Here is a 288358-nt window from a genome sequence, read left to right as displayed (position 1 = left end):
TCTGTAATTTTATTGTTAATCTTTTGGATTTCTACATGCTGTCTCTCTATGGATTCTTGCAACTTATTAATTTTTCCACTATGTTCTTGAATAATCTTTTTGAGTTCTTCAACAGTTTTATCAGTGTGTTCCTTGGCTTTTTCTGCAGTTTGCCTTATTTCATTTGTGATGTCTTGAAGCATTCTGTAAATTAGTTTTTTATATTCTGTATCTGATAATTCCAGGATTGTATCTTCATTTGGGAAAGATTTTGATTCTTTTGTTTGGGGGCTTGGAGAAGCTGTCATGGTCTGCTTCTTCAAGTGGTTTGATATGGATTGTTGTCTCTGAGCCATCACTGGGAAACTAGTTTTTCCAGAAAATCCGCTAAGAAAAAAATGCAGTCAGATCCCTATCAGAGTTCTCCCTCTGGCTCAGGCTATTCGGATGTTAATGAAGCCGCCTGGGGAGGGTGGGGGAGGGAACAGAGAGATAGGAGAGTAGCACCTCAGAATATAGCCAGAGTTGCTTGTCTTGCTTGGAATGACTATTATATCTGAGATTCCCGCCGGGCGCGTCGCCTACGTGTGCTGGCTGTGTGGAGATTGCCCCCGGGGGGTCTGGCCCGCTGGAGTCAAGGTCAGATCCTCCGCTTCCAGCCCCACGCCCAGCATCAAGGCTCCCCGACTGGAACGGTGCACTCTGGACTCCAAAATCAGTCGCTGCCTCCCGGGGACTTCTCGTCCCTCCAGCCGCGTTGCCGTGCTCCCTCTGAGAACCAGTTAGGTCGCCTCCCGGGGTTAGTTCAGGTGGGTGGAGCAGCTCCCCGTGCTTGTGCTGTGACCAAGTGTCCCGGCTGGGACGCTGTTCTCCCCGCTCCAATACCAGTCGCTGCCTCCCAGGGACTTCTCCTACCGGCTGCGTCCCACTCTGCCCGCGCGACCCAACTGGGCCCCCTCCCGGGGTTAGTTCAGGGGGGTGGAGCAGCTCTCCGTGTTTATGCCGTACCTGCGTCCAGTCCAAATCCCGGCGGGATGGTTCCCTGGCTGGGACGCTGCTCTCCCTGTTCCAAGACCAGTCACTGCCTCCCAGGGACTTCCCCTACCGGCTGCGTCCCATGCAGCGCACGGAACCAGCTGGTCCCCCTCCCGGGGTTAGTTCAGGGGGGTGGAGCAGCTCTCTGTGCTTTTACCGTACCTGACTGGTACGCTGGCTCCAGGCTCTGAAAACAATCGCTGCTTCCCCGTATTAGTTCGTTCTCCGTCTCTAAATCTGTGTTTGTTGTTCAGGGTTCGTAGATTGTTATGTATGTGATCGATTCACTTGTTTTTCCGTGTCTTTGTTGTAAGAGGGATCGAGGTAGCATCTGCCTAGTCCGCCATCTTGGCTCCGCCTCCAATGCGTGTGGTTTTATTAGGAGGATGCTGTGTGCTTATTTCAAAACTCTAACAATGATTTTGAAAATAAAATAGTAAACTCAGTAGTAGGTGCCTTACCATTTTTCTCCTTAACTTCTCCTATGATTTTTGCTTGCTATTCTTCTTCTTCTTGGTTTCTTTAGTTCCCGCTTCACAATACATTCTTTCTTTACCATCATATTACACAACACACACACAAATAGTCTATAGCAATGCTGTCCAATAGAAATGGAGTCCAAAAATGGAATCCAAAATTATACAGATTATATAAGATCAGGTAAGCCATAAGACAAAACAGCTCTGAAAACAGTAAGAGCATTTTTATTTAATAATCAGGTGACAACTATATCAGTAATTGGATAATACATTAAAACATTGCTAAATCCTAAATAACTCATTTAGATGAAAGTTATTTCACCACCTAATCCCGATTGATTTTTTCCCTTTAAAACTTTCTCTAACTAGTTGAACCTCATCTTTGTCCTCAACAATGAGTAATTTCTAGTATTTAAATGAGATGCACTAAACAATGTCTTCCTCTTTTGTTGGCTTATGCTAAGACTGTTTTATTCCATATTTCAGCATGAAACATAGAAAATCTTGGCTCAACCACACAGTATGTATGCCAGTCTCAAACTCTTTCTCTGTCATACATTCCTGATGTTTGTTTTTTAAGAATTCTTTCAACAAAGTAATATGAGATGCTAATGGGTACCAGCATTCATGCTGCACTTGTGTTCACTGTCGTCTAGGACTAGAGAAATCACCTAACAAAAAATACCATCAGTTGTGCTCAATAAGGTCAAATAGCATTCAGCATTCTCATTCACTTCTGTGTTCTCCTGGATAGTACCAGGTATATAAGGTACTATCCATAGTTCCGAGATTCTCCTGTGTCTAGGGTTCTGTTATTCATATTCTGCCAATGAGATTTATTCTTGCAGATTTGGAGGTTGAAAGAAGGCTGAGACAATTCACCTCTTCTTGTATCAGCAGGCAAGTAAGGCTGGATGTAAGGGTTGTTGTGGCCAGGCTCCCTGTACCAGATTCTAGCTTTCAGACCGTGAGCGTACGGTTAGTTACAGGGGCTGCAGTAGTAACAGCAGTGGCAGTGGTTTCCTCATGTTAAATTACACCTGTGACAACATTAAAACCAAATGCCTCTGACTCCTCCAGGGAATTCAGCGATTTTCCAAGACTTAATTTTCCGTTACTAAATTCATTTCTGCTTGAAATTGAGTAGTTCCTGTTTCTTGAGCAGAATCTTGACTGATACACATATTATATATCGTATAAATAACATGCGTATGCCTGTATGGAAAAAAAAAAATTTTGACAGGAAAAGATTCACTTTCAGATTCCATATGTATTTTAATTCCAGCCAAACCTAGAACTACATCCTCAATTTACTACTTACTTCCCATTTGAATCTGCTGAACCTCAATTTCCTCAATTTACAATGTTGTATAAAATATTTATGATGTTAAGAATAAAATTGTGAAATATATGTAAAATACCTACACCAAATAGCACTAAATAATTTGTGACAGACAGAAGAAGGGCAGTTGTTTCAAGGATATGAGAATTGAAACTATGTTATCCTTTGATTAGTTTCTTTTTGTTTCCATCAACATTATTGTTTTGCTTTGCATATTTTACTCAATCTTCTGACACTCAGTAGATGAATTTCAAAACAATAAAAAAGCAAAAACAGGTGTGCAGCTTTCATGAGTTCCAGGGTATCATTATGACAGGTAAGAAATAAACTAAACACAGTGAGCAGGAAAATGTACTTCAGTAAGTAAATAGAATTTTGTAAATGTGTGCACAAATGACTCGTATTGCTAGCAAGTAAACCAAATTCGACTTAGAGGTAATAATTGAAATGAATATGTGTTGAATTTGTGAAAATCAGGCTAGTTTTAAGAAAATGCTTTCATTTTAGTAAGACAGAAGCTAATCAAGACACAGGTGCTATTCTGAGTAAATTAGTTTAAATATTTAATATCTTTATAAATGTGCTGTTTGAGAAATTTTAAAATTTCATTTTAATTTTACAAATCTTCTCATTAGACAAACGTTCTGCTCTATTTAAAAGTCTGTATTTTCCTTCACTTACTGTGAAGTATTTGAAAGGACATCTGCATGAATTATATTTGTCTGAATTGATTCTAATAGAAATATAGTATATATTTTAAAAAATCTTTACTTTTTTTAAACTTGTCTTTAGTTGAAAAACTAAACAAGTGAAAATAAGATAACTTAAAATTTATCTTGACATCATTGAAATCAAATAAGAATGTTCTTAGAAAAGAAATTTAGAGAAGTTTCACTAAAAGATCATTTTATGTTTGATCTTTGAACAAAGCAATTTTAAAAACACTGTATCCTGTAATGATCCACTATATATATAAGTATAACCAGAAAATAATAGAGGATAATGTATAGTTTTAATCAAGACAGTTTTTAGTAAATCTATTCCCCCAATAAATACTTTCAAATATTGGGTTTTGACACTTTAAGAATTGCAGATCCTCAATCTTTGCCTAATACTTTAGTTAACAAATTATGAAGCCCTTTAAGGCTTCAGTTTTTGTGGTTTTAACAATTCTGATAATTTTATTAGAATGTTCATTTTTGTGTCCATATTGCTAATACAATGTCATGACTTTCAAAACATTTGATACTAGGTTAATCTTAAGTTTCCTCATTCTCTTGGATATTTTTGTTACTTCAAAATTAATACTCAAATTTCCAATTTTTATCTATGAGTGGGCTCTTTGAATTAAAATTTTATTGAAAAAGTATTACATTTTAAAAAGATGAATGAAAAATCACAGTAATAAAAATGAGACACCTGAAAATTTCAATATATTTTGCTATGGAAATTTATATGGCAGAGAATGTGGATATTACCTTTAAATTAAAAAGTAAAATGGACCTTAGTACTGGGGGCCAGTTTGTGTGCATGTATAAAAAAAATTATATCTTTATCTTTATCTATCCATCAATCTACATGTAAACAACTCTGTTCCAATTTGAACAGATAACATTAAAAACAGTTACTTTTGGTCTCTGTTAACTCAGTAAAAGATTGTGATTTCAGTTTATCTTACTTAGTGACCTAGCAGAAGCTCCATGTCATGATGATATTAGTATAATCTTTGCTCATGAAAGCTTGACATGTTTGCTTTGAGGAGACAAGGACAATAGCTACTGTATCACCATATCATTGCATCATCTAGTAATTAATAATTATTGAATTTTTAATTTCTGGAGGCACTCAGTTGAGATCGATCAGGTGGAAAACATTAAAAATATGAGGGAAAAAGTACCAAGAAAATGTTAAAAGTAACCGCATGAAAAGGGATTAAGGACAATTTACAAAATTTCCCAGTACAGCAGATGTCAAGAATGTAGGCTATCCAGTCACATGTTTAGATGTGAATATTTGCTTTGCTAAATTCTAGCTTCTCAGAAATTTGTTTTCATTCTAATTCTGCATTAATAGTGGCTTTCTTCATCCCTTTCATCCTATTTCTTTGAGTTGAATGGAGACGTGCCATATCCTATTTGTTCAATGACATCATTAGGCAAAGTTCAAGTGCAACTGTTTGCGAGGAGGGAGACAGATTTCTCAAAAATGATGTTCTGAGGCAGTGAAGGTTGCTTCCCCAATCTGCTGGCTCCAGAGTTGTGGCCCACATTTGTAGCACGGTCCATAAGATACGGCCTTTGGTGATCAGGTTTGCATCTAGGGATTTCTGAGAAGATGAGAAATAACTGTGAACACACAGTCTATCAATGATCTAAAAGAAATTTCTCTGAGCCAAACAATTTTTTATTAACAGATAGGGCTTAAAAAATCATAACAATACTTCTTTTAACTCATGCTTTCTAGAACTTCTTTTGTTCTGGGCAAAATAAGAGTGAATCAAGGTTTATCCCATGTATTTTCTTCCTGTCCTGATTATCCTGGATCAAGAAAGAAGAAAAGAGATGAAAGAAGAGAGAAAAAAAATGGAGAGAGAAGGGAAGAGAAGAGATAAAAGAGGGAAAGAGAGAGAGAGGGAATGATATAGACAGAGATGATAAATAAGAACATTTCTATATGAATAAATTAATTATTTAAAGATGTATAGAGAAATAGTGCCATACGTCTTAGAGCTATGAAAAGATTAATGTCTTTTGCTCTAGCATATTCTTCTTAAAGATTTAATTTGTACCAAGATAGAGAGTATCTTTCAAGATTCCACCTTTATCTTCCTTGGCTCTATTTCCACTCACCTTGTGATTAAATCCTCCATGGTTATTTACCAACTCACTATGGTTTATTTGTAAGTCTCTGATGAGGTGAGTTATGATTGGTCTCTTTAAAATTCATCAGATATGGATGCAATGTCAAAATTCATCAAAGTGACTCAGCTAGGCAATGTCGACCTTACGAAGTCATTCCTGGGTATTATACCTGCTCTGTACCTTTTTGTGTGTAGATAAATAGAGCCTGGACTTTTATTCTATTATGAAAGTGATGCATGATAAGTGGAACATTCAGCATTCAGACAATGCTGAAACAAATAAAAAGACAAAAATTGAATGATATTAAGACATAACCATCACTAATTTCTAAGTAAACATTCCTATACATAGAAATTCATATCAAAAATATATACATCATACATATTTGTCAGGCCTATTATTTGTTCTTTTTTAAAAAAACTAATATAGATAAATTTTCATGGTTTTTTTAACATTTATATAATATTTTCTTTTATGAAAGTTTATTACACAAAAATATTTTAATTAAGAAACTTTGTTTTTGTGTTTTGTTTTCATTCAAGTTTAAAATTTGTCTTTGTTGGTTATGTTAAAAATTGTAATTATAAAAACTTTGTCTCTAGTTTAAGATCATACATGTTTAAGTTGCAACATTATTTAAAAAAAAAATTAAGTTAAAGCCAGATTTTCCTTTTTGGTCTTTGCTTTTTATTTATTTATTTTCATTCAGAAAGAGCTATATAATACTTAGTTTTGAGAAACAGTATCTTAAGCTAAAGTGATTACTCTGGAAAATTTAAATTACCTTCAATAGCGAAAGCCAGTTGAAGAGCTATTTTCCAACAAGGTAAATTATAAAATCATTGAGATTATTCATTGTACTCTATGCTCATTGAGGGGAGAGTCCATGCTTTGTACTGAGTCTATGTATTTATAGTGATTGCTTCAACAACTAGTTTGAAAAAAAAAAAAGATGATGATTTTTATTTTTAAATGTGTAAGAGACTTTTTTTTGTACGACACAAATTTGTCATACATTTCTGTAGGTCAGAAGTCAGTATGGGTCTCATCAAGATAAAATCAGTGTTCACACATCTGTATTTCTTTCTGAGTATTCTAGAGGACAATCCATTCCCTCACTCATTTAGGTTGTTGGCAAAATTCAGTTCTTTACATTATAAGACTGAGATCCTTGTTTTCTTGCTGAATGTCAGCTGAAGGCCATTCCCAAGTATCGGAGGTCAATGCATTCTTTAACTTGTGGCTGCTTTCCTCCATCTTCAAAGCCAGCAATGGAAGTTTGAGTCAAGCTCCTCTCACACTTAGAATATCTCTTCCCTCTTCTTTTATTGTTACATATTTCCTTTTGTGCTTCTTAGGGTCCTTGTGATTACATTGAGCCCATTAGAATCATACAGGATAATCTCCCGATTTTAAGGTCAGCTGCTTAACAACAGCTAAAAGAAAAAAAATATATTAATCCAATAATATGAATTGATTGAAGTTTATTTAATATGTTGTTGTGGTTCGGTGCCTTCAAATCGATTCTGACTCATAGCAACCCTACGTACTACAGAATGAAACACTGCCCAGTTCTGTGCCATCCTTAAAATCCTTGTTATGCTTAAGCCTGTTGTTTTAGTCACTGTGTCAATCCATCTAATTGAGGGTCTTCCTCTTTTCTGCTGACCCTGTACTTTACCAAGCATGATGTCTTTCTCCAGGCACTGAGCCCTCCTGATAACATGTCCAAAGTATGTGAAACATAATCTCACCATCCTTGCTTCTAATGAGCATTCTGGCTGTACTTATTCCAAGATAAATTTGTCCCTTCTCTGGCAGTACATGGTATCTTCAACATATAATCATGGTATATTCACCAACACCATGATTCAAAGGCATCAATTCTTTCTCACTCATTTTCCAGTTTTGGCACACACACTTCTTTTGAACCATGTTCACAAAGGAAATCCTTTGGTGAAAAATCAGATAATATCATCACAACGCCTCTCCACATCATAGACGAGCTGCTGGAGTCAATCTAACTGAAGAAAGTAACTGAAATGAGGTAAGAGAAATGATTTTTTTATATACTATGCCGAACTTTTATATTAGCTCTCTCTCTTTCAGTTATTTATCTGCTGGGTAAAAGGGGTTGTGCAAAATGTTCACTGAAATTTAAAACTTTATTGAAAGTCACTAGTTTCAAAAATTGTTTCTGTACCTCGCACATTGGAAAATAATGTGAACAATTCAAATTATTTTGGAATAAAAATCATCTCAACCAATTGATTAGCCATGGTCATTTTTCAGTAATCTGATTATAAAGTATGCTATTTTGTTTCAAAATGAACGTTTTACTTGGGAAATTAGACCTGTAATAGACTTATTCTCTATTTCTATTATTCTTCTAAGAGGAAATATATGGTATTGGTCAGATTTTCTTCATTAAAGACAGTAATCTGGTCTTCAATATACAATATTATTAAAAACCCAAATAAATAAATGTCTCCTGAGCCATGAGCCAACATGAGTATTCTGAAAGAAAGTGTCAAGGATGGAATTCACTAAGGAAACAAAAATCACAGAAAGAAATAGATGAAAGAGGGGATAAGGTAGTGAAGGGTACATTATAAAGGTAAATAAATAGTGGAGGCATAATATACTCAAGCAGAAACAACCTTAATTAAGATGTCCTAGGTTGCTGGATGAAGGAGCCCTGGTAGTGCAGTGGTTAAAGTGCTTGACTGCTAACAGAAAGGTCGGCAGTCCGAAACCACCAGAGACTCTGTAGGAGAAAGATGTGGCAGTCTGCTTTCATAAAGTTTATAGCCTTGGAAACCCTATGGGGTCGCTATGCGTTGGGATCTACTTGACAGCAGGGAGTGTAGTTTCCTAGCGCTGTTGTAACACAAATACCACTCATCGGTAGCTAAAAAGAACATAAATTAATTTTCTCACAGTTCTGGAAGCTAAAAGTCCACATCAGTGTCTCAGCCCTGTGGATTCCTATTGTGAACCTCTCCTAGTTTCTGGTGTCTATTAGCAATCCTTGGCTTTCCTTTGCTTGTAAAAGACGTTCTTCAGATGCCATCTGCCTTTCTCTTTGTGTGTCTATTCTGTCCTTTTTATAACTCAAAAGTGATCAGATTTGAACCGACATACTACTTGGGTATGACATATTTCCAAATAGGATCATATTGACAGGTATAGGGGCCAGAATTTCAATACATATTTTAGGAGGAAACAATTTAATGCATAAGAGATGGCAAATATAATGGATAGTGATTTCTGGTTTTATTCATTTTAGGCTCCTGAATTTCAAATGTTAATAAACAACTATATTTCAGTCATTGCTGTAGAGCACAGGAAGCTATAGAATCACATCTAGAGAAATTCCTTAAATCAGAATGTTATAAAGAAAAAGCTTTATTGAGAATATTTATCATCCTGGAAATTAAGTGTGTGTGTGTGTGTGTATATATATATATATCAGTGGTTAAGAGCTCTGTTGCTAACCAAAAGATTGGCAGTTGGAATCTACCAGCTACTCCTGGGAAACCTTGTGGAACATTTCTACTCTACTCAACTCTGTCCTATAGGTTGGCTAAAAGCTGGAATTGACTCGACAGCAATGGGTTTGGTTTGATATGTATATACCTTCGAGACCTTATGGGGCAGTTCTGCTTTATCCTATTGGGTCATTATGAGTCAGAATCAACTTGACAGTAACAGGTTATATATATATATAATAAAATATTAATATAATAAATGGAAACACTGATATCATTAATCCTTCAAATAAATATTTATGAGAATTTATTATAAACTAGCACAAATCCACATTCTGAAAATAAATTAGTAAACAGAAAAAACAAAGTCCTTCTCCTCCCAACACATATAGTCATACACATCCCCTACCCTTCCCCTACTCTCTGTATTGCAACGTGGCTGATGCTTCCAGACAGCATCTCCCCAGCTCCCGTGTCACTGGACTTCTGTTTTTGTTCCGCCAGAAGGAAATACTGATGACAGATAAGACGGATGGAAGAAAGGTGAAAGAAGCTAAGGTATTCTTTCCCCTCTTTCTCTTCCTCTGGTCACCTTTTTGACAGTGGCTTCATCTCTTCAGACATTCCCACTTCTTTTATATGCACACTCAGCCCATAGTCCCATCTCTTGCTGGACAGCCCTCTCCATGGTTTCAGCTCCCACCAAGTCACCTGACTTTTGGGCTCTAGTAGCAACACCTCCTCCCTTTGTTTCACCAGATTTCTATAAGTGTTAATAACTTTGTAGCCTTATTATACCTCATTTGGCATTCTACCTCTACTAAACTATGATGTGGATTTCTTGACTGGAATCCAACTAACAAATTATCCAATATAGCAATTAAATCAAATGTAATGATAGAGGATCTAAGATACTATGGACACACTTATTAGTGAAGACTATCTTATTTTCAGGCCAAGAAAATGTCTCTCAAGGTAACTGACATCCTGGGACCCAAAGAGTGAGTGGACATCAGCCAGTTAAAAGAAGTGGAAGGTTTCAGATCTGGAAACAATACCCAATGTCATATATGGAGGAAAATAGCACATTCTGGGAGCCAATGAAGTTTAGAACATCTAGGCTTCATAATGAAAGAGGCCATGACAAGGTGAGACTGGATAATTAAGCAGGCATAAGACTGTGAAGAGAATCATAAATTACATACCAGAGTTTAGATGTCAAAGATTAGATTTTTCCATAAATTAATTTTTATGGTGTATCTAGCAGCATGAGCTGATTTATATTTCTAAAAGATGACTCTTAAAAACCATTAAGAGTGCCAAATGCTTGTTGTTGTTAGGTACATTCCAGACAGTTCCAAGTCATCCTGACCCAGCATACAACAGAAGGAAACACTGCCTGGTCCTGTACCATCCTCATAATATTTGCTATGTTTGAGCCCATTGTTGCAGCCACTGTGTCAATCCAACTCCTTGAGGGTCTTCTTCTCTTTCCTGACCCTCTACTTTACCAAGCATGATGACCTTCTCCAGACTGGTCACTCCTGACAACATGTCTGGTCTTTGGTCATTAATGTTCATCATGTAAAATCTGTTCTTGAAATTGTCTTTAAATTCAGGTAGAATATGCTCAAGGTCATACTTTGGCTCTTATGGACTTGTTCTAATTTTCTTCAGTTTTATCTTGAACTTGCATATGAGCAATTAATGGTTTGTTCCACTATCATCCCCCAGCCTTGCTCTGACTGATGATACTGAATGTTTCCATAATCTTTTTCCACAGATGTAGTCAATATGATTCCTGTATATTCCATCCAGTGAGGTCTGCATGTATAAAGCCACCATTTATGTTGTTGAAAAAAGGTATTTGTAATGAAGAAGTAGCTGGTCCTACTAAATTCTATCATATGAACGCTGGCATTGTTTCTATCACCAGGCCATATTTTTCCAACTACCAATCTTCATCTTTGTTTCCAACTTTCACCTTCCAATCACCAGTGATTATCAGGGTATCCCTTAAGGCCTAAGATGAAAAAATTAAAGATTTTTATCAACTTTACAGTCTGAAATTGATCAAGCAAGCAATCAAGATGCATTGATAATTACTGGTGACTGGAACAGACCATCAATTGCTCATATGCAACTTCAAGTTGAAGTTGAAGAAAATTAGGACAAGTCCACAAGATCCAAAGTACGATCCTGAGTATATCTCACATGAATTTAGAGACTATTTCAAGGATACTTTTGATGCATTGAAAACTAATGACTGAAGACGAGATGAATTGTGGAATGACATCAAGGCAATCATACATGAAGAAAGCAAGAAGTCATTAAAAAGACAGTAAAGAAAGAAAAGACCAAAATGGATGTCAGAAGAGACTCTGAAACTTGCACTTGAAGGTAGAGCAGCTAAAGACAAAGGAAAAAATGATGAAGTTAAAGAGCTAAACACAAAATTTGAAAGGGTAGCTAAGAGGGCAAAGTGAAGTATTATAATGAAATGTGCAAAGATCCAGAGATAAAAAAAGCCAAAAGGGAAGAACAGGTTCAGCATTTCCCAAGCTGAAAGAACTGATGAAAAAATTCAACACTTGAGTTGCAATACTGAAGGTTTCTACAGAGAAAATACTAAATGATACAGGAAGCATCAAAAGAAGATAGGAGGAATACACAGAGTCACTGTACCAAAAAGGGTTGGTTGACATTTAACCATCTCAGGAGGTAGCATATGATCAAGAACTGATGGTACAGAAGGAAGAGGTCCAAGCTGCACTGAAAGTGTTGGTGAAAAACAATACTCCAGGAATACACAGAATACTAATTGAGATAATTCAACAAACCAATGCAGCGCTAGAAGTGCTCACTCATCTTTGCCAAGAAATTTGGAAGACAGCTACCTGGCAAGTGGACTGGATGAGATCTATATTTATATCCATTTCAAAGAAAGGTGATCCAACAGAATGGAGAAATTATTAAAAAATACCATTAATATCACACACAAGTAAAATTTTGCTGAAGATCATTCAAAAGCAGCTGCAACTGTACATCAACAGGGAACTGCCAGAAATTCATGCCAGATTCAGAAGAAGACATGGAACAAGGAATAGCATTGCTGATTTCAGATGGATACTGGCTGAAAGCAGAGAATACCATAAAAATGTTTACCTGTGTTTTATTGACTATGCAATGGCATTCAACTGTGTGGATCATAACAAATTATGGATAACATTGCAAAGAATGGGAATTCCAGAACATTTAATTGTGCTCATGAGGAACATGTACACAAAAAGAGGCAACCGTTTGAACAGAACAATGGGATACTGTGTGGTTTAAAGTCAGGAAAGGTGTGTGTCAGGGTTGTATCCTCTCACCATACTTATTCAATCTGTAGGCTGAGCAAATAATCTGAAAAGCTGGACTATATGAAGAAGAACCCAGCATCAGGATTGGAGGAAGACTCGTTAACAGCCTGTGATATGCAGATGACACAACGTTGCTTGCTGAAAGTGAAGAAGACTTGAAGCTGAAGCACTTACTGATGAAGATGAAAGATCACAGCCCTCAGTATGGATGACACCTCAACATAAAGAAAACAAAAATCCTCACAACTGGACCAGTAAGTAACATCATGATTAATGGGGAAAAGATTGAAGTTGTCAAGGATTTCATTTTACTTGGAGCCACAATGAACAGCCATGGAAGCAGCAGTTAAGAAATCAAATGATGCATTGCATTGGGTAAATCTGCTGCAAAAAAAAAACTTCTTTAAAGTGTTAAAAAGATGGCACTTTAAGGATTAAGGTGCACCTGACCCAAGCCCTGGTGTTTTTAATCACCTCACATGCATGGGAAAGAAGGACAATGGATAAAGAAAACCAAAGAAGAATTGATTTGTTTGAACTATGGTGTTGGCAAAAAATATTGAATATATCATGGACTGCCAAAAGAATAAGCAGATCTATCTTAGAAGGAAAACAGCCAGAATGCTCCTTAGAAGCAAGCATAGTGAGATTTCATCTCAGAAACTTTGGACATGTTATCAGAAGGGTCCAGTCTCCAGAGAAGGATATCATGCTTGGTAAACTAGAGAGTCAACAAAAAAGAGAAGGACTCTCAAGGAGATGGAATGACCCAGTGCCTGCAACAATAGACTCAAGGATGACAATTGTGAGGATTGTGCAAGAGCAGGCAGTGTTTTATTCTGTTGTACCCAGGGTCACTATGAGTTGGAACCAAATTGACAGCAGCTAACAATAATAACAAGTGGCGGAATGCTTTCACAGCAGCCTAAACCTGTTGCAGAGCCTTCCCTTGTTCTGGGCCCCACTCAGAACTAGCAGCTTTTCAAGTCACTTGATAAATAACCTGGAGTCGCACACTCAAATGAGAGATATGCTGCCTCCAAAGTCCAAAGAGGCCCAGCAGGTATTGTGCCTCCTTTTTATTATAGGAGAAGCCAGACTTATCTTTCACTTTAGAAGGAGTATCTCAACATGCTCCACACCACTAGACGGCTAGATATTTCACTGATGTGGAGGGAACCTGAATTTTTGTCAGTTTAATTTCCAACCCCTATCACACAAATGGAAACCCTGGTAGCATAGTGGTTAAGTGTTACGGCTGCTAGCCAAAAGGTCGGCAGTTCGAATCTGCCAGGCACTCCTTGGAAACTCTATGGGGCAGTTCTACTCTGTTCTATAGGGTCACTATGAGTCGGAATCAACTCGATTGCAGTGGTTTTTTTTTTTTTTTGGGTTATCACACGAATGTCTTATCAGTAAGTCTAGAATAATTGATGCTTCTTCCTTACTATGTCCAATAAGCATAATGTCATCAATATAATGGACAAGTGTGATGTCTTGTGGATGGGAAAGTTGATCAAGTTTCCTGCAAAATAATTATGACATAGGTCTGGAGATTTATATATCTCTGAGGTAGGACAGTGAAGGTGTATTGCTGGTCTTGCCAGCTGAAGGCAAACTGCTTCTGATTTTCCTTTGAAGCAGGAATCAAGAAAGACATTAGCCATATCAATAGCTGTGTACAAGGTTCCAGGAGATGTATTAATTTGCTTAAGCAATGAAATCATATCCGGGACAGCAGCTGCAATTGGAGTCACCACCTAGTTAAGTTTATAATAATGCACTATCATTCTCCAAGTTCCACATGTTTTTTTCATAGACCAAATAGGAGAGTTGAACGGGAATGTGGTGGGAATTATCATCCCTGCATTCTTCAAGTCCTTGATGATGGCAGTAACCTCTGCAATCCCCCGGGAATGTGGTATTGCTTTTGGTTTGTTATTTTCCTAGGTAGGGCAGTTCTAATGGTTTTTCCTACCATAATAGCCCTTATTTCATTTGTCAGGGATTCACTATGGGGGTTTAGCCAGTTGCTGAGTATGTCTATTCTAATTACACATTCTGGAACTGGGGAAATCACTACAGAATGGGTTCAGAGACCCACTGGACCCATTGTAAGGTGGACTTGAGCTAAGTCTGTATTAATAAATTGACCTCCATACATCCCCTCTCTAACTAGTGACACACAGTGATGTTTTGAGTCTCCTGGAATTAGTGTAAATTAGGAGTCAGTGTCTAGTAATCCCTGAAAAATCTGATTATTTCTTTTTCCCCAGTGAACAGTTACCCTCGTAAAAGGCTGTAGATCCCTTTGGCAAAGGCTAGGAGAAAGATCAACAGTATAAATTTTTGGCAGTATACTAGGGTCTTTTCTCAATGGGACCTGGCCTCTCATTCAAGGGGTTATGGGTCTGTAAAGTGGCTTAAGTCTGGAAACTGGTTAAGGGAACATGACTATTCTGGCGATTGAAGTTAGGCTGCCATTCACTTGACCTAAAATTATTTCGCTTGTACAGATCAAGTAAGTATTTAGTAGGTTTCCTGTCTATTTCACTCTTATGGCCACCCTGAATATAAGCAAATGTTCTGGCTTTTTGCTCCCTCTGGATCCTGCAGCTTCCTCCTGTTCATCTGACCTCTAGTTCTGGGGACTTTAGCTATCAGTTTATCTGACGATCTTGGGGTTCATCGATCTTCACAGCCTGTGAACAGGAGCCCTTCCCTCCAACCGGCCAGTCTTGGGTTCGCCAGCCCCTGCAGCTATGTGAATCAGGAGAAGCCTTGTAATTTTGCCTGCCAATCTTGGGATTCATCCATATTCACAGCCTGTGAGCAAGAGCCGTACTCTTCAACCTGCTGATCTTGGGTTCGCCAGCCCCTGTGGCTACTTGAATCAAGACAAGCCTCTATCCTGATACATGGACTTGGGACTTTCCAACCTCTACAATCTCATGAGCTGTTTCCTTGCTATAAATTGCTCTTTACATATATTTATATGTTTTAGTGGTTTTGCTTCTCTAGAGAACTCAGCCTAAGATATTTGGTACCAAGAGTGGGCTGTTGCTCTAACAGATGCCTAAAATGTGGAAGTGGTTTCTGAAACTGTGAATGGATGGAGGGCTCAGAAGGAAATGAGGAGAGCTGTTACCTTGGAGGTGACACAGACAGCGAGAAGCAGCAGCAGGGAACTTGCAGCAGCAGAGAAATGGCAGCAGCAGAACCTGGAGACCAGCATGAGACAACATTGGAGCCAACCCATGGAGTGAGACAGCTGAATGTCTGTGCAAAGGAGGGTTCCTGGTGGAGTAGGATGCCTCTGAGCACTTATCTGACCCATGGAGCAAGAGAGTTAAGTGCCTTCCGGCTAAAGTTTACTGGCGGAGTGGGATGCCTCTAGGCACTTATTGATGGAACTATAGCAGGGCAGATGTAGGCATGAGGCCCGAGGAACTGAGAGACCAAGAAACCAGGAAGCAGAAACAGAAGAGGTGAGGAATACAGTAAGCCAACCTCCCTTAGTCTCAAAACGTATGGACACGACTTCTGGGGTTTCAAATGGTGGACCTATGGTCTCTGGTGTTTCTAAGGGTGGAGCTGCCACTCAGATAGTCTAGGAGGATGGCATGCCTAAAGCCAAGGGAGCAGAGTTGCCATCCCAGTGGGCCTGGAAGATGAGGAAGTCCAGGGCCAAGGGGTCTCTATTCAGAATCCAGAGACTGTAGCCAATACCTAGAGTCTGGAGTACAGGGCCATTGTGTAAATGGTGTCAGAGAACAGAAGATTATTTTCAAAGCCTTGATAACGTGTTATGATAACATGGGGTGAATGTCTTTTACATGTGGCCAGGACATGAATTTTTGGGAACCAAAGTGTGGAATGTCATGGATAGAATAGTGTCCCCCCAAAATATCTGTCAACTTGGCTAGGTCATGATTCCCAGTATTGTATGATTGTCTATCATTTTGTCATCTGATGCAATTTCCCTATGTGTTGCAAATCCTATCACTATGATGTTAATGAGATGGATTAGCAGCAGTTATGCTGATGAGATCTACAAGATTATATAATGTTTTAAGCCAATCTCTTCCGAGATATAAAACAGAGAAGCAAGCAGAGAGACATGGGGACCTCGTACTACCAAGAAGGCAGTGCCAGGAGCAGAGCATGCCCTTTGGATCTGAAGTGATCCAAGACCAAGGGAAGAGTGATGCATCACAAGAACCTTCCTCCAGAGCTGACAGAGAGAGAAAGCCTTCTCCCGGAGCTGGTGCCCTGAATTCGGACTTCTAGCCTACTGGACTGTGAGAGAATAAATTTCCCTTTGTTAAGTCATTCACTTGTGGTATTTCTGTTATAGCAACACTAGATAACTAAAGCAGAACACTCTAGGTCCACATGAGTCAGACTATTCTGATTACTTCTTTGACTTGGTTGTTCATTATGTTAGCCATATTTACCTTGTCTTTGTTGATTAAGTGCCACCACTTGGGCCCTACCACCACTAGATCCAATCACCCCCTTTTAGTTAGGTGCCTTAATTCAGTCAGGGTAGTTTCCACTGTCAAATCTGACTTACATAAAATAGCAATCACGGCAGTCTTCAAGGATGCTGGGGCTCTCTTCAAAAATTTCTTCCTCATCATTGTGGTACAAGGTATGTCTTCTGGCACTCCATGTGTGGGTTTGTGGGACCAACTTGATAAATCCACTCTAACATGCCAATTTCCCTATGTCTCTGGATACCTTCTTCTACCATATATCAAGGCAGGTCTGGCACTTCAACTTGATTTAGTGTAAAAACCCAAAAAAGGTACCACTTAATCCATGCTTCAGTGAACCAACTAAATAAACAATTAGACCCTTTTCTAACCTCTTGAACTGAAACAGTGAATGAAGGATCTGTACTTAATGGGCCCCTATCAATAAACTCAGACTGATCTAAATTTATGTTCCTTGCACCATTACCCCACACCCGTTATAGCCATTCCCACACATATTCCCCAAGTTTTTGTTTGTACGTATTGGAAAACTCAAGCAGTTCTTTTGAAGTACAGTATACTTCCTCCTGGGCCACACTTTGTACTTCACCTTTTGGGGCCCGTTGGGACTTAAGTCTAGTTATGGGTCTAGAAGTCAAAATAGGTGGTGGGGATGTGTTATGAGAATAATCAGTAATGTTTTCTGAGGCATCTGCCCAGGCGATGCCCCAGGTAATGACTCAGACATTGCCCGAGGTGATATATTAGGCAAAAGCTCTTCAGACACAGCTGGGTTAATCTCATCAGAGGAGGGTGGAGTGGATTTGGTTTTGCTGGGAAGAGTGGCTTAGCAGACAAAGATGAGTAATCTCTTCAGATAGGAGGGTTGGTTCTATGGCAGGAGTGATTCAACAGAATTTAGGGGCACAGTGTCCTCATCTTCTTGATTATCTGCCCATATGTCCCATCTCAAGTTTCAGGGTCCTATTTCTTCCCAATCAATGTTCTCACTTTAATTTCAGGCACTATTCAAGATTGAGAATTTAATTAGCTCTGTAATTCAACCACTCTCAGAATATGACTCTGGGTTTGGTTTTCAGCAATATCAGCTCTGTTATTACAAGACATAGGCTTTCTTTCAGATCACAAGTGGCAACTTTGAAGTCTTTCATCTGTCACTCTGAATTCCAAGCTCATCTGTTTCTTTTGCCACCTTGTCCAGTGAAAGTAGGAAAAACAAACCAGCTTCCCCATACTTCTTGTTGTGACAAAATTGTAGAAAAGTATCAAATATATGATCACTCAGACCCTCACTTCTTACCAATGTATAATCTATTGGTGGTGATATTTTGCATATTAATAATTACCACCTCTTTCCATGGATTAGCAGACCCCTCCTTATTACTAGAGGCAGAGTCATTGGAGCCATTAAAAATAGTCAGACTTGAGAACCTATTCAGAAAACTCATAGTTACAATTTCGTTTCTCTAGAACCACTCTCAGTACAAAATGTCTTATGCTGGGTTCTCTAGAGAAGAAAAACCAGTGAAGTGTTTATATAGAGAGAGAGGGAGAGACTTATCTCAAGGAAATGGCTCATGCTGTTGTGGAGGCTGGCTAGCGTCAATGTCTGTGGGTCAAACATCAGCTGGAGGCTTTTCCCTACTCAGGTGGTTGCAGGGCTGAGGAACCCAGAATCAGCAGGTTATATGGTAGGCTATGGGAGCTGGCAAATCTCAAAAACGCTTAGAATAATCACTAAAAATACCACAGAAAAAGATATAGTAAAAAAGCAATACACAAATCCAATTTAAATTCTGAAGATTAAGGCAGGAAAGTGAAAATAAGTGCAATAAGACAAGAAAAAATAAAAGGTGTTAAAGTTGGAAAAAACAAACAAACAAACAAACAAAAACCCACTGCTGTCGAGTCGATTCCGACTCATGGTGACCCTATAGTTGGAAAAATAAAATAAAATTTTCTCTATTTGCAGGTGACATAATTATCTACATAGAAAATCCCAAGGAATCTACAAAAATGTTCCAAGAATAACACGTAGACTTAGCAAGGTCACAGGATAAAAGATTAAAACACAAAAACCAATCATAATTATATAAATTAGCAATGAAGAGTTAGGAACTGAAGTGAAGAAATTTATCATATATAATAATCCCACCCAAAATGAAATATACAAGTATAAATCTAACAAAATGCTCAGGATCTATTTTCTGAAAACTATAAAACATTGAAGAAAGAAATTAAAGAAGACTTAAATGCAGAGATAAACTCTTTATGGATTGGAAATTCAGTATAGTCAAGGTGTCAATTCTACCAAAATTGATCTATACGTTAAATATAATCCCAGTGAAAATTCCAGTTGGAAAGATAACATGATTCTAAACTTTATATGGGAAGGGGAATTGACACTATTAGCTAAAAGCTAAAATCATTCTTAAAAAGAAAACAATTTTGATACACACTTCTCAATGTAAAAAAAAGATTATGAAATAACACTAATCAAGACAATGTGGTATTGGTAAAAAGATAGACACATAGATCAGTGTAACAGAATAGAGAGTCCAAATGTAAACCCACAGAAATACAGTCACTTAGTTTTTGATAAAGGTGCAAACAAGCAATTTTGGGGAGAAAAGATAGTCATTACAACAAATTGGACATTCATATGCCAAAAATGAACCGATCTATACATCACAGCATATAAGGAAATTAACGCAAAGTGGAGCATAAACCCAAATGTAAAAGTAAAAAAAAATGTAAAAGTAGAAGCATATAAAATTATTAGATTAAAACTGGAGAAAATGTATAAGACACTAGGTTAAGGAAGGAATTCTTACCAATAACACCAAAGCACAATGCATTAGAAAAAGATAAATTGGACTTTTTATCAAAATAAAAAATAAATAAATTTGCTCTGTGAATGGCACTGTTAAAACAATAAGAACATAAACTACAGACTGAGAGAAAATATTTGCCAAGCTTATAACATATAAACAAGTTGTATCCAGAAAGGGGAAACCCTGGTGGCATAGTGGCCAAGTGCTACAGCTGGTAACCAAAAGGTCGGCAGTTCGAATCCACCAGGCGCTCCTTGGAAACTCTACGGGGCAGTTCTACTCTGTCCTATAAGGTCGCTGTGAGTTGGAAACAACTCGATAGCAGTGGGTTTGGTTTTGGTGGGTTATCCAGAAAGAACTGAAAATTCAACAATAAGGGAACACACAACTCCATTTTAAAAAACTAGATAAATGATTTGAACAAATTGCTAAAGACATGAGGCTGGCAAATAAACACATAAAAAGATTATGAACATCATTAGTGATTAGTGAAATGCAAATTACAACCAAGATTAGATATCATTGTACACCTATTCAAAGAGTTAAAATAAAAAGTACTGACAAGACCAAGTAATGGCAAGGATGCAGAACAACTAGAACTCTCAGACGTTACTGACTCGATTAAAAAATGGTACAGCCACTCTGGAAAGTGGTTTGGGAATTTCTTAAGTTAAACATATACTTACCATATGATTTAGCAATCCCATTTCTAGGTTTTTATCCTAGGGAAATTAAAATTTATGTTCTAGTAAAAATCTATACAAGCGTTTATAGCAGCATAATTCATAATTGCCCCAAACTGGCAACAATCCAAACGCTCTTGCATGGGTGACTGCATAAACAAACTTGCCATAACCATACAATGCATTACCACTCAATGATAAAAAAGTAATCAACTGTTGAGATATACAACACAGGGGAATCTCTATGCTATGAAAAAAGCCAGTCTCGGAAAGTTACATATTGTATGATTCTAACTAGCCATTGGGCTTAGCATGAAGGAAAACATTCCTGGTGATTAATGGGAGAAAGGCTTAGATAGTAAGATTGCATTTATATTTCTTTCATGTATCCTCTAACAAGTGGGTATCCATGAGTTGTGAGATATATATTTCATGGAGAATGTGAACGTGGACTTGATGTATACTACATGATATTTAAAGTAGTTATCAGTCTTCAAGAATTATAAGGATATAAGGGGGCAATGGTGGTTCAGTGGTAGGAGTCTCTTCTTCCATGAGGGAGACCTAGGTTCAATTCTTGGCCAAAGCAGTTCATGTTGAGCAGCCACTGCCTGTCTGTCAGTGGAGGCTTTCGTGTTGCTATGATGCTGAACAGTTTTCAGTGGAGCTTCTATGCTAAGATGAACTAGGAGATCTACATCCGAAAATCAGCCAGTGAGAACTCTATGTATCACAGTGATCACATTCACAATCGATTATGGCAATGATGCGGTTTAGTTCTGTTGTACAGGGGTCGACATGAATCCAGATGACTGAGGTAAAAACAAAGACACGGCTGGCAGAGAGCTAGATATGATGCAAGGAGGGGAGGGGTTCAGAAACAAGAAGGAGGCAAGCAAGAGACAGATAAGGAGTTCTGCTTTTCACCTCACTGAAGAGCTGAAGAAATATTAACCAGCAATATCCCAATATAACCTGTATTCGAATCTTTTCTAAAACTCATCTTTCATTTTCTTCCCTCAGATATCTAAATGTCCCATTTAGTTTATTTGGGCGTTTACTCAACTATCACCTCAGAGAAACATTCTTTTTCTACCCTATTTAAAACCTCAAATCACACCCTGCCTTCTCTATTTATTTTACTGGTCCTATTTTTCTCCTTTAATACATATCAGGAGTGAAGTAGATTTTTTTCTTATATATTTTCTTTGTTGCCCTGCCCCCAGCATCTAGAACAGTGGGAGAAAAACATGGTAAGAACTATTTGCTTAATTGAATTCAATTAATTGTGCCAACTCTGCTGATTCTCTTCTTTGTGACAAGGATTTTATGAGTCATTACCACTAAATACTTAGTCTTTGAAATCATAAAAACCCAAAGCTCACTTTAAGCAGAATCTACATCAGTTCATTTTCATAGAAACTTTGTCTCCCTCTCAGATATTCTATATTATGCTGACTGATCGATTCACTAGTTTTCCACAGGAATAGCGTATGTTTATCTACTTAGGTTGCAGCTGTCTCCTGAAATTCTCTACCAACTTCAGAGCCCTCTATCATGTTATGTGCTAGGACAAAGGAAAGAGATTTCTTTTATTTGGAGTTTGAACCGAAAATGGCCTCTGTAGCATTTCCTGTTTTGGTTAGCAGCCATAGCTCTTAACCAAGCTACAGGCAGTTTTATATAATCATTTTGAGAGATTTCCTGAAAAATAGATCCAGAGATGGAGCTTTGTATGCTAGAAATGGATTGGGTCACGCTTTCAGAGACAATATAAATGACAGAATACAGAAAGCAGGATCAAGCACAGAAGATGAAGGAATTACATATAGTAGAAACAGAAGCTTCAACCAACCCCACAAGAGAACTGATGTGAGGATGGCTCTTCAGAGATACTCTGACTTAAGGCAAAGGGGCTGGGTTTTTGTAGTCTCACATTAACCGTCACTGAATGCTGACCTCTCCCAGAGGTGGGTCTTTAAATCTTCAGTGACCCAACTCCCTTCAGGCAAGGAATTTCAAGAAGAGGGTCTTAGCTGTCAACGTTCATCAGGCAAATCTTGGTCACTGATGGAATTAGTGTCTCTTGGGAGAGCATCACAACAGTTTCTACAAACTTCACAACCATTTGCGGAATTAACAGGAGAAAATAAAGTGAATAGGTATTAGAGGTATAAGAAAGAGCAGGATTCTTTTATTGAAAGTGAAGTAAGTAGTAGAATGGAGCAGATAGATCTGGAAGCTGTACTATTCCTATCAAAAGAAGTAGTTATTACTATGGTATACATACAAACTGTCTTGGAAGAAGTATAAGCATAACGCTCCTTAGAAGCAAGGATGGCAAGACTGCGTCTTACATGCTTTGGACATATTGTCAGGAGGGATCAGTCCCTGGAGAAGGACATCATGCTTGGTAAAGTTCAGGGTCACTGGAAAAGAGGAAGACCCTCAACGAGGTGGTTTGACACAGTGGCTGCAACAATGGACTCAAGCATAACAATAATTGTAAGGATGGCACAGGACCGAGCAGTGTTTCCTTCTATTGTGCATAGGGTCCCTATGAGTCAGAACCAACTCGACGGCACTTAACAACAACAACATATATACAATCATTCATAAATATGATTTTATTTTCAATCAATAAATAATTTTCTTAGAATTATTTTCTTTTTATAATAATCATAAAAACAAAAACTCATTGCTATCAAGTTAATTACGACTCATCAAGCTAAGCCCCTTGCCATCCAGTTGATTCCAACTCAGAGCAACCTTGTAGGAAAGAGTAGAACTGCCCCATAAGGTTTCCTAGGAGTGGCTGGCGGATTTGAAATGCCAATGTTTTGGTTAGCAGCCAGATGTTTAACCACTGCACCACCAGGATCCCATTATGACTCGTAGTGACCCTATTTGTTGTTAGATGTATCCCAGTCAGTTCTGATTCATAGTGACCCAATGTACAACAGAACAAAACACTGCCCAGTCCTGCCCTATTCTCATAATTGTTGTTATGCTTGAGCCCATTGATGCAGCCACTCTGTCAATCCATCTTATTGAGGGTCTTCCTCTTTCTTGATGACCCTTTTCTTTACCAAGTTTGATGCCCTACTCCAGGGACTGGTCCCTCCTGGTAAGAAGTCCAAAGTATCTGAGATGAGGTCTCACCATTGAGTGTTTCCAGCACTGCATTCATTTGTTGAAATGTCTCAATTTGTGTACCATCAATTCCTGTAACATTGTTTTTCACCAATATCTTCACTGCAGTTTGGACTTCTTCCTTAAATACTTGATCATATGCTACCTCCTGAAATGAGTGAACACTGACAAACTCTTTTTGGTACAGTGACTCTATGTATTCCTTCCATCTTCTTTTGTTGCTTTCTACTTCATTCAATATTTTGCCTATAGAATAAGAATCCTTCAATATTTCAACTCGAGGCTTGAATTTTTTCTTCAGTTCTTTCAGCTTAAGAAATGACGAGCATGTTCTTTCCTTTTTGTTTCTAACTCCAAGTCTTTGTGCATTTCATCATAATGCTTTGTCTTCTCAAGCAGCTCTTTGAAATCTTCTGTTTGGCTCTTTTTCTTCATCATTTCTTCCATTCTCTTTAGCTACTTTACCTGTAAGAACAAGTTTCAGAGTCTTTTCTGACACCTATTTTAGTCTTTTCTTTCTTTCCCATCTTTTTAATAACTTCTTGCTTTCTTCATATGTAATATTCTTGATGTCATTCCAAATTCCCCTGGTCTTCGGTCACTGGTGTTCAATGCATCAAATCTATTGTTGAGATAGTCTCTAAATTCAGGTGGGGTACACTCAAGGTCATATTTTGGTTCTAATGGGTTTGTTTCAATTTTCTTCAGCTTTACCTTGAACTTGTATATAAGCAATTGATGGTCTGTTCTGCAGCTGGCTGTGGCCTTGTTCTGACTGATAATATTGAGTTTTCCATTGCCTATTTCCACAGATGTAGTCGATTTGATTCCTGTGTATTCAATCTGGTGAGGTCCATGGGTAGAGTCTCAATTTATGTCGTTGAAAAAAGGTATTTATAATGAATAGGTTGTTACTTTACAAAATTCTATCATGTGACCTCCAGCTACATTCATTATCACCAAAGCCATACTTTCCTACTATTGACCCTTCTTTGTTTCCAACTTTCACATTCTATCACCAGTAATTATCAATGCATCTTTTTTTTCTTACAATTTTATTGTGCTCTAAGTGAAAGTTTACAAATCAAGTCAGTCTGTCATATATAAGCTTATATACACCTTACTCCATACTCCCACTTACTCTCCCCCTAATGAGTCAGCCCTTCCAGTCTCTCCTTTCATGACAATTTTGCCAGTTTCTAAGCCTTTCTACCCTCCTATCTCCCTGCCAGACAGGAGATGCCAACACAGTCTCAAGTGTCCACGTGACACAAGTAGCTCACTCTTCATCAGCATCTCTCTCCAACCCATTGGCCAGTCCCTTCCATGTCTGATGAGTTGTCTTCAGGAATGGTTCCTGTCCTGGGCCAATAGAAAGTTTGGGGACCATGACCGCCAGGTTTCCTCTAGTCTCAGTCAGACCATTAAGTATGGTCTTTCTATGAGAATTTGGGGTCTGCATCCCACTGTTCTCCTGTTCCCTCAGGGGTTCTCTGTTGTGCTCCCTGTCAGGGCAGTCATCAGTTGTGGCCAGGCACCATCTAGTTCTTCTGGTCTCAGGATGATGTAAGTCTCTGGTTCATGTGGCCCTTTCTGTCTCTTGGGCTCTTAGTTATCGTGTGACCTGGGTGTTCTTCATTCTCCTTTGATCCAGGTGGGTTGAGAAAAATTGATGCATCTTAGATGGCCGCTTGTTAACATTTAATACCCCAGACGCCGCACTTCAAAGTGAGATGCAGAATGTTTTCATAATAGAATTATTTTGCCAATTGCCTTAAAAGTCCCCTTAAGCCATAGTCCCCAAACCCCCGCCCTTGCTCCTCTGACCTTTGAAGCATTCAGTTTATCCCGGAAACTTCTTTGCTTTTAGTCCAGTCCAGTTGAGCTGATCTTCCGTGTATTGAGTATTGTCCTTCCCTTCACCTAAAGTAGTTCTTATCTACTAACTAATCAGTAAATAACCCTCTCCCTCCCTCCCTCCTTCCCTCCCTCCCTCCCTCCCTGCCTCGTAACCACAAAAGTATGTGTTCTTCTCAGTTTAAACTATTTCTCAAGATCTTATAATAGTGGTCTTATACAATATTTGTCCTTTTGCATCTGACTAATTTCACTCAGCATAATGCCTGCCAGGTTCCTCCATGTTTTGAAATGTTTCACAGATTCGTCACTGTTCTTTATCGATGCGTAGTATTCCATCCTGTGAATATACCACAATTTATTTAACCATTCATCCATTGATGGACACCTTGGTTGCTTCCAGCTTTTTGCTATTGTAAACAGAGCTGCAATAAACATGGGGGTGCATATATCTGTTTGTGTAAAGGATTTTATTTCTCTAGGGTATATTCCGAGGATGAGATTTCTGGGTTGTATGGTAGTTCTATTTCTAACTTTTTAAGAAAACGCCAGATAGATTTCCAAAGTGGTTGTACCATTTTACGTTCCCACCAGCAGTGTATAAGAGTTCCAATCTCTCTGCAGCCTCTCCAACATTTATTATTTTGTGTTTTTTGGATTAATGTCAGCCTTGTTGGAGTGAGATGGAATCTCATCGTAGTTTTAATTTGCATTTCTCTAATGGCTAATGATCGAGAGCATTTTCTCATGTATCTGTTAGCTGCCTGAATATCTTCTTTAGTCAAGTGCATGTTCATATCCTTTGCCCACTTCTTGATTGGGTTGTTTGTCTTTTTGTGGTTGAGTTTTAACAGAATCATAAAGATTTTAGAGATCAGGCGCTGGTCGGAGATGTCATAGCTGAAAATTCTTGCCCAACCTGTAGGTGGTCTTTTTACTCTTTTGGTGAAGTCTTTAGATGAGCATAGGTGTTTGATTTTTAGGAGCTCCCAGTTATCTGGTTTCTCTTCATCATTTTTGGTAACATTTTGTATGCTGTTTATGCCTTGTATGAGGGCTCCTAGGGTTGTCCCTATTTTTTCTTCCATGATCTTTATCGTTTTAGTCTTTATGTTTAGGTCTTTGATCCAATTGGAGTTAGTTTTTGTGCTTGGTGTGAGGTATGGGTCCTGTTTCATTTTTTTGCAAATGGATATCCAGTTATGCCAGCACCATTTGTTAAAAAGACTATCTTTTCCCCAATTAACTGACACTGGGCCTTTGTCAAATATCAGCTGCTCATATGTGGATGGATTTATATCTGGGTTCTCAATTCTGTTCCATTGGTCTATGTGCCTGTTGTTATACCAGTACCAGGCTGTTTTGACTACTGTGGCTGAATAATATGTTCTGAAATCAGGTAGAGTGAGGCCTCCCACATTCTTCTTTTTTTTCAGTAATGCTTAATTATCTGGGGCTTCTTTCCCTTCCATATGAAGTTGGTGATTTGTTTCTCTATCGCATTAAAAAATGTCATTGGAATTTGGATCGGAAGTGCATTGTATATATAGATGGCTTTTGGTAGAATAGGCATTTTTACTATGTTAAGTCTTCCTATCCATGAGCAAGGTATGTTTTTCCACTTATGTAGGTCCTTTTTAGTTTCTTGCAGTAGTACTATAGTTTTCTTTATATAGGTCTTTTGCATCTTTGGTAAGATTTATTCCTAAGGATTTTATCTTCTTGAGGGCTACTGTGAATGGTATTGATTTGGTGATTTCCTCTTCGATGTTCTTTTTGTTGATGTAGAGGAATCCATGTGATTTTTGTATGTTTATCTTATAACCTGAGACTCTGCCAAACTCTTCTATTAGTTTCAGTAGTTTTCTGGAGGATTCCTTAGGGTTTTCTGTGTATAAGATCATGTCGTCTGCAAATAGAGATAATTTTACTTCTTCCCTGCCAATCCGGATGCCCTTTATTTGTTTGTCTAGCATAACTGCTCTGGCTAGGACCTCTAGCACAATGTTGAATAAGAGCGGTGATAAAGGGCATCCTTGTCTGGTTCCCGTTCTCAAGGGAAATGCTTTCAGGCTCTCTCCATTTACAGTGATGTTGGCTGTGTGGCTTTGTATAGATGCCCTTTATTATGTTGAGGAATTTTCCTTCAATTCCTATTTTGCTGAGAGTTTTTATCATGAATGGGTGTTGGACTTTGTCAAATGCCTTTTGTGCATCAATTGATAAGATCATGTGGTTTCTGTCTTTTGTTTTATTTATATGGTGGATTACGTTAATGGTTTTTCTGATATTAAACCAGCTTTGCATACCTGGTATAAATCCCACTTGGTTGTGGTGGATTATTTTTTTGATATGTTGTTGAATTCTATTGGCTAGAATTTTGTTGAGGATTTTTGCATTTATGTTCATGAGGGATATAGGTCTGTAATTTTCTTTTTTTGTGGTGACTTTACCTGGTTTTGGTATCAGGGATATGGTGGCTTCATAGAATCAGTTGGGTAGTATTCCGTCATTTTCTATGCTTTGAAATACCTTTAGTAGTAGTGGTATTAACTCTTCTCTGAAAGTTTGGTAGAACTCTGCAGTAAAGTCGTACAGGCCAGGGCTTTTTTTTGTTGGGAGTTTTTTGATTACCTTTTCAATCTCTTTTTTTATTATGGGTCTATTTAGTTGTTCTACTTCTGATTGTGTTAGTTTAGGTAGGTAGTGTTTTTCTAGGAATTCATCCATTTCTTCTAGGTTTGCAAATTTGTTAGAGTACAATTTTTCGTAATAATGTGATATGATTCTTTTAATTTCAGTTGGGTCTGTTGTGATGTGGCTCATCTCATTTCTTATTTGGGTTATTTGTTTCCTTTCCTGTATTTCTTTAGTCAGTCTGGCCAATGGTTTATCAATTTTGTTAATTTTTTCAAAGAACCAGCTTTTAGCTTTGTTAATTCTTTCAATTGTTTTTCTGTTCTCTGATTCATTTAGTTCAGCTCTTATTTGTTTTCTTCTGGTGCCTGATGGATTCTTTTGTTGCTCACTTTCTATTTGTTCAAGTTGTAGGGACAGTTCTCTAATTTTGGCTCTTTCTTCTTTATGTATGTGTGCATTTATCGATATAAATTGGCCTCTGAGCACTGCTTTTGCTGTGTCCCAGAGGTTTTGATAGGAAGTGTTTTCATTCTCGTTGCATTCTATGAATTTCTTTATTCCCTCTTTTTTTTTTTTAATGTCTTCTATAACCCAGTCTTTTTTGAGCAGTGTATTGTTCAGTTTCCAAGTATTTGATTTCTTTTCCCTAATTTTTCTGTTATTGATTTCCGCTTTTATGGACTTATGGTCAGAGAAGATGCTTTGTAATATTTCGATGTTTTGGATTCTGCAAAGGTTTGTTTTATGACCTAATATGTGGTCTATTCTAGAGAATGTTCCATGTGTGCTAGAAAAAAAAGTATACTTTGCAGCAGTTGGGTGGAGTGTTCTCTATAAGTCTATGAGGTCAAGCTGGTTGATTATAGCAATTAGGTCTTCCATGTCTCTATTGAGCTTCTTACTGGATGTCCTGTCCTTCTCCAAAAGTGGTGTGTTGAAGTCTCCTACTATAATTGTGGAGGTGTCTATCTCACTTTTCAGTTCTGTTAAAGTTTGTTTTATGTATCATTGGGTGGATAAATATTTAATATGGTTATATCTTCCTGGCCAATTTTCCCTTTAATCATTATGTAGTGTCCTTTTTTATCCTTTGTGGTGGATTTAATTTTAAAGTCTATTTTGTCAGATATTAATATTGCTACTCCTCTTCTTTTTTGCTTATTGTTTGCTTGATATATTTTTTTCCATCCTTTGAGTTTTAGTTTGTTTGTGTCTCTAAGTCTAAGGTGTGTCTCTTGTAGGCAGCATATAGACGGATCGTGTTTCTTTATCCAGTCTGAGACTCTCTGTCTCTTTATTGGTGCATTTAGTCCATTTATGTTCAGTGTAATTATAGATAAGTATGTGTTTTTTTTTATGTGTTTAGTGCTGTCATTTTGATGTCTTTTTATGTGTGTTGTTGACAATTTCATTTTTCCACTTACTTTTTTGTGCTGAGACATTTTTCTTTGTAAATTGTGTGTTCCTCATTTTCATGGTATTTGACTTTATGTTTGCTGAGTCGTTATGTTTTTCTTGGCTTTTATTTTCAGTTACGGAGTTATTATACCTCTTTGTGGTTACCTTAAAATTTGCCCCTATTTTTCTAAGTAAATACCTAACTTGTATTGTCTTATATTGCTTTGTTTCCTGCTCCATATGGCAGTTCTATGCCTCCTGTATTTAGTCCCTCTTTTTGATTATTGTGATCTTTTACGTATTGATTTCAATGATTCCCTGTTTTGAGTGTTTTTTTTCTTTTTAAAATTAATCTTAATTTGTTTTTGTGATTTCCCTATTTGAGTTGATATCAGGATGTTCTGTTTTGTGACCTTGTGTTGTGCTGGTATCTGATATTATTGGTTTTCTGACCAAACAATTTCTTTTAGTATTTCTTGTAGCTTTGGTTTGGTTTTTGCAAATTCTCTAAGCTTGTGTTTTTTTTGTGTGTGTGTGTTTATCTGTAAATGTTTTAATTTCGCCTTCATATTTGTGAGAGAGTTTTGCTGGATATATGATCCTTGGCTGGCAGTTTTTCTCCTTCAGTGCTCTATATATGTCATCCCCTTGCCTTCTTGACTGCATGGTTTCTGCTGAGTAGTCTGAACTTATTTTTATTGATTCTCCTTTGTAGGAGACCTTTCTTTTATCCCTGGCTGCTTTTAAAATTTTCTCTTTATCTTTGGTTTGGCAAGTTTGATGATAATATGTCTTGGTGATTTTCTTTTTGCATCAGTCTTATATGGGGTTTGATGAGCATCTTGGATAGATATCCTTTCGTCTTTCATGATGTCAGGGAAGTTTTCTGCCAACAGATCTTCAACTATTCTCTCTGTATTTTCTGTTATCCCTCCCTCTTCTGGGACTCCAATCACCCGCAAGTTATTCTTCTTGATAGAGTCCCACGTGATTCTTAGGGTTTCTTCATTTTTTTAAATTCTTTTATCTGATTTTTTTTGAGTTATATTGGTGTCAATTCCCTTGTTCTCCAGCTCCCCCACCCTGCATTCCAATTGCTCAAGTCTGCTCCTCTGACTTCCTATTAAGTTGTCTAATTCTGCAATTTTACTGTTAATCTTTTGGATTTCTGAATGCTGTCTCTCTATGGATTCTTGCAGCTTATTAATTTTTCTACTATGTTCTTGAATAATCTTTTTGAGTTCCTCAACTGCTTTGTCAGTGTGTTCCTTGGCTTTTTCTGTAGATTGCCTTATTCCATTTCTGACGTCATCCCTGATGTCTTGAACCATTCTGTAAATTAGTTTTTTATATTCTGGATCTGGCAATTCCAGGATTGTATCTTCATTTGGGAAAGATTTTGATTCTTTAGTTTGGGGAGTTGTAGAAGCAATCATGGTCTGCTTCTTTATGTGGTTTGATATTGACTGCTGTCTCTGAGCCATCTCTATGATATCATAGTGATTTATTCTATATTTGCTCACTGAGTCTTTTCTTGTTTTGTTTTCTTTCAATATACATAGATGGGCTACTAGGTTGCACTGTCTTGATTGTTGTAGCCCTTGAATCACTTATGTCTTAATACCAGCTGGTTTGGGCTGTTACCAGATATATAAGCCTGAGTCCATTCACTATTCTTGAGTAGAATCTGATTTTGGGTCATCAAGTGTGTGGTGCAGACTGTCACCTTTCCACCTAGAGAAGTAGTGGTGATAGTTGTGTGCACCAGATTCTAGTAGCAGCAGGGGGTCACACTCCGGGGGGGGGGCAGGATGCTGACAGGCTTCCCCCAAGTGCCAGTGAGGTAGGTGTGTCTCTATTCCTAAAGCACTTTGGTGGGTGGACTCTTTAGCTGTACCTTAGGCACCTAATGCATGTACCTCTACAGATTGGTAGGTGTCACCTTCCTTAGACCCCTAAGGCAGGAGGCTAGGTGGTCTGGGGGAGCTTCAGCCCTCAGTTCCCTGTTGTGGGTCAGTGAGGGCTCTGTTGAATAGGCAGAGATATCAGACCTGGGAAACTTGTTTTTCCAGTAATCCGCTAAAACAATTACAGTCAGATCCCTATCGGAATTGCCTTTGCATTATAATAGCCACCTTGTTCCCTGTAGGGATGAAAGCCCAAGACTGTGGATCACATATGTTTGGCTGGAGCTGGTTCTGTGTTTTTAGTCCAATTAGGGAAGGATTTTGGGTCCCTGGGTTTTCTGTAGCTGCTTCTCTCAGACCAGGAGAATGGGTTAGGAAAAGACCAAAAAAAAAGAAAGAAAGAAAGAAAAACCGCAGCACACTTCACTCTCTGGCTCAGGAAATTCCAATGTTAATGAAGCTGCCTGGGAAGGGGAGGGGAGGGTTCAGATAAATAGAAGAGTATAGCACCCCGGAATATAGACAAAGTTACTTATCTTGTTTGCTGATGACTTTTTTATCTGAGATTCTTGAGGGGGGTGTTGACTGTGTGTGCTGGCTGGGTAGGGGTTGCCCCCGAGGGTCAGGGCCGTGTCCTATGCTTGTGCTGTCTCAGAAGCCGTGGTCAGTTCCTCTGCTCCCAGTCCAAAGCCCAGCGCCAAGGTTCCCTGGCTGGGACGCCGCACTCCAGGCTCGAAAACCAGTTGCTGCCTCCCGGTGACTTCTCCTCCTGTTATCCGCGTCACTGTGCTGCCTGCATGCACTGGCTGGGCTTCCCCCGAGGTCACTTCTGGGGGCCAAGTCTGCACCCCGTGTTTGCGCCATCTCAGGATGTCGTGCTCAGCTTCCCTGCACCCAGTCCAAAGCCCGGCGCCAAGGTTTCCTGACTGGGACGCTGGCTCCAGGCTCCGAAAACAGTTGCTGCTTCCCCGTGGTTGTTTGTTCTCAGTCTCTGTCACTCAGGTCAACTCTTTAAATCTGTGTTTGAAGGTCAGGGTTCGAAGATTGTCATGTATGTGATCAATTCACTTGTGTTTCCAAGACTTGTTGTAAGAGGGATCCGAAGTAGCTTCTACCTAGTCAGCCATCTTGGCCCCGCCTCCCTATCAACGCATCTTGAGTGCATATTTGATCAATTTCAGACTGCAGAAGTTGCTAAAAATATTCAATTTCTTCATCGTTGTCATTTCTAGTTGGAACGTAAATTTAAATAATAGTCATATTAAACTGGTTTTCCTTGCAGGCATATGGATATTATCCTATCACTGTCAGTGTTGAACTTTAGGATAGATCTTGAATGTTCTTCTGATAATGAATTCTTTGTAGGTGCTAATTTCCATTCTCTCTGTGTGTGCCTCTTGCCTCTGTCTCTCATTTCTCCGTACACACAAACGTACACACACACATAGTATGCATATGCATATATATACAATATTCTGTATTCACACAGTATTTTTATCATAAGGTACATTTTGTTCAATAATCAATGCATTTCATTTAGCATATCATGAATACTTTGATGACTTCAAATATTCTTTTAAAATATTATTTTACTGCTTAAACAATATTTTATTACACAGATGCATTTTAATTTCCGTGTTACACTAAGTTACCACAATTTATTTAACCAATGAAAAAATGCTTTTGTGGAAAACAGAACATGCTTCAAACTTTTTTTTTTTTTAAAGCCTTGGGCAGGATTTTCTGAAACCCAGTTACTACAGAATATATAACAACATACTTTACACAACATGTTTGTGATTCCTCAATATGTTCCCCAGCATATAAGGAAGCTTTGAATCAGAATATATCTTAGAAGTTAATTAACACATTAAAACTTTGAACCACTTATATGTGCCATCGTTTATGTTGTTTATATTTTGTTGAATACAATTTCACATTGTTAAAAAAGCTCAGCAGTTACTATCAACTTCCCTGCAATAAAATGTACACTGCTTTTGTCTTCATTTATATAACTGAACATTATCAGACATAAAATTCTTTTTGCTTAATTTAAATATTTCCTTTTATAACAAATGTGCAATACCACTTAAGCATTTAATTCTGTGTCATTTATTAGCAACATGTATTGCTAATGAATGCACATTAATAAGGGATAATTGAAGTAGTTGGTGATACAATAGACAGAAATTTTGGCATTCTTTTACAGTAAACTCATTTTATGTAGCCATAAGCCTTGTCGTTACAAAAGAAATGCACCACCTGGCACAATTAGGGTTATGTCTCTTCTTATTTTTTGAATACATCCCAGAACTGTAGTACAAGTTTATAATTTGCTTTGTTATGGCTCAAACAAAATGCTAGGGCTTGATGCAAAAAGAGTCTTTTAACAGTACACAACACTGGGGAAGCCAGCACATCTTGTACAAGGCAAGACCATGGTAGCTCCATAGACACATTCAAACTCCCTGAGGAACCAAATTGCTGGGCTGACGGCTGTGGGGACCATGGTATTAAGGCATATCTAGCTCAACTGGCATAACAGAGTTTATAAAGAAAATATTCTACATTCTACTTTGGTGAGTAGCTTCTGGGGTTTTTAGAAGCCTGTGAGCAGCCATCTAGGATACCCCACTGGTCTCACCCCGTCAGGAGCAAGGAAGAATGAACAAAACTAATGACAAAAGGGAGATTAGTCCAAAGGACTAATGGACCACAGCCTCCACCAGACTGAGTCCAATACAACTAGATGGTGCGTGGCAACCACCACTGACTGCTTTGACAGGGATCACAATAAAAGGTCCTGGACAGAGCTGGAGAAAAATGTAGGACAAAATTTTAACTCAAAAAGAAAGACCAGACTTGCTGGCCTGACAGAGACTGGAGAAACCTTGAGAGTACGGCCCCTGGACACCCTTTCAGCTCAGTAATGAGGCCACTCCTGAGGTTCTCCCTACAGCCAAAGATTGAACAGGCCCGTGGAACAAAACAAGACTAAAGGGGTGTACCAGCCCTGGGGCAGGGACTGGAAGGCAGGAGGGAACAGGAAAGCTGGTAATAGGGAACACAGGGTTGAAAAGGGAGAGTGTTGACATGTCGTGAGGTTGTTAACCAATGTCATACAATAATGTGTGTACTGTTTGATGAGAAATTAGTTTGTTCTGTAAACTTTCATCTACAGTTCAATAAAAAAAAAAGTCATTTATATCAGGGCTTGTTTAATAGTTTAATATGTCACATTCCATTTAAATGCCACATTCCATTAAGTGACACGTACTTTTTTAAAATACCATGTTGTTGTTGTGTGTCATTGAGTCAATTCTGACTCACAGTGACCCTATAGGAGGCAGTAGAACTGCCCCATACGGTTTCCAAGGAGCAGCTGGTGGATTCAAATTGCCAACTCTTTTGACTAGCATCATGAGATCTTAACTACTTTACCACCAGGGATCCTTAAAACATTATAGTGTTGGTAAAATGATAATAGAAGTGTATATAGAAGTGGCTAAAATTTTCAGATAAGAACACCTGACTTATTTAATTCAGTGAAAAGTAGAATGTTACGTTAAAATTTAAATCTGATCAAATGGATCATGTATTTAAATTAAAAAGTAATAATATTCAACCAAAAGTACAAACTTTCCTTCCAACATAATATGGGAAATAGGGGAAAAATATATATACAAGGAATGGTATATCAGTGGATATAGTCTTTATTAATTACCTTCAGAACAGCTCTTAGTAGGACAGGTATTGCATTATATTTTTCAACTAAAAACAATGATGATTACAAAAAAACATTTACCAAAAATACATGAAGTAGATCTCCAAAGTATGAGACTGATTATTAAAATATTATATCTTCTATTTCCCAAATTTCATTAAAATCTCTATTGAACATATAAATGAAAACAAAAATCACAAAAGTCCTAAAAACTATTGGCAAACATAAGAATCAAAGGGTATTTGCATCTGAGGAAAAAATTCTCTTAATGGTACCAAATGAAGAAAATTTACTGATGGTTGATACAGCCTAAATTAAAAAAAAAAAATCATAATAATACATAGCTGGGTAGTATGTAGGCTTTGGTACATAACCATTGTCAGATTAGGTCATCTTTTATGCTAAAAATTTTAAATCCATAATAAAGGGATACTTTTGTATCAAAAGATACCAAAACGTACTTAGTAAGAAGTAGAAAATTGAACACTGCAAGGTGGGAACATCATTGCAAAATATAAAAAAAAGATAAATGACTCTGAGAGTTGTATAAGCAAATGATTTCAAAACTAATAAATAATTTTCATGATAGATTAATTGTTCTAAAACAGGAAAGATTAAAAGACATATAAAGTAAATAATTAACCATAAGAAGGGTTAAAAAACACTATTAATTTCAACTACAAAAAAGTATAACTAAAAAAAATTAAATACAAGTATTCTAATTTCACTACAATTAATTATTAGGAAGGCATCCAAAGGAGACATTTTCAATATTTACAGTGAATATGTCTATATACTTATAAAACTCAAGGTTAAAGAAAGAAAATTTACTAGATTTTAAAGAGTGAATACAAGTTGAGGAGGCAAAAATCAGAAAATATGCAAGTGAAGTTTTGAAAGTCAGTTGTTTCAGTTAAGATTGTTAAATCATAATGCAAACAAACCAAAAATAACTCTGCTTTAGCCACAAAATACGTGTTATATAGGAAGAATATTTAGGAAACATATATGTAACCTATTAGAAAACTATAAAAACTGAGAAAGAGATAATTTATAGTATAATACCTACGAGTTGGAATCGACTTAACTTCAGTGGGTTTAGTTTTGGTTTATTGCCTAGTTGTATGTCTATGTGAAAATAACTTCAAAATGGGTTACAGTATAAAATATGAAAATTTCAAGTCTCAAGAATATTAGGAAAAAGAGACAGTAAATATTTGACAAAAAAAATTATAGCAGAATTCTCCAAACTTACTATAAGAAATAACTGATGCCAAAAACCTGGAAGAAATGGACAAATACACTACCTACCTAAACTAACACAAATAGAGGTAGAAAATCTGAACAGACCCATAACAAAAGAAGAAATTGAATATGTAATAAACCCCTGCCCCCAAAAAAAGCCCCAGCCCGAATGACTTCACTCAAAAAAAGCCCCAGCCCAAATGACTTCACTGGAGAATTCTACCAAACATTCAGAGAAGAGTTGACATCAATTGTACTCAAACTATTCCAGAACATTGCAAAGGAAGGAATATTCCCTAACTCATTCTATGAAGCCGGTATAACCCTGATACTAAAGCCAGGCAAAGAAAAGATTGAATGTCAAGGATATCATTTTACTTGGATCCACAATTAATGCCCATGGAAGCAGCAGTCAAGAAATCAAATGACATATTGAGCAGACCTGCTGCAAAAGACCTCTTTAAAGTGTTAAGAAGCAAAGATGTCACTTTGAAGAATAAAGTGTGCCTGACCCACGTCATGGTATTTTCAATTGCCTCGTATGCATATGAAAGCTGGACAATGAATAAAGAAGACCAAAGAAGAATTAATGCACTTGAATTATGGTTTTGATGAAGAATATTGAATATACCATGGACTGTCAGAAGAACAAACAAATCTGTCTTGGAAGAAGTACAGCCACAATGCTTCTGAGAAGCAAGGATGTTGAGACTTCATCTCCTGTATTTTAGGCATGCTTTTTTCAGGAGGGACCAGTCACTGGAGAAGGACTTCATGTTTGGTGAAGTGGAGGGTCAGCAAAAAATGGGAGGACCTTCAACAGATGAAATAACACAGTGGCTGCAATGATGGGCTCAAACATAGCAAAGGTTGTGAGGATGGCGCAAGACCTGGCAGTGTTTCATTCTGTTGTACGTAGGGTTGTTATGAGTCAAAACCAACTTGATAGCATCTAAAAACATCAACTTCCTGCCCCAGGATCTGTAAGTTGCTGGTAGACAGAAAGCTGGGGAGATTGTGGGCTTACCTCTTTGGTTTCTCTTCTTTCATATTCCTGTATTGACTGCTGTCCAGTATCTGAAAACATACTAATTTCCCAGTTATTTATGGAGGGAAGTAAGACCTTTCTCAGAAGTCTTCTAGGTAGCTTTATAAGAAGATGTTTTTCAGGAGAAACCTACTACTTCTGCACATTTTCTCTGAAGATAACTTTTGGACATTTCTGCAAAAAAAGAAAAAAAGACAGCTAGAGAGAAATGACTGTTCTTCCATACAATCTATAAGAGGTCAAGGGATTGTAGGAGTTTTCTAGTATTTTAGCATGGCGGACTCCTACTTTTGAAGTATACCTTGGGAACAGTTACTAAAGTCAAAATATTCTTATATGTTAAGCTTGTTTGTTACTTGCTAGAGATAAAACCACAGTTACATTAAAAAATAAATAAACAAAGCACAAAATATCATTGCCTATTCTGACTGATTCCTCCAGCTAGAGAGGCATTAAGAAGGAAAATTTGGGAGAAGAATTCAAGTTTTAATACTGCCTTTAAAAGGTTTTACCTTATTTGTTGTTGTTGTTAGGTGCCTGTCTTAGTTATCTAGTGCTGCTGTAACAGAAATACCAAAAGTGGATGGCTTTAACAAAGAAACTTATTTCCTCACACTGAAGTAGGCTAAACGTCCAAATTCAGGGCATCATCTCCAGGGGAAGGCTTTCTCTCTCTGTAGGCTCTAACAGAGAACCTTACTTCTCATCAGTCTTCCCCTGGACTAGGAGCTATTCTGCACAGGAAACCTGGATCCAAAGGATGCGCTTTGCTCCTGGCACTGGTTTCTTGGTGATACGAGGTACTTGTCTCTCTGTTTGTCTCTCTCTTTTATATCCTAAAAGAAACCGGCTCAAGACACAATCCAATCCCATAGATTGAGTCCTGTCTACCTTATCAACATAAATGCTACTCATTCTCCCTCATTAACATCATAAAAGCTGGATTTATAACACATAGGAAAACTACATCAGATGAAAAAAAGGTGGACAATCTCACAATACCAGGAGTCATGGCCCAGCCAAATCGATATACACATTTTTGGGGGGACACAATTCGATCTGTGACAGTGTCATTGAGTTGGTTCTGACTCATAGTGACCTTATGTACAACAGAAGGAAACAGTGCCTGGTCCTGTGCCATCCTCACAATCTTTGCTATGTTTGAGCCCATTGTTGCAGCCAGAATCCATATCACTGAGGGTCTTTCTCTTTTTCTCTGGTCCTCTACTTTACCAAGCATGATGTCCTTTTCTAGGGACTGATCCCTCCTGATAACATGTCCAAAGTATGTGAGATGAAGTCTCACCATCCTCATTTCTAAGGAACATTCTGGCTTTACTTCTTCCAGGACAGATTTGTTCATTCTTTTGGCAGTCCATGGTATACCCGATACACTTCACCAACACCGCAATTCAAAAGCATCAATTTTTCTTCTGTCTTCCGTATTCTTTTCAACCTTACCTAGCTATCTTATATCTATATATTGTCATATTTTTCTTTTTTTCCTAAAACAGGCATATTAATATTTTTAGTCATTTTTAATTCCTTCTTCCTTTTCCATCTGCTATCGTTGTATTCTGGAGGGAATAAGAGAAACTGCTTTCATGTCACTGTCTTGAAAGGGATGAGTGCTGCACACTCATAAACTTGGTTTGACAATTGAATTAGAGATATAATCTCTCCTTTAAACAAGTATCAGATATTACATTAGGCAAATCTGCTTTAAAGGACCTCTTTAAAGTGTTGAAAAGCAAAGATGTCACCTTGAAGGCTAAGGTACACCTGACCCAAGCAGTGGTATTTTCAATCGCATTATATGCATGTGAAAGCTGGACAATGAATAAGGAAGGATGAAGAATAAATGACACTTTTGAATTGTTGTGTTGGTGAAGAATATTGAATATACCATGGACTGCCAAAAGAAGGAAACCGTGGTGGCGTGGTGGTTAAGTGCTGCAGCTGCTAACCAAGAGGTCAGCAGTTTGAATCCGCCAGGTGCTTCTTGGAAACTCTATGGGGCAGTTCTACTCTGTCCTATAGGGTTTCTAAGAGTCGGAATTGACTCTACAGCAGTGGGTTTGGTTTGGGTTTTGCCAAAAGGACAAACAAATCTGTCTTGGAAGAAGTGCAACCAGAATGCTCCTTAGGAGCAAGGATGGCGAGACAGCATCTTACATACTTTGGACATGGTGTCAGGAGGGATCAGTCCCTAGAGGAGAACATCATGCTTGGTAAAGTACAGGGTCAAGAGAAAAGAGAAAGATCCTTGATGAGATGGCTTGACACAGTGGTTGTAACAATGGGCTCAAGCATAACAAGGATTGTAAGGATGGCAGAGGACTGGGCAGTGTTTCATTCTATTGTACACAGGGTCACTATGAGTCAGAACTGACTCGATAGCACCTAACAACAATGACAACAGATATTCAAGCAGAGACTATTTAGAAACCCAGGATATAGCCAAAGGGAAAAGAAAACATTGGAATCCTGGTGAAATTTCTGAAATATATATTATGTAATTTGAAAATGTTTTATACGATAGTATTTACTTTAAGTCCTTAAAAAAAAAAAAGTCCTTAGGTCTTATTAAATTACTGAAAAGAAGACATACACCTTCCAATGGATATGACAGATAAACTAATCAAAGACTTACCCATTTTATATGACTTAATGGAGGAGTATGGTGGGGTGAAGGAGGTGTAGGTTATAGAAAGTGCATTGGAGTGTGATCCACTTGGAAAGTTGAGATGAGGAAACTAGTTGCAGGTTTTTTTTTAATTCCATTATTAGGCCTCTCCAGTGTCTACTGTTGTCCCAAAGGTCTGACATGCCAGGGGCACATAAGGACAACTGTGAAGACTCATGAGCACTAATGACTTCAGAAACTGCAAAGTGTCATATGTGAAAACACTAATTTATGTGATAATTAATTCACAATTTTAATAGAAAAAAGCATAAGTGATTTTCCAACATTAACTATTTGTGTAAACATTCCCAGAAAGAAAGCAATATTATATAACCAAACCAAAAACCAAACCCAGTGCCGTGGAGTCGATTCCGACTCATAGGGACCCTATAGGACAGAGTAGAACTGCCCCGTAGAATTTCCAAGGAGCGCCTGGCGAATTTGAACTGCCAACCCTTTGGTTAGCAGGAGTAAGCACTTAATCGCTACGCCACCAGGGTTTTCTATATACCGCAATAGTTAAATAATAAACTTTGTTAAAGGAGTTTCTATTCTGTCTTCCAACCCATAGAAATCAAATTGATTTTTTTTTTCCCCCTGAGCATCTCCGATAGGTCCAAAGGCAGGAGCCAAAGTGTTAGTGAGTTACTGACTGTATTCTTCCAGGCTACCTTATTTATTTTCTTCCTCTTCCCTCGGAGTACCTAGAATGTATAAAATAAAAGTCCTATGCTCCCCTTATAATTTCCTACTCACTCCCTCAATCCTAAGTGCTTTAGCCAGTGATTATGACCGTTTTGGTTGAGTTATCCAGTCACACTGTTGAAACTGAGGGAACAAAGAAGTAGAACCTGATCCCTTTTGTGTCAAGGACAGCACATAAGCAATACTCACCCTAGTTCTTAAAGATAATTGAGCCACTCCATTTCTACAAGTTTCTGAAACACTCATTCAAAAACTGTCTCTCACTCTGTTTCTTTAAGGAGTTTCTGAGTGGCACAAATGGTTCAAACTCACTTAGAGGCACTTGGGAAAAAAGGTCTGGTTATCTGCTTCTGAAAAATCAGCCACTGAAGACCCAATGGAGCAGAGTTCTAAAACACACGAGGTCACCGTGAGTCAGAAATGACTCAATGGCAAATGGTTTGTTTAGTTTATGTTTCTTTAATCTACGAAAATAATAAAAAGGTGCCTGATTCATTTGTATTTACATTTGTTAATTCTTTTGGAATAATCTCTAAAATAGTCTTACAGTTCTCATGCCGTATTTTATTTTTATGCTTGAAAACAATACCAAAGACCTATATGGACATTAAGGTGAGTAGATGATGCTAGAATAATATCCGTCAGGTCTATTTTTATTAATCTTACATTCAAATGTGTGTTTTCATGCTTTGTATATCAGTGCATCCCATAGTAATACAAAAACATTCAGGTAAGTGTTGGTAAATGTTATGTGCAATTGTGTGATCATTCATGAACATTTATATGAATATTTCATTGCCCATCCAAATAAATGCCACATTGAACATGCAATATGTTTGAATGTGCAATCTCTCACAAAAATATTCTTTCTCCAAACCATTATGTTATACATTAACTTACTATGGGGCTTTTAATACCATATTAGAATGTGATTCTGCTCATATCATCTTTGGGATTTTGTGCTATGAGCCATGAGATGCTCTTACACTGTGGTACCTGGATCAATGGACCTGAGTTTTATTATCCTACTGCAAAGAGATAGTAGAGCAGAGGTGCTTATCACTTACATTTCTCTTATTTTGATTGTTTCATTTAGGCAGTAAATAGCAGTGGCATTAAAGGTGATCTGAAAGTTAAATATTATAAAGGATTTTCGAAATTAACAACAGGCTTCTTCAAAAAGCAGGATGAACAAAATCCACATAAAACTGTAGGTACTATTTATTTTCTCTTTATTTTCCTTTTGGCCTCCAGAAATTAATTAAACAGCCCCATTTTCTTAAGGTCTATAAAGATAGTGAGTTTCCTGAAGCTGGTCTTTGGAATTGCTATCTGAAATAAGCCATCTTTTTGCTACGAAATGCTGGATTTCTTTAAGGAAATATATACTGTAATTCTCATAGAAACTTTAAATAAAAAAATTCTAGCATTTTTCCTTTAAAATAGCTGTCACATATGTCAACATTAATAACAGTAGAGATTAAACAGAATCAGTATCAACTTACTAAATAGTCCTATAAATTATAGTGGAAACAGCAAGATAAAGAGGCCCTAAATTCCTCAAGTACATAAAATCAAGGGACTAGAAAGACAATAGAGTCCCTGGGTGGTAAAAATGGTTAATGTGCTAGACTGCTAACAGAAAGATTGGGAGTTCAATTCCACCCAGCCAAGGCTTGGAAGAAAGGCCTGGCGATCTACTTCCAAAAAGTAAGCCATTGAAAACCCTATGGAGCACAGTTCTGTCTGACACACGTGGGGTCATCATGAGTTGAAATCAGTTCAATGGCAACCGGTTATAATGAGAAGGATTAAGCAACATCATGTCAATCTCAATCATGTTCTGTAGTGGATGATGAGATGTGCTACCCAGATTCCCCCTGCAGGACTTAGGTGCTCATTGTCCTACCTATTGAGAGTGTCAGTAGCTAATAAGCCCCTCTAGGAATTTCCTTTAGTTGAGAAGATCCTCTGTGCTAAGGTCATCATCATGTCTCCCCCCAAACTTGAGACCTACCTACTGTCAATGTAGAAGTGTAAATTTATGGCTCCCTTGTCTCAAGGTGTTGGGGGACAGCCCCAGCAAAGGAAGACTCTCACTGTGTGACCTGGCAGATAATCAGAGGAACTAACACATAGCCCTTTCCAGATTCATGAGTTGATTCAGGGAAACTTACTGACACAGGCAAGCAGCTGCTCTCCAGTAGCAGCTGGCTGGAGTATTTTCCACAACCACCTAGCAAGGGAACCAAGCTTGTATATTATTCCAGGTGGAACCAAGGCTCATTGTTTTTCTCCCACGTCCTTCGGTAGTCAGTGTTCCCAGGGACTTCACGTCCAGGGCCAGATTTTTTCCTTCTTGTTGCTAAGGCATTCGTTGGCCTTGGCTGCTGGCCCAGTCATGCCACTCCCAGCCTTGTACCTTAGCCCGAGTCCATCCCGAATTCATCCTCAGCATGCTTCAGGGAAGAGCAAAGCTGATTCCATTAGGGAGGGGATGCATATAGCTGAATAGCATTACCCTACACTAGGCAACCCCCACTTGTCTGTCAGTTTGTTGTACTTGGGGGCTTGCGTGTTGCTGTGATGCTGGAAGCTATGCTACCAGTATTCAGATACCAACAGGGTCACGCATGGAGGACAGGTTTCAGCTAAGCTTCCAGACTAAGACAGACTAGGAAGAAGGACTCAGCAGTCTACTTCTGAAAAGCATTAGCCAGTGAAAACCTTATCAATAGCAGCAGAATATTGTCTGATATAGTGCTGGAAGATGAGCCCCCCAGCTTGGAAGGCACTCAAAAGATGACTAGGGAAGAGCTGCCTCCTCAGAGTGGAGTCAACCTTAACAACGTGGATGGAGTAAAGCTTTCGGGACCTTCATTTGCTGATGTGGCATTACTCAAAATTAAAAGAAATAGCTGCAAAAATCCATTAACAATCAGAATCTGGAACGTACGAAGCATGAATCTAGGAAAATTGAAAATCGTCAAAAATGAAATGGAATGCATAAACATCAATATCTTAGGCGTTAGTGAGCTGAAATGGACTGGTATTGGCCATTTTGAATCAGACAAAACATTTAGTCTACTATGCTGGGAATAACAACTTGAAGAGGAATGGTGTTGCATTCATTGTCAAAAAGAACATTTCAAGATCTATCCTGAAGTACAACGCTGTCAGTGATAGGATAATATCCATACGCCTACAAGGAAGACCAGTTAATACGACTATTATTCGAATTTACGCACCAACCACTAGGGCCAAAGATGAAGAAATAGAAGATTTTTGTCAGCTGCTGCAGTCTGAAATTGATCGAACGTGCAATCAAGATGCATTGATAATTACTGGTGATTGGAATGCGAAAGTTGGAAACAAAGAAGAAGGATCAGCAGTTGGAAAATACAGCCTTGATGAGAGAAACAATGCTGGCGGTTGAGTGATAGAATTTTGCAAGGCCAGCGACTTCTTCATTGCAAATATCTTCTTTCACCAACATAAACAGTGACTATACACATGGACCTTGCCACATGGAACACACAGAAATCAAATTGACTACATCTGTGGAAAGAGAAGATGGAAAAGCTCAATATCATCAGTCAGAACAAGGCCAGGGGCCGACTGTGGAACAGACCAGCAATTGCTCGTATGCAAATTCAAGCTGAAACTGAAGAAAATCAGAGCAAGTCCATGAGAGCCAAAATATGACCTTGAGTATATCCCACCTGAAGAATACATTTGATGCATTGAACACTAGTGACTGAAGACCAGATGAGTTGTGGAATGACATCAAGGACATCACACATGAAGAAAGCAAGAGATCATTGAAAAGACAGGAAAGAAAGAAAAGACCAAGATGGATCTCAGAGGAGACTCTGAAACTTGCTCTCAAATGTTGAGCAGCTAAAGCAGAAGGAAGAATTGATGAAGTAAAAGAACTGAACAGAAGACTTCAAAGGGTGTCTCAAGAAGACAAAGTATTGTAATGACACATGCAAAAAGCTGGAGATGGAAAACCAAAAGGGAAGAACACGCTCGGCATTTCTCAAGCTGAAAGAACTCAAGAAAAAATTCAAGACTCGAGTAGCAATAGTGAAGAATTCTATGGGGAAAATATTAAATGAAGCAGGAAGGATCAAAGAAGGTGGAAGGAATACACAGAGTCATTATACCAAAAAGAATTAGTCAATGTTCAACCATTTCAAGAGGTGGCATATGATCAGGAACCAATGGTACTGAAGAAAAAAGTCCAAGCTGCTCTGAAGGCATTGGCAAAAAACAAGGCTCCAAGAATTGATGGACTATCAGTTGAGATGTTTCAACAAAAAGATGCAGTGCTGGAGGTGCTCACTCTTCTTTGCCAAGAAATATGGAAGACAGCTTCCTGGCCAACTGAGTGGAAGAGATCCATATTTATGCCTTTTCCCAAAAAAAGTGATCCAACTGAATGTGGAAATTATAGAACAATATCATTAATATCACACATGAGCAAAATTTTGCTGAAGATCATTCAAAAACAGCAGCAGCAGTGTATCAACAGGGAACTGCCAGAAATTCAGGCCGGTTTCAGAGGAGGATGTGGAACCAGGGATATCATTGCTGATGTCAGAAGGATCCTGGCTGAAAGCAGAGAATACCAGAAGGATGTTTACCTGTGTTTTATTGACTATGGAAAGGCATTTGGCTCTGTGGATCATAACAAATTATGGGTAACATTGCAAAGAATGGGAATTTCAGAACACTTAACTGTGCTCATGGGGAACCTTTTCATAGATCAAGAGGCAGCCGTTCAGACAGAACAAGGGCAAACTGGTTTAAAATCAGGCAAGGTGTGCATCAGCATTGTATTTTTTCACCGTACCTATTCAAGCTGTATGCTGAGCAAATAATATGAGAAGCCGGACTATATGAAGAAGAACGGGGCATCAGGATTGGAGGAAGACTCATTAACAACCTGTGTTATGCAGATGACACAATCTTGTTTGCTGAAAGTGAAGAGGATTTGAAGCACTTACTAACGAAGATCAAAGACCACAGCCTTCAGTATGGATTGCACTTCAACATAAAGAAAACAAAAATCCTCACAAATGGACCAATGGGCAACATCATGATAAACAAAGAAAAGATTGAAGTTGTCAAAGGTTTCATTTTACTTGGATCCATAATCAACAGCCATGGAAGCAGCAGTCAAGAAATCAAAATATGCATTGCATTGGGTAAATGTGCTGCAAAGGACCTCTTTAAAGTGTTGAAGAGCAAAGATGTCACCTTAAAGACTAAGGTGCGCCTGACCCAAGCCATGGTATTTTTAATTGCATCATATACATGTGAAAGCTGGACAATGAATAAGGAAGACCAAAGAAGAGTTGATGCCTTTGAATTGTGGTGTTGGTGAAGAACATTGAATATGCCATGGACTGCCAAAAGAATGAACAAAGCTGTCTTGGAAGAAGTACAACCAGAATGTTCCTTAGAAGCAAGGATGGCGAGACTGCGTCTTACATACCTTGGACATGTTGTCAGGAGGGATCAGTCCCTGGAGAAGGACATCATGCTTAGCAGACTACAGGGTCAGTAGAAAAGAGGAAAACCCTCAAAGAGGTGGATTGACATAGTGGCTGCAACAATGAGCTCAAGCATAACAACGATTGTGAGGATGGCTCAGGACCAGGCAGTGTTCTGTTCTGTTGTGCATTTGAGTCAGAACTGTCTTGACAGCACCTAACAACAACACCAGGCAAGGCAACTCTATAGGGTCATCCCAGTTCCAGCACTTCCCATGGGACTATATGAGGCCATCCTTGTAATTGTGTTGAAGTTTGACTTCATCTTCTGCCCAATTCCAGTGCCTTTACTCCCAAAAATATTGATATCGAAGGTGTAACCTGACCCTATTAAACTAGCCCAAGCCAGACATGGCCCACCCCGCATGCACAGAACGACCAGCTGTGAACCCTAATTGACCTCAACAGCAGATGGAGGAATAGGTGGAATGAATCAGAAGTAAAATCATCACCCAGATCCTATTCCAAAATAAGAGTTCCAACAAGAACCACATCACCTCCTGTTTCCTGGCCACCTTCTAGAATTTTCCCTGCCCAGCGTGCCTGTGTGGCCACCATCTTGCTGCCCAAATCACATACAAGCCCTGCATCCCCACAGCTTGTGGAGTTGGATCCGAGAAACTTCCTCCAGCCTTCTTGCTCTGCACATTGTGATAAAGTTACTTTCTTTTTCTCAAAGGTCAGTGTCCAGATTATTGGCAGTTCTTAGCAGACCAGACAAGGGCCCACCTTCCCAGGTTCAGTAACAAGGGCACTCCCCGGTATACTTCTCATATGCAAAACTCCATCTTAGAGTCTGTTTTTCTGGGGAGCCTGACTCAAGACAATTGGTGTCAGCAGTGGCCTAAAGTTAACAGGTTTTAATATGTGATGTTGAAGCTGGATCCTCTGCCAGCTGGCTGGCAATGAGGACCCATCATTGGCAGGAGGTGGAACACTGCAATGAGAGCAGTGCAGTTGTTTATACACTCACCTGTGGTGAATTGGGATGGACTACTGGTGCAAGAGGATGCACTCACAGGTGCAGTATCTCAGGCTTTTGAGTGGTTATGGAAAGTATGAGTCAGAGAAAACCAAATCAGAAGCCTATTACTGAGTGACTTTGATGTATTAGAGAAGGCCAATAAAAGGCAGCAGGTGATTAATTACCAATTGAAGGTGAAGTGTAAAATTCACCTTCAAGGGGCCTCCTTGGCAACTTATAAAAAGACTCTTATTTTCTGCAGCTGTAAGGCAATAAAGAACCGAGAATCAAGACCAAGAATCAATTATAATAGTAGCACAGCTCCAAAGAAGGTTAAATTCCCAGATTTTCCAACAAAGACTATGCCAGTAATAGATCTCTAGATGAAAATGAGTGGGCTCCTGAGGCTTGAGCTGGCCAGGGACATCTGGGTGACTAACTCTAAAACATGAAGCACAGATTTCCTGAATACTCTGGGCTTGAAGAAGAGGCTCACTTCTTCGTAGTAAAGGTTAGCATGCCTCCATTGCTTGAAAATGATACAGAAGTTTCTGCTTTACAAGGCTTCTTGTACACCCTCAGCATGTAACCACACCTCCCTTCTTCGCCTCCAGGCTAGGAAAATGCTAGGCCTGCTAAATGAGAAACAGACGTATACCCGCAAAGGCACCTACGGTAAACTTCCAGTGAGCTCTCCAGGAACCAATATGCACTGAAAAGAGTTGGAATAGAATGATTGGAACTGAACTCTACTGTATCAAGGAAGGTGGAACATAAGTACAAACAGTACAGATTGCTGAGCTGTAGATCAGGCATTGGAGTTGTAGACCTCCGAGGAGGCTGGACTTTGAAGGATAAGTAACAGAAAAGATACAAAAATGCAGAGCAGTAGACTCAGAAATCTATTTGTGGTCTACCCCAAATTATTGCTAGAGAACAAGACTGCACAAATGTATAGTGAGACTTCACAAGGCCTAACAGAGAGCAACTGACGCCAAGTGAGAGGTAATAGAGATACCAGAAGTTATGTCAGGATGATAGATACTGGAGTTAAAACATATCCAAAAGTTTCACAATGTAGTGTTTATATACAATGTCCAGGGTATGGTGAAACATAAGAAAAAGTGACACACAATCAAGGGAAAAAAAAAAAGGATATAAAAAATAAAACCCATGATGACCCAGACCTAGGAATTATCAAAAAATGACTTTCTAACAGCTGTATTAAATATGACAAACGAGTTATAGGGCAAGATGGGCGTGATGAATGAACAGATGGGAACTCTCGGTTGTGACAAAGAAACTGTATATATATGTATATATATATATATATATAATATGGAAGTTCTACAATACTATGTGCAATATCTGAAATGAGAACTTTACAAGACAGCGTTAACAGGGCATTAGCTATAGCAGGTGGAGCAAGTCTTAGTGAACACAGTTTGACAGAAATTATCAAACCCAAGAAGACAGAGAAAGAAGGGTTACCAAAAAAAAAGATTTAGTGACCAGTGTTAAATTATCAAGCTGTGTTAAGGTGCACGTGGATTTTCTAGTGGTACAAACTGTCAACATACTCAGCTGCTAACTGAAAAGGTGGAAGTTCATGTCCACTCAGATGCACCTCAGAAGAAAGGCCTGTCCATCTACTTCTAAAACATCAGTCAATGAAAACTCTATGGAGCACAGATAGACATAAGGTCACCATGAGCCAGAATGGACTCAAGAGCAACTTTTTTTAAATAACGTACATGTAATTAGAACTTCATAGAAAAGAAAAAATGGCTTAAAAAAAGAGTTGAAGAATGGTGGCCAAAACTTTCCCGAATTTAGTGTAAAACATCAACCTATTGATTACAAAATCTTGGTGAACAGCATCTTGTAGTTGTGTGCCAGTGTGTCTTTGAGTTGATTCTAACTCACAGTGACCCTATAGGACAGAGTAGAACTGCCTCATAGGGTCTCCTAGGCTGCAGACTTTATGGAAAGCAGATCACTGGGCCTTTTCTCCCATGGAGCTGCTGGGTGGATTCAAACCACCGATCTTTTGGTTAGCAGCTGAGGGGTTCAACCATTGCGCCACCAGAGCTCCACCAATAATCACACTTCTAAAAATTAAAGAGAAGAAAAAACATGCCAAGGAAAGCCAAAGTAAAGGGCACATACTTAAGAAGAAGAAATGAAAGAATCATGACCGCTTTCACCTCAGGAAAAAAAAACGAAAAATAAATGTAATGAAATAACCTTTTCAAAGTGCTGGAACAGCCACAACAGCAGTATCATCATCACCAAGTACTATCAACATATTGTCCTATATCAAGCAAAGATATCCTTCAAAAGTTAGGGTAAAATGAAGGTATTTTTAGAAAAATGAAAGTTAAGAGAATATGCTTCCAGCAGACCTGCCCTACAAGAGATGTTAAAGGTAATGCTTCTGATAGAAGAGAAACTCAGATCTGTGCAAAGGAACAAAGAGCACCAAAAATGGTAAATATCTGGATGTTATTGCTGTTGTCAGTTGCTGTTGAGTCTATTCCAACTCATGGTGACCCACGTGTGAAGAGTAGAACTGCTCCATATGGTTTTCAAGGTTGTGACCTTTCAGAAGCAGATCACCAGGCTTGTCTTCTCAGTAGCCTCTGGGTGATTCGAACAGCCAACATTTCAGCTAACAGCTGAGTGTTTAACCATCTGCACCACCCCGGGATTCCTAGATATATGCATAAATATAAATGAATATCTATACTTCGTGTTCTCTTAAATTTTAAAAAAGATAACATTTTAAAGCAAAAACAATAACATCTTGGTTTATATATTATAAGCAAAGGGGAAATATATGGCAACAATGGCACACAGATTAACAGAAAATATTTAAAATAAATATTTCCCCTAAACAATATATATGTGTGACAAAATACTTATATCCAGATTTTATAGTTTCTATAACTCAACATTAAAAGGAAATATAACTAATCCACAAAAAATGTACACAAGGCTTAGGTGCTTCAAAAATGAAGATATACAAATGGCCAATAAGCATGAGTTCTTTATTATCAAGAAAATGCAAATTCAAATCATAATGGAACAATACAACAACAGAAGGTCTAAAATTAGATAAAGACTGAAAAAATAAAATATTTGTGAGAATGTGAAACAGCTAAAACTTTCACACAATACTGAGGGAGTGTAAAATATCATTACTACCTTGGAAAACATTCTGCTATTTCCTACAAAGTCAAACATGCTTAGTCTCTGACCCTTACATTCTAACCCTGGGTATTTTCCCAAGATAAAATAAACTAATCCTTTGAGAAAACACCTAGGATTAGACTTGCCCAAAAAGACTAGCACACAAATGTTCATAGCTTTATTCATAATGATCCCAAACTGGAAACCATCCCAACTGTCCATCGAAAGAAAAATTAATAAACAAATTAACATATATTCATTCACTGGAATGCTACTCTGTAATAAAAAAGGAGAAAAAAGAATTAGCACACTGAAGAATATTCACTCAATGAAAACTACATACCAATAAAAAATACAAGACTGAAAAGTCTCAAAATGAGAAATTAAAGATGATATACTGTATGATTTCATTTATATGGAGCTCAAGAACAAGCTAAACTAACCAAAATAGTATAAATAGAAAAAAATGAAAGCCATTTCTAGGATGATGGAAATGTTCAATGTTTCAGTCTGGGGCTGGTTATACAAGTTTACAGATTTTCCAAACTCATCAAATTTTACACTTAAGAACAGTACACATCACTGTAGATAAACTATTCCATCAGCAAAAGTAAGAATAACTCGCTAAAGTTTACAGTGGACAATGAAAAAGAATGGTCAAACTGATTGTTAAGCTTTTATGCACACCTCTATTTTCATAGCTAATGTCTCCTTTATTTAATTAATTCTTTCTACTTCGATCAGATAAATATTTGGGGTTGTTAGTGTGGTATTCAATAGTTCCGAAGCTTATCTTTTAAATACAAACAGTAATAATTTATTGAAGCGATATAATTAAGGGAAATTTTCTCCAAGATTAAGATTCAGAAATATATATACGTGTCAGTTCTTTGGAATTACAATAAGGTAGAACATCTCAATTTTTAGAAAGAATTAGGTAGAATGGTTGCCTTCTGAGAGAGAAATTTTAAAATATAAAAGTAAAGATACATATGAAAGGAACAGATTAGCTACCTAGCCATGAAGACATAAATGCAACTTAAGTGTATAAGAAAAGAAAGAATAAATGTGCCTATAAGAAATTGAAAAAATAAATGTGTCTATTAGAATAGGTTAGGATTAAATCAAAAATCCTAGAGAAAAGAAACTTAAAGATAATAAATTTTGATAGCTGCTGGCCAAGCACAGTCCTGTGGGAAGAAAGCATTGGCCATCACCTTTCAAATACATCTAACCCAGTGCACGACCATACCTATTCTGTTAAGCTATTAGTTTCATGGCTTAATAATGTGAGTTTGCTGTTTAACATATAAAACACCTGTAGAGGGATCATAAAATAATATACCTGAGTTAATACATTTGGTGGCCAGGCACTTGATCATGAAAAATTTCCTAATGAATAAGTGTCAGTTTGTGAGGCATTTAGGGAAACAAACTAGCGAACTTCCCTCTTTCAATAACCATAGTTTTACTTCCATTGGTTTGCCTGTTTTTATTTTTCTGTGATATGAGCAGAAAAAAAATAATGGCATATATTCTTTCCTTAAATCCCTTATTCCTTTGGGTCCTATAGATATTATCCAGCATTTGGATTTTTAGCCACTGGAGATACATGTCCTCAAGCCCGGTGTGGCTCTAACTCCTAAGTGTTATTCTCTCAATGATTATCTATCATGTCTTTATGTCTTTTGTGAGTTGTCAGTGTTAACTTCCAGTGGTAGATCTTATTTTTGTCCCTAAGTTTTTACTTCTTTCTCTTCTTGGTAAGGGCTTTATCTTGCCTCATTTGGTAACAGGTGACAATGTAGGGACTCCCATTAATGCTGGGATTGGGCATATTACAAGCTCTAGCCAATGGAATGTGAGTGTTCATAGCATAAAGGAACATCTGAGCAGAAACTTTAGAAGGTGTCAAAAGTTTCTGCCAGTTCTCTTGCTGCACATCCTAAGTAAGGCTGTCTTCTGCAGGCTGGAATCTGGAATAAGGAGACACATGAAGCAGAGCTACAACAGTTGGCCCACAGCCATCAGCATCTGTCAGAAGCAAGAAATAAATGGATGTTGATATAAGCCATTGATATGTTGGAGTTTTTTTTTGTTATTGATAAAGCCAAATAATAAAATAAATACACTGCATTAGGAAATAACAATAAAGGTGGGAAAAAATGGCAAAGTAAATAGACGCTCCCATTTACTCCCCCACATACACAGACTGAGATCTCAGAACTCCAGTTGGCAGCTGAAGTGTTGGCCAGTTGGGAGGTGAACCTAGAAATGGGAGAGAAGGATCAGGAAAGAAAAAGAATCTGGGATAACCTACCCTCCAAGGTCTGGAGCTTATCACAGCCTGTCTTAGTTACCTAGTGCTGCTATAACAGAAATACTAGAAGTGGGTGGCTTTAACAAACAGAAACTTATTTTCTTTGGAGGCTAGAAATCAGAATTCAGAGTCCCAGCCCTAGGGGAAGGCTTTCTCTCTCTCTTGGCTCTGGAGAAAAGCCCTTGTCTCTTCTGAGCTTCTGCTACTGTGTATTTTCGTATGGCTTGGCATCTCTCTTCCTATATCTCTTCTTGCCTAATCTGTTCCTTTTATCTCTTTTAAGAGATTGACTCAAGACACACCCTACACTAATCCTGCCTCATTAACATAACAGAAAACTCATTCTCAATTGGGATGATAACCACAGGCATAGAGGTTGGGATTTACAACACATATTTTGGGGGTGACACAATTCAATCTATAACACAGCCATTTTGGGAAGAGGTTGGGCAATGCTCCAAACAGGGAATACAGAGAAAGGAGTGAATCTGAGGAAGCTGTACCCTGATGTACATATTTTTTTAATTGCATTTTAAGTGAAAGTTTATAATTCAAGTCAGTCTCTCATACAAAAACTTATACATACCTTGCTATGTAACCCTAGCTGCTCTTCCACTAATGTGACAGCATATTCCTCCTCTCCACCCTGTATTCCCCAAGTGCAATCCTCCAACTCCTGTCCCCCTCTGCCTTCTCATCTCACCTCCAGACAGGAGCTGCCCACATAGTCTCATGTGTCTACTTGAGCCAAGAAGCTGACTCCTCACCAGTATCATTTTCTGTCTTATAGTCCAGTCCAATCCCTGTCTGAAGAGTTGGCTTCAGGAATGGTTTCAGTCTTGGGCTAACAGAGTGTCTGAGGGCCATGGCCTCTGGGGTCCCTCCAGTCTCGGTCAGACCATTAAGTCTGGTCTTTTTATGAGAATTTGAGGTCTGCATCCCACTGCTCTCCTGCTCCATCAGAGATTCTCTGTTGTGTTCCCTCTCAGGGCAGTCACTGGTGGTATCCAGGCACCATCTAGTTCTTCCAGTCTCAGGCTGATGGAGTGTCTGATTTATGTAGGCCTTTCTGTCACTTGGTTCATATTTACCTTGTGTCTTTGGTATTCTTCATTCTCCTTTGTTCCAGGTGGGTTGAGCCTAATCAATGCATCTTAATTGGCTGCTTGCTAGCATTTAAGACCCTAAAAGCCACTCACCAAAGTAGGGTGTGTAGCCTGATTTTTTGAGGTGGCCCAGATTGGCTGTGGGAGTTTGTGGCCTGTGCAATTGAGAGGGGGTGAAGGGAGTCCGTGGTACTGTGAGAGAGTGCTGTTGAATCTTGCTGAGGCCCACAATGGATGGGCACTAGGACCCAGAAGAACTGCAAGGGCATCAGGACAAAGGATGTACTTTGTCAGACAGATGGGCAACACAGTGAAACAGCAGGTTCCTTGCCCACAGAGAGCCCTTCACCTTCGTCATGGGAAAGTCGAGGCCCATTATTTATATCAGCTTCTGCAACCAGCTAAACCTCCCCCTCACATGCATATTTAGTTCCAGAGATCAAGTATCCAGAGCTCCTAAATCAGCAAAGGAAAATAAAACCTAAAGTTAAGGATGCCTTCCAGTGGTTGTCAGGAGAAGATACCAGACCCACTACTCAGCTTAGGGAGACTCTGACTCGTGGCAGCCCTGAGGGGCAGAGTAGAGCTGCCCACGGAGTTTCCAAGGTTATGGGTCTTTGTGGAGGTAGGCTGCCACGTCTTTCTTCTGCAGAGCAGCTAGTGCATGCAAGCACTGGCCTTTCAATTGACAGCCAGAAGCTTGGCCACTAAGGCACCAGGGTGCCCAATTATGAAATATTCCCCCAAAAAAACAGAATACAAAATTTAATGTAGAAAAAAAAAGATAAACAAGTGGCCCAAGTTAAAAAAAAAAAAGGGTAAAACACACAAAATCACAAAAGAAGAAGCATCAATCAAAAGCAAACATGAAGAGGAAATTTCTTCTATGGAAGCCAGACTAGTGGAATGGATTGAAATTTTTTTCAGAATATGGTGCTAAATATGTTTAAAGAAAGTAAAAAGCACACAGAAAATAAATCAGTGGAGATCAGGAAACAAATAGAGGAACAAAATGAGAGACCCAATAAGGAAATTGAAAACATTAAAAAAAAAAAAAAAACTACTGGAACTGAAAAATAAAGCAACTGAATCAGAAAAAGCGAAAGAAACATTCAACAATAGAGTTAAACAGACAAAAGACAGAATAAATGAATTAGATGAAAAAATAAATGAATTTAACAAGTTTCAAGAGAATAAAAGAAAAAAAAAAAAAGTGAACAAACCCAAATGGAAATATGGGGTTCAATTAAGAAATCTAACAATAGGATTATTGGAATCCCAGAGCACCATGACAACAATAAAAGCATAGAAACAATTCTCCAGGCAATAATCAGAGAAAATTTCCCAGACTTGAACAGAAAACCAAGCCTCCAAATACAGGAAGCTATACAAACCCCAATTAGAAGAAACACAAAAAAATCAACTTCACATCATATCCTAATAAAATTCTTGAAAACCAAAGACAAGCAGAGAACTGTGAAAACAAGAGAAAAACACAATATAACATACAAAGTGCCTTTTGTAAGCATCAGTGTGGATTTCTTCCCAGAAATGCTAGAGACCAGAAGACGACGGAATGACATATATAAAATACTGAATGAAAATTATTGCCAACCAAGAATTCTTTACCCAGCAAAATTGTCCTTTAAAAAGGAGGGGGAAATCAGGATATTCCCAAACAAAGAGTAGCTCTGGGAATTTGCCACTATCAGACCAGCTTTGCAAGCACTACACAAGGGAGTACTCCAGATTGAAAGAAAAGAGTATTAAATAAATACCCATATCTATACATGGAAAAAAAAATTACAAATTAAGAGAGTGCCCCCAAAATGCAACAACCTGGAAAATCCTAAGAACTGTGTACATATTTTCAAGGAATTAAGTCAATAATTATAAAAATGTATGGGTGTGGTATCTGACCCACTCCAATCCCACGAGGGGTAAGAAGAACCAAGATCAACAGCCCAAGACTGATTCCCATGAGGTGGAAGCCAGACAAGCCTCCTCTCTCCATCATCTTCACTAATTCTGATACCAAGCATTGCTCTCACAGTGTTCTCTCCTTCTTTGTTTGGTTTGATAATTCATTGCAATAGTCACGCAGAACTCAGACTGTACTCACAATTATGCAGTTTATTAGGGACGATTCAGGCTCAAGAACTCTCAGGATACAGTTCTTCTACCAGGATAGCCTCTCCTTAGCTGTGCTTGCAGGCACACCTCTCCCTGTCCCTCAGTCTATGCCTAGAAGCACTCAGCTTTCTCTCTCCATGAGCCAGGAAGCCCATGGCACTGTCTTCTGCTGCTGGGTGTCTACTGCTGGGTCTCTCCTTCCTTGGTAGTAGTGGGCTCTTCCCCTCTGCTCTGGAATTGGCCCTCTTTTAAGGCAAAACTGACGAATCCTCTTGGTAGGCCACAATTACTCTATCATAAAATCACCTGGGTGGGAGTTATGAGCCCATGGTTAGAAAGACCACACACAAAAGTAATTAATCGCACTGCAATAATTAAATCCCACAAACAATACAACATCAAGTTTTAAGAAATAAGTACAAAGTAAATATATGCAATATAGGTTGTATACTGATGTTAAGGAGACACACCAACAGAAATGGGGGAGGGGAGAGCATATCAAGAAAAGATTTATTATGTTAAGATTGTATGTTAACTCTTGTTCAGAAGTTAAACATTGCTACAGTTATAAGTTGTATAAAGTGATATATGTGGTAACTACTAAGAAATGGCCAAGAAAAAAAATTTAGAAAAAGGAAAGAAGAAAGCAGCCAAATTAAAAAAAAAAAAAATCAGAATAGAAAAACAGAAAAGATACAAAACCCTCAAAAAAGCAAACAGCAAAATGAGTGAGGTGGACACTTCATTTTCAGTAGTAACCTTAAATATAAAAGGCCTAAACACTCCATGCAAAAGGCAGAGATTGGCAGAATGGATTAAAAACAAACAAACAAGATCCATCCTTTGGCTGTTGACAAGAAGTACATTGTAGACATAAAGACACAAACAGACCAAAAATAAAAGAATGGAAAAAAATATTCCATGCAACCAATAAACAAAAAAGAGCAAGGGTGGCCATACTGATATCAGATAAAACTGACTTTAAGTCAAAATATATTACAAGAGATAAAGAATGACATTACCTAATAATAAAAGAACCAAACCAGCAAGAAGATATAACAATATATGCACCTGACAGAAATGCCCCCAAATACTTGAAATAAATACTAATATGAAAGGAAAAATTGACAACTCCACAATAATAGTAGAGGACTTCGACACACCACTTTCAATCATAGACAGGTAATCTGAAAAGAAGGTCACTAGAGACATTGACAACTTAAATAAAACTATAAGCCAATTGTACCTAACAGACATATATAGAACACTCTGCCCAGCATCAGAACAATACATATCCTTCTCCAGCATTCTGGATCATTTTCCAGAATAGACCATATGCTAGGATACAAAATAAGTCTGAGCAAATTTAAAAAGACTGAAACCATACAAAGCATCTTTTCTGACCATAACGCTGTGAAGCTAGAAATCAACAACGTGAAAAATAAAGAAAAAAATAAATACATGGAAACTAAAGGATACACTACTAAGAAACTATTGAGTCATAAAAGAAATTAAAAGTGAGATTAAATAATTCCTAGAATTAAAAAAAATAAAAGCACAACATATCAAAATGTTTGGGACATAGCAAAAGTAGTACTCAGATGGAAATTCATAACAATAAATTCCTACATTAAAAAAGAAAGGTCCAAAATCATTAACTCAAATTGATGACTTGAGCAATTAGAAAAGGAAAAGCAAAAGAAGCCAAAAGCTACCAGGAAAAAAGAAAATAATAAAGATCATGACAGAGTAAACAAAATAGGAAATAGAAAAACAACAGAAAGAAACAACAAAACCAGAATTTGGTTCTTCGAAAGGATCAATAAAATAAACTACTAGCTAGACAGATAAAAGAAAAAAGCAGAAGAGACAAACAACCAAAATAAGAAGTGAAATTGGTGACCTTACAACCTATCCAACAGAGGTAAAGGTCATAATAGATTATTACAAAAAATTGTATTCCAACAAACAAATTCCAAAAATCTAGATGAAATGGACAAATTCCTAGAAACAAACTCCCTACTCAAACTAACAGAAACAGAGATAAAAAATTTAAACAGATTCATTACAAAAGAAGAGATTGAAGCTGTCATCAAAAACTGCCAGGAAAATAAGCCCAGGACCAGGTAGCTACACTGGAGAATTCTAACAAACATTCAGAGAAGAGCTGACATCAATCCTACTCAATCTCTTCAAAAACAGAAGAGGAAAGAACACTACTGAACTCTTTCTCTGAAGCCAAAGTAACCCTGATATCTAAACCAAGCAAAAATGCCACAAAAAAAGAGAATTCCAGGCCAAAACCAACAGCCAACATTCTACTCAATGGACAAAGGCTGAGAGTAGGAATGAGACAAGGATGGCTATTATCACCACTCGTATTCAACATAGTACTGAAAGTTCTAGCCACAGCAATGAGACAAGAAAGAGAAATAACAGGTGTCCAAAACAGAAACCCTGGCGGCTTAGTGGTTAAGTGCTACGGCTGCTAACCAAGAGGTCGGCAGTTGAAATCCGCCAGGCACTCCTCGGAAACTCTATGGGACAGTTCTACTCTGTCCTATAGGGTCGCTATAAGTCGGAATCGACCTGACGGCACCGAGTTTTTGGGTAAATCAGAAAGGAACAAGTAAAACTGTATCTGAAGATGACATGACCCTAAGCGTAGAAGACCCTAAAGATTCCACAAGAAAACTCTTGTAACTAATGGAAGAATTTAGTAATGTTGCAGGATGCAAGATCAACATGCAAAAATCAGTTGGGTTCCAGGAGAGTGCTGACATGTCGTGGGATTGGTAACCAATGTCACAAAACAATATGTGTACTAAAAAAAAAAAAAAATCAGCCAGGATCATTTACACTAACAAAGACTACTCTGAAAAAGAAATCAAGGAAACAATACCATTTGCAATAGCCCCCAAATTGATAAAATACCTAGGAATTAATCTAACCAGGGACATACAAGACTTATGCAATGAAAATCATAAAACACTACTACAAGAGACTAAAAGACCTACAAAAATGGAAAGACATCATGTGCTCATTGATTGGAAGACTTAATACAGTGAAAATGTCAATTCTACCTAAAGCAATCTACAGATAAAATGCAACCCTGATTCAAATCCCAACAACATTCTTTCCTGAAATGGAAAAGCTAATGACCAACTTCATATGGGAAGGAAAGAAACCCCAAAAAACCAAAGCCATATTGAAGAAAAAGAACAAAAGAGGAGGGCTCACACTCCCTGATATCAAAACATACTATATAGCCACTGTAATAAAAAACAACTTGGTATTGGTTCAATGATAGACAAAAATACCAGAGGAATAGAACTGAGAACTTAGAATTAAACCCAGTTATCAATGGAAAACTGATGTCGACAAGGAATCAAAGTCTATTCAGCAGGACAGAAACAGTCTCTTTAATACATGGTGTTGGCAAAACTGGATATCAACCTGCAAAAAACTGAAACAGGACCCATGGCTCGCACCAAACACAGAATTAATGCAAAATGGATTAAAGGTCTAACTGTTAAACCTGAAGCCACAAAATTCCTGAAAGAAAACAGGGAAAAAACTATGGTACCTCTTATTTTGTAAAAATAGGACAACAAATATAACAAATGTATGAAGAGAAGATAAATGGGACCTCATAAAAATTAAAAACTTGTGCTCATTAAAAAAAGCTTTATTAAAAGAGTAAATAGACAATCTACAGGCTGGGGAAAAACCTTTGGAAACAACTTATTCAAGGGTCTAATCTCTAAAACCTATAGAAAATGCAACAATTCAACAGTGAAAGACAAACAACCCAATCACAAAATGCGCAAAGGATGGGAACAGAAACTTTACCAAAGAGGACACCCAAGTAGCCAAAAAACGTATGAAAAGATGTTCAAGATCATTCATTAGAGAAGCAAATCAAAACTACAAGAAGATATCATCTTACCCCAGCTAAAACAGCACTGATAACAAAAAAACAAATGTCAGCACGGATATGGGGAGATTAGAACACTTACCTATTGCAGGAAGAACTGTAAAGTAGTACAACCACTATGGAAAACAGTACGCTGCTCTCTCAAAAAACTGGAAATTGAACTACCCTATGATCCAGCAATCCCACTCCTATGCCCTCAAACCAAAACCAAACCCATTGCTGTCGAGTAGATTTCAACTCATAGCAACCCTAGAGACCTAAAAATAATGACATGAACAGACATATATACTCCTGTTCCTTGCTGCTTTGTTCACTATAGCAAATAAATGGAAACAACTAAAGTGTCCATCAGTGGATGGATGGATGAGCAAATTGTTGTGCGCGTATATGCAACCAGAAAGAAAAATGATGAGTCTGAGAAACATAACATAGAAAGACCTGGAGGGCATAATGCTAAGTGAAACAAGTCAAGTCAGAGTAGAACTGTGATCCATGTGGTTCTCAGCGCTGTGAACTTTCAGAAGCAGATTGTCAGGCATGTCTTCCAAGGTATCTCTCAGTGACAACTTTTGGCCAGTAGTTGAACACTTAACCATTTGCAGCACTTATGGGCTCCTAGATGTATTTTTTTAAAAAAAGAAAAAAAGTCTCCATACATTTTGAATGGTCTTGGTAGAATTTTAAAATGTATGTCTTTGTTTTTCCAATGATAGCATCATAATTACAATTAATATAAGTTGTCACAATTTGCATATGCTGTGACATTTGTTAGTATTATGTGTTTTGCCACAATACCAACCAATGTCATCAGTAGGTACTGACATTAAGTTTTCTGGTGGAAGGTAGGGAAATATGACTATGGTACTTCCGAAGACAGATCAATTATCTGTATTACGTTGGGCAGGCACAGGTCAGATGTGAATTACATTCATTATTTTTCCCTTATTCCCACAGGCTCCCTCCAATAAGTATTTATTGATTCATTCTCCCAGAGCAACTTTCTCCTGCTAACAAATTAGGCATTCCTAGACTAATATTTTTAGTTCACAGGGGCTTTATTTAGTTATTTTCTCAAGTTTTCACTTTATGAAAGGCAAGATTATTAAAATTTGAATATGTTAAATAGGTTAATTATGAAGCATTCATCCCCCTGTAGAATTATTTACTTTAAAGATTGCAACCTCAAATACATACATGGATTAAGTAGGTAAAATAAATGAGTAAACATTTCTGGAGTTAAAAAAAAAAAAAAACTGTGAAAGCGAGATAACATAGTGTCTGCTCAACTCTACTCAACTGTTTCCATCAAAGAAGGCGAGTCAAGTTTTACAGATCTTAAGTGTTTTTTTAAAGATTTGAAGTATGGCAACTAATTTTCAATAAATTTCAAACCATTTTGTAGGCAAACAAAAAGTTTATTCAGGCTATCTTCATCACCAGCCCACCAGTTAATGATAACCTCAATATTATAAAAATATCTTCATATACTAGACTTTAATAGATCATTTTGAAAATGTCATCTACTTCTTAGAATTAAATTTATATAGAACGGTTCCATGTTATAATATATATGTTGAAGTAATATTTTCCAGAAAATTCTAACTCATCTTATCCTATTAAAACTGGAAGAACAAGATGGTACCCACCTACCACCAATGACTGCCCTAACAGGGAACACAACAGAGAGTCCCAAGCAGAGCAGGAGAAAAAATGTAGAACAGAACTCAAATTCACATAAAAAGACTGGTCTTAATGCTCTAACAGAGACTGGAGTAACCCCCAAAACTACGGCCCCAGGACACACTGTTAACACAGAAATGAAACCATTACTGGAGCCCACTTTTCAGACAAAGATTAGACAGGACTATAAAACAAAAAAAAATGCATGTGAGGAATGTGCTTCTTAGTTCAATCAGATATATGAAACATAAATGGCAGCTTCTGTCCAAAAGCAGAATAACAAGGCAGGAAGACAGGAACTGGTAGAATGGACACAGGAACCTGTGGTGGAAAGGGGAAGCATGCTGTCACATTGTGGGGATTTCAACTGATGTCATAAATAAACATGCATATAAATTTTTGAATGAGAAATTAACTTGAGCTGTAAACTTCGACCTAAAAAAAAAAAAAAACTTCGACCTAAAGCACAATAAAAATGAAAATAAAAACTTCATAATGCAAAAGAAATGACATAGTTGTATATACCCAGAAAGAGATAAACCTACCCAAATTGGATTTTAGTCCTTAACTTATGCAGCTATTTCTTCTAGTACTTTTATAATGATGAGTTGATAATAGTTAAAAAGAAAGGTTACTCTAGAGAAGACATTAAGTAGATGATTGAACTCAATGAAATGAGAAAAGAAAGATAACAGGAAGGGGGAAAGAAGTTGGCTAAATTAGACACAAGAAAGCATTTTAGAAAGTTCACACAGATTGAAGACATCACATCCGAAAACAATAAATTCCCTGGAGGAAGTGACACACGAAATTGCCTGCTTAGTGACCATTATTCAACAGGAGAGTAGTTCGGGTGAACACTCAAACTTGAGTTATTCTCTTCATATAGAACAGATTGTTCCTCCCATCACCATTGATCAGAGAAACACAGCAATAAAGAGAAAACAGAAAAGAACCTACAGCCAGGTAGTAAGGAAGCACATCTGGGACTTCCCAAAACATGTGTTTAGGATAGCATATCTGTATATTTTTTGCATTTCAGGAGTCTGTGCAGTAGGAAATTAAACAGCAAGTGGTAGAACTATAGAACTATAGGCCGTGAGGTCTTATAATCAGTTGAAGTGTGGACTGTGAGCAACTGAAGTGGTTATTCCAAACTGGGGCATATTTGAGCTACAGCAGTTAAAACATACTCTCACAAGAACATTCTAAATGGATAGTTCAAATTGAAGAAAATTAGATTAATAGTACTTAAAACTTGCCTCTTCCAAGGACATCCATATTTAAATAGAGATCAGAGGACTAAATGTAAAGGAAAATGATGTAAGGGGTATGGGTGGAGCAGCGGGGAAGAGCTGAGAATGGCAAAGATGAGATTTTTCTATTGTCTCAGAAATTAAACCAGATTCATAATTGTGTCTTCAACTAGTTTTGAGTTAGGTTACCTGAAGTCAAGGTCACCATTTTCACCTTTTTGTTGTGAGTTACTATCTTTGGTTCTTATGATTGGAAAAAAAAAAAAATCAAAGAAAGGCAATGAATAAGCATTCAGGAAAAAAGAAAAGTACTTATGAAACTTTATGGGTAGTTACAAAGGAGCCCTGGTGATGCAACGGTTAAAGTGCTTGGCTGCTAACAGAAAGGTCTGAGGGTTTGGAGGTCTGAACCCATTAGCCACTCCAAGGGAAAAAAAGACCTGGTATTTTTTTTTTTTTTTTAATTGTGTTTGTAAAGATTACACCCTAGGAAGCCCTAGTGGGACAGTTCTTCCTTCAACTACGAGGTCACTATGTGTTGGAGCCAACTCCATGGCACACAACAATAACAAAATGGCTGTTTACATAGGTAGAAAGGAATTCATTTCTAAAAGAGGATATTTGTCCAGAGAAAAAATAAAAGAGAGAGAGAGCTGCCTAGGGGTGAACAGCAGAGTTTTCTCAGTATGCTCCTTGTCCCCCCCACCCCCCGCCGATCATTGATTCATATGCAAAAAGAAAATCATGAATAATCATCACTATATTGTGAGGTCATTAAGAAAACTTTCAAAAAAATTAAAACAACAACAACAAAAGAACTTGAACATGCCCACCTAACATTCCTATTATTAAAAAATAGTTGGGACATTGAAAACTCTGCTACAAGACTGCAGATGTCTATCCATTCCCTTCCAGCTAAATTTGAGGGCTCTGCCAGCAATTAAATCATGCTTTGCCTTGACTTAAAGGATGAAGTAGCATGTTAAAACTGTTGTTGTTGTTGTTAGGTTCTGTGGAGTTGATTCTGAATCAGAGTGACCCTATGTACCACAGAATGAAACACTGCCCAGTTCTGCGCTGAGTCGGAATGGACTCCAAGGCAATGGGCTTATTTTAAAACTAGTTGCTATTATTTGCATTATTTATTCATAAGGTACTGTGTGATCGCAGAATTGTGCTGAATAAAGACAAATATGTTCTATTTATTGAAGAACTTAGAATTCTGAAATAGAATGGAAACTTAGGAACAACTTTAATTGCTCAGAATCATCCAAATGGACATTCTAATTGAAGGAGGTGAGTCCAAAAGACTCGTTTTGTGGACAGGACTGCTTGTCTAATATTTATAGCTTTTGTATCTTATGTCAGGTTGAGAAGAACCAGATTGTCTTCAAATTGGCCTAAGCACAGGCCTATTTTTTTTTTAAATTGGCAAATTGTGAAGGATGCATATTTCATGAATCTAACAATATTAAACAAATGACACAAAATTATAGCCTAAACACTAAAATATAGGAAGCAGAATCCCTTGGATTTTACTGACCCATTATCATTCATTCAGAGGTGTTCAGCTCAACAGGAAGAGTGATGGAACAAATTCAGAAACAACAGCACTATACAATTAGAGAGTGTCACTTATGCTCCAGACATTTAAATTTGTTGTACTTGTCTCCATTAACCACTTGGTGTTTTTTGCTTTGTTGTTGTAGGTTTGTCGTCTTCTGTTGGGGGTCAGATGAGCAAAGTTTATGCTGTTTTAAAGTTTATTGTATGAATGAGACCCACTTTCCTCTTGAAGAATTTTTTCCTTCTAGGCTTTCCCGTTAGAGAAGACAGTTCACAATGTAGCTGTAGTGTGTTATGATCACCCTGAAAACTTAACTTCTTGTGTTCTTCCTTCCTGCTTCCTGTTCTAATAGTACTGAACTGCTTCAAAGTTCCCAAAGCACCAGTGTTTTATTCCTCTCTGATGTTGTACATACTTTTTCCACTGATTACAATGTTCTACCTTCCATCTGCCTAGCTTACTCCGTCGTTTATAAAACCCTAAGCCTCTGTGCTCCCTTCCCCAGGAAGCCCCCACTTCTTGCTCCCAAGGATGTAATCACTCTATCTTTGTAACCCAAGACCTTACCCAGATACCAGGTACATACTTCAAATACCATATTGCAGCTTATTTCTTTTAAAATCTGTTTCCCTTCTGAGAAAATGAGCTTCGCCTCTGGTTAAACCCTTGGCCGTGGAGTTGATTCCAACTCATAGCGACCCTATAGGATAGAGTAGAACTGCCCTAGGGTTTCCAGGTTGTGTCTGGGGGATTCAAACTGCTGACCTTTTGGTTAGCAGCCATAACTCTTAACCACTATGGCACCAGGGTTTCCTTGTGTCTGGTTAGGTGCTATATTTTATTGATCTTTGTGTTCCCATACCCCACACATTGTTGAGTCGTGGTGATTGCTTAAGAAATGCTGGATGCATTTAATTATGATCTGTGTATTTCTCCATGGCCTTTAGACAATGGTGTTTTATTTTAAATCCAATATAAATTTACTTACTATTTAAAAAATGAAAGTTAACATAAAGAATTTAGCGTCCTAACCAAGTGTCAACCCCACCAACCTTGTCCCAGTTTCCTTTTAACTTAATAATTTGTTTTATTCTTACAGCTTCTGCTAGTTGAGAAATCAGTGTAATAGAAATGCATTAATGCAAGCGGAATTTGCCTAGGCGTCAATAAACTGGAAAGGCTCCCAGCAGGCCACTTGTATTGTCAATAAAGGCTTATAATTACTTGTCCCTTGGAGTATTTTAGACCCAACCCCTTAGTTTCCTCTGCAGCGCACAACTCAAGAACTCATAGGTTCTTAACTTCCTGAATCCTAGGCAAAGAATGGCAAGTGTTGACCGGGACCTAGGGCTTCTTAACCAAAGTTAGTGGTATCATAGTTGCTATTTCAAGCTGTGTAGTAACTCAGAACACCCCTCTTCCCATCCGCCGCTAGCTGAGGATTGGTTTCGGGCCTCACCATTTCCAGGTGTGGGGAGTTGTAAACTCCCCGGGCCACGGGTGGTTGACCACCTAAACCACTGCCCTATCTGAAGAGACCAGGAATTCAAGGGAGGCCCTGGGGGAGGGGAAGCTTGGGACCTGCACTTGTGGAAGGGGGAAATCCTGGCTTCCAAGCACTGTTACACTGTAGGGGTGCCTCCCCACCCCACCCCCACCAGCCCATGATAATGAGCAGAATCCAGGGGATATAACAAAGGGCACAGCAAACTTCCCTCTGGAGACCGAAGAACGGTGGAGAGGTTAACTCAGACTGTAGTCTAGAACTCAGAACTGGAAAAGAGCTCAGGCCAGGCCAATGGCTTTCTGATGAAATAAAATAAAATCAGTAGGAGGGAGGACACCAAAACCCAAACCAAACCCACTGCCGTGGAGTCGATTTCGACTCACAGTGACCCTACAGGACAGAGTAGAACTATCCTGTAGAGTTTTCAAGGAGTGCCTGGCGGATTTGAACTGCCGACCTCTTGGTTAGCAGCGCCAGCACTTAACCACTACGCCACCAGGGTTTGAAGCGAGGGTGAAAACCAGGGCTCAAGTGAGTATTATTGAGACTTTTGGAGAGGAGCTTTCTCTTCCTCCTGTCTGTCATCTTCCTACCTTCCTTCCTTCGCCTATGAATGTGTGGGCGGGCTTGCTTTTAAAAGTGAGGTCAGTGGTAGCTGCCTTTTTTTCCCCCCGAATCCTATTTATCCCCAATGAGATTAGAGTTTCCTTGATTTTGTGTGAGGAGTTTCCAAAAGACAGTGAAAGAAAGTCACATAAATAGACAAAGTTTCTAGCGATGCCTCTGTCGTCACTTGATATCCTGCAGCAAAGCGAGGTTATCACCCACGATCCACTGTAGGTGTACAGTCGGTTGATCTGTTCACACATGTAATTCCAGATTAGCTGTGCACGAAATATAAAACGTCCTCCGCCTCTTAAACTCGCCCTATCCGGTTTCACTCTACTTCTTAGGGTGTGCATAACCGTGTGCGTGCTTGTGCGCGCCGGTGTGTATGATTAGCAAAGGTACCCCTTCAGCCCTTTTTCCACAGCTCTATCCTAAGCGTTCCTTGGACAAGACGCAACTCTAATCTGTCCCCAGCCGAGATGTCATCTCCACGCTCCTGTGGACAGAGCATCTCAGCGCTCCCGGGTTCAGGGAGCTGGAGCTTTGGTGTCCCAGGAGGGCTGCCTGAGCTCCTGGAGCGCTGGGCTCTCCAAGAGATGTGTGTGCGAGTGTGTGCGTGAGTAGATGTGTGCATGTGTGTGTGTGTATGTGTGTGTGTGTTGTTTGAGTATGGGTAAGACAGTGAGCTTCCTCTTCTGGCACTGTGCAGGCAGCTGCCCGCAACGCGAGGCAACAGCAGCCTCCGCCCCCTCAGTCCAGCGATTGGCTGCTTTTGCTCATCATTTCCCTGCTAGAAAGAGGGAAGGGCCAGTGACGCCCCCGAGCCCAGCTGCAGAAGCGGCCACCACCTCCAAAGCACAAGGTAGCTCATCTGAAAAGAAACCTGAGCTCCAGGGAAGCGGCACTGAGCGACCCGGGCAGGGCAGGAGAGCCCGGAGCGGGCGGGCACTAGTCAGCGCGTGAGGACCAGCGCGAGCTCGGCCGCCGCGTACCCTCGCGACTTGCTCCTGAGATCCGGCTCCACGCTCTCTCCGCATTTTACAGATTTACCCCCTAGACTGTATCTACCCAAAAACGGAGCCTTTATTTCCAGAGAAGGTGTGGGAGCTGGAGCCACCAGGACTGTCCCGGGCACCCAAGATGCGCTCCGTCAGGAAGAGGTGGACAATCTGTACGATAAGTCTGCTCCTGATCTTTTATAAGACAAAAGAAATAGCAAGAACTGAGGAGCACCAGGAAACGCAACTCATTGGGTAAATGCAAAGCTTCATTTCAGGATATGACAAAAAGTCAAGCCGTGAATGAAATGAGAATATAGACGGTAAAGGTTGGGGTAGTGTGTTTGTGTGTGAGCTTGTGTGTGCTTAGTCTCTGAATTAAATAACAAAGGCTGTTGTTGAGGTGTGTGTCCTCCACGCTTTTTCCAATATGAGTTCAACTTGCCAGTGCGGTAATGGTGACAGTTGTATTGGGGTCGAGGGATCGCCAAGCCAAAGGAGAAGTCATTGCAGAAGTGTCAACAAAGAACGTGTGCCCTTGTCCTTTTAATCCTTGGGCCCAACTCAAAGGAGATGTCTTTATTCACCATCCGGTTGCCCTTCTTTCTTTCTCTGCCTTATCACTCCAGGGAAACATTAGAGAAAGCTGGTTGCTTGAAAGGCTGAAGTTAAAACCCAGAAAGCAGGGAATGTCTGTCTCCTCTGTTTCTCTACTCTTCTCTGGCTTTGGGTAGAGCTGCGCTTCATACTTGGAATTAGGAACTCCAGTACCTTATGTGCTCTTCCTTGGCTAGAAGCATGGGTAAAATGCATGGGCGGCATGGTTGTATCTTTAGTAACTGGTACTGTTTCACACAGACTATATTTTTGCTATTTCTTTAGTTTGTCTGGATGAGCTCAGGACTGCCCCTCTCCTCTCCCCCCCCCCTCCCCCGTACGTTTTCTAAATATCACACTTCCTTCCTTCCTCCCCCCTGGCCTATGTGACTTTGAAGTTTACCGTGGAGGTGGCTGCAACTTTGTGTTGCTGATAAAGCTTGGAAAGGTTTTCTGAGGATGTGAACCTGGTTGTCAACTCTGCTCAAAGTCCTGTTTCGGAAATCCTCCCTCATCCGGAGGCGTCTGCTATCGGAAACTCCTCACTGGCAGAGACGCTCGGCTGGTTTCTATTTTTTCCCAGACATTTATTAAAATAAGAGAGAGCCCCTTGCCATTGTGTGTTTGTGTGTGTGTGTGTGTCACAGAACTGCTGAATCACATACAAACACATCCTTAAACTTCATGCGCTCCATTGCTTAATATTCCTGGTCCTCCCTAAGTGATGAGCATTTAAGTGAGCAGGACGAGGGGTTTATCCTTACAGAAGGAATTGCTATTTAATAGGAAAGAAAAACAGCAGAAGTACAGTCGAAAGGGACTGAAAGAGAACGAAAAAGAAAATGAGGAATGGGCTGGGTGGTCGTTGTGAATCTACAAATCTCTAAATAGTCTATTCTGGGGGAAAAAAAAAATGCCGAAACGTATGAGATTGCGCAGGGGATGCGTGGTTTGAAAATTCGGTCTCGCTCAGTTGTCAGAAAAGAAGCTTTATTGGGCGGAGTGTGGGCATCTCCAATAGACCTGTGTTTCCCAGGCAGACAAAGAGGTCTTTAGGAAGGTGATGAATGGGCGCGTGGGGGCTTCTGTGAGAGGCGGAGGCAGGGACCTGGGGGTCGAAGCTCTTTGTTCCCCTCTGGGCTGGTAGGCTCTAAGGATAAACCTGAATCTGGATAAAACCTCCAAGCCTCGACAGTGCGCTGAGGGTTCGGGCCTTGGCTGGGGTCCCTAGAGAGCCGGAGTGGGCGGGGCCTGTGAGGCAGGAGGGGGCGCCAGGCGTCGCCCTCGCGCTCTCCTCGGGCTTCTATAAACCGTCCGCAGTGTAAGGAGTGCACCCTGGGTCCCTTTGGGAGAAAAAGCAGACCCGGGACACTGCAATTCAAGGGCGACAATTTTCCTGTGACCCTTCCCCTGACGCCGCCGGCCGGTGGACTCAGCCCAGGGCGCAGAGGAAGAGGAGACAGGCAAGGGCGCGGCAGTTGGACTAGCCTGGCTGGGTTTTCGCTCGCACCCATTTCGGGCTGGGCGGCGGCTTCCTCTCAGCTCCTTTGAGAGAGCATGAGGCGGGCGCTTGAGTTAACCAAACAGGAAGAGAGGTGCGCACCGGTTCTGTCCCCCTCCTCATCGAGATCTGTCGGAAAGGGTGAAAGGATGAGTGAGAACATCGGAGGAATCAGCACCCCTCCCCAGCCGCCTTGATTTAAAAAAAAAAAAAAAAAAACTTTCAGTACTCAGCCAGAAATCCAGTTCCTCCGCCTTAATTAAAGCGGGCAATTACAGTCCTTCGGGGCCAGGCTAGAGCTGGCTGCCGAAGCTGTGCTTCTACCGTGCCTAGCAGCGACCTGGCTACCGCGGATACCTCCGGGCTTTTCTGGAGACCTTGGAGTTGACGCTGCCGGTAGTGCTGGGAGAGGGACAGCTAGTTCCCCTGAGCATTCTTTCCCTCTTCCCCCAGGATGAAACGTTCAGTGGGAAAAGCCTGTAATCCAAGCTCATGGTTTTACTTCAACTCCCAAATAGTCTTTCTGGTGGGAAGAGTTGACTCATCAAACCATGTAATCATCTCATGACTCTCTAACCAAGCCATATGGAGAAGCCAGTTTTGAGACAGTGAATTAGAGTGGAGGTTTGGCACCGGAACCCCGGGCCAGGACCAAAATTCAAAAGTGAGATAAAAGAGGAAGACTCTGGCCTTTGGGGGGCACTGCGTGCCTTGTGGGTGGGAAGTAGGTTTAATTAAGGGTTTTCCACAGTCTTCGAATCTTAGAACATCTCTCTAGACTCATATTTAGTTTCCCTGTTACCGATTTTGCAATATGCAGTTCCTTTACCAATTAAAATTCCCCAACTAGAGCTAGTGCAGTATTGCTGTTCTTATGTATTATACTGAGCCATCATGCTTTACAAACTGAAGAAGAGAGAACACCAGCACAACTTTTCCACCAACCACCCACATCTCCAGAGATACACTAACAGCATTTTTGTTGTTGTTGTGTTAATTAGGAATTATTTGAGAACAGGTCAAGTAATAATTATTGGGCATCTAAAATTGATATTTTCTTCCACGCAAACCTATTAAGTGCCTGGAATGATGACTAGTGTAAAGTTTAACTCAAAAGGCAATGAGAGTATTAAGTGGTCTGTATGTGGCTGACAAAGTTTTTCTTAATGAGAGCAATGACTTTTGCCTCACAACTGCCTTATAATTTCACTGGCTCTGTGTATTCTTTTGGGTATAAATGGAAATATGTTAACTTAGGATCCTACAGATAAAATTTGTGAATATGCTTATTTAATGAAATAAATGTGAAAGTGTGTTATAAACTTTAATATGTGATACAAATATTTGTTTGGGTTGTTATTCCTTAAAAAATGCTATGTGTTCTTTCTCTGGTTGGCCGCGAATGGATCTTAAACTAACTTGTTTTTCTTGTTGTCTGGAGATCCTTCTCTCTCTCTCTCTCTCTCTCTTTGTCTTTGACTATGCACTTTAGCTTGTCTGAACTAACTCTTTGATAGTATTAGTTCTAAAACTTATGATGGAATTGACAGTGGAGATAAGCATTCATACTTAAAGTATTATCATTATCAGCAAAGTTAGTTGCAGTCTGTTTTAGGGTAGAGCCACCCTTGTAAATCAGGAATTCCAGAATTTATACTTTACTTCGCATGTCACATTTAGAAATCTACTAAAAACCATAAGTAGTAAGTAAAGGTAGGACATCTCATCCTTATTTTTAGTTGTTTGACCTTTAGGTAATAAAAACACAAAATTGCCTGCAGATTTGTTCAGGCTTAGTTTGATGCACGTTCCTTTCTTTTAAATAACATTTAAAATTTTATGTTAAGAAGGGAGTTTAACCTAGTCCCAAGGGAACACATCCATTCCGGAGCCAAGCCCTGAAGAGTTTTCAGCAGTTGAAGCATTGGGGACCTACTTTCATTAGAGGAAATTAATCATATTTGGTTTATACTGCAGCTTTAATGGAATACATTGTGGTGATACTTGGCAAGTCATATTTCAAAGAGAAGAGTATTTGTAGATACCAGTACTAGGCAACGTTTCATTCTGTTGTATACAAGGTTGCTATGGGTGAGAACTTTAACAACACCCAATAACACCACCGACAATTACAACTAATGATTAGCTCCTGACACTAGTATCCCGTAGATGACTTAGTGGATTTTTTGTAGCTCCAGAGAAGCAGGAGTACTTTGTAATATATTGCTTTATGCTCTGTGCCTCCTTGGATGTGTTTTGGTATTTTTTCTTTAAAAGTTTATATTGAATATTGCTGTGGGTAGGCCTATGCAAGAAATGTCTTAAGTGCAGCTATTTACAAGTCATGTCCTATCTGGAATGAGAAACTAGTAAGGGGTGGTAACATCCTTCATTCCTCGTATTCACAGGAAGGAAAAGGTTTTTCTAAGACGGAATACTACCAAAGTCACAAGTGAAAAATCCTCTGGGGCCCATTTAACTTTATACAAAGAAATTTGCTCTAGAGCCTCAGATTGCAGGAACCCTGACCCTCTCACATGTGAATCTCATTAACTATAGGAAGGAGAAGTGTGCATAGTTGCAGCTGCTTTTATTCCAAGTTTTTTAGTGGTGAAAGTCTGAAATTTGGCCTAACACCAGTTCAATGGAAACAATTCAAACAGCACAGTAACAGGTAACATTTCATTGTCATAGAACAGATTTAACCTTTGTAAACCTCTCTTTTTAATCTTAAAGGGTTCTGAAAAGGGTCCTTATACTAAGTAGACCATAGCAATCATTCTGCCATGGAAAACATGTATCTGTATCCACATAAGTCAGTAAAGAAGTCTTCCACAGACGGAAAAAAAAAAAAAAAAAAAATTGAGCCCATGCATGTTTTTACTTTTCCTGTGAGTTTATTGATGGTGGAAATAATTATTATAATCATAGCAATAAGTGCTTAGAAAAAAGATGGTATTTACAGTTATTTAAAGGATGAAGGTTGGAAAGATTCCCACCCGTAGAAATGGTGATAGTTTGTGTTGGTGATCTTGAAGGTATATTTCCAAAAGTGTGAAGGTTAATGTCTTCCTTTATCCACATTTTCATTCATGTGCAGTTATCATTAGACATGTAATATAAAAATTGACTTCTCAGGCACTGAATAGTAAATTGCACCCTATGTTTCCTTGTATCTTAAATGACCTCTGTAAAATGATTATTATTAGCCATATATTGGCATGCAAATATATCATTTTCATCAGTAGGATAGTTTAAAATATTAATTTTATAAGGTTTTAAATTTCACAGAGGATAGTTGCATATGATACTTTGAGCTGCTTCAAATTTAAACCACATTTTAGAAAAATAATGTGAATGAAAATATCAGACTCTAAGCTTCCAATTACAATTCATCAAACAGCTAGCAGACAGACACGACTTCTTTTGAGAGTATGAGAGAATTGCCTTCATAATAAACACAGATTCAGATTTTGTAAGGCATAAAGAGTCATGTTACTTTTTAACCATGTTTTTGAGATTCTAAAAAATTAATAACTGACATGAAGGGGCTTTAGTTTTTGTTTATATGCCATAAACAGTGTTTTGACTGTATGAGTCTGTGTCCAGATCCATAAAACCTGTTGCCAACAAGTTGATTCTGACTTATGACAGCACCATGTGTGACAGAGTAGAACTGCCCTACAGGATTTTCTTGGAGGTAATCTTTATGGGAGCAGATCATCAGGACTTTCTCCTGAGAAGCTACGAGTAGGTTTGAACTACCAACCTTTAGGTTAGCAGTTGGATTGCAAACCACTTGTGCCACCCAGGGACCTTCACACCTACGAATTTCAAAAAAATAGTCTATTGAGCAGGGCGTTTGTTCAGCTGTAAATGGCCTAGTAATAGAAATGGTATTACAGATATTTATCACCATCATCACTACCTGCTGCCAGTACACCTGCAACCAACATTGCCACATGGTAAACTAGCCTGACCCTATTGGTTGAAAGGGGTAGCACAGTTAATTTTTCAATGTAGTAGCAAATAATAGTAATGACTATTGAATGAGCTTTCTTCCCACTACAACCCCTATCTCCCCACCACCACCAGGTCTCAGGGAAGCATCCTCATTGTTGAGATGTTTTGGGCTAATGCAGCTTTAAAAATTGGCACTTCAATAGTGAGTTTTAAATGACTTTTACCTACAGAGTCCCACTTAATCCTCCCAAAGTCATTAGGTAATGTTATTGCCATTTTCAGGGTAAGGTGAGGCCACTGTGGGCTGCAATAAGCATATGACTTGCTCAAGGACACATGGGCTAGTAAGTGGTAGATTTATGAACATGCCTAGGTCACCTGATATTCCAAAGTCTTCTTACTCCAAAACAAAAGCTCTTGCCATTATTCCTCAATGTCTTCTGGGAAAATAAAATTACAGTCTTGTATGTAACAATTATATAGATGCATGGGAATTGACCAAACATCCTGTCTCTATTGTCTGAATAGGGAAGTGGAGGAGGGGAGGGATGGCATGAGAGGGGAACAGAGCTTTGATAAGATTTTTTTCTTTACGTACCCCAGAGGCCTTTTCTTTATTTGAAAATGGTCTCATTTCAAAAAGGATTAGTATAGGTGCTTATCTCGATACACTTATATTCACTTCATCATTATAATACCCTTCATCGTGTTCATACCCCTCCGTCTAATATATAGACTAAGTTGTAACTTTTCATCACTAATGTAAATAAATTATCTTTTATGCTACTTAAACTAAACACTTCTTATTCTCACAACACTGGCTTAATTTTATTTGTTTCAGAGATGGCGAATTGTGTTTGAGTCGATCACTCGTCAATAGTTCTGATAAAATTATTCGAAAAGCTGGCTCTTCAATCTTCCAGCACTCTGTAGAAGGTTGGAAAATCAATTCCTCTTTGGTCCTGGAGATAAGGTGAGTTTCTTTTAACAAGACATAATAACTTTCACATCATGTTCGAGAATATGTTGGGCTTGGCAAAATTATATTGAACGCTTGATTTATAGTTTAAGTATGAATACTTTAATAAAAGAGTGAACCGACTCTATTTAACATTGCTCACTGAGGGATGTGAATCCATAAAACAAATCATTATACGGTCAGAAATTTAAGGATGAATATATGAGTTTTGAATATAATGTGTTTATGCTAATGGAATAAAATATTCAGCAGAGTACTAATATTTAGCACACTTCTTTTTCTTACTCAGTTACTCAAGATGGACATGTAATTTGAGGACTATGTTTAACTTCCCTATTGATTCTTCATTCTGATCTTGTGTTTTCTCATACTAGATGAAAATAAAGCTTATTCAGTTCCTATTTTTCTGACAATTGTAAATAAATTTGGTCTATCCTACGGATGTGTATGTCTATGTGAGCTCCTACAATAAATATCTCAATAATTACATCCCAAGTGGATAAAAATCAGAAAATACGATTTCTAGAGCACTGCCATTTCTTTCTAAGATGTTGGCATTTGAGAAATGAAACAAACTCATTAAATCAAACCCAATGTCTGTATATATCCATCCTGTCTCATGTTCTTCTATGGTAAACATATTAATAGTAAAAAAGTTAGAGTCAGACTTTCCTAACTATGGAGGAGGACAGCAGATCATTTTTCTCTATAGTTACATTGTTGTGTTGGTTATGTCTAAACTAGAGCACTTCAGTAAATCAAATCTCCTTAGAAGTTTGAGAAAACACATCTTTTACAAAATAAAATCATCACATTATTCTCATATTGGCAAAATGCTACTTATTCAGTGATTGGCTATTAACACACAGCTTTTGTAAGAGTAGCATAGTGGTTAAGAGGATAGGGTGAGGATACATCTGCCTGGGTTTTCACCTACTCACTTCTTGAATCGTTCCTCTTGTATACAGATTGAAAGCAACTTGAAGAGTCGACTGCACTCATATTTAGATTAGGCACAGCACTTTAATGTGTTGCACCACAGGCACTCATTACAGAGTTAAATTTACTTGAGAGGGTGTCTGGAAATTAAAGAGAAATGGGTGTCAGGAAATGCAGTAAACTAGACTACTTTGTTTTTTAAAAAATTGGAAGTGATTGCAAAGGGAAACAGGAAATCAAACCATGGCAATGTCAAGTGGTAGATGTTGGGTTGCTTTTAGCTTAGGGGAAGCTTTGCATATTTGTGGGTAAAGTATAAGAATAGGAGATGACTAGAGTCTGATGACAGTTTATAAACTGGTGTCATATGGGTAGAAAATGGCCAGCTAGAAAGATTTATTTCACCTGGATGGAGGAAATCAAACAAACACAAACTTAAAGCCAACATTAAAAATCAAGAGATTTCTGAAAAAAGTCCAGATTTTAATATAAAAAAAAACAACAAAAAAAAACAAACCCAGTGCCATCGAGTCAAATGTGACTCATAGCGACCCTATAGGACGGAGTAGAACTGCCCCATAGAGTTTCCAAGGAGTGCCTGGCGGATTTGAACTGCCGACCCTTTGGTTAGCAGCCACAGCACTTAACCACTACACCACCAGGGTTTCCAGATTTTAATATACTCTTGAGAAATCAAAAGATTTGACAACCAGATAGGACTTCTCCCAAGCACTAGTTGGCTGAATTTGACACTAGCCGTGACCTCTCTAGTTTGACATTTTACACCCGAGGCCCCCTTCTCTAATGTTACTTATCTAGTGTTTTCCTCTGCCTCAGACCTCTATCACACATTTGAATTTAGGGACCTTGTAAGAGATGAGATAATTTTGAAGGAAAAAACAAGAGTTTGGGACCAGATGGGCTCATAAACACAGGTATAGTTTAGAGTAGAGTGAGAATTCATATTTCTTGAAGTAGATTGGAGAGAAACACGGATAATTTTTTTAAAAAGGAAAGATTTATTCGATCTATAAGGATAAGCATTAAATTGAATGGTGTGGTGAGAAGGAAGCCAATTATGAAAAAAAAAAAACATTGTCATTGAGTCTATTCTGACTCATAATGACCCTATAGGACAGAGTGGAACTGCCTCACAGAGTTTCCAAGGAGCACCTGGTGGATTCAAACTGCCGACCTTTTGGTTAGCAGCTGTAGCTCTTGGCTACTATGCCACCAGGGTTTCCAATTATATAAAGGTAAAGGAAAGTAATGGAAGACAGTAAAGTAAAAGAAGAATTGTAATAGCTTAATTAATATATCTAATATGCTAAATGATGTATCAAATATAAGAACATCTAATGAGTAATTGGCAATAGCTTAATTAATATATCTTGCCATGCCCTTCTAAAAAATGGATATGGGTATATGTTTTGCTGTTTTTAAGGTGAAATTCAAGCTAAGGATGTTAAACATACATTAACTGAAACAATTCAGTATTGCAACTCTACAAATTAATGAGGATTGTGTTCATATCTTGAAAGTGATCTATTTTCAATTATAACTGCAGATGATAGGAATGAAGTGTTAATACTATTTTTATGTGGTTCTCCTTAAGAGATAAAGAAGTAAACAATAAACATTGAGTAAATATTGAATAATGCACACAAAGTTGTCACTTCTTTGCAAGGAAGGGATAATTTGTAAAACTATTATTGTACCATGTGCAAACAGTTCATAAAAATCGTAACTGACTGTAAGAGGAAGTGACTAAAACTAAAAAACCGTTGCCACTGAGTCAATTCCAACTCATAGCAACCCTATAGGAGAGAGTAGAACTGCCCCATAGGGCTTCCAAGGAGCAGCCAGTGAATTCGAACTGCCGACCTTTTGGTCAGCAGCTGAGCTCTTAACCACTGTGCCACCAGGATTATCAGTTTGACTCCTGTAATAAACAATTTAGAATATGAAAATGTTTGATTGTTGGTTTAGTTTTGCAAATATGTGTGTATATATATATATAAAACCGAAAAAAAAAAAAAACCTGTAGGACAGAGTAGAACTGGCCCTGTAGGGTTTTCAAGGACTGCCCGGTTGATTCAAACTACTGATTTTTGGTTACCAGCCATAGCTCTTAACCACTATGCCACCAGGGTTTCATATATATATATATATATATATATATATATATATATATATATTTATACACACACATACACATATGTATATATACACACATATATTATTTTTTAATCATATTGGAAAAAAATCATGGAGTATTTTGGGTTATCATAGTTCTTTTTTGCTCCCCCCATCTCTAGCATTTATGAAGAACCATATTGCTTTGTGTCTGTGAGTGAGTGTGGGTATACCTTACAAGTGTTTTAAAAACTCAGCTTTGGAATATTTGATTAAGACATTAGAATTAATCATTTTTAATCCTATATGATTGAAACATGCTTACAAATTTTTCTTTTTTTTAATCTCATTAAACTTAAAGTGCTCTTTGACATTCCTAATACATTATTTACATACTTACATTAAAATATAAAACAGTCACTGAAGATAAATTGTTTTTCCCTACACTTATAGGCATGATTTTCTTTCTTATTACTAGTTCCTTCAGCTCTGTTCTCACTCTGCTACTTTCATAAGTACACTGAGAAGTGATTCATATATATTCATCACACATCTGTACCTCTTGGGAGTTGTCTAAGAAAGATGGTTCCCTATGTTAGTTCATTGTGCTTTGAAGATGCACCAAGATTTAGAGCAGAGTTTATGCATTTTGCTGCTAACTTCACAATTAAAATAATTAGCTTGGCCTTAGAGGCTTGATTTTATTGACAGGACAAGTTTGATCTTTATCAGTGTAAGCTAAGAAATGACACATTTAAGATGCATCGCAGGTTGTGAGTAATCTGTGAACCTTGTACTGAGCAATTAGTTGGTCATGTCCAACAGTTGTCACTTTTTTTTTCCATCTTTGGGTTATTTCTTTCTTTCTTTCTTATTTTTCTCATTTTTCATAAGTTTAATGGAAATCTAAAAAAGCAGAAACACCAAATATGGATATATAGAAATGTGTGGGTTAACTACTCATCAGGAGAGATTAATCACCTCATAATTAGAGAAAACATTTTCAACTCTTAGGATCATGATACATCAAACTTCTTAAACGGTCAAGGTTTGCAGGTTTACTAAACATAATTGCAAGTTTATATGTGCTTTTACCTGTCAGAATTTTTTATTTCATGTATAGATTTCCTTTAGAAAAAGGTCTACTTAAAATCCTTATGCTATCTTCCACTTCAATAAATTACAAGTAGAGCAACAGTTAAGCACTCTGCTGCTAACTGAAAGTTGGTGGTTCGAAGCCACCCAGCTGCTCTACAGAAGATTTTTCTGCTCTGTCATATGGGACCAGTATGGGTCAAAAATATACTCGACAGTACTTACCAACAACAAAAAAAGCTAATCTGGGGTCACGCATCTTGTTACTGTCAGAATTAATATTCAATCCCAGGCCTGTCCAACTGGAGGGCTAGATCTCTTATTACTAAATTCACTTCTTGGTTAATACTTCTTGTTAATACTAAAAATGCATACCATAAAATATATTTTTATGGAGTAAATTATATTTTTCTTTGTTCTAAAATAACCAAATGAAAGGTATTGTTTATCAAATATTACCAAATATTGGGCCAAATATCAAAGGGGGATCTGGAGTGTAAAGTAAACTAAAAATACTTTCCTTCAAGTATATGGGGACAATTTTGCCTTTTCATTTGGTTGTGACCGTTTAGGATTTTTCATTCGGTAATCTTTCATGTAACAGATAAGACCATAACTCAGAAGCCCTAAACGAGCTAGAGGTTATGTTCTTTTAGTGCTTTGAGGCAACTTGTCTTACAGAGATAATCTTTTGAGGCAAAGTTTGTGTATTCTATCTGACTTTTGTAGGAATAATGAAACACTTAGCATTTCTTAGACTTTTTTTAGGAAATTGTATCAATATCAATTGAATTGATACAGTGATTTTTGCTAATCTCTAAGGCCTCATGCATTTATCTGATGGTCTGACATTATTAAAACTAATGACAGATGGATAACTGAGAGTTTGTGGTTTTAAGTGAAAAAGAAGCCAATCATCACAGTTTTCTTTAAAGTGGTATGATTTTGTGACTGTTCATGTTATTTCAGCCATTTTGTCATTTATCGTGAAAATAAAGTTTAACATGGCAACTACTTATTGCAATGTGTTTGTTCTTAAACTAAATATTTTATTAGCATTGCTATATTAAATTTGGAAACCCCGGTGGCATAGTGGTTAAGAGCTACAACTGCTAACCAAAAGGTCGACAGTTCAAATTTACCAGGCGCTCCTTGGAAACCCAGTGTGGCAGTGTGGCAGTTCTACTCTGTCCTATATGGTGGCTATGAGTCAGAATTGACTCCATGGCAACAGGTTTGGTTTTTTGGTTTTTACATTAAATTTATTTTATGTAATTGTTAGGATCGACCCTTCTTTCTTTCTTTATACCTTAACTTTGCTTGACCACCAGTGCTAGAATGACCTTGTCACCCAGATAGAAATCATGAGTAGAATAAGTAATTTTGAAGTATTTGCTAGGAAATCAGAGTTTAGAATAATGTGTTTGTCTTACTGAAGAGAATTCCAAATGAATTTGCCCAGAAGACAATGAAAATGTGATTTAGGCTTGGTTTTCTCATGTTAGTAATTTATTCAGACTGGAACTTTTAGACTAATAGAAATCTGGGCTGAAAATATTTATCCTTGATGGGATCATATGTTTTAGTCGTTTTGTTTTGCTTATTGATTTTGCAAATGGGGTCAGGAGAGCTAATTTTCTACTGAAGGATTGGCTGTTGTAAGCAACTTCTTTTTTGCAACTAAATATCTTCCACAGTTTTAACTATTAAGCAATATGCACTACATTTTGTGCTGTTTCTGTTTCAGATTCTCTTTTTTTATTGTGATTTTTGTAGTAAAATAAGTATTATGCTTCTTGCTTTTATTTCTCTGATGCTTTTTGGTCTATTCTGAATCATTTTATTCCTATACCAGGTTAATACCTGTAACCAATAGTCAGAAATGTCTATTCTGGTGTTATTTTTTGGGGGGGGGCCAGGAGAGGTTTGTTTGTTTTTTGCTTTATGGGTTTTTTTTTTTTTTTAAATTGTACTTTAGATGAATGCTTACGAAACAAACTAGCTTCTCATTAAACAGTTAGTAGACATATTGTTCTATGACATTGGTTAACAACCCTACCACATGTCAATGCTCTACCTTCTTGACCTTGCGTTCCCTATTACCAGCTTTCCTGCCCTCTCCTACCTTCTTGTCGTTGTCTCTGGGCTGGTATGCTCCTTTAGCCTCGTTTTGTTTTATGAGCCTGTCTAATCTTTGGCTGAAGGGTGAACCTCAGGAGTGACTTCATTACTGAGCTAAAAGGGTATGCGGGGGCCATACTCTCGGTTTCTCCAATCTCTGTCAGACCAGTAATTCTGTTTTTTTTTTTTTTTTTTTAGTTAGAATTTTGCTCTACATTTTTCTCCAGATCTGTCCGGGACCCTCTACTGTGATCCCTGTCAGAGCAGTCGGTGGTAGTAGCCGAGAACCATCTAGTTGTGCTAGACTCAGTCTGGTGGAAGCTGTAGTACTTGTGGTCCATTAGGTCTTTGGACCAATCTTTTCACTTGTGTCTTTGGTTTTCTTCATTCTCCCTTGCTCTGGACTGGGTGATACCAGTGGAATATTTTAGATGGCTGCTCACAAGCTTTTAATACCCTAAATGCTACTCACCAAAGTGGAATGTAGAACATTTTCTTTATAAACTATTTTATGCCAGTTGAGCTGAATGTTCCCCAAGACCATGGTCCCCACAGCCCTCAGCCCAGTAATTTGGTCCCTCAGGGAGTTTGGCTGTGTCTTTGGAGCTTCCACTACTTTGCCTTGGACAAGTTGTGCTGGCTTCCCCAGTATTGTGTACTGTCTTACCCTTCACCAAAGTTATCTGGTGGTTTTTGAAAAGACTCTAGGCATAAAATATGAAATTAATACTGTTTTATTATAATACTCCCCATAGTGTTGCCTAGGGTGTCTTCTGGAGCCACTGTTGTAATGTTTGTAAAAATTGATTCCTAATAGACGTTGCTTAACCTAATTTGCTCCTCAACTTATGTTGCATTCTAACTGTAAGGTTTGTCACACAGTACTTTCTGATGGGGTCAACAGTGCCATTTGGATTAATTTTTAGTTGTCACAGCATGTATGCATGTCGTTGACAAGAAACCTGCAGAGAAGAAAGTGTGGCACCTGGTGATAGGTTAGCTATATTTAACATTTTGCAAGTGAAAACAGTGTTTAGTAACATAATTCTCCCCCAGGACTCTGCAGCTGCTATTTCGAATGATGAGTGATGCTGAAAGAGAAGTTGTAGCTGAAAATTCAGTTGAAAAGTCTCTGTATAGAATCTATTCCTGGCAGTTGAACAGTCTAAACCAACCCTTCAGTTTAAGCCAACATTGGTTAGCCAAAAAATAGTTGTTATGACTAAGTTTTTTAGTCCCACTGACAGAGAAACAAATTTTCAGGTTTTTTTCGGTTATCCTTATCATTAAAACAGTTGCTGAATTCAGGTGTTTGATTATCTAATGGAGTTTCAAAAGTTAGATTATGCTTAGAAAATGACAGTTAAAGGTCTAAAGAGGATTTTTGTTGTTGTTATCTTAAGTCATGCATAGAAAACACAATCCTCTGCTTTGAATATCTGGTAATAAGTTGACCACGTATCAAAAACTTACGCTACATATTTAAAATTAGCTTTTGTTGATTCATGTTTGTTTTAGAAGTTAAATTGAATTTTCTTTCTGTCCCTTTAACTTCTGAAGTGATTTTATTTAACTTGCTGTTCTCATTCATATCAATTATTTTCTGAACAAGTACATATGTGTTCTCCTTGATGATACTTAGAGTGTTGTTTCAGTTCAATGAAAGTACAGTAGTTTTTCATGCTTCTAATGACATTTAACTAATTATATTTAAGTACTAGTTTCTTTTTCATAGATTTACCGTCTGGACAACAACTAGACTTAGCAAATCCACAGAACTTTTTATAGTCCATTACATCTATCACCTAAAAAGTGCCCTCAGCCTGCTAGAGGGGAAAAACTCAAACTTTTTTTATTGTTTCCCAAAAAAAATATTAAGCACTTAAGTCACAATATTACTGATTCATAGTAATTATTTTAAGTCTTTCTGGCATTCTGCACCACGAATCTTAGCTCAGATAATTTTCAATGTGTAGATTTAAACCCTAAAATAGAAATTATAAATTTGGTTCAGTGTAAAAAAGAGAACATACTGGACTCATTCAAGATTTCCTTTTTTATCTCTTTCAGTTTTAAAAAGCAAATTCTACACTAACAATTGTTCTGTTTGTAAACTTTTTACATTTTGGTATTTTGATTAGTCTGTGAATTGGTAATTTCTATCTTGAAAAGCAGTTTTACTTTTACTGCTTTATATTAAAGAAAAAAAAAAGCATCGCTTAGCTTGTATGATACCACTGCGAGTGCACTGAGTACTACCAGCTGCACTTAATAATTATTTGTCTCATTAAGCATTTTTTTTATATTTTAGACGATATGATGTCCTTAAAAACTTTGATAAACTCTTATAGACCCCTTTTTCCTATCAATTTTCCCTTAAATTGAATAAATCAACAGTGTTTTATTATACTCAGGAATTTAGAAGATGTGTGCTTTAAAATACCTTTGCTGCCAATTTTCTATAACACACCAAAGCTGCTGTTACTGGAAAGCCCCTTTTATTATCAGTTGTCATGCATTTAAGTGTCAACTTTTTAAACTACTACAGGGGATTTTCCCTTTTGGATTTCCAAGCCAAAGAGTCTTCTTTCAAATCAGGGCTTCTAATCTATTCACTTCAAGCTTGCAAACATGCCATTAATTGTGAATATACCTTTCAAATATACCTAAAGCAACCCATTTAAATTATGGTCAAAGGAAAATGATAACACCATCAAGTATGGTGATTTGACCACATCCGTGAAGTCTTTATTTTAGATCCAGCCCCATCATTTTCACAGGAAATGGAAATTTTTGTTGAAAAGCAGATGTCACGCATTACTTTTTTTTTTTCCCTAAACAAACAGTAGCTAATGAGCATTTGCAAAAGTTTCTGTATATTATTACTCTTGGTGCTAGTTGTTAACTTTTGTGAAAAATCACTATGTGGTTGATATAATGAAAGATTTCTCAATTTTCTGCAATTCAGATGGCCTGTAGTTACTGATTTCACAGGCAATTCTCTTCTTTTATCATCTGCCTTTTGTTACCCTATAGTTTTAAGCTGTCTGATAGTATTTCTATCACTTTTTTTTTTTATTTGTTAGGTATTTGTATAGCTTTTCCCTAAGATAAATTCTATTCCTTCTGAAATTAATTTTCTGAATGTTTGAGAAAATATCAGAAAGTATATTCTTTTTTAAAGCGCTAGTGGACATATCTGTTGTATATGAAATCTGGCAAAATAAAGTTTACAACCACTTGGCTTCTAATTAGATCACATATTAACCTATTTAGAGAAAAAAAAATAGAAGGAAAGACATGAAATAGTTATTTTACAGACTTACTTGGTAGTAAGGTTCTGTCTTATAAATGTGAATGAAAGAATTATTCTTATTGGCGTGATGGGAGGAGGCCATATTTTGTCTCATTAATATAATGTGCCACAATTGGGATAGACTTTAGACAACAATAGCAATGGGGAAAGATGTCTTTTATATCATGAATATTATAATAATGACATGTTTTTACTGCTCCTAAAATACAAGATTTGCAGTAAGGGAAAGTAAGCAAATAATATCCAACATTCAACCTAGTGTAGAACTTTCTCAGACTACTTCTTCCTAGTATATATTTGTAGCTTGAGGATCAAATAGTTCCAGGCTTTTTCAGCCAGGTTCGTGGTTTCTTTGGCAATATAATTCCCTCAAAAACTCGATAGGCTTCTGGGCCGTTTCCTTTTAGTTAGTTCCAGGTAACTCCACTCACTGATTTCTTCTGAACACATTTCTTAAATCTTCTGCTGTCTTCTAATTATTCTGGGCCATCCCTATCTCTTCCTTTATTTAATGGCAGCTAGCCTGAAGTCATTTGAATCTATAAACTTAGGTGGTAAGGCAACATCCTACTTGCTGCTAGGATGTCTCCAATTGACAGTGTTATCACTTGCTAATTGGGGTACAAAAACATTCGGGATGTCCCAATTACTGGACTATCACACAATTTAGATTACAGGCCATTTCCAGAGATGTATTCCCTTCCATCCCAGCTTGCAACTTGGCTATTTCATGCCTGACTTCACCTCTTTTAATGCCTTGCTAAAAGGAGCAACAAATATAAACCAGCATACAAACACTTTTTAACCTCTTCTCCAAGAGAATTGGTTTATTAGATACAGGGCATGGGTCCCAAATTATTGCAGACAACAGCTTTATCAAGTGCTTTCTTATATTATACCAAGGGCCATCAGCTATCTAGCCACCTATATCTATTCTCTCCTTTTCCATCATCTAACTACTTAGCAAATGCCGTGTATTTTTTTCTTTTGTTTGTTTGTTTCTATACCCTCTCACATTTATTATCAGTTTCTTTATTAGGTATGGGACAGGCTAAGCACCTATTAAAAAAAAGACCTTAAAATACAGTGGCTTGAGGAGTCACGATAGTTGGTCCTGGATAGAATGGGAGAACAATATGAGCAGAACTAGAATTCATATATATATATATATATATATATATATATATATATATATATATATATATAAACAGACAAACTGGAACAGAGAACAGAGGACTCCCTGAGGCTATCGCCCTGAGACATTCTTTAAACCTAGAATGGAGCTACCCCCTAAGATCACCTTTTAGCAAAATAGCAGAGTTACACATAAAATAAAGGATATTACCCATATTGCAGTGTATTGGGTAAATCTGCTGCAAAAGACCTCTTTAAAGTGTTAAAAAGCAAAGATGTCACTTTGAGGACTAAGGTGTGCCTGACCCAAGCCATGGTATTTTCAGTCGTCTCTTATACATGCAAAAGCTGGACAATGAATAAAGAAGACCAAATAAGAATTGATGCCTTTGGATTATGGTATTAGTGAAGAATTTTGAATATACCATGGACTTCCAGAAGAATGAAATAATCTGTCTTGGCAGAAGTACAGCTAAAATTCTCCTTAGAACCAAGGATGGGGAGATTTCATCTCACGTGCCGTGGACATGTTTTCCGGAGGAACCAGTCCCTGGAGAAGGACATCATGCTTAGTAGTCAGCAAAAGAGAGGAAGCCCCTTGGTGAAATGCATTGACCCAGTGACTTCAACGATGGGCTCAGGCATAGCAAAGATTGTGAGGATGGCACACAAATGGGCATGTTTTGTTCTATTGTTCATATGGTCGCTATAAGTTGGAACCGACTAGATAGCACCTAACACCAACAGCAACCTGTAAGGGCTGTGTCCTACTTAAAAACCATCAGTATGGGACCAAAAGATCAACAATTACTCAAAAGCAAAGATGAGAAAATAAAGGCGCAGGGGAAACTAGAGCTCTGGAAAGGTAATAAGCTGAATACAATTAAAGAGAATGTTGACACATTGTGATAAATGTAACCAATGTCACTGAACAATTTATGTGGAAATCATCAAGTGGTAACCTAACGTGCTGTGTAAACTTTCACCAAAAACACAATAAAATATTATTTTAAAAACTACGGTGACTCTAACAAATTGAAAATTTATTTTGCCTTCATACAGTCATGCACATGATCCATTTATGTCCCACAACTAACTCATATGACCAAACCCCACTACCAGGGAAACTTAGAAATGTTCTAACTGAGCATTCAAAATGTCCAGGTAAAACTAAGAATTCAGATACTAAAAGAAATGGAAGAAAGGAACTCAGGAACAGTTAGCGGTCTCTACCATGCATAGTTCAATGTTCTGTCTGTCCACCTTTCCCTCAAATGTACTTCTTCCTACTTACTGGGCTATTAAGTTTGAAAGAACACATTCATGTATACTGAGTGTGCTATAGCTTTTATTCTTCACATGATATATACATATGATTCGGATCACTTTATATAAATTTATTAGAAATTTTAATCCTTCTAATAGAGTTCACTATAGTACAATTCAAAATGATTTAAAGTTTTTTTAGGTTTCTTATCTAGATAACAATAAAATAAGTAGATAACTAGCAAATTGGTTGAAGCTAGCAGAGTATCTAGTTATATAAAGTCAAGTCATAGCAACTTATTTTATCAAATAAATTAATTTTTCTCTATATTTGATAGATGAAAATAGGTATCAATACTATGAATGGAGCTCTGATGATGCAATGGTTAAGAGTTTGGCTGCTAACCAAAACGTTAGTAATTTGAATCTACCAGCCACTCCTTGGAAACCCTGTGGAGCAGTTCTACTCTGCCCTATAGGGTCACTATAAGTCAGAGTCAACTGGAAGGTGATGGGTATATAACACCAGGTACACTTAAGAAATCATCAGCAAACCCAGTGTAAATGACTCTTAAAAATATTGTTAATTTCCTATAAAATCTACTAATTGGTTAGTTTTTGGTTTAATTATCACCTACTTAAATTACAATTTAAGATTTGTAGATCACTGATTTAGAGTTCATCATATCTTACTTTGTAAATGACATCATCAATTCTTGGATATATTGTTATTAATAGAAAACTTTGCTTGTATTTCAAATATAGGAAGAACATACTTCGTTTCCTAGATGCAGAAAGAGATGTCTCAGTGGTCAAGAGCAGTTTTAAACCCGGTGATGTCATACACTATGTGCTGGACAGGCGTCGGACGCTAAATATTTCTCATAATCTGCATAGCCTCCTACCTGAAGTTTCACCAATGAAAAATCGCAGGTTTAAGACCTGTGCAGTTGTTGGAAATTCTGGCATTCTGCTAGATAGTGAATGTGGAAAGGAGATTGACAGTCACAATTTTGTAATAAGGTGAGCTTCCTTTTGTTCCTAGAGATTGTAATTCCTTCTAAGATATTTTACTTAGGAATAGCAAACTGGCAGAAATGTTTAAACCTCATATTAATATCAAAGATTATTGAGAGTTCAAAGAAATATTTATCTGTGATATACTTTTCTGTGTACTATCCAAGTTTACATCTACCCTGGAATGAAAAAGCATAATTATTGCATCATTGAAAGGAAAGGTGATCTCGTTTTAACAATATGATTCATGCAAGTTTTTTGTTTTGTTTTATTTGTGTCTGCATTTTGTTTTTTACAGGCCAAATGATGGTTTTATTAGATTTAATACCCAAACAGAAAAAAATATTTTATTAGTATTTCTTCTGTATTCATTAGTTACATGTCATTTTATTTGTTGTATAAAGATTATGAACATCATCATGCAATGATGTAATGTATGAAGCTTAATTTTACTTTTTATTGAAAATTATTTATCAAACTAAATGGACATAAAATAGCAAGTTAGTATTTCATAGTTTGGGCCAAACTGGCTTTACTATTGCTTATTCATGGTATTTGAGTATGTTAGAATATTTTGGTTTTTGAGTTTACTGTCATGATTAAGCACATCAGTTTGTTGTTCATTGATAGCTAACAGATATTTGATATGTTGGTTTATTTTAAGTGAAAAGAACACAACAATAAAAATGGGAATGTGATCACATCACATATATTAGTAGTATTCAGTTCCCAATTCTTATATTTATAACAATTTTGGGGGTGTATAGTAGTTCCTTAGAATAATTTGCTATGTGAATAAAACATGTGTGTTAAAATATGAACTAGTGCAATATAAAGATAGATAGGAAACTACTCTGAGTTGTGTTTGCAAATACCAGAACTTGAAGTCCCTGGAAGATATGGTGGATTATAGCCTATGAAAGTGTATATAGATCTTGAAAGAAATCACTTTGAAATTAAATCTAAAAATATAATTTTGTAAGTATTAATCATAAATAGGTAACAATTTTTATTTATAAAATAATAATAGCAATAAAAAATCACAGTAGAATACTGTCAGGCAAGTAAAATCCAAAACAACAAATATAACTGAACACATTTGACTTTACTGTCTTACCTTTTCTCAGTTGGCTACAGGGTCAGAGATTGATTTGAAACCAGTGGAGTCTTAAAAAATCTGAACTCTTGAATTAAATTGAATTGAATGATAGCAAAACCATGTCAACACGTAGCTATACACAGAATATTGTGTCCAAAGATAAGAGTGAATGAGGTAAAAATGTTTGAAAAGGTGATGACAATGAAAGAATTGACAGTGGAAGAAATGGAGATTGAAATGCGTGTGAAGTATGGTTGTGAAGAAAAAGTAAACTTCTAGAATTTCTGAAGACTAAAATTGGAAGGCAGGTAAAATTAGCATGTAAAGATTTTAAGGCATAGTAGAAATCATGGCAGTATAAAGCAGAGAAATTTAAAACGTAATTAGGACTGGACGAAAATGGGGTCCAAATGTGGCTGACCTTGAATTACTCTTGATCACTTCTACAGCAACCTCAACCTCAGTGATGTACAGTAAACTAGTTTACCTTCTTTTACTGCATCCTCTGACTTCTAGATCTTTAATCTACCTCCACTGTCAAGTGGATTCATGTGTCTATCATTAGTTTCTGACTCTGCTGTCGTTATGTTTGTGTGCCATCACGTTGATTCTGACTCATCGAAACCCTGCAGGATAAAGTAAAACTGCCCCGTGGGGTTTCCTAGGCTGGAATCTTTACAGGATCATATTGCCAGGCTTTTTCTCCTACAGAGCTTGCTGGGTGGGTTTGAATCACCAACCTTTCAGTTAGCAGCCAAGAGCTTTAATCACATGCCACCAGAGTTGCTTACTGTCATTCTGTTGTTGTTAGGTGCCGTCAAGTTGGTTCCGACTCATAGCGATCCTATGTACAACAGAACAAAGCACTGCCCAGTCCTGCACCATCCTCACAATCCTTACTATGTTTGAGCCCACTGTTATAGCCACTGTGTCAATCCGTCTCTGGTTGAGGGTCTTCCTCTTTTTTGCTGACCTTCTACTTTACCATCATTCATCTGTCAGTTTGTTGTACTGTGGGGGCTTGTGTGTTGCTGTGATGCTAGAAGCTATGCCACCAGTATTTTAAATACTAGCAGGGTCACCCATGTTGGACAGGTTTCAGCAGAGCTTCCAGACTAAAACAGATTAGGACGAAGGCCGTAGCGATCTACTTCTTGAAAAATTGACCAGTGAATATCTTATGAATAGCAGCATAACATACTGGCATTCTACCCAGGTTTAATGTTTTAACAGTAGAGTGGGAAGAATATCACTACCTAAGTGGACAGCTCATTTCTTACACAATTACATTTCAACTTCACACTTCGTACATTACTGGGTACTTTACCTTCTTGCAGGTTTCATGAGCATTATATTTCTATATTCAAATGTGAAAGATAAAATTCTTTGCCTGTATAACTAGCAATACCAAGTAGTATGGGAAAAGTGCTTCAGAAACTTTGAGAATAATGTGTTAGTAGTTGACCAACTTCTGTCTCTCTTACTCAGAATTTCCAGGAGATTTTCCTTTCCAGAGGCAGACAGGCCTCAGATGGATGAAAATGAGAACTACTGTGTAGGAATATATGCCCCAGAGAATGCCAGTAGTTTCAGTTCAGAGTAGATGTATTTTATAGTTTGTGATACACGGTTGCTTTTACAATTTGACTAGAGTTTACAAACTTAAAAAAAAAAAAATTAAGTTTGCCAGCATTTTGATACATATTCGTGGCTTTGCAATATCACTGTACATATATCACATGCATTCTTGTAAACCTACAAGCTACTATAGTCTACCTCCTGTTGTCGCTGCCTTTCCTGTATTAATCTATCCACACAGGAAATCAGAACATTTAGATGAGGGGTGAGAAACAGTGTTTAAAAAGACATGTGATTGGGAAGTCATCACATAAACCATTAAAATATAGACATTCAGTGAACCCAGACATATGTAAATATGTATCATAGTATCAGCATCACATCCACATACTAACACAGATACCATATTTAAATTATTTTCCAAGGTAAAAAGGCATGGAAAAATTGTAATTGCTGTACGAATAGGCAACCCCTTCCTTAGCATCATACTGTCAATTTATAAGCAAATTCTTTATGTCTTCCCTTCAAAATAGATCCTGAATCTAAATATTCCTCATGCTTTCCACTGCCAGCACCCTAGTCTAAGCCAACATCGTCTTTTGCTTAAAACTCCACAATCATTGCTTAACTGATCATGCTAGTTGCACTCTCTCTCTCTTACCCCAGAATCCAGTCTTTTCTAAGTGTCCAACAGTTTCTTACTACACTTTGAATGAAATACAAATTTCTTGCCAGAGTCCAGAAATCAGGGAATCTGGGACTTCAGGGAATTGTGCCTGCCAGCCTCTCTTCATGGAACCCTTGTTCCCTCATAATTTTGTATGGCTTAGCGCCTTCTTTCAGGCCTCTGATTGTATATAATGCATATAATACCTCGCAATGTCCTCTCTGCCGTTTCAACACCCCCCTCTCCTATTCCCATCACCACCAGCCACTATCCCCTTGCCCTGTTTTACTTTTCTTTTGTGTTACATGTTTATCTGTTTATTGTTTGTCTTCTCAACTAGAATGCAAGACGGAGACTTTATCTGTGTTGCTCACTTTTAGAGCTCCACTCCCCAGAACAGTGCCTGACACATCTATATATTTACAAATATTTGCTAGAGGCAGGCAGGCAGGGAGGCACAGAAGAAAGGAAGGAAGGAAGAGATGAAGGAAGGAAGAAAAACAAGGAAAAAAAAGGAAGAAAAGACAGAGAGGCAGGAGGGAAGAGCTCTACTACAATTTTCCATCATCTGTCATTTTGTATCAGTGGAAATCCCTAAACAAACTTCAGCCTCACCCTCGCAACATTCTTGATCACCTGGACTGGGAGAGCAATCACATCACCCTCACCTCTAACACGGGAGGCCATTCCGATCATCATCTCATCTCAAACCTTAGGTGACCAAGTCTCAGGGCAGGATGCAAAGCCTTCCTGCTAGACATACAGAGCAACTGTTGCTCTATCTTTTACTGGGTGAGGGCTTATAGATTTGGTATCCATTGGCTTCTTTCAGCTCATCATCTCACCAAGCACAACCTGAGGACCTCAGCTCTGTCTCTTTTGCTCACCTTAATAATTTTTTCTAAATTATCATCATAATGATTTTTGTCTTTCTCCCCATTTTTATTAGTTTCTAAAAATAGAAGTTGGAGTGTTCTACATTAAAATATGTACTAAGGACACGCAGCCCAGGATTGGGTTTCTGATTTGCCAAGCAAAATTTTAGAACATGTCCACTTGCCATTAGACACCATCTCTTTGGAATATCCATCTCTGTTATATAAGAGCTAATTGGAGGAATCAATTCCTTTGAGTTTCTTTTTGTCACATTTATTACGTATTTTTTTTGATGATCACTTACTAGACTCCACAATACTCAATAGTAGACATACTTAGAAGCTTTCCCCAATAGTTACGGATTAAAACATCTATTCCTGTCTGTCGGGAACAGTGGGCAAAGCACTGATTCTTGGTTATTACTGAATCTTGATAGTTTGTGGTAGTGGCAAAGTACAATTAACACTTAGATACATTGTTCCAAATGGAAAATTTTGAGAAAAAAATAAACATGTCAATAAAAACTTTCTCACTTCTGAATAAAGATTGCCACTTCTTGCCAAGGGGTATGTGACTCCATTTCCTTCATTTTTATCAACCAGGTCACTCCTAAGAACGTAAGAGCCTTCAAACTAGTGAGCCACAACATTTGCTGCTTTGTCTGACAGTATTAATGATGAACCGGGTTCTTTCAGTGCCTAAACCAGCTGTAAGTTAGATTCTTTTGAAAGGTTCGTTAATAAACATAGGATCTCTGAAATTGTAGAATAATGGCAGGCATAGGAAGGAGGGAGGAAGTTGATTTCATCTCAAAGATAGTAACTTGTAATTGATAGGTGGAATGTATTACCATGAGTAACTGAAATATAGAGCATCTGAGATAGAGGACAAAATCTGAATTAGTAATAAAGTTTGTAATAGATAGCTCTCCAGACCCAGTGCTTGACCCATAGACTCTCTCTGGTATATTATTTATTTTCTATTTTGAAGATAATATTGTGCTACATCTTAACTGTCTTAGGTATATAACAGCCCTTGAAAATGCAATTCTAATCTTCCTTATGAGCGTCAGTAAATAAATCACTTGATTGTGGACACAAGAGTCCCCAGTGGTAAATCATTATACTAGGCCTCCATCTTTCTAAGAGCCCTTTTCTTTCTCACTGCAGTCTGTTTTGTCATCTCTTTGCCAAGTACCTGTTCCTTCCCCAAGTATGAGTGACCTCTTGTTTTCTTACCTGTGTCTCCTCTACCCTAGAAAGTTTTTTGCTTTAAAACTCAGTCAAAACCTCTTTCTTCCTTGAGATAGTTTTCTGTCCATCTCAAACTTGTTAAAATTACTACAAAATTTTAGTAGCATACTGTACACTATTTCAGATTTTTCACTTTTCAAAGGGGTATTTTGTGTGCATCTGTATCACTATAGATAGCTTTTGTTGTTTGAATGTACAGCCTGCATTTCCAGCTTTTTTTTTTTTTCTATTTTTTCTTGTTAGATAGCAAGTTTGTGGAGGGAGTGATAATTTAAGCCTGTTCTGCTTGCAGAAGACACTCATTAGTGCAGTGAGCCCTCAAGGATCAGTTTCACTCAGGTCTTACACTCAAGGTGACCTCTAAGTTTACAAACCAGAGTATTATTTTTAGATAAAATCTTCATTCAACATTAATTAGATGTTTTTAACTTGGCCCTTATTTATTATTTTGAAAGGACTTAAAAAAAATAAAATGCTGGCTTTTTTATATAATTGTTCCCTGTATGCATTATTATGTGTAAATTGTAATCTATTGCTCTAGTTGTCCTCTGGGGGGGGGGGGCGGGGAGAAAGAGGGTATATAAATGGCATTTGTGTCCTTTGAAATGTGGTTTTGATAATATTATTTTTAGTCTCCAACACAAAATATTTAAAAAAATAAGCCTGTGAAAATTGCAGACGTTGTATGTGTGTGCATACATCTGCAGCTATGTACACAGACACATTGTCATGAGTTTCCTTTGGTAGAAGAGATACTCTCTCAGTGACTGTTTATGTCATTAATTAACAAATTATATTACATGCTAGCTTCAGTAGGGTGTTGCAGAAAACAGAAGCCCTGATCAACATCATTTCATGATGTTTAAAGTAAAAAAATTAGGACAGAAAAATCAATTAAGGCCTAATTCTGCTTCCCTAATGAATGATTAAATATTGAACTGATTTCTAAGGTATAAGTCCGTATACATACGCGCCGAAAAAATGGAAAATTAAATGTAAGAAAAACATTTCTATTTCCTAATAAAAATGTCTAAAATCACAATTCAGATAATAGCGTTTTGTCCATTGTAATCAGTAGTTTTCACGTGTGCTGCCCGCAAATGCCTAGTATGTGGTCCTTTAATTGCCGAAGGCCACAAGACACCCTGGTGGTATAGTGGTTAAGTACTACAGCTGCTAACCGAAAGGTCGGCAGTTTGAATTCACCAGGCGCTCCTTGGAAACCTTATGGGCCAGTTCTACTCTGTCCTTCAGGGTCCCTGTGAATTGGAATCGAGTCGATGGTAATGGGTGTATGTTGCACAGAAAGAAGTTTGGCCAAGACAGAAAAATGAGATCCCAATCATTCCCACAAGTTGCAAATCTCTTACTTCCCTTGGCCTGCCTTTGTCTCTGATAGAGAAGGTTCATGAAGGATGATAAAGTTCTTGTGAGATGGAGAAGAAAATTTTGACTAAGTTAATCTGGCACTGATGTGTCAGTTATAGACTATCTTCCACCTGCTTGAGAAAAGAGCAAATGGGGACATAAAAATACACATTATTTTAATAGTATTCCTTAAAGCACTGACCTATTTCTTCACAGACTGATAGGAGCTTTGAATACTTTTCATGTGTTACCTCAAAAATGGGAGGAGACTGAGATCTCCTTCTAAACGAAAGAATTAAGTGGGCACAGGCCAGAATCTATAGAAAATAATGTTGTATTGCATGTATAATTTCACCTTCAATATCATTCTTTTTCGTGTCTGCAAAAAACCCTCTTATTCAAATAACATCTGTATCTCTGGTATGTTCAAAAGAAGTGTAATTTTAGCCCTAACACTTTATTTTATTGATTAATGAAGAGGCATTCCACATATACAGTTCACTAATACCACACTTCTTGTATTAATAGTAATGATATGAGCAGACAGAAAGAAGAAAAAATATATGTGGTTTTAAAATTGTGAAACGCTAGTGCCGGTATTTATAGTACCAGTCATTTCAGGGGCACCAGCAATAATTCCCTGAAATCCCTCTCCTACTCAGATACCACATTAACTAAAATTCTACCAATTGAAACACATTTGTTAGATTTTATTTTTGTAGTCATTTACATTGAAATTAATCACATAGGGTAGCCATCAAATTATTTATCACAGGTACTAATAACTTATTACACGTATTCATTCATTCATACAACAAACCTTTATGAGTACCAATGAGGGGAAAGGCATGGGCTGTGTGTATTATAGAAATAGATCTCTCTCCATTCCTTCCTAAAGGAAGACGGTGCTGTGTGGGATCAGGAAAACTCTCTGAAGGTGGATTTCGAATATCTGTCTATGGCCAATTCTATTATTTAAAATAATGCAGAAGACTTCACAAGATATTTGACAAATAAAATCAGACATGCTTTCCTTCTTTAATGAGGCCGTTGTTCCGCCTCAAAATTTTACTTAAAGTCTTTGAGAGGCTCTAGAATCACTCTAATGGTTTACTAATATTTATCTATAACACACAAAACATTCCAAGAAGGTATAGGTCATTTTAAAGTATTAATGTGGTCCCTGAACTAACAGCCTGTCAAACACCAAAGAGTACGGAGTAGACCTTTACACATCTTAAAACATTAGCAGAAGCACTCACAGGTACAGAATAGTTAGCAAAACCATTTGGAAGGTGTAGAACAATAATCAACTCAGTCTACAGGGCAGGGGAATGTCAACTACAGCTGTATTGTAAGATAGACTACTTTCAAATTTTACATACAATTTATGGGACGGTCTGAATAGTTCTGTCTATGAGCTAAAGTTAACTTAAATAAATATAATAATGAAAATAATAGAAGCTTCATTATTAAGTTAAAAAAAAAAATATGGTGAAAGTTAGAGCAATTGTTAAGTGAAAACCATTACCCAATGTAGAGTCCAGGAGTCCAATTCGACTTCATTGTAGGTGATATTGGATACTTTAGTTTTCTAATTTAGATACTGAGATTATTGTATGATCTCTTCCTCTCCATCTCGGGTGTTACAATTTAGCTACTCACAGTGCCCACAAGTGATAAATTCACCTTTGCAAAACCCTGTCCCAGGTTTACTCAATTTATGCTTACCCACCTATGTTTATGCTATAAATTTAAAAAATTTAAGGTTTGGAGGACAGAATATATTTAAATAATGATAGCTAAAGGAAACCAGGTTTAGAAAGCTACGTGTGAAAGTATCTTTGTAACCTTTTTTTGTTATTTTCTCACTGTTTCTAGCTATAAAGTTAGCAAGACAGTGTGTATCTTACATTAAAGAATATAGTTCTTTAGTGGTAAAAATGGCTATGGATTTTGCAAAACACACTCTAAAGTGCTTTTAGAAATTTCTGCAATTATTTTTCAAGTATTCTTTGATAATTTACTTCCGTGCATATTTACATAAAAGTGTATTCTAATATTTGCACTGTCTATATTCAAGAATTTCACAAGCTTAACAATAGTAATTTCCTAAAATGGGAACAAAAAAATACAAAAGTTAGTCCAATATTTTCTAGTGTTGATGCTGAGAGGTGGTTGGAGGAGAAGGCTTCATTCCATCTCCTCTGTTCTCCTCCTCCCCTGCTTTGTGTGAGAAGGTGGTGGTGAACCCTTTTCATTCTCTGGGCCAACTGGGATCTAGGAACTATCAGGCAGCATCTCAGGGGATCCTGGTTTTTCACGGAGGAAGAGAGGCCTTGTCAATATCTGACAAAAAGCAATCATGGCCCTGTACCCTACTGTCTTTGGTGTTAGGTGGTGAGCCTCTGGAGGAAGCCAGTTAATTAACAATTACAGCTGGCAACTTAACATTCTTTGACCATCAAATGCTGCTCCTCATAGTGCTTAAACAGTGAGACTAGAAATGGTGAGCACAACTTGAGTGGTACAGAAATTATTAACTAAGATCATTTAACTAAGGCCACTTAACGTTAACAAAATACTTCCTTAGTCAGCTCTGGTTGATTAGTTAGAACTTCAAGCTCAATTTTGTTTATTTATTCTTTCCTTTCTACTTTCCTTTTCTCCTTTTTATCTTGCCCCAATCTTTTCTTTAGCCTAAATCACTTTCTTCTGTAAAGTACTTTTTTGTTCTTTTGTTTTGTTTCTTTACTAACCAACATTCTCTGTCCATGCCCTGTAACTTGTCTTCTCACAATTATCTCCTAATTTCCTCTTGCTACGTAATTACTTTTCCTAAAAAAAACAAAACAGCAATGAGAGATAGATTAAGAAAACTATTTAGATACATACATATATGTGTAAGCAAATCCTCACTACTTCAAGTTGAGCCTAGACTATCAGAATTGGCATCACCTGGAAGCTTGTTAGAAATGCAGAAACCTCAGGCCTTGCACCAGACCTGCTGATCAGAACATGTAGTTGACCACAATGCCCAGGTGATTCTTATGCACATTAAGGTTTGAGACCCACTGGCCTAGATAAGATACTCTAGGCCAGCTTCCACTCCTCACCATCTGATGTATTTAGCATGTATATTTAGGGCCTCAAAACAGTCTGGTAAATTGAGGCATATAACATTTATCTATTGAATGAATAAATGAATGGAAGAATTAATGTAGGATTGGAGAAAAATTGGATTGTATTCGGGGATCTTTTATCATAGAATTTATACACCACTGATTCCAAAATTAATATGAAATATCATATGTAAGGAAAGATAATTTAAACTCTTGCAACTAAAAAGAAAATACAGAAACATGCAACATCCTAGAAACTGGACATCAGAAAATCTGGGTTTCTCACAATTACTAGAAATGCAATATTAGGGAAATATTTTAAGATTTATAAACATCAGTTTTCCCACTGTCCAGTGAGAGTGGTGATAACAGGCCTATCATTATCTGAATGCTTTTCTAAATATTAGATGGGAATATATAGTAAAGAAATATATAAACTATAATGCTAAACTAACAACTAATGAGACTAAAGCACATCTTCTTTGAGTTAATTGTAGGTGAAAATTAAACCTGGCTTTACTTTTCCTAATAACGTATTGCTGTTGGACAGAATAAAACTGCCTCACAGGGTTTCCAAGGAGCAGCTGGTGGATTCGAACTGCAGACCTTGTGGTTACCAACCAAATGCTTAATCACTGTGCCACTAGGGCTCCACTTTTCCTAACTGCCATGGCTAAAAGGGATATCCACTGACTAGAAATGCAAAGGTAGTTCTCATTTTCTGATATAAACAAAACAAACATTTTCCAAATTTGTCAAATACGTATATAATTGACATTGAATAACTGAATAAAATTGACAATGAATACCATATTAGACAATGTGATATGCAAAGACAAATGAACATTGCTCAAATAGATAATGAATGTGTATGAAATCTGAGTGCATAAAATTAGATATAAATGTAATGAAGATATATGTATTTCTTCAGGACACTAAAGTAATATGGTAACAAAGTATTACTTTATGACGATTTCTCTTCCTAAGGGCAGGGACTATATATTTCACAAAAGAAAAAGATGGAGGAATTGACTTGCCTTGACTGGTACAGTGTATTTTTATAACTCAATCAATTTTTGATTCTCTGCTGGTGGATAATTTATTGCAAACTTTAAATCATCCTCTTGACCTTCTATGAATTCTTAACTCTTCTAAAGCACAATAGACTCATTTCCAGGACAGAGAAAAAAATGCCTCCTTTTCTGCATGCTCACAAAGAATGACCTTAATTCTTTGTCCTCCCATTCTCACAAACAGTATGTTTTTCCTTAAGTCAAATAATTGTATAATAATTAAGTTCCTGTAGGGAGGCAGATCCAGGGCATTTACAAAGATTAAAAAAAAAAAAAAGTTCTGAGTGATTCAAATAACCATTTTATATTTCAGGGATAATAACACTTTTATGTGATATTTGCTACAAAAAACTTCTACCTTATTTTTGTATGATTTTACTCCTATTTTATCTAGTATTATAAAATTTTATAATACTACTTATCCTTTGTGATTTTATCTATTATTTTAATCATAATATTCATTCTCTGTCCAGAAATTAGATCTTAGATTTTATTCTCATCATATATTTATTTATTAATTCAACTTAATTAACCAAATCTAAAATTTATTATGGATTGTGATGGGCGAGGTGAGGCTCTAACTTTTCTCTTTCAATTATATTACTCACTAGATAAAAAGATTTTATGCATAAGAGATAATGAGTTTGAATCAACTGATGGTAAAAGGTTAATAAATGACTTTAAAACTTATAACTTTGCTATTAAATGTACATCTCATTTAGTTTTTCTAAAAATACAAGATTAAAATGGCTGCCTTTTTTCATGTATCTAGTAAGGATTTAAAGATGTATAATATTTATTACAGAAAAAAGTCCCAATGATATTGACACTCCTGTGAAATGTTCTTGAAAATATAAATTGATAACAACTTTTCCCCCAAATCATAACGTGTATCAAGCTTTAAAAATAGTCGTAATTCTTTACGCACATTACTTTCAGTTCTAAGAATCTGTCCAAATGTGAAGAATATTTTAAAGATTTAAGTATAAAATCATCTTTATAATTCACAACAAAGAGGAAAACCTAAGTAAATCATGGTAGTTCTGAATAAGTGCTTCAACACATTGATAGGAGGAGAGGAATCTGAGATAAAGGGACCAGCAAGCACGTAGGCGGAGAACAAGTTTTTGCCAAAGTCTCAGGGTGAGACAGATTTTGGGACCATTCTGCTGTCAGGTTCATAATGAGGAATAATGTGGAGGGAGATTAGATGATAAAGGATAGTTGCACCATGTTAAGGGGTTTGCAGTGGTATTCTGTATCTCAAGAAGGGCTCTTAGAGTTTGTTGACTTATTTGTTTGTTCTTGTTCAAGGTTTGTTGTTGTTTTAAACAGAGTGAGAATGTATTTAGTAGTATAGAATCATGACCACATTTACAAATGGAAGTAATATGATAATAAATTAAAGATATAAAAGAGAAAAGAAGTGCTCAATGAACAAGAAACTAGAGGAGACAGAAAGTGACAAGATCCCAGTCACATCACAGAGTAAGTTGAAGAAAACAAGCTTAGATGGTGTGATTCAGATTAATGTGAAAAGTTGTAGATAGAGGCCATCCTACTCTGACACGAAATGACAATTATAGTAAATGGGCATTTGAGAAGTCCTTCCATAGAATTGGCTTCAATATTTGCTATTTTTCAAATATCAAACTCATGTAAATGCACATACATTAAAAAAAATATACACAAAAGTCAAACACAAACATTTCAGTACCTACTTTTTCTCCCAATTATACGTATCATGACTTTCTTATAGGATAATTTACTCCTTAACTTCTTCACACCTTCATTCACCCTTTTGCCAGAAACAGGAGATAAATAAAGGCTGTATCTCTGCTTTTGAGGTGGTCATTATAAAACAAATAAATGAACCTATTACTGTCAAGTGTTTTCCAACTCATAGTGACCCTATAGGACAGAGTAGAACTGCCTCATGGGGTTTCCAAGGCTATAATCTTTACAGAAGCTGACTGCCATATTTTTCTCCTGGTGGGTTTGAACAGATGACCTTTTGGTTAACAGTCGAACGCTTAATCAATGTACTACCAGGGCTCTTTCGATCACAGTTAGTGAAGGAGATAAACTAATAAACTAAAAATGTGCAAAATTGCATTATGAGAGGTACTCTCAAAGGTAGTCACTGGTGATGAGTCAGAGAGAGACATAGGCTGGACAGTTAAGAATGATTTCCTAAGAAAAGCAATATTTGATTTAAGACAGAAGAGGTAAGTATAAAAAGGAGAGAAAAGGGAGTGAGATATAGCCCAAACTGGGATTACAATGTTGTACAAAAGGACCTGGGCATGAGAACAAGTGACTTTTCTAGATGGGTGAGTAATTTTAGCATGCCTGAATAGAAAGGTGTGTCAGACAGTAGAAGCAGGTAACATAGGAACTTTTGTGCCTGGCTAGGAGATTGGACTTATTTTGCTGGCAGTCTAGGGAGTCATTCAGTAGAGGAATGGCATGATCAAATTTGAATTTTAGAAAGATTTCTAGGTGATAGATGAAATAGAAGGAGATAAGGTGGTTGTCTTAGTTATCTAAACCAAAAGCAAACCCAGTGCCATCGAGTCAATTCTGCCTCATAGTGACCCTATAGGACAGAGTAGAACTGTCCCATAGAGTTTCCAATGAGCACCTGGGGGATTTGAACTGCCGACCCTTTGGTTAGCAGCCGTAGCACTTAACCACTACACCACCAGGGTTTCCCTTAGTTATCTAGTGCTGCTAAAACGGAAATACCAGAAGTGGATGGCTTTAACAAACAGAAGTTTATTCTGTCACAGTCTAGTAGGCTAGAAGTCTGAATTCAGGGTGCCAGCTTCAGGGAAAGGGTTTCTTTGTTGGCTCTATCAGCTCTGGAAGAAGGTCCTTGTCATCAATCTTCCTGGGACTAGGAGCTTCTCTGTGAAGGAACCCCAGGTCCAAAGGATGCACTCTGCTCCCGGCACTGCTTTCTTGGTGTTGTGAGGTCCCCACTCTCTGCTTGCTTCCCTTTCCTTTTATCTCTTGTAAGACAAAAGGTGGTGCAGGTCACACTTCAGGGAAACTCCATTGACACTGTATCAGGGATTTGACCTTAGTAAGGGTATTACAGTCCCACCCTAATCCTCTTTAGCATAAAATTACAATCACAAAATGGAGGACAATATTACAATACTAGAAATCATGGCCTAACCAAGTTGACACATATTTTTTTGGGACACAGTCCAACTCCTGACAAGGGGTAAAGTAAGAAAAAGGAGCCCTGGTTGTACAGTGGTTGAGGCACTTGATTGCTAACCGAAAGCTCAGCAGTACGAACCCACAAGCCTCTGTGGAAAAAAGATGCGGAAGTTGGCTTCCCTGAATGTTTCAGCCGTGTAAACCCTACGGGGAAGTTCTATTCTGTTCTATAGGGTTGCTATAAGTTGGTTTTTTGGTTTTGAAAAGTAAGAAAGTAACAGTGAGCATGGACACCAAATTAAGAAAATTAAGGCGGTAGGAGCGACATGAGTAGGTACAATAAATTAAAAGTACAAACAAAAATTAACATGAACATACCTTTTTTTTTTTTTAAATGTAACACCTTTATGGTAACAGAGAATAAAAAGAAAATTGATTCTTATTGGTACCTCTGAGGTAATTAGCTTTAGGTTAAGAAGATACATTTTTCAGCAGAGCAGAGAAGTTGAGGGACTTTCCTGAGTGTACATAGTAAGTTGGTGAAAGAAACAAAAGTGCTTTCTTCTCTCTGACTCAAAGACTCAAAATCCAGTCTTTGCATTCAAATGAAGATTACAAACACTTATCTTTTTAAATTAGGAATAACAGTCAGTGCTCTACTAGATTGAAAGTTTTTTAGTTATATATTTGCTTTTGAAACGTGAAAACCAGTGAGAGATTTTCTTAATGAGGATACATTTCAAATTGTGGTGACTTATCAGTACACGTCTGTTAGTTCGTTGTTCTGTGGCGGGGCGGGTGGGTGGGACTTGTGTCTTGTTGTGATGCTGGAAGCTATGCCACTGATACTTAAATACCAGCAGGGTCACCTATGGTGGGCAGGTTTCAGCTGAGCTTCCAGACTAAGACAAACTAGGAAGAAGGACTTGGCAGTCTACTTCTGAAAAGAATTAGCCAGCGAAAACCTTATGAATAGTAGTGGAACATTGTCTGATATGGTGCTGGAACATGAGCCCTTCAGGTTGGAAGGCACTCAAAAGATGACTGGGGAAGAGCTGCCTCCTCAAAGTAGAGTCGAACTTAATGACATGGATGGAGTCAAGCTTTTGGGACCTCCATTTGCTGATGTGGCACTACTCAAAATGAGAAGAAATAACTACAAACATCCATTAGTAATGGAAACTCGTAAGGTACAAAGTATGGATCTAAGAAAATTGGAAATCGTCAAAAATGAAATGGAACACATCAAGATCAATATCCTAGGCGTTAGTGAGCTGAAATGGACTGATGTTGGCCATTTTGAATGGGAGGATCATATGGTCTACCACTCACGGAATGACAAGTTGAAGAGAAATGGCATTTCATTCATCATCAGAAAGAACATTTCAAGATCTAACCTGAAGTACATTGTCAGTGGTACAATAATATCCATATGCCTATATGGAAGACCAGTTAATATAAACATTATTTGAATTTATGCACCAACTGCTAAGGCCAAAGATGAAGGATGGAAGATTTTTACCAACTTCTGCTGTCTGAAATTGATTGAACATGCAACTAGGATGCATTGATAATTACTGATGATTAGAATGAGAAAGCTGGAAACAAAGAAGAAGGACCAATAGATGGAAAATACGGCCTTGGTGATAGAAATGATGCCAAAGATCGCATGACAGAATTTTGCAAGACCGATAACTTCTTCATTGCAAACACCTTTTTCAGCAACATAAACAGTGACTATACACTTGGACCTCACCAGATGGAATACACAGAAATCAAATTCACTCCATCTGTGGAAAGAGATGATGGAAAAGCTCAATATCATCAGTCAGAACAAGGCCAGGAGCAGGCTGAGGATCAGACCATCAATTACTCATATGCAAGTTCAAGTTGCAGCTGAAGAAAATTAGAACAAGTCCAAGAGAACCAAAGTATGACCTTGAATATATCCCACCTGAATTTATAAACCATATCAAGAATAGATTTGATGTGTTGAACAATAATCACCAAAGACCAGTTGAGTTTAGAGTGACATCAAGGACATCATACATGAAGAAAGCAAGAGGCATTAAAAAGACAGGAGAGAGAGAAAAGACCTAAAAAGTCCTAGAAGGGACTCTGAAACTTGCTCTTGAATGAACAAAGGGAAAAAATGATGAAGTAAAAGAGCTGAACGGAAGATTTCAAAGGGTGGCTGAAGAAGACAAAGTAAAGTATTATGATGACATGTGCAAAAAGCTGGAGATAGAAAACCAAAAAGGAAGAACACGCTCAGCATTTCTCAAGCTGAAAGAGGTGAAGAAAAAATTCAAGCCTCGAGTTGCAATACTGAAGGATTCTACGGGGAAAATATTAAACAATGCAGGAAGGGTCAAAAGAAGATGGAAGGAATGCATAAAGTCACTATACCAAAAAGAATTGGTCAACATTCAACTGTTTCAGGAGGTAGCATATGATCAGGAGCCAATGGTATTGAAGGAAGAAGTCCAAGCTGCACTGAAGGCATTGGCAAAACACAAGGCTCTGGGAATCAGTGGAATACCAACTGAGATGCTTCAATAAACGGATGCAGCACTGGATGTGCTCACCCGTCTATGCCAAGAAATTTGGAAGACAGCTACCTGGCCAACTGACAGGAAGAGGTCTATATTTAGGCCTATTCCCAAGAAAGGTGACCTAACAGAATGTGGAAATTATCAAGTAATATCATTAATATCACATGCCAGCAAAATTTTGCTGAAGATCATTTAAAAGCACCTGCAGCCCTATATTGACAGGGAACTGCCAGAAATTCAAGCCAGATTTAGAAGAAGACCTGGAACCAGGGATATCATTGCTGATGTCAGATGGATCCTGGCTGAAAACAGAGAATACCAGAAAGATGTTTACCTGTGTTTTATTGACTATGCTGAGGCATTCGACTATATGGATCATGACGAATTCATGGATAACATTGCAGAGAATGGGAATTCTGGAACACTTAATTGAGCTCGTGAGGAATCTGTACATGGGTCAAGAGGCAGTCTTTTGAACAGAACAAGAGGATACTACATGGTTTAAAGGAAGAGAACAAGAGGATACTGCATGGTTTAAAGTCAGGAAAGGTGTGCGTCAGGGTTGTATCATTTCACATTACCTATTCAATCTGTATGCTGTGCAAATAATCTGAGAAACTGGACTATATGAAGAATAGGGCATCAGGATTTGAGGAAGACTCACTAACAACCTGTATTAAGCAGACAACACAACCTTGCTTGCTGAAAGTGAAGCAGACTTGAAGCACTTACTGATGAAGATCAAAGACCACAGCCTTCAGTATGGATTACACCTCAATATAAAGAAAACAAAAATCCTGACAACTGGACCAATAAGCAACATCATAATAAATGGAGAAAAGATGGAAGCTGTCAAGGATTTCATTTTACTTGGATCCACAATTAACACCCATGGAAGCAGCAAATCTGCCGCAAGAGATCTCTTTAAAGTGTTAAAAAGCAAAGATGTAACCTTGAGCACTAAGGTGCACCTGACCAAAGAGTAGGTCTTCTCAATCGCCTCATATGCATTCAAAAGCTGGACAATGAATAAGGAAGACTGAAAAAGAATTGATGCCTTTGAATCGTGGTATTGGTGAAGAATATTGAATATACCAAGGACTGGCAAAAGAATGAGTAGATCTGTCTTAGAAGAAAAACAGCCAGACTGCTCCTTAGAAGCAAACATGGCACATATCTCGGTGTTATCTGGGAGGGTCCAGTCCCTGGAGAAAGATATCATGCTTGGTAAAGTACAGGGTCAGCGAAAAAGAGGAAGACCCTCAATGAGATGGATTGACACAGTGGCTGCAACAAAAGACTTGAGCAAAGCAACAATTGTGAGGATGGCACAGGACTGGGCAATATTTCATTCTGTTGTGCATAGGGTCACTATGAGTCAGAACTGACTCGACAGCACCTAACAACAACAACAACCTCAGCACAAAAGACAGAAGAGGTTATGCCATTTTAATGTCCAATATTTCTAGAAGGTACCAACCATTCTTCAAAGTCCAGGCTAACAAAAGAAATTAAAACAATGAAAAATAATTAAAAATGTATAAAGTAAAAAAAAAAAAAAAAAAATCACCAAACTGACTTTACAATGTTGAACAGTGTTTTTCCAGTTGTGGCCTATGAGCCATCTTGTGAAAATTGCTTGGGGGCTGGTTAAAATTGAGGAGTCTTCATGTCACTCAACACCTGATGAATCAGGGTCACACTCAAGAATATTTTATAGTTTTCCTCAGATGACTCGTGTGCGTTAATATGAAAATTCTAGTAAAAACTGGCAACACAAATGAAAGAACAATACCAATTAATCAAGATCTGAGGTGATCGTGATGTATTTAGCATGATTTTTTTTTTTAAAGAGAAGATATTCCATCCACTGAATAAAAATTAGCTCAATTCAACATGAAGCTCCTAGTCTAAATCCTAATCACATTTGTTTGGAGATATTACATGTCTAATTCTCTTTTTACAGACTGTACTATGAAAGGGTTTTGGATGTTTCTGATGCTTTCTTATCCCTCCCTTCTTTTTCTTTTTTCCCTGACGATTTTACAGTCCCCCCACTCCAAGTTGACAGACTTGGTATAAAATCTGATAATTTTAATTACGAATGCACTATTTCAATAAAGCAGGGGTTTCTTTTTCTCAGATTTTTAAAACAACAATAAACTATAATGGAAAGGTGTCATTTTTATCAGAATTTGCCAGCGTGTAAGAGTTCATACAGAAGGGTACTTTGACTTTATACATTTCTTAGTAAAAATATAGAGGTCATTATACAGATCTTTTAGGTGGGGATAAGGAAAGGATTTAAGACCCTCTGTAAAGTCTGTGGAAACCCTGGTGGCGTAGTGGTTAAGTGCTACGGCTGCTAACCAGAGGGTCGGCAGTTCGAATCCCCCAGGCACTCCTTGGAAACTCTATGGGGCAGTTCTAGTCTGTCCTGTAGCGTCGCTATGAGTCAGAATCGACTTGAAGCACTGGTTTTGATTTGTAAAGTCTGTAATGTTGGCACAGAGTTGTTGTATTGTTTCCTCATTTCCATGGTTTCTTCTTTCATCTCTATTGTTTCCTTCTCCCCTTCTTCCCTTTCTCCCTCTCTCTCCACTTCTTCCCTTCCTTTCTCCTTTTTTCCTTCCTTTCGTCAAGTAGATATTGTATGCCAAAAGTATGTCAAAAGAATCTGAAGATAAAGGTGACTCATGGCCTTCTCTCAAGGGAGCTAACACCTTAATCAAATGAACTAAAAACTTCAGTTAAGTACATCTGTGTTTAAATATCAGCCCTCCCATTTCATAATCAGGGCTTCAAAGAAGTTCATTTATATTCAGACCCCTGCTGAGGAATTTGCACTTCTAACAAGTTCCTGGGGATCTTGTTAAAATGTAGGTTCTGATTCAGTATATCTGGGCTGAAATCATTAGCATTGTCTAGGAACTTGTTAGAAATGTAGATTTCTCAGCAGGCGTTTGAACTGATAGGAACCAGTTCTAAGCCCTGTTTCATGTTTACATTCAGCCTTAAGTAATTTATTAATTTATTCTCTAAGTCCCAATTTCTTCATATGTAACATGAGGAAAATATTCCCTATCTTCCACTTGCTGTGTCTGCAGAAATAAAATGAGATAATATGTGTGAAAATGTCTAACACAAGCCCAGCAAAAATTTTTAAAAAATTACCTATTGTTAAATATAAGTCTTCTTTCTCATGGTTTAGGCTTAACTAATTTGGAGTATATTTATGGTGTGTAGATTATATCTGTAACCTACATACACAGAAGAGGTAAATATTTTTGGTAAAATGGCCATTGTTGCTAAGCAATATGTGCTACCCATGAAGCGTAGTTGAAATAAGACTCGTCTGAGAGTTAAGAAACCTGGATCCTCCTGCCGGCTTTGTAGCTAAATACAGTTGCGTGACGTTGAATAAGTAATGTAAACTACCTTGGATTTCAGTTTTCTCATCTGTCAGATGAGGAAGTTGAAGTAGATGGCTTCATAAGTTCCTTTCTGAATTTATGAAATCCTATGACTCAATTTTCTAATCATTCAACAGATACCTCTAGAATAGGTCCTGACAGCTGCAATCCTGTTTGATTATTTTTCTTTCTGGTTGTCATGTTGTATAAATAAATTTCCGTATCGGTCAACTTGCAGAAATCACATACTCCATTTAATACTACATTCTCTAATTTGACTTTTTTATTCATTTGGCCCAGGACTATCGCCTTTCCTCCTTATGCATGCAAACAAGTGCCACGACTTAAAATCAGAAGAGCTATAGCGCAGAAAAAAAAAAAAAAGTTGCCTTCAAGTTGATTCTGACCCACAGCAATCCTAAAGGTCAGGGTGGAACTGCCCTGTAGGGTTTCTAAGGAGCACCTGTGAATTCAAACTGTTGACCTTTTGGTTAGCAGCTGTAGCCCTAAACCACTATGCCACCAGGGTCTCCATCACAAATAAAGACAAACTTAATTTTTAATGATTCAAGCCTATTATTATAAGCATGATGAAGTTGGGGAAGTCACAGCATGTAAAATAACAAGAACTAGTAAGTACAAATATTAGCAAAAGGGCGAGAATGTTATCAGCACTGTTTAGCATAATTTTTGGGAAAAGACCCTGAGCATTCTTCTGGGAGTTAATACCTCCTACTTCCCTTATCTACTACTTTACTGGTAACTACTGAGATACCTAGAACAACAGAACACAGTGTTTTCAGTCGGTACTGTTAGACTAGATTGAGAGTTTTTTAGCTGTATGTTTGTATATCTACTGACAACTACTAAGATACCTAGAACCACAGAATGCAATATTTTCAGCATATTATTTGACTTATGCCGTTACTGAAAACATGTTTTAGAATGTTGGCAGTCAATATGGTACCAAAGTGTTAATAGTGTTTAACTTTTAGAAAGGGACTTACAAGTGGTGTGTGTGTGTGTGTGTGTATGTGTGTGTGTGTGTGTATAGTCTCCAGGAAAGTTAACTTCTGTTCTTGGTGGAATGTCTTTTTAATGTTTGTGTGTGTGTGTATGTTTCCTAGTGCAGTGAGCATTAGCATTCTTTTTAATTTTTGAATAAAAATTATTGTAATTTTTAAAATATTTTTTAAAAATCTGAAAAGTATACATTGGAAGGGCGATATTATATTTGGAGTAATGGGTGTATGTTCCAGTTCTAGCACTACCTGAGTGGTATTGAGTATGTAATATATATATTTTTTAAACAAGCATAAAAGTTCAAAAGTTTGAGTTCTGGAGTTTTTCAGCCTATAGTTTTGAATAGTCTCTCATTGGTGACAAGTATTTTTCTTGAAAGAGAGAACATGTACTTTATATAATCAAAACCATTGGAAACTTCAATATTGTGTAAATATACTTTGGATTCTGAGTGCTTTGGATTCAAAGTTGGGTTCAAACCCCAACTCTGCTGATTTATAAACTGAAGATTTTTTGTTTCCTGTTCATTTGTGAAATGTGACTAATAATACCCAATTATAGGGGTGTTAAGGATTATACAACCCAGATATCTACAGTATCTGGTACAAAGTAGTAACTGAAAGCTCTTATTATGTTTAGTGAATTATATAAATGATTAGACTGCTTAGCAGAGTTTTGAGTCGAAAAGCGTGGTGACCTTATAAATAATTGAGTTGTTTTGTTTTTCTAGTGCTATTCATAAATTGCTAAGGAAAGCAATTCGAAATTAGAATCTATTTTTTGGAAAAATGGTACCGCCTGTGGTATAAATGTATGACTTGTCATTGTGATTTTTTTTTAAAAAGAACACATTTCAAATTTTAAAATTTCCATTTGAAGCAAAAGTTCCATTATTTTGAAGTCACATTCATTCAACAGTTATCAAACAGCCAGCAAGTGCCAAGTTCTGAAGAACTTTAATCACTACGAGCCCAAATCGACTTGACAGCAATTTTTTTTTCTTTTAATTAGGTATATGAAGATAAATCACATGTTTATTGTATTTGAGTTAGCAGTCTGATGTTGAAGACAGACATGTAGAGAGGAATAACAAAATAGTACAATAACAGTGGTAATAGACCTAGGAATAAAGCATTGCTGGTAGGGGATAAAATAGAAGGTATTAACTATAAAAACAAATGCAGTGAAGTTTTAAGGTGGTCTGTTTGGAATGGGAAAAATAATTCCCTTTCCATGAATGTCTTATTTATATAGGTCTTCTCCCTCTGGTTCTTTATGCATATCATCTCATGAAAGCTTTGTGTGCATGTACTTTTCATGCTTTTTAACTTCAAAGATTGAGATTGTTAACAATTTTACTTAGTTTTTCAACTAACCGGTGACACAGTGGTTAAAAGCTATGACTGATAGCCAAAAGGTCAGCAGTTCAAATCCACCAGCCTGTCCTTGGAAACCCTATGGGGCAGTTCTACTCTGTTCTATGGGGTTGCTATGAGTCAGAATCAACTCAATGATAACAGGGTTTTATATACATGACTTGCCCTTCACTTTAATTTCTCAAATTCCACAGGCATGATCTGCATGTAATTAAAGAAAACTATGAATGTTTGAAATGTTTAATTTGATGTCTTTGACATTAAAGATTTTTCTGATCTGTTCTTTAATTGTCTGGTAGGAAGATTTCTAAGTCCTGGGAAATGTTGATGTAGAATAGACTTTCAAGAGTGTCTAAATATTTTATGCAATGTTTGGCCTAAAGAGGAACACTATCCTGGTTAAGGGAGAAGTTGAAGTTTCTTTTTTACAAACCACAAAGTGACATAGTTACAGTTTAAAAAAAAAAAAGGAGGGGGGAGGCACCCTAACAATTGCAAAAAAGCTTAAACACTGTAGTCTCTTTTTTCTAATTATCGTTCTTCTGTTCCAGCTTTTTTCAGGAGTAAATATTGGTTTATGGATGTTTTAAAAACCAAAAACCAAACCTGTTGCCATCAAGTTGATTCTAATTCATAGCAGCCCTGTAGGACAGAGTAGAACTGGCCCATGGAGGTTCCAAGGAGCGCCTGGCGGATTTCCACTGCCAACCCTTTTGTTAGCAGCTGTAGCATTTAACCACTACCCCACCAGAGTTTCCTTTAAAAACCAGAGTGAAAAAAAAAAATCAGCTTTCAGAACATCTTGCTTGTTTTGAATGATTATGAGTCTGCTCATACAGTTTTCAGAGTTATGTGAATTTGCTGGCCTGAGAAGCAGGTGTATTTTCAGAACATAGGTTAGAGCATCAGCGGTATTCCTAGTAGATGGAGAGACCAAAACCCACTGCAAACAGGTTCTCAGTTCACAGACACCCCCCCACACAGAATACACAGAGTAACTCTCATTATTATTATGTTTATATCTTCTCATTTTATTGCAGATGTCAACCTTATACAAAATAGATAGGACAGAGTTCCGTTAAGTGGTACAATAAAAGTATCATAAGTACTTAGAATATTAATGAAAGCGATTAGTTTTGCTTAAGAAATGGGTATTAACCCCTGAGTTTTAAGAACAAATAGTAATTTTTCTGGTTAGCATCCAGAGTGTCTTGAGGAAAGAGGTCATTTCAGGCAGAGACATTAGCATAAATAAAGAGACACAGATAGAAAATGATGTGGAGTAGCCTGCTGTGATTCAAACCTAAGCTAGGTGGAGGGGGGAGGGGTGTGAAGATAGAAACTAATGAAAAGTAAAGGTAGAGAAGTTATGAAAGCCCTGATGATTTTTTACTAGGATAGCAACATGATCAGATGTGCACATTGAAATAAGATTAAATTTAAAAAAAGTTGCCTTCAAGTTAATTCTGACTCATAGTGACCTTATAGATCAGAGTAGAACTGCTCCATAGGGTTTCCAAGGAGCAGCTGGTGGATTTAAACTGATGACCCTTTTTGGTTAACAGTTGAGTGCTTAGCCACTGTGGCATCAGGGCTCCAATATGATAACGTTGTTGTTGCTGTTCTGTGCCATCTAGTCGATTCCAACTCAAAACAGCCCTATAACACCGTCCCTAAAACAGAGAATAGGTTAAAGTCAGGGGTTCCTGTGTCAAGGAACTTGTTAGATCAATGTCTTTCAACATCTTTTAACAAAGAATATATAGTCAGAAATAAATTTTCCTTCAGGATCTGCTCAAAGTGCTTTTTCTTTTACTACTATGGGCTGCTGTTGTTAGGTGCTGTTGAACTGGTTCCGACTCATAGTGACCCCATGCAAAACTGAACAAAACACTGCCCAGTCCTGTGCCATTCTCAGAATTATTGCTATACTTGAGCCTATTGTAGCCACTCTGTCAATCCATCTCATTGAGGGTCTTCTTTTTCACTGACCCTCTACCAAACATGATGTCCTTCTCCAGGGAAAGATGCCTCCTGACAACATATCCGAAGTATGTGAGATGTAGCCTCCCCATCTTTTCTTCTAATGACCATTCTGGTTGTGCTTCTTCAAAGACAGATTTGTTCATTCTTTTGGCAGTCCACGGTATATTCAATATTTTTTGCCAACACCATGATTTAAAGGTGTCAATTCTTCTTAGGTCTCCCTTATTCATTGTCCAGTTTTCACATGCATATGAGGCGACTGAAAACACTATGGCTTCGGTCAGGTGCACCTTAAGCCTCAAGGTGACATCTTTGCTTTTTAACACTTTAAAGAGGCCTTTTGCAGCCCATTTACCCAATGCAATGTGTCTTTTGATTTCTTGACTGCTTCTTCCATGGGTGTTGATTGTGGATCCAAATAAAATGAAATCCTTAACAACCTCAAGCTCTTCTCCGTGTATCATAATGTTACTTATTGCTCCAGTTGAGAAGACTTTTGTTTTCTTTATGTTGAGGTATAATCCATACTGAAGGCTGTGGTCTTCATTAGTAAGTGCTTCAAGTCCTCTTCACTTTCAGCAAGCAAGGTTGTGTCATCTGCATAACACAGATTATTAATGAGTCTTCCTCCAATCCTGATGCCCCATTCTTCTTCATATAGTCCAGCGTCTTGTATTATTTGCTCAGCATACAGCTTGAATAGGTATGGTGAAGGAATATAACCCTGACGCACACCTTTCTTGACTTTAAGCCAATCCGTATACCCTTGTTCTGTCCAAACAACTGCCTCTTGATCTATGTAGACCTTGATCTTCATCAGTAAGTGCTTCAAGTCCCCTTCACTTTCAGCAAGCAAGGTTGTGTCATCTGTATAACACAGGTTGTTAATGAGTCTTCCTCCAATCCTGATGCCTCCTTCTTCTTCATATAGTCCAGCTTCTCGGATTATTTACTCAGCATACATATTAATGAAAGGATACAACCCTGGCGTGCACCTTTCCAGACTTTAAACCATGCAGCATCCTCTTGTTCTGTTAGAAAGACTGCCTCTTGATCCATGAGCATGATTAAGTGTTCCAAAATTCTCATTCTCTGAAGTGTTATCCATAATTTTTTATAATCTACAGAGTCCAATGCCTTAGCATAGTCAATAAAACACAGGTAAACATCTTTCTGGTATTTTCTGCTTTCAGTCAGGATCCATTTGACATCAGCAATGATATGCCTGGTTCCATGTCTTCTAAATCCAGCTTGAATTTCTGGCAGTTCCTGTCGATATACTGTTACAGCAGCTTTTGAATGAACTTCAGCAAAATTTCGCTTACATGTAATATTAATGATATTGTTTGATAATTTCCGCAATCGGTCGGATCACCTTTCTTGGGAAAAGGCATAAATATGAATCTCTTCAGTTGGCCAGGTAACCGTCTTCCAAATTTCTTGGTATAGACTGGTGAGCACTTCCAGTGCTGCTTCCATTTGTTGAAACATCTCAATTAGTATTCTGTCAATTCCCGGAGCCTTGTGTTTCACCAATGCCTTCAGAGCAGCTTGGACTTCTACCTTCGGTATCATCAGTTCCTGATCATATGTTACCTCCTGACATGGTTAAATGTTGACCAATTCTTTTTGGTATAGTAACTCTGTGTATTCCTTCCATCTTCTTTTGATGCTTCCTGTGTCGTCCAATATTTTCCCCATAATCTTTCAGTATCATAATTTGAGGCTTGAATTTTTTCATCAGTTCTTTCAGCTTGAGAAATGCTGAATGTGTTCTGCCCTTTTGGTTTTCTATCTCCAGGTCTTTGCACATGTCATTATAATACTTTACTTTGTCTTCTCAGGCTGCCCTTTGAAATCTTCTGTTAGGCTCTTTTACTTCATCGTTTTTTCCTTTTGCTTTAGCTACTGGACATTGAAAAGCAAGTTTCAGAGTCCCTTCTGACATCCACTTAGATCTTTTCTTTCTCTCCTGTCTTTTTAATGGCCTCTTACTTTCTTCATGTATAATGCCCTTGATGTCATTCCATAACTTGTCTGATCTTTGGTCATTAGTGTTCAATGCGTCAAACCTATTCTTGAGATGGTCTCCCAATTTAGGTGGGATATACTCAAGGTCATAGTTTGGCTCTCATGGACTTGTTCTAATTTTCTTCAGTTTCAACTTGAACTTGCATATGAGTAATCGATGGTAAATCTGCAGTCCACTCCTGGCTTTGTTCTAACTGATGAAATTGAGCTTTTCCATTGTCTGTCTCCACAGATGTAGTCTATTTGATTCATCCAGCGAGGTCCATGTGTATAGTCACTGTTTATGTTGGTGAAGAAAAGTATTTGCAACAAAGAAGTCATTGGTCTTGCAAAATTAAATCATGGGATCTCCGACATTTTTTCTATCACCAAGACCATATTTTCCAACTACCAATCCTTCTTCTTTGTTTCCAGCTTCCCCATTCCAATCACCTGTAATTATCAGTGCATCCTAATTGCATGTTCAGTCAATTCAGACGTGCAGAAGTTGGTAAAAATCTTCAATTTCTTCATCTTTGGCAGTAGCGGTTGGTCTGTTAAATTTGAATAATAATCATGTTAATGGGTCCTCCTTGTAGATGTATGAATATTATCCTATCACTGACAGCGTTGTACTTCAGGACAGATCTTGAGATGTTCTTTTTGACAATGAATTCTATGCCATTCCTCTTCAAGTTGTCATTCTAGGCATAGTAGACCATATGATTGTCTGATTCAAAACGACCAATACTAGTATTTCAGGATGCCTAGGGTATCAATGTTTATGTGTTCCATTTCAATTTTTATGATTTCCAATTTTCTTAGATTTATACTTCTTACATTCCAAGTTTTGATTATTAATGGATGTTTGCATCTATTTCTTCTCATTTTGAGTTGTGCCACAGCAGCAAATGAAGGTCCTGAAAGCTTGACTCCATCCACGTCATTAAGGTCGACTCTACTTTGAGTAGGCAGCTCTTCTCCTGTTGTATTTTGAGTGCCTTCGAACCTGAGGGGCTCATCTTCTGGCACAATATCAGACAATGCTTCTCTGCTATTCGTATGGTTTTCACTGGGAAATTCTTTTCAGAAGTAGACTGCCGGATCCTTCTTCCTAGTCTGTCTTAGTTTGGAAGCTCAGCTGAAAACTGTCTGCCATGGGTTACCCTGCTGGTATTCTATATCACAACAATACCCAAGCCCCAACAGTAAGACAAACTGACAGATGCAAGGGGGACTACTATGACTACACATACACAAACATATGTATACATTCATGCAAATCTGAAACAAAATTTTATAAATGTGCCAGAAACATTGTCATTTTCTATTCTAATCCATTCTTTTTTTTTTTTTTCTTTAAACACTGCTGGGCAATGACCCCAGAATTAATTCATGATCCAACTAATATGTCTACATAATACTTTGAAACATAATTAATTTGGAAATTATTGCAATAATAGTTCAAATGAAACAGTGTGTTACTAAGCTGAGAAAATATTAATAGGAATAGAGAACAGAAATGTATATATTCAGGAGAAATTTTCACAGAGGAATTTTCAGAGTCTTGTAATTAACCAGATATGGAGGTTAAGAAAATGATGGGGGAATCAAGGCCTTTCAGCGAAGTCAAAGTGTGTCTCTATTAAAGCAGATCTTGAAAAGATTCCGTTTTGAGGTAATATGATGTAATAAATATGGAGGAATCTCTGGATGGTGCAAAGGGTTAACACTGGACTAATAACCTAGATATTGTCAGTTCCAACCCATCTAGAAGCATCTTAGAAGAAAGGGCAGACCTAGTGATTTACTTTTGAAAGATCACAGCCATTGAATACCCTATAAAGTGTGGTTCTAATCTCAGGTCACCACGAGTCAGAGTTAATTCTATGGCAAATGGCTTGGTTGGGTTTTTTTTGTTTATTTGTTTATTTTTTTTTTTTGAATAAATATGAAATTGCATTGGTCTTTTTGACATCAGAATTAAAACATACATTTTTATTCACTCATGATATGATACTTTTCTGAATGTGTGGATGGTGCCAGAATGCCTAAATATTCTGAGCATTATAGTAACTTGTCTTCCTGGGACCAGTTTTGAATAAATCTTATAAACTAACTTAGAAAGCATTTTTTCAGTCTTGGATTGGGTTTGCAGAAAAAAAGGGAAAACTATGTTTATAAAAATGACAAATCAAAATGTTTTTATTTGTATTTTCTTAAGCAAGAAAATTAAATGTCAAAGCATTGTTGCCGTGACAATAAATTCACTGGTGAAATAACTAAAAGTTAGAAAACTCAAAGATATGTTTCCCACAGCCCCTGTAATGAACCCATTGTATATATTTTATTAACACATTAAAGTTAACACCGTGAATTGCAAAGGGAAATGTTATGGTTTTTCTACCTTATTTTTCTGATGTGGGTGATTTAACTATCAACTACAGTATTTCATGAGTGGTGTTTCCTTCTTTTTAACGCATAACATAATTTTTAGGGACATAAATTACATGCCAAATTAGTTCTTCCCTCTGCAAAACAGTAGTGACTGCTAAGCAGCTACTGAAATTAAGTAAAGAGTCCTTTTTGAGTAGTATGAAGGGCACATATCAGGCAGCCTTTGAAGACTAATATAGGGAAGAGGAAGGGAAAAGTCTAAGAAGTCTCTCAGATGTTTTTATGTTGGTGACTGCAGAGATGATGATGATATGGTAATAGGAAATAAGAAATAACAGGTTTCAGAAAAGGATAGAGCACACTAAGGATAATGGTTTCTGAGATGAACCTGCTGGCTTTGAAGGGACACTGGGAAAGCTAAGTTGAGGTATTCAGTAACTGGCTGGAGTTCATGTAAGAGGTTAGAATTGGAGTCATAGATTTGATTTACCATGAAACTAATGGCACCACAAGAGTAGATGAGCTTTCCCAGAGGCAAAGAGAGGACTGAGAGAGAAGATAGCTGATATTAGAGTTCTAGAAAATTCCAGCAATTAAAAAATGCTGACGCCTTAGTGCCACTATAACAAAAATACCACAAGTGGGTGGCTTTAATGAACAGAAATTTATTTTCTGAATTAGGAGGCTAGAAGTTCCAATTCAGGGCCCAGTTCTAGGAGAAGTCTTTCTCTCTACCAACTCTGGGGGAAGGTCCTTGAGTCTTTTCAGCTTCAGCACCATGATTCCTTGGCTATCTTCATGTGGCACGGCATCTTTCTTACTACATGTGTGCTTACTTGCTTCTGTGCCTACTCTGCTCTTTTTGTATCTCAAAAGTGATTTTTTAAAACACACCCTTTACTGTTATGGCCTCAATAAAATAACAAAGAAAATCCTATTTCCAAATAATATTATACCCAGAAGTATAGGGTTTTCAATTTACAACACTTATTTCATGGGGGAACACAATGCAATTTATAACAGCTGAGAAGGAGTGATTAATTGGACATTTGTTCCCTTTTTGACTCTTTAAACAAACCAAAAACCAAACCTGTTGCTGTCTAGTTGAGTCTGACTCATAGCGACCCTATAGATCATAGTAGAACTACCTACCCTATGGGATTTCCAAGAAGTAGCTGGTAGATTTGAACTCCCAACCTATTGGTTAGCAGCCGAGCTCTTAACCACTGTGCCACCAGGGCTCCTTTGACTCTTTAGTATCTGACAATTTTTATTATTTGAGGGGACTCTATAAACAGGTGGAAAGGAGCCCTGCTTTCTGCTACAAAAGCTAAAATGGAGTAGATAATTATTCCTCCCTTTCTGAGAACAAAGACACAGGAATGTTCCCAAAACTTGTCTAACTAGTTGTCCCTAACTGTGACAAGTTCCAGGACAGTTGGGTTTTGAGAGACTGACAGCACCCTGATAAGTGTGGAGTGGCAGAGGTACCCATGGCAGGGACCTCACAGGCTGTTCTGGACTATGATCTTGGTAGGATTTTCTGAAGCCCAACCATCCTTCCAAGTTCTTCTAAGTTAGAGTTGCTTTCTCACTGTTGGGTACAAGCATCTAGAAGAGATAAGAATAAAAACAGAAGAAACAGACATCACTAAAATTCAAGAAAGAAAGTCAAATTTAATAAGGAGCATCTTTGATAATTGGCTGTTTCATGGAATAAAATTTTGAAAATATAATATGCAGTTGTTATGTGTATATTAAGTCCCACTGACATTGCTTACTGCCTTTCATAAATAAGGGCATTTTACAGACTCAAAATAATTACTAAACACCTGGTATTTTAGGCAATCAGAATACAGCAGTAAACTGCACTTTAAGTCCCTGCACTTAGTAGAAATTACACTCTGTTGTCGTTTCACACCTTGCTCTTGCCTTTCATAAATATATTATTAAGCCCTAGATAGAGAACAGAGGATAAAATTCTTCTTACCTTCTACATTGCTTAGTGAACACACCAGGAGCTGATAGCCAGAGGCCCAAAATGAGACTTTATTTTTTTTTAATTGAGAAAATTGTGTTTGCAAATCATTGCTCTTATGTCTTTTTTTTTTCTTTTACTATGACTCCTTTCACCCTTTTCTCTATTTTTTGACCTTTCTCTAAAAACAAGTAGTGACTTACAAATAGTTACTCCACTCAAAATGAAATGGGCTTCAAAGATAAGGCTCATAAATGCCAAGTTTGAGTTTGATTGAAAATGTTGAGTCACAACAAAAAACTCTTGTGATTATGACCACCCTTCCTGACTGCCCCAACTCTTGGTACACTAGAGCCAATAAAGATAGTACAGGGCAGAAAAAGAATCCCTTTCTGTCTTTAGCTGAAATCACGGTTAACTTTCTAATTTTAAGTCTTATTTTAATCCATTGCTTTATGTCAGAGGAGATGCTTGTGTTTTATATTACTTTTAAATTTATTGAAGATACTAATAGTCTTGAGTACTCTCTTAATATTTGAGACAGTACTTTCAGTATCCTCTTACTGCTTTAAGAAATACCTAAGATCCAATGCTAAAGGGGATTTGTCCTTTTAGAAATAATACCATTTGTTCATGTGTAGTTTTTCATAATGGGAAAGTCCTTATGGGCTGTCTTCTGGGTTAGGTAGAACATATTGATGTGACAAAAATCTCTAGACCAGTTCTTAAGAAAAATGAGAAAAACCTACCTATTTAGATGTATTTATTTCAAAAGTAAGTTCAACAAATAGGTCTTACTTCTTTTTCTCACTAGGACAACTTCCTTATTCTAAAGAAGCTAATGTAGTCCACTGTAGAGTCTCGATTAGAATTCAGGCATTCTGACTTTTAGTCATGTACTTTTAAATGGCACCTCAGGAAGAGCACATTTTTCTCCCTTCCTGCCTTCCTTTCTTTCTGCCTCCCTGCCTGTCTGCCACCCTGGCTTCCTTTATATATGTGTATCTCCTTTTAATTACCTCACCTTTCTGATGTCAGATGGATCTTGGCTGAAAGCAGAGAATACCAGAAAGCTGTTTACCTGTGTTTTATTGACTATGTAAAGGCATTTGACTGTGTGGATCATAACAAATTGTAGGTAATAGTGTGAAGGACGGGGATTCTGGAAAACTTAATTGTGCTCGTGAGGAACCTATACATAGACCAAGAGGCAGTTATTTGAACAGAACAAGGGTATATTGTGTGTTTAAAATCGGGAAAGGCATGCATCAGGGTTGTATCCTTTCACCATATATATTCGATCTGTATGCTGAGCAAATAATCCAAGAAGCTGGACTGACTATATGAAGAAGAATGGGGCATCAGGATTGGAGGAAGACTCATTAACAACCTTGATATGTAGATGACATAACCTTGCTTACTAAAACTGAAGAGGACATGAAGCACTTATTGATGAAGATCGAAGACCACAGCCTTCAGTAGGGATTACACTTCAACACAAAGAAAACAAAAATCTTCACAACTGGACCGATAAGAAACATGATGGTAAATGGAGAAAAGATTGAAGTTGTCAAGGATTTCATTTTACTTGGATCCACAATCAACACACATGGAAGCAGCAGTCAAAAAATCAAATGGCGTATTGCATTGGGCAAATCTGCTGCAAAAGATCTCTTTAAAGTAGTTAAAAAGCAAAGATGTCACTTTAAGGACTAAGGTGAACCTGACCCAAACCATGGTGTTTTTAATTGCCTCATATGCATGGTGAAAGCTGGACAATGAATAAGGAAGATGAAAGAAGAATTGATGCCTTTGAATTATAGCTCTGACAAAGAATATTAAATATATCATGGACTGCCAGAAGAACGAACAAACCTGTCTTGGAAGAAGTACAGCCAGAATGCTCCTTAGAAGCAAGGATGGCAAGACTTTGTCTCACATACTTAGGACAGTTATCAGCAGGGACCAGTCCCTGAAAAAAGTCATCATGCTTGATAAAATTAGAGGGTCAATGAAAGGGAGGAAGACCCTCAATGAGATGGACTGACACAATGGCTGTAACAATGGGCTCAAGCATAACAATAATTGTGAAGATGGCACAGGACCAGGCAGTAGTTTGTTCTATATTACATAGAGTCACTATGAGTTGGAACTGACTTGAGGCACCTCACAAAAACAACAACCTTTCTTACATACACCCGTGGTGAGAAATATGAGTGAAACTTTTAAAAACATGGCTATAAGATATAAAAATTAAGGTTTTTCCTTTACATATTTACAATAAAATTATCAATGTACTACTTTGCATTTCCCTTCCCATATCCATTTGCTCTGGTGTTTTTTCAGAGAAGCAAAACTATCTATGTATCTCTGCCTTTGCAGTGATCCTGCACATGCTAAGATTGTGATCCTCTCTTGTCCAAGCCCTCATCTTTGAAGCGGAGTGCCAACAGGAGCATGAGGAAGGATGGGACCTCCACATTAGTGGTCCAGACCTTCAGACTAGACATGGAGATCAATGAATGAAGACAGTTTACTGCTTCATTCCCATTCCCAGGGATTGACTAGCACATGATTGTTTAAGAGTATGGGTTTAAAACCTGCCTCTACTTTAATTTTTTAAAAATATTTCATTGTGTTTTTGGTGAAAGTTTACACAGAAAATTCGGTTCTCATTTAACATTTTTTTTTTTTTTAATACATATTGTTCAGTGACAACGGTTACATTTTTCATTATGTGTCAGCATTCTCATTATTTCCATTCTGGTTGTTCTGTTTCCATTAATCTAGATTCCCTGTTCTCCCTAACTTTCTCATCTTTGTTTTAGTGTAAATGTTTACCATTTGGTTCCATTTAGATGATAGAGGAGCACAGTACTGTTGGGTAATATTATTTATTTTATGAGCCAATCTGTCATTTGGCTGAAAGGTGACCTCTGGGAATGGTTTGAATTCCAAATTCAAAGAGTATTCCAGGACTGTAATCTCAGCTGTTTCTAATCTCTACCAGTCTAGTAAGCCTGGCCTTTTTTTGTTTTTTTTCCAACATTTTGAGTTTTGTTCTACATTTTTTTCCCCATTCTATCCAGGACCATCTGTTGCGTTCCTGGTTGGAACGGTTGGTAGTGGTAGCTGGTCATCATCTAGTTTGTCTGGTCTCAAGGTAGGTGAGGTTGTGATTCATGTAGACTAGTTTCTTCCCTGAGTCTTTGGTTTCCTTCTTTCTCTTTTGTTCTGAATGAGTAGAGACCAATCACTGTATCTTAGATGCCCACTCACAAGCTTTTAAGACCCCAGATATTACTCACTAAACTAGGATGTAGAACATTATCTTTATGTACTATACTGTGCCAGTTGACCAAGTTGCCCCATGAGACTATAGTCCTAAGCCTTCAAACCAAATAAGCCAATCCTATGAGGTGTTCAGCTGTGTGTGGGAAGTATCTGTAACTGTGCTTCTTATATGCTTTATTTTGTATGTAAATATAAAGAAAACAAAAATCCTCACAACTGGATCAATAAGCAACATCATGACAAATGTAGAAAAAATTAATGTTTTTAAGGATTTCATTTTACCCAGATCCACAATCAATGCTCATGGAAGCAGCAGTCAAGAAATCAAACAACGTATTGCATTGGGCAACTCTGCTCCAAAAAACCTCTTTGAAGCATTAAGAAGCAAAGATGTCACTGTAAGGACCAAGGTGCACCTGACCCAAGCAATGGTCTTTTTAATTGCGTCATATGTATGAACAAGCTGGACAATAAATAAGGAAGACCAAAGAAGAATTGATAACTTTGAATTGTGGGGCTGGAGAAGAACGAACAGGTCTGTCTTGGAAGAAGTACAGCCAGAACGCTCCTTAGAAGGAAGGGTGGTGGGACTTTGTCTCATGTACTTTGGACATGTTATCAGGAGGTACCACTCCCTGGAGGAGGCAATCATGCTTGGTAAATCAGAGGGTCAGTGAAAGGGAGGAAGACCCTCAAGGTGATGTGCTGACACAGTGGCTGCAACAATGGGCTCAAACATAGCAATGATTGTGGGGAGGGCCCAGGACTGGGCAGTGTTTTGTTCTGGTGTACATAGCCTAACTATGAGTCAGAATGGACTCAGTGATAACTAACAATAACAACAAAATGTGTGAAGCACAAATGACCATGTGTATACATAGGCCTACAGATACACCTATATGTGCACATTTGTATATTCACATGTGCCTTCCTATACATATATTACTCTTATTGCAAAACTGTGTATTATAGCATTTACAAAATTATCCTTATTCTTATATAATTCTTAGTGTCATCATTTACCTTGGTCCAATTGTGCTGACTTCATCCTTGTTTGGGACTGCCTTTTCCATCACCAAAACTAACAACTGTCTGCTGTCTAAAAAGTAATTTCTCTCCCTCTCCTTCGCATCCCTCATAACCACCAAAGAATGTTGCTTTCTATATGTATACCTATTCTTGTCTTTTTATAACAGTGAGCTCATACAATATTTGTCCTTTTGTTATTGATCGATTTCACTCAGCATAATGTCCTCCAAATTCATCCACATTATAATATATTTTGGGAATTCATGATTATTCCTTATGACTGCATAGTATTGCATTGTGTGCATGTACCACAATTTCTTTATCTGTTGATGGGCACTTAGATTGTTTCCATCTTTTTGCTATTGTGAATAATGCTGCAATGAACACAGATGTGCAAATGTCTATTCATGTCACTACTTTTAGATCTCTAGGATATATGCCTAGGAGTGAGATTGCTGGATTATAGAATAATTCTATTTCTGGCTTTTTGAGGAAGTGTCATACCATTTTCCATAGAAGTTGAAACAATTTACAATCCACCAGCAGTATAGCAGGGTTTCAGTCTGCCCGCAACCTGGCCAACATGGGTTGTTTTCTATTTTTTTTCCCTTGATTAGCACCATTTTGCAGGGGCGAGGTGGTATCTCATTGTGGTTTTGGTTTGCATCTCTCTAATAGCCGGTGATGATCAGGGACATCTTTTCATGTGTTTGTTGGCTGCTGGAATGTCATCTTTGCTGAAGCACTTGTTTATGTCCTTTGCTCATTTTGTTGTTGAGTTGTTGAAGTTTTCTATGTATTTTAGGGATTAGAACCTTATGAGATATGTTGTTCTCAAAGATTTTTTCCCATTCTGTGGAATCTCTTTTTACTCTTTTGATAAAGTCTTTTGACAAACATAGGTATTTAATTTTAGGAAGTCCCAGTTATCTAACTTGTCTTCTGTTGTTCATGTATTTATAGTTGTGTTTGATAATCTGTTTCTAAAGAAAATTAGTTTCCATAGTTTTCTTTTTCCTATATTATCTTCAAGGGACTTTTTAGTTTTAGCTTTAATATTTAGGTCTTTGATCAACTCTGCATTAGTTTTTGTGTATGGTGTGAAGTATGGATCCTATTTCATTTTTCTTCAAGTGGATACCCAGTTTTGCCAGCACTATTTGTTAGAGACTGTTTATTCCCCATTGAATGGAATTTCTTGAAAATCAGCTGTTAATTCATGGATAGATTTACTTCTGGGTTCTGAATTCTGTTCCACTGGTCTGTGTGTCTGTCATTGAACCAGTACCATGCTGTTTCGATTATTGTGGCTGTATAGTATGTTTTGAAATCAGGTTTTTCTTCAATATTGCTTTGGCTAATCTGGGCCTCTTTTCTTTCCAAATAAAGGTGGCGATTAGTTTTTTTTTTTTTTTTTCCATTTCAGTAAAGAACAATATTGCAATTTAGGTCAAGATTGCATTATATCTACAGATCACTTTGAATAGTATTGACATTTGCACAATGTTAAGTCTTCCAGTCCATGAGCATGGAATGCTCTTTGATTTATGGAGGTCTCTTTTTGTTTCTTGCAATAGTATTTTATAGTTTTCATTGTATAGAGCTTTTACATCCCTGGTTAGGTTTATTGCTAGTTATTTTATCTTTTTGAGTACAATCGTACATGGCATTGTTTTCTCGATTTCCTTTTTGGAGTTCTCCTTGTTAGTGTAAAGGAATACAACTGATCTTTTTGTGTTGCTCTTGTATCCTGCCGCTTTGTTGAATCTTTCTATTAGGTCCAGTAGGTTTCTTCTGGAATCTTTGGGATTCTCTATATATGGGATCATGTCATCTATGAATAAGGATACTGCGAATGAAGCTAGTATTTATAGAGTATCAACTGTGGGCTAGGAATTTTGAGAGGAAATTCAGATATTTTGTTTCATTTAGTTTTCTCAGTAGTATTTCAATCAGTGGTAATACCTTTATTTTTAGAAAAAAGTTGGATCTCAGAGAGGTTAAGTTACTTGCCTGAGGTCACACAGATTGGGATGGGAACTCAAATGCCCACATGGCTATTTGCTGAAGAGATGGCTGAGAGTAGAAACTAAACTAAATACCTTTCATTCCTTAAATAGTAAGTCAAAAGTTGATATGTATTAAGTACATACTTAACAGTGTTATTTAATAGTCTTTTTATTCCTAAGCATAACTTTACCAAAAATACCTAATTTACTCTGTAATATATGGATAATTATAACAAATTTGCCCAATAATTCCATTTCTGTTTTGACTGAAGGGAGAGGAGCACACAGTCTAAAGTATTTCTTGGTATTCAGATCTTTGTCTTCTAGAATGACAGCTTGAATTCTTTTTCATTCTGTGATTTCCCTAGAAATTATATGACACTCTTCTTCCCACCCTTGCTAGTACTGTAAACAAATCTGGGTTTGTGAAAAAAATTTCTTCTTCTGTTTAGTCACTTAGTTATTTTCATGACGTGTCATTTGTTTTTATTTCAATCAAATTAAGGAATTTATCACTTGTTATCCCAACTTATAACTGCAACTATAAAATGTGGTTTGTATATGCATTTTTGTGTGTACAGCCACCATACTGAAAATACAAACCTTCATCCTGATGTTGCAGCTTGATTTCGTATTCTTTGTTTAGTACATAATGGTTTCCACGTATAAATCGATTTTGAATTCTATGCTTCATACTTCAAAAAAGTCTTATCATTTAGTTATTTAATCCTTTTAGGGTTTTGAAAATTCTTTCCCTCGAGATAGCTGAGGTGTAGATATTATTTCTACTTTTTAAATAACTGCTCAGGGTTTGGAAATGCTATGGCCAAGTGGCCTTGTATAATATTCTCATGTCCTAGAAGTCTGAGACTAAAACTCAGGGCTAAATGATGAACCATTCTTCTTTCTACAGAATGGTTGGGGTGAAGGATGTTAACTGTATGAGCACATCCATAATTCTGAAAGAAAATCAGATGTATGAATGGAGTCAGTTAGAACTTATGCCCTGAAGTCATTCCAAACTAGATTGTGTTTCTCTTTTACAAGCTCTGTGGCCATGGACGTGCTTCTGAACCACTCTGACATTAGTTCCTCATTCCTAATGCGAAGATAATACTATTACTTACCTCAAAATACTGCAGAATAGTTGGTTTCAAGTATATTTGGAACATACTACTCTCACATCAAGAAAGAGAACATAAGAGATTATGTGTTTCAGCTTCTCCTAGCAATTTTGAGAGGGTAACAGCAAAGCCCCCAAACAAACAAGCAACAAAGAGTCCTTGTTCTCTTGGATCTTTACGGTGAGAAGCAAAATGGGAGCAGACAGGATCCAGAAGTTACCTCTGGGGGCAGAAAAAGAAGCAGCTCTTTCATATTACATGGTGAATTGGCAAAGATTGTTCCATTGGTACTGATGGTTTGGGCTGAGGCATTTCAGAGTAGTGTAGAAGAAAGGCAAAGTGAATTGAAAAAATGATAATAACCATGTGTTTGAATAATACTGTTTGTGTATTAACTGAAGGGGAAAGAATCGAATTTAGTTTGGAGTCCACCCAGGATTATTTTTTCTCATATGTTACATGTGTAAAGATGTAATAAATAACCTCTCTTGACCACAGTACATCATGTTTCACCTCAGCATCTCAGATGACTAGTTCTGCACCTAGCACAAGTGTACAAAACACACCATGGAATGAATAGATGAATTAATAAGCATTCTCTTATTGATATTATGAATAATAACTGACAAGACTATATTTTTAGATATGTTATGTCACTGTAAAATAGCACAGATTTGAGTTGGAAAAAAGTTCTGAGCATCTACTGAATGTAGTGTTTGCACAATGAATTCTCAATAAATGTCTGTTGAGTAAATGGAAGAGGGATCTAGTTGTCTAGACCACTGAACTAAAACTTACAAGGAAAATGCAGAGAATATAGACAAATATAATAAATATTTCTTGCTAAGGAGTTCTGTGACCTTGAGGTGTTTATAGATCAAATAAGCATAATTTTCCTTATGCATTTTAAACTAAACTTTTTATATAATCTTGAAATAAATTAAAGTACATTCAATTCTGCATGTAAGAAATGTTGAGAGGCCATCAGATCTGATGTGAGATCAGGAGAGAATTCAGTGATCTAGAGTAAACAAGCAGAGCTATCTGCATTCCTGCAGGTGTTTAATCAATAATGGAGAATAAGCACAAATAAATTGAGAACTGGGCAGTTTAAATAGGGAGTTTGGCCCAGACAACTGATTCTGTGTAAATATTTTCATATTTTTAGCATGCCAAAAAAAAAAGTATAAAAATATATTTAATTTGGTTGAAGATCATAGAGCTTGAGTCTATTAAATATTCTTATGTACTCAGCAGTTTTGACTCACAAAAGTGTAACATTTAAAAACTGGCCACTCTCCTGTTTTATAATGTTAAGAATAACACATGTCCCAAGCATTAATTTCATAAATGCTTGGGACACATTCTGGCTACTTTGAGTACTATAACCCCTAAGATTTAAAAAGAGAAAGATGAAATTGGTGTGATTGTGAATCCATTCATTATCCTGCTTAATCAGCAATATTTTTGCTAATAATTATAAAGTTCACAAGTCCGATGAATTAGCTAGAATACTACACAGCTGGTTGATTGTTTCGTCTTTCATAATGCTTGCTTCGATTATGTGGCATTTAGCTAAATATATGATCAAATGTCTGACTCAGCCATGGACTAGTTAATTTACTGGCCACTTGTGGATGTAATGTTAATCTTTCTTCTCAGTGAAAAGGTAGGCATAGTCACTCCTAGGAAAATGAACAAGCTGGACTCCAACGTAGGTATATTTATGATGTGTCTCTCTGTCACGCTGGTTTTAGTACCTCAGTTACCAGGCCTCACAATGTCTGGTTGTGCTATGTTCAGGTCATAAAAACTACAATAAAGCTCATGTAGTTTGATTAAGTTTTGATGTCCTGTTGTTCCTTTAGTTAGAACCACACTCACTTTGTTGTTGTTATTAGGTGCCGTTGAATTGATTCCAACTCATTGTGACCCTATGTACAACAAAACAAAACACTGCTCAATCCTTTGCCATCCTTACGATCGTTGTTATTCTTGAACCCATTGTTACAACCACTGTGTCAGTCTCTCTCATCGAGGGTCTGCCTCTTTTTCGCTGACCCTCTACTTTACCAAGCGTGATGGCCTTCTCCAGGAACTGATCCCCCCGATAACATGTCTGAAGTATGTGAGACGTAGTCTCGCCATCCTTGCTTCTAAGGAATATTCTGGATGTACTTCTTCCAAGACAGATTCATTCATCCTTTTGGCAGTCCATGGTATATTCAATATTCTTTGCCAATACCACAATTCAAAGGCATCAGTTCTTTTTTGGTTTTCCTTATTCATCATCCATTTTTCACATGCATATGAGGTGATTGAAAATATCATGGCTTGGGTCGGGGCACCTTAGTCCTCAAGGTGACATCTTTGCTTTCCAACACTTTGAAGAGGTCTTTTGCAGCAGATTTGCCCAATGCAATATGTCTTAATTTCTTGACTGTTGCTTCCATGGGTGTTGATTGTGCATCTAAGTAAAATGAAATCCTTAACAACTTCAGTCTCTTCTCTGTTGATCATAATGTTGTCTGCTGGTCCAGTTGTTCTTTAATTGCATCAGATACGTTGGTTTGTCTCTTAGGTCAACGCAAACTCCAGAAATAAGTATCATTCTATTAGTTTCTTTTTGTTTACAAAGTGGAAATTACCTGTTTTTTCAGCACCCAAACTTGTTGATGGATATCTTATTAGCTCTTAAGATTCATGGTGATATAATCATGTTTCAGAAACAAGTTGACTCAATCCTAGAAGACTGAGTGTTGGTAAACATGGCGGAGAGGGGAGGGTTGTAAAATATGTGATAAGAGAAAGAAAGAACGAAGTAATTGACCTTGTTCCTATACAGGTAATTTAGCAGAATACCATCGTTTCTCCTCTTTTTAGCTGTCATGATGCTGATTATTTTTGCAGTTTTTAGAGAAAATATAGATTTTTTTCGACAGTGAAAATCCTCTGAAAGATATTGCTGAAAAATTCTTATAGCAGAGGGATAAGTCTGAAGCTGTCTCCCCTGACAGGAACATATTAACTATAAGGTTAACGAGTATTCTCTATTTTTCCTGAGGAAGGAAAACTGTCTGTGATAATAACGTTCAGAATGTGCTTACTCCACAGTATTCAAGTTCATATTATACTCAGATTGATCAAGATTTTAGACTACTTTTAAAGCTTACGTGGAGTGTATTTTAGGATTTTAAAATTATCAAGCTCTCGTTCTTCTGTGAGCGCCACAGTAAAATGTTTACTTCAGTTTCTTTTCACATATAGTAGTTCTTATTCAGGACAGTCCCATCCCTAATATCCTTACTGTGACAGGGATGAATAATATCTAATTTCGAATAGTGGCACGGATCATGGGAGGGGACAAGTAAATATCATATATTTTAGTGTGTGGAATTAAAGATATATAAAGAGAAATGATTATTGTGTATTTTTTGTTTATGTGTTTTCTCTGGGTAGGTCACCCTAGGAAACATAGAATTTGCTTAATTGTGTGACATGAAAGGTATTTCTTTTAGTTACTAAATGTAGTCAGATATGTGAAAAGTAGTAAGTTGTACTGATTAAGAGAGTCAAGGAAGGATATACAAGCCAGTATTTTCAATAACGCATCAAACACTTTCCTTTTTAATTAAATTTAACATGTTTGAGAATTTAATTAATGTATCAAAATGCACAAGGAAGAGAAATATGAGCAAGTTTCATAATGCAAGCAAAACTGCAGAAGCACGAAATTGGCTTATTTTCCCTTCCCTTAAAAAGCTGAAAAAACAAAAAACCCCTCTACTGTGTGTCTGTATTTATTTTCAAGGGGATATAGATTGAATAAATTCAAAAGATTTTTTTTCCGCCTCAGGAAACTCTTGTCAAAAATCTAATTTTTCACCAATCAGCTAATTAAATCTTGTCTTTTTAGAAAGTTAAAGAATAGTTTTTTTAACTTAGTTTTTTTTTTTTTTAAAGCATAGTTATTTTAAAGCTAAGTATCCAAAGAGCTATGTGACAGACTCAAGGAGGTATCACTAATTGGGTGGAGATGAAACTGAAGGTACTTTCCAAAGCTTGCTTTCTTGTAATAGTTAAACAAGAAAAAAAGCAGGTCTAGACACTTGGTGAAGCCCTTGACAACCTGTTACCACTGAATTGATTCTGACTCATAGGTTTTCCAAGGCTGTAATCTTTGCAGAAGCAGACTGTCACATCCTTCTCCCACGGACCCACTGATGGGTACAGGACCCACAGATTTCCCCACTTCCCCAGACTGAGCATGTGGCCTAACAGGGAAGACAGGCTGCACTTGGTGTGCAGGATGTCCTCAAAAGGAACACAGAGGAGTTTTTGCATTGCTTAAAAATCTCAAAATGTATATTAAATGTGACATCTCCATTTTTCTTACTTTGCATTCCCATTAGGCCTAGAGAAGGGTATTGCAAATATGTCTGTGGAAGATGCTCAAGGGACTTATTCTTTTCCCTTAACCTCAGGGTGCAGGAAAACCATCTTCATTTACTTACATTTATAAAGTTGTTCAAATGACTTAAGCTTGACGAGTGGTGCAGATTAGAAACTCGGGCCCAGGGTGTTTTACTTACATATAGAACAGCATATAGTTTAGAGTTCCTCCTGCATGGCAACAGAGCTCTTGTGAATTTACCACCATAAATTCACCTATTAGGAATCCCTGTCATGTGGTGTTATGAAGATAACTGCAGGGAGTATTCTTAGACAACAGGTGGCATTAAGACAAGTGACACTTTGAACCCTCTACTGGGGGGCACATCCTTATTGAGAATATCTCTGAATGTATGAACACTTAAGTGAAAATGTAATTTTATCAGGCAGATTGTCTCCCCCCTCCCCATACCGCCCGCCTGGCGTGACAATATCTTACGTTTGTTCCCCATTCTTACTTTCACGCAGACCATTTTAGGAGTAAATGTTTCCTATTTGTTTTTCATTTGTCCATTTTTTTCCCCCTCTTTAGGTGTAATTTAGCGCCTGTGGTGGAGTTTGCTGCAGACGTGGGAACTAAATCTGATTTTATTACCATGAATCCATCAGTTGTACAGAGAGCATTTGGAGGCTTTCGGAATGAGAGTGACAGAGAAAAGTTTGTGCATAGACTCTCCATGCTGAATGACAGTGTCCTTTGGATCCCTGCTTTCATGGTCAAAGGAGGAGAGAAGCACGTGGAGTGGGTTAATGCATTAATCCTTAAGAATAAACTGAAAGTGCGAACTGCCTATCCATCATTGAGACTTATTCATGCTGTCAGAGGGTAAGTGTCTGGAAATGCCAGTCTGTCCTTGGCACCACGGAACACATAACTAAATATTTTCTCTAGTCAGGAAGAAGCTTCACTAAAGTCTACAAGTGGATATAAGTTTCTGTTCTTTTGTAATGGTTAGTCTATTCATGAACTTGGATTTTCAGTGTGTATCTTATTTTTTTTTAACTCATTCTTTTTCTTGAAAAAGACAAGTGCTGAACCTGGCACTGGTGTAAGTCTCCTCATGAACAAACAACTGATTTTTTTCCTTTTTTCTGCACTGATACTTTTGAATATGAATAAGAAGTCACAGTAAAATTGATGAGTTTTTGGTAAGGAAACTACCACAGAAGTGCTAAATTGCTAGTGGGCAATATTATGGAAGCATGAATGTTAGATGTGCTGAAGGAGCAATTAAGACCCATCTGTAGTTAAGAGGCCTACTTGTGAGAGAGAAAGCTGGTGAGATACTATGCCTTAATGCTTTCCCCCAAAGTCACAGATGCTGTTTTTATGAATTTAGTCAACATTTCCCTTTTGTTAACATAAGCCCTGAAGAATAACCTAAAAAATAAACTCCTGTTTAAAAGTAGAAAATGACCAAAGGTCCAAAATCAGCCTTGCATTGATAAAAGTGTATAATGTACGTAACTCACAGATAAGCAATTATGTACCTTTATTGAATTCCTACTATAAATACAAAAATGAGGAGGAGCTGACCACTACCTTATAAGGAACGCATAGGATTTGTGGTGGAAACAGAGGCATGTATAATTAGCTAGTGACAAAAATGGAAGAGAAAGGAGTGTCTTAGTTATCTAGTGCTGCTATACCAGAAATACGACAAATGGGTGGCTTCAACAAACAGAAATATATTTTCTCACAGTTGAGGAGATTAAACTCTGAAGTTAGGGTGCTGGCTCTAGGGGAAGGTTTTCTTTCTCTCTGTAGGTTCTGGGGTAGGTCCTCATCTCTTTGAGCTTCTGCTCCTGGGCGATCTTCATTTGGCTTGGCATCTCTTGTTCCCTCTCTCCCCTCTGCTAGCTTGTTTAATCTCTTTTATATCTCAATAGAGATTGACTCAAGATACACCTTACACTAATCCTGCCTCATTAATATAGCAAAGACAGCCCATTCCCAAATGGGATTATAACCACAGGCGTAGAAATCAGGATTTAAAACACATATTTTGGGGGGACACAGTTCAACCCATAGCAGGGAGTATATTGTGAGGAGTGAATAATTTTTCCCTGAGATTTTCAAAGAAGGCTTAAAAGTGTATTTAATATTTGAACTGAACTTTAATAACAGAATAGCAATTATGGGGGGTGTGGTGGAGGGAGAGATAGGGTGGAAGGAAAAGAGAGAGGGAAAAACAAACAAGCAGCAGAAGAAATTGTTATTGCATCATAGAAGGGAACTTAGTCAAGGAAATGATTAAATACATGGTAAACTTTTAGAATAATGGAGACCATCCTGGAGCATTGGAATATCAAGTTTAATTGGAAAGGTAATCAATTTTATCCTGTGTGAAGCACAGATAGATGTCTGAACTGGGGAGAGTTCTTGTAACCGTGCAGGCTCTACATTGACAAGGAGAGGTGTTAGAGACTGGAAGACCACGAGGTGCAGAAGCAGTGGGCGTGCAAAGAAGGCCATGTTCAGGGGACCAGTTAAAACCAACCAATAAAAGACTTAGAAGAGAAAGATTTTCCAAGCCCAGAATTAAAAATAGTTTGCTTCATATACTGTAATTGGGGATGGGGTAAGGTTTTTTTTTTTTTTTTTTTTAATTGAGATACTTTCCTTCAAGAATTTACCGTATCCTTTTTTAAGCCTCCAGACAGTTTCCTGGATCATGCTACTCTGCACACATTTAAATAGCAATTTTATTACCGTTACTGGGTGCCATCGAGTCTATTACGATTCATAGCGACCATACAGAACAGAGTGTAACTGCCTCATAGAAACATATTGCCATATCTTTCTCCTGTGGAGCAGCTGGTGGATTCCAACTGCTGACCTTTCGGTTAGCAGCCAAGTGCTTAACTAGTGCCACCAGGGCTCCTTCCAATCTTATAACTAGACTATGACTAGTCAGCATTCATTTTCTTGGTGTTTGACAAGAGGTGTCTACAAAGTAAGATAAAATATATTCATTTGAGATAAGTAGCTGTGTTTTTTTTTTTTTTTTTAGTTACAAAGATTCCTAGAAATTAGAATTTTACTCTGAAAAAACAATGCATTCTTAATGGAGTAACTTTACAGCGCATTGTGATACCACTTGATTTAGAGAAAAAACAAAGAAATCACTGACCTGTCTGACACACACACACACACACACACACACACACACCACAATCCATTGAGAACTGATTAAGATAAAATAGAAAATAAAAACTTTTTTTTTTTAAACTAAGTACTCCCTGACTACGTGAAACTCTGAGAAAGTTTAATATTACTCTGAATTAGGGCTTCCCCCTCCTAGATTCTGGCTTATATTTCTGGTTTCAATACCAACAGCAAAGCTTAAAATAAGAGGCATGTTGAAATACAGAACATTGAATAACTTAGAATATAGGTAAAATTATATATGATTAACATCTGTGAACTTGTACAGGCTTTTTGCAGATCTTTTAAACATATGGAAACCCTGGTGGCGTAGAGGTTCAGTGCTACGGCAGCTAACCAAGAGGTTGGCAGTTCAAATCCATCAGGCACTCCTTGGAAACTCTATGGGGGCAGTTCTACTCTGTCCTATAGGGTCACTACGAGTCGGAATCGACTCGACGGCAGTGGGTTTGGGTTTTTAAACATATAATTTACAGAGCCTTTTAGTCATTAGTTTATCAATACTCCCCTTTTATCATCTGTCCTATTCACTTTTCTTCCATAATTGTTATAAATGTATACTACCTCACTAACACCTGAGCAGGTTATTCCAGATAGCAACAAGGCTAAACCTCTGATCACTGTGGAAATTAATTTTATGCTTTCTTTTGAGTACTGTGCCTTTGACCAGACTGGTTTTGAACTCTCCAGAAAGAACTTGTCTTGCTGTATTCCTGCTTATAAACCTACGTAGAATAAAAACCAGTTGCCATCCAGCCCATGGCAACCCCATGTGTGTCAGAGAAGAACTGTGTTTCATAGGGTTTTTAATGCCTGATCTTTTTGAAGTAGATCGCCAGTCCGTTCTTCCAAGGCACTGCTGGGAGAACTCGAATTACTGTCCTTTTGGTTAGCAGCTGAGTGCTACCCAGAGACGCCATAAATCTACATATCTCCACTTAAAGGGTCAAATGACTGAGTTCTAAACTGTAGCCAAAGATATAAAAATAGCTCTAAAGTGGCCTTTCATCTTTCAATGGAAATTTATACACCTGATGTACTTGGGAAAGTAATCAGTAGTATTTCAACATAATATGTATTCTCTACAAAGCTATGGAATCCTCAAAGAAAATAAAAAAAGTCTAAACACTGATGAAAGAAGGCCGATACATCTGATATGACCGTGAAGACCTGTTGTTTAAGTATCTGTTTTATATCTCCTTTGAATTCTATCAGAACAAAACCCGTGGTTAATACAGTTCAGCAAACTAGCTTAGAATGTTTCATATCTTCTGTTGATTACTGGAATTTGATAGTTCTCATGAAAGTTTTAGAGCACTCAGGACACACATTTTAGAGTAGGCATCATGACAATGTTAAAATAAGAAAGCCCTTGTAAGTACTACAATCACAGTTAGGAAGTTTAAGTGATTTGGAAAACAAAAATTTCATGGACACAAAGAGGATTTTTTAGACAGTAAGTGAAACAGGAGAAAATAATATAGCTGGTTATGATTTGAAAAAGAATGCTGCAAAATAGTGAAAGAATAATCTTATAGGGACAAATAGAAGATGTATCTACTAGTTTAAAAGAATACAGAAGCCCCACATAGACATTTTTTTTAATATTTTAGTTTTTCTTGGGAACAATAAAACAATTTTCATAAAATCTTAACAGTGAAAGGGGGCTTTTGAAACTTTAAAATTACTTGTTGAAACTTTAAAAATGTGACTATAAGATAGGAAAATTAAGGTTTTTCCTTTATGTATTTAAAATAAAATTATCAATGCACAGCTTAAAATCTCTGGAAAAAAGTTTAAACCATTAATGTTATTTATATAATGGTTTTAAATTATTATGCCAGACATATGTCAAAAGATATTTAATAAAATATTGAGATAGGCAAAAAAACCCTCCTATCTTTATAATTAATTTGATACATAATAAAATCTAAGTGTTTTGAGTAAGATGGTTATAATTTATTTTATTTTGTTTAACATAGTGGGGAAAAAAAATCAAACAGTATACAGAAAGTGAACCCTCAGGTCTGCTACCAAACTACTGTAAAGAATTTCTTGAGAGTTTTTCCAGGAAATGACGATAGATAGATAGATAGATAGATAGATAGATAGATAGATAGATAGATAGATAGATAGATAGATAGATAGATAGATAGATAGATTAGATAGGTAGATAGGTAGATAGGTAGATGATAGACAGATGATAGATAAACATATATTAAAATTATGTTTATATGTATAAACACATATATGTAAATTTTGTTTGTAGTCCTACAACTGGAATCATATGTACTCCTCTGCACTTTGTGTTTGTAAATTAATACATCTTGTTAAATTCTTATCAGCACTTATAGATATAATACTTTATTTTTTAATAAGTATAGTATTATACTTTTATATCTGCTTCATCAATCTTGTTTGATGGGCATTTATATTATTTGCAGTTCAATTTGCTTACTTTTATTTTGTTATTACAGATATTTTAAAGGATAGGAATAGGCGGCATTAGGAAGAAAAAGTAAATTTAAAACCTGGCTTTATAAATGTATTTTGTATACGAACCAAAAAAACCCATTGCCGTTGAGTCCTTTCCAACTCATAGCGACCCTGTAGGACACACTAGAACTGCCCCACAGGGTTTCCAAGGAGCAGCTGGTGGATTCACACTGCCAACCTTTTGGTTAACAGCCAAGTTCTTAATCACTGTGCCAGCAGGGCTCCATTTTTATACAAGTATGGAAGGATTTAACCTATTCAGAGAATTGTATTTAAGAGCTTAATTGCCTTCAAACTTAGCTCTGTATATAATCAGTTCTGGAAAAAAAAATGTAAACTTTTGTACTTGTACCATTCCTCCCTGTCAATTATTATGAATTAATATTAAAATATTTAATCTAAAAATTAGGTATTTAAGTCTTAAATATTTCATAAACATGTATAAGCCATTCGTTTTATTTCAACTCTACTGCAATAAGATAGCTGTCCTATATTTTTACCTCGTTATAAGTATTACTTTGTTTTGACATAAATATTTCTGTAGTAGTGGCTGTATTGTTGCTGTGTGCTGTCCAATTAATTGCGACTCATAGCAACCCTATAGGACAGAGTCGAACTGTCCCATAGGATATCCTAGGCTGAAATCTTTACGGGAGCAGATCGTCAGGACTTTTCTACTGCAGAGCGACCGGTGAGTTAGAACCGCAGACCTTTAGGTTAGCAGCTGAGCTGTTAACCATCGTGTCACCAGGGTTCCTTATAATAGGGGCTATACTGTCATTAAATTGGCAAGATACTGTTTTGTCTTAATCAAGACTCACAGATGATTACTGACACTGATAAAAAGACAATTTTCTGTGAAATCTCTGGCATAATAAATAATTCTAAGGTTATTTAATATTTTTGTAAGCAAACAAACATGTCCATCAGAAAGATTTTTAAGGGAAAGATAAATGGAGTTTATATAGATTTTTATAATTTTTACACAATGACTACTATGTGTGATTTTTGATATTTATCTTTTAGTAGAGAATACACAAACTACCCTTATATTTGAAAAATTCTCCAAATCTTTTCTAGCTGTGAGGATAATCAGATGACTACAAAACAACCGTGTGAGTGTAAGATTCATTGACTATATGACTGCCTTGAATTTGCTCGGAAATAAGAATTTTCATTTGAAATGCTTGGGACGTCACTCATGACTTCCAGTGATGGTTCTCAAATTGGAGTTCACAGATGTATTATGGAGGCTCTTAAAAAATGTCCTTTAAAAAGGACTTGCGTGTTGATACAAACTGAGAGCACTGGTTTACAGAAGTTTTAGGAATGATTAAGAACATGATTTCCAGGGAAGGTCAACATGAATTTCACTTTTTCTGACCTTGGACAACATTGTTTACATCCTTGATCTCAGGTGTATAACCTTTAATATGTGGACGTGGACATAAATAATCATTTCGATTCTTTTGGGCTCTGAGTTTCACTGGTTGTATACTTTGATTGTCCTCACACAGTTACCTATTTAAACCACCACAGTAAACATTTCTACTTTGTTTTCATAAACTCCTCAGGAATGTCTTCTTCATAACCTCCTAAGGAGGCTCATTTAACCTTTGAGCATCATGATAATTAAAATAGCTTACTGAAATATTTCTGCCTTAAAGTCGTTTCCTGTTAGAATTTAAATATTCTTCGTATTCTTCAAGACCATAACTACACCCATAAAAAAAAAAAAAACGTAGTCATCTAAAAATTTTTTAACAGTAAAAGAGATACATACCTGTACGTGCAGGCACACACATACACACATATCAGTTTGGTACAGAGCCATTTAGGCTACTGAATTTGCCCTTTCTTTATATTTATTCCGTTTTTAAACATTAAAATTTTTTTTTTCTTTTTGCTGCATCGCTCTTTCTGTTAAGTGCAAATTGTGGAAGGATTTTTCCTTGAGTAGTGTTTATATATGTCGTATATATGAATTGGAGCCCTGGTGGCATAGTGATTAACAGCTGAGCTACTAACCAAAAAGTTGGCAGTTCAAATCCACCAGCCGCTCCTTGGAAACCCTAGGGGCAGTTCTACTCAGTCCTATAGCATCGCTATGAGAGGGAATTGACTCGACAGCAACAGGTATTAGTATATTATATATATACTGACAAAGTAGCAATGTATAGTATATAATCTAGTGTACTAATAGTATATGTTATACCAGGCAGTATTTCATTCTCTGATGGCAACGGTGTACATACAGGATCACTATGAGTTAGAACAAACTCGATGGCACCTGACAACAACAACATAATATGTGCATGTGCACACACATACACTTTTATTCTATGCAGGTTGTTTTGCTAGACCTTTTTTTATTTCAGCCATATTGTCAATAAATACATTGGCTTTCTTCATAGTGATGATATATTGTTGATTCATATTCAACTTGTGGTCACTTGGGATTTTCAGAGATTGGTCCTGTCATGCTTAATTTGTTGCAGAAATCCCCCATCTTCTTTATGTTGCTGGTTTGAAATGTACCATCTTGGATTTATCCCTAGTAATTTCATCTTGTGTCGGGAGTGTGGGTATTATTTTACATTGTTACTTTAGCTGACTGATTTTGAATTAATTCTTTTCATTCAAAATATAAGAAAATGTTTTGATCATCTGCATATTACATGATCATTACCCTTATTTCTTCATTTTTGTCATTAAATAAAAATATGTCAAACAATAGGATATCACTAAATATTCCCTTCCATGTTTCCCAGTGTTTTTGTAGATCATTGATGCTTACTTTTGGCATACATGCCTTAACATAGCTGTAATGATTAATACCATAATTTCTAGTCCCTGGATATAAATACCATAGAAGGCATAACAAACCTTACAGAAATCAAATCAATTGACATATCTAGCTAATCTCCTTACTGAGTGTCACTGTATTACAAAAAATTCATTTGGTCAGGCATAATTTGCTATTAAAAAAGAACACAGATTAGTTTCTTGTTAGAATGTCTAATTTCTATATGGTACCTACCAAATGAACAGGTAGTATTTCTGCACAACCTCCACCATCAATGTTTTTTCAGTTTTGAGACTAGCACAAAAATACTATTTTTGAAACTTCAGTTACTCTACTCAACTTTCAGGTGTGAAAAAATCTGTCAATTTTAAATGAGAATGAAAATAAACAACTATGTAAAATTAGAGTGCTCCTCAGCAGAATAGTTCCGTGTCATTTTTCATGTTTTCAGAATAATTTGAATTGGGCTAGGCTCTCCATAGAACCCCAGTAGGAGTATAGGATCGAATAGACTGTCAGTAGACTTAAGGAAATTGAGTTTATCATGGTCAGTCAAATGGATTATCCTGGCGTATTGAATCAACTCAGTCACATGAGGAAAAACAATTTTAAAAAACAACTTTGAAAATGAAAACATTCACTTCAACAGCTTTCTGAAAATGACTTGCTTGTTTTAAATTTAGTCTTATGCCAAAAAAATATTCCCATATGGTTTCTATTTTGACCAATGAGCAATGCAGCTGTACTGTATCTCTTTACATGTGTCTTAGTTTAGTGTTTCTGAGTAGCTGGATACTACATAGTAAAAAAAATAAGATATTTTAAAATCTCATGAAATTTTCATGATGGAATATTTCCTTCCTTACTGGTGGGCCTTGATATTCATCCTTCTGGCATTGCAATGTTTCCTGAGATCTTAATTTGGTTACCCTTGATTGTTCAGATTCCATTTTGAAATGTGAAAAATATAAATACATTTGTATGCCTCAAACCAGAACTTACGAAAAACAGAGCTGCCAGCCTGCCCCTGGGCAACAAGCTTTTTCCAGTTCGTTTGGATTATCTCTCATTGAAACTAAAAGGCTCTGCAAAATATCTAGAAGTTCTTTTGAGGAGGAGGTAAGCCTTCAAGGCACCTCTGGGAATTGACAGGCTGTGGTTTATCTCCTTGATACGCTTTTTTAAATTTCTTCTCCATCTGGATCATTTATAGGCTTTCTTCAATATTCTTTTAAAGTTAAATTCCCCTTGGGCATAAATTCCCACTCTTCTCACTTTCTCTGAGCTTGACCAGGGTTTCTTTTCTCTGTATTCTCTTCACAAGTTTATGTACAGCAGGAGGGAAACCATGCCAAGAAGGGAGGCATGAATCCTAAATAGCGAATACAGAACTGGGATAACTTGTCCTCCCAGCAATTTATTAATTGATCAAACTAATATGTATTGAGAAACAACTTGTGCCAAGAATCTGCAAATAGTGACATTAATGCTTGCTAAATTTTACCTGCCTGTGATGCACTGGGGAGCCCTGCTGGTATAGTGGTTATTCAGGCTGCTAAACAAATGGTCAGCAGTTTGAATCCACCAGCTGCTTTTTGGAGCCCCTCCGTCCTGTAGCATCGCTATGAGTCGAAATGGACTCAGTGGCAGTGGAAGGGTGCCTTGGTGGCATGGTTAAAAGTCGGCTGCTAACTGAAATGTTGGCAGTTCGAATCCATTAGCCACTTATTGGAAACCCTGTAGGGTAATTCTGCTCTGTCCTATAGGGCCACTATGAGTTGGAATTGACTCGATGGCAACAGGTATAGTCTTGTTAAGGAGCCCTGGTAGCATAATGATTAAGCACTCAGCTGCTAACCCAAAGTTCAGCAGTTTCAACCCACCAGCCTCTCTGAGAGAGAAAAGATCTGGCAATGTACTCCCATAAATACTACAGCCTGGAAAATCCTATTGGGAGGTTCTGTTCTGTAACACAAGGTTGCTCGATTCCAGGGCACGCAACAACAATAACATGATCTTGTTAGAATAAAAAAATAAATGAAAAATAGCATTTTCTGATTAAAAGACTAAATGGATTATAATACAGAAGTGAGATTCTTGAGAACATCTAGACTGACCAACTATAAATTTATTCTAGCTGCCTGAGAAAGTTGACTTCATTCTATGATTTAGCAGCTTAGATTTCTCTTTGAGTATTATCTTTCAAAATCTTCTCCAATGTATATGTAGAAAGAGACTATTAAAATTTGAAAAATAATTTATCTTGGTGATTTCTGGAAGAAAATTGGTTAAACACTTAAACCAAGGAAAAAAATTGATTTTCATTATTATTATTTTTTTGTTTGTTTATCCAAGACTGAAATTTAGCATTCAGAACAAAGGTTTATACTCCAATATTTGAGAGATACAGGGAAAATTCCTGTATTTACGTCATAGGATATATTCATGACGTGTGTTTTATTTTGCCTTTCTACTTTCAAGGTTCATGTTCTAATGAGTAGAAAACACAGTCTCAGAATTTCCCTTGTTTCTCTGACCTTTGAGGAAAAAAGAGGAACACTGATCATCATGCAAAGTGTGTCTTGAGTTAATCTGTGTAAAGCTATTCTAATTTTAGTCTAGGTGACTGGGTAATGTCTTCATTCAGAGAGTTCTTAAATACATTAAAATGATTAATCATGAATTTGAAATGAAAGGTAAATGTATCATAATGAATTTCAAGGGAGTGAGCATGACTACTGTCTGAGTTTACTGAACAGAGATATGGAATTAAGTACCCCATAGATCTTTAAAAATTGACATTTCTTATGACCTTAGGATATTTTAGATATAGTTTCATTTGAAGAGAGTAGTTTAGATTAGGCATTCCCATATGATTGATCATAGCCAATTAGCTACTCTAGTCCCCAGTGTGATTGATAACATGGCCACAACCTCTGACCACTCATTCCAAGTTATAGCTAAAGATATTTGAATTGCCAGCTCAATATACTAGTAAGATACGCTAAGGAAATAAGGCAAAAGACTTGAGGATCAACCACCGGAATTTTCATGTAGAAAATAAGTTACTTTGCCTTTGAGATGCCAGTGTGCCAGCACACCATGATTCCTATTGATAAACAAACCACCTCCCCTTCTTTTTCTCTCTTCTCCACCTTACCCAAGTCATTTAAAAATCTGGCTGAGTAAGTAAATACGCCATACCAGAATAAGTTTCAAGACTTCAGCTATAAAAACATTTTTAAAGACCCTTTAACAATTCTTTTTAGCTCTGTGATTCTATAAATCGGCAACACAGCTGAAAGCACATTGTCCCAGGGACAGGTTGGTAGCCCTGTCTCCTAGTTTGGGCCCTACACCTGTGAATGACACCTCAGGAATAAGTCATTTACCTTTCATGTTTCATTAATGAAATGAGACAACTGTTCGGAGACTAGAGAAGAATCACAATGACAGAAGCCCTAGTCAGGACCAGCGTTTAGTGGTGAGAACAGAAACCACATTGCAGTGATCTGCGTCTGACACCTCCTCAGACTGCCCTCATCAATGTGTGTCCCAAACAGCCAGGGCTACTTTCCGTTCCCAACTAATCTTCTTTGTTATGTATCTAGAAATGAATGGTCCAATATGGTTTTCTGATGGCTATATTTAAACATAAAAAGTGGAAGACCCTCAATGAGATGGATTGACACAGTAGCTAAAGTAAATGGGCTCAAGCATAACGATTGTGAGGATGGTGCAGGACTGGGCAGTTTTTCCTTCTGTTGTACGTAGGGTCTCTATGAGTTGGAACCAACTCGACGGCACCTGAGAACAACAACAACATATTTAAACATAATATATGGCTGTTGGTATACGCAGGGAATAATGTTCAATAGTTTCATTTGAGAACCACTCAAATCCCATTGTATAAGAGACAATTTTTTGCACAGTTGTTTTCAGATTAGTGTCCATTGTCCTAATCATTTCCTTTATTCAAATAATTTTATGCTAGAACTGTCTCTTGTGAGGAATAAATGAGAGTAAAATCTTAAATTATTTTTCAGTTCTTCTTAAGAAAGGATATTTTCCAGCATATTTTAGGAGCTCTGGCATTCTAACATGGCATTGTTAATACCTGTAGGTAGATCAGGAATCTGCTGTATAGTAAGTTTTTGTATGTGCCATGACGACTTCCCCATTTTTCAAAGAACTTACATCTGGAAAACTTGAAAGCTTTTTAATCTCAAAAAAAAATAAGAGTAATAATAAAAAATTGAAGTTCGAATATCCATGAAAGAGATAATGAATAACTGTAATAAATAAGTACACATTAGGTTGAATATAACTCATAACTAATTCTTATGCAAGGGAACCTAAAGGAAAGAAATCCTGAAGGTCTATGAATAGATTTTGGGGGTCTGAGGAGCAAGGAGTTGAAGTGAAAAAGATGTAGTGGCAGCAGTACTGCTGGATTCTGTCGCTCACGTTGTCCCTCAGAATACACATTCTTATCCAGCTGGATCATGAAGTTAAGCAGCACAGTTAAGCTCAAAAACTCGTTGCCATCTTTATAAAAGCAGATTGCCAGGCCTGTCTTCCAACTGGGTAGGTTTGAACAGTGGCATCACTAGGGAGGTAGGGAGATATGGGGGATACGGACCGCACCAGGTGACACTCTCAGAGGGGGTGACACCAAAGTGATTGTTTATAAAAGTTTTGTGCAGTATTTCAGCAGAAATGTATTATTTTTTTATAAAAATATCCCTGTAGTTAGTTATGAAAACCCTGTTGGTGTAGTGGTTAAGTACTACGGCTGCTAACCAAAAAAGGTCGACAGTTTGAATCCACCAGGCACTCATTGGAAACTATGGGGCCGTTCTAGTCTGTCCTATAGGGTCGCTATGTGTCAGATCAGCTCAATGGCGATGAGTTTTTAGTGGGTAGTGTATAAACCAAAAACCCGTTGCCGTCTAATGGATTCCAACTGATAGCGAACCTGTGGGTTAGTGTGGAATTGCCCCACAGGGTTTCCAAAGAGCGGCTGGTGAATTCAAACTACTAACCTTTTGGTTAGCAGCTGCGATCTTTATAACAACAACGAAAATTTTCATAGGCCCATCCTACATGTATCAATATACCTACAAGGCTAAAACTCTAATTAACTTACTTTTTGAAACTTCCGTCAAAGGTGTCATTATTACCATATTAAAATAATGCTTAGAATCACGAGGTTCGTCTGCCTGCACCACAAGCCCGCTGCTGTAATTTTTTGTTGCTGCCGGTGTTTTTATAGTAACTGATTTTGTCAAATTTTCTGGTGTTTTAGCTACAATATTATGGTAATTAGTATTTGTGAACCTACATCAATAACTTCTTTGAGAATGAAATAGTAATCAAAGGAAAAGGAGGAGAAAATAAAAAAAGGCTTCTGCTCAGTTACTGATATTGAATCTAATAGTGCTGTAATTCAACGTAGAAAGATTTTACAGAAAAATTTTGTTGTTAGTATTCATATAATCTAAGAAATGCCAGATTTAAGGAATTTACTACTGTATCACGTATTATTCTAAGACTAAAATTGGTAATACACTTAGATATAAAACAATAGTTGGTTTCATAACTCTGGTAACAGAGAAATTGACAGTTTTAAACATGAAGTAGAGGCAATGCTCTGTTTCTTGATACATTTTTAGAAATATAACTTAAATCTTAAATTCAGCTTTTTTAAATTTTCTTTAAGAAATCAGTGTCTTGCAAACATATATCTGACTTTAATGACATTTTGAGCATTTAAGTTTGAATTATGGTTTAAAAAAATAGTAACACATTAAAAAGTGAGTTGGTGAAAGACATTGATTTCAATGAAGTCATTCACAAGTTCACAGCTTTGAAGGTCAGGAAAGGAAAGTTCTGATGTAGTCAAGATGTTCAGTAAATGCTGAAATGCTTCTGTATTTGTTCCTGTTTATTTTTATGGTATTATTTCATTTATAAATATATTTCCACATGCATTTATCTACAACTTCTACATTATCTAGGCCTTTATTGATTAGGCAAGCCTAGTCCATTTTTTTTTTTAATCCATTAATGGAAATCTTGGTGGTGTAGTGATTAAGACTATGGTTGCTCACCAAGAGGTCGGCAATTCGAATTTGCCAGGCGCTCCTTGGAAACCCTATGGGGCAGTTCTACTCTGTCCTATAGGGTCACTATGAGTCGGAATCGACTCCACAGCAGTGGGTTTGTTTGTTTTTTTTTTTTTTGGTTAGTCCATTAATGTATCTCATGTAATGGTAAAGTTTACCATTAAAATGAACATAATTTTAATGTAGTTCTTAAAAGTTTTTCTTCAAATTCTGTTGCTTTCTTACCAAATTTTTACTTTCACCACATTAAACTATGTAAATGTAAATACATTTAGTCTGTGCATATGATATTATAATTTAAAAGTGTAATTTTAATTTTGCTAGTTGTTTATGTCACCACTACTGCCATTACATTTGGTAATATACAGGAATTACGACTTACAAGTAACATTAATATAAAAAAATGTTACTAAGAATTTTGTATGGTCTGGTACAGGAGGAGGCTCATGGAGAAGGAGTTACACCATGAATTACCACATTGGGTGACACCATCCCTAGTGATGTTGCTGGGTTTGAACTGATAACCTTTAGATTACTAGTTTAGCACAAACCCTTTGTGCCCCCCAGGGACTTTCAGCAAAGCTCAGTACCCAAAAATCGTAGATGACAATTTGCTGCTCTGTATTGGCTAAATGCCAGCTGCTTTTTTGTTTTTACGTGAGTTTCAGTGCAAAATAGTTACCTCGGCAGTGATGTTATCTAGCTGTGTTCTCTGATTAAGATTTTCTGGTGAGAATGTCAAATGGCAGCGTGTTAAGAATTCAGTTACAACCATGCAATTGTACCCTGGTTTCACTTTTATCCACCAAACCCTTATACCAAAGACCATACTGATGGTTAAAAGGAGTGTGTTGCTGAGAGTGGGCTGTCAGCCGGCACTTTATCAATAATTTCTTAGTAAGAATAAACTAGTTTTATTTCTGGCAGTATACATTTTTGTCGCTACCAAGTCATTTTCATAATGAAAGCATGGTTTGTATTTCTTGTCCCAGTCTCTAATTACTCAGTTAAAACACACTTTTGGAGAAAGTGTTGTCCTTTGATGTCACTCTGAAGATAGTAAAGTCAGCAGAACAATACATTCGTCCTGCTGTAAAAAATCAAGTAATAGAGCGATAAAGTAACAAAATAATTAGAAATTCGTAGGTACAAAGCTTGTGTAGACGTCCCTGGATGAATTATGCAACTGAATTTCCTTGGCCTTTGCTTATAACAATAACAGAGAAATTTGCTAAAATTCATTTAGCTGTAGAACCAAGTAACTTAGTTTGGATTTAGAGCTTCCTTGGTGCAGATACTTAAGGATGTTGGCACCAGTTACAAACTTGGATGAAATTAATAGCTGAAACAATCATGAGACAACTAGATATTTTTTAACAATCTAAAATGCCAGAAATTCTGTATTATACTTTTAATATTTTTAACAATTTATTCTAATGACTAGCTTCTTTTCCTTTTCTCCAGTAGATCTTACTTAAAGGAAAATTATTACTTATACCTAAAATTCTGGTTTTCCAGTTTATTCCATTGAAGATCTTACTCCCTCTCAACAGACTTAGGTAAACTTTCTTCAGAAATTATTTTCTAGCCACATAAATCTTCACAATAAAACAAGCTGATCTGAAACCAAAAATTCTGTGTCTCAGCTAGTGCTTGAGAAAACTGTACAGTCATTATAAGTGTTGGACAGTTCCTATTTTAAAATAATAAAAATTAAGAAAACAATGGTGGGTAAGGTGTAGGGCTTTTAACAAAACTCTCACCTTTATTCCTTTATTTGTCCTTGTTAACCTTCAGCATAACGAGAGAGAGAGAGAATGCTCAATACTTTGTGGAATCCCATATGTGTTACAGTCACATAACCCATCAGCAGGTTTCCATTAATAAAAGTCACTAGTAGAAAGAACCAATGCTGCTAAGATTTTGTAGTTTGTTCAGCTGGCAAATAGTTTCTTTCTCTTTTCCCTTGAAACAGATGCCTACAACGTAATTGCTGTCAGATTCAAAATTAGGAAACTGATTATTTCACGGGAAATAACACAGACTATGTTTCATACAAACACTTTAGTGATGCACAAAGCATGACTTTCCTATCAGACTCAGAGAATAATGAAGTAGAGATTTTTCATTTAAAAAGTTTTCAATGAAACAACAAAACACTTGAAATCACATAATCCCACAGTATTTGGAAAATAGGAGGAGACATGTTTCTGCTATCACACAGTCACTCCCTCAACAAACATTTAAAGAGGGCCTGTCTAGTGCGAGGAGCTGAGGCAGGCCCAGGGCTGCAGAGAAGATAGCCGATGACTGAATACCCACCTTGATAGCCCAGAGGTTTACATGAGGAAGGGAGAAAGTCTTTTGGGAATGCTAGTCCAAGGAATTTGGCAAATGCTTAGAATACCTCCAATTGGATTGTGAGTGGTCACCGACTAAAGATGCACCAAAGAGTTTTCATGCAGGGTTAAAGCTAAGGGTATAGACTAAAAATTTACAGTAATGCCAATCCAGAAGTTATGTGTCAGAGCTATATGCTGCACAATAGTCTTTGTCTGAAAGAACTAAACATAGTGTTTTCTAACACTTTACAGCTTGAAACAAAAAGATAGTATTAATCAGAGTCCCGATTTCCAAAAAGCTGCAGAATCCAAACCATGAACTTAACTTGTTAAAATTTATTCAGAAAGCCATGGAAGGTGAAAAGAGGAAGCAGCTTTCCAACTACTGAGAGAAGTAATCTCTTTAGAAATAATTCAAGGTCACAGAACAAAAATGTGTTCAAAAAAATTTATGAATCTCTCTTCTTTCCTACCATGATCTATGATAGATGCGACATTTCCCTTCTGGTTTTCTCATTAACTTGTAGTGCACAGGGACCAAGTCTTTGGATTGTTCACTGGGATAAACACTGAGTGTGATAATGAGGAAGCATACTGTGATTGCAAACAGATTAGGTGAGGGAAAGGGGTACTTAATAAGGAATAAAACAGTCAAAAGCAATTACAAATGAGCAAACAAAAAACCAACTAGACAAACTATCTTCTTTTTGCTCTATTTTGTTTTATTCTTTTGTCTCCATGTAATAGGAAACCGTTGGAGAGGTGGCTCCTTTTTTTTTTTTTTTTTTTTAATACACTTAAGTAACCCAGGGTCTGGAATGTTATAAGAGCAAATACAGACAGAGTGGGAAAGAACTTCTATAGCAGACAAAAAGCTATTTAAAAGCCATGCTGCCCTGACTGGCCGGGAGATGATGGAGACCTGTGGTTTCCTCTGTAGCTCTCAGTGTGTTAAGAAATAGCTTTGCATTGTCCAGCATTATGACTCACAATGAAGTGAGCTGCTTGGGAAATTTTGCACCCCCCTCAATATTCTGGACATTTTAATACTTAGGTTTGATTGGGAATTTTCTAACCAAGGTGATGGTTGGTGATATTGGGGAACATTTTCATAACCTCTTCCCTATTCCCTTGTAGCAACGCATTGAAAACTAGTTTTGTAGTCTCTTTGAAAATCCCCCATATTTACCCTAAAGAAAACTCTAACATTGCCATGCGTTTTTTCTTTTTTCATATTTTATCAAGCAGTTATATTTCCAGCTTTTGGTTTCCTTCATATAGTTCTAAATGTTTCCCTAAAGTAAGTACAAAATATTTGAAAATGTTGAAAAAGGTGTGATGTAATTCATAGCTGCTTTGAGTCAGAATTGCCTTGAAGGCAATGGGGTTTTTTTTTTTTTTTGGAAGAAATCAAAGGTCATTTGAAAGACATTGATTGAAGACTCATTTCAAGCATTGGCCAAGTTTGCAGTGTCAAACTGATGGGACCATGTAAAATATAAAAGTTTTTTGTCAGGAATAAATGGTTACATAAAGAAGCTTGTTATTCGTTGCCGTCAAGTCAATTCTGATTCATAACAACCCTATAGGACAGAGCAGAACAGCCCCATATGGTTTCCAAGGAGCGCCTGGTGGATTTGAACTGCTGACATCTTGGTTAGCAGTGGTAGCTCTGTTAACCACTATGGCACCAGGGTTTCCTGTAAAGAAGCTAGGTGTAGTGAAAATATTAAGATGATACAGCTATCATATAAATATCTAAATATACATAACTGATAAATACATATGGAAGAGACCTTGGTGATCCTTTGACATAATCTAGTTAAACTCCTCATTTTAAAAAGCATATTGAGACCAAGAGCTTCATCCAAGGCTAGACACACAGTTTGGGGCAAAGCCAGAGTTCATTCTAGAAACAGCTCTCTTTCCACCAGTCTCTCCATTGAACAGTGTGGCTGTATATTAGTATAACAATATTTGAGCCATTTCATCATTCCTTTTTGGTGTATGATTTTAAAATATGATAAATCCTATTGATTTACATAGCTTTGTACTCTTTGCCAAAATGATATTCAGAAAGTGAATGCATTCCTATTTATATAAAGTTATCACAGGTCTTGAGCTGTTTCTGGCTTATGTTTCCTGGTCAGAGATGAAAGGAAGATTTGCCACAGACATGAAGAGGACACTACTAAATAAACTGTCTGTGTAGCTAAGGATTTATATCCCAAACATCAGAACCAAGTTTCTAAATAATCCTAAAATAGAATTCCAATAGTTTTGTTCTGTTTTCAACTGTAAAAGGGATAACACAAATCTTGTAGCTGGGTTTTGAAGCATTTCATTAAATTTAAGTTCATTTATCTACTCGGGCTTTTAGCTGACATCTACGATGAAATATCAGGATCTCTTCTGGAAAACTGGCTGGTGATATATTATTTGTAAAGCTCAAACCATCTAAATTTGAAATGTTTTCTTTTAAATTAAATCTGAAATATCACCAGGAATCTTAAATAGGTATTTGGCCAGAAACAAGTAAAATTCATGTTATAACTAAATATCAATTCTTATACATTTTAAGTTAGTGAAAGGTTATAGGAATAAAAAGAGAGTAAGTGTTCTCAACATGGTGTAAATAATTTTGCCAAGAAGTTTAATGTGGATGACACAGTATCAGAAACAGAATGTCGTAGTTTTCTGATTTGCTGAAATTGCCTAGTTGTGATTTTCTTTTCTATTGTATGGATTTGTTTATTCATTTACAGCAAATATTCATCAGTATATACCTGTGGAAAATGTCCGAGAATATATTCCAAGTATCTACAGTACTGATGATTTACAGTGAAGTCTCTTAAATTTCAAAAAGCTCTTTATGTTAAGTCTGTATTAAACTAATAACATTATTATAGGTAAACAAGCTAATAACTTGCAGTGCTGTGACTTTAAATTTCACATATGTTTTAACAGGTTCTTTTCTCTGTTGTTGTTGTGTTGTTAGGTGCCGTCGAGTCAGTTCTGACTCTTAGCCACCCTATGCACAACAGAACGAAACACTGCCAAGTCCTGCACCATCCTTAAAATCTTTGTTATGCCAGATCTCATTGTTGCAGCCACTGTGCCAATCCACTTCATTGAGGGTCTTCCTCTTTTCCACTGACCCAGTACTTTGCCAAACATGATGTCCTTCTCCAGGGACTGATCCCTCCTGACAACATGTCCAAAGTATGTAAGACACAGTCTTGCCATCCTTGCTTCTAAGGAGCATTCTGGTTGTACTTCTTCCAGGACAGATTTGTTCGTTCTTCTGGCAGTCCATGGCATATTCAATATTCTTAACCACCACCACCACAATTCAAAAGCATCAATTTTTCTTTCGTCGTCCTTATTCATTGTCCAACTTTCACATGCATATGATGTGATTGAAAATACCATGGCTTGGGTCAGGCGCACCTTAGTCTTCAGGGTGACATCTTTGCTTTTCAGCACTTTAAAGAGGTCCTTTGCAGCAGATTTGCCCCATGCAACACGTCTTTTGATTTCTTGACTACTGCTTCCATGGCTGTTCATTGTGGATCCAAGTAAAATGAAATCCTTGACAACTTCAGTCTTTTCTCCATTTATCATGACGTTGCTCATTGATCCAGTTGTGAGAATTTTTGTCTTCTTTATGTTGAGGTACAGTCCATACTGAAGGCTGTGGTCTTTGATCTTCATTAGTAAGTGCTTCAAGTCCTCTTCACTTTCAGCAAGCAAGGTTGTGTCATCTGCATAACGCATGTTGTTAATGAGTCTTCCTCCAATCCTGATTCCCCGTTCTTCTTCTCTCTAATATTCCAAAAAAAAAAAAAAAAGTTACTAATATTGGGACAAAAAATGAGAAAAGTATAATTTAGGTATTATTTCTGGTCAAGACAGTTTTTTTTTTTCACTTAAATGAAGATTTTAATATTTTTTTTATTATATTTAGATGAATGTTTACAGGACAAACTAGCTTTTCATTAAACAATTAGTACACATGTTGTTTTGTGACATTGGTTACCAACCCCACGACATTTCAACACTCTTCCTTTTCCATCTTGGGCTCCCTATTACCAACTTTCCTGTCCGCTCCTGCCTCCTAGTCCTTGCCCCTGACCTGGTGTGCCCCTTTAGTTTAGTTTTGTTTTGTTTTATGGGCCTGTGTAATCTTTGGCTGAAGGGTGAACCTTAGGAGTGACTTCATTACTGAGCTAAAGGGGTGTCCAGGGGCCATACTCTTGGCCTTTCTCCAGTTTCTGTCAGGCCAGTAAGTCTAATCTATTTTTGTGAGTTAGAATTTTGTTCTACACTTGTCTCCAACTCTGTTTGGGACCGTTTATTGTGATCCCTGTCAGCGCAGTCAGTGGTGGAAGGTGGGAACCATCTGGTTGTACTGGACTCAGTCTGGTAAGGCCATGGAATAGATGTATGGTTCAAGGGGATTCTTATGTATATTAAGTAGAAAGAAACTAAAGCCATTAACATACAGGCTTGTTAGATGAAATCCATTCTGTCACACTGGCAACTCTATCAGAGATGTCTATTTCATTTATAAGAATATTTTCTTTTTATAGTATCTGTCATCATAATTTAGATTGACTAATTCAAACGCATTGGCAACAGTGATACCTATAATGGCAAAATCAATAGCTTTTATATAATTCATCTCTTCTGGTTTATTATATTAATCAAATATAAGCACACATAATGGATATTTTATACAATAATCTCTAAAGTGGAGTTGCGAAATGTTATTGACTAAAGAAAAAGTGCTTAAATTCTTTACTCTGCTACTGAATCTGGCCTGGCTAAATGCTTTCAAGTAACATTCAGATTTTATGATGTTTGTCAGAAATGAATATTTCCTTTAAGCTTATTAATACTTATTATCATTTTTGTATTTCTTTCTAAAGTTAAAATGTCCTAATCTTATTAATAATAGTTATGACATTGCACAGTTCATATATTTTAATTTCTCTAATATAAATACTTGAGAGCATTTTGACAGAATTTAAGTTTTTCCTTGTTATTCTGGAAACCCGGTGATTTTGACATTAATTCCCACAGGCAAGAAATATGTTTACATACATGTTTGGAAAAATTTGATTTCTTAACCACTTAGCCTGAAAACCATAATATTGGTTAAAATAAGAAAAAAGATTAGAGCTTGTCTGAAAAAGTAAAATTATACTGTCATTTCCTTTAGGTGTAACTCAATATATAGGAAGAAAAAGTAACTTGAGGTAAAACTTCTATAATAGAAAAAACAGAAATACCTTTAATTCTGGATTAGAAATGATGAAAACATTATAATGGAAATTGTGTGTGTGTGTGTAATTTAATGTACATCTACTTCTATTTCTAATTCCAAAACTCTAATAAATTTTATTGAATTAATTGTTGATATAGTTTGAGTCCCTTCTAATAGAACAGTATAAATTAGAAGCTTAAGTTTTTAGCAAAAGTAAAAAATTTTTATTTCACGTGTGATGTTTTTAAGAGTTATGGCTGCTAATCCAAAGGTCAGCAGTTCGAATCCACCAGCCACTCATTGGAAACCCTATGAGGCAGTTCTACTCTGTCCTGAGGGTCGCTATGGGTCAAAACTGATTTGACGGCAATGAGTTTTTTTTTTTTTTTTGGTTTTGTAATGTTTTACAACATTGGCTATGTACTTCAGAGATGTCTTAGATTAAAAGTGAAGTATTATTTCTTTCTCTGTTCATAATAAAAAGTCTGCACCACCGTAGATATTTAGAACGAAGTCTTTTGCTACAACACTTGAGATTATATACAGTTTATCATCATTACTCTATTTTCTAACAGTTTTAATCTTACAATTGAAGATAATGGTTTTGTTTAAAAAAAAACTGGTTTTGTGGGGCTGTAGTAGAAACAAAAGTGGATGTCTTAAATTATTCACATGATTAAACGTGGTTCCATTGTAACATTGCATCTATAATATTTCACGACTCTTACAAGAAGATGGAGCTCTGGTGGCACAGTAGTTACGAGCTTAGCTGCTGACTACAAGGCTGGCAGTTCAGATCCACCAGCAGCTCCTTGGAAACCCAATGGGGACAGTTTTACTTTCCCCTATAGTGTCACTATAAGTCAGAATCAACATGATGGCAATGGGTTTGATGTTTTGGTTTACAAGAAGGTGACTTGCCTTGTGCCACAGAAGTGTTACAATGGTACAGATGGAGAATTTCTGTCTTTTGTTTCCATTATTATCCTGTCAGCATGAAAAAAGCAGTAAGGTAATAGGCAAATATAAGATTTGGTTTAGGAATAGAAGGAAAGATAAAAGTAATGACTATTCAAACGCTAGTAAAATGTTGCTGGTCATAGAGCTGTCACCCCCATTTATTTTATTTTGTTAGGTGCTGCTGAGCATATTTCTACTCATAGTGACCTCATGTAACAGAGTAGAACTGTCCCATATGGTTTTCTTGGCTGCAAGTGTTATAGAAGCTGATCACCAGGTCTTTCTCCTGCAGAGCTGCTGGGTAAAGTCTGTAAAATTAAGAGTATCTACATCGTAGGCTTGCTGAGAGACTTGTTTGGGTTATATATAAAACATTAGAACAGTGCTTGAAATATCATAAGTTCTAAGCAAGGAAGACCGAAGAAGAATTGACACCTTTTAATTGTGTTGGTGAAGAATATTGAATATACTAAACCCTCCAAAAAAACCCACTGCTGTTGAATCAATTCTGACTAATAGCGACCCTATAGGACAGAGTAGAACTGCTCCATAGAGTTTCCAAGGAGTGCCTGGTGGATTCAAACTGCTGACCTCTTGGTTAGCAGCCATAGCACTTAACCACTACACCACCAGGGTTTCCATTGCGCATACCATGGACTGCTAAAAGAACGAATAAATCTGTCTTGGAAGAAGTACAAGCAGAATGCTCCTTGGAAGCAAGGATGGCAAGACTTCATCTCACATACTTTGGACGTGTTATCAGGAGGGATCAGTCCCTGGAGAAGAACATCATGCTTGGTAAAATAGAGGGTCAATGAAAAAGAGGAAGACCTTCAACAGTGGCTGCAACAATGGGCTCAAGCATAACAATTGTGAGGATGATTCAGGACCAGGTAGTGTTTTATTCTGTTATACATAGGGTCACTATGAGTCAGAACCCACTTGATGGCACCTAAGAACAACAAGAAGCAAGGCTTGTTGTTGTATGTCATCAAAGAGATTCTGACTCATAGTGACCCCATGTGACAAATTAGAATTGCCCCATAGGGTTTTCTTGGCTGTAAATTTTATGGAAGCGGTCGTCAGGTCTTTCTCCTGCCAAGCTGATGAGTGGGTTTGAACTGCTCAATTTCAGGACTCATTGCGCCCCCAGGGCTCTTTAAGCATGGCTTAGTTCTAATTAATTCATCACTAGAAAAGAAATTTAGTAAATTTTCCTTTGGATAATTAAGAAAAGTTCATTTCTCTCTCCAGGTACCCCTCTCACTCCAGGCAGTTGCCCTTTCTGCTGGTTTATTTACATTAATAGCAGCTGCTTCTAATAAAATATCCTCAAATAAATAAGAGGGCTTTGGTTAGACAAATAAATAGGAGATCCAGTTATCACATGTTATGCCATAACCCCAATTTCAGAAAGTACTGTATTCCAGATGTCTGAGATTGTCTTCTTTGACATTTCTATATCTCTCTCAATTTGGATTGAACTCAACTGATGTTTATCTTTCCATTCTGGTGAATGTTAATAATGGATCATTATGTCTACTGCCTTTCCAAAAGGAGAAATATGTCTTTTTCAAACTTGGAAGATGAAACAGCTGTACTTTAGTTGTTGGTAAATCTCTATTGTCTTCTACTATGCTATTTCTAAAATACTAACTGGCAACTGCATAATCCATAATGACTTTTTCCATTACACACTTCATCTTAAACTTTTAAAGATGATTGCCAAGTACAACTTCTGGTGACAAATTTGGTATGAATGAACATGAATTAGTAGAGAAATGTATTTTTAACAACCGGTAATATTAATGATACATCAAATCTTTTAGAGCATTGTAACATGTTCCAATTTTCAGTGACCACATTTACTGAAAAAAATGATTTTTTTAATTAATTCTTTTCCCCACACATTTTCTTATTTGCATACATGCATGTGGATATAACAATGGTTTGGTTGTGTTTGACAAAATGGCAACTTCTTTCAAAATACGTGGAGAGCCACACTTGGCTGTCAGATTATCTAATACTTCTATGCCTGATTGACTAACTCTCATATGGTAATCTAAGAAGAAATATCACTTTGTGTAGTTAATTAAAAACCATTTACTAATTGATCTGAACCTATGGAAATCTTTCAAATTTGTAATTGAGAATTTTTTGTACAAATGGGAAAGACCAAAATAGTATCATGTCTGAGATACAAAAATGCTATGGGCATAAAAACAAGAATATAAATTGGAAGACTTCTTAACTCTGGTTCCTTCATTTTCTAATTTCTCCCTTGTTTTATGACCTTGAAAAAATTTTAATCCAAGTAAGATGAATCAACTTCAGAATAAGAAAAAAAAAAAAAAAAAAAAAACAAGGGAAGAAAAAATATTATTAAAGCACTTGGAAACTCATAATCATGAAACTAAATAAGTCACATAAAAATTCCTTCTAGTATGTTTTAATATCCCAGTTAGATGGCAAATTTTAGTCACTGTCACAAAGACATTTCTTTCTTATGTGTGATAGATAATCATTAAAAATCCTATTGCCATCAAGTTGATTAGGACTCATAGTGACCCTATAGGACAGAGTAGAAACACCCCATAGAATTTCCAAGAAGCGGCTGGTGGATTCAAACTGCCAACCTTTTGGTTAGCACCCAAGCTGTTAATCACTGCACTACCAGGGCTCAAGATAGCCATTTGGTTACATTATTTAATATTCAAGGGAAGTTTTAATAAGTACCCATTCCTAAGCTCTTCTGCCCTCTTTCCAGGCCACAAGTTACTTGTCACTATAGGATTTAATGTTTTATTTCCTTTCATTGTTTTAGTCCTTTTTCTACCCTTTTAAGTTTATTAAAAATAGATCTCAGTATTTATATATATGATGTGTGTATATATATATATAACACAAATATGCATAACCATTTTTAAAATTGCATTTATGGGCATCTCCTTTGGTTATTATTGGCACTCACTTGATCAGGATGGGTTTCTAACCTCTTCAATTTCCTGGAGTTCATTACTCATTTAACAAATAATTATTGAACATTTGCTATGTGACTGGTACATTGCTAGATTCTGGGGTACAAACTTGAACAAAATAGACACAGTCCTCACCCTCACTTGGGTGATTATATCAGTACCAAAACATTACAGCACTATGTGATAAGTGCTATGAGAGGAGACGGAAGAGGCTGTGGGAGGGTCATCTCTAGCAGAATTGAGGTGGGAATTGGTTAAAAGAAAAAGGACTGCTGAAGAAATTAGTGTTTAAATCAGTGCCAGGTGTCAGGAGAAAAATGTTTCAGGCAGAGAAAATGGCAAGTGTAAAGACAGATGTATTTTCATGATCATTCTGTTATATAATATTAGCTAAAACTCTCGTATAATACCAAGTGCAAATCATTATTCTAAGTGACTTTCACACTATGTAAACAACCCTGTGAGTTAGGCCTACTGTTACTTCTCCCATTTTCCAGATGAGGAAACCAACTCATGGATTAATTAACTTGCCCAGGTAGTAAAAGGCAAAGCCAGAACCCATCCAAGCAGATTGGTTTCATAATTTTTTCCTTAATCAATTCCATACTGCCTATTACAATGGAAATACATTAAAGTGAAAATTAAACTTTTGTTACCATCGATTAATTTTGGAGTCATTAACACCAGAAGAAATTATTTTGGAGATCAATTTACAGTAGCCAAAATAATAGAAATTAACAAAAAGCCTTGTGTGTCATTTATCAGCAATCAGAATTCAGCAACTAGACTAGGAATTCACTTCTTCAACAAAGATTTATTGTCTTCCTCAATATGCAAGGGTCCAGGCTAGGTATCAATGATACAAAGATCAATAAGTTTGGGCTCAACCATCAAGGAGATCACCACTTTGCCTGCCAGGTGGTAGGGTAACCAGTAAAAGCATATAAAAGGTATGGCAAATACTATCAAACATACCTGTGTGATATGGGGGCAGGGTTTATCTTATTCAACTTTGAATTCAAAGCACAGTATCTGGTACCTTATTAACTATAGAATGGATGAATGAATGAATACAACAGTGTGCTATAAAGGGAAGTAATACTCTCACCAGGGTAAATCACAAGAGATTTCATTAAAAAGAGGCAATTTATGTCCTGAATGGTGGGTTGGATTTCCCTAAGGGAAGATGGTGGAACAGGGTAAATGAAAACTTGACACACTGAGTGGAGAATGAGCAAATTCATTTGAGTAGAAAAGTAGAGAACTGAGTGAGAACAGTGAGACTTTACTAGAGCGTGTGATTGGTGTACGATTCTTGAAAGCCTTGAATGATGTGACAAGGAGCTTTATTCTTTTGAAAGTAGAGAATCAGAAGTTTCTGACCAAGAATTGACAAGATCAGGGCTATACCTTTACAAAATTAGGGTTGTATTGGGTTATTGGTGCCTATAAGAATATTTTAGAGGCTAATTTATTAATCTGTGTGTAGATTAGTGAGGCCTAAAGTAAGCCAATAAAAGCAAGGAGAGAAAGAGGAATATGGAAGTTAGTAAAAATATATTGGATTTTCTAGAATGTTCCAGTATGTTTTAATGCAGTAACCTACATTAGTAAAAGGAGAGTCATACTTTGAAAATAAGAACAATTTTTTTCATTTCATTGATAAGAATAGCCAAATTTTCTTCTTCTTATTAGAGCTACTGTGTTCCAAATCATGTTTGAAAATGAAACATCTGTGATGCTGAAATATCTTCAATAGCAAAACATCTGTGATACTGAAATATCTTCAATTTTTTTTTTAAGGATTGGCAAGGCTTCCCTCAGGCATATGTCCCAGATATACAATATCTCATTTTAGGTATAATTGCAAAAGCTGTTGTGCCCCTACAAAACCCCAAAGGAAAAACTTGCCCATGTGGAGTTCAGTTAAAAAAAAAAAAATGATAAAACTTAAAGCTTGGGATAATTTGTATCAAAGCTCCTGCTCTATACTATAAATGAATGCAACATGTTCACACTATCCAAATATGAAGTCTTTGTTTGTTGATATTCAGCATCTATTTAGACAAGGTAAACAGAGTTTAAACTAACAAGTTTCTGTTTTGGAACTCACAGATAAACTCTAAGTCCTTTCCGGTGCCAATGTTTTAAACAGTTATGGTCCTAGATAGTAGGAGTACACCTAAATTTTGTTCATCTGCACATATGGAGTCCCGTCATGTTTCATTTCCTAAGACTCCCAGCCATCCAAAAACAAAACAAACAAAAGCAGGGAGAAAAGTCAGATAGATTTAGAGTTCAAGGGGAAGAATTTTTTTTTTTTAATGTTTTGAAATTTAAACAGAGATGATCAAGGTTGACCCATCAAGCTTTATCTACCTAAGAATGGGACTCCAATGGAAGGTAAAACAGTACAACAGAGATAACGGAGGATGAAGGACGAACAAACATCATGTAACAGGTTGGAGATGGAAAAACGTGCTGGAGGAGAAGAGTTATGTGTCTTTGCACAGGAAGAGGAGAAATGTCTATAATAATAAGCATTCCATTATCTAAACATTTATTTTCTCATTTAATCTTCATACTAAGGAAAAAAAAAAAAAAAAAAAAACAGACCGAGGAAGTTTAAGAAACTTGTTCAAGAATCCAGGTGGGAAGTTATAGATTTGGGATTTTTTTTTTCTTTAGTTATATATAATTCTAGTATTTCTTATAGTTGCCTTTTGGAGCTTTTATTGATCTGGCAAAAGCATTCCATACATTCCCCTGCTTGCTCTGTAAGGAACTCACTGGGCACTCAGTTATGGGATGGAGATTGTCAGTTTCCCAGAGCAGGGACCTTTTCTGTCTCTTTGGCACTTGTTCACCAGCAGAGTGCCTGATGAATATTAGGCCCTTTACACTAAGTGAACAATGAAGGATCGAATCAATAAATTAAAAAAGAAAAGAAGGAAGTTTTCATAATTAATTTGTGTAGATTAATAGAATTAACTAATGCAACTAATAACCCACTGGTCAAACCAGTAACTTAAGTTTCTATGAATACTGTTACAGAGAGTTTTTAATTGACATTTAAAGCATGTCCTATATGTATGCATAATAGGGTTTATTTTGAGAAACTATGGGCCTATACCTTAGCAACTTGCTATTACAACACTCTCCATATAGTTACAACCTAAGTAAACATAATAAAATATATATGATTTATATTTGAAGTCATATACTAGTATGGCTCTATAAATAGAAACTACTGTTTACTTACACCTCTATAGAAATGATTTGCCTGTACATTTTTTGAAATTAATTTTTAGTTGTACTTGACTGCACACATAAACACACACGTATTTCTTGCATGTCTATTCAAATATGCATGCACACTCACACACACAAAGAGAACACAACCTTTCAAAAGGACATCTTTTTCTAAAGGACACGCAATGAGTTTCCATGTCATTCCTAATGATGTGTCCTTGACTGCTTACTAGAACTCACAACCATCATTACACCTATTTTCCCATCCAGAGATATTACAAGACATAAAACTAGCCTGCTGAGGGTTTGAGAAGGTACTCTGAAATTGGAAAAATAAAATTGCTGTTTTTATACAGATACTTGCAGCTTATGCGTATTTGACAACTTAGAAGTGCGTGGGTTCTAAAACTTTGCTTTCACAATATCTGTGACTGTTTTACACAACAAAAGCTTGAACAGTGTTAACTATGTGTCAGGCATTGTTAGAAGTACTTTACAAATTTTAATTCGTTCAGTCTTATAATGATTTTATAAATTAAATGTTATCCCCTTTGTATCGATGAGGGAACTGAAGCACAGAGAGGTTGAATATCTTTCCCAAAATATCACAGTCAATAAGTGGTAGCACTGGGCTTTGAACCCCATCAGTCTGGCTCCAGAGTGTGTGCCCCTAATACGGCACTCTGTTACATCTTGCTAAGTTCTCTTGCCTTTCACTTGCTTCCTCCTTGGAACAGGTTTTTTTTTTTATAGAAAAATTTTATAAACGGTAGCTAAACCCTTGGACTGGGCCCCACAAGCCTCTTATTGCTGATGTTGCACACTTGTGGCCAAAGATTGCAAAAATAGCACTACTGCACTTTTAATAATAAACAATAATAGATAGATAAGACTTCTATATCTCTGTCTTGTATAATTGTACTTTAGGAAAACCAGTTTTATTTAGATAAGAATATGATGTTAGAAACTTGTGATAACTCTAAAGGATATTCTGAGTATGTTCAAGAGTTTTAGAGATAAAGGGCACAAGTAATTTATTATGTCTCTTTTCTCTTTAACTTATGACTCTCCTTTTCTCTGCTGTAGATGTATCACTGTAATATCCTTCAGTTTTCAACTGTTTATTACTCAAAAACAGAATTAAGGCAAAAAGGAAGTGCAAATAAATGAAAAGATTTATCAAAGTATTTAGGCAATGGTTGGGAGGAAACAAGGAAATAGTGGAACAAAGAGGGTGTATGTGTTTACCTTTGAAAACGGTTAAGGTTAAATTTCTAATCCATGAAATGGAAAAAAAGACTAAAGGGAGGGGATCAGGCCTAAAAATAATTGCTTTGAAGAAGGAAAGTGACAGTGTTGGGGAAGAGTCCTTAGCTCACACAGTTCTGCAGGGGGGTCACCAGGTTCTGTTCTTGTTCAGGATTCTTCCAGCAATTTTCCTGAAAGGGCAGAGTGGCAGTAGGGTGAGAGAGTGGGCATGTTCACTGATTTTCCTATGTACAGGATATTCACGGTTTATAGGTAAAAGATGTATGGTTTTAGAATATTTCTTTACCTACCAACGCGTATTCCCACATTATTTTGACAGATAAATGGACTGTATTTTGGGCTCAGATACTGTCTGCACCAGAATTCATAAGTGTTTCATAGTAGGTTACTTGACAGGGCTTTGTTCTTTACCTCACGAAAAATTAAACTAATGAACAGTTCTTCTCAATTTCAGACATGCTAAGAAAATTTCACAGGACTCTACACCTTTGAAAACACTGAACTCTTTTATTGCGCAATTAAGGAGTAGGATTAGCTGAAGGCCTTTTACCTTTTATGACTAGAAATAACACCTGTAGACTAAGGCTCTCCCACTCCCCACCCCTACACACACAGAAATTCTCAATCTTGTATTAGAATTCTGAAACCTTTCTGCCTAGATTTTTAACAGACCAAGTGCAGTTTAGTCAGAGTAAGTGGCTCTAGACGTCTCTGGGGTCTCACAAGTGAGAAAAATCTAGGGCAAAATCTAGGCATTTGGTCTGAGAGGAGGCTTTTTGCCAAGACGTACTTAGAAATCTTAAACTCAACCTATGTTTCCATCTAACACAAAAACTTTTGATTCCATTATGAGCCACTTTCAGAAGATTTTCAAAGAAGTATTGCTTTTTGAGGTGGTATTGCTTTCAGAGAATGGAGAAAAGTGGAGCTCAGAGTTCATAAAAGCACTCTGTGGATAAGGAGTAACAGAGAGTCACTCCCTCAAGTGCTCTGGGTGAATGCCCTGACAAACTGCTTAACTCTGAAACACTGAGGGAAATGCTTCTCATGTCAGCACGTGTTATGGATTGAATGTGTCCCCCCAAAACGTATGTCAACTTGGCTAGGCAATGATTCACAGTATTGTGTGGTTGTCCTCCATTTCATGATCTGTTGTAATTATCCTATGTGTTATAAATTCTATCCTTGATGGTGTTAATGGAGCCCTGTGGTGCAGTGGTTAAGAGTTCAACTGCTAACCAAAAGGTCAACAGTTTGAATCTACCAGTCCCTCCTTAGAAACCCTGTGAGACAGTTATACTCTGTCCTGTAGGGTCACTATAAAGGGTTTTTTTTTTTTTTTAATAGTGTTAATGAGGCAGGATTAAAGGCAGTTATTTTAATGAGGCAGGACACAATCTACAGGATTAGGTTGTATTTTGAGTTAATCTGTTTTGAGATATAAAAGAGATAATGGAGCAGAGAAGAGGGGACCTCCTTCCACCAAGAAAGAAGAGCCGGAAGCAGGGCACACCCTTTGGACCTGGGGTCCCTGCACTGAGAAACTCCTAGGCCCAGGGGAAGATTGCTGATAAGGACCTTCCCCCAGAGCCAACAGGGAGAGAGCCTCCCCCTGGAGCTGGCACCTTGAATTTGGACTTCCAATCTTCTAAACTGTGAGAGAATAGATTTCTGTTTGTTAAAGCCATCCACTTGTGGTATTTCTGTTATAGCAGCACTAGATACCTAAGCAGCATGTATTATCACCTATCAGCTCATTAGAGTTTTGCATGGTGGTTGGTTTATGCAAGTCCCAGTTGGTAATGAACTTAAGCAAAAACCCACTCCCAAGAAGCAAGGGTTCACCTAGGACAGGTAATTTACTTCCCAGCGAATAGCAGTGGACCTGTGTTTTGTAGTTACACCCAGATTTGCTCTGATTGATGAAATGTCCCAGAACTGTAAATTAAAGAGTTTTATTTTTTGTTCAGTTATACGTCTGTATATACATATATAAATGCCTAGAGATACAGGTTTCTGTTTGAAACTCAAATCATTTACGAAGTGTTTATCAACTGTGTTCATGGTACTGATGCTTCACATGGCATCAGGGAAAAGTACTACAATAGAACACAGGAAATCTGTGATCTTAAGAGGCACTTTGCACTGTTCTTATAGAGCCACAGAGATTGCTGCCATGAATGTCACTGTTATTTATGAATAACTAGAGTGACAAAGGTACATCCTGGACTTAGAGTTGCCTGTGGCCACACGTGCAGCTTGTCTCTGAAGCTGGGGAAGGGCTGATTAAATACAGGGCCCACCCACTGTGAGAAAACTCTCAGGCATCCCAGCTGCCATTCACAATCTGAAATCCAGGATATGACCTGTCAAGATGAGCCACTTCAGCATATTGTGGCAATGCAGCTGTCACTGAGATACATTAAGTCCCCAGAGAAAAGCTTTCAAACTGTTTCCGTGGTGGAATGAATACAAATGCACAGCTCCAGTGATACTTGACTGCGATTTTTGTCAACAGGATGGCCTATACCAATATGCAGATAAGTGGAAGTGGCCCCAATACTTCTTCTCATCTTTGATTGCTGAGCAATTTCTGGAGGCAAACTGGTTCAGTATTTGGCTGGGTCAGTATTTAAGAGGGACAGGAAACATTTAGAAGCCACACAGATTTAACATACACAGTCGCTGTCTGTCTCTTTCCTCAATGGAGACAGAATTACTGTAGATCCCCCAAGATATTTTGATGAAACAATTAAAAATGATAGGTTTCTAGAACTAGGTTTAAAAGAATTATCTCACAGTTATATGTTGATTTGAACTTATTCTCTACAACATTTTTTATCAATTTATAGCTGTACATGGAGCCCTGGTAGCACAGTGGTTAAAGCGTTTGGCCGCTAACCAAAAGGCAGCCAGTTTGAACCCACCAGCTCCTCCGTGGAAGAAAGATGTGGCAGTCTGCTTCTGTAAAGATTATGGCTTTGGAGACCCTGTGGGGCAGGTCTACCCTTGATAGCAGTGGGTTTGGTTTTTTGGGTTTTTATAGTGCTAGTGCCTGCCAAAATTTGTAACAAAATTTGAAAACTTCTAACTTTTACCATTAACATTGAGAGAAGCCCAGTGAATATGATGAGTGATTATGTAAACATTCTTCCTAAAAATCAATGATCATACATGGGCCCTCAGATGTATCCAAATAGGTGGTAGTGAAGCAATTTGTGAGCCAACATATTTTCTTTTAATTTCATATTAAAAGTTTCTGAAAAGTAGGAATTAGGGTCAGATACCAGATTTATCATTGATTTTTTGTTGTTGTTGTTCTTGATAAAACTGGTTCTAATAAATCACCTAACAAAAATGCCTCTTCTTAGGCAGAGATTTGCCAGGACTTTTGCATCTCTGCTTTGTCAATTAATAGCCTTCTCACTAGTCGCAAAAAGAGAAACATTTTGATTCAACTGACATTGCAAGTGAAAACATCCTGATATCCTAAACGGTTCTTGCCGTTAAGGCAATATTGTCAACTATGTGTTCTGATATTTAGATAGTTGTAATACACCCATGGGATGTGTGTGTGCATACATTTGCATAGCAAACTAGAGAGATACATTTACATATGCATTGTATATGTTTATTTGTATATATGATGCTTTGAATTCATGTATGATGCATGATTGCATGTACAAATGTAATATGTAACATAGTTTGTGTGTACATAAATTCAGAACTTGTATACCCCAAAATACCTAAAAATTCTGCACTGAACTGTGAGGCAACCTTGAGACCTTCGCACATGTCATTCCTTCATTGCATTGCACTATGAAAGTTTTTTTTTTTTTTTTCTGAACACCTATCATATTCCCCAAATGGCTTAGCCATCACCACCGGCAGATTATGAATAATATTTGAGGTTGAACAGATGTAAGCAATTTGTCATTTTTCCCCTTTTTGAACCAGCTTTGTTTTGATGAATCGACTGGAAATTGGAGCTTATGTAGAACTCCTGTTTGAAAAGCAGGAATGTTTTTCCACACTGGTATATATAGTAGACTCTTAAACATGGACCACAGGAGACAAGGAGCAGGGAAACTGGCCAGGGTGTGTTACAGAAAAACCTGGAAATTCATCAATGAGGATTCCAACGTAGACCCAATTTCCTTAGTCTATAAACCAAACCCGTTGCCATCCAGTTGATTCCAGCTCATGGACCCCATGTATTACAGAGTAGAAGTGAGCTCCATAGGGTTTTCTTGACGGTAACCTTTATGAAAGCAAATCATGAGGCTTTTTTTCCTGCTGCGCCACTGAGTGGGTTCAAATTGCCAACCTTTCAGTTAGGAGACAGTACAAACCACTTGTGACATCCAGGGACCCACAGTCTATAGAACTACACATAAAGAATAGCTTTAGGTCATTCCAAACTGACCAAACTTCCCTCTCATTTTGAAAAGAGAGTTTTTAACTAATATATATATATTAGTTAAATATATATATATATCTCAGGGTGTCTGTGTTTCTATTTGGTCAGAATACTCTTCAAAGGATTAGTATTCTAACAATATAGAAAGTGCTGGTAAAGAAAGTGCTGGTTAAGAGTAGAGAAAGAAATTCGAACTATTCTTCCTGGCAAGAATTGATTCTGCTGAATGCAAGGGTGAGCTATTTTCTTTAATTATATTCTTTGGCCCTAGTATAGCCAATTTAAATTGAGTCTTGCTGGTAATTCAGTTTTAGGGAAAGCTCTCTACAAGCTTCAAATTAGTGATTTGCTCCTTTGTTTAAAAGGAGAAGGGGGTAAAAAATCTAATTAAAGACAAATAGATCTTAATTCTGTAGCCCTGGCACTGCAGTGGTTAAGAGCTCGGCTGCTAACTAAAAGGTCAGCAGTTCAAATCCACCACCCAGTCCTTGGAAACCCTATGGGGCAGTTCTACTCTGTCCTATAGGGCCGGTATGAGTCAGAATCTGTTTGACGGCAAAGGGTATTTTTTTTTAAGATCTTAATTCTAGAGCTATAAAATGCATATTTGTTTATATATTGATACCTCATTTGTAAACAATACAGTTTATTTTCATTATAATATTCAGTTACCAGGTATAAAAGGCCACTTAAGTCCAGAGTTTAGCCACTGCCCTGCACTTCCAGAGCCTGTGTCTGACCTGATAATTCTTGCAGTGGGAAGATCAATCATTGTTTAAATTAAGACCAGTCTGGTCAGGAATTGGTCAGGACTAGATAATTATGAATTCTTAAACACTTAAAAGATTGGGAATGTCATATGCTACAGACAGAATTTAGTAACCAAAATGTGAACTATCAAAGACAGCCATCAGTACACTTATTTCCTTTCTCGTGACCACATTTCATCATCATTGACATAGAAAATTCAATGTTAATATTATAAACTAGTTTTAGGTAGAATTCATAGACCATCCTCAAAGTTTTTTGAACCCTTGCCCCCTTTTAAAAACCGTGAAATCTGGTGCCCTTCTTTAATTTCATTTGGACTTTCAAAATAAATTTCATAGAAAGACTTGAACTGAATCAAAACAATTATAATATTTATTATGCTTTTTTTACTTCTACTCCACTCCTGAAATTCTTGTTTTCTCTTCTTCAGTAACTAATCGCTGATTCTAATAAACTGGATTAAGGATCGTATTTACCAAGTCTCTAGTGTTGAGGAGCTCATTGAGTATATTTTCTCACTGAGGATCTGAACAGGATGACCTACCTTGGATCCTTTTTTTCTCTTAGATTCTATAAGTTAATGTTACTCAGATATATAGCTCAGTCCCTGAGTTCCTGAGTTTGCTTTGATACACTGTTCTTATGTCAAAAAACAAAATGCTTTTTTTTTTTTTATACCTAAAGTGAAGGACCCTCTTGATAGCTCTTGCGGACTTCTCACCAATTTTAAGGATTTTTAGCTTTCTTCTACATTGTATTTCACTTATTCTCTTTATTTGAAAAGATGAATGTGTAGGCAACATTTCAGACATTTTGGAGTTCTTTGGCAGTGAAGCAAGACCCTTAAAGATTCAAAGTGAGATTTTGTAATATTTCAAACTGAATCACTCTTTTTCTAATATGTAAATGTAATTTATTCCCCAATAGCCTATACTCCCTTTCCTGAAGATGTGTATTTCCCAGATTCATCTCTTGCCTTCTGTACTCTATATGTGTTTTATGCATTAAGAAAGTTTATATGTGAAGTCTGAATCAGCATACACTGAATGTACTAACATAGAGAAACAGATGGTCAAGAATTTTGTACACAGACTTTGGAAACCTACTGCCACAGCTTGCCTGTCTTCAATTTTTTTTTCCCGTGTAGAACCAATCATTAAACAAGTGATTTAAGATGCTTCATTATGGAAATATTCCTCTTGAACAGCAGCAGCCACAAAAAGCCATTTCAATTACTTTTTCATTTTAAAAAGTTATGTTTTACCCTCTTGATAACTTTATTGTTATGAATCCTGAGCTAATTTTTTTCCATCAACTTATAGTCTTATTTAAAACATGAGGAAAAAGTTTTGAGACTTTCATTCCTGATTTTCTATTCTATCGGTATAGCCAAAAGAAAACAAATCGTATGAAATAAGTGGTTGTGCTAGGCAGTGTTTCTAAATTTATGTTAATATCATGATTGGTATTTAAGTTGAATTGTATATTTCACAGTCTAGATAGGGACCTAATGATCATTTTCCTGTGCCCTTTAAAATGTATCAAGTCCAAAAGAAGTAACTATTGAGTATTTACTGGTTTGTTTCTTGTTTTGCCAGAATATTTTCAAATCCTGGTTGTATAATGCAGGCAGTAAGTCACCAAATTCCTTAAACAGAAATAAGAGATAAACTGAATTCAAATTGGCTAGTCGAGTGTTATACGAACATGCTCATAAGTGACTGGTTGTATGAACTCTCTTAATATGATTGTATCAGCATGATATATTAGGGTCCATTGGTGTATAGCTTCATAATTCACATTGAACTGTTAATTGTATCACATCATTCAAGCCTTCCCAAATTCACAGAAGGTAATATGTATTAATCCAAATTTATAGATCGGGAATCGGAAATAGAGACAGACATACAAAAGGACCAGCCAATACTCATAAAGCAAATGGAAAGCACAACGGACTCTTTCTTAATGACCCTACAGAACACAGTAGAATGGCCCCTTAGGGTTCCCTAGGTTGTATGTAATGTTTATGGGGCAGATAGCCAGATTTTTTCTCCTGCAGAGCAGCTGATGGGCTCAAACCACCAACCTTTCAGTTAGCAGCTGAGCACTTTACCCATTGTGACACCATGTCTCCTTCTAGCAACATCATAAAACCAAAATAAATCCATTGCCTTTGAGTTGATTCTGACTCATAACAACCCAAAAGGACAGAGTCGAACTGCACCATAGGGTTTCCAAGGCTGTAAATTTTTGGGAAAGCAGACTACCATATCTTTCTCCCAAAGAGCTGCTGGTGGGTTCCACCCGCCTACCTTTTGGCTAGCAGCTGAGTACTTTAATGACTGCACCACCAGGGCTCCTTAGAAGCATTGTAATAGGGCAAATCTTCAGGCAAGTTACAGTTTGTTACAGAATAGCCTAATTTTGTAATACCAAATTCACTTTCATACTTTTCCATTGCCAAGAATAGTATATTCTGTAATGTAATTATCTTTATGGCTGCATTTCTGATAGTTTTATTTCCCCAGTGGAATAATATAAATAAGAATATTATGTATATAAAATATATATGTATTATAGGATTTCATATATATATACTAATATATATACATATATGCTAATGGCCTTCTATTCACAAATTTCTATTGATTCCATCAGATTGGAAGTTTCATCAGGTAAAGATTAATATGTGGAGGAAAAAATAGGTATTTGTTAATATTTGACAATGAAAAATATTGTCTCAAAGTTTCAGGGGTGAAAAGTTAAAATTATCCTTTACTAATCTTGTGGAGTGCAATGTACAGGGGTAGAATTTCCACTGCCAAGTAGTTTGGAAATGCAATTAGGATCCCAAAGCCTGCATACCTGGCATTACCCCAGTAGTATCCTTTCATGGGGCATTTCCCTCAGCCAGAAGCCCCTTTTGCAACTTATATGCTCATGAACAGCCCTTTATCAAGTAATAAATTTATGCCAAAGACAAGACAGTTGCCTAAATGGGCAGTTCCTTCAACATCTCACCCATTATGGCAGGAAAAATAAAAATCAAGAAAAATGATTTAAATCTGTCTAATGTCCCCACATACCATTAGATTGATACTTTCTGAAAAAGCTTTAAAGAACCACTTATAACTCTCTTATGTCTGTCTTGATTCTATTCGTTTACTGAACTTTGAGTTCTCTGACCTTTGCCTAATGTTTAATTTGTACAGTTTATTAGCAAGTATTTTACATTACTGGATGGATTATAGGTTATATTCGTTGGCTCTTACTCCTCTTGAAATGGATTTTAGAACATCTTCTATCTGGGAAGTTAATGTAACCTGACTTATTGATGTAAACTGGGCATATCCATTTGTGAATAGTTTAAATCAATTTTTTTAAAATAAGAGAATCAGACCATAAGAAGGGTTGCTTACATTTTGTCACTGTAGCAAAATGGACCTTTATTTAGAAACTGCCCTTATGTTGGCTGGAGAACTGGAATGTATCATCTCAAAGTGTCTCCTGGGAATAGATGTTTACATAAAGGAAAAATTTGCATGCTTAAACGCCTCTCTCATTTTCATCTTCCAAATAATTTAATAAATACCTAACCCATTTTTACTAATCTTTAGGATTATCTTCCACTCACCACCACCACCTGTCAATCTTAGGGAGAAAAATGTAAGGTTTCCACGGTTTTTGATTTTCAAGAAAAGATCTGATCTCTTAAGAAGGGTCACATACAAGGCATTTTAACATTAACCTCATTTAGCTTCCTAATAGTACTTCAGAAGGCCACCCATACCCTTTCTGAGTTCGTAGTACTTTACTTTTCATGCATCACCACTTCCTCATTTTTGGAGCTTAAATTACCAGTTTCGGTTGTGTTTCAGCATTTACTTGGGTTTAAAGAGAAGGTCATTAAAACCCATACTATGACACCTACATCATCATTTTGCCGTGACGTCAATGCACCAGTTCAAGTTTTTAAGCATTATCTTTGAGCAAGTCCCAAAAGATATTTTTTAAAATAAAACTGAAATCCATCTATTTGTGACAATGCAATTACTTTTTAATTCTCTCTAACCAAAATCTGGTTAACCCATGGTGACCTGAATCATCCACGTGCTTTTGGAGAGAGCCCTTTTAATTTCATTCAGGTTTCTAATGAGGTGAATAAAATCTGGAGAATTCCTCCTGTTCATTTTGTTTAATTCTTCTCACTGCTCAGCCAGATTCCATTTTCCTGTCCAGCACTCCCTTTCATTAGTTTATCTCAGAAATTTTTGTGGATCATTTTGTACTTCTTAGATAATCACAAATCGATCATTATTAAATTTTAAGTAGTGAAGATTATGTTGTAACTGCTAGTTACAAGAATTACAGGGAACCGGAAATGATGTTGCAAGTTTTTCAGCAGGGGTGATTTTAATAAACAGTTCTGTAATGTGGCTGAAGAGAAATGCTACATGCCATGTCAGATCACACATTGTAAAAGTTGGAGTAGACAGTAAATACAAGCAAAAATTGAAGATTAGACTAATGATATAGCTGGACATGCCTCATGTTCCTCAATTAGAATTCACATTACTTATGACCTTTGACAAATGAGAGTTTTAGGTATAGAAGAAATCATATAAAGGACCTAATTTGATTAGTGAGTAAATTGAGCTGAAAATGTTTCAATGATTTTCCCAAGATCACATAGTTAAAGGTAAAGCAAGACTCCATCTTTTCCAATGCTTTTCCCAGTATTGAATATTGTCACTCAGAGATTTCTCCACTGTATCAACACTACAAATCTCTAAAATACCAGCAAGAATAAATTAAATAAGCAGTCATTAAATACCTACCATGTGTCTGTTCAGCACTGTGTTGGGTATCGTAACAGACAAAAATAGAAGCATGATTTATATGTTCTCTATTTTCATTAGATGATAATGTTGAACTTTTATGTAAGTTTGTAGTGAAGCTGTCTTTTCAAAGATGAAAGGTAAACCCTATCTTTTCTCTTTACAAATGGGTATAAGTGAACAACCAATATCTATGAATTTTTCTAAGGGAAGCTTCTTTGATATTGAGTTTTCTTGTACAAAGCTTAGGGGACTACAGGTCAGGAGGTATGTTCTCTTTCTACAGCTAGTGGTACGCTGGAGCTGGTTTGTACAATTTTGCAAGAACTAATTGTCCCACGTCTTGCCAATTCAGTGATCAGTGATGTCAGGTTGATAGCTTGAAATCAACCATGATATGAATATTTACACCACGGAAATTGCCAAATGATACAAATCAGGCTCTCTCCCCGGTCAAGTGCATGTTGTTTAAACATTGACCAGCACACCAATGTATGGCTCACAGACTAAGCAAGCCTGGGCAAGCTATTTTACTTCCTGGGCTATAATTTCACCCCTTATGAAATAAGGATAATATATACAGTTGCATGTACCACAGGATTTTATGGGGAACATGTGAAAGCAGTTTTAAACTGTATGAAGTGGAATTACTAGTATTATAATAATAAAGGTAAATGTTCACTAATAAAATGTGAGACACTCGGAAAAACCAATATAGAATAGATTAGATCTAGAATTTTTTAACCGTGTTTCTCCACTCAGCCTATGTCCATGGCCAGATAAAAAAAAAAAAAAAAGGTGAAATTTAGAGCTAAGGTCAAAGTCTCGTCCATGCAGTCAGTAACCAACAAACAACATACACACAAATAAAATATAGAGATTATTGAGACTAAAGTAGCGTTCCTACTGCTTTGCACATGCCATGAGTCTTCTATGCCTCAGATGAATTACATTTATGACATTTGATTTAAAAAAATGTGTATTGTATATGCAGAAAGAATTTGTATTTCTTTTTCATCACTTACTTTACACAGTGCTCTGCATATGGAAGGCATATAGAAAAAAGAAAATATTGACAGATTGACCTCTTGAGGTCACAAATCTCTGCTTTCATTTTAATGATATTTTATTCACATCTGCATGGAAATCCCCACCCTTTGATACTAAGTCAGTGCTTTTGGCATTTGCAATGCGGTTAATAAGTAAGCTATATATTGAAACCACAAAGTCATTTTCTGACATCAAAAGCTTTTGAAAGTATACATGGTGAAACTGAGTCCTTTACCTTGGGCAGTGATCATTTACTTATGCAAAACAAAAGTTGCCTGAGTACAACAGCAATGTTGAGAATGAATTGCTAATCACCAAAACTCCATACAGCTCTGTAGTTCCCCATATGCCCTGTATGTTGAAAATGATCCAGTGGACTTGCCATTCCAAGCCAAATGCTCTTTAGAAGGTAAAGAATCCCAATTCCTTGTTAGTTAAAATTGAAATCACTGGAGCCGACAGATGTGATCTTAAATCCTGGTTCTGTCACAATCTCTGTGACCTTGAACTGGTTATTTAACCTTCCCAAACCTTGATGTCCTCATCTGTGAGATGACATCTACCTCATGGCTTATAGTGAGGATTAAATTAAAAATAAAAAAAAGTAATAATAATAATGCATGTAGAGTTTTCAACACAGCCTCTAAGTCCACTATAAATAATCGATAAGTTATTATTTTATTATTATTGCTACTTCTTATAAATTGCTTAATTTTTACCCCTGGGTCTTCTACAATGAATGTGGCTCTCTGTCCCATTGTCTCTTCAGATTAGAAATAGATTTAAGACCAATCCCTCTTGCCTCTCTTGAATAACATAATATTCCTCCCATCAAAAATGGTAGGATGAATTATTCTCATTGAATACAGTGCTGAAAGTTCATTTTTCTTGAAAGAAATTATTGCTAATCTTGCTTTTATGGCAACACAAGGTATCTCATTATTTTGAAAGGTATCATGAACTTTACCCAAATAGTTTTGTTTTTTTTTTTAATTATGTTTTATGCACTTTAAAGAATAAGTTCATGTTTTGTAATATACTGCAGGCTGGGGATTCAAAAAGGGCTATTTCAACAGCTTGTGGGGAAAAAATAGAAAAATTCCATTTTAACATGCCCAGAATGGCTCATGTAAGTTGTATATTATATAGCCTAAACATGTACATTCCTCCTATGAAGGAACAAATATATTGACAAATATGGAGGATGGAATCTCTGAAAATTTAAATTTATTTTCTCCTTCTACCAGTTTTGATGGAAAGAATAAAGAATAGCATAATCATGAATGGTTTTTGTGAGCTTTCTGGAGGTGGGATATAATACTGGGTGGATGCAGACATATCCTGCAGAGATGAATTGTAGAGGGCTATTTCTATTTCTGTTTCAACTTACTGTTAGAATCAGAAGGCACATTATTTACACTAAATAATGTGTTTGGGGAACCAGCACAAGCTCAGTTGTAGGAAGATAAATACGAGAGAAGAAATAGAGGAGATTAAGCATTGGACTACTAACTGAGCTGGCAGTTTAAACCCACCAAGGTGGGACAACTGAGAAGTAAGGCTTGAAAACCCTATGGAGCAGTTCTACTCTGCACACATGGGGCTGTCATGAGTTGGAATTGACTTGACAGCAACTAACAATAACAACCTCTGAACTAAGAGTACAGTGGTCCATTAGGTTATCTACTTCATCTCACGTTCCAGATAAAAGAGTTTTGGCGCTCATGAATGGAGGCTTGGCATATACTGTAACATTCAAGTACCACTCTTGGCACAGTGGGATTCCATTCTCTATATTCGAACAAATCTAGAAATTGTCATGTCCAAGTTTTAGAGAAGAAATTAATATTCCTTGGTTGTCAATATGTTGAGTGTCAAGTGTATAAAGCTTGATCATCTGCTTGAGTCAGATATAAAAGTAGTACTTTCATCAGTGTAGTATGACAATGTTTGCTTTTTTTGATAAAACTTTGGATGCTTGAGATAATCAGGCATTTTGTCTCCTTGAATGATTATTGTCTGATTTTCTTATGAGATAAAAATCTAAAAGGTTGCTGACTTTCAAATGAAGACATTTATGAATTACCGTCTTTGCTTTGCAATATATTAAAACCTGAAAGAAAATAAAGGGAATGGAATGGGGAGGAGGAAGCCGTGCAAGAGTAAGAGTGTAAGACAGTTTCTTTCCTCAAGGAGTGTGTAGTTTCAAAGAGGGAGAAAATTTGAACTAGAAATAGAATTTTGTAGACAGAGGAAACCTCAAAGCCATAGAATGAAATGTTTTTGTTTCCCAACTAAGGAAACATACCCATAGCGGTTAAATGAGATGACCACAATAGTGCAGCAAATGGGTGGTCACAGAAGTAAGTCTCCAACAAAGAAGTAGGATTTAATAGTGAGATTGAAGAATAAGTTGTTTGGGGATATGTTGAGATTTAACCTAAAACTATTAAGTACATGTCAAAACCTGTGTTATGTTCTTTCACACTTAGTAGCTCTTTTAAACTATACGAAAACAGTCTTGGATGTTAGGTATTGTTAACTAAGGTCCAAGGAATTGAAATAGTTTTCCCAAGGGCTTATAGCTAGTAAATATTATATCAGATTCAAACCCATGTCCCCTGACTACAAACATTTGTTATCTCTACCTTCTATCTACTTCAATATCACTGGTTTTGTGGGTAAAAGCATTGCAGATGTTGAGTTTGAAGTTAGAAATGAGACAGTATGTTGAGGGTATGAAACCCATGGCCGTTGAATCGATTCTGACTCATAGCAACCCTATAGGACAGAGGAGAACTGCCCCATATGGTTTCCAAGGAGCGGCTGGTGGATTTGAACTGCAGACCTTTTTGTTAGCAGCTGAACTCTCAACCACTGCGCCACCAGGGCTCCTGTCAAGAGTATAGAAGATAAGAAATCTTGCTTTACAAGAACAGAGCTTCCATTTTATTTATCTACAAAAAGTTATACATGTTCAATTTACACACAAAATCCAGGGTGATTTTGTTTCCTGCAACAGGGCAGAGCATTATAATATTAAAAACGAAGGAAAAGTATCCCCTGAAGTCATCTTAAAATCAAACAGTATTGTAACTTAACTAGTAAAAAAGGCCTGCCTTGAGCGTTATGCTCTTTTAAGGGCTATCTAGATGGGATCAAAATGACAACAGCAACTCAAAAGATTAGATAAGAACCTTAGGGGGGCAATGAGTTAATGTTAACAAGGGAGGAACAACTCAGAAAAGGAGGGTGAGAATGGTTGCACAACTTGAAGAATGTAATCAATGTCCCTAAATTGTACATGGTAGATACTGTTGAATTGGTGTTGGTTTTGCTGTGTATATTCTCAACAACAAAACAAAATTTAGGGAAAAAAAAAAAAAAAACACCATATGTATGTGTGGCGGGGAAGGCAGACGAAACAGTGCTATCAGTCAAGGATGGCTGCAGGTGTGGTTTGCTGAGTGCTCACTGAGTGCCAGGCCGTGGGTGCCAGCACTTTGAAAAATACAGAGTAAACAGGGCTCAGGCTTCCAGGTGGAAAGTCCCAGCTGAGGTTAGCCAGTACCTCTCACCTCTGGTTGCCCTCCTCCAAGACCAGCAATGCAGGGTAACAGAAAGCGGAGGGGCAGGGACTGAGGGTGGAAGCAACAAGCCTTCGCTTAAAGCCACCTCTGATATTTACAGGATCAGTTTCATTCATTGAGGCTGCAGATGATAGCAAGCAGCAGTTGGTTAGGAACCAGGGGTGGGGGCTCTGGAGAGAAATGAGTCAGGAGCCTCCCTGCTTCCAAGGAGCTCATGAGAAAAAAAAAAAGGAAGAAAAGGTGAGAGGAAGGGAGACTGGAAAGCAGGCAGGCAGAAGCAAATTAAAAATATAAGAAATAGAACTTAGTCTATCTAATAAAACATGTTTTTGTCTAAGAATAATTGTAATATATATTAAGACCCAAATCTCCCAGAGGAAAAAAGCGACCATGAAGTTGTAACAGTATCTCCATGTTGTTGGATTATAGGTGATACTCTTCTTTCTCATTCTTTTTTCTTCACATTTTCTACAGGGAGCATGAATTGAATTTATAATTTAAAATATCCAGTGACATAAAAAGAAATGCATGTATGGACGGGAGATCATTTGCTGATTTGTAAACACTGCTAAACTTTATATTATAACAAGGAGTCTCTGTGTGGTGCGGGTGGCTGATGCACTTGGCTGCTAACCAAAAGGTTGGAGGTTCCAGTCCACCCAGAGATGCCTCAAAAGAAAGGCCTGGTGTTCTACTTCCATCAGATTATAGGCATTGAAAACCCTATGGAGCACAGTTCTACTCTGACACACATGGGGCTCACCATCAGTCGGAATCAACTCAATGGCAACTGGAGGAAAAAAAAAAATAGGTTTAAATTTAAGATAAAAACTTGGAACATCTTGTCGTTGTTGTTAGGTGCTGTCAAGTCGCTTCCAACTCATGGCGACCCTATAGGACAGAGTAGAACTGCTCCATAGGGTTTCCAAGGAGCGGCTGGTGGATTTGAACTGCCAACCTTTTGGTTAGCAATTGAGCTTTTAACTACTATGCCACCAGGGCTCCTTGGAACATCTTAAAGTCTGCATATTTCATTATTTTATTAGTGTGCTCTTTTCAATTAATTTTTTTTTCCAAACTAGGCTAAAAACTTAAATTAATAGTCTATTTTTGATAACTTTCTCACAAGAAATTTGTAGCTTTTAGATGAATTTAAATGGATACTTTCAGGTATAGATTTTAATATTGTACTCTTGTAAATTGACATATTATCTAACTGATAATCCTAATGGAATAAAAAATAACATCCATTCTTACCTGTTTCACATGTGAAGGGATGTTTCCCTGGGCAAATACTAAATCTTGATAATTTAGATTGGCTTATATAATACCAAGCATGACATTTAGACTTATAATAAGCACACTCTAAACTTTTACTGACTGACCAGTTCCTGTGTGTGTGAGTGTGCGTTTTTAATTTCACAGAATGTTATTACTTGCAGCCTTAGTCTTCAACCAGCTTTAAAATGTTGTTTCTATTTAGCTGCAACATTTGTGATAGATGCCATTTATTAAGGTCTTTTTTGTTGTTATTTTTAGGAATCAACAGAAAAAAAAGACATTTATTTTTGTGATGTTTCTTCAAAAATATTCTTACAAATTAAAAAATAAAACCCAAACCTATTGCCTTCGAGTCGATTCTGACTCATAGCAACACTATGATAGGACAGAGTAGAACTGCCCCACAGAGTTTCCAAGGAGCACCTGGTGGATTTCAACTGTGGACCTTTTAGTTAGCAGCTGTGGCTCTTAACCACTACGTCACCAGGGTTTCTGTTCTTACAAATAGGTTTCTTCCATTTACAAATAGGTAGTTTATTTTCTTTGAAATTATGCAAATCATAGCAAACCAAACATCACAAAACATAATTTCTTCTGTTAGCTTTGCTAAACCAAAGTTAGTTGATAACAGTATTTTTTTTTTTTTTTTTTTGCACTTTTTTGCATAGGTTAGTGTATTTGGGCCAAGGCCACAAAAAGTTTCTAAGGCCTCTCTACTCATACTTTCAAATAGAATGTTTTAGGATCATAGTTTCACTTCTAAAACATAATTTTAATTAATATTAATCAATTATTTAATTGATATCCCAATATAGCCTTCCTCTTAAAAACTTTCATAATTTCCTCCATAAAATCCTCACTGCAGTCACATAACAAAGTTGAGAATATTCTCAGAACCTACATTCTTCTTTTATTTATTTTCTTAGATGTGCTAATGTCTCTATAATGTTCTACCTGGCTGTGCGTTTAGATGCCAGCCACTTGAGGGCAAGGACACAGACTCATTTATTTTCTGTTTGTGGTGTCTCATATCATGTTCTGGGTCAAGAAATGTTGGCTGATTCTACATCTCTGACAGTTTTTGAAACATTTAGAGTTAATAATTTCACCTTCAGTATTTCCTTCTAATGTTACAGTTGCTTATTTTTACTGCATGTAGAGGTTGCTTTCGGTAGTTTGTTTATGACCAACCATGGTTAAGTTGGTTAAATTAGTTTCCAGGAAATTTCTTCAGAGTCAGGAAATGGAAAGCATTTACTTTCAATGTGATCTTGGAGTCTCATAAAATATATATAGCAGTATATTTTTTCCTACTTGTTATCTTTTCCTCACTTTTGTAATAAGATAATTCAGCATAAACTTATACTGCCACACTATTGCCCGTCATTGAACTTCTCTGGTGGAACTAATTATTTCTTTTTTGATTGAATTTGAACTTGCTACGTTTACTTATATATATATATATATATATACACAAATAAATAACTTTTTAAATTAACCAACTTAATAAACTGACATCTGTAGCCACATAGAGACCACACCCACAAAACTTTCCCATAATAATCATTCCGTTTTAAGAACACCTTCTTCTTAAAGCCAAGGGCACTTCAGGTTGTATCGTAGTGTCTTCAAGGCCTTCTAACTAGGTTAACTTTGCTCATTGCGTAGGATTAATGTCTGTGGTTTCTTTGAAATCTTAACACTAGATGGTCTATGGCTTTTGTGTATTCAGCTACCTTTGAGTTGTGAACAAATTCTAAGGTGTTCCCCTCTGAAAATTTTTCCGTATTGAGAATAGGATTTCTCAAACCAATGGTGGTGACAAAAGGTGTATAAAGCGTTTTACATTGCACAAAACATTTATCACATGCCCTGCACAAAATGAGAAAAATACAAAATGTGAAAGGCAACTCTGGTTGCAAGAAGGGGGGAAAAAAGAAAAAATAGGGATAATGGATCAGAATATTTCTTATTTTTGATATTTGTAGTGAAGTTTGGAAGTCCAACATTTCTTTAAGCAAATAAAATAAAATTACAGTTTAATTTTTTTATTTTTCACATCCAACACATGTATTTGATCTTGTCTGGAAAGCTTCCCAGACGCATAAAATAACAAGGAAGGAAAAATAATATATAGTATTGAAGCAAGGGCATTAAAGACAGCAAAGGCCAGATTGTTCTTTTTACATATAACCTTCTCTTTACATTTGGAGGGCAGTGCATACATTTCCCCAAATAATCGTAAAAACAAAAATGAAACCATTTTTAAGGTTTTATGTATTGAGTGTAAACGGACAACTTTGAAAGTAGGAGAAAATCCACACCCTTCTTCTTTGAGTTGGTACTAATAGATAACCGTCTTGAAGGAAACGAATATGCCCAGAAGGATTGGAAACACTTTTCCCTCCAGAAGTGGTGATTAACTTGTGAGTTTGCATAGCTTTCAGGCAAAGTTTGTCAACAATGATGGATCTGAACATTTTAGAGTGTTTTATTGCCTTTAAAATGAATAATATAAAATGCTTACCAGCACTGAAATATATTTTAGCTGTTTAACAAAATTTTAAACTGGGTAAGTGGTGAACCATTTAGCAATTATTTTACAGCTATATTTTGTCTATTGTTGTTCTTATATTGATTGAGACAATGTTTTTAATTTGCTTTAGTAAAATGGGGCCTGGGCAACTGGAGTTGAGTAAGTTGTTGAATAAATTTTGCAAAGCATTTACTTGTTTGAATTTTTAATTGAAATATCAGACATTTTGAAAACCTCTAGGCATATTTTCAAATTTATTTTTTCTAAAAGGATTTCTCAATCTCCACCCTTGTACCATGCCTTTTGCAGTCATATTTAGCCCTTTCTGAGGAGATTCTACTCTGTCTATTATACAAATGTTTGCTGCTAATTCATATTGATTGTGAGATTTCACTGCTCACATGACCTACAGGCCAGGTGCTCTGAATATTTATATGACCACAAGAAAAATCTAGAAAATAAAGACAAATAAAAGAATTAATTTGTTTAAATTTTTAAGAAATATATTAATTTTTCAGGAATACTTTTTAATGTTATTTATAAAGATACATTTTAAATGTTATTTACTTTAAATCTATATGATAGAATTATATAGATTTGCTGTAGGATATATTTTGTGCTTCTCTAAATTCTTTTCCATTTTTTTTCCAGTTACTGGCTGACAAACAAAGTTCCCATCAAAAGACCCAGCACAGGTCTCCTCATGTATACACTTGCCACAAGATTCTGTGATGAAATTCACCTGTATGGATTCTGGCCATTCCCTAAGGATTTGAATGGAAAAGCTGTCAAATATCATTACTATGACGATTTAAAATATAGGTACTTTTCCAATGCAAGTCCTCACAGAATGCCATTAGAATTCAAAACATTAAATGTGCTACATAATAGAGGAGCTCTAAAACTGACAACAGGAAAGTGTGTAAAGCAATAAAGCACACTGACAAACAGACAAACAAAACTGAATATGCACTTCTTTTCTGAAGATGCTTCCTAAAATTTGAAAATAGGATCCAAACCAAGACTGAGTTTCAGCATCCACCAAGCAACTATAAGGTTGATATAAAACGTTTATGAGAAACCCATTACCAGCTGATGAAATACCTGCAAAGTACTCTAAAAATTAAATATTTTGACTTCAAGGGTCCTAGTAAGTGCCACTTCCACTAAGAACACAGCTTGAATGTATAATCAGTAGTGTTTACAAGATCCAGCAATGCATTCATCGTTTGGTAAAGCAAATTTGTTCATCACTGTTGGGCTGTCACTGCAAAGCCAAGCACATTAGAAGAGGAACCAAGGAACACAACTCAGCCTGTGAGGAAATCAAACCATCTTTGTCAGCAGAAATCATGATGGAAAGAGTTTGAGCAGTGAAATCCAGAAGAGTAAACAACTTAAGTAAATGCCTTCTGTCAGGACTCTGAGTCTGATCATGAATTTTATGTTTTTGTTTATAGATATTTTTTGTCTTCTGGTTTCTCTTTTGGTTTGGGTATTAGGGTGCTTAAAATTTCTTTCTCAGCTAAATATGAATGAGATAAATAACTTTAAAATAATCATTTTTAAAGCTCTTGTTTTTTTTTTAAAGAACAATCACACTTTTTTTTACAAAGTTTTATTTTGCACAACTCTAAACCTCCAGATATATATATATTTTTTTTTTTGATGGTGTAGAAAGTACCAGCAAAATTGTACCACTTAGTAATATTCTAAAAAAAGTTCCGTGTTATATGAGACAGTAAAATTAGCAGAAAAAATGTACTTTTGGTACCAAAGATTACTGATGTTTCTACACAACTTTTCTCCTTTCATGAAAATAAGTTATTATTAACATATTAATATATTATGCTTCTAATGTGAAAGTAGTCTCTAAATATTTTAATTTTACTAATGCAAATATTATTTTTATTTGAATGAAGGCTTCCACATCTTTTACATTTCATAATCATTTTGTGGAATCTCTTTGTCCTTTAGAATAAATGTTTGATTGGGAGAGCTGAAATATGACTTCTAGTTCTTTAATGTTTCCCTTATTATTAAAATGGAAAGATCTGCATGTTCTTTATACCATTGTTAAATTTCTTAGTATAGAAACAATATGATCAATAGAGTGTTGATTCCATAGCAGAGGTGATAAATTTTAAGAGATTTAACATGGAAATTACGTGTCAATATTTTGTACTTCAAATGAATTAAATTTCCCAGTATTTTTTTCCTGTAGTTAAATTTAATCACATTATCATTTTAATTTTTTTTAATTAAGTTATTAAGGAGATAAAGCATTTTTTTAAATGTTAATGTATAACAGGTTTGACCAATATGACAGTTCTGGTAACATCCTTTATTGGGAGGTAATTTTGATGACAAATTTTTTCTTTAGAAATTGAAAAACAAAAGTACTGCATTCCCACTACTACTCCTGGTGTGAAACAACTTATATGACTTGACTTCTTGTTTCTTAGAGAAAGAAGTTTAAGAAAAGAAGAAATGGCATGGAGATTCTATTTGTTTTGTTTTGTTTTTTAGGGAAGGCAGCCCGAGAAAAGAAGAAATAGCACGGTATATATACACATGTATATATGTATATATATTCCTGGGAAAGGATATTCATAGGAGTACAGTTTTCAATACTTTTAATATGTATTATTTTTTTTCAAATGTGGCAGAGCCTTAGGATACAGAAGATTATATTTCTGAGAATTCTTGTGTCTCTTAGAGAAAACATACAGTGCATAAAAAAGAGGCATAGCTAAAAATGGGTAGAACACTGACATACTTTTATCATTAAACCATTTATCTATTGGAATTTTTAAAAGAATTAGGTACATGTTTTGAATACAAATTGAAAAGTCCCAGTTACATACCAAATCAAAAGTAGGTGATTTCCAGAGCCTCGATTTGGACTATTTGCAGATGACAAGTGGATCAAGTAGCCCCTAATTTGAATTCACAAGTAAATTCTTATGGGTGAAATCCATCTGAGCACTCATTCAAGGTATGTCTTAAAAAGCCACAGCCAGGAACCTGGCCATTTTTCCTGTTTTTTCAATAAATATATTTAAACCATTTGAAAGGCCACAGCAAAACATCCCATGCATCCACTGTTCTGTGCAGTGATGTTTATCTGTCTCATAGATGCATTGAGTAGTGCCTTTTTAGCTTCTTCACGTTGCTTTGTTACCCTATGCTTTGTGTTCTCTAAATACGTTGCCCAGTTCTGAAAATGTCCAGCATAAAAAAGGGCTTCAGTATCGACTGAGACTACTTTTGTTCATCTCAGGGAACTTTCAATACTGTAGAATGAATTCAATTAAAGGCATTTAGTGTTCAGAGAAGACAAACTGTACAAGACCATTTCATTCCCTATTGTATACCTTTCCATCTGCCCTCCCCTTTGACTATCTGCTGTGGCCTTCTGACAGGGACAGGGCAAGGAGATCATGGAAGGCTAACAGCAAGATTAAAAAAAAGGAACTGAGGTTTAACCCATAAGAGGGCATAAGGGACCATGACAAAATCAAATCATAAATACATACTTGAAATATCTGGGGTTTTCCCCCCTTTGGACAATATTATATGTTCATAGCTTTAATTTTAGTTTTGTTTTGTTTTTCATGATTTAACCCTATACCTGGCAATGCTCAGGCAGCTGATTGTGAAAATCTTCCTGTACATTAGAAAACATGGTTGTTACTGTGTTGTTGACATGAGTAGGCCATAGAAACATTTTCATCGCTATTACCCAGCCTGTTCTATAACTAACCTTAAATTGCTAAAAAATAAATCAGTAACATGTTTTCTGGGCAAATCTAATGATTCAGCCCACAGGACTGATGACATTTCTGTGGAAGCTTGTTTCTATCTGAAAGAAGGTGCTGGGCATTCAACTGTCTTCATATATTGTGTATCATATAAATTGTATATCGATTACTAATGTGAATTTCTACATACGTGCTTATAGAAGCAATCTATTTAAATAATGCTATTATTATGGGTAGTGTACATACCAAGTGGTTATTAAGCTACATAGGACAGAAGGGTGAACAAAGTAATTTATTTCTAATCGAGTCAGTTAGTCATAATGCACACTATGTGGTATTTGGTTCATAAAAGAGTTGTTTTCATGTGGTTATTGTACAGAGTATTATAATTGTGGAAGGGTTGTGGGAAGAGTTATGTATAGCTAGTTGTAATCTCTGCAAGTTGGAAAGTTTCCCCATCAACCATTATCCATATACCAATGTTTTAACAATTGAGTGAGGATTATTGTCCGTATTTGAAGAAAGTCCAGATAAAGCCCACCTAGAAATAGATATTTTCTTATATATGTGCTATAGATATATCTTTATAGTACAAATAGACATGTGTGATGCATATACACAATGCTATATATGTGTATCTGTGTGTATACACACAGGGTCTGTAACATACACTGTTATACTAACATCTTCAGGGTTTGCACTGTGAATCACTCTGGAGATAATCCCATTTTAGAGCAAAGAAGTTCTTTTGAGACTTTTGTCACTAAACTGCTTTAAGAGGGATCTACTTTATAACTGAATTCTATGTTGTTCATAGCTAGAGTTACAATAACGGTCTAGTGTATCCAAAACTTTACAAAAAAATTTAAAAAATGTCTTCAAGCTGGTAATGTATTTGAACTGCAGTTTTCAGATTGTGGCGTTAGGCCTCCTTGTGTCTCTCACTTAAGTAGCACTTTTTAATAAATACTGTTTCTTTGTGTAGGCAAAAGCACAAGTGTTTCAAATGTATATAACAGGAACAAAAAAGAAGAGTTTACAGACATAGTGTTGCTGCACAGGAGAGTTCTGAGTATTTCTTATATAATTTGTGGAGTTGAAAGATGAGGTTTACTCTGTCAGGTTCATTCTGTTCAACACTGTTTCCCTATTGTTTGTATATAGCAATTGGGTATTATTGTTTTATCATTTGTAAAATTGTAAAATAAATTAAAATCCCTTTTTTTTCCAATTTTTCTTTTATCTCTTCTATCTAAGCCCATGATTCCACTTTATGTGTCAATATCAGATACAAGTTTTGCTTATGTGTTTGTCTTCTCTTACCCTCAGTCCATCCATACCTCAGCAAACCGTTTCTTTTAAAGTGTGTACATGGGAATGTGAATAATATTAAAAGACCCGTGAGCATCAGGAAGTCCTTAACTTTGTGCATGTTGCATTCTGTAGTTGAGGGAATGGAGTGGTACAGACATTGTGGTCGTTTACATCCAATTTATATTCCCACTGGCTGCTGCCAGTGAGCCATTCCAGTTGCATGAAGGGAGAGGGCAATGGCTCCTTAGACACTGCACACTCCCACAGCTGCCCCTTGACTTGTAATTTCCATTGCTGTTTGCTCCACTTGCTACTGTTTGCAGTTTGCCTTCCAGGAGATGATTCTGAAAAACTGCATGTTTCAACCTGTTGCCATGATTTTCTCTAAGTGGCAAGTTTCTGTTTTTAGACCCTACACTGTTTACTGTAGAAAGTATTGACTGTAATTTTCATGAGGTCACTTTTAGCATTGTTCAATTTGTAAACATTTTCTGGAGACCAAGAATGAGCTGTTAACACTGGTTAATGAATTCGGGCTTTCATATTTGCATTTTATTTTCAAAGACGTGTATATGATGAGTCATTTCTACATGTTATTGGGATATAATCAGACTTCATCGTGCAGAGCTACCACTTTTTGATTTAGGGATGAAATTTCTGGCCTTTGGTATGAGTTTTGTTGACTTTTAATCAATTTTCTAAAAGACAATGGTAAAAAAAAAATGCTCCTAATATCAATTACCATTGAAAATACTGATTATTTTTAATTAGATCAAAGGGTATTCTTGCTTGATATGTGGATTGTTGTTGTTAGGTGCCGTCGAGTCAGTTCTGACTCATATCGACCCTATGCACAACAGAACAAAACACTGCCCAGTCCTGCACCATCCTTACAATCGTTGTTATGCTTGAGCTCATTGTTGCAGCCACTGTGTCAATCCACCTCGTTCAGGGTCTTCCTCTTTTCCACTGACCCTGTACTCTGCCAAGCATGATGTCCTTCTCCAGGGACTGATCGCTCCTGACAAAGTGTCCAAAGTATGTAAGACACAGTCTTGCCATCCTTGCCTCTAAGGAGCATTCTGGCTGCACTTCTTCCAAGACAGATTTGTTCGTTCTTTTGGCAGTCTTGATAAATTCAATATTCTTCGCCAACACCACAATTCAAAGGTGTCAACTCTTCTTTCGTCTTCCTTATTCATTGTCCAGCTTTCACATGCATATGATGTGATTGAAAATACCATGGCTTGGGTCAGGAGCACCTTAGTCTTCAGGGTGACATCTTTGCTCTTCAACACTTTGAAGAGGTCCTTTGCAGCAGATTTTCCCAAGGCAATGCATCTTTTGATTTCCTGACTGCTGCTTCCATGGCTGTTGATTGTGGGTCCAAGTAAAATGAAATCCTTCACGACTTCAATCTTTTCTCCATTTATCATGATGTTGTTCATTGGTCCAGTTGTGAGGATTTTTGTTTTCTTTATGTTGAGGAGTAATCCATACTGAAGGCTGTGGTCTTTGATCTTCAGTAGTAAGTGCTTCAAGTCCTCTTCACTTTCAGCAAGCAAGGTTGTGTCATCTGCATAACGCAGGTTGTTAATGAGTCTTCCTCCAATCCCTATGCAACGTTCTTCTTCATATAGTCCAGCTTCTCATATTATTTGTTCAGCATACAGATTAAACAGGTATGGTGAAAAAATACAACTGTGACCCGCACCTTTCTTAACATTAAACCAATCATTATCCCCTTGTTCTGTCCGAACAACTGCCTCTTGATCTATGTAAACGTTCCTCATGAACACAATTAAGTGTTAAGAATTCCCATTCTTCTCAGTGTTATCCATAGTTTGTTATGATCCACACAGTCGAATGCCTTTTCATAGTCAATAAAACATAGGTAAACATCCTTCTGGTATTCTCTGCTTTCAGCCAGGATCCATCTGACATCAGCAATGATATCCCTGATTCCATGTCCTCTTCTGAAACTAGCCTGAATTTCTGGCAGTTCCCTGTCGATTTACTGCTGCAGCCATTTTTGAATGATCTTCAGCAACATTTTGTTTGCATGTGATATTAATGATAAAAAAAAATTGTTCTATAATTTCCACATTCGGTTGGATCACATTTCTTGGGAATAGGCATAAATATGGACCTCTTCCAGTCAGTTGGCCAGGAAGCTGTCTTCCATATTTCTTGGCATAGACGAGTGAGCACCTCCAGCGCTACATCTGTTTGTTGAAACATCTCAATTGATATTCCATCAATTCCTGGAGCCTTGTTTTTCACCAGTGCCTTCAGAGCAGCTTGGCCTTCTTCCTTCAGTACCATTGGTTCCTGATCATATGCCACCTCTTGAAATGGTTGAACATCGACTAATTCTTTTTGGTGTAATGACTCTGTGTATTCCTTCCATCTTCTTTTGATGCTTTTCCTGCGTCGTTTAATATTTTCCCCATGGAATCCTTCACTATTGCAACTCCAGGCTTGAATTTTTTCTTCAGTTCTTTCAGCTTGAGAAATGCCGAGCGTGTTCTTCCCTTTTGGTTTTCCATCTCCAGCTCTTTGCACGTGTTATTATAATACTTTACTTCATCTTCTTGAGAGGCCCTTTGAAATCTTCTGTTCAGGTCTTTTACTTCATCAATTCTCCCTTTTGCTTTAGCTGTTCAACCCTCAGGAGCAAGTTTCAGAGCCTCCTCTGACATCCATCTTGGTCTTTTCTTTCTTTTCTGTCTTTTCAGCGACCTCTTGCTTTCTTCATGGATGATGTCCTTGATGTCATTCCACAACTCATCTGGTCTTCAGTCACTATGTGGATAGATCTTCTAAAATTGCTGTCTTAATCTTCTTATTTTATATTACAGTGAAATCCTTTTCAAAATGTGTTCTGAGAAACACTTGTTCAAGGTGCTTTGCAAGTGAATGGTTTGTGCTGACATATTACATAATAATCTCAGGATTCACAAGGCAGTATCGATTATAGAAAACTCTGAGATGTCTGGAAATACAGAAAAAAATTTACATTTTCTAACCAAGAATTCTCAAATATATTGGATTGTTTCACCTTCAGTATATATGGAACATATTTTAAGAAATGCCAGAATACATTTTTTTTAAAAAAAAAAAAAACAACCTCCCCACAGAATTAACATCTGGACATTTATTTTTTTATCTGTCTGATAAAATGCATATCTATAATGTACTTTGCCCCAAAAAAACAAACCCATTGCCTTTGAGACAATTCCTCCTCATAGCAATCCTACAGGATGGAGTAGAACAGCACCGTAGAGTTTCTGAGGCTATAAATATTTATGGAGGCAGGCTGACACATCTTTCTCCCATGTGGCAGCTGATGGGTTCAAAACGTTGACCTTTCGGTTGACAGCCAGGCCCTTATCCACAGTGCCACCAGTACTCCTTTATAATGTACTGCATAGTTTATAATGTAAATATAAATTACACTACTCCCAGTTTGCATCATTTTGATTTGTTAGGGCTTCCCTAGAGAGTTTATAGAGATTTATATTTTTCTAGGGTCCCTGGTGGTGCAGTGGTTGATAACTTGGCTGCAAACCAAAAGGCTGGCAGTTCAAATCCACCAGCTGCTCCTGGGAAACCCTATCAGGAAGTTCTTCTCTGGCTGTCTTCCTGGGTCGCTGTGAGTTGGAATCAGCTCAATGGCAATGGGTTTTAAGTTTTTCTAAGTTTTATTGGGCTTTGAGTAATTGAATCAAACTAACCCAATTCATAAGGGCTTATACTGTTAGTGCAAAATAGGTTGAATATACCTGCATAGTAACCATAAAATATATGGGCCCAATTTAAATCTCACTAGTCTTATTTTGACAAAATTTGTATTGTTTTTAGGCTAAACGCTGTTCTAAATGTTTATAAATATCAACTGATTTAATCCTAATAACACACCTTTGAGCTGGGTACTATAAATATACCAGTTTTACAGATGAAATAAAACACATTGAGGTTAAGTGACTTACTCTAGGTCACACAGCTCAGAAATGAGGGACTCAGGATTTGAACCCAAGTCATCTGACTTTATAGCCCATCCTCTTAGCTGCTACATTTTGATGCTGCCTTTTCTTATTGGCAACAAATTACCTGGGAAACTAAGTTTGCAAACAGGTGATTATTTAATTAGTCCACAAGTCAAGCATAGATAAGTATATAACCTGCTGCATTGCAGTCAATCCTGAATATAACTAACAATCACTTACAAAAACTGGTGGTTATTTTATTCAGTATTTTCTCTTCCCAGAGATAAAAATATTTTCTTAATAATATTTTCAAACATGAGAAATATTTAAGCTGATAATTTTATTTATTTTCTGAAAATTAGCTATGTGCTTTTAAGTAAATGATTGCTGTCTCTTCTAAAATATTAATCATACCACAGCTACGTTCATAACAGCAATCTCAAATCAACTGTATTGCTAATGCTAAGCAATACGTATGTATCAGTTAACTTTAAGGCAATATATATAGCACGGGAAGGAAAAAAAATTATAAAATACTAATTTGCATTTTCTAAAACAGCAGGATATTGTAGAAAGCATGCTCTGCATTGTCTGTCTAGCTCCAGCTTCCTCGGCTCCCAACACCACACAGATGGGCTGACTAAGGGCACATCTGCTAGTGTTGCCTAAGTGTAAACACACTCAGCTGGTAGCAGATGTTTTCCCAGGAAAGATCACTATCACTGAAGCTGTTCTCTTTTGGACTCTATGTTAGTTGATCTCCATGGTTGGGCACAAGGTCACTCTGTTGAAATAGATCATTTGTTTTTCAGGTATACAACAAAAACAGGGTGGGTGCAGGCTCAACTATTTGATATTTACCATATACCATCCAGAAGTATTGCTGAAGACTCATCTAATAAGCCAGGATTTTTTCCTTCTTTCTTCTTTTTTTTTTTTTTAGTGGGCCTTTGTTCAAGATTGGAGTCCTAGTGGCACAGTGGTTAAGAGCTATGGCTGCTAAACAAAAAGGTTGGTAGTTTGATCCACCAGCCACTTCTTGGAAACATTATGGGGCAGTTCTTTATACTGTGTTCTATAAGGTAGCTATAAGTTGGAATTGACTCCACAGCAGTGGGTTTCTTTGTTTGTTTTGGTATTCGAGATTAAGGGCTTATTCACTGAGAAATTCAAAGGTAGAATATAAAGCTTCCTAAAAGAAAAATGGAGCCCTGGTGGCACAGTGGTTAAGAGGTTGGCTGCTAACCAAAAGGTTGGCAATTGGGACCCAAAAGTAAGTATCCTTTTTGCTTCTCTATGGTCATTGATGTCATTCAAGTTAGTGATCTTGTGAGCTGTTCTAATAACTGTCTACATTCATAGGTCTCAGTCCTGCTTTTTTTCAAAATGCTAGGCATTCATTAGTGAGCTAATTTTATTTAATTCTGTAGGTCATGAAGGCATGGCTTTCATATGTAAATTTATGAAATTATTTAATTTGTATCTATTTGCAAATCTTGATAGCATGTAAAAATGTATAAATACCCATCTTACAAAAGGGTTACATTTATCCAACCATCATTTATAGAGTACAACTAACTACTAGGCACTTTTTTAAACATGAGAAATATTTTCCCTCATGGTTACCAATATTTGGCTAGAAGAGATATACAAAAAAACTAAATAATCACATGATATGGCAACAAGCTCTGTATTCAGGGAGGTAAGGAAGCATAGAGAAAACCCATAGATGGGGGACACAAATCTCAGCCTATAGAAATGAAGACTCCAGAAAACATCTTCTGACCAATGGCTATTGAGCTGAATGTTAAAAGATATCTCTAATTCAATCCAACAACCATTTATTGATTGAATACCTATAATGTGCACCTACCAAAAGCTAGCAATTTTTGTATCTGCACAGCTTTAGTTCAGTTGTTGGAATGGCAAGTATCCCAGGAACTCATAATCTATGAGCATAGCAGTTGGCTAGTCAGGACATGCAACAGAAAGTTCCAGAATTCCAGAAGAGATCTGAAACTAGTGGAAGAGCTCCACTCTTTCTGCATAAACTGCCCTGGGCACATCCTCTGCAACCTCAAAATTTCCTCAGAGGACACAAGCCAAACTGAGCATGGTTTGTAGTCAGGTAGTAAAATCAAGACAAGTGATAGTACATTAACACAGAAGACCCAAAAAACAGAAACTAGCTGTGTTTTCATTACACTTTAGTAACCTAAAGAGTAGGTAAAAGAAATAAAATATTTTTAAAGAAAATTGAAATACTCTTCAATCCTTGCTTTGGAAATTACACAATTTCCACTTCTCGTCCTAACCAGATTTCCCCAGAAATATTGTTGAGTTACAAGTTTAAATAAAAACTGAAGTCTACTCTGAACCAAGCACTTACCAACATGACCAAGGAAGTGTAGAGCTACTAAAATAGTCTATTGTACAATACCCTCCATCTCCAAATATCACTGCTTTGGTATCTATTTGGTGTTTCTAGGTTGAAAGAATATACCATAAAAGAAAATGTCTGTGCTTGACTTATTTTTTATTTTGAGATAATTCCAGAATTTGAAAACACACCTTCTCAAGATTTTAAGGTATAAGATGTGAGCCTTCCAAGATTACTTCTCATTCAGTGACCACTTCATTTCTCTCGTCTATAGGCTCCTCAATCTATATCCTTTTTAAAATGTAGCATTTCTTGATGGTTTTGTCTTCAGCTGTTTTTTTATCTCCACACCCTCTCCCTATAGATCTTACCTGTTCCAGTGCTTTGTCCACTTTGTATGTGTGGACACCCGGGAGATGACAATAAAGCTCTTCAAATAAAAATGTGCATATCCTTAGTCTAGGTTCTCCTTAAACATAGATCAAAGGGGTTTTTGTGCAAATAGTTTATTGGGCAAATGATCCCAGAAGCCAGAAGGGAGGAATCTGGGAAAGTGAAACAGGAAAGAGGAGAAAGCCAATACAAAGGCTTGTTATCAAGTTGAATGCTTCTGTGGAAAACTGGTGATCAATTCCACTTGGATCATCTGAGGAGCCTTATGATAAGTGTTTCAGGATAGTTCATTGAAAGGAAGAAAGGAAGAAGTAATTATCCACCAGTCCCCAACCCCCACTGAGAATTTCCCCATAAGCTGTTAACCCCCTGACCTTCTGAGCTATACATGGATGTTCTAAGCTAGCTCCTGAAGAAGTCTCACACCACGTGTCAAATAAGCATCCAGGCAGAAAGCAATAGGACAATGCATGCTTGAAATGAGGCACTGTCTGTAGAATACTGCGTGATAAATCAGTGACTGGAATCAGAAATGAGACCGAGGATATGAGCCCCTGCACCATGTGTTTAGTACAGTCCTTCTAGTGTATCAGATAAGCTTGTGTCCTTGATTAATTATAATCCATAACCAAGTCTCTAAGTTGATAGATGGTTACCAGTTCTACCAAAGATGTTATAAAAGAGGAATTGTTTAGTCTACTCCTTCCAGATATGCATGATCTTGTGTCATAACTGATATTTACTATCTCCTTCCTTCACCATCCATGTTAAAGTCACCTCACTTTAGCTGATGTGGGTTTCTTGCCTAGTCGGTGACTCAAACTTTCACATCAAGGAGTCAAAGCCCTTATTTGACCTTTCCTTGGTGGGCCATGATTGCTGCAATTATCCATTCTGATTTATTTCTAAGCATTAAAGCACCAAGAGATTGCCCAGTAAATCTCCTGGGTCCCAGACATACTTTCCCATTTCCCCATTGTACAGAAGCAACTCTAACTCTTTATCATGATCAGTGTCAATTACCCCTGCCATTATGATAACTCCTTTCTTTGTCTGTTGGCTCACTAGCACGAGTCCAAAGAAATGGGACAGTAATCCTGACTTCAAGTTCAGTGGAATCTTTATTTTTTCTCCTGAAGGAAGCCTTCCCCCACTACAAACCAAGACTCCTTATCCAGAAAAGGCTAAACTGTGGACACAGAAAAGACAAATTATCAAAATGGATTAACTGGAACAATTTTGAGAGAGTTTAATGGCACTTGTATTACTTGGATCTGGGATTTGGGTATTATAGGTGTTGGGGACACAAAAACCACAAACTGGCCATAAGTATAATATATGACACATCTCTAAGGACAGCACCAAAATCCGCATGGTGCACTGGCCCTGAGCTATCATTTTAGGTGAGCAGTTAATAGGTCATTTTATTATTCTATTAGGCTAGTGCTTTGGTGTGATAAGGTTTGTAGTAAGAAAAATAGATTCCACAGTAATGGTAATGCACACATTGCCTCACCTTGTTTGTCATAAAATTGTCTGTTAGTCTGAAGAAATGTTGTGCAAGATTCTTTCCAATGAATTTTTTAAGATCCTGGACAGTAAGGTTAGTAGAGGCACTATGTCTAAGAAAGAAAATCTATATCCAGAATTGTGTCAATTTTGGTAAAATTAAATTGCTACCTCTTCCAATGTTAAAAAGCCCAATATAATTTTAAATTGCCTCATTTCAAAATGCCCCTATGCTGTTTAACTGGACTTGGTACCATATTAAAAGTCCACATTGGTTGTTGCCACTGACAGGCTATAGATCCAACAGTTGAAATAGCTAATCCACCTTGGTGAGAGGAAAAACACATTGTTGGGTCCATACATAGTTCCACCACTGCTGCCGTGGACAACCGGTTTATAGGCCCATTGTACAAATATTGTGATGGTGAGGAATAGGCTAATTAACATCAGCAGTATGTCATCTTGTCCACCTAGTGATTGAGATTCTCCTGTCTAATAGAGACTTTCTGTCAGACATTAATGTAAAACATACAATAATCCACAAACTTTGTGCCCTCTCCCATATCCATCGACATATTATACCTCAGAATTCTGTGTTTTGATCTTCTGCTTTTTGTCTCAGTCCTTCCCAACCACTCAAATAATTTACAACTTCCATACAAAGTGAATGACCACAGATACTACTTCCAACTCTGTATTTCTTCCCACCACTGTCCTTTAGGACCAAGCTTGGGTTGGGCTACAATGCAGCAGCAGTACATTTTCAGCTCACATCAACATATTGAGTTGACCTATCTGACTACCAGACTCAAGTTTTACTTCTCTGTTATTGGTCTAAGGGAACTTTGTAGGAGTCCACAGATGTGAGCTGAGAGACTAAAAAAAAAATTATTCAATAGATGTAGCTGACATGGGATTCTGGACTTCATATTCATGTGACTTTCTTATGTACCCGAGATCCATTTAGGCCCTATCCCAATTTCCACTATACTGTAGATTACTGTTGTGCCTAAATGATCTTATGACTCAGAGTATATGATACTATACAGGTGAAATCTGGGAGACCAGTAATGAGCCTACAGTAATCATCCAAGATAGAGATGATGGTGGCTTGGACCTTAGTGGTGGAAGTAACAATGGAGAGATGTGGTCATATTTCAGATATATGCTTTTTGAAAGATAGAACTAATAGTACCAAACCAAAAACCAAACCATTGTCATTGAGTCAATTCCAACTCATAGCAACCCTATAGGATAGAGTAGAACTGCCGCTTAGGGCTCCCAAGAAGCAGCTGGTAGATTTGAACTGCCTACCTCTTGGTTAGCAGGTGAATGCTTAACCACTGTGCCACCAGGGCTTCAGAGCTAAAGTTATTGGCTGACAAATCCAACATAAAGTATAAGAGAATGACATGAGTCAAGGATTTTGTCCTGAGCACCTATAAGTATGAAGATATCAAGTTGGCAGTTGGATATATGAGTCTGAAATTTAGGAGAAAGGTCTGGACTGAATAATAAGTATTTTGGAGGACACAGTAGTGTGCTGCACTGATTCCCGTTCAAGGAAGGATAGAGTGGCCCAGCTATCAGCAGGCAGACTTCACTTCTCAGCCATGTAAAGCTTTCCTCAGCTGAAGCGAACTGCCTTAGCTAGGATCACTCCAATCTCAGGGCAGCCCACATCCAATAGGTGATTAAAGGGGGAATATGAAGCCCAGATATTTTGTCCCCATATGAGACAACTCTAATGGACTCTATAAACTCCGGAGCTTCCCATGGAGTTGGCTGATTGTCCGCATTAGAGTTTGACTTCTGGCTCTGCCAAATCATGCCTGCTCCCTCTTCAATACACTCATGTTGATTCCTAATAAACACCCTACTTACAAAGCTCCATCTCAATGTCTGCTTCCAGAGAACCTAACCTGGGTCAGCTGGTGCTGGAAATGGCAGATAAATCAGACAATATGATAGTGTTTTACAGCTGGCTAACTTGCCACCTAGCTGGAAAGGAGGAACTTATTCTTTTACGGTTGGTAGGTGGAGCAGAGCTGGTATACGATGGTACTCAATTGCTAAAAATCTCACCCAGCGTGTTCAGGTGGTATACTGGTGCTATATAACAGGAATAGGGGACATAGTAATTATAAGGACAATAAGACTGAAAGGTTATTGTTAAAAATAATAAATTATGCCCCAGAAAAATATAATGAAACACTAGTGCCAATTAACATGCAATTGACAAACATGAAAGACAGAGGGACTCAATGGGAGCTCTCAAATAGATAGTCTTTCTCTGAATACGGAGAAAGCTGGGAGCCAGAGCCAAAATGTAGTTATCGGAGTAGCCCATCTCCAAAGAAGGTTAAACTCTCAACCATGGGACATTGTTATATAAAAATCAGAGCACTGTTTGGAGAAAAGAGAATCTGACACATGGGTTGATGGCCCCCAAATTATTGAAGCTTGATTTTCCGGAAACACATTTCAAGCGTTCAATAGCACTTGAAATAGTTCAACATTGCTCAAAAAGCTCAATAATGTTCAATATGAAGCTAGTGAATTGTACGGCACAACTCAAGGCTTTCTTTCTGTGATAAACTGTAGGAGAACTTTTACAGTCAATAATTAGGTGATGTCTATGCAGGGAAGAGCCCAGGGCTACAGACCAAAAGGCCTGGCGTAGTGCTCTCTTTTTCTGTGAAATCTCTCATTTTCAGCTTATCTTTTAACTGGGAGAGTAATATCACTCTCATACAGTCTAATACTTAGATTTGCAAAGCTGAGATAACTGATAGAAAAATAATTTTAGTGGTGAAAACAATTTTGTGATGTACCATGTACTGAGGGAGCCAGATATTAGAAATGGTGTAAAGGTACTGGATTATCACAACAAAATAGAATATAGAAGCCCTGATCTTTCATGATAATTTTACCCCATGTTTATATCATTAAACAGTATGTAGTTTATTATAAAAACCAAACCCTTTGCTGTCAAATCAATTCCAACTCGTAGCAACCCTATAGGACAGAGTAGAACTTCTCCATAAGGCTTCCAAGGAGTGGCCAGTGGATTCGAACTGCCAAACTTTTGGTTAGCTGCTTTAGCTCTTAACCACTGCACCACCAGGACTGCGTAGTTTATTATGCATGTATAGAGTACAAGTAGAATTGTACTCTATCATTTTTCTCTCAGCATATTTGTGGCCTTTATTGATGTTGATGCACTTAGCTCTATTTCATTGATTTTTGCTATTATTTGGTATTTTATTGTAGAAATGCAAATTTTGAAGTGCTATTGGAAAGGTGTCTTGGTGGCACAGTGGTTAAAGCACTCAGATGCTAACCAAAAAGTCTGCTTCGAGGCAGAAAAATGCAGTTCTTTGCTTCTGTAAAGATTTACAGCCTTGGAAACCCTATGGGACAGTTCTACTCCATCCTGTATGGTCACTATGAATCAAAATGGACTCAACAGCAGTGGGTTCTTTTGCAATATTCAGGTGAAATAATAATTCTCAGACAACATCCTTCCTCCAGCTTTCCAGATGGAAAGCTGAAGGTCCCCAGCATGTGTCAAGATATACTCATGTGCACACTGGTATGTCTCAAGTCAAAAATTGTATTAATTACAGGTTGATTCTCCAGGTAAAGATTTTCCCTCTCCATGAACACTTAATTCCATTGGCTCAAAAGGAAACAGGGTACCTCAAGGAGAAGATGCACTCAGGGTGACTAGGACCCTGACTGTATTAAATGATAGCTATTTTTTTTATTATAGATCTAAATGTGGTTTTCTGTTACTTTTTGCTTATCCACCCTTCAGGAACATGTATCTTTTTTGTTTCTTTAATCTTATTTCTTGACTTTTAAATTTTATGGGCCAAATAGTATGCTTCAGTTGTACTAAATTTTATCTGTCTCCTAAATACACCAGTTTCTTCCTTTGGCCTCTGGACTATTTCTTTTAGCTAGAGAGCACCATTTCTGACACCGCACCCCCACTACATGTTATTTGGCTAGCATCTATTTATCACTTGGGTTTTAGCTCAACTGGTTCATATTTCCCCTATCACAGCACTGTCCATACTTTATTATTATTGTGTGTTTAATTTTCTAACTACTATATAAAATTGTAAATATCTCAGAGACACAGATTGCATTGTATCTCCTCAACTTTTTATGAATCGTACCTCTCACCTTATTTGACACGTGGTAGGTCCTTTTAGTTAGATGATATTTTAGTTGGATGAATCATTTAATGACTATGTTTCATTGATTCTTGGGCATACACATTTTAATATTTTAACATCTCTGAAATCAGAGTGATGCTTAGTATCGATGGTGTTTACAGAGTAACTGGAAGATGTTTTGTTTTGGCTTAGTTTCACCTAAATGCTTACAAATTGAGGATGTCTTTGAATCTATTTTTTTTTAATCTACCCCCCCCAAAAAAAGGTAATTAATGATGGAAATTTTAAAGTTTGAAATTATCTCTTATCTCTACTGGTTGACAGTTAATAAATAGTAAGTATAATAATAAATGTGAACATGAGTTAATTATTAACCACCAATTTGCATGGATCAGATTCTTTCTGTCACTTTTGTATTCTCAAAAAAAATTGCATAACAATTTCTTCTATGTAGCATTAGCTTGTTCTCATAAGAAAAACAAATTGTTGCAACCCAAAACTTGACCAGCTAGATCTCAAAATACCTACCTACCTCATTGGTAAGCATTGTATGTTAATATTACTAAGTTTGTCTTAATCTTTGCAGCTTGAGAAAGGAATACAATTTAGTTGCAGCCAGGTAAGCAATGAATTCTTTAGAGACCCTTAGCCCTAAAAGATTATAGTTTCTTACAATGTATGATTTAAAAAAAAAAAAAGGTGCTATTACACAGTAAATATGAGTATAAGAAAGTAAGTCTCCAGATACCTATATATTTAAAAAAAATTGTTAATTATCAAATTCTTTAAAAAAAAAAATTGTGTTGCTGTCAGGCTGGTTTTCTTTCTATTGAGCAGTCTAGCATTGGCCACAATGCTCAGGCAACATTGAGAGGACAGAACAGTTTCAAGGTGTGTTTAAATCTACAATCTGTTATTTACAATTATGAGTCAAAAATTTAGAAGCCACCTGCAAAGGATCCAGAATGCGTACCATTATATCTGAAGGGGAAGTGTCATGGGCTCTTTTTGAGGCAGAAACTGTCTACTCGCTATGCAGCTGTTCCTGGATACCAGGGCTCTGTGAATATCTTGTTCTAATATCCAGACCTCCAGGGCTCAGTGAACATGGGTACTAGTCTCTTTGTTCTAAGTCATCACTGCCTTTTACGTACTCTCCCTTGGACTCCAGGATTTATTTATTTATTTATTTTGAATGTTTGGACTCCCCTCCCTTCTCCTTCATTTTTTTTTTTTTTAATTTTTATTGTGGTTTAAGTGAAAGTTTACAAATCAAGTCTGTCTCTCATACAAAAATTTATATACACCTTGTTATATACTACTAGTTGCTCTTCCCCCAATGAGACAGCATACTCCTTGTCTCCACCCTCTGTTTTTGTGTCCATTCGGGCAGCTTCTGACCCCCTCTGCCCTCTCATGTCCCCTCCAGACAGGAATTGCCCACATAGTTTCACATGTCTACTTGATCCAAGAAGCTCACTCTTCACCAGTATCATTTTCTATCCCATAATCCAGTCCAATCCCTGTCTGAAGTGTTGGCTTTGGGAATGGTTCCTGTCTTGGGCTAACAGAAGATCTGGGGACCATGATCTCCAGGGTCCTTCTGGTTTCATTCAGACCATTAAGTCTGATCTTTTTACAAGAATTTGAGGTCTGCATCTCACTGCATTCCTGCTCCCTCAGGGGTTCTCTGTTGTGTTCCCTGTCAGGGCAGTCATTGATTGTGGCTGGGCACCATCTAGCTCTTCCGGTCTCAGGCTGATATAGTCTCTGGTTTATGTGGCCCTTTCTGTCTCTTGGGCTCATAATTACCTTGTGTCTCTGGTTCCAGGATTTACTGAAGAATCATACACCAGATTCTGGCTCTAGGAAGAAGGCCTGGACATACGGATATTGGCTTTCACTCTCCTCTTCACTGCATCCTTCTAATGAGCCTGACTTCACAAAGGAGCCTGCCTTGGGATTCTCAGGATAATCATCAGTATGGGAAACACATCCAGGTTTTCTGATTCTAATTCAGAATTTACCAACATTGCTCTAATTCCAGCACCCTTCCTTTAAATGTTCATACCATGATGTATTTTGACGATGAGTAAAGTTATATAACAAAATGCCACAAAATCCAACTTCCTGATTCAGAGAGAAAGCTGAAGTCATAGGGGCTAGCTTTGTTTTGAACTCATCATGCTCAAGAAGAGTAACTGTGAAACCAATGTTGATGTTAAAATAAAATTTATATATGCAAGCAGTGGAAATTTTAGGGTAAATGGAGCAACCCTTGGCTTCCCATCTCACTCAGACATAAAGTCAGCCCTTACAGTGGTCTTCATTATATGAAACATCTCATATACACATATGTCCTTCCTTTGCCTCATTCCAACCACACTGGTCTCCTTGCTAATCCTCAAACCTATCATTCATGTTTCTGCCTCAGAGCCTTTGCACTTGCTGTCTACTCCACCTGGTATTCCCTGTACTGCTAGATATCTCAATGGCTCACATCCTCACTGACTTCTTTTCTTAAATGTCAGTCACATTTTTAGCAGGCCTTTCCTATCTACCTTATATAAGATTAGTTAAAAACACTCGTCTCCCGTCCCTGCCTTATTCTTTTCCTAACACTCATCACTTCCTAATATCTATATATTTTACCGATTTATTACTTATTGTCTAACTTCCTGTATTAGAATGTTAGCTCAGAGAGGGCAGAAATTCTTGCTCCTACTGTTTCCTGCTGTAGCCTTGGCATTTAATACAGTACCTAGTAGATACTAAACATATATTTTTTGAGAGAAAGAAACATTTAAAAATATTTTAAGATTCAGGATTACAGTGATATCTAGGTTCATATGTTGATAGGCAGTAAGAGATTAAAGTGGAAAAATATCATGTCTATTCAATAAACCCGTTATTTATCACTAACACTCATTAATTTTGTACATTGGAATACAGCATTTGTATCTAAAGCTATCCATTAAAAAACAAACAAAACTTGAACTCTTCTTTCATATTTTCTCATTTTTATTTCTTATATCATGACCATAACCATAAATTAAATTCAGGGTGTCATTCATTCACTTGTTCACTCTTTTAATACAGGGTTATAAGATACCTCCTCTGAGTCAAGCATTTTTTACACCTCATGATATCAGCTAGTCAGTTTGATTTATCATGGATCATTTAACAAAGCAAAACAAAACAACAACAAAAAAGCAGATATAGCTTTTCTGATATTAATTGTAGAACTTCACTATACAAATGACACAAATAAAGTCTGTTTACCTTAGCAGTATCTGTCTTTTCTTCTATTACATTTTCAGACATTCTCCTCTAAGTAGATCTATGACCCAGGAATTTGTTAATTCTGTGAGTAACCCTCAGCCAAAGGCTAGAGGAAGTATACTTCCCACCTTAGGGGAGGGAGTGCAGCAGTTCACAACAGCTTATACTCGTATAATCACTGGTACCCACACTGATGGTTTTGACTGTGTTTCTTTTTCAGCTTTCATTTTATTACTATGAATTCTAAGTTTGCACTATGAAACCATCTTCATAATCTAAAATGCATAAAAATAAATTTTTACCATCAAGTCCAGTATGAACATATTTGATTTCCATGACACAACTAAATTTAAGTTAGAGTGTTCACTCTAGTATAAAGACTACGGAAAGATAAAATTTCAAAAAGAGGTAATGGATTTCCTTACCAAGGAATTTACCCTCTGCTCATAAAGAAAAAAAAAGGAAAGTAAGAAGAAGAAATCAAGATTTATTGTTTTTAAGAACCTCTCTATCTTCTAGTCAATGCTCAATTTCAAGGAGGCTTGAGGGAGGGTCTGGCAAAGTTTCAGGTGGGTGGAAAAGAGTTCAAATTTAATCAAGCTTGTTCAGTCATCCCTGGCTGGATGCTAAGTGGTTCTGTGAATCATTAAAAAGGGGGGAGGTAGGAGTGGAGGTACAGGGCATACTCTACCATAGCAGGGAAATCTCAGACAAGCATATCTAAATAGCAGGTATATTTGTTTCACCATTTTACAAAAAATCCTTTTAAATGCTAAGCAACATATAATATCATTGAGCCTTTCATTCAAGGGTGGGGATAAAAATGATTTATCCAATTAGTTTGTCAAGCTTGCTTTGCCATTTGCAAATGGAATTCATCCATAGCTAGGTGATTGTACAGTAATACACACAAAATGTAAAACCTCCCTTTAGGATAAATACATGGCATTTTAATTACTACCAGCTAGATTGAAATGCTGCTCCAGTTCAGGGAGTTAAAGAATCAGTGAGATGCTGTTTCTGTTCTCCTTAACATATGACTCAGTCATGCTTCTCTATTGTCTATTTCTCTTAGAAGGTGATTAGTGCCAGAACTAGACAGTTTATGGAAAAAAACTGTAAATGTCCCCACTTATTCCTAATTGAGAACAAGAGAATTCTTTGTTGTGGTGAATGTATTTAGGCATAAAATTACAATCATTTTGACATTAAATTCTTTCATTACTCTATTTTCCTAGCGTGTACGTTTTACAGATATTTGTTGAAATGCTGAAAACAATCTTTCCTTCAATGCCTTTGTCTACTTTCTCCTCTTACCTCCATCTTCACTTCTCTCAGACCAACACTCACCCTCTTCTTTATTATGAACTATTATGAGCAACGTTTATTATTAACGTTGCTTTTGCCCCCACTGGTTTATGTAAGAAGAAAATCTAAGATAAGAAACAATTGGTAAAATCATTGTCCTATTGGACAGGTTTCAGAGAGTTAATATCAAGCATCATGAGGCAGAAATCAGAGCAGGAAGAGGCATTCCTTCACTGCGCAGTGAGGAGCCCAGGCAGCTGGCTCCAAAATTGCTCTGAGTAGTGCCCTGGCTTAAAGAGTGTCTGAAAGGCACCAGTGGCATAGGCCTGCCCAACCTCCAACCTGCAATTAACAGAGCCACTGAAGCCTGTAAGTGTTACACACAGCCTCCTGAGTTTTTGAGGCCAGCTGCAATGGGTAACGTAACCTAATAATGCCCTGTGAACTTGCTCCTTTCTGCTGCATACAATGCCCCTGAACTTTTTTGCCCTTTGCTCTCAGGAAAAGCTGACGTGCATAACCTTGGACAATGGAACCTAAAAGGAGGCATGCTGGCTTCAGTATGTCCTTTGAAAGTCCCTTCTGAAGAAAGTCAGTCACTAATATCCTGACAGCTCCCTTTAGGACCATAACTGCAAGGTCAGTACTGCAAACAAGTCCTGCACTGGAGAAAGGAGAAAAAGATAGGAATATTTGACTTCAAACCTTCCGGTAATTTTCATTAAAAGATAAATCTTCTTCAGTCTATTTTAAGCCTGGGTTTTTATAACACAAATAAAAGAAGCAGTGTGAAAAAGATTTTATTTCAACTACCACATTTTCCCTACTGCTCGTTTTCAGTCTATAAATGCATTTAGCAAGTCCAAAGGCAATTGGAAAGTGTATAGCATATGGTAGCTTTCCAGCCCGGTGAAATATTGTTCAATCAGGTTAGAAAATTCAAGTTCTGACTCTCCCAGAGAGAGATTCTTTGTTCATTACTAAGAAGACAGCAAAAGTTAACTTACTCTCCACCTGAGTCTCTTCATGTGAAGTGACAACATGATCAAGGGCTCCATTGTGTGAAAACACAGTAAGTGGCAGAATGTCACCTGCCATTGCAAAGCTATACTTCAACAAACTGAGAGTTGGAGAGATCTCAAATAGGTGATTTCAGTGAAGAAAACCTACCTTCAATACATGTGCCCCTGAGCACACTGCTTAGCCATACTTTAGGATACACAGGTGCCTGAGGAAGTCTTCTCTGGTATAGCCATTTACCAGAAAGGGTACAGTTCCACAGGGAGGGTGTAATTCTGATGACATAAACAAAAGGCCACTCATTTCCTAGGATGACCTATAAAAACTGATGTAATTGTTGTTGTTGTTAGGCCGTCGAGTTGGTTCCGACTCATAGCAACCCTATGCACAACAGAAAGAAACACTGCCTGGTCCTGAGCCATCCTTACAATCGTTCTTATGCTTGAGCTCATTGTTGCAGCCACTGTGTCAGTCCATCTCATTGAGGGTCTTCCTTTTTTCCACTGACCCTGTACTCTGCCAAGCATGATGTCCTTCTTCAGGGACTGGTCCCCCCTGAGAACATGTTCAAAGTATGTAAGACGCAGTCTCGCCATCCTTGCCTCTAAGGAGTGTTCTGGCCACACTTCTTGCAAGACAGATTTGTTCGTTCTTTTGGCAGTCTTGGTATATTCAATATTCTTCACCAACACCACAATTCAAAGGCGTCAACTCTTCTTCGGTCTTCCTTATTCACTGTCCAGCTTTCACATGCATATAATGCGATTGAAAATACCATGGCTTGGGTCAGGCGCACCTTAGTCTTCAAGGTGACATCTTTGCTTTTCAACACTTTGAAGAGGTCCTTTGCAGCAGATTTACCCAGTGCAACGCATCATTTGATTTCTTGACTACTGCTTCCATGGCTGTTCATTGTGGATCCAGGTGAAATGAAATCCTTGACAATTTCAATCTTTTCTCCATTTATCATGATGTTGCTCATTGGTCCAGTTGTGAGGATTTTTGTTTGCTTTATGTTGAGGTGTAATTCATACTGAAGGCTGTGGTCTTTAATCTTCATTAGTAAGTGCTTCAAGTCCTCTTCACTTTCAGCAAGCAAGGTTGTGTCATCTGCATAACGCAGGTTGTTAATGAGCCTTTCTCCAATCCTGATGCCCCGTTCTTCCTCACATAGTACAGCTTCTCCTATTATTTGTTCCGCATACAGATTAAATAGGTGTGGTGAAAGAATACAACCCTCACGCACACCTTTCCTGACTTTAAACCAATCAGTATCCCCTTGTTCTGTCTGAACAACTGCCTCTTAATCTATGTAAAGGTTCCTCATGAGCACAATTAAGTGTTCTGGAATTTCCATTCTTCTCAGTGTTATCCATAGTTTGTTATGATCTACACAGTCGAATGCCTTTTCACAGTCAATAAAACATAGGTAAACATCCTTCTGGTATTCTCTGCTTTCAGCCAGGATCCATCTGATATCTGCAATGACATTCCTGGTTCCACGTCCTCTTCTGAAACCAGCCTGAATTTCTGGCAGTCCCCGTCAAAAACTGCTGCAGCCGTTTTTGAATGATCTTCAGCAAAATTTTGCTTGCGTGTGATATTAATGATATTGTTCTATAATTTCCACATTCAGTTGGATCACATTCCTTGGGAATAGGCATATATATGGATCTCTTCCACTCAGTTGGCCAGGATGCTCTCTTCCATATATTTCTTGGCAGAGATGAGTGAGCACCTCCAGTGCTGCAGCTGTTTGTTGAAACACGTCAATTGAGAGTCCATCAATTCCTGGAGCCTTGTTTTTCACCAATGCCTTCAGAGCAGCTTGGACTTCTTCCTTCAGTACCATTGGTTCCTGATCATATGCCACCTCTCGAAATGGTTAAAGATTGGCTAATTCTTTTTGGTATACTGACTCTGTGTATTCCTTCCATCTTCTTTTGATGCTTTTCCTGCGTTGTTTAATATTTTCCCCATGGAATCCTTCAATATTGCAACTCGAGGCTTGAATTTTTTCTTAAGTTCTTTCAGCTTGAGAAATGTCGAGCGTGTTCTTCCTTTTTGGTTTTCCATCTCCAGCTCTTTGCACATGTCATTATAATACTTTACTTTGTCTTCTCAAGAGGCCCTTTGAAATCATCTGTTTAGTTCTATTACTTCATCAATTCTTCCTTTTGCTTTAGCTGCTCAATGCTCAAGAACAAGTTTTACAGTCTCCTTTGACATCCATCTTGGTCTTTTCTTTCCTGTCTTTTCTGTCTTTTCAGTGACCTCTTTCTTTCTTCATGGATGATGTCCTTGATGTCATTCCACAACTCGTCTGGTCTTCGGTCACTAGTGTTCAATGAGTCAAATCTATTCTTGAGATGGTCTCTAAATTCAGGTGGGATATACTCAAGGTCATATTTTGGCTCTTGTGGACTTGCTCTGATTTTCTTCAGTTTCAGCTTGAACTTGCATGTGAGCAATTGATGTTCTGTTCCCCAGTCATCCCCTGGCCTTGTTCTGACTGATGATATTGAGCTTTTCCATCGCCTCTTTCCATGGATGTAGTCAATTTGATTTCTGTGTGTTCCATGTGGCGAGGTCCATGTGTATAATCACCATTTATGGTGGTGAAAGAAGGTATTTGCAATGAAGAAGTCATTGGTCTTGCAAGATTCTATCATTCGATCTCCAGCATTGTTTCTATCACCAAGACCATATTTTCCAACTACTGATCCTTCTTCTTTGTTTCCAACTTTTGCATTCTGATCGCCAGTAATTATCAATGCATCTTGATTGCATGTTCGACCAATTTCAGACTGCAGCAGCTGATAAAAATCTTCTATTTCTTCATCTTTGGCCCTAGGGGTTGGTGCGTAAATTTGAATAATAGTTGTATTAACTGGTCTTCCTTGTAGGCCTATGGATATTATCCTATCATTGACAGCACTGTACTGCAGGATAGATCTTGAAACGTTCTTTTTGAAGAGGAATGCAACACCATTTCTCTCTGAGTTGTCATTCCCAGCATTGTAGGCTATATGATTGTCCAATTCAAAATGGCCAATACCAGTCCATTTCAGCTCACTAATGGCTAGGATATCGATGTTTATGCATTCCATTTCATTTTTGATGATTTCCAATTTTCCTAGATTCATACTTCGTACATTCCAGGTCATGGTTGTTAATGGATGTTTGCAACTGTTTCTTCTCATTTTGAGTTATGCCACATCAGCAAATGAAGGTCCTGAAAGCTTTACTCCATCCACGTCATTAAGGTCGACTCTACTTTGAGGAGGCAGCTCTTCCCTAGTCATCTTTTGAGTGCCTTCCAACCTGGGGGCTCATCTTCCAGCACTATATCAGACAATGTTCTACTGCTATTCATAAGGTTTTCACTGGCTAATGCTTTTCAGAAGTAGACTGCCAGGCCCTTCTTCCTAGTCTGTCTTAATCTGGAAGCTCAGCTGAAACCTGTACTCAATGGGTGACCCTCCTGGTATCTGAATACCAGTGGCATAACTTCCAGCATCACAGTAACACACAAGCCCCCACAGTGCGACAAACAGGCAGAAAAACTGATAGCATTTTAAAATTAACTCGTTTCTAATATTTTACATGTAGGGAGTATGCACTGTGATTTTTAAAATGTCCAATGAAGCACAGGATTCTAACTAATGAAAGACGTATTGTCATAAAAATGGTGGCAGAGGTGGGCCCAAGATGGCAGAGTAGTCAGATGCTTCCGGTGAACCCTCTTGCAACAAAGACCCAAAAAGACAAGTGAAAAGATTACATTTATAACAGGCTAGGAGCCCTGAACATCAAACACAAAGTTAGAAAATGCACTGAGTGCCAGGGGGAGGGAGAGACAGTTCAGAAGTGGAGAGGAGTTGCCGGACCTGAATTGCTTGGAACCCTCAGACTGTGGTGGGCTGGTGGTAGCATTTGGCCACAGTTTTCTCAGGGAGAAACAGCAAGCCACGCAGCCTACACACATCTCCAGAACCAGAGAAGAATGGCTCTCTCAGCAAAAACTAAGAACTTGTGTATATTTTACTGTGTCCGCAGCCCTAAAACTGGCTTAAGTGGCTGTTGATTTCCTTGGGCCTGAGATAGGTCCTGTTGTGTGTCCTGAGCCATTCTGCTGGCCTTGGAGAAGGAATAAATTCACAATCGGAGAAAAGATAATCTGTCAGCTCCACTAACCTGGGGAGCTCAGTACAGAAGAATCTCCTGTCTGGGCATAAAAGGTCCGTGGACTTTGAATACCTCCCTCTTCTGCCTGGACATCTGTGGGCCTATTTCAGGAGAATAGGTCCTGTTGGCAGACCACAACTGTTTCGGCTGTGCAGTGATTACCTTGAAGGCAATGATTAAGATTTTGTTTCAGGTCTAGAAAACTATATACCTTGACATTTTTTATCTCACTTTATTTAATTTTCCTATGTTTTCCACAAATTTAGAATTATTTCTCCTTTCTATTTTTCTTTTACCCACCACTTCTGACCTAAGGAATAAAGGATTTCCTAACCTTTTTGTTTAGTAAGCTCCTATTTAAATTTAAATGATAAGATTATTATAAAGGTATTGCTTTTAATATGTCATATTTACTCTGAATGGCTACACTTGGAGATATCCATAGTTGGGATCTTGTGGCCCACAGGGAAAGAGCCTGGATGCCTTTGCCTTAAGCCCATGGTGAGAATTCAGGTGATCTTCTCACTGCTGCATGGCAGGGACCGGCCAAATCAGATCAGAAACTAATATCAAGCTTTAGAATCTTAATATGCTGAAGTATATTTTTGTACTCAGAAGATCTTTAAAATCAAAGGGGTTTATTCATTTTTTAGTCCAGTGTTGATTAATTTTGCATTTGTTGAATATCAACTACATGCAAGGTATACTGTGCAAGGCACTAAATACAGGCAAGCTGTAATAATCCTCTCTTCACATGCTATATACTCTCCTTAGGCACTCCCAGCAATTTCCATGGCTTCCAAACCAAAAAACCAAACCCATTGTCATCAAGTCAATTTCTACTCACAGAGACCCTATAGGACAAAGTAGAACTGCCTCCTAGGGTTTCCAAGGAATGCCTGGTGGATTTGAACTGCCAACCTTTTGGTTAGCAGCTTAACTCTTAACCACTGCGCCACTAGGATTCCCCCCATGCTTCAATGGCCTCTTTATACCAATATCTTCAGACACTACTCTTTCAGCCAAGATCTCACCTCCATACACACATAAACAAATGCCTATTGACAGGTGCAACATGCTCAAAGTTAAATGTTTTTCCCCATTTCTATCATTTTTCTTTCTCTAATGTTTCTTATTTTGACAAATGATACCATCATCTACCCAGTTACTTGGGCCAAAATTAGAATCATATATTTTCTCTAGTATCTCTAAATAGTCAAGTATCATTCATTCTAATTCTATATACCTCTTGAATATACAGCTTTCTTTCCAATCCGTTTGTCACTATGATAGTATAAACTACTTTTATCCCTCTCTTAGACAACTACAAGAGCCTTTTTACTAGTCTCCATGGCCTCTATTGCTCCATTTTCCACACAGAAATCAGATTCAAAACAAAGCTGACAATATCCACTCCTTGATTAAAACACTCTCAATCTGCTGAAAAATTCAAGGCTTCTTAACCTGTTTGCAAAGCCCTCCATTGTCTGGCCCCAAATACCTTTTCAGTTCTCAATTTGTTCCATCCCTCAAAAATCTATCCCTAGATTTCTAAGATTTACTTCCTAGGCAGAGCCAAATTTGCTCTCACCTCAACATATAATGTATTCTTTTTCTACCCTTCACCCTTGCCCCCAATCCCTTTAATCTTACTAACTCTTGCTCATCATTCAATACTCAATCTAAATATCACTATCCTTTCAATGCTTTCTATCCTCTCTACCATATAGTATAAACTATCACATTCTTGAGCTATGCTAGGCAATTGACACAAAACCCCCATTTTTTTCATGAAAACTATACTCAGATAACACTTTCAAATCATCCCTAAGTTGTTTTTTAAGAGATAATAAAAAGAACTATATTTTATCCCATTTATTGAAAGTTTCCTGTGTGTTAGGTGCAATGCTGAGTGCTTTATGTAAACAAGTTTATTGATTCCTTACAGCATATACTAGTATTATTTCATTTTACTGGTGAGGAATATAAGGCTACATTAGTAAATGGCAAAACAGGAGCTTAAGGCAGAAAATCTGCCTCCTGAGGTCACGCTAGCTAATGAGTTAGCTGTGCTGACTCAGGCAGTCCTCATTACAAAATAGGCCAAAGACAGGAAATGACAGTAGTTGGTGCTGACATGTCAGAAGTTCCTCAGAGAGGGAAAGGGAGGTGGGAAGTTAAGAGTCAGGGCAAAGATTATAAATGACAGTGAGGAGGGAACCCCGATAAGCCAGCCACCAAGAGCCCAGCTGGCTGGGTCCAGCCTGGGAGGGTTTCCCTGAGGTGCCTTTGGCTTCCCATTCCCACTTTCAGGTGTTCTGAGATAGAGACCAGCTGTAATGGTGCAGACTCCTCCTGCAAAGGGAATGGAGTAATTTCTCTACAGGACCAAACTGACCAGTCCTGAGGAACATTGCTTGTGTGTCTGGAGCCAGATTTCTAGCAGATGCCAGAGTCTGCTCACCCTCAACACTATCCTGACACCACCACTCAGGAAGTAGCATCCTTTGAGCCACCTTCCCTCTGTCCCCAAAAAATAAGTGTCAAAGAAATTCAAAAGCATAGACAACACTCAACTAAACCAGGACTCACTGACTACTCCGGGCAAACACATCTCCAAAAACACTGCCTAATTTAGACACTTTAATGGTCCATACACATGGCCCAATTGAGTCATGCTCAGCACAGACAGTCAGATCACTCTGAACAGGTTGACCACTACTGGCAGACCAGCAGCAGGGCATACCAACTGCTCTGCACATACTGACTACTTTTTTTTTTTTTTAATATAATGCCTACTGTTAAAGCATGGACTCTCTGGCCATTGAGGATATAATGAACCTCCCAGGTAGTCACAGTTGCAGATGTATCAGCTACTCTCTACTTGTTTATACCCACCCTCACTTGAGCAGAGTACATAGATTGCCACCATCTATCCTGCCCCAGTTGCCCATGGGGAATGGGTTAAGAAGGAGGAGCTTAGATCATTCAGAATCTCCAGCTGGCCATATTATACCTTCATAGCTATATAATGTAAAAATGTGTTCCCCCTAGGTTTAACAGTTGTTTTTATTGATCATTGAGTCATTAAACCCACTACCTTCTATTAATCACATGAAAATTTATGCCTACTTTCACAAATCTGACATTTGTTTACTTAATCATTTCAAACTCAATCTGTGAATTTGTATAATGAATGCTGTTGAACTCATCATCTATTTTGAACTTTAGTATATTAGAGGGTTTATAAAAACTGACTGCACATCTGAGTAATTTATAAGAATATTTCTTTGAAAGAATTTGTTTCTATCTTCCAAACCTAAATTATATCATGGGCAACTAAGTTACAACTTTAAAATTTTAAAGTTCGGATTTTTTAAGTGCTGTATCTGTTGGAGATTATTAATCTCTTAAAATAAAATAAAATATATATTCATAGTTTATTAATAACAATTAATGTCTGTCAAAACATTATGTTTTATGCTTGAGGGAGAGAGTTTTTTATTAAATCTGACATGTCATCATTGTATCCCTAGGTCCTAGTGTTGTTAAAATATTAACAAAAGCACTTGTTAAGTGAATTAATTTGCCAACAGTCCTTCCCTCTAGTAGACTGGAACATGAAAGAATGGCAGCACAAGATGACAGCCAAATTAGTAACACTAATATCATAGAGAAAAGGCTAAATATTGAAGAAGATGGTTTTCCAACAGGATGAACTTTAAGCCAATAAAACCTGATTTCAAAGCCCTGCTCATTTATCTACCAGCTAAGTGACTTTGGGCATATTGCTTCTCTTTTTGAGCCTGAAATTTGTTGTCTGTGAAATGAGTATAATCAATTAAAACACATAGGCTTGTCATCACATTGCTACATTAAAAAAATTTTTTTGAAGCTTGTTACGAATTGGATTTTGTCCCTCAAAACTGTGTGTCAACTTGGGTAGGCCCTGATTCCCGGTTTTGTGTGATTGTCCACCATTTTATCATCTGATATGATTTTCCTGTGTGTTGTAAATCCTGCTCCTACGATGTTAATAAGGCAAGATTAGAGGCAGTTATGTTAATGAGGCAGGACTCAATCTACAAGGTAAGGTTTTGTCTTAAGTCAATCTTTTTTGAGATATAAAAGAGAGAAGGAAGCAGAGAGACAGGGGGACCTCATACCACCAAGAAAGTAGAGCCAGAAGTGCACGTCCTTTGGATCCAGGGTTCCTGCGATGAGAAGCTCCTAGAGTGGTGGAAGACCTTCCCCTAGAGCCAACGGAGAGAGAAAGTCTTCCCTTGGAGCTGGCACCCTGAATTTGGACTTCTAGCCTTCTAGACTGTGAGAGAATAAATTTCTCTTTGTTAAAGCCACCCACATATGGCATTGAAACAGAACCTGTGCCATAGCTTGAGCAGAACCTGTGCCACCTTTCCTTTCCCTAGCCTGTCTCAGTCTCCATGTATGATTTTGCTGTTAACTCCCCTAAAAGTTAAATGTTAACTAATGTTTCCCCTAGGATCTTGAAAAACAAGTGATATCAACATAAGCTTGTCAAACAGGACAAGGATGGCACCAGCTACCCCCTAGGCTGATGGGATAAAGGCAAGAAAAAATCAACATGTTTTGAAATATGATCAAAACCAAACAGAAAGAGAATGGACATTCCACAAGTTCCTAAAACCCATTTCTCCTTTCCCTATAAAACCCCAGCTGGACTGAAGTTCCTAGAGACAGACAGCTTTAGGAGGAGTTGATTCCCCTCTGTCTCCATATACTGGTATATATAATAAAGCTCTTGCTACCCACCTCACCCTGTCTCAAGAACTGGCTGTTTGTGGCAGGCACCTCTAACTCGTGAAATTGTGGTAACAGTATTTCTGTTACAGCAGCACTAGATAAATAAGACAAGGGCTAATGGGAATCACGAAAGAATTTGAAGAAGTAGACCATAAGCTGAGACTAAAAAAAAAAAGACAAAACTTCGTATAAGTGAAGAAAAAGGAAATGAGGTTCTAATCCTGTTGCAATAAAGAAAACAGAAGAAAAAAATGTGAACGTGGAGAGAAAAGTTTGGAGGCTATGCTGCCCTAAAGGCAGAGATAATGTCAGTCTGGGTTAGGTTGCGACAGTGAAAATTAATGTAAAAAGTCTCAAAAGATATTTAGGAAGTAAAATCCACAGTGTATTGCGTACGGGGTTGAGTAACAAATGACTCTGTGTTGTTGGTTTGAGAAACAAGGTGGCAAGTGATGCAATTTATTGAGACAAAAAACTCTAGAAAACAATCAGGTTGGGAAAGTCATAAACCAAGAGCTTAGTGTATGATAAATTGAATTGTCATAGGTTTTTGACATTAAACGCAGAGTTAATAAGAATCTTTTGAGAGGTGGAGCCAAGATGGTGGAATAGACAGACGCTTCTGGCCAGCCCTCTTTACAACAAAGACTCAAAAAGCAAGTGAAACAAGCATATTTATGACAAGCTAGGAGCCCTGAGCATCAAAGGCAAGGTTAGAAAACAAACTGAGGGGCAGGAGGAGGAAGAGATGGTTCAGAAGTGGAGAGGAGTTACCGGACCTGTATCTTGGGGAGCCCTAAGGCACCATTCCTGGAGCGGCGGCAGCAGGGTACTAGCATTTGGCCACAGTTTCCTCAGGAAGAAGCAGCTAGCCACACAGCCTATTCACACCTCCAGAACCAGAGAAGAATGGCGCTTTCAGCAAAAGCTAAGTACTTGCGTATATTTTACCGCCCCCCTCCCTCCGCTCCCCACTCTCAAACTGCCTTCAGATGCTGACTTCCCTGGGCCTGAGATACACCCTGTTGAGTGCCTACAGCCATCCTCCTGGCCTTGGAGAAGGAATAAATTTGCAATTGGGGAAAAAGATAATTTGCCAGCTCCACCAACCAGGGGAACTCAGGACAAAAGCAGCTCCTGTCCAGGCATAAACGGTCCATGGACTTTGAGCACCTTTCCCCTCTGCATGGACCTGCGTAGGCCTATTTTAGGAGAATAGGCCCTTGTTGGCAGACTCCAACCATTTCAGCTGTGTGGCGGAGAGGCGGGTGTTTGATGTTTGGCATTGCTTTGCCTATTAAACAGGGTCCTCCCCTACCCACATCAGGGGCCTAAGGATTGGTAGCTCCACTCAGGTCACTCAGCCACCTGCTACAGGGGTCCAAGGATAACTGGTACCTCCCAGTCCTTACAACCAAAAACGTTGTGTGCCCATGGTCCCTCTGCAGAACCCACCCACCTGTACACACTAGGAAACAGAGACACGCTTTCCTCAGAGACACATGGGGGACAATTCTCAGACCCCTGCCTTGTTCGGAGTGTGACCCTCTGTTGCAACCAGACATCTGTATCTACACCAACCACCCCTGCCCCAATAATACTGTAGGACAAAGCCTGTACCACACACTTGATGTTCAGCTACCTGGAACCTGAACTGAATTCATATAAGAAAAGTGAACGGACCCCTGGACAGAAAACAGCTCTAGCCATCAGGGAGCAGGACGTCAGAGCTCCAAAGGAGAAAATAATCAAGCTAGCTCACTCAAGCAACCCATTTGGGCATATCGAAACAAAACAAAGCAAGAAGCTAGGATACAGTAAGCAAACAAAAAATAAAATAATACAATAACTTATAAATGGCCCGGAGACAACAGTTAATATCAAGTCACATAAAGAAACAGACCATGATCGCCTCAACAAGCTCTCAAAACAAAGAATCCAGGGATCTCCAAGATGAAACTGCCTTCTTGGAATTACCAGAGGCAGAATACAAAAGATTAATATATAGAACCCTTCAAGATATCAGGAAGGAAATGAGGCAATATGCAGAACAAGCCAAAGAACGCACAGATAAAGCAACTGAAGGTATTAAAAATATTATTCAGAAACATAATGAAAAATGTAATAAGCTGCAAAAATCCATAGACAGCAATCAGAAATTCAGAAGATTAACAATAAAATTACAGAAGTAGACAATTCTACAGAAAGTCAGAGAAGCAGATTTGAGTAAGTGGAAGGTAGAACTTCTGAACTTGAAAATAAAGCACTTGGCACTAGTATATTTGAAGAAAAATCAGATAAAACAATTAAAAAAAAACAAAGAAATCTTAAAATCATGTGGGACGCTATCAAGAGAAATAAACTACAAGTGATTGGAGTACAAGAATGGGGGAGATAGCAGAAAATACAGGGAAAATTGTTGAAGATTTGTTGGCAGAAAACTTCCCTGATATCATGAAAGATGAGAAGATATCTATCCAAGATGCTCATCAAACTCCATATAAGGTAGATGTTTAAAAAAAAGTCACCAAGACATGTTATAATCAAACTTGCCAAAACCAAAGATAAAGAGAGAATTTTAAGAGCAGCTAGGGATAAACAAAAAGTCACCCAGAAGGAAAGCCAAGAAGAATAAGCTTGGACTACTCGGGAGAGACCACGCAGGCAAGAAGGCAATGGGATGATTTATAAAAAATTGAAGGAAAAAACTTGCCAGCCAAGAATCATGTATCCAGCAAACCTGTCTCTCAAATGTGAAGGTGAAATTAGGACATTTCCAGATAAACAGAAGTTTAGGGAATTTGTAAAAACCAAACCAAAACTGCAAGAAATACTAAAGGGAGTCTTTGATTAGAATATCAATAATATTAGGTATCAACCCAAGAGCAGAACACTGGGCAGAACAATCAGGAGTCAACCCAGACAGGGAAATCACAAAACTAAATCCAGATAAAAGAAAAAATGCTCAAAACAGGGTAACAGCAATGTCATTATGTAAAAGAACACAAAATTAAAACAATAAAGAGGGACAAAGAAATGTAGTCATAGATCTTCCATACAGAGAGGAACATAGGCGATACAAAGAAATAAAATTTAGGTTTAAATTTAGAAAAATAGGGGTAAATAATAAGGTAACCATAATGGAGACAAACTATCCTACACATCAAAATAAAATACAAGAAAAAAATAGACACTCAGCAGAAACAAAATCAACAACAATGAATATGAGGAAAGGACAATATGTAAAGATAATCTACCCAGCACATAAAATTAAGTGGGAAAAAGAAACTGTAAACAGCACATACAAAAAAAGACATCAAAATAACAGCACTAAATTCATACCTATCCATAATTACCCTGAATGTAAATGGCCTAAATGCACCAATAAGGAGACAGAGAGTGGCAGAATGGATTAAAAAAACACTATCCATCTATCTGCTGCCTACAAGAGACACACCTTAGACTTAGAGACACAAACAAACTAAAACTCAAAGGATGGAAAAAATATATCAAGCGAACAACAATCAAAAAAGAGCAGGAGTGGCAATGTTAATTTCTGACAAAATAGACTTTAAAGTTAAATCCATCATAAAGGATAAGGAAGAACACTATATAATGATTAAAGGGACAATATATCAAGAAGATATAACCATACTAAATATTTATGCACCCAATGACAGGGCTGCAAGATACATAAAACAAACTCTAACACAATTGAAAAGTGAGATAGACAGCTCCACAATAATAGTAGGAGACTTCAACACACCACTTTCGGTGAAGGACAGGATATCCAGAAAGAAGTTCAGTGAAGACAGGGAAGATCTGAAAGTCACGATGAACAAACTTGACATCACAGGCATATACAGAACACTCAACCCAACAGCAACCAAGTATATTTTCTTTTCTAGTGTACATGGAACATTCTCTGGAATAGGCCACATATAGGTCATAAAGTAAGCCTTAGCAGAATCCAAAACATTGAAATATTACAAAGCATCTTCTCTGACCATAAGGACATAAAAGTAGAAATCAATAACAGAAAAAACAGGGATAAGAAATCAAACACTTGGAAATTGAACAAGACCCTGCTCTGAAAAGACTGGATTATAGAAGACATTATAGGAGATCATGGAAGAAAAAATAGGGACAATGTTAGGAGCCCTAATACATGGCATAAACAATATACAAACCATTACTAACAATGCAGAAGAAAAACTAGATAACTGGGCACCCCTAAAAATCAAACACATATGCTCATACAAAGACTTCACCAAAAGAATAAAAAAATTACCTACAGACTGGGAAAAAGTTTTTAGCTGACATTTTTGATCAGTGCCTGACCTCTAAAATCTACATGATACTGCAAAAACTCAACTACAAAAAGACAAATAACCCAATTAAAAATGGGCAAAACATATGAACAGACTTCACTAAAGAAGACATTCACGTAGCTAACAGATATATGAGGAAATGCTCACGATCATTAGCTATTAGAGAAATGCAAATTAAAACTACAATGAGATTTCATCTCCAACAAGGCTGGCATTAATCCAAAAAACACAAAATAATAAATGTTGGAGAGGACACGGAGAGTTCGGAACACTTATACACTGCTGGTGGGGATGTAAAATGGTACAACCGCTTTGGAAATTGATTTGGTGCTTCCTTAAAAAGCTAGAAATAGAACTACCATACGATCCAGCAATGACACTCCTTGGAATATATCCTAGATAAATGAGACCCTCTACAAGAACAGATAAATGCACACCCATGTTCGTTGCAGCACTGTTTCCAATAGCAAAAAGATGGAAGCAACCAAGGTGCCCAGCAACGGATGAATGGATCAATTATGGTATATTCACACAATGGAACACTACACATCGATAAAGAACAGTGATGAATCTGTGAAACATTTCATAACGTGGAGGAATCTGGAAGCCATTATGCTGAGTGAAATTAGTCATTACAAAAAAGACAAATATTATATAAGACCACTATTATAAGAACTCAAGAAATAATTTAAACAGAGAAGAAAATATTCTTTGATGGTTATGAGGAGGGGAGGGAAGGAGGGTAGGTGAGGGGTATTCACTAATTAGATAGTAGATAAGAACTTCTTTAGGTGACGGGAAAGACAACACACAATACAGGCGAGGTCAGCACAACTAGACTAAAAGAAAAGCAAAGAAATTTCCTGAATAAACTGAATGCATCCAGGCCTAGTGTAGCAGGGGCAGAGGTTTGGGGACCATGGCTTCAGGGGACACCTAAATCAACTGGCATAATAAAATCCATCAAGAAAACATTCTGCGTCCCACTTTGGAGAGTGGTGTCTGGGATCTTAAACATTAGCAAGTAGCCATCTAAGGTGCATCAATTGGTCTCAACCCACCTGGAGCAAAGGAGAATGAAGAACACCTAGGACAGAAAGTAATTACAAGTGCAAGAGACAGAAAGGGCTACATAAACCAGAGACTACAACAGCCTGAGACCAGAAGAACTAGATGGTGCCCGGCTACAACTGATGGCTGCCCTGACAGGGAACACAACAGAGGACCCCCGAGGCAGCAGGAGAGCAGTGGGATGCAGACCCCAAATTCTTTTCAAAAGACCAGACTTAATGGTCTGACTGAGACTAAAAGGACCCGGGTGATCATGGCCCCCAGACCTTCTGTTGGTCCAGGACAGTGCCAACTCTGCAGACAGGGATTGGACTGGACAATGGGTTGGAGAGGGATGCTGGTGAGGAGTGAACTTCTTGGATCAGATGGACACTTGAGACTATGTTGGCATTTCTTGCCTGAAGGGGAGATGAGAGGGCAGAGGGGGTTAGAATCTGGCGAAATGGACACAAAAAGAGAGAATAGAGGGACGGAGCGGGCTGTCTCATTAGGGGGAGAGCAACTGGGAGTATGTAGCAAGATGTATATAAGTTTTTGTGTGAGAGACTGACTTGATTTGTAAACTTTCACTTAAAACACACTAAAAATTTAAAAAAATATATATTTTGACTATATTGAATTCAGTTTAGAGGCTTTTAATTAGAGAGATAGTGAGTAGTCAGAGGGAGAATCTGGAAGAAAATGCAAGGAAGAGAGATTCTCCAATCACAGCATGATCAAAAACGGGACAGATGCCAGAAATATTACATAGGATGCATGTACGGGACTCACTCAAGGGGAGCTGAAATTGGGACTGGAAACCATGAGATACGTTTGCAGCTAATGGGGTTTAAAAGTCTTCAACATGGTGAAATTTGAAGTTGTAGTAGTACATAATTATGAGAAAAAACATGCATAGAAAGAGAACAGAAACTTGGCAGAGGGCCCCTAAATATGGAGAATAAGTGGAAAAAGAGCTAAAACTGGAAATGAAGAAGACGTCATTAGGATAAAACCAAGAAAACATAATTTCACAGAAATTAAAGGATGAGTGTTTTAAGAAAGGGTCTATGAACAGTTGCCAGGTCCCTCAGAGAAACCAAGAAGAGTTTGGACATGGCCCCAAGAAAATGGCAATTTTATAGTGACTGAAGGTGGTGATGAAGCCTACAGTCAATTTGCCAGGAATTAGTAAATCCAAGTCTAGAGATATTTCTCAAAATATTTACTGGTTGTTTTCCCAAAGATCCAATATCTCTCTAATAATTAATATTTCTTTATCTCTGGGTTCAATGTAAGAATATCAAGAAAACAAAATGTTCTCTTTCTGAATTTGTTAATACAATGTATACATGAATATGCTGTAAACATATATGATATATTAATTTTAGATATTATCAATTCTGTGAATCCATTTTTAGGTTTTTTTTTTTTACTCTAAGGCAAAAGGGAGATCAAATGACTTGACATTTTTGCTACAGTAAATCACAGGCAAAATGGGCCATCACGTAATGTGGATAGCACTAGGAATACCTTCTAATTTACCTAAAATAAGATTTTCATTTTCCGTACCTTTTTTTCACAATTTATTTTTAAATAAATTATAGGAAAGAAAAAATGTGATTTGTTAAGTATAACCGCATGAAAAAATATTACTCCCAAATTATTAAAAGCATCCTCCCCACTCTTAAATCAATCCTGACATAGGATTCAGTAGAGGAAACAAAATTCTTTTCTGTATTCTGGTATTTTATGACTCAGCAGCACGCATTTCTTCACTCAGCATCTCCTGTTTGAGTCTTATAGTTTACAAATCATGTTTTGTTTTCCTCTTTTTTTTAACTAAATGCAAGCAGGGACATTCAAACAAATAATTTCAGCTATAAAGTTGTGATGGGGAAAAATCTGTACTTCATTACCTAGGTCATTGTTTCTGCAAGAAAGAAGGAACTCAGGCAGGTAGGAATGAGAAAAGAAAATGTGTCATTTGAGGTGACCCGATTTCTGCATTCTGATGCATACTCCTTGAATAGATTCTTGCCTAATTAGGGTGGCTGTGTGGGGGGAGGTTCATGTACCCCAGGAATTTTTGCAATATTTTAGAAGAGCAAAGTTCAATTTTAAAAGGATTCTCTTTGAACTAGGATGATGTCTAAACCTAAGCATGCACATTCTCATATGGATTTGGAGGTAAATATCAAACTTTCAGGCTTTGACACCCTTTGCCCTTTATATTAGCCCACAGTGTCACCTCTGTATGCCTCAGGGGATACAGAGAAGTGATCCTACTGGATAAGTAACAGAATGAGAACTTGTTTATTGTTACTAGAAGCCAAGCATTCACCTTCACTACTGGCTTTAGCAAGGTTTCTTTTGTTACAAAGTATTTTGCAAATTTTAAGGTCCATTGATAAAATGTAATATAGGTTTATCCAAAAAAAAAAAAAAAATTCAGACATTTTTGTACTGTATTTTCTTGAATCGCATTCACCTGGCCATGGTTTAAACCTGCTATCATCTTATTTCTCTGAGATTCAGTCATTGTTTTCTACTGTCCATCTTGTATATTCCTCTTTTTTCCAATCTTCTATTCCTTCCTGAACAACTGCCAGTCTTACCCTCTACTGCCATTATCACACTCACCATCTAAAATTTGATTAGCTGTGCCCCATACAGACAGTCCTGTGCTAAGACATATTTGATTTATGACCAACCACACTTACCACTGGCTCTTTTTTTTTTTTGTATATCTTATCATTTATGTATATGTACTACATACAATGTTGCAGCATGTAATTTGCTGATGCTATCATTTTCAGATGTTAACTTTTAGATGTTAAATGTTATAATTTACTGTTCAAAACACTACCATATATTAACCTATGGCCTGGTCAACAAAGAAGTCTGTTTCAATGTAGGGAGATGTAACAGACAGGAAGTTGGACAATGTCCAATTCTAACGACATATGACCGCTGGACTGAATAGGCACCCAACAGCCCTTACAACTCTGACTTCACTGTTACAGCACTGACACTGGCTTCACTGTAATATTTTTCAGTGTATCTGGAACATTGCATCTTCCTGTGAGGGAGTTATGGGACAATGCATATAGCGGATTTGGAAAAAAATCTCTGAGTTATACAAACATGCTCCAAGTATTTGATCAGGACAAAGTGAGGATAGTGAGATGTTGTCTCATGTGTTTTGGACATGTTATCAGGAGGGACCAGTCCTGGAGAAGGGCATCATGCTTGGTAAAGTAGAGGATCAGTGAAAGAGAGGAAGACCCTCAACAAGATGAATTGACAAGTCCAAGACAACCAAAGTATGACTTGAGTATATCCCACCTGAATTTAGAGATCATCTCAAGAAAAGACTGAACACTTAGTGACCAAAGGCCAGATGAGTTGTGGAGTGATATCAAGGACATCATACACGAAGAAAGCAAGAAGCCATTAAAGAGACAGGAAAGAAAGAAAAGATCAAAATGGATGTCAAAAGAGTCTCTGAAACTTGCTCTTGGATGTCAAGTAGCTAAAGCAAATGGAAGAAATGATGAAGTAAAAAAGCTGAACAGAAAATTTCAAAGAGGAACTTGGGAAGACAAAGTAAGGTATTATAATGACATATGCAAAGACCTGGAGATAGAAAACCAGAAGGGAAGAACACGCTTGGCGTTTCTCAAGCTGAAAGAACGGAAGAAAAAATTTAAGCCTCGAGTTGCAATAGTGAAATATTCTACAGAAAAAAATATTAAATGATACAGGACACACCAAAAGAAGGTGGAAGGAATACACAGATTCACTTAACCAAAAGGAATTCATTGATGTTTAACCACTGCAGGAGGTAGCATATGATCAGGAGCAGATAGTACTGAAGGAAGAGCTTCGCTGAAGCTGCACTGAAGGTCTTGGTGAAAAACGAGCCTCCAGGAATTGACGGAATACCAATGGAGATGTTCCAACAAAGAGATGCAGCACTGGAAGTGCTCACTCATCTACGCCAAGAAATTTGAAAGACAGCTACCTGGCCAATTGACTGAAAGAGATCCAAAGTTATGCCTATTCCAAAGAAAAGTGATCCAATAGAATGAGGAAATTATCAAATAATATCACAGGCAAGTAAAATTTCACTGAAGATCATTCAGAAATTGCCTCAGCAGTACGTGGATAGGGAACTGCCAGAAATTCAAGCCAGATTCAGAAGGGGATATGGAACCAGGAATATCACGTCTGATGGATGCTGGCTGAAAGCAGAGAATACCAGAAAGATGTTTACCTGTGTTTTATTGACTAGCCAAAGGCATTCGACTGTGTGGATCATAACAAATTATGGATAACATTGGGAAGAATGGGAATTCCAGAATGCTTAATTGTGCTCATAAGGAACCTATACATAGAATGAGACGTAGTCATTCAAATAGAAAAGGGAGATACTGCATGGTTAAAAGTCAGGAAAGGTGTGCATCAGGACTGTATCCTTTCACCATACTTATTCAATCCGTATGCTGAGCAAATAACCAGAGAAGCTGGACTGCATAAAGAACAATGGGGCATCAGGATTGGTGGAAGACTCATTAACAACCTGCATTATGCAGATGAGACAACCTTTCTTGCTGAAAGTGAAGAGGACTTGAAGCACTTACTGATGAAGATTAAAGACCACAGCCTTCAGTATGGATTACATCTCAACATAAAGAAAACAAAAATCCTCATAACCGGACCGACAAGAAACATCACGATAAATGTAGAAAAGGTTGATATTGTCAAGGATTTCATTTTACTTGGATCAACAATCACCATCCATGAAAGCAGCAGTCAAGAAATCAAACAACGTATTGCATAGGACAAATCTGCTGCAAAAGATATCTTTAAACTGGTAAAAAGCAAAGATGTCGCCTTGAAGACCAAGGTGTGCCTAACCCAAGTCATGGTGTTTTGAATTGTCTCATTTGCATGTGAAAGCTAAACAATGAGTAAGGAAGACTGAAGATGAATCTATGTCTTTGAATTGTGGTGTTGGCAAAGAATTTTGAATATACCCTGGACTGCCAAAAGAACAAATAAATCTGTCTTGGAGGAAGTGCAACCAGAATGCTCATTAGAAACAAGAATGGTGAGATTTCATTCCACATACTTTGGACATGTTATCAGGAGGGATCAGTGCCTGGAGAAAGACATCATGGTTGATAAAGTAGAACGTCCATGAATAAAAGGAAGACCCTCAAGGAGATGCACTGATACAGTGGCTGCAACAGGGGACTCAAGCATAACAATGATTGTGAAGATGGCACAGGACCAGGCAGTGTTTTGTTCTGTTCTACACAGTGTTGCTATGAGTCAGAATTGATTTGCTGGCACCTAACAACAACAATAAGCTGTGAGGAAAATTTCTGTTTGTTAAAGCCAACCATTTCTATTATAGCAGTACTTGATAACTAAGACATTTCCCAACCCCCAAACACAAATAAAGATCAGGTTTATAAAGGTACTGATAATAAAAAAATAATAATAATGATAACTTCAATAGAAAAGTGAGGTATTTCAGTTATGTCAGAACCAGCTTATGAGGGAGTGGTCGGAACAGAATCTTGTCATAAGTAGGGGACTACCTGTATGTCGTTCTTAGAAACTTCTCTCATCGAGCCTAGTATCTAAGAGACAAGGTAGCACACCATAACATTAAAAAAAAAAAAACTTTTTATTTGTTCCACCTTTTTATAGTGAAATATTCCAATGCTGATTTCTAATATTTTCTTGCAAAGAAGAGGAAACTACTTTATCACTGAGATAGTTAATGTTATCTATGGGGAGATGGCAATAATTCTCAGTGGTCTGGCAGACACTAGATTAAGTGCTCTTCTGTGTTGTTGTTGTTGTTAGGTGCTTTTGAGTATGTTCTGATTCATAGGATCCTATGTACAACCACACAAGACACTTCCTGGTCCTGTGCCACCTTCACAATTGTTGCTATGTTTGAGCCCATTGTTGTAGCCACCGTGTCCATCCATCTTGTTGAGGGTCTTCTTTTTTCACTGACCCTGTACTTTACCAAGCATGATGTCCTTCTCCAGGGACTGGTACTTTCTGATAACATGTGCTAAGTAGATAAGAGAAAGTCTCGCCACCCTTGTGTCTAAGAAGCATTCTGGCTGTACTTCTTCCAAGACTCCTTCCACCACTTGTCTATGAGTTTGTCATACTTTGGTGGCTTGCATGTTTCTGTGGTGTTGGAAGCTTTGTCACCAGTATTTCAAATACCAGCAGGGTTACCTATGGTAGACAGGTTTCAGCAAAGCTTCCAGACTAAGATAGGCTAGGAAGAAGGACCTGGCAATCTAATTCTAAAAAATCTGGCCAGTGAAAACTTTATGAATAACATTACTTCCATAAAGTAATATAATGTAATTCCTTTCCATTTTGTGAACTGATGTGAGCAGTCAATCAGTTGAAAGGAGAGATTCCTTGGGACAGTGCCCTGCCTCCAGTATATAAATGGATGTTCTGGCCAAGCCCACTTGCTCTTGACCCTGCACTCCTTTTGTCCCCTGACCTTTGGTTCTTGGGACATAAGCCTGCAGAAGTCTCTAGCCTGCCACCTAACCTGCAGATCTTGGACTTGCCAGCCCCTGAAATCCCGTGAGCCAGCAGAGGTCTCCAGCCTGCCACAGGACGCACATATTTGGGACTTGACAGCCCTCACAATTGCATGAGCCATTTCCTTGAAAATTATCTCTCTATTTATATATATTTATATATATTTATATACATTACACTAGTTTAACTCTTCTAGAGAACCCAGACTAAGGCGATCACCATGGTACAAATTATTTTCTCTCAACAGTAGAATTTAAAGCCACTAGACTGTAACTTGAAATCCTCGTGGTGTAGTGGTTAAGAGCTACAGCTGCTAATCCAACAGTCGGCAGTTCAAATCCACCAGGCGCTCTTTGGAAACCCTATGGAGCAGTTTTACTCTGCCCTATAGGGTTGCTATGAGTCTGAGTTAACTCGACGAACTGGTTTGGTTTGGTTTTGGTTAGACTATAAATTAAGGAATTTTTGCCCCTTCTTTGACTCTGTCCTCTCACCCTCACCCTGTCTTCAGAAGGCTAAGCCTACCAATACTGCCAGATTAATAAAGAATGACAACAAAACTAAATAATTCAAGAGAACCCAGTATGTTCTATCAAGATGCCACTTAAGAGAATTTCTACTTTGGAATCAGTGTAGCTCAAGAGTGGGACTGATAGCTTTATGCTAGCTTCCAATTTCCTTTCTTGCAGTGTGTACTTTAGATCCATTAATGTGAGATGTAAAGTTTAGAGAAATTCACACAGATGGCAATAAATGTAAATGTATCATCATCATCCTAAGAGATGGTCCTACCAAAAGCGCATCTTAAAAAGGTTTAGACACATTTATAAATGATGGAGACATGAATGGTAGAGAATAGAAGATGTAAATTTTGTGCCATGTCTTTATTTTTGACTTCAGGAAAGCAAGTTTTTCCTCTCTGTGTGGCCTTCAGGATCCCTCCTGATAGAAGAACACTGAGCAAGATTCAGATGAACATGGCCCTTTACTGGCCACCAAGCTTCACTACATTGCCTTGGTTAAAATAGACTTGCCAAATCACTCCTAGAAGGGCATTTAATTCCATCCTGATCAAATTTTACAGGTCTGTGATTCAAACTATTCCATGTTGACGGCCTCAAGACTTCATCAGGAATGAATCTATTCTGCTTGGAAGCTTAGTTAGTATTCGAGAAAGACCTCCGTGATTAGCCAAATCAAAACCTTTCAGTGACGGCAGCAGCCACATTCAGACCAAAGCTTTGCAGCTGACTTTTCTAACAATACATTATCCTCTCTTTAATCACGGGCTAAAACACATGATTTTGTTTCTCGCTTTTTAGTAAATAATCGAACTGTGAGCAAAATGTGTAATTTAAAGGAGATAAGAGTCAAACCTTCCACCTCACCCCAGGTAGATGAGATGCTTCCTCTGCAATGTTACTCTGCATATGCCCTTGCAGTCCTGTCATCCCAGCTCCATATTCAAATGACGTACGTTAACCCTTTAGAATCCTTCTGCCAAGGGGAGCAACTGAACCCAGGCAACTCAAATTTGTGTGAAAAATCCCCACAGGAGTACACCAGAGAATTCTCTGCCTGACCAGGCAGAGACATCTCAAGCTTACTTAGCAGCTAGAGTCAGCTTTAGGTTAATTGACCTGCTTATTGGAAGAAGCTCGTTTCCCAGAGCCTTTAGGAGCCATAGTTTTCCTTCCCTTAAGAAGACACTGGGCATGTTTCTCTAGGTCTGTACAAAGGTTCTAAATAGCCATCTTCCAGTTACCTCAGCTTATTTATTTATTTATTTATTTTTAAGCTCATTGACTGGCATCTCTCCTAGCTTAAGCATGCAGACAAGTAGAAAATTCTGATTTCTTGTTTCATACATGGTTAGTTGTTTAGTGTTATCATTTGCTGGTCTGCTAAGCTCTTTGATGACTTTAGTAGGCAAGAAAGTACCTCCAGTTTACAGCTGAGTACCTTGACTGGCATAGAGCTGTATTGGATGGGAGCTTATTTGGATGTCTGGCTGTTTGTTCACGGTTTTTTGATGCTCTTGCTTCTGCTTCAAAACAGCAGTTAATCAAGACATCTGACAAGTCCTCCCAGGCTTGCTTTACAACAGCTCATTGCCCAGCATCACCTGCTCCACAGCCCCTAAGAGAGTGTTGTTAATTGCCATGAGAGGATTCCAGCTCATGGTAAACTCATGCGTGCAGAGTAGAACTTTGCTGTAGGGTTTTCAAGGCTATGAGCTTACAGAAGCAGATTACCAGGCCTGTCTTCCAAGGTGCCTCTAAGTGGGTTCCAACCACTGATCTTTTAGCTAGTAGTCTAGGGTGTAACTGCTTTGTTAAGTATTGTTCCCCAATATTGCTGGAGATGCATTTTGGTGAGAATCCTTGTGGCCAGTTTACTCTCATAACTAACATTTTTCTCCTAAATGTGCATATTCTCTGCCTGATTCTTTTTGCAACAAACAGCCACAGACGTTAAAGATGAAGTCTGTGGCCATCAGAGTGAATGACAATGATGATAATAATAATAAAATAAATGTCATTCATTCATTTTTCTGATTTAATATTTGCAATAACCATGAGAAATGTGTATAATTATCCTTGTTTTATTAATGAGGAAGTAAAATAAAGAGGGGTTAAGACAAAACTTAGAGTAGCGTAATATTATTACCAGAATTTTTTTTCCCTCCTGTTATTTCTCTCTGAACCTTCCAAAGCAAGAAGTATATTTATCATCTTAGGGTAGAATTTGAGAAAAAGAAAGAAATAGCCACTGTCTGGTTTTGGTGTTCTTCCAAACCTAGGTTTAGTAGACAAAAGTATTAGAAATTGTGCCTTTGAGGGAAAAAAATATTAAAAGTAAGGAAGGGAGGAGCTTTCCCACTGGGTTAAAAAATTCTCCCACTTTAGTTGTCTATGTATATGTGGAGGGGGTGGGTGAGAAACCAAGAAACAAACAAACAACAACAAAAAAAATGTGTGGTCCTGGATTGAGGATCTTGCTTTCTGGCAAAAAGCTAAGGACGTGTTAATTGCTAACAGTCCTGTTTTGTACATGGGGCTACAGACAGTCTAGGAGATTCCCGCATCTGAGGTAACAAGAAAGGATGACTCTAGAATTTTCATTTCAATGAATGGATGATGGATGATTTTGCATAACAAGACATATGTTGGGTGCTCAATACATACTTATGGAAATAGTGATGAAGATTTGGGGGGAAGGGAATTTTAGCTTAGAAATTTTGAGTTTGAGGTGATAGCAGGGCATCCAGGAGAAGATATCTAGAAAGCAAATAGGAAAGGTGGTTCTGGAAATTAAGGAAGAGATCTGGACTAGGGACATAGTTTGATGTGATGGTTAAACCTATGAAATATGATGATTACAAAGACATTTGCTACATGGAAGAGTCTTGCTTCAGTCATTTTTTAATTCCACGTTTCGTAAACAATACCTGGCACATCATTTATTCTCAAATTAACATTCACCGGACAAATGTATGAAAAGAATAGATGGAAAGAGAGGAAAGGAAGTCATACATGGGGGGAAGAACCAGGAGCATAACCTACCACATAATTGAAAAGTTTCAAATATATTGAAACCTCATTGATTATCAGGATAATCTTTAAATTAATCGATACAGATTAATTTAGAGGGTTTAAACGTGGTTCTACATTCCTATCACCTGGGGAACTGAAAAAAAAAAGAAAAAGGAAAAAAGAATGCCTAGTGCCTGGGCCCCGCCTCAGACCACTTAAATCAGAATCTCTCGCAGAGGGATCCAACAGTATTTTTTAAAATCTTACTCCACAGATGATTCTAATTTTCAGCCAAAGTCAAGGACCACTAAATTAGATGATCTGTATGATTGCTTAAAGGTTGAACATTCTAACTTTTAGCAACTTTTTGAGTACTTACTATATACAAAAATATATTATTACACCTTGACTTTCCCAAAGCTTCTCAGTCTATATCTTATTTAAATGCTTCATTATTCTTCCAGGACCCACAGTTATCTTTGATCCTTGTTTCTCTTCATCCCCAGCATTCCACCACTCATCACTGATTCTTTCCAACAGTTTATCTTTATCTCTCCCTTGCTTTACATTTTCTTTCCCACATTGCTGGCTTGCTTCTACATTTTCTCTTGCGTCAGTGCTAATAATATGTTAAATGATCTCTTTGACTTAAATTTCTGGTCACTGCAATCTACTCCTTTTCTTGCCACCAAATTTACCTTCCTCAACACAGGTCAGATTGTGGCACTATCAGGCTTGGAAGCCTTTTGTGAATTCCTGTTACTTAGAAAACAGAGTAAAAAACTTCATAGGCTTGTATTTATCATTAACTAACCACAACCTTATGGTCTAGCTCAGTCCCTTCTGCATCCTTGCTCTGGTCCAGTGTTTTAACCTCTAAGTATTGTATACCCTGGCTTTACCATATACATTAACCCCTTTGTGTCTTCAAGTTATCTTCCCTCCTTTATTTATAAAAATCTGAATTTTTCAAGAACGCGACTTCAAAAACCACTCCAGGGATTCTTTTCCTCCTCGAGTCAGAATTACTTCTTCTCTATGAGATATTCTCCTGACACATGTCACATTGTATCTATATTACAACTCTTAATATGTTATGTCTTACTTTATGGTTAATTGCTTTAAACTTCGTTCTCCCACACTAGATTTTGATCCCTTAGAGCTGAGCTATCAAGTCTTAGTATTCCGCATTTCATCTACCACCACGCTTTAGGCATACTAAGTACTTAATACGGGTTTGTTGCTCTGGCTTGAACTGAATTGACTAGCTGTATGCTAAGGGCTGGAGCCCCGGGGACTCAGTGGTTAAAGGCTCGGTTACTGACCTAAAGTCAGCAGTTCAAATCCACCAGGTGCTCCTTGGAAACCGTATGGGTCATTTCTACTCTGTCCTATCGGGTTGCTATGATTTGGAATCGACTCAATGGCAACGGGTTTGTTTATTTCTTGGTTTTATGCTAACAGTATTTTTGTATAAAAATAAAATAAATATGTCCTCAGAACCTAGTAAACACTTTTCCATAAGAGGGGTATATTGAACGTTAATACAACTGATTGCTTTTTTCTTTTTTTAAGCATTTATTAATTAATGTGTTTTGAAGGTATAAGAAGGTCTCACGACAAATTCATTTGGGTTTTTTTTGTTTGTTTTGACCCTATTTATGTGTCAAACCAGGAGCAAAAAAAAAAAAAAAAAAAATCCTGCAAGAAAGCCTAGCTCATCTAACAAAACCAATTTCATTTTTTCAGGACTTAAGGTAAATTGTGTTTCTGAAGTAATCAGCTTGGATTTAGTCCACCTCTTTGTTAAAGTTAATGGATTTTTCTTTCTATTTAATAATTATGGTAAAGGCTATTTCTGAATAACTGTGGGTTTAAAAAAGCAAAATTTTAAAAATGACAGCTCTTAAGGCCTTTTTTTTTTTTTTTATAAAATGAAAGTCAAAATTGCTCCCATCGTGTCGTCTAGGTTGTACCATGCATTAAGAAAACATTCTACCAGAATAAATAGTAAGTGACTTTCCTAGCCACATGCCTTCTGCTTAACTAGTGACTCATCCAGAGAAGCCCTACTCAGTTCTTGCTTCCCTAGGCATATAGGTGACGTAATGCAGAGATGGAAGCTATAGTTACTGCGTTCAGTTTTTTTTTTAAATTTTTCCAATGATTTATAGAAAATCACCTGTCTAACCTGTCTGCAAAATTATTTTATTAATAAGGTTTTCCAAATCCAAATTAAAATCTATATTAAAGACAGAAAAAAAATCACACAATTCCTATTCTTTTTCCCTTTGTATTAGAAAGAATTTCTTTTCTGGTTACTGATTTCTCTGTTATTTTGTCCAAACACAGCTGTTTGAATACAAAGCTGAAAAGTAATTGTGAGTTACTGCCTGGGAATTCATACATACCTCTTTTGGTGAATTAAAAATTCAAACATAGGCTTTCATTTTCAAAAGTATTTACCTATTTCTGAACAGTCTCATTATTAACAGCCTCCTCGCCTCAACAAAAAATCTTTTAGCTGATCATTTTAATATAATCTTCCACAGCAATGCTGGATGGGTTTGACTTGCCAAACTTTAGGTTAGTAGATGAATACAAACATTAATTAATTAAAAGACTTAAAATTGTCATCAGTTGAAATTGGGCCTATTGATCAATAGAGTAATTGCTAGAATATTTTCCAAAGACAATGGAAAGGTGGTTAAGGGGTTTAACCAAGAAGTGAAGATATATATAGTTTGGAGGGAGCCAAACTCAGGGAGGTAGACTCAGGTTTAGGGTGTACGGAAATTAACCTGGCTCAGTAATGGTGGTTTCAACTAGAGGAATTGGAATGGAGAGGCATAACGGATTTGAGTAATAAATTAGAAGTGGATACAACATGAATTTGAAATGAATTGAACAGGGTAAAGAGAGAAGGGTGGTGGAGAAATCAAAGAGAACAAGTTGGTTGTAAGTGGGGTCACTATGAATCCAAAATCGACTGGATGGTACCTAACAACAACAATAAAGTGTGTGATAGGGAGGCTAGAGGAAAAATTGGATTATGGCAAGAAATAATGATTTAAAATTTGAACTTGTTGAGTATTAGGCATCTAAGAGAAATTCAATTGGGAGTAGGTAGTTGTATATATGGATCTAGAACTTAGAAGCAGCATATGTGTTAAAGATACAAATTAGGAAATAAATATATATGATGCTAAGTAAAGCTTTGAGAAATACTGAGTGATCTAGAATAGAAAGCATATAATGGGAGAAGAGAAGAAAGCCTATAAAAAATTCCCCAATGATCACCCTCACATAAGTGTAAAGGCAGGAAGAATTCATACAGGTGACTGAGGAATGAAATGTGATCACAGAATCTAAGAGAGAAAAAAAAAAAGTTTTTTTTTTTTTTTTTTTTTTAAGAGAGAAGAATGCTTTAAAAAGCAGGGAGTGTCCAATAGCATCAAAAGCTATAGGGAGTTGATGTAAATAAGGACCAACAAAATCTATTAGACTTAGCAAAAAGAAGGCTATTATCATGGTAATAATAGTGTCAGTGTGGTCAGAGTTGTGGAAGTAAAAGTAAGATTACAGTACTATATGTAATATGATAAAGTAGAAACAGTGAGTAACCAGCAGTAGGACAGACTCTCCTACCTTGACGGGATGAAAGAAGAGAATGCGGACATAGGCAGGTTTATAAGCTTGTAAATAAGGTGAGAGTTTCTCTCTCTCTAGAATTTAAGGTAAGATAAATTGGTGCAAGAACATGCACGTGGAAATAAACTAATAAATGCAAAAACTGAACGACATACATAGAAACCTATACATAAACATGGACACATATTTAAACTCATAAACACTAACACTTAAACACATATAAATACACATAAATGGAGACACTACATGATGTTCAGATGTAGTAGGATTGTATGAAAAGAAAAGGATTATTGAAAAAATCCCTGAAGAGAATGTCAGCGAAAATTGAGTATGATTTCTCAGCGTTATTGAGGTACAGGTAATGTAAAAAAAAAAAAAAAAAAAAATGTAGAGACTATTAATTTATATTGACACTCATCTGCTTATCAATGCAATTTATTCAGCAGTATTCAGAGAGAATAAAGAAAGAAAACCTCTGGATAGCTTGATAGAACCAAAGATAAGATGGAATTAGTGGCACAGTGGTTAAAGCACTCTGCTGCTAACCGAAAGTTCGGTGGTTCGAACCAAGAAGCCTCTCTTTGGGAAAAAGATGTGGCAGCCTGCTTCCGTAAATATTTACAGTCTTAGAAACACTATAGAGCAGTTCTACTCTGCCCTTAGGGTCAATATGAGTAGGTATGGACTTGATGACAATGGGTTTGGGTTTTTGGGGAGTAAGAAAGTTAGAAAAGAAAGAGTTGTATCAGGTAATGCAATATTCGAATTCATTATTTCAGAGATGAAGTTGATGTGATGATAAGATTTAGGCTGTGGCCCTAGAAAGTGGATGACTGAACTAAAAGAGAGGTGAAAGTCATTGGAGATGAGAAGATTAAGAAATTTTGTGACTAGAATATCTATTGGATCATCAGTGTGGCCACGAAATTATCTACTCCAATGTTAGGAAGAAAGGTAGCAAGGAGGACGGTGAGCCAGGTTCTGGAGTCTTCAAGAAATTGGGGTGGGTGGGTGACAAGGCAGGATAGTAAACATGTGGAATACCATAGTATAATCTAGATTAGAGCTGGGGACCTTTTAGTTGAAAGCAGATTTTTTTTTCTGTAGTATAATACATACTTATTATTAAAAATTAAAAGAGAAAAAGAAAATCCAAAGTCTAATCATGTGGAGATTACAACCATTAATATGTTTGCACAATCTTCTACAGTATGTTTACAACAACAGAAACAAGGTTTTTTTGTTTGCTTGTTTTTTTCCATGAAATGCAGAAGTAATTATCTGCGATTGGGAAACGAGGACAAAGGCAAACTCCCATTCCAACCCTGAGATAAGTGGTGTGTCGGAAAAAGTGTGTCCTCCAGTGGAGAGGAGAAACAGTGCCTTAAGGGGAAAGCAATTGTCAGCTAAATGAAAGAAGTGCCTGTAAGTTTGTTTGATTATATAGTGACTACTTGGGTGTTTAGTAATCACAGATTTCAAAAATCATAGAAGAATGTTTAGAGAAAGGAAATCTGGAAAAGGATGGAGCATGGTAAAAGGAGTATAAAACTACATCCACTGAGGATATGGGAGGAGAAAGATGATTAGAAGGATTCCATCTTGGATGATGATCAAGGAACATGAGGCACAGCAGATAAGGCAAGGCTGGCAGGAAATTCTTCATAAGTTGGAGGACATTAATGCCTTTCAGAGATGACCGCAGAATAGCATTCTTTTTCTTACTCACTCAGAAATAAGCTTTGAACACCTCCGATAGGCCAGGGATTCTTAGAGTCTAGTTTCTAGGGTATAAACTGATAAACAAGAGGTTTGTTGTTGTTGTTAGGTGCCGTCGAGTCGGTTCCGACTCATAACGACCCTATGCACAACAGAACGAAACACTGCCCGGTCCTGAGCCATCCTTACAATCGTTATGCTTGAGCTCATTGTTGCAGCTACTGTGTCAAACCATCTCATTGAGAGTCTTCCTCTTTTCCACTGACCCTGTACTCTGCCAAGCATGATTTCCTTCTCTAGGGACTGATCCCTTCTGACAACATGTCCAAAGTATGTAAGATGCAGTCTCGCCATCCTTGCCTCTAAGGAGCATTCTGGCCACACTTTTTCGAAGACAGATTTGTTCGTTCTTTTGGCAGTCCATGGTGTATTCAATATTCTTCACCAACACCACAATTCAAAGCCGTCAACTCTTCTTCGATCTTCCTTATTCATTGCCCAGCTTTCACATGCACATGATGCGATTGAAAATACCATGGCTTGGGTCAGGAGCACCTTAGTCTTCAGGGTGACATCTTTGCTCTTCAGCACTTTAAAGAGGTCCTTTGCAGCAGATTTGCCCAATGCAATATGTCTTTTGATCTCCTGACTGCTGCTTCCATGGCTGTTGATTGTGGATGCAAGTAAAATGAAATCCTTGACAACATCAATCTTTTCTCCATTTATCATGATGTTGTTCATTGGTCCAGTTGTGAGGATTTCTGTTTTCTTTATTTTGAGGAGTAATCCATACTGAAGGCTGTGGTCTTTGATCTTCAGTAGTAAGTGCTTCAATTCCTCTTCACTTTCAGCAAGCAAGGTTGTGTCATCTGCATAACACAGGTTGTTAATGAGTCGTCCTCCAATCCCTATGTAACGTTCTTCTTCATATAGTCCAGCTTCTTGTATTATTTGTTCAGTATACAGATTAAATAGGTATGGTGAAAGGATACAACCCTCACTCACACCTTTCCCGACTTTAAACCAATCAGTATCCCTTATTCTGTCCAAACAACCACCTCTTGATCTATGTAAAGGTTCCTCATGAGCACAATTAAGTGTTCTGGAATTCCCATTCTTCTCAGTGTTATCCATAGTTTGTTATGATCCACACAGTCGAATGCCTTTGCATAGTCAATAAAACATAGGTAAACATCCTTCTGGTATTCTCTGCTTTCAGCCAGGATCTATCTGACATCAGCAATGATATCCCTCGTTCCACGTCCTCTTCTGAAACCAGCCTGAATTTCTGGCAGTTCCCTGTCGATTTACTGGTGCAGCCGTTTTTGAATGATCTTCAGCAAAATTTTACTTGTGTGTGATATTAATGATATTGTTCTATAATTTCCACATTCGGTTGGATCACATTTCTTGGGAATAGGCATATATATGGATCTCTTCCAGTCAGTTGGCCAGGAAGCTGTCTTCCATATTTCTCGGCATAGACGAGTGAGCACCTCCAGTGCTACATCTGTTTGTTGAAACATCTCAATTGATATTCCATCAATTCCTGGAGCCTTGTTTTTCACCAATGCCTTCAGAGCAGCTTGGACCTCTTCCTTCAGCACCATCGGTTTTTGATCATATGCTACCTCTTGAAATGGTGGAATATTGACTAATTCTTTTTGGTATAAAGACTCTGTGTATTCCTTCCATCTTCTTTTGATGCTTCCTGCATCATTTAATATTTTCCCCATGGAATCCTTCAGTATTGCAACTCAAGGCTTGAATTTTTTCTTCAGTTCTTTCAGCTTGAGAAACGCCGAGTGTGTTCTTCCCTTTTGGTTTTCCATCTCTAGCTCTTTGCACATGTCGTTATAATACTTTACTTTGTCTTCTCGAGAGGCCCTTTGAAATCTTCTGTTTAGTTCTTTTACTTCATCAATTCTTCCTTTTGCTTTAGCTGCTCGACACTCAAGAGCAAGTTTCAGAGTCTCCTCTGACATCCATCTTGGTCTTTTCTTTCTTTCCTGTCTTTTCAGTGACCTCTTGCTTTCTTCATGGATGATGTCCTTGACGTCATTCCACAACTCATCTGGTCTTCGGTCACTAGTGTTCAAGGCATCAAATCTGTTCTTCAGGTGGTCTCTAAATTCAGGTGGGATATACTTAAGTTCATATTTTGACTCTCATGGACTTAGTCCAATTTTCTTCAGTTTCAGCTTGAACTTGCATATGAGCAATTGATGGTCTGTTCCACAGTCGGCCCCTGGCCTTGTTCTGATTGGTCATATTGAGCTTTTCCATCATCTCTTTCCACAGATGTAGTCAATTTGATATCCGTGTGTTCCATCTGGTGAGGACCATGTTTATAGTCGCCATTTATGTTGGTGAAAGAACGTATTTGCAATGAAGAAGTCATTGGTCTTGCAAAATTCTATCATTTGACCTCCAGCATTGTTTCTATCACCAAGGCCATATTTTCCAACTACTGATCCTTCTTCTTTGTTTCCAACTTTCGCATTCCAATTGCCAGTAATTATCAATGCATCTTGATTGCATGTTCGATCGATTTCAGACAGGAGCAGCTGATAAAAATCTTCTATTTCTTCATCTTTGGCCCTAGTAGTTGGTGTGTAAATTTCAATAATAGTCGTATTAACTGGTCTTCCTTGTAGGGGTATGGATATTATCCTATCACTGACAGCGTTATACTTCAGGATAGATCTTGAAATGTTCATTTTGACGATGAATGCAACACCGTCCCTCTTCAATTTGTCATTCCCAGCATAATAGATTATATGATTGCCTGATTCAAAATGGCCAATAACAGTCCATTTCAGCTCACTAATGGCTAGGATATCGATGTTTATGCTTTCCATTTCATTTTTGATGATTTCCAATTTTCCTAGATTCATACTTCGTACATTCCAGGTTCCGATCATTAACGGATGATTGCAACTGTTCCTTCTCATTTTGAGTCGTGCCACATCAGCAAATGAAGGTCCTGAAAGCTTTACTCCATCCACGTCATTAAGGTCAACTCTACTTTGAGGAGGCAGCTCTTCCCTAGTCATCTTTTGAGTGCCTTCTAACCTGGGGGGCTCATCTTCCAGCACTATATCAGACAATGTTCTACTGCTATTCATAAGGTTTTCACTGGCTAACGCTTTTCAGAAGTAGACTGCCGGGTCCTTCTTCCTAGTCTGTCTTAATCTGGAAGCTCAGCTGAAACCTGTCCTCCATGAGTGACCCTGCTGGTATCTGAATACTGGTGGCATAGCTTCCAGCATCACAGCAACACACAAGCCCCCACATTACGACAAACTGACAGACAAGGGATACATAACTCCTACCCTCAGAGAGCAAACAGAATGGCAAACAGTACATTTTTTGTATATTTCAATTGAATGAATGAAAGTGGACAAGTACAAAGCAATCTGTCCTCATGAAAAGGAATATGAGGAAAGCTTCCAGTGAAACAGGAACTGACCCAGGGGAGGAACAATGTACCTCTATTATAGTTTTCAGATAAAATAATTTAAAAATACAACATATCCAACCAGATGTTAGCATTTTTTTATAACATTAAAAAGATTTTTTAGTATAAACTGAGAAGAACACTTACTTTTGTGTTTATGAGGGGGGAAGGGAGGGAGGGTGGGAGAGGGTTTTTTGCTGATTAGTTAGTAGATAAGAACTACTTTAAGTGAAGGGAAGGACAATACTCAACACATGGAAGGTCAGCTCAACTGGACTGGACCAAAAGCAAAGAAGTTTCCGGGATAAACTGAATGCTTCAAAGGTCAGCGGAACAAGGGTGGGTGTTTGGGGACCATGGTTTAAGGGGGCTTCTAAGTCAATTGGCAAGATAATTCTATTATGAAAACATTCTGCATCCCACTTTGAAATGTGGCGTCTGGGGTCTTAAATGCTAACAAGCGGCCATCTAAGATGCATCAATTGGTCTCAACCCACCTGGATCAAAGGAGAATGAAGAACACCAAGGTCACACGATAACTAAGAGGCAGAAAGGGCCACATGAACCAGAGACCTACATCATCCTGAGACCAGAAGAACTAGTTGGTGCCCGGCCACAACCGATGACTGCCCTGACAGGGAGCACAACAGAGAACTCCCGAGGGAACAGGAGATCAGTGGGATGCAGACCCCAAATTCTCACAAAAAGACCATACTTAATGGTCTGACTGAGACTAGAGGAATCCCGGCGGTCATGGTCCCCAAACCTTCTGTTGGCTCAGGACAGGAACCATTCCCGAAGACAACCCATCAGACATGAAAGGGACTGGTCAGTGGGTAGGAGAGAGATGCTGATGAAGAGTGAGCTATTTGTATCAGGTGGACACTTGAGACTGTGTTGGCATCTCCTGTCTGGAGGGGGAATGGGAGGATAGAGAGAGTTGGAAGCTGGCAAAATTGTCACGAAAGGAGAGACTGGAAGAGCTGACTCATTAGGGGGAGAGCAAGTGGGAGTACGGAGTAAGGTGTATATAAACTTACTTGTGACAGTTTGTCTTGATTTGTAAACGTTCACTTGAAGCTCAATAAAAGTTAATAAAAAAAAAATTTTTTAGCACTGGGGGATCAGTATAAACACCCAGGGGTGTCCATGTCTTAAAAATATTGAGAAAGGGTAACAAGATGCATATATCACACACTTAAATGTTCTAGGTATGATTATTAAATCTTATTTTACATATAAGATTCCTTTGATGTAATTTGCCACCATACAATTCCAGGCATATGTACAAAAAAAAAGATTCACTGGTTTTTTGAAATATGATTTATTTCACAAAGACAGAGAGCATGGCTTTGCAAAACTATAGCAATCCATCTTTTCTTGCATAAACAGCAAAAACCATTTTATGTTTACACAGATAAACTGCTAATATGCTTCAATACATGTGTGTCATACCAGAAACCCCTAAAAACTGTCCACAGCAAACTTCTTCTTATTAGGTACTAATTATTTCATTTCTGAAGGTTTCATATCTTTCAAAGATAAAAATGATAATACTCATAAGAAAATAATATTCAATAATTTTGTACATATTTATTATAAGCATTTTTAAAATAGCCTTTTGATCTAAATATAGAGATTTTTACACTATTACCAATATAACCCCTAACAAGTTAAATCCATAGTTAGCATCAGTGATTTTTTTTTTTTTTTTGGGAGCTGATGGACTGTGATCGAATGATAGTTATTCCTAGACCAAGAAAATGTGACCTGCTTGCCAGTGAAAAGCATAAAAAGCTTTTCAGTTCATTCTGGGGCAGCTGTATTACAAGCAGTTATGCTCTAAGCTTTAGTAATATTTTTCTGAGAGCAAGCACCACAGGGAGGCAGAGGATTCGCAGAGGAGGAATGGCAGTTACATTTTAACATCGCAGAGTGAGGACAAGTGCTCACCTTTGTAGGCAGCTGCGTCTGTGGCACAAGCTGGCATGTGGTCCCATGAAAGGACATCACCTCACTCACCATAGGCAGTGTAGGTTAGAAACACACTGTCCAGCAGACAGATGAGGACAAAGTCATAGATTTTTTAAAAATCTAATTTCTGATTACCACTAATTCAGAGGCTTGTCTCTATAGAACTCTGTTAGAAACACACAGGAATTTACTCTTTGAGGCCATCTGGTCTGGATTTACCTATCTGGACAGGTAGCTGTTTTTCACCTGAGGATGTTTATGTATCTAAGGAATAAGCCTCAGTTTTAGGGGTCTTTGCTGGTCATAGAAGATGATTTTCTAATCCACTTGCACAACCTTAAAGTAGTGCTTTCACTTAAAAAGAGGAACATATGCCTTTGCATATAATATGTCCCACTGAAGAGAAATCCTGGAAGTGATACTAGCCAAGAGAAGGATGAGAATCCTATTTAAAACACCCCCTTCACCTGCTCCCCATAAGCATTTAACTGTCCAATTACGTGTATATCTCTTAATGTGGTTAGGATACCAGTAGCTCTCCTGAATATTTTTTTCAACCATTTTGCGGAAAGCTATGACATAAAAATGACTTAAATATAGGGTGTACATAAAAGGGTGACTTAGATTCTAGTTAAAAGTACTAAAATCATATATGAAGATTCCCTACATATGTGAAAATTTCCTGGGTGCAGAAAAACCCCCTTTCCCAGAAATTTTGTTCATGGCTAACTTCTCTTAAGCCTTCAATACGGAAGTGAATACCTACAATCCACTTAATATTTCAAATTAATTAAATTTGAAAAAAATTGGCTAATTTCTGAAGCGTAAGCTCATTGTTTACAGACCAGAAGACACAAGCTGCTGCTAAACTGGTATTGTTTGTATTTAGCATCCTAGTGATTCATCTGGAAACCCTGGTGGTGTAGTGGTTAAGTGCTCTGGCTGCTAACCAGAAAGGTCAGGCCATTCGAGTCCTCCGGGTGCTCCTTGGAAACCCTACTGGGCAGTTCTAGTCTGTCTTATAGGGTCACTATGAGTCAGAATCGACTCGACGGCAATGGGTACAGGTGGTTCATTAACCCTATTTTTCACGTCAGCATCACGCTTCCTTGCTTGCTCACACATGCCCACGGTCTGAATGGTCAGAGTGAAGAGAAAGCGGGGCAGCGGGCCAAGCCTTGGAAAATGACGTCATCTTCTACTTACCCAATTCGTTCACAGCAGGGAGGAAGCCAAATCTTCGTCCACAGCCGTGAGACAGCCACTGCTTCCCTTAAAGCCTATGCTCTATTACCTGAATCAGAAGCAAATTCCCCTCAATCCCCAACTGTATATTTTTTTTGGGACCTACCAGTTTTCGCATTTTTTCTTTAAGAATCCTTCTGGTTGGCTGTTCGCAGAATATTGAAATCATAAAAATTCTGGAGCTACCTAATATTAGAAGAATATTGACTGTATAAGAAAATCCATGTTTAAAAGTTACCCCCAGAAAGCCGTATTAGTTGCATCCCAATTGCTTTTCACTTTTAAGAAATGACATTATTGTTACATCTTCAACCTCGTAGGAAAAGACTTAATAAAATACTCAAAGACATGAATTAAGGAAAAATGTGGTGAAAAAAATTATCTTCTTTCTTTCTCAAATAAGTATGAGCCATTTATAAGCATATGTTTCATTTCTGTATACATCAGACTTATATAAATAATAATAATGATGCTAATATGTATTTTTTTAATATGTATTGAGCACCCATATGTGTCAGGCACTCTGCTGTTTGTATGAATTATATCATTAAAGCTTTCCACCTGGCCAATAAGTCAGGCACAATTACTATTCACACTACATGCAAGGAAAATGAGACATGGAGAGCTTAAATAATCTGGCCAAGGTCACAGAACTAGCAAGTGGCAGAGCCAGGAATGAAACCCACAGAAGTCGCAGGTCAGACTTCACTTAAACACTATACCATAAAACTTCTCAGTGTCGTGGTGGAGAAAGTCCTTCTCTTGGCACAGATCTAACTAGAAAACATCTTACAAAATGTATATAAAGAGAGAGAGAATGGGTGAGGAGAGATGAGAGAAGAAATGAGAGAGAAAATCATTTTCTTTACAGGTATAACCCCGATCTCAATTGTCACTGCTGTATCCAGGCACGGCTCTTAAGACAAATGTATAGATGATAGTGAGATAGAGAGACAGAAAGAGAAAGGCAGAGAGAGCGCCTTGGTGGCACAGTTGGTTAAGCGCTGGGCTCCTTATCAAAATGTCAGAGGTTCAAACCCACCAGCAGCTCTACAGGCAAAAGACCTGACAACCTGCTCCCAAAAAGGTTATAGCCTAGGAAATCCTATGGGGCAGTTCTAGTCTATCATGTAGAGTCACAGTGATCTCGAATTGACTTGATGGCACACAACAACAACTATAAATATATATGTGTGTGTGTGTAGTTTGTGTTGAAAGGGCTAATTTTTATATCAAAAATTTTAATTGTATATGCCATTTTAAACAGCAGAGAATATATTGGAGAGAACATTTTGCTCTGGTTGTTGGAGGCAACTATTTTAAAGAAAAGTGAGTAGTCAGATAAGCATATATCAAGGTACAGTTTCCAACTACACAGCAGTGTGTTGTTTCTGAAGAAATGAAAATCAAATATGATCAGCAATAGTCATTGCTCTAAGGAAAAACTCACCTTTAGAAAGGAGGAATTTGTGTATTGCTTATGCTGATTTAAGAGTTACAAACATGAAAAGGAATCCCCAGGGTGTCTGACCTAATCTTGACAGGGACAGCAACCACAAGATCACAGTTGAAAGCTGCTGCATTGGGAAGAAAAAATGCTTTGATAACTCATTGTGTCAAAGAAAAAGATTTCACTGTGTGAAATATTGATTAAAACTTTAAAATAAAATTGGTACTCTCTGAAAGAGCCTTGTAAATGTAACAAAGAGAATAACAAAGAAAATCCAAAGGGTGCTTTAAAGATTGTTTTCAAAAAGGTTGGTCTTTAAAGAAAATCTCCTGGGAAAAAAAATGCACGTTATATTTTAATACCTACATCAGTATAATTTTTCTACTAATGACAGCAGTGTGCTTTCTTCACATGGCTGTTACTGCTTTCTATTTTAAGGTCAAAGTGCATTTACTGTCTTTTTGGTTAATAAAACAAATGCGATTCAGACATAGTCCTTAGACTATTAGTCCTCAAGGTACAAACAAGTCAAAGAAAAGTCAATAGTATAAATAAATATTTTACTGTCAAAGAAGATCTTTGAGTCTATCTAGGCTTTCCAATTCTTACAAATTTATAAAATACTACAATGCCACCACAATAATTTTTTTGGCTAGTTTCTACTTCTATTAGGAGTGGAAAAACTATATAATATAATAGCAATAAAGACAGTGATCATAAACAATTCAGGACAATAAGGGCCCATGGTGATTACATTACTAAAGACATTTTGAGACTTTTTTTTCATGTTTGTTACATTTTTTTAAATAATTTTATTGTGCTTTAAGTGAAAGTTTACAAATCAAGTCAGTATCTCACAGAAAAACCAATATACACCTTGCTACACACTCCCAATTAAAAAAAAACAGTGCCGTCGAGTTGATTCCGACTCATAGCGACCCTATAGGACAGAGTAGAACTGCCCCATAGAGTTTCCAAGGAGCGCCTGGCGGATTCAAACTGCCGACGCTTTGGTTAGCAGCCGTAGCACTTAACCACTACTCCACCAGGGTTTCCCCAATTAACTCTCCCCCTAATGAGACAGCCCACTCTCTCCCTCCACCCTCTCTTTTCATGTCCATTTTGCCAGATTCTAACACCCTCCACCCTCTCATCTCCCCTCCAGGCAGGAGATGCCAACATAGTCTCAGGTGTCCACCTGATCCAAGAAGCTCACTCCTCACCAGCATCCCTCTCCAACCCATTGTCCAGTCCAATCCATGTCTGAAGAGTTGGCTTTGGGAGCGGTTCCTATCCTGGGCCAACAGAAGGTCTGGGGGCCATGACCACCAGGGTCCTTCTAGTCTCAGTCAAACCATTAAGTCTGGTCTTATGAGAATTTGGGGTCTGCATCCCACTGCTCTCCTGCTCCCTCAGGGGTTCTCTGTTGTATTCCCTGGCAGGGCAGTCATCGGTTGTATACGGGCACCATCTAGTTCTTCTGGTCTCAGGATGATGTAGTCCCTGGTTCATGTGGCCCTTTCTATCTCTTGGGCTCATAATCACCTTGTGTCCTTGGTGTTCTTTATTCTCCTTTGATCCAGGTGGGTTGAGACCAATTGATGCATCTTAGATGGCTGCTTGCTAGCGTTTAAGACCCCAGACGCCACTTCTCAAAGTGGGATGCAGAATGTTTTCTTAATAGATTTTATTATGCCAATTGACTTAGATGTTCCCTGAAACCATGATCCCCAGATCTCTGCCCCTGCTACACTGGCCTTCGAACCATTCAGTTTATTCAGGAAACTTCTTTGCTTTTGGTTTACTCCAATTGTGCTGACCTCTCCTGTATTGTGTGCTGTCTTTCCCTTCACATAAAGTAGTCCTTATCTACTATCTAATTAGTGAGTGCCCCTTTCCCACCCCCTTCTTCCCCCCTCTCAAACCCACAAAAGAATGTTTTCTTCTCAGTTTAAACTATTTCTCATGTTCTTATAGTAGTGGTCTTATACAATATTTGTCCTTCTGCAACTGACTAATTTTACTCAGCATAATGCCTTCCAGGTTCCTCCATGTTATGAAATGTTTCACAGATCCCTCACTGTTCAATGAGTAGTATTCCATTATGTGAATATACCCTAACTTATTTACCCATTCTTCCATTGATGGGCACCTTGGTTGCTTCCAGCTTTTTGCTACTGTAAACAGTGCTGCAAAAAACATGGGTGTGCATATGTCTGTTTGTGTAAAGGCTCTTATTTCTCTAGGATATATTCCAAGGAGTGGGATTGCTGGATTGTATGGTAATTCTATTTCTAGTTTTTTAAGGAAGCGCCAAATCGATTTCCAAAGTGGTTGTACCATTTTATATTCCCACAAGCAGTGTAGAAGTGTTCCAATCTATCCACAGCCTCTCCAACATTTATTATTTTGAGTTTTTTGAATTAATGCCAGCCTCATTGGAGTGAGATGAAATCTCATTGTAGTTTTAATCTGCGTTTCTCTAATGGCTAATGATCGTTAACATTTCCTCATGTATCTGTTAGCTACCTGAATGTCTTCTTTAGTGAAGTGTCTATTCATATCTTTTGCCCATTTTTTAGTTGGGTTATTTGTGTTTTTGCAGTTGCGTTTTTGCTGTATCATGTAGATTTTACGGATCAGGCACTGATCAGAAATGTCACAGCTAAAAACTTTTTCCCAGTCTGTAGGTAGTCTTTTTACTCTTTTGGTGAAGTCTTTGGATGAGCATAAGTGCTTGATTTTTAGGAGCTCCCAGTTATCTAGTTTTTCTTCTACATTCTTTACAATGTTTTGTATACTGTTTATGCCATGTATTAGGGCTCCTAATGTTGTCCCTATTTTTTCTTCCATGATCTTAATTATTTTAGATTTTATATTTAGGTCTTTGATCCATTTTGAGTTGGCTTTTGTGCATGGAGTGAGGTATGGGTCTTGTTTCATTTTTTTGCAGATGGATATCCAGTTATGCCTGCACTATTTGTTAAAAAGGCTGTCTTTTCCCCCATTTAACTGTTTTGGGGCCTTTGTCAAATATGAAACTGCTCATATGTGGATGGATTCTCAATTCTGTTCCATTGATCTATGTATCTGTTGTTGTACCAGTACCAGGCTGTTTTGACTACTGTGGTGGTATAATAGGTTCTAAAATCAGGTAAAGTAAGGCCTCCCACTTTGTTCTTCTTTTTCAGTAAGGCCTTATTTATCTGGGGCCTCTTTCCCTTCCATATGAAATTGGTGATTTGTTTCTCCATCTCATTAAAGAATGTCCTCCGGATATGGATCGGAATTGCATTAAATGTATAGATCGCTTTTGGTAGAATAGACATTTTTATAATGTTAAGTCTTCCTATTCACGAGCAAGGTATGTTCTGCCACTTATGCAAGTCTCTTGGTTTCTTGCAGAAGTGTACTGTAGTTTTCTTTGTATAAGTCTTTTACACCTCTGGCAAGATTTATTCCTAAGTATTTTATCTTCTTGGGGGCTACTGTAAATGGCATTGATTTGGTGATTTCCTCTTCGATGTTCTTTTTGGTGTAGAGGAATCCAATTGATTTTTGTATGTTTATCTTGTATCCCGATGCTCTGCTGAACTCTTCTGTTAGTTTCAGTAGTTTTCTGGAGGATTCCTTAGGGTTTTCTGTGTGTAAGATCATGTCATCTGCAAATAGAGATAATTTTACTTCTTCCTTGCCAATTTGGATGCCCTTTATTTCTTTATCGAACCTTATTTCTCTGCCTAGGACTTCCAGCATAATGTTGAATAAGAGTGGTGATAAAGGGCATCCTTGTCTGGTTCCTGATCTCATTGGGAATGTTTTCAGGCTCTTTCCATTTAGGGTGATGTTGGCTGTTGGCTTTGTATAAATGCCCTTTATTATGTTGAGAAATTTTCCTTCTATTCCTATTTTGCTGAGAGTTTTTATCATGAATGAGTGTTGAACTTTGTCAAATGCCTTTTCTGCATCAGTTGATAAAATCCTGTGATTCTTGTCTTCTGTTTTATTTATGCGGTGGATTACATTAATTGTTTTTCTAATGTTGAACCATCCCTGCATACCTGGTATGAATCCCACTTGGTCATAGTGAATTATTTTTTTGATATGTTGTTGAATTCTACTGACTAGAATTTTGTTGAGGATTTTTGCATCTACATTCATGAGGGATATAGGTCTATAATTTTCTTTTCTTGTGGTGTTTTTACCTGGTTTTGGTATCAGGGATATGGTAGCTTCATAGAATGAGTTTGGTAGTATTCCATCCTTTTCTATGCTCTGAAATACCTTTAGTAGTAGTGGTGTTAACTCTTCTCTGAAAGCTTGGTAGAACTCTGCAGTGAAGCCATCTAGACCAGGGCTTTTTTTTGTGGGAGTTTTTTTGATTACTTTTTCAATCTATTCTTTTGTTATGGGTCTACTTAGTTGTTCTACCTCTGTTTGTGTTTGTTTAGGTAGGTAGTGTGTTTCTAGGAATTCATTCATTTCTTCTAGGTTTTCAAATTTGTTTGAGTATAGTTTTTCATAGTAATCTGATATGATTCTTTTAATTTCAGTTGGGTCTGTTGGAATATCGCCCATCTCATTTCCTATTCGGGTTATTTGCTTCCTCTCCTGTTTTTCTTTTGTCATTTTTGCGAGTGGTTTATCAATTTTGTTGAGTTTTTCAAAAAACCAGCTTTTGGTCTTGTTCATTCTTTCAATTGTTTTTCTGTTCTCTATTTCCTTTAGTTTAGCTCTAGTTTTTATTATTTGTTTTCTTCTAGTGTCTGTGGGTTTCTTTTGTTGCTCTCTTTCTATTTGTTCAAGTTGTAGGGATAATTCTTTGATTTTGGCCCTTTCTTCTTTTTGGATGTGTGCATTTATTGCTATAAATTGGTCTCTGAGCACCGTTTTTGCTGTGGCCCAAAGGTTCTGATAGGAAGTGTTTTCATTCTTATTGGATTCTATGAATTTCGTTTTTCCATCCTTAAGGTCTTCTATAATCCAGTCTTTTTTGAGCAGGGTGTTGTTCAGTTTCCAAGTGTTTGATTTCTTTTCCCTGCTTTTTCTGTTATTGATTTCCACTTTTATGGCCTTATGTTGAGAGAAGATGCTTTGTAATATTTTGATGTTTTGGATTCTGCTAAGGCTTGCTTTATGACCCAATATGTGATCTATTCTAGAGAATGTTCCATGGGCACTAGAAAAGAAAGTATAGTTGGTGGCTGTTGAGTGGAGTGTTCTGTATATGTCTACGAGGTCAAGTTGGTTGATTGTGGCATTTAGATCTTCTGTGTCTTTATTGAGGTTCTTTCTGGATGTCCTTTCCTTTACTGATAGCGGTGTGGTGAAGTGTCCTACTATTATTGTGGAGCTGTCTACCTCACTGCTGATAGAGTTTGTTTTATGTATTTTGCAGCCCTGTCATTGGGTGCATAAATATTTAATATGGTTATATCTTCTTGGTGTCTTGTCCGTTTTAATCATTACATAGTGTCCTTCCTTATCCTTTCTGATGGATTTAACTTTCAAGTCTATTTTGTCAGAAATTAATATTGCCACTCCTGCTCTTTTCTGATTGTTGTTTGCTTGATATATTTTTTTCCATCCTTTGAGTTTTAGTTTGTGTCTCTAAGCCTAAGGTGTGTCTCTTGTAGGCAGCATATAGACGGATCTTGTTTTTTAATCCATTCTGCCACTCTCTGTCTCTTTACTGGTACATTTAGTCCATTTACATCCAGGGTTATTATTATGGATAGGTATGAATTTAGTGCTATCATTTTGATGTCTTTTTTTGTGTGTTGACAGTTTCTTTTTCCCCCTTGATTTTATGTGCTGAGTAGATTTTCTCTACATATTGTCCTTTCCTCATATTTGTTATTGGTGATTTGTTTCTGCTGAGTCTGTATTTTTCCCTTGTATTTTATTTTGATGAGTAGGATAGTTTGTCTCCTTTGTGTTTACCTTATTATTTACCCCTATTTCTCTAAATTTAAAACTAACTTTTATTTCTTTGTATCGCCATATTTTCCTTTCCATATGGAAGGTGTATGATTACATTTCTTAGTCCCTCTTTATTAGTTTAATGTTGTCTTCTTTTATATAATAACATTGCTCTTAACCTGTTTTGGGCTTTTTTTTTTTTTTTTTTTTAATCTTTCTTTATGTTTTTGGATTTCTCTGTCTGGGTTGACTTCTGGTTGCTCTGCCCAGCGTTCTAGTCTTGGGTTGTTACCTGATATTATTGATTTTCTAACCAAAGAACTCCCTTTAGTATTTCTTGTAGTTCTGGTTTTATTTTTATGAATTCCCTCAACTTGAGTTTATCTGGAAATGTCTTAATTTCACCTTCATATTTAAGAGACAGTTTTGATGGATATATGAATCTTGGCAGGCAATTTTTTTCCTTCAATTTTTTGAATATGTCTTTGTCTTCCCATTGCCTTCTTGCCTGCATGGTTTCTGCTGAGTAGTCTGAGTTTATTCTTATTGGCTCTCCTTTGTAGGTGACTTTTCATTTACCCCTTGCTGCTCTTATAATTATCTCTTTATCTTTGGTTTTGGCAAGCTTGATTATAATATGTCTTGGTGACTTTCTTTTAAGATCTACCTTATGTGGAATTCGATGAGCATCTTGGATAGATATCTTCTCATCTTTCACAATACCAGGGAAGTTTTCTGCCAACAAAACCTCAGCAATTTTCTCTGTATTTTCTGTTATCCCTCCCTGTTCTGGTACTCCAATCACTCATAGGTTATTTTTCTTGATAGAGTCCCACATGATTCTTAAGGTTTCTTTATTTTTTTAATTTATTTTATCTGATTTTTCTTCAAATATATTAGTGCCAAGTGATTTATCTTTGAGTTCAGAAATTCTAGCTTCTACTTGCTCAATTCTGCTCCTCTGACTTTCTATTGAGTTATCTAATTCTGTAATTTTATTGTTAATCTTCTGAATTTCTGATTGCTGTCTGTCTATGGATTTTTCCAGCTTATTAAACTTTTCGTTATGTTCCTGAATAATCTTTCTAATTTCTTCGGTTGCTTTATCTGTGTGTTCCTTGGCTTGTTCTGCATATTGCCTCATATCCTTCGGATGTCTTAAAGGGTTCTGTATATTAAACTTTTGTATTCTGCATTTGGTAATTCCCGGAATGCATTTTTATCTAAAAGATCTCTGGATTCTTTGTTTTGAGAGCCTGTTGAGGTGATCTTGGCCTGTTTCTTTATGTGACTTGATATTGACTGTTGTCTCTGAGCCATCTATAAGTTATTGTATTAGTTTATGCTTTCTTACTGTGCCATAGCTGCTTGTTTTGTTTTGGTATACCTCTATGGGTTGCTTGAGTGAGCTAGCTTGATTATTTTCACCTTTGGAGCTCTGGTGTCCTGTCCCCAACTGGTTAGAGCTGTTATCAGGTATATCAGTCTAGGAGTCCATTCAGTTTTCTTGTATGAATTCAGCTCAGGTTTCCAGGCAGCTAATATCAAGTGGGTGGTACATGCTCTGTCCTACAGTCTTAGAGTGGCAGAGGTGATTGGCATATATACTGGTATCTGATTGCAGCAGGGGGTCAAGCTATGAACAAGGCAAGGGGCTGAGAACCGACCCCCAAGTGTCTCTGAGGAAAATGCATCTCTGTTTCCTAGAGCGTGCTGGTGGGTGGGTTCTGCAGAGGGACCACGGGCACCCAAAGTTTTTGTTGTAAGGACTGGGAGGTACCAGTTATCTTTGGACCCCAGTCGCAGGTGACTGGGTGACCTGAGTGGAGCTACCAGTCCTTAGATCCCTGTTGTGGGTAGGTGAGGACCTTGTTTAATAGGCAAAGCAATGTCAAACGCCAAATACCTGCCTCTCCACCACACCGCTGAAATGGTTGAAGTTTGCCAGTAAGGGCTTATTCTCCCAAAATAGGCCCACACAGGTCCATGCAGAAGGGAAAGTTGCTCAAGTCCATGGACGGTTTATGCCTGGACAGGAGTCGCTTCTGTCCTGGGCTTCCCCTGTTAATGGAGCTAGCAAATTATCTTTTCCCCCCAGTTGCAAATTTGTTCCTTCCCCAAAGCCAGGAGATTGGCTTTAGGTGCTCACCAAGGTCTATCTCAGGCCCAGGGATTCAGCCACTGAAGCCAGCTTGCGGGGGCGGGGGGGTGCGGTAAAATATACACAAGTACTTAGCTTTTGCCGAAAGCACGACGTTCCCCTCAGGTTCCGGAGGTGTGAATGGGCTATGTGGCTGGCTGCTTCTCCCTGAGGAAACTGTGGCCAAATGCTAGTACCAGCCCACCACCACTGCCACCGCTCCAGGAATGGTGCCTGAGTGCTCCCCGCAATTCAGGTCTGGTAACTCCTCTCCACTTCTGAACTGCCTCTTCCTCTCCCTGCCCCTCAGTTCATTGTCTAAGCTTGAATCTTATGCTCAGAGCTCCCAGCTTGTCACAAATATACTCATTTCGCTTGATTTTTTGGGTCTTCGTTGTAAAGAGGGCTCAACGGAAGTGTCTGTGTACTCTGCCATCTTGGCTCTGCCTCTTGAGATATTTTTAAAAGATGAAAAAGTTGCCTTGTAAAAATTGTATTCCTTTCAGAGAAATGAGGGTAGAGTAGAAGGAAAGCAAGATGACGGAAACAGGATCAAGCTATATCTCAGCTAAATTACTATGAGCTCCTCAGAGAAATATAAAAGCCAAGATGTGTTCATTGTCATGCTTCCTCATCTTCCTCCTTCAAGTGGCTTTTCACTCAATTCACACACAATGCCTATGCACCCACTCTGGTGACTGCATCTAAAAATGATAGGTCTAAAAATGTTGTTAGAAATGATATACTTACCTCTGATGGTTTGATGAAGAAAAGGTTTCTAATGAAGCTTTGTGGTTCATACACTTTGTCTGAAGATATGCATGGTATTTTGAGAAGAAATGTGATGGAATGGAGCAAATTCTATTGCCACTGTGCCTGGAAAATACTGAGCAGTCCAGAGATATTTGACTGAAGGTCAACGCTATAGTGTAGGACGACTGGTTCCCTCTCAGATATGAACCTCACTGTGAGATGGTGGATTTGGGGAACTATTTCTTCATTTGTTAAACAAAAAGTGAAGTGCAGAATATTTATAAGGTCTGATTCTAGCTCTCACAATATTGAGTATTATGATTTTTGAGAAGGGATGTGTTTTCCAGATGTTCCAGGTGCAGCACAGGGGAATGATGAAAGCACTAGAGGTGGGGATTAGAAACCCTGTGAGGAAGGCAGCTGAGTCCAAGCTCCAAAGTCAAATCCTGGGTTCAAATCTTGTGCCTACCAGTAGCTATGTGACCTTGGGCAAGTTACTTATCCTCTACACTTCAGTTTCTCCATCATAAACAAGGATAATTGAACCTCCTCACTGGGTTATTGGATGGATTAAGTGAACACATTTAAGAAGCTTGAAACTATGCCTGGAGCATATTAAGTGCTCAAAACATTTCAGAAGCTGTAAAAATGGCTCAGGCTTGCAATATTCTGAAAAAGCAAGTGTTGCTGTCATTGTAACCTGGTAAATTTGCAAGCATAACTTCATTTTGCCATGAAGCTACACTGTCCCAACTCAAATTTCTCCTGAACAGCCTGATAGGCTGGACCTTCTTTATCTTTGTCAGATCCATGGACCCAGATGTAGTGTTATACAACTTGCAAAATAAAATCTAGGAATAATACACTTAACTCATCCATTTAAGGATTGTCACTTCTTTTTCCTTTCCTCCTTCCCAGCCCTTTTAAAGGAATTTGTCTAGAATGTCCAGAAATTATGACAAAATCATGAAGATTTTCTTTTGCTTGGTAAGGTTTGTTCCCAGGTACTTCTTATAACATTTTATAGAGGTGTAGTGTGTTCAGACAGGGGAGGTGTTCTCAAAACACTCCCTTCTTTCTAACTTGGCCTTTCAGACTATTAGCTGTCTTAGTCCTTCAAATTATTTTATATTGCATAACCAGATAAATTCAATTATTTTCCTAATGCTGAGGTCTGTGACTAACATCCATTCCCTTGGGATTCGGTCAGAAACATTAGACCTGCTTGATGCATAATATACTGTGACCTTTATCCTACATGGTATCAATAAACAATTTAAACTCAGATGCCCAGGGAGAAGGTCATGTTAAAGATAAAGAAGCTGGTCTCAAAAAATAGATCTTTAAGTGGTATTTAATTGCACTGGCTGCTTTACCTTAACAATTATAGAGACTTTCCCCTTTTCCCACATGAATACATGGCTTATCCCTCTCCTTTCATGATTCTAGGTACAGTAATTTTTGTATAGTTATTGTCATGAATTGAATTGTGTCCCTGAAAAATATCTGTCAACTTAGCTGGGCCATGAGTCCCAGTATTATATGATTGTCAATCATTTTATGTGATTTCTCTATGTGTTGTAAATCATATCCCTATGATGAAATGAGACAGATTAGTGGCAGTTATATTGATGAGATATACAAGATTAGATAGTGCCTTAAGCCAATCTCTTTGAGATATAAAAGAAAGAAGCAAGCAGAGAGAAACAAGGGGACCTTATACCACCAAGAAAGCAGCGCCAGGAGCCGTGCCCATCCTTTCGATCTGAGGTTCCTGTGCTGAGATGCTCCCAGATCAAGGGGAGATTGATGACAAGGACCTTCCTCCAGAGCAGATAGAGAGAGAAAGCCCTCCCCTGGAGCTGATGCCCTGAATTTGGACTTGTATCCTACTAGACAGTGAAAGAATAAATTTCTATTTGTTAAAGCCATCCACTTGTGGTATTTCTGTTATACCAACACTAGATGAGTAAGACAGTTGTGTTTTAAGAATCAATTTTTGATCATCTAGCTTCATGACAATGATACATTCTGATACATAAGAAAAAATTATCTTTTTGGTTAAGGTAATTAAGAAAGAGCAGTATATGTAAATGTATAGTGTTGTTTATATTTCAACTTTTAATTTCCCTTATTTTTAATATGGCTTAGAACATGGTATCAGTACAGCTCAATTATCTATAAAGTTAAATAATGCGTCTTATTCTGCACCTTGTCCTTTGAACCAGTGGCAATCAAAAGCTTTTGAGTTCTAAGTATTCACCCTCAACTAAATACTAAATAATAAAAAAGGATATATTACTATTAATATTAATTAAATATTATATATCATCATTGATAATATAATTAATATGATTAAATAAACTGTTCAGTACTTAGCTAATGTCTTACTGTTAGCATGGATACAATTCCTGGTACAAAAATAGACACCAATATCTGATATGCTTGAGTACCTGACACATACCAGATTCTTTGCCAGCTAGCGGTATCTCTTCAAAGATAATTCATATGTTCTAGCCTATGGAGCACAACATTGTAGTGGAGGAGACCAATGTACAAAAGATAAACTACATTTCAGGAGAACTCCTGCTCTCCCCTCAAGACCTTAGTTGAATGTCTTCTTTATCAAGACTTAACTGACTCAAATCCAAGGCTGTTTGATCGCTTCCTACCTTATAGAAACCCCATTCCTTGTAGATATCTCCATTACCATACTTAAAACACTATGTTACAGTCATGTTTACATGTCTATCTTCACAACTAGACCGCAAACTTCTTTAAAGCAAAGGGTCAAAATTTGACCAAATCTATACCCTTAGGGCCTAACACAGAGTTTGATTTGTAATGGATTCTCAATGAATGTTCCCTGAACAAACAGACAAATATTATAATCATGTTATGAACTGTGTTCAAAGAAAGCATTAAAAAGCAAACTCATTCATTCTAACATAAAGGAAGGCATCACAGAGGAGATGACCTTGGACTTGGTTTTTAAAGTGTGAGACAAATTATGCTAGTATACAATCAAACAAGGCTCCACAGATTTCTAAGCTGATTCTAAATGCACTCAGCTAAATTGCTTAGAGTGTCCAAACACAACCTAAAGACAGCTTGTCAAAATGGGCTAGAAATTGCTTAAGGAAATATGTTATAGCTCAAAGTAGCAAAAGCACTTATGTTTCAAGCAATGTAAGCAAGAATTTATAGAGAAAAAAAAAAAAAAAACTAAAAACATTCATCCAGTGAACTTCTTTAGTGAACACCATGCTCCATACTGTTGCTAGGCCTTTTCCTTGGATTTCAGGACACACAGCTGGAATCTGTATGAGGATGTGAGGCAACTAATCCTTTAATAGTACACTGAAGGTGAGCTGACAGGCCTGCAGCAGTGTGTCATGGTTGACAGGATTTGTCACACCTTGTGTCTTCCTCCCATGAAACTTGTCACTGGTTTTTAAGGTTCATTCCCTTCTTGCCTGGAGGGGGCAAATCATCCTTTTAATATTTTCCCAGATATTTCCATGCCGAGAGCTGCATGATGTGTGAGGAAATCTTACCTAAAAATAGGAAAGAGACATGTCAGGGGATTATTATGGCTAATTTGACTTGGAGTGGGCCAAGGAGACTAGATCTCCTGTGAAATAAGTTTAAAAAGCAAATCTACTGTACTTAATGCCAGATCAGTAGTGTTTGACCACAGAAATGACCAATTTTGGTGTATGTATGTCTTGGTAAGCAGCAAGCCAATGGTCTCTGAGTGTTAGCTCAAAGAAGGAAGATTCTGTGTCTCATAAGTTTAACTGCACTCAAAAATATTGCTTTATTTTTTTCTGTATTTTAAGATATTAATTACACTGGTGATGATTAGTAGACTTGAATGAACTTTTATCTTCTCTTTAAGATGTGATAAGTTTTAGAGAGTTACTTTAAGTAAGCCATGGAAAGAGCACATCAATAGTGCTGTAGTGTCCACATGAAGAGACTATAATTCCACTATGCTCTGTTTACCAGCATAGTTTATCTGCCCACATCTGAATTAGGTTTTCCAATTACACATAGAATATTTTAAAAGCACCGAAGATCAAATGGATTGTGCACAGAGGAAGACAGCTAGAATTAAGAAATGTCTAAATATGTATCACATGAGGACAGATAAAATAGCTGGGTGTGTTAAGCCTAGAGGGGGGAAAAAATACTATGACGATCACAACAATAGAATAGGTTACCTGGAAAAGCATCAAAAGGGCTATTTAAACAGAAGCTGAGGATAATCTAGGCTGCCTGGGCAGCACGAACCGTTAAGCGCTTGGCTACTAACTAAGTGGTTGGTGATTTGAATCCACCCAGAGGCACCTCAGAAGAAAGGCCTACTAATCTACTTCAGAAAGGACACAGTCATTGAAAATCCTATGTACAGTTCTACTCTGACCTAATTCGGGCTGTCATAAGTCAGAAATGACTCAATGGCAACTGGTTTTGGTTTTTGTTTGTTTTTGAGTATAATCTGTCAGACATGTTGTAAGAGAGAGTTGAACATTAAATGGAATCTTGGGCCAAATGACCTACTAGGTAATTAGATGAGTTAAAAAGTCATAACACGATCCGGGGCCAAGATGGCGGACTAGGTGGACGCTACCGCGGATCCCTCTTGCAACAAAGACTCGGAAAAACAAGGGAATCGATCACATACATAACAATCTACGAACTCTGAACAACAAGCACAGACTTAGAGACGGAAAACGAACAAATACGGGCAGACAGTGACTGTTTTCAGAACTAGGAGCCAGCGCACCAGGCAGGTGACCTTTGGAGCTCGATCTGGGGCAGAGCCCAGGGGGGCAGACGGCACAGAAAGGGAGCCCACCCCTTTCCCCCCGAACCCATCCCGGGAGGAAGTCTAGCAGGTTGGCGCAGGCGGCGTAGGGGCGCAGCCGGAGGGAGAAGCACCCGGGAGGCAGTGACTGATCTGGGAGGGGGGAGAACAGCGTCCCAGCTGGGGTGCTGTCCCGCCGGGAGTTAGGCGAGAAGCCGACGGGGCGCGAGCGGGGGGGGTCAACTATATTTCCCTAAAGTGACCCCAGGGCGGGGCCCACACGTTCGTGCTGGAGGACGCACACCCAGTCCGAGCGTGCGGCGCGGCACACCAGAGGGAGAAATTCCCGGAAGTGTCTGGTCTCAAAGCAGGGAAAGCAGCATCCCAGACAGGGAAGCCATTCCGCTGGGATCTGGGCGCGAGCGCACGCGGGCGGGGCACGAGCGCGGGGTCCATTTTTATTACCCTGAATTGACCCAGGGGGCGGGACCACCTGGTCGTGTGAGTGACGCCCTCCCAGTTTGCGCGAGAGGTGTGGCACACCGGAAGGAGAAGTCCCCGGGAGGAAGTGATTGGTCCCGAAGCGCAGAAAGTAGCGTTCCAGACAGGGTGCCGTCCTGCCGGGACTTGGGCCCGCGCACGAGCGGGGCGTGAGCGCGGAGTCCATTTTTATTGCCCTGAATTGACCCAGGGGGCGGGCCCACCTGGCCGTGCAGGTGACGCCAACCCAGTTCGCGCAAGAGGTGTGGCGCTCCGGGAGGAGAAGTCCCCGGGAGGAAGTGACTGGTTCCGGAACGGGGAAAGCAGCGTCTCAACCCGGAAGTCATCCCGCTGGGATTTGGGCACGCACACAGGCGGGGCGTGACCGCGGGACCCAATTATAATTGCCTGAATAGACCCTGGGGGCGGGCCCACCCGTTCGTGTGGGAAACGTCCACCCAGTGCCCACGAGTGGTGCCGCGCACCGGAGGAAGTCCCCAGGAGGAAGGGACTGGTTTCCGAGCAAGGAAAGCAGTGTCCTAGCCAGGGACCCGTCCAGCCCGGATTTTGGCGAACGGGGGCGGAGCGTGAACGTGGTGTTCAGCTCTATATTCTGTGGTGCTACACTCCTAGCTCTCAGATCCCTCCCCCACCCTCCCCAGGCGACCCCATTAACATCCGAATACCCGGAGCCAGAGAGAGAATTCAGATAGGGATCTGACTGCATTTTTTTTTAGCTGACTACTTGGAAAATCTAGTTTCCCAGTGATGGCTCGGAGACAGCAGTCCATATCAAACCACATAAAGAAACAGACCATGACAGCTTCTCCAACCCCCCAAACAAAAGAATCAAAATCTTTCCCAAATGAAGATACAATCCTGAAATTATCAGATACAGAATATAAAAAACTAATTTACAGAATGCTTAAAGATATCACAAATGAAATTAGGATAAATGCAGAAAAAGCCAAGGAACACACTGATAAAACTGTTGAAGAACTCAAAAAGATTATTCAAGAACATAGTGGAAAAATTAACAAGTTGCAAGAATCCATAGAGAGACAGCATGTAGAAATCCAAAAGATTAACAATAAAATTACAGAATTTGACAATGCAATAGAAAGTCAGAGGAGCAGACTCGAGCAATTAGAATGTAGACTGGGACTTCTGGAGGACCAGGGAAACAACACCAACATAGCTGAAAAAAAATCAGATAAAAGAATTTAAAAAAATGAAGAAACCCTAAGAATCATGTGGGACTCTATCAAGAAGGATAACTTGCGAGTGATTGGAGTCCCAGAACAGGGAGGGGGGACAGAAAACACAGAGAAAATAGTTGAAGAACTCCTGACACAAAACTTCCCTGACATCATGAAAGACGAAAGGATATCTATCCAAGATGCTCATCGAACCCCATTTAAGATTGATCCAAAAAGAAAAACACCAAGACATATCATCATCAAACTTGCCAAAACCAAAGACAAACAGAAAATTTTAAAAGCAGCCAGGGAGAAAAGAAAGGTTTCCTTCAAGGGAGAATCAATAAGAATAAGTTCAGACTACTCAGCAGAAACCATGCAGGCAAGAAGGGAATGGGACGACATATACAGAGCACTGAACGAGAAAAACTGCCAGCCAAGGATCATATATCCAGCAAAACTCTCTCTGAAATATGAAGGAGAAATTAAGATATTTACAGATAAACACAAGTTTAGAGAATTTGCAAAACTAAACCAAGACTGCAAGAAATGCTAAAGGAGATTGTTTGGCCGGATGACCAATAATATCAGGTACCAGCACAATACAAGGTCACAAAACAGAACGTCCTGATATCAACGCAACTCAAACAGGGAAAGCACAAAAACAAACAAATTAAGACTAATTCTAAAAAATAAACAAATAAACAAAATAATACACACAACAGGAAATCATGGAAATCAATAGATAAACGATCAAAATAATCAAAAAGAGGGACTAAATATAGGAGGCATTGAACTGCCAGATGGAGAGTGATACAAGGCGAAATAGAAGGATACAAGTTAGGTTTTTACTTAGAAAAATAGGGGTAAATAAAAAGGTAACCACAAAAAGGAATATCAATTCCATAACTCAAGAAAAAAGCCAAGAAAAACGTAACGACTCAGTAAACACAAAGTTAAACATTATGAAAATGAGGATCTCACAAGCTACTAAGAAAAACGTCTCAGCACAAAAAAGCATGTGGAAAAATGAAATGGCCAACAACACACATGAAAAGGCATCAAAATGACAGCACTAAAAACTTACTTATCTATAATTACGCTGAATGTAAATGGACTAAAAGCACCAATAAAGAGACAGAGAGTCACGGACTGGATAAAAAAACACGATCCATCTATATGCTGCCTACAAGAGGCACACCTTAGACTTAGAGACACAACAAACTAAAACTCAAAGGATGGAAAAAATATATCAAGCAAACAATAAGCAAAAAAGAAGAGGAGTAGCAATATTAATTTCTGACAAAATAGACTTTAGACTTAAATCCGCCACAAAGGATAAAGAAGGACACTATATAATGATAAAAGGGACAATTGATCAGGAAGACATAACCATATTAAATATTTACTCACCTAATGACAGGGCTGCAAGATACATAAATCAAATTTTAACAGAACTGAAAAGTGAGATAGACACCTCCACATATATAGTAGGAGACTTCAACACACCACTTTCAGAGAAGAACAGGACATCCAGTAAGAAGCTCAATAGAGACACGGAAGACCTACTTACAACAATCAACCAACTTGACCTCATTGACTTATACAGAACTCTCCACCCAACTGCTGCAAAATATACTTTTTTTTCTAGTGCACATGGAACATTCTCTAGAATAGACCACATATTAGGGCATAAAACAAATCTTTCCAGAATCCAAAACATCGAAATATTACAAAGCATCTTCTCAGACCACAAGGCAATGATGCTAGAAATCAATAACAGAAAAACTAGGGAAAAGAAATCAAATACTTGGAAAATGAACAACACCCTCCTGAAAAAAGACTGGGTTATAGAAGACATCAAGGAGGGAATAAGGAAATTCTTAGAAAGCAACGAGAATGAAAATACTTCCTATCAAAACCTCTGGGACACAGCAAAAGCAGTGCTCAGAGGCCAATTTATATCAATAAATGCACACATACAAAAAGAAGAAAGAGCCAAAATCAGAGAACTGTCCCGACAACTTGAACAAATAGAAAGTGAGCAACAAAAGAATCCATCAGGCACCCGAAGAAAACAAATAATAAAAATTAGAGCTGAACTAAATGAATTAGAGAACAGAAAAACAATTGAAAGAATTAACAAAGCCAAAAGCTGGTTCTTTGAAAAAATTAACAAAATTGATAAACCATTGGCTAGACTGACTAAAGAAAAACAGGAAAGGAAACTAATAACCCAAATAAGAAACGAGAAGGACCACATCACAACAGAACCAAATGAAATCAAAAGAATCATATCAGATTACTACATAAAATTGTACTCTAACAAATTTGAAAACCTAGAAGAAATGGATAAATTCTTAGAACAATACTACTTACCTAAACTAACACATTCAGAAGTAGAACAACTAAATAGACCCATAACAAAAAAAGAGATTGACACAGTAATCAAAAAACTCCCAACAAAAAAAAGTCCTGGCCCAGATGGCTTCACTGCAGAGTTCTACCAAACCTTCAGAGAAGACTTAACACCATTACTATTGAAGGTATTTCAAAGTATAGAAAAAGACGGAATACTACCCAACTCATTCTATGAAGCTACCATCTCCCTGATACCAAAACCAGGTAAAGACATTACAAAAAAAGAAAATTTTAGACCTATATCCCTCATGAACATAGATGCAAAAATCCTTAACAAAATTCTAGCCAATAGAATCCAACAACACATCAAAAAATAATACACCCTGATCAAGTGGGATTTATACCAGGTATGCAAGGCTGGTTTAATATCAGAAAAACCATTAATGTAATCCATCACATAAATAAAACAAAAGATAAAAACCACATGATCTTATCAATAGATGCAGAAAAGGCATTTGACAAAGTTCAGCACCCATTTATGATAAAAACTCTAACCAAAATAGGAATTGAAGGAAAATGGCTCAACATAATAAAGGGCATCTATGCAAAGCCAACGGCCAATATCACTCTAAATGGAGAGAACCTGAAAGCATTTCCCTTGAGAACGGGAACCAGACAAGGATGCCCTTTATCACCGCTCTTATTCAACATCGTACTTGAAGTCCTAGCCAGGGCAATTAGGCTAGACAAAGAAATAAAGGGTATCCAGATTGGTAAGGAGGAAGTAAAGCTATCACTATTTGCAGATGACATGATCGTATACATGGAAAACCCTAAGAAATCCTCCAGAAAACTACTGATACTAATAGAAGAGTTTGGAAGAGTCTCAGGATATAAAATAAACATACAAAAATCACTTGGATTCCTCTACATCAACAAAAAGAACACCGAAGAGGAAATAACCAACTCAATACCATTCGCAGTAGCCCCCAAGAAGATAAAATACTTAGGAATAAATCTTACCAAGGATATAAAAGACCTATACAAAGAAAACTATAAAACTCTGCTACAAGAAATTCAAAAGGACACACTTAAATGGAAAAACATACCCTGCTCATGGATAGGAAGACTTAACATAGTAAAAATGTCTATTCTACCAAAAGCCATTTATACATACAACGCACTTCCAATCCAAATACCAATGTCATACTTTAAGGGAATAGAGAAACAAATCACTAATTTCATATGGAAAGGAAAGAACCCCCGGATAAGCAAAACATTACTGAAAAAGAAGAAGAAAGTGGGAGGCCTCACCCTACCTGATTTCAGAACCTATTATATAGCTACAGTAGTCAAAACAGCCTGGTACTGGTACAACAACAGGCACATAGACCAATGGAACAGAATTGAGAATCCAGATATAAATCCATCCATTTATGAGCAGCTGATATTTGACAAAGGACCAGTGTCAGTCAATTGGGGAAATAATAGTCTTTTTAACAAATGGTGCTGGCATACCTGGATATCCATTTGCAAAAGAATGAAACAGGACCCATACCTCACACCATGCACAAAAACTAACTCCAAGTGGATCAAAGACCTAAACATAAAGACTAAAACAAAAAAAATCATGGAAGAAAAAATAGGATCTACCCTAGGAGCCCTAATACAGGGCATAAACAGAATACAAAACATTACCAAAAATGATGAAGAGAAACCAGATAACTGGGAGCTCCTAAAAATCAAACACCTATGCTCATCTAAAGACTTCACCAAAAGAGTAAAAAGACCACCTACAGACTGGGAAAGAATATTCAGCTATGACATCTCAGACCAGTGCCTGATCTCTAAAATCTACATGACTCTGTCAAAACTCAACCACAAAAAGACAAACAACCCAATCAAGAAGTGGGCAAAGGATATGAACACACATTTCACTAAGGAAGATATTCAGGCAGCCAACAGATACATGAGAAAATGCTCTCGATCATTAGCCATTAGAGAAATGCAAATTAAAACTACGATGAGATTCCATCTGACACCAACTAGACTGGCATTAATTCAAAAAACACAAAATAATAAATGTTGGAGAGGCTGCGGAGAGATTGGAACTCTCATACACTGCTGGTGGGATTGTAAAATGGTACAACCACTTTGGAAATCCATCTGGCGTTATCTTAAACAGTTAGAAATAGAACTACCATACAACCCAGAAATCCCACTCCTCGGAATATACCCTAAAGATACAAGAGCCTTCACACAAACAGATATATGCACACCCATGTTTATTGCAGCTCTGTTTACAATAGCAAAAAGCTGGAAGCAACCAAGATGTCCATCAACGGACGAATGGGTAAATAAATTGTGGTATATTCACACAATGGAATACTACGCATCGATAAAGAACAGTGACGAATCTCTGAAACATTTCATAACATGGAGGAATCTGGAAGGCATTATGCTGAGCGAAATGAGTCAGTTGCAAAAGGACAAATATTGTATAAGACCACTATTATAAGATCTTGAGAAATAGAAAAAACGGAAAAGAACACATTCTTTTGTGGTTACAAAGAGGGGAGGGAGGGAGGGAGGGAGGGAGAGGGCTTTTTATTGATCAATCTGTAGATGGGAACTGCTTTGGGTGAAGGGAAAGACAACACTCAAAACAAGGAAGGTCAGCCTAATTGGACAGGATTAAAAGTAAAGAGGTTTCTGAGATAAAATGAAAGCTTCAAAGGTCAGCGAAGCAGGGGCTGGGGTCTGGGGAACTTGGTTTGAGGGGACTTCTAAGTCAATGGGCAAAACAATTCTATTATGAAAACACTCTGCATCCCACTTTGAATTGTGGCACCTGGGGTCCTAAATGCCAACAAGCAGCCATCTAAAATACATTAATTGGTCTCAACCCACCGGGAGCAAAGGCAAAGGAAGAACACCAAGGTCACACGACAACTAAGAACCCAAGAGACAGAAAGGGCCACTTGAACCAGAGACCTACATTATCCTGAGACCAGAAGAACAAGTTGGTGCCCAGCCACAACCGATGTCTGCCCTGTCAGGGAACACAACAGACAACTCCTGAGGGAGCAGGAGACCAATGGGATGCAGACCCCAAATTCTCATTAGAAGACCACACCTAATGGTATGATTGCGACTAGAGGAATCCCAGAGACAATGCTCCCCAGAACTTCTGATGGCACAGGACAGGAACCATCCCCGAAGACAAATCATCAGGCATGAAAAGGACTGGTCAGTGGGGGGGAGAGAGATACTGATGAAGAGTGAGCTAATTAAATCAGGTGGACATGGGAGAGTGTGTTGGCAACTCTTGACTGGAGGGGGGATGGGAAGATAGAGAGAGAGGGAAGATGGTAAAATTGGCACGAAACGAGAGACTGTAAGGGCTAACTCAATAGGGGGAGAGCAAGTGGGAGAAGGGAGTAAGATGTATGTAAACCTACATGTGACAGACTGATTGGAATGGTAAATGTTCACTTGAAGCTTAATAAAAATTAAAAAAAAAAAGTCATAAAACTAAATATGTTATAGCATTAGAAAAAAACTGACAGTCCAATAGAACAGAAGAAGCTCAGAGATAGAAACATAAATACATAAAATTTTAGTTTACAATAAAGGAGGCTCTACAGATCAATAGAAAAACAGATACATTGTTTAGCAGAGTTGCAAAAACAGCTCATTATATGGACAAAAATAATATTGAAACACTAGCTGGTAGCATATATTGTTGTTAGGTGCCCTCCAGTCAGTTCCGACTCATAGCAACCCTATGTACAACAGAACGAAATGCTGCCTGGTCCTGCTTGAGTCCATTGTTCCACCCACTGTGTCAATCCATCTTGTTGAGGGTCTTTTGACCCATAGCAACCCTATTATGTTACAGTTATCAAGTGGTCAAAAATTTAGAAAGCTGGATAGTACAAAGAGTTTCCATAGATAAGGGACATTGGAGTTTCCATGGGATATTGCTAAGCATACAGGTGTAATATCCATTTTCTGTATGAGAGTCTGTCATTTCCTAATAAAATTAAAGTTATCTCTAATAAAATTATATATGCATGTTCAGGAATTCCACTCTTTGATGTATAAACCAAAACCAAAACCTGTTGCTTTCACATGGATTCTGACTTATAGCCACCCTATAGGACAGAGTAGAACTACCCCATAGGGCTTCCAGAGAGTGGCTGATGGATTTGAACTGCTGACCTTTTAGTTAACAGCCAAGCTCTTAAGCATTGCATCAGCAGGACTCCTTTGGTATATATTTCTAAGAAATTCTCACATAAGTTATGAGGGAGATATGTATATGGACATTCATTGCAGCAATATTTGTTGTAATAGGGAGTTTGAGGTAACCTGGGAATGCACTGCTAGAAGGGTAGAAAAGAAAATGAAGTGGAGGCACACTGTGAGTGTAGAAGCAATGGATTAGAGTTATACAAAGCAACGTGAATGTTATTTAAAATAGTATTTGATGGAAAAAGTGAAGGACTATATATACTTATATTGTTGTTACATTCTGACTCATAGCCACCTTATGTACAAAAGAATGAAACACTGCCCGGTCCTGTGCCATCCTCACAATCATTGTTACGCTTGAGCTCATTGTTGCAGCCACTGTGTCAATCCGTCTGGTTGAGAGTCTTCCTCTTTTTTGCTGACCCTCTACTTTACCAAGCAAGATGTCCATCTCCAAGGACTGATCCCTCCTGATAACATGTCCACGATATGTGAGACAAGTCTCTCCATCCTTGCTTCTAAGGAGCATTCTGGCTGTACTTCTTCCAAGACAGGTTTGTTCAGTCTTTTGGCAGTCCGTGGTATGTTCGACACTCTTCATCAACACCACAATTCAAAAAAAAAAAAAAAAAAAAAAAAATTTTTTTTTCGGAGGCATCAATTATTCTTCCATCTCCCTTGTTCATTGTCCAGTTTTCACATGCATATGATGCGATTGAAAGCACCATGCCTTGGATCAGGAGCACCTCAGTCTTTAAGGTGACATCTTTGCTTTTTAATACTTTAAAGAGGTCTTTTGCAGCAGATTTGCCAAATGCAATGCATCCTTTGATTTCTTGACTGCTTCCATGCGTGTTGATTGTGGATCCAAGTAGAATGAAATCCTTGACAACTTCTTTTACGCATTTATCATGTTGTTGCTTATTGGTGCAGTTGTGGGGATTTTTCTTTTCTTTATGTTGAGGTGTGATCCATACTGAAGGCTGTGGTCTTTGATCTTCATCAGTAAGTGCTTCAAATCCTCTTCACTTTCAGCAAGCAAGGTTGTGTCATCTGCATAATGCAGGTTGTTAATGAGTCTTCTTCCAATGCTGTTTCCTTGTTCTTCTTCATATAGTTCAGATTTTTGGATTATTTGCTCAGCTTGCAGATTGAATGAGTATGATGAAAGGATACAACCCTGACTCATACCTTCCTGACTTTAAACCACACACTATCCCCTTGTTCTGTTTGAACCACTGCCTCTTGATCTATGTACACGTTTCTCATGAGCACAATTAAGTGCTCTGGAATTCCCATTCTTCACAACATTATCCATAATTTGTCATGATCCACACAGTTAAATGCCTTTGCATAGTCAATAAAACACAGGTAAACTTCTTTCTGGTATTTTTTGCTTTCAGCCAGGATCCATCTGACATCAGCAGTGATATCACTTGTTCCATGTCCTTTTCTGAAGCCAGCTTGAATTTCTGGCAGTTCCCTGTCAATGTACTGCTGCAGCTGACACATGATACAAATGACATACATATATGTGTGTGTATCATGTATAATGAAATATCATTTAAGCAAATTACAAATATGTGCATACAAAATGACATGATTTTGCCAAAACATGCACATTGAACATATTAGAATAATTACAGTTGGATTAACAGGGATGGTTGTAGAGTAAGGGAATAAATAAATAAGGAAAAGAAGAGAAAGACTTTGCATGGATCATTGATGATAATGTGCCATGAACTGAGCATAATTACCTTAACCCTATGCTTCTGAGATCTAGAAAATAAAAATAAAAACATATTTGGCATTCAGGGTACCTAGAGACTGAGGACAACTGCGTTTGGTACTACACATTTTAACTACACCTTACTCATATCTCCTAGGAAGATACAGCACTTTATTTGCCCCCCAGGGAAGGTCTCAAAATACTGCCTTGGAAAATACAGGTTTTGCCAAGGAGTTTCTTCCCTCTCATTATGTTCATACATATATGAAAAAACAAGAAGAGCAAAAAAATTATCTCTGAATTTTTTCCCTTTGAAACAGTTTTTAGCTATGCACTAAAATATTTCAATCACTTTTAAAGGTTTCATTTTTTAATGGAAGAAAAGTTTAATTTGAAGATAATATGAAACTGTTATAATAGCTTATTAAACATAAAGGATAAAAGAACTACTGAAGCTTTAAAATGGTAATTAAAAGAGGTGATGTGTGTCTAATGCATTTATTCAATGTCTTCTATCAGTAAGTCATGATAATGTTAAAATTTTGCCTATATCTTCAAGTTACTATTTTTGCCAAAATTTCCGTCTCCATCAATGGTCAAAGTCCTGTACTATCACTGCATTTGAGCCACAAAAGCACTGAACAATATACCCAGAACACCAGACACATGCACACATTGTCTGTTGGAAGCTGGCTCTTGACAACAACTGAGGCAGAGGCTGTGTCACTACCATGGAACTGGGGAGAGAGAGGGAGCTTCTGGGTCACATGGCTTCCAAACCAAAGTGAAACCAAAAGTGACAAAGTAATTTGATAGTTCTCCATGTATAGAGGCTCCATTCCTTTTTAGGAGGTTTAGAGTTTGCAGTGAAATTTGCATGTAGTAACTAATTATTGCCTCACAAATACACGTCCATAAGATAAGTAGAGTGGTATTGTCTTGATTTTACAGAGGAGACGACTGAGTCTACATTTTTGGAAATGTGCTAAGGTCACATAATTGTTGTGTTAAGGTGTGATTTGGACACAGGTTTCCTGGTTCCAAGCAAGAATCATTTCCTCTAACATGATTCAAAACTTCAGTGAGACTATAAACAGCATCCTCAAGTTATTTCCCAGTTTGAATCAAAAGTTTTATTTCCCTAATGTCTGCCATTTGGGAAAGATCTAACTTATACCAGAGAGGGGAAAAAAAATCTGATGGAATCATAGCAGAACATTTTTGGTATAATGTATGGTCTAAAGCTGGACTGATGTTGATTTGTTTGTGTTTTATGGATATGTTCAGTAATCCATGTGGAAGGATAAAAAATACATGATTTAAATAAAATATAAAATAATAAGATAATGTCAATATACTGGTTGATTATTAAACTGCCTTATTTTAAGCTTTATGTATATCATCCTATTGGCCAAATTGTAGAAACAGAAAAAAAATCACAGAAGCCTAAATAATAGACAGGAAGAAGTTGGAAATGTAGAAATATATTAAAAAAAAAAAAAGAAATATAGCACTGGAATACTCTGTAATTCAGGAGAGTGTTTTTCATATCATAGTTGTGTTCATCATCAACAACAACAAAAAGCATCATTAAGAACATGAGTCTATGGGATGCAGATTTGTGTGTAGAAAGGGAATTCTAGGTTGACAGGAAGAAGAGATCCAATAATTTGGTATCTCTGCTCAGATAAAGCTTTCATACATTTTCCATCATCTGTGATTAATTTGGCTAATGACTCTTTTTAGCAAATGCAAATAACCCAAGGAGGGAAAAAAAGGTTAACTTATAGAATATTCACAAATTTGTGTCAATTATTTTAATTGAATCAGGACTTTAGAAACTGTAGATCTAGACCCATAAACGGGTCTCCATAGCCATTGTTTTAAAATAAAACAAAAGTGGAATGGAAAGGAAAATGAATGGAAGACATAACAGTGGATTGCAAAAGACATGGGTAGACTTTGACTTTTGAAATGTTTTTTCAGTTATTGCATGTGTATGTTTATATTTATGGTGCAAAATATATTTCTTACGATTCCTAAAATTTTGAAAGCCGCCAAATGCAGTGAACTTCTTGTGGAGAGCCACAGAACTCAGACCAAGAAATACTGTTGAGATAGAAAGGAAGAAGGAGGAAACTGAGGGAGCAGATATCTTGGTAGACAGTGTCTTTTGAGGTCCTTGAAAGAGCATGAGGGCACTGAAGAGTCACGCAGGACACAGGAAAATAGACACTGATGTCTGAAGTAAGATACCCAGACTAATTGGGGATACTGATTAGCCAAGCTGTTTTTTTTAGGCCAGGGGTCTTCAAACTATGGCCTGCCTCCTGTTTTCATGTCTCACAAACTAAAAATGGTCTTCACATTTTTAAATAGTTGAAAAAATGTCAAAAGAATTAAAATTTCATGATGTGAAAATGATATCAAATTCGAATTTAGTATCATAAACACAGTGACACAGACTCAGCCATTGGCATGTTGTCTGTAACTTCCTTCACACTACAACAACAGAGTCAAGTAGTCGTGACAGAAACTGTATGGCCAGCAAAGCCTAAAATATTTATTCTCTGAATTTTTAAAGGAAATGTTTGTCAACCCCTGTTCTAGGCTGTTGTTGTTTGCTTTCATCAAGTGGATTTTGACTCATGGCAACCCTAAGTGTGCAGAGCGGAGCTGCTCCATAGGGTTTTCAAGGCTGTGACCTTTCAGAAGCAGATCTTCAGGCCATATTTCAGTGTGCCTCTGAGTAGGTTCAGTCACCAACATTTTTGCTAGTAACTAGTCAAGCACTTAACCATTTGTGCTACCCATGGAAAATGAGAGAATCAGCAAGGAAGAGGACTAGATTTCTATGCCAGTTTCTTCATCTCCAAGGCTACTGAGTTGGGCAGAGGTCTTCATGGTCTGGCTAGAACCTCCACTCTGTAACTTACTAGTTGAGTAGCTTTGGGAAAGCCACTTCCCCTTTCTGAGCCTCCCTGTCTACATGGGTAAAATGAGGGCAATAATGCCCATACCTTGAAGTGTTTCCATTAAAATCAAGTAAGATAATACAGGTAATACACATGCTTAATATTTAACAAAGGTGAACTGTTGTTATATTTCAGGGTGATCCAGGCCCTCTTTGCATGTTTTCATCAAAAATATTTCACGATTATATGAGTATCTTTTTTTTTTTTTTTTTCCTCTATTAATTTCTCTGTGTTTTGGTCACTTTCCAGTTGATTAGCTTCTCCTTCTGGAGGTGAAAAGAGAAAGGGAAACTTTTAATTAGTACGTTTTGTTAAAATGTGATTCTAAAGCTCTGGATTTCACCTATCAGTGTCTATCTAGAGATATCTCCACATTAGAATTTATTGGATCATTACCTGGAATAATTTGTATACAAGCAGAAGAATAAGAAGAAAAACAAAACTGAAAAATGGCCAACATCAAAGAATTCCTGACGTAGGCTCCTCTTCAGTTCTAGTCAACTGACTTCTCTCAGAATTCAAATTGGTTCAAGGGAGAGGACAATAAAAGACAGGCATGGCCAGTCCGTATATATTTATGAAGGGTTTTGTAAGCATCAGACATTAAAAGGAATGGAAAGAAAATTCAAAACTCCAGCTTGTTAATGAAGGGAATAATACAGAACCTCAAACAGGAAACTTTCCTCAGGTCTGTAAAGTCAAATCAACTCCCTCAATAACTGTCTCTGGTAGACTTTTATATGTCAAAGCAACTTACATGACAAGAAGGATTGTACACTCCACTAATTTTCACTCATTCCTTTGACATGTATTAGATCCAAAGACAAAAGTGAATGAGACAATACACTCTAACTCATGAGGAATTCTCGTTCAGATGGTAGAGATCGGCATATAAACAGTTGTCTTGCAACATATTACTAGACTGCTAGAATAGAGCACTGTACTCAGAGAAGGGAGTCACAAATGTAGCCTGGAACATGCTGTTTCATAGTCTGTGGAGACTTGGAAAATATAATGTTTGGACATTATCTTATAAGGTATAATGTGTCTGTCTTATAAGGCACAATGTGTCTCATATGCATATATTCTTATATAGAGGAATGCATCTACCTTATAAGGCACATTTCTTAAGGATTGTGTCAAATCAAGCTAACTGTAAAAGTAGATTAGAATCTTCAAAAAACTTAAGTTCAGTGATGATAGAGTAGCTAAAGTGTATAATTTCAACTTTTATGGTTGTTTCTTGAATAGTAAAGATGGTGTTTGTATTTCTCCATATATTACTGAATCATTATTTAGAAGTAGATTTTAGCATAGTCTAGTCAGCTTAAATATTTTAGCTGCACCTCTGTAATTTAGTAATCTCATCATCATTTAGGGAGAAAAACTGACTAGACAGGAGATATAGCTTCGTTTAAAGCATAACTTCATTAAATTTTTTTTTAGTGATTTTCCATAAATTGTTATGGGAATGCAGAGTTCATAACTTGGTTTTTTATAATATACAGCAAATAAGAAAGATCTCTATACAATTTATTTATTCTTATTCTCTTATTTCGCTGTATTCATTTAATAGTAACATTATTCGATATTGTCTCAGCTTTAATGATCTCAAAATAACCAGCTGATATTCCAAATCATGAAACTTGTTAGCAATTTTTTTAATTATTTATTTATTTATTAGTAATTGTGAAAGTACAGTGTCTTTTAAAACTTTAGTATACACCCATTGATTACAATTGAATTTATAAGGATTTTTAAAATAAAAATTAGAACAAGCATGAAGAATTGATATCAGTAGAACATGGAATAGCATATCCATGTTAAATATTAAAAAAAAAAAATTCAAGGAGTCATTTATTTCATATATCAAGTTTCATTTGAAAATCACAGTAAAACCATTCCTCACAGGAATATCAAAGTTACATTTTGTTGATTCCCACGTCTTCATGGAGAATAGGTCAGTCATAATTAGGGTGGTCTTAAGTATGGCCCAAAACGGTTCTAGTTTATGCCTGATAGCCTAGTATAATTATCAGCACTGTGTTTACTTTCAGATTTGTATTGTATTGGAAGATGAATTATATGGTCACTCTAATTATAATTGAACATAAGACAATGGCCATATTTCATGTATGTGTATGAGCATCAGGAAAAAAAAAGGGGAGGAGAAAGTTTATAATTGCTCACAACCAGCAAAAGCTAAACTGCACTAAAATTTAATCTACAACGGTTTGTAAGAATATTGTTCATTGCCCATATTCAAAGATACACTAAACTTTCTATATTTATTGGATAAAATGTCTTAATTGACAAGTCTATACCCTACAGCAGCAAGTAGTGAAGTCGGGGTCAAATTTGGTTGAGCAAAATAAAGTTGATAATTTTCTCATTTTCTAAATGGTGAAGTTACCCAGTTGTTCAACAAAAGCATGACTAGTGTTAACTACATCTCGTGCTCTTCTTTTAATAGGGACGTCAGCTCCACTCTCTTGCTGAATCTCTTTTAATTCAAGGTTATCTTTGTAATTTGATCTCTCCATTATACCAAAATTATCCTCACCAAGAACATCAGTCCCTTCCCCTGGTACCAAAAGGATAGTTTTGATATATATCAATGACTGGAAGCTTGCTACTAAGAATTATAAATTGCTGTGGATGGCAAATTAAAGTCTTAAAACCTAATTACTTAATTTGTTATAAGTGCATTAAATTATGTAAAGAACTACACTGAAATCTCCAAATACTGGTCTCTTCTTTATATCTCCAGAAAAAGTTGCTGCTTTTCCTAACATGCCTTAGAGATAGATTTTATTCTATAGAAATCTATCAAACAAGACTAGAGGAAAAATCTTACTTTCTATTTTTCAGTCTTAAATTTTAACCACTGTATGACCACAATGAAGCCAGGTAGAATGATTTCAATATTGGAACTCTTATACAACCTTTCTATTTTAAAAATAATATTTATTTTCTCCTAATTTGAATTTGAAGAGCCCATAAAGAACTATTTTATATGCTCAAGCTAATAACAATGAGGTAGACATCTTTTTAAAATACATTCACAGCAAGATTTAGATATAGCTGAAATTTTTTCTATATTCAAAATAAGAAGCAAAAACTAAAAATAATAATTAAAAGAACTTGGGGTACACTTGGCTTTCCCCAACCTCGTATGCCTTTCTTCTACTCCCAGAAAGAAAAATAGAATATTTGCCTCATTATTATCATTTTATCATCCAGTTCAAGGTCATAATCCATGTAGCCAGAGTAGCTTTTGAATATTACTTAAGTGAAAGGAGAATGCCACCATTTTAAACAACAAATAACAAGAGAAAACATTGTAATCTTCTTACATTGAGAAAAATAGTTTGTCAATTCAACCAAAAATTATTAGAAAGCAATCTATTTATTAAAATGAAGTGTGTTTCTTTTACATAATGATGTTGACTTAGTGCTGTTGAAAACAGTAATTGTGAAAATAATCGTTCTTAAAATTTTGAGCAAAGGACATCGTTGGCAGTCTGGGGAAGACCATAGATTCTCTCTTGGAATAATATTTTCAGATACATAAAATAAAATGCACAGGGCTATAAAATAAATCAAATAGATCTAATTTAAATCCCAAATTAACAATCCCAATGTAGGATATTTTTTAAGTTACTCAATTGGTTTCCCACCATAAAGTTCATCTGTAAGTGAATTACACACAGTGTTGCATGTAAATAAAATTGACAGGAATATGATATCTTAAGTATAAATGTCAGTAATGAAGCAGTTTTTGGATGATAGAATAATTGTCTTTTGAAAATTGGATAAAGAGCTCAGCAAGGCCTCTAACAATCTAAGCAGGTTGTTCATTTTACATAATCTGCCTAAATTGTCCAATTCTACCTGAAAACTACTATTTTTTTCTTTAATATCCTGTTTAATGTTTTCTCTTTTGAATGCTTTTCATGATCTTCCTGCATTAAGAAGGAATTACTTCTTCCTCTGGGCTCTCAAAGCATTTGTTCACATCTCAGTCGTAGCGTATTGGGTTATAATTAACGCCTTGTCTGTGTACTTTCCATAGTAGGTTGTGAATTCCCAGAGGATAGGAGCTCTGCCTTATGCATATTTATACCAGGAAGTTAGAGGAGTTCTTGAACTAAAGCAACACTTCATAATATTTTTCTGAAGAAAACAAAATATTTTTGTGAAAAACCATAACAATGACCAAAACGCAAAGAATCATTCCTTTCAGAATAAGGTTGAAAAACCTGGCTTGAAGCCTATTTACTCTATTTGGGAAATGTTCATAATAATCAGGTTTATCTGACTTCTGAGGACAAATAAAATAAAAGTCAATGAGTTTAAAATATGGGGCACTTCTGGGAAATGCAGCCACATGTAATACAAGGAATATAAAAATTGAGACTCTAACATGGAAAAAAATCAGATACATGCACAATGATACACACCATTATTTATTTTAGGAAAACAATGTTTCATTCTCATTTGAACAAATGTAATTAATTAAGGTCATTAATAAAAGATAATTTTTGGTTTAGAACAAAATGTTATCTAATCAAATTCAGCAATGTATTAAAAAAAAAAAAGTTTCCTGAAAAGTGATTTTTTTTTCCCTGCTAAGAATTCATGGTTTAAAATTAAAAATCAGTCAATGCCATCTATCACATTAACAGAAAAAAGTAAGGATGTGCTTTCATTATATAAATAAATTGTATAAAACTAATTTATAGCTAAAGAAATAGCAACAAAACTCTTAAAAAACCACTTTGCAAAGAAGGTTAGGAAGACAGTACCTAAAGTATACTTTAATAAAATTTGATTTTATTAAAATTTAATTTTATTACCGAAATTAAAGAAATACATTAAAAATTTTTTATTAAAATTTAATTTTATTATTTAATTTCATTACATACAACAATGGCAAATTATTGAAAGCTTTGTCTCTAAGATGAGGAACAAAACAAAAATATTCACTATTACTATTTCTAGTCCACTTTGTTTTGTTTTAGATGCCTAAATAATGCATGAATGCAAAAATAAAAAAGGAAAAAGATTGGAAAGGAAAAAAAAGTCATCATTCTTACTAGAAGATACTATTGAGTACATAGAAAATCTGAAAGAACCTACATGTAATTAGAAGTAAACTGAGCACTGTTTTTGGACACATGGTCACAATACAAAAAACAATTGTATGCTAAGAAAAAGAAAGTAAAATGTGAAAATTATTTACAATAAAAAGTTAGGTGTCCAAGAATGTATCTAAAATAGATAAGTAAGACTTCTACACTGAAAACTACAAAATATTATTAAGGAAATATATAGCAGATCTAAGTAAATGAAGGAAATATACCATGCCCATGGTTACAAGGGAAACCCTAGTGGTGTAGTGGTTAAGAGCTATGGCTGCTAACCAAAAGGTTGGCAGTTTGAATCCACCAGGTGCTCTTGGAAGCCGTATGGGGCAGTTCTACTCTGTCCTATAGGGTCGCTATGAGTCAGAATCGACTTGATGGCAATGGGTTTGGTCTTTTTTGGTTTATGGTTATAATGTTCAATATTATAGACCATTCTTGAATTCCTATATTAATTTAATGTATTCTCAGTAAAAAGTAGGCATTTATTTTAGAAATTGATGAGCTTATTCTTCAAAATACATGCACTTATAAAAAGGCAATTTTTTTTTTTTTAAACAGCAAACATCTTTACTAACAATTCACACCCCAGAAACTGCAAACACACTACTTAATAAACATCTTGGTTGAGAGTGAACTCTCAAGTTAACACTGAACACAGTCTAGTTAACAGGGGTCAATACCTTTGACTTTTTTTTTTTTTTTATCTTGAAGAAGAATAACAATGCTGGAGAAATTACATTACGAGACATCAATATGTTACATGATGTGATAATAGTTATGACAATAGGATATTGGTGCAAAGCTAGATAAATACGCCAAGAACACAGAAAAGAGAGTCTAGAAACTGACTTAAGCAAATATAATCATCTAGTTGAAGAAAAATATCACTGCAGTGGTACTCTTTTCAATAAATGATGTGGGTCATTTGGCTATCCACAGCAGAAAAAGTAATATTGACTCTCAACTACCATCACAAAAACTTCTTCCATATGGATTGTAGATTTACCTGGAAAAGGTAAAACAATAATTCTTCCAGGTGAAAAAAATAAATTATCTTCATGGTTTTGGGGTTAAAAGAGGACACAAAAAGAAAGCACTACACATAAAAAAAGGTGCTAAACTTCTGTTTATCATTTGATCAACTTTTGTTCATTAAAAGATACTTGATGTATATATTCTCGACAGTACATAAAATATAAATAAAAAGAGCAACAAAAATCAAATTATGTATATATAAAGATACCTTTAGAGAGTGAAAATGGAAGCTACTATAAAATTGAATATATCTGTAATACATATTTAAACTGCTGAAAGAAAAAAATCTATCAACCAATAATCTTACATCCAACTAAATTTCTTTAAAATATAAAGGCAAAATGAAGACATCCTCAGATTAATGAAAACTGAGAGAATTAGTGGCTAGCTGACCCCTTTTACAAGAAATAGTACTGCTCTATATATCTCTCATTTCTCTTTGTATTTTTTATTCAGGCTACCATGTTTTGTGAGTCTTACCAAATGATACAAATGTGATGAGAATATTAGAGGCATTGATTTAAGTATTTTACACCTTGTATTTAACATAACATTTGTAGCCAAATTATTAATTCACGCCCTTTGAGCTGAGCTCTTATACATTCACTATCTCATTTAAATTATAAGAACACAAAAAAAAAATAGAACTGGTGAAGTTCACAAATTCTAAGAAAATCCTTTCCTGAAAAGTCCTAGTATGAGCAAGCAGTTTAAATAAAAGAAAATTATAATTTAGGATATATTTCGATTTTCTAAATTATCATATGCCACTTATTGTGTATGTGCGTGTGTGTGTATGTGTGTGTGTCTGGGCATGTAGTGTTACACACTGCCTATCCTGAAAAAGAGTATTTGTTTCTCTTACAAAATGAGCCCTAACTTTTTAGAGCAAACTAAATTAGGTTTTTATTTTTTCAAAGTTGTATATAAGCTATAGATTTTTGCCTCTGAAGTTCTCAAAAAATAATTTGGTATGATAGTATTTATTAAATTATGACCCATTTCCACCTCTGGCATGCTTTACTGTCCCTTTTCCTGCATTTAAATTTTCAGATAATTGAGCATATGCAATAACGAGGAAATGAGATACTCAAGATCAATTTGAACTAATATAAACAATTTTTCAATACTAACCCCCAGCATAAAAACAGTTATTAGATCTTGTTGGGCTCAGTTCCTGATGAGATCTTAAGGCTCATTTTCTTGACTATTTTCCAACAACTTTGAATGGCATTTTTAGATGCCCCTTTGCCTTGGTGTTTTATATCAATTAGCATTGTTGTTTTCTAATTTACATTCTTCACTCATGAATTTATGAGTCTAGTGACTTTGAGTGTATTATGTCCTCACATTATCAAATGAACTTTGAGTACATTTTAAAATTCTTTTCAATTCTTCTTTAATTAAAGAGTCTTTACTGAAGGCAGCATAATTTTGAGTATATTCCCTATGTATGTTGAATTGAATATGCAGGCTTTTCATAAGCAATTCTCAAGGTAATTATTAATTCCAAAACTTACAAAAATTTTTCTTTATACTTTTTATGGACTTTTATTGAACTAATTTCCCTACAGTCAAAAGTAAATGCCAAACATTAGCTCAAAAGTTTTATAAATTCATATTATTTTATAAAATCTTAACCAAACGTAAGTCATGAAACTTTGAAAAAGTAATAAAGGTGAATGAATTATATTAAGGCAAAAAGTAAAAATCAAATTTCTATTTATTTGAGTCCACTAACAGGAACAAAAAAAAAATTAAAAAGGAATTAAAAAAAGAGAAACAATGACAGCACAGACAGCATAAAAAAATGGAAAATAGGGAATCTATGATTAACAGTTGGAATATGGAAGATGTATTAATATTTCTTTAAATTCTGTTGTTTAAATTGTGTCATTTACAAACAGATGTATCAAATTCTATTTTATAAATACAATATTAATTGATTTACATATTTCTCCATTAATTAATCCAGCAATCATTAAGCACCATCTATATGCCCGGCATTTTGTTGTTCACTCAGCACACAAACAGAATTTGACATTTTATTGAGGTATAAACCTATATAAACAACTATCTCCATTCTTGAGTAGGAATACTACCTTCCTAATTTTTAGTCATAAATGCCACTTTGTCTAGAAACTCTTCCTTGAGCAATAGTGCTCACCTCCAACTGTTTTAGGGCCCACTGCTAGACATTTCCTTAACATTCTGTTCTTTCTTTATTGTGACACTTACAGCACTTTAACATTCAATTCCTCAAACCTAAGCTTTGGGAGAGCAAATACTAAGCTAATTTGTTCAAATTTATATCTCTTATACCAAAGGGTCAGCAGTTCGAATCCGCCAGGTGCTCCTTGGAAACTCTACGGGGCAGTTCTACTCTGTCCTATAGGGTCGCTATGAGTTAGAATCGACTTGATGGCCCTGGTTTGTTTTTTTTTTATGCCTAGGAAAGTACTTGCCACATGGTAGATGCTTAATATGTTGTTTGAATGAATGAAAAAGGGAGAAGAAATGAAGTAGAAAAGAGAGAAAGAAAGAAGGAAAAAGACAGGAATGAGAAAGAAAGGAAGGAAGGAGTTTTACAGTGGAAACACCTCTAAGGTCAATTTTGGATGAAATTCTCCATTTCTCTTCAGAGATGTCTAGTTTACAGGTATGAAGTTTGGAAGAGCAGAAGAAACTGAAATGCAGAAACAAACATTCCCACCGAAATGTAATACACTCTGGGTGGGAGTTACTGGTGGAAACCCTGGGGGCATAGTGATTAAGAACCACGACTGTTAACCAAAAGGTCAGTAGTTTGAATCCACCAGACACTCTTTAGAAACCATATGAGGTAGTTCTACTTTGCCTTATAGGGTCACTATGAGTTGGAATCCACTCGACAGCAATTTTTTTTTGGGGGGGGGCGGTGGGGAAGTTACTGGAGACATACAGAAACATGAGGTCTAACTCTACCATCAATCTATCACAAAGTCCTTGCCAGAGCTCAGAACCTTTAGAGTCTGAAAGTGACTCAGTCACTAAACCATAGGTACAGATGTAGATATTTATGCTTCAGTCAAGTATCTATCTGAGCAAGCTAAAAAGTGAAAATTTTTAAAAATACTACCTACCTAAAGAGACTCTAAGAAGTCTCTGGGTGGTGCACGATTAAGCACTGTATTGCTAACTTTTCAAACCCATCCAGAGGCACCTGGGAAGAAAAGCCTTGCCATCTGCTCCTGAAAGGTCACATCCATGAATACCCTACTTTGCAACATGCGGAGCTGCCATGAGTTGGAGTCAACTCGGTGGAAACTGGTACTGACTGATAAAGACACTGTATGAGACACTGTTTAGAAATATCCAGGATTCATTTTTGATATTATATACCCAATGTTAGAATATAAAACAAAATATTTCCAAATCAGTAGTGAGGAAAATATATATGTGCATATATATTTACATTATATATATTTCATAGTGCAAAAGGTCATTTAAAATTACAAGTTTTTTTTTTTTGTCTCTTTGGTGCTCTTCTCTATTTTCAAACTTTTCTTCAGTGAGTATGCAACATATTTATACTTAGAAAAAATAAACTTAATAAAAATGAAAAATGTAGACCTGAAGTGAGCATAAAATGACATAGCAAAATATTATCAGGCATGTTTTTACTTAAATATACACATACCTTGTTATAGATTAAATTGCATCCCCCCAAAATGTGTATCAACTTGGCTAGGCCATGGTTCCCAGTATTGTGTGGTTGCCCACCACTTTGTGTTCCGATTTGATTTTCCTGTATACTGTAAATGCTAATCTCTGCCTATGGTTAATGAGGCAAGATTTAAAAAAAAAAAAAAAAAGGCAAGATTAGGTTATGTTAAAGAGGATTAGGATGGGACGCTATACTCTTACTGAGGTTACAGCCCTAATCCAATGTAAGGAGAGTTTCCCTGGGTTGTGACCTGCATCACCTTTTATCTTACAAGAGATAAAAGGAGAGGGAAACAGGCAGAGAGACGGGACCTCATATTGCCAGGAAAGAAGTGCCAGGAGCAGAGAGCATCCTTCGGACCTGGGGTCCCTGCACTGATAATCTCTGAGGCCAGGGAAAGATTGATGACGAGGACCTTCCTCCAGAGATGACAAAGAGAAAAAGGCATCCCCTGGAACTGGCACCTTGAATTTGAGCTTCTAGCCTCCTAGACTGTGAGAGAATAAATTTCTCTCTGTTAAAGCCATCCATGTGTGGTATTTCTGTTATAGCAGCACTAGATAACTATTACTTACCTATACCTTACCCAAGAATTATCTTTGTCAAGAATGATACAATGTATAATGGCTTATGCCCTATTCAAAACAGATTATTATTTTTTTTTTTCTAAATCGATTGGATATAGAATTGTTTCCTCTCTGTCATTTGTGCTTACATAATTTTGTAACTTTGCTGCATTGATTTCTGGAAATCATTATTACAGGTGAGAAATGGCAATAACTGGGTCAAAAAGCATGCATACTTTCTGGGCTTTTGAAAGATATTGACACACACTTTCTAGACAGATTACTTGTTTTATCACTTATCTGACAAAACTATTATAATCCTTAAAAATCTTTGCTAATATGATAGTAAATGAATGATAATTCACAGCCATTTTCTCTTGTATTTTTTTTTTTTTGCTTGTTTCTTAATAGTAGGGTTAAATATTCTTTATACATTGAGGGGATTGTACTATTAGTTTATTTGAATTGTTTTTTATTTGTAATATTTCTGTATTTGTGTTTCATCATTTTGTAAATTATCCATTTAAAAAATTTTACACATCAAAACTAATCTAGCCATTCTCTTTATTCAGAAATATTTACGCACCTTGCATGAAAAATACATCAAAATATTAATTTCAGAGGAGAGGAAGATTTCAACCATAACTTCACATATGAATATGTCCCAGCTTTAAACAAATTTTTAGGATCACTTCATTTACATCCTGAACTTTTAATCATTAGCCTACGTATAAACTATACCACTCTATATTCAGCTACTAAGGCTTAGAATAGTAAAATATAAAATTAACGATTTAAAGCTTTGGCAATAAATCTTTTATTTTTAGTGCAAGGCAATATAACCATTTAGGATGCTAAAAAGAGTTGCTTTCAAGATCAAAGATGCTTCTTTTGAAATAACATTATTACAACAGTGTCAGTAAATGGTTCAAAGTGCACCTAATACATTCAGAGTTCACCAAATTCCTGGCATTTCCAATCAGACCCACGTCATATTTACTGGGCTGCAATGACTGTGGATCACAACAAACCCAGGATGCTTTTGGAAAGACAAAACTGCTCCTACTAATAATGGAGCTGTTGAACATTAAAGTACCGCCACCGCTCTAGTTTATGGTGCGAGACTGTACAACTGCAGGGGTACGTTTGGCTGTAAGTGTGCTGTAAGTACTGCATAAAGAGAAAAGGAAATAACATAAGCAGAAAGATTGCTCCATGCAGGCAAATCAGACGGGAATGACAGTACAATAGCCCTGGTGGTATAGTGGTTAAAGCACTCAGCCACTAACCTATAGGACGGAGGTTCCAACCCATCAGTCACTCCGTGGGAGAAAAATGTGCCAGTCAGCGTCTGTAACGATTATAGCCTTGGAAACCATATGGGGCTGTTCCACTACGCCCAAGGGGTCACTATGAGTCGGAATCTACTCTAAGACCGTGGGTTTGGGTAGTGTAAAAGTGTGAGCTCATGTGTATTTGTGTGTGTATGTGCTTGGATATGTGTGTGTTCGTGTGTGCCTGTATGTGTTTGTGTGTGTTCTTATGTGCATGTGTGTGTAAGCATTCTTGTTGAAAGGTAGAGTCCCTAATTTTCCAGCCCCCAGCTGAAGGTGCTACTGACATGTAGTCAGTGGGTGCGAGGAAGTATAAAAATCATTGATGAATATTTTGTAAGATCAAAGCAGGGTATGGCAAAACTTAATGGTGGGACACCATCAGCAAACTTTGTGGAGTCTACACTACTCTGTAGCACATTGCTGATTTATTTCATAGAAATTATATGTTTAAACAAAAATGTAATTTGTAAGAAATGTTGTATTAGTTTTCTATTGCTGCAAAACAAATAACCACACATTTAACATCTTAAAACAACATGCATATGTAGGAGAGCAATAGTCCTCTGTGGGTCAGGTGCCCAAGCAGAGTTTAGCTGAGTTCTGTGCTTAGGGTCTCAAAAGGCTGCAATCAAGGTGTTGGCCAGGCTGCAATGAACCAGTAAGTGAGCCTGACTAGGGAAGAATTTGCTTACCTTCCGGTTGTTGGCAGATTTATCTCCCTATGGTGTAGGATTAAGGACCCCATTTTCTAGCTGTTTGTCATCTGGGGTCACTTTCAGCTCATCAGGAGTGTCCACAGTCCCCCGACATGTGCCCCTCTCCAGAGCTAGTTTACAACATTGCTGAATATTCTCCCCAATAACTCAAGTCAATTGGAAAAAATAAAATAAAATCACCTCAGGAAAGAAACATATAATGGTGTTCTCAATATTCAAAATAAAGAATTTTATTTAGATTTCAAATATTATAATGACACTGATAGTTATTAATATTATTTCAATTATTTTTAAGATTTTTTATACAGTTTACATAATTGTAAGATATTAAGGTAGACTGGATAATTGGGAGTTGCACATCTCTGCAGAAAGAGAAATTCAAACAACATCAGCTTGGCACATTCTACCAGTTTTGATTTATGTTGCCCCAAGAATTTTATTCATAACGCACCAATGAGGAATAATCTTCAGCTACCCTGGTCAAACACTGAGAGAGCTGAATTCAGGTCCATCTCATTCTGTATTCAACACAAATATCAAAATATGGTATGTTTATTATATTTACTTTATTTTACACAGAATTCAGCATACTCTCTGTTATGTCTATGTACACAAAATTTCATTTTTTGTTTTAAATTTATTTTATTTTAAAATTTAGATTTACTTTTTGGTTAGCAGTTGAGCTCCTAACCACTGTGTCACAAGAGCTCCTAGATTTATAATATACCCATTGGCTCTGAGTTTATTCCGACTCTCAGCAAACCTTTAGGACAGAGTAGAACTGCCCTTAGGGTTTCCAAGGAGCGCCTGGTGGATTTGAAATACTAATCTTTTGGTTAGCAGCCGACTCTTAACCACTGCTCCACCAGAGCTGCAGGTTTATAATAGTAAACCATAATTGTTGTTGTTAGCTGCTGTTGAGTTGGTTCCCACTCATAGCAACCCTATGTACAACAGAACAAAATATTGCTGGACGTCCTGTGCCATCCTCACAATCTTTGCTGTGTTTGAGCCCATTGTTGCAGCCAATGTGTGAATCCATCACATTGAGTGTCTTCCTATTTTTCACTGAAACCTCTGCTTTATCAAGCATAACATCCTTCTCCAATGACTAGTCCTTCTGGTAACATGTCCAAAGTACATGAGACAAAGTCTCACCATCCTCTCTTCTAAGGAGCATTCTGGCTGCACTTGTTCCAAGACAGATTTTTTCATTATTTTGGTTGTTGTTGATTGTTGTTATATGCCATCGAGCCGGTTCCAACTCATAGCGACCCTATGCACAACAGAACGAAACACTGCCTGGTCCTGCGCCATCCTTACAATTGTTGTTATGCTTGAGTTCATTGTTGCAGCCACTGTGTCAATCCACCTTATTCAGGGACTTCCTCTTTGCGGCTGACCCTGTACTCTGCCAAGCATGACGTCCTTCTCCAGAGACTGATCCTCCTGACAACATGTCCAAAGTATGTAAGATGCAGTCTCGCCATCCTTGCCTCTAAGGAGCATTCTGGCCGCACTTCTTCGAGGACAGATTTGTTCGTTCTTTTGGCAGTCCGTGGTATGTTCAATATTCTTCGCCAGCACTAAAATTCAAAGGCATCAACCCTTCTTTGGTCTTCTTTATTCATTGTCCAGCTCTCACATGCATATGATGTGATTGAAAATACCATGGCCTGGGTCAGATGCACCTTAGTCTTCAGGGTGACATCTTTGCTCTTCAACACTTTGAAGAGGTCCTTTGCAGCAGATTTGCCCAATGCAATATGTCTTTTGATTTCTTGACTGCTGCTTCCATGACTGTTGATTGTGGATCCAAGTAAAATGAAATCCTTGACAACTTCAATCTTTTCTCCATTTATCATGATGTTGCTCATTGGTCCAGTTGTGAAAATTTTTGTTTTCTTTATGTTGAGGTATAATCCGTTCTGAAGGCTGTGGTCTTTGATCTTCATTAGTAAGTGCTTCAAGTTCTCTTCACTTTCAGCAAGCAAGGTTGTGTCATCTGCATAACGCAGGTTGTTAATGATTCTTCCTCCAATCCTGATGCCCCGTTCTTCATATAGTCCAGCTTCTTGTATTATTTGTTCAGCATACAGATGAAATAGGTATGGTGAAAGAATACAACCCTGACGCACCCTTTCCTGACTTTAAACCAATCAGTATCCCCTTATTCTGTCCGAACAACCGCCTCTTGATCTATGTAAAGGTTCCTCATGAGCACAATTAAGTGTTCTGGAATTCCCATTCTTCGCAGTGTTATCCATAGTTTGATCCACACAGTCGAATGCTTTTGCATAGTCAATACAACACAGGTAAACATCCTTCTGGTATTCTCTGCTTTCAGCCAGGGTCTATCTGACATCAGCAATGATATCCCTGGTTCCACATCCTCTACTGAAACTAGCCTGAATTTCTGGCAGTCCCTGTCAAAAACTGCTGCAGCCGTTTTTGAATGATCTTCGGCAAAATTTTGCTAGCGTGTGATATTAATGATATTGTTCTATAATTTCCACATTCGGTTGGATCACCTTTCTTGGGAATAGGCATAAATATGGATCTCTTCCAGTCAGTTGGCCAGGAAGCTGTCTTCCATATTTCTTGGCATAGACGAGTGAGCACCTCCAGTGCTGCATCTGTTTGTTGAAACATCTCAATTGATATTCCATCAATTCCTGGAGCCTCGTTTTCTCCAATGCCTTCAGAGCAGCTTGGATTTCTTCCTTCAGTACCATTGGTTCCTGTTCATATGCCACCTCTTGAAATGGTTGAGTATCGACTAATTCTTTTTGGTATAATGACTCTGCGTACCCCTTCCATCTTCTTTTGATGATTCCTGTGTCATTTAATATTTTCTCCATGGAATCCTTCACTATTGCAACTTGAGACTTAAATTTTTTCTTCAGTTCTTTCAGCTTGAGAAATGCCGAGCATGTTCTTCCCTTTTGGTTTTCCATCTCTAGCTCTTTGCACATGTCATTATAATACTTTACTTTGTCTTCTCGAGGGGGCCTTGAAATCTTCAGTTCTTTTACTTCATCACTTCTTCCTTTTGCTTTAGCTGCTCGACATTCAAGAGCAAGTTTCAGAGTCTCCTCTGACATCCATCTTGGTCTTTTCTTTCCTGTCTTTCCTGTCTTTTCAATGACCTCTTGCTTTCTTCATGGATGCTGTCCTTGATGTCATTCCGCAACTCATCTGGTTTTCGGTCACTAGTGTTCAATGTGTGAAATCTATTCTTGAGATAGTCTCTAAATTCAGGTGGGATATACTCAAGGTCATATTTTGGCTCTTGTGGACTTGCTCTGATTTTCTTCAGTTTCAGCTTGAACTTGCATATGAGCAATTGATGGTCTGTTCCACCCCTGGCCTTGTTCTGACTGATGATATTGAGCTTTTCCACTGTCTCTTTAGTAGTCAGTTTGATTTCTGTGTGTTCCATCTGGCAAGGTCCATGTGTATAGTCGCCGTTTATTTTGGTGAAAGAAGGTATTTGCAATGAAGAAGTCATTGGTCTTGCAAAATTCTATCATTCGATCTCTGGCATTGTTCCTATCGCCAAGGCCATATTTTCCAACTACTGATCCTTCTTCTTTGTTTCCAACTTTCACATTCCAATCACCAGTAATTATCAATGCATCTTGATTGCATGTTCAACCAATTTCAGACTGCAGCAGCTGATAAAAATCTTCTATTTCTTCATCTTTGGTCCTAGTGGTTGGTGTGTAAATTTGAATAATAGTCGTATTAACTCATCTTCCTTGTAGGCGTATGGATATTATCCTATCACTGACAGTGTTGTACTTCAGGATAGATCTTGAAATGTTCTTTTTGACAATGAATGCAACTCCATTCCTCTTCAAGTTGTCATTCCCAGCATAGTAGACTATATGATTGTCTGATTCAAAATGGCCAATACCAGTCCATTTCAGCTCACTAATGGCTAGGATATCGATGTTTATGTGTTCCATTTCATTTTTGATGATTTCCAATTTTTCTAGATTTATAGTTCATACATTCCAGGTCGTGATTGTTAATGGATGTTTGCAACTGTTTCTTCTCATTTTGAGTCATGCCACATCAGCAAATGAAGGTCCCGAAAGCTTTACTGCATCCACGTCATTAAGATTGACTCTACTTTGAGGAGGCAGCTCTTCCCCAGTCATCTTTTGAGTGCCTTCCAACCTGGGGGGCTCATCTTCCAGCACTATATCAGACAATGTTCTGCTGCTATTTATAAGGTTTTCACTGGCTAATGCTTTTTAGAAGTAGACTGCCAGGTCCCTCTTCCTAGTCTGTCTTATTCTGGAAGCTTAGCTGAAACCTGTCCTCCTTGGGTGACCCTGCTGGTATCTGAATACCGGTGGCATAGCTTCCAGCATCACAGCAACGCACAAGCCCCCACAGTACGACAAACTGACAGACATGTGGGGGATTATTTTGGTAGTCCATAGTATACTGTATATTCTTCACCAATACCTTAATTCAAAGCTATCAATTCTTCTCTGGTCTCTTTCACATGCATATGAGGCAATTCAAAATACCATGGCTTGGGTCAGGTGCACCTTAGTCCTCAAAGTGACATCTTTGCCTTTCAGAACTTTAAAGGTCTTTTGCAGCAGATTTGCCCAATAAAATACATATTGACTGCTGCTTTGATGGGCGTTGACTATAGAGCCAAGTAAAATGAAATCTTTGACAACTTTAATATTTTTTTCCAGTTAGTATGACGTTGCTTGTTGATCCAGTTGTGAAGATTTTGTTTTATGTTGAGGTGTAATCCATACAGAAGGCTTTGGTCTTTAATCTTCATTAATAACTACTTCAAGTCCTCTTCACTTTCAAATCTGTTCTGAGATGGCCTCTAAATTCAGGTGGGATATACTAAACGTAGTACTTTGACTCTCCTGAACTTGTTCTAATTTTATTCAACTTCAACTTGAACTTGCATATAGGCAATTGATGGTCTGTTCCACAGTGGCCCCTGGCCTTGTTCTGACTAATGATATTGAGCTTTTCCATTGTCTCTTTCCATAGATGTAGTCAATTTGATTTCTTAGTGTTCCATTCAGCAAGATCCAGATATAGAGTCACCATTTATGCTGTTTAAAAAGGCGTTTGCAATGAAAGAGTCATTGGTCTTGCAAAATTCTATCATGCGACCTCCGACATTGTTTCTATCACCAAGCCCATATTTTCCAACTACTAGTCCTTTGTTTCTAGCTTTGGCATTCCAATCACGGGTAATTATCAATGTGTCTGATTGCATGTTTGATCAATTTCAGACTGTAGAAGCTAGTAAAAATCTTCAGTTTCTTCATCTTTGGCATTAGTGGTTGGTGGATAAATTTGAGTAATAGTTGAACTAACTGGTCTTCCTTGTAGGAATGTGGATATTATCCTATCATCGACTGTGTCGTACTTCAGAATAGATCTTGAATTGTTCTTTTTGACAATGACTGCAATGTCATTTCTCTTCAATTTGTCAATCTCCACATAGCAAGACATATTATTGTCTGATTCATAATGGCCAATACCAATCTGTTTCAGCTCACTAATGCCTAGGATACCAATCTTTATGTATTCCACTTAATTTTTAAAAGCTTCCAATTTTCCTACATTCATACTTTGGACATTCCACATTTAAATTGCTAATGGATGTTTGCAGCTGTTTCTTCTCATTTTGAGTCCCCTATTTTATGAATAGCAGCAAAACATTGTTACAGTGCCAGAAGAAGCCCCTCAAGTTGGAAGGTACTCAAGAGCTGCTTCCTCATATTAGAGTTGACCTTAATGATGTGCATGGAGTAAAGCTTTCAGGACCTTCCTTTGCTGATGTGGCAAGACTCAAAATGAGAAAACTATAATTAGATAAATATTTATGTAGAGTCTAGAGTAGCTTAAAACATATTGCTGATTTCTGCCATAGAAATTATACATTTAAAGAAAAAAATGATTTGTGAGAATTGTGCATATTAGTTTTCTTACTTCATAAAAAATGACCACACATTCAGCATGATTAAAAAAAATAAATGTTTATTATGTTAAGGTTCAGTGGATCAGAAGCCCCTCCCAGTTGAGCTGGATCCTCTGATCATGTTCTCACAAGGCTGCAATCACGGTGTCAGCCTGGCTGCTTTCGTATCAGTAACCTTGACTTGGGAATGTTTTGCTCATTTACATTTTTCGCAGAAATTATCTCCTTGCAGTTGAAGGGTTGAGGCACCTGTTTTCTGGTTGGCTTTTGCCTGGGGTCACTGTCAGCCCATAGATGTCACCTGCAATCCCCTTCTGTGTAACCTTTCCATATGTAGCTTACAACATGTCTATCTGCTTCTTCACTGCTAGCAAGGGAATCTTTCTCTAATCTCAGGAAGGGCTCAGTTGTTCTTTTAAGGCTTTTACCTGATTAAGCCAGACCCACCAAGCATATTCTTCCTTTTTAATTCAAATCCACCAATTTGGGACCTTAATTATATCTGCAATATCCCTTTACTTTTTCCATATAATATAACCTACTCATGGACGTTTCATCCCATTGTTTTCACATTTCCCACCTGTTATGGATTCAATTGTGTCCCTCCAAAATGTGTTGAAACTCTAACACCTGCACCTGTAAATATGACCCTCTTTGGAAATAAGGGTTTTCTTCTGTTATGCTAATAAGGTTATACCAGAGTAGGGTGGTTCTAACTCTAATCACTCCTGAGTTATAAAAAAGGTCAGAATAAACACAGAGACACATGAAGAAGAGGAAGACAATGCAGACAGATGCACCTACAAGCTTAGGAATACAAAGGACTGCTGGCAGCTACTAAAATCTGTTGCCATCGAGTCAATTCCAACTCATAGTGACCCTATAGAACAGAGTAGAACTGTTCCATAAGGTTTCTAAGAAATGGCTGGTAGATTCGAACTGCTGACCTTTGGATTAGCAGCTAAACTCTTAACTACAACATCACCAGGCTGAAATTGACAAGGAAAGACCTCCCCCTACATCCATGCCCTAAATTCAGACTGTAGCCTCCTGAACTGTAAGAAATAAATTTCTGTTCTTTAAAGGCACCCACTTAGACTATTTTTGTTATGGCAACACTAGGTAACTAAGACACTGACCATACTCAAGGGAGGATATCATTAGAACGTGTACACTAAAGGGTCTGAATCTTGTGGGCCATCTTAGAATTATTCCTACCACAGTATCCAAGCTATTTCAACATACTAAACCATGTCCCTCCACCCAATTCCTACTTTCAATACCGAGACTACAGGTTGTTTAGGAAAGTTTCCAAATTTCACATTTTATAATCTCTCTCTCAGTTTTGTCTAACCTTCCAATATTTATTCCATTGCTTCATTCCTTGATTTTTCTACTGTGCAAGGACCCTTAAGACTGACAGCACAGAGCTGCTAGCTTTGGCTTAGTCTGTCCTCCCTAATCTCCTTACCCTTTCTGCACTTTCAATCTTGGAGAAACAGCATGAAAAAAAGAGAGTAAATGCTTTTCCTGCAGATGGCCTTTTTTGAATCTTGATTCTCCTACTAATTATAAGATCCTGGGTAAGTCACCTCATGCTTTTAAGTCTCAGTCTTCTCATTTTTCAAAAGAAATTTCAATCTTTACAGTGTAACTGAAAAGAGGAATTAGATAATGCACACGTAACATCTAGTTTAACACTTTCATAAATGAATTAATTTTTTTAAACTTTTTGTTTGTATGTTTTTTCATTAATGGAATCATTGAGTATGTCTGAATTTTTGGTAGGTAATATGGATTTGTTTTCTTGCCTCATCCCACCAATGCTACCCTCAGAGTCCAAAGGGACATATATGTTCCAAATAATATTTATCAAAATCCATATTTTACCTACCAAAAATATTGATTCAGCACCACCTCGTACAATACCCTGTAAAACCAGTAATTTGGGGCACACAACCATTTCTCCCAATTCAAACAGTTGTACGGGTCCCTGCCTGCTGGCAGCACATACTGTCAATGGTATAGTAGTTTCCCAGTAAACCTGAGAGGCTGAAAATATAGGTAGGTGCTATTTGTCCTGCAGTTCTTAATACTTGGCACAAAAAAAGTGCTCAATAAATGGAAACCTCTTCTCCACCTACAGATGTCCCTGGACAATGGTTCTAAGTTCTTTACTGCTTGGGTTTTTCCATAATGCCTATTTGCCATAACCTTCTACATTCTAGGCCATATGCTAAATATTTCTTCATAATTATCTCATTTACTGATAAAAACACC

General features: G+C 37.3%; 1 protein-coding gene across 3 annotated transcripts; it reads left to right on the top strand.

The window, feature by feature from the left end:
• The first annotated feature begins 67583 nt into the window (after nt 1–67583).
• On the top strand, nt 67584–210128 carry ST8SIA4 (ST8 alpha-N-acetyl-neuraminide alpha-2,8-sialyltransferase 4). Of its 3 annotated transcripts, none has more exons than XR_010318976.1 (6): nt 67584–68013; nt 74661–74792; nt 87571–87828; nt 131208–131501; nt 180482–189908; nt 199198–210128. XR_010318976.1 is itself a non-coding variant. In XM_003404996.4 (5 exons), the coding sequence occupies exons 1-5, from the start codon at nt 67901–67903 to the stop codon at nt 180762–180764; spliced, it is 1080 nt and encodes a 359-aa protein (XP_003405044.1). In that variant the 5' UTR covers nt 67584–67900; the 3' UTR covers nt 180765–210128. The 3 variants fall into 3 exon arrangements, 1 of the variants encoding a protein (XP_003405044.1); XR_010318977.1 differs by having other exon boundaries at nt 180482–199366; nt 202458–210128; XM_003404996.4 differs by having other exon boundaries at nt 180482–210128.
• Nucleotides 210129–288358: the final 78230 nt, after the last annotated feature.

The sequence above is a fragment of the Loxodonta africana genome, chromosome 2 (genome assembly GCF_030014295.1).
Source record: "Loxodonta africana isolate mLoxAfr1 chromosome 2, mLoxAfr1.hap2, whole genome shotgun sequence".
Classification (NCBI taxonomy): domain Eukaryota; kingdom Metazoa; phylum Chordata; class Mammalia; order Proboscidea; family Elephantidae; genus Loxodonta; species Loxodonta africana.
The sequence above is the reverse complement of the archived record's forward strand: the minus strand, read 5'-3'. Positions and strand labels throughout refer to the sequence as shown.

Coding starts and splice junctions, on each gene's coding strand:
- ST8SIA4 (XM_003404996.4), top strand. CDS start 67,901: ATGCGCTCCGTCAGGAAGAGGTGGACAATCTGTACGATAAGTCTGCTC. Junction 74,793..87,570: donor TCTTTGGTCCTGGAGATAAG/GTGAGTTTCTTT, acceptor TTTCAAATATAG/GAAGAACATACTTCGTTTCC. Junction 87,829..131,207: donor AGTCACAATTTTGTAATAAG/GTGAGCTTCCTT, acceptor CCCCCTCTTTAG/GTGTAATTTAGCGCCTGTGG.